The sequence below is a fragment of the Vulpes vulpes genome, chromosome 14 (assembly GCF_048418805.1).
Source record: "Vulpes vulpes isolate BD-2025 chromosome 14, VulVul3, whole genome shotgun sequence".
Lineage (NCBI taxonomy): Eukaryota > Metazoa > Chordata > Mammalia > Carnivora > Canidae > Vulpes > Vulpes vulpes.
In genome coordinates this window covers 60,747,309-61,035,666 of record NC_132793.1, presented here as the reverse complement: position 1 = coordinate 61,035,666, position 288,358 = coordinate 60,747,309, and the positions used below count along the sequence as shown (strand labels likewise).

At 40.8% G+C, this 288,358-nt stretch overlaps 2 protein-coding genes, 1 long non-coding RNA gene and 1 other non-coding gene across 57 annotated transcripts; 2 read left to right on the top strand and 2 right to left on the bottom strand.

The window, feature by feature from the left end:
* Positions 1-90,668: 90,668 nt before the first annotated feature.
* LOC140595430 (uncharacterized) lies at positions 90,669-108,134 on the bottom strand. 2 transcript variants are annotated; one of them, XR_011997018.1, is made up of 3 exons: positions 107,941-108,134; positions 95,634-95,715; positions 90,669-93,874 (listed from the first exon to the last, which is right to left on the bottom strand). It is a non-coding gene; the product is annotated as an uncharacterized lncRNA (long non-coding RNA). The 2 variants fall into 2 exon arrangements; XR_011997019.1 differs by lacking the exon at positions 107,941-108,134 and adding an exon at positions 107,614-107,738 and having other exon boundaries at positions 93,754-93,874.
* Positions 108,135-108,209: 75 nt separating this feature from the next.
* CAST (calpastatin) lies at positions 108,210-219,344 on the top strand. Of its 50 annotated transcripts, none has more exons than XM_072736701.1 (32): positions 108,224-108,480; positions 122,049-122,111; positions 140,069-140,140; positions 165,315-165,374; positions 169,408-169,473; positions 170,157-170,198; positions 172,025-172,081; positions 172,419-172,532; positions 173,761-173,844; positions 177,384-177,452; positions 178,981-179,079; positions 180,685-180,765; positions 181,349-181,387; positions 182,092-182,184; positions 182,321-182,413; positions 183,524-183,628; positions 187,599-187,682; positions 188,864-188,911; positions 190,064-190,159; positions 191,825-191,920; positions 195,664-195,765; positions 196,290-196,373; positions 197,723-197,773; positions 197,931-198,002; positions 202,635-202,733; positions 204,238-204,345; positions 205,801-205,890; positions 207,093-207,137; positions 207,568-207,660; positions 208,899-208,970; positions 216,316-216,381; positions 217,302-219,344. In XM_072736701.1, the coding sequence occupies exons 1-31, from the start codon at positions 108,406-108,408 to the stop codon at positions 216,364-216,366; spliced, it is 2,403 nt and encodes an 800-aa protein (XP_072592802.1). In that variant the 5' UTR covers positions 108,224-108,405; the 3' UTR covers positions 216,367-216,381; positions 217,302-219,344. The 50 variants fall into 50 exon arrangements, with proteins under 50 accessions (XP_072592811.1, XP_072592809.1, XP_072592812.1 ...); XM_072736722.1 differs by having other exon boundaries at positions 108,231-108,480; positions 177,381-177,452; XM_072736702.1 differs by having other exon boundaries at positions 108,252-108,480; positions 177,381-177,452; positions 183,527-183,628.
* On the top strand, positions 180,029-180,133 carry LOC112915650 (U6 spliceosomal RNA). Its single transcript, XR_003234132.1, has one exon. It is a non-coding gene; the product is annotated as a U6 spliceosomal RNA (small nuclear RNA).
* Positions 219,148-261,842, bottom strand: ERAP1 (endoplasmic reticulum aminopeptidase 1). 4 transcript variants are annotated; one of them, XM_072736698.1, is made up of 21 exons: positions 261,718-261,836; positions 260,063-260,120; positions 255,805-255,837; positions 255,117-255,660; positions 253,247-253,385; positions 250,149-250,283; positions 247,068-247,188; positions 245,539-245,693; positions 245,087-245,200; positions 243,362-243,493; positions 239,673-239,804; positions 239,451-239,522; positions 237,722-237,876; positions 231,575-231,654; positions 230,868-231,051; positions 229,409-229,565; positions 227,592-227,776; positions 226,545-226,706; positions 225,931-226,071; positions 225,292-225,373; positions 219,148-220,707 (listed from the first exon to the last, which is right to left on the bottom strand). In XM_072736698.1, the coding sequence occupies exons 4-21, from the start codon at positions 255,641-255,643 to the stop codon at positions 220,552-220,554; spliced, it is 2,829 nt and encodes a 942-aa protein (XP_072592799.1). In that variant the 5' UTR covers positions 255,644-255,660; positions 255,805-255,837; positions 260,063-260,120; positions 261,718-261,836; the 3' UTR covers positions 219,148-220,551. The 4 variants fall into 4 exon arrangements, with proteins under 4 accessions (XP_072592799.1, XP_025848641.2, XP_025848640.2 ...); XM_025992856.2 differs by lacking the exon at positions 255,805-255,837; XM_025992855.2 differs by lacking the exon at positions 255,805-255,837 and having other exon boundaries at positions 260,063-260,231; positions 261,718-261,797.
* Positions 261,843-288,358: the final 26,516 nt, after the last annotated feature.

Genomic DNA, 288,358 nt, shown 5'->3' with positions numbered 1-288,358 from the left:
CCAGATCTGCATTTCCAATAGTCCTCTGAACATGCAAACTCAGACGTGCTGCAGAAGGCTTAACGCACAATGTCTGAAATAAACGCTTCACTTCAGCCAACTTCTGTGTGTGTGCACATGCACACGTGGACTGTGGCACACACACGTGCCAGTGTGTGTTTCCTTTATAACCAAGAAAGAAAATGTATCCCATCCTTGCTCCCCTCCCTCTCTCATCCTTACCGCCCAATAAATGTCCAAGCCTCTAGTTATACTACCTCAGTACTCAAATCCATCTGTTCCTTGCCATCTTTTTATTGCCATAGCTAACAATCTGGTTTTATTCCTTCAGCCCAATCTCCAAATTCTATCCAAAATGAGATATCTAGGGGATCCCCGGGTGGCTCAGCGGTTTAGTGCCTGCCTTCAGCCCAGGGCATGATCCTGGAGTCCTGGGATCCAGTCCCACATCGGGCTCCCTGCATGAAGCCTGCTTCTCCCTCTGCCTGTGTCTCTGCCTCTCTCTTTGTGTGTCTCTCATGAATAAATAAATAAAATCTTTTTTTAAAAATGAGATATCTAAAAAGCCTTCTGGCTGCCAGTACCCTATAAGGTAAATCTCAACCCTCTCCACAGTACCACACGGCATCTCACTTACCTCAGTACTCACTACTCAGTATTCAAAGTTTATATTCAGCTGTACGTCCTCTGTTCTTTCATGCCTCCGAGTTTTTGTGTATATTGTTCATTCTACCTAGAATACTCTTCCTCACCTCAGCCCGTCCTTCATTCTTGCCTTCTTTCATTCTTCATCAAATATCTGTGATGCACATACTATGTGTGGGCACTATCCCAGACACTGAACAAAAGAGTTGTTGCCCTTATTTTTAAAATGTATTAATGTATTTAATTTAACAAACATTTCTATAACACTTGCTGTGTGCCAGGAACCCTTCCAAAAGTCCATGAGATTCCATTCTAGCTGGAGACACATTAATCAAATCAGGTCTTCAAGATTCAACTTGGGTCCTCTTGGACACTTTTCTGAATCTCCCAAGCTGAGCTAAGCCCAGCACATCCTGCATGGACAATTACCCAAGCATGTTTATGTGGTTGTCTCTGCCATAGAACTGTAGGTTCCCTCAGTGGACTCTTCCTTTTATCCTGTGAACAGTGTTGGGGGCCTAATAAAAACTCAGTAAGTATTGATGAAACAACCGCCAAACCAAATTTGATCATGTCATTCTACTGCTTAGAACCCTTTAACGAGTCATCACTGAAACTAAACATTTGAGTCCAAATTGCTTAGCTTGGCATGCAGTGCTTTGCAAGCTGGCCCCAACCTATCCTGGCCTCACCTTCCCCAGTACCAAGTCATGCTCCTTTCGCCCTAGCCACCCTAAACTATTTCTCATGCTCCCGAAATAATATTGTCTATAACCTCTCAAGGCCTAATATTAAATGCTCTACCTGACTTTTCAACCTTTAATAAAGTTTCATTTGTTGTTCATGACCAACTCAAAGACCACATATCTACATGCATCACATATTCATCGATGTGACTTGTCACTCCTATAGCCATAAAGTTTTATTTATCACATTATAATGATCTATTTATGTGTGTCTGTTTCCTCTCCATGACAAAAATTATGTTTTATTAATCTTTGAATTCTCTCTAATTTCATAGGAGACCTATCTCATGTCCTAAAACATGACAGATGATCAGATAATGTTTGATTGAAGGAATTCACGAATGGATAGGGTTGTACAAGCTTCACTGCACTGTGGAGGACAGCCAGGTAAGGGCCAAACCTTGGCGTATACAATGTTTCTACAGAAGGTAGAGTTCAAAGTCTTATCTCAAACCAAATTAGAGACCTTCATATTCAAATGCTTTATTGGCTAATCACCATTTTTCTTAATTTTCAGATGTAAAAGATTATTTGTCCTTGAACTGTTTTGTCCCATTTTAGAAGAATAATATGTCAGTACTGTCACCGACCTACTACTTCATACACATTCCATACGTAAGACAATATTAGTTTCTTTTTTAAAAAATATTTATTTATTTATTCATAAGAGACAGAGAGAGAGAGAGTCAGAGACACAGGCAGAGGAAGAAGCAGGCTACATGCAGGGAGTCTGACATGGGACTCGATCCCGGGTCTCCAGTATCACACCCTGGGCTGAAGGCAGGTGCTAAACCGCTGAGCCACCGGGGCTGCCTGACAATATTAGTTTCTTGAAGGCAAATCTCTCTCCTCCAATTTAAAATACCTTTAGGTGGTTGTTGGGCAGGACCATTTTATCCTGTCTCAGGCCTATATATTGGTAAACAGGATGTTGCACATCAAAAAATAGCAATAGTCAGTTGTAAGAATCCTTTTTTAAAAAATGTAACCTATGTTTTCCCCAGGCCAGAAGAACCTCAGGCTAAACTGGGGGCGTATTAATAGTGATAAAGATTGTTGGGCAGCCCGGGTGGCTCAGCGGTTCAGCACCGCCTTCGGCTCAGGGTGTGATCCTGGAGACCCGGGATCGAGTCCCATGTCAGACTCCCTGCATGGGGCCTGCTTCTCCCTCTGCCTGTGTCTCTGCCTCTCTCTCTTTCTCTCTCTCTCTCTCTGTCTCTCATGAATAAATAAATAAAATCTTAAAAAATATATATTGTTGTTCTACCCTGACCCTCACCTAATATTATAGGACCTCAAACTTTTTCCAAAACTTTCTCTTCTGTCCTTAGATATTTTGAGGGACCCTAAGAAATATTTCAAATGTTTCAAAACACTGAATCCTCTCAGCATCCATGTGCAAGGAGCTGCAGCTGACGATGCCAGGCTCTTCCTATCCACGTTGCTAATCAACGGGCAGCTCGGACACCTTCTATGGTTCCCGATGCCACAGGCCAACCTCTAACTCTTGGCACTACTTCCTGCTGCCTTTCAAGCCATCCTCCTTTTGTGAGAGTTATCGGTGCCATGTGACAATGCCTTGTCTTATGTACAGTGCTACAGTTAAGTGTCTGCCTTTGGCCCAAGTCATGATACCAGGGTACCCAGATAGAGTCTCATATGGGGCTACTTGCTCAATGGGGAGCCTGCTTCTCCCTCTCCCCCTCCCCCTGCTCATGCTCGCTCTCAAATAAATAAAATCTTTTTTTAAAAAAGAAAGTATCAGAGAAAACTCAAAACGTACATGTTTTCTCTTATATTGTGAAGTTGCTCGTTTTCCTCCAGTATTATGAAATTGCTAATGGTAAATTCTTCTGAAAGGATAAAACTTGGTATTACTTCATTTACCTTGAGGAGCATCGGTTGGGATAGCTCAAAATAATAGTTATGTTTTAAGACAGGAGATAATGTCATTGTAGGGTGGAAGAAGCCTGCAGGTAGACAAAGGCTGGCGGTGAAGCTCTGTGAAGTCACAAGGGTCCATTTTTCTGCTCCCCCCTCCTCAATACACATAGCACACCACAGGACCCCAGACTGCTGCAGCATCCTCAGTCACTGTAACTGCACTCCAGCCGGCAGGAAAGGGTAAGAACAAAGAAGGATGTGCCCTTTCTCCATGACACTGTACACACGTAGAATTTACATATGACATTTCCACTTAACCCTCTATGGGCCAGAACTCAGCCACAATGCCACATTTAGCTGCAAAAGAAGCTGGGAAATGTGGTCTCTATTACAAGTATCTAGATCTTCAGCTAAATCAGCAGTACTGCTACCAAAGGAGAAGTCAAGAATATGTATTTTGAAATAGCTGGAAGTCTCTGTAACAAAGATACAGGTTTCTTTTGTCTCCTCTATTTATGGATTTAAATCTGGTATGTGGAAGAGGAACAAATCATTGAATTGCTTATGCCATCCACACCAATGTATGGCAGGACCACCTATTGATAATGAAATCATGTTTAGTTCTCACTGCTCTTAATACATTTTCCTTTCCCATCCTGAAATTTAGTTCAGCCTTTTGTATCTATGACTAACAGACTCTTGTGCTACAGAGCCAAGAGCAGAAGTAGCAGGTAAACTCAGCTTCAATTTTTGTTTTCAACATGTAAACTCATGGAAACAATGACAGCAAAGCATCTGAAAAAGGAAGGCAGTTTCAAAGTTTAGGGAAAGCAAAACAGGATCAATTTGAGAAGGAGACATCAAAATATCCTTGGAGCCGAAGGGGTCAGGGCTTTAGCCATTCAACAGGAAGTGGGGACCAGGGCCATGCTCATTCATAGCTCTCTGGGGTACACAACCTACATGGGAAGGACAATGCGTTGCGGCTCAGGCAGCCAGATGTGGGTTGGGAAGTACCTCCCAAGCTTGGAAATGTTTCCTATGCCCAAGCTGCCCATTTCGCAGAGAACATGACCAAGGTGAAGCCAATAGTAGGATATCCTTCCCCTATATTCTGAATTTACAAGTCAACTGAGACTATAATTTAACCTTAGAAAGGTAGAGGCAGCTCCCCAAAATGAGATCAAGGATGAATTTCCCACCACCACAGGCAGTTACAAGCTTGGGGAGATTCTTTTTAGTTTCCAACATAGTGTTTTTTTTACACCCATGTATTACTAATATTTACTCCTGCTACAAAGAACAGAGCAGAAAATAGAACTCGGCCTTCCTGGGCATTAACCTTGCGGTATTCTTGTGTAGCTTAGCTGTCTCTGAGGACGAAGGTTAGAAGCAGGTTGGAACTATATTGATCACTGAAGGGTGATTCATCCTGACTCCTCATCTGGCTTCCTTGGCTCATTATTTGCTCTGTGTTCCCACATTGATTTAATCCTCCATAGTCACTTTGTAGGCTATAAACTCCATTGGGGGCAGGTATTCATTCAGTTTATTCTATGATGGACCATATGTATGTCACATGGCTCACACAGCCTGTCATTTTATCCACTTTTTATCAGATCAACATTCCTGAAATAAATGAGCCAAGATTTTTTCATTTGAGCTGGATCACTCAGAAATCAGACCCACAGAGGAAGTCTTCCCCTTGACAAAGTTGTAGGTGGTGGTGGGGTTATTTTCTACTTACCATGGTTCTTTCCCCAAATCTGGGGCTTGTTACAGATTTATATGCCAGAACCAAGTCTCCGAGAGAGACTCAAGGGATTATAACCAGTGATGTTGATGATTTAGTAGATAACGTTCTTTTTTCTGAACTTCAAATGAAACCAGCAGGTTATGAGGAACCATCCTTCAGCTGAGTCATAAAGACAAGCTCCTGCCCTCTTGCAGTTAAAAATTCATGAAGCATTTCAAAAGGCTGTTGAGAATCAGGCTTGGTTACATTCTTTCCCTTCCCTTACTTGTTATTTACATGATTAAATGCCTCTGGCAGCCTTTACTTTTGTGGATGAATTATAACCTGATGTCTCTGATTAATCAAGAATGAATATTGGGCCTGGTTACCACTTGGTTAAGCTAAAGAAAAATATAAGCATCACAGAGAATCAAGCGACAAAACAAAATAAAAATGTCAGTTGGTTTTACTGTGCTTTGCTACAAAGGTTGGCAAGCTTTGAAAATTTGCATGCCAAGGTTGTCTCCCAGAGGTAGATAAACATAACTGCTAACACGAGGCTTGTAACATTTGTCAGCTACTGTTTTTACTTCCCTGTGGTAGTTTTCTCAACCAGAGGGAACTTTGGTTCCAGGGGAAAGGGTGAGAGATCCCCCTGATAGTGAAAACTGTCTGTATCTCATAACTGGCTTGCAAGCCATATGTTGCTGGTGTCAGCATTAGTACCTTATAGCTGGGTTTCAAGTTGTAAGTTTTGCAACTGCACTATTCTCCAAAATGGCATTGCTTTTGCTACTACAAATTGAAAGAAATCCATCAAAATACTTCTCTGTCCTATGTTACTGAAAGTACAGGAACCTCATTTTTTCAGATCTGTTGATATCCCATAACTTTCTGCCTTATTGCAGTAAAAAATTCATGAACCGTTTTCAAAAGTCTCCTGAGACAGCATATTAGACCCAAGTTTCTCAGCTCCTTGGCCCTGATTCAGAGGGTCTAACCTGTGGGGAATCCTGCAGATTTCATAACCTTGTCCCTGCTCCCTCTGCTCATGGAAAAGTTCAGTAAATCCCTTTGGTCTGTTTTGTGCTCAGTGCTGACTCCTCCTTCCACAGCAGGCTCATAGTGGTAAAAGGCAAATGTCAGAACCTTTTAGAAAACCTAGAGTTGCCATCCATAACGATAATAGTAGTAGTAATAGCAATAGTGATGATGATGATAATGATGATGCTACCTCCCTTCTGAAACCTCTCTCAAGAAAGCAAGGAAGCTTCTTTTCCGGAAGTCCCTGGTGATCATCTCAAGTCTCAATGGACTGAATTAGATCACAAATCTATCTTAGAACCAGAAACCAGGTTTAGGTGGTAGGACAATGCTGGTTAGATTAGACCTGAGGCAGGAGCCCCACACCTAGAGCCAGAGGGATGTTGAGTTAGACTCATGTAGAACATCACCCAAACTACACAGGCCTTGCAAGGGTGGGTATGCAAACCCAAACAAGCTGGGATAGTTTCTAAGAGAAAAGGTATGAACAATATAAGTTAGCTGCAATGGCCACAGCAACTAACAATAGTCGTTTGCTGAGCTCTCATTTCCTATTGTTACAATTCTAAGAACGTTTTCAATGAATCCTCACACACACACAAAAAAATCCATAGAGAGAAGTTCCAATTTTATGCACATTTTCAGATGAGAAATTGGAGACTCACAGAGGCTAAGTGACTGACTTGTTAAAGTCACACAGCCAGGAAGTGGCAGAGATGGTGTTCGAATCTAGGTGGTCAGACTTCAAAGTTCAAACTGATTCATTCTCCTCCTTAGGAAGTGTTTCTAAGCTTAGCCAGAGCACACTGAGGGACGCAGGTGTCATCCTGGGCTTCAGAGACCAATGAAGCTATCGAGTCAGAGCCAGTTAATTAGCACAGCTTCCTCCCCACTTGTGGTTCTGTGCTAGTCACCTCTCCTGGCAACCGTTGACTGCCCCCTCTGCTGGGCCCTCCTACTTCCCTTTGCACCTCCCATGAGATCAGAGGAATCACTACACCAAACATGTACTTGACTTCAAAAATTGGGTAAAATGACTATTTTTAAGAATTCTTCCATTAAAACGAATAACTATAGCATTTTAAGATGGCCTTTTCCTGTGATCGCTAATAGCATATGGAAGGCTAAGCCCAAGTGAATCTTTCTAGTACCAGGGGATAATAGAAGGCGCTTGTGGTGAGGACTAGACCGGGCAAAATGTCCCATTCGTGGTCATCAATAATCTCTTGTTCTTTCTGTCAGTTGTCAGGGCTTAGTTCTCTGCGTAACCAGTTTTGTGTTTCTGTTTCTTCCCTGAAGAAGTGGGTGTTGGGAATCAAGCCAAGAAGCTGTAGCAGGACAATTGATATACACCTGATGACTATGGCTCTTCCTGACAGTAAGATCCTCTAGATCTGTCTGAGGTATTTCATGACATTTTATTTGGCAGGTTTAAAGGAGTGAAATATAGAAAGCTGTCTGGGTTTTGCAGGGAAAGTCTTACCTCTTTATTATTCCTGTGTTCCCAGGTGGTGTCATGATCCAGAATTCATTTTGAACTGAACATTCATGGCCTATATTGAAAAAGCTACATTAATTTCATAAAGTTGGGTCGAGTAAGGATAAAAGGAGAAGATTGAAAGAGAAGAAAATTTATTTGGAGTAATAAGCCTATAGATGATTAAGAGTTCTTCAGGAAATGATATATGCTGGTTGAAAGGCACTCATATTGTTTTCTGGACTAAACCAGGTTCATAAGTATTACAGTCATATATTTTAATTGAACATTTTTAGGCTTCCATTAAGTTTGAGAAATTAAATAAGCAGTGAGGAGTTGCTACAGTATTTTTGAGATCCTTTAAGGTAATCTTCAGATAATTATAAAAAAGGAATTTTTTTGAGATTTTAGTACTCGCTTTAAACTGTATCTATCCATTCTGCACTATATTTATTAAGTTCCTCCTATGCGTCAAGCACTAAGGCTGGAAAAGCAGTGATAAATATACAACACAGTTCCTACCACTGTGGGCCTTGCCGCCTAATAAGAAAGGCTAAAAAAAAAAAACCCATAATAATGTCAAATTTGAAAAGTTCCATGAGGATTGCTAATAGCATACTTAGAAACAGAATAACAATGTGGGAAGGAAGGAGCAACTTTATGCAGCGTAATTACAGAAGGTTCCTCTCAGGAGATATATGAAGCAAGGTCTAAGAATGAGAAGAAAGTAGCTGTGCAGATAGAGAGAACAGTTCTCTGGAAACAGGACATGAAAAAGTCCTGCAGATGGAAAAAGCCCTCCACCAAGATAAGGAAGCCTGACCAGGGGAAAGAAGTTGTATGGGAGGGGTACTGGAGACCAACACTTGAAGTATCTGTGAAATTATTAGTTCCAGCAGGAAATTGAATAGAGCCTGGAGTCTTAGAAGCAAGGTCAGGGAGGGAAATACAAATTAGGGAACGATCTGCATGTAGACACACATTTTTGAATGATACGGTGATTAAGATTGCTTAGAAAGAGAGGCTAAAGTAAAGAGAAACTCTACTGTTGTGTTATCAATACAGAAAAGGAACCAGCAAAAAAGAGTCAGCCCAGCTGAGGAGGGGAACTGAAAGAGCAAATATCATAGAAGCCAAAAGAAAGGAGGGAGTTACTGGGTAAGGAGAGTGGAATGATGAGCACTTATTCTTCTCCCTTTCTAGGCCAAGACCCTAGGAAATGATAACAACTAAACTTTTTGAAAGCCATATACCTACAACAACAGAGAAACCAGAAAGAACTATCACTGACTTGATTTCAATGATTTCTTGAAAATGGAAGGCAGATGGAGGAGTGACTGAGTGTGACAGAGGAAGCCATAGCTCAGAGAACATGTAGGGAAAAAGGATTAAGGAGAGATCCAATCTGCCGTGAAGATCCTGGAACTGTCCAGGACTTGGCGGGGATGGCATAGAATTGAAGTGAGACTAGGGGCTGGACACAGAGTAATTGATAGGAAGGATACATAGCTTTTGCTACCCCACAATACTCACTCCTGCACACTGAATCTCTGAATAGAGATCACTCTGAATAGAAATCAAAGGCCTACATTCTCCAGCTTCTAGAAATTACCTACAAAAATACCATCTACTTTCCTGATAAGCACCTTAATCTTAATCTAAATCTGAACATGCAAGCTGATAAGGCCTGCCCATGTATCCAGAAAATTTGATTGTATAACAATCAAATTTTTATTGCCCCATTATTAAATATGAACAATTAGACTTCATTTTTTTTTTAAAGAAAGTCTCTAACATGAAAAAAAAAAGAGATTTAGATGAATTAGAAGGTAAAAATGACACTAGAGGAAGTGAAAATTTAATATATGGGATAGAAAAAAGGCTCAAAAAGCTTTTTATCATATCAGAGAGATTTGAGAAAACATTATATCCTAACACAAGAAAAGGTTCCTATGGAAAAAGGAACAATCGAAACATAGGAAGGATCTCTTGAATAAGGAAATAAGACTACCAAATTAAAAAGATTGAATAGAAGGACTATAAACCAAGTTGGGAAAAATAGGAATTAGGAAAAAAAAAGGTCAAAGAGATGGGAAATTTACAAGTAAAATTTAAAAATGTGAAAAATAAAACTAAAGAATCTATCAAGGTGTTTCAACAACTGGCTAATGGAAGTCCCAGAAAACAAATGATAGAGAATAAATTATCAAAGAACTACTGCAAGGGTATTTCAAAGAAACCAAAGGATACAGCTAGATTTAAAGAGCCTACTGAGGGCTTAGTACCATGGGGGGGGGGGGGAGAGAAGACCCAGAGGTAGTCACATCTTGTTGACTTAGAAACACCAACAATACAACCATGATCTTAAATGCTCTCACAATAGGAGTGTGGGGGAAAGAATTTATTAAAAAGAAAAACAAAAAATGAATTTATTATTTAAAAAAAAAGAAAAACAAAACAAAAAAAAACAACAACCAAGAATCACCTTAGACTTTGCAGTAGCGACACTAATTGCTAGAAGACAATGGGGCAATATGAAGTTTTGAGAGGAAATTATTTTTAAACTATAACTCCATATCTAGGGCAGCCTGGGTGGCTCAGTGATTTAGGGCTGCCTTCAGTCCAGGTTGTGATCCTGGAGACCCGGGATCGAGTCCCATGTAGGGCTCCCTGCATGGAGCCTGCTTCTCCTTCTGCCTGTGTCTCTGCCTCTCTCTCTCTCTCTCTCTTTCTGTCTCTCATGAATAAATAAATAAAATCTTCAAAACAAAAACTCCTTATCTAGCAAAACCATCATATGTGAAGATAGAATTAAGATACTTTATCTATGCAAAGACTTAGAAAAAAATTTACCTTTTATAAAACTGTCATCGTTTTGTAATAAAACAAGGGGGTAAAGCAGCACCAAAAGATAGCATAGGATCCAGAAAACAGGAGCTCTAACCCCCAGCTGTGTAAGGACGTCTCACGATTTTTGCCCAGAGAGAATTAAGTCCAAGAGTCTTCAGAGTAAAGCCTCTAGGACCACACTAGATTAATGATTTTCAAATTGGGCTCTACACATCCCCAGGGAACACAGAAACCTTTTCAGGGAGTCTGTGAAATTACAGCTATTTTCATAATAATCCTAAGATATAATATACCTTTCTCATGTCTTTGACATTGGCACTGATTATGCATAAGCAGTGGTGGTTAAAATTGCTGATGCTTTAGTGATGAATCAACACAGTGGTACCAAGCAGTACTTGGTACCTGCTAGGCACTAAATTCTTCTCTGCCCTAAATTTTGGTTTAAAAAAAAAGAAAGCCACTTTTTATTTGAGAATATCACTGATGAAACCACAAAAATTATTCATTTTATTCATCTTGACCCTTGAGTACATGTCTTTTTTCTAATATTCTGTGCATGAGAACAAGGGTGTATAATCCTCTGATGTTTTTGGTATTAAGCACCTATGCTTCTGTTCCAGTTGTGAGTTGAATTAGATGCTTTTGCCATGAAACACCATTTTTACTTGCTTGAACAACTGATGGGCAAACTATGGTTATTCAAACTTGGAGTTTGGGCAGACATTTCCTAAAATAAATGAAATGAACCTGTCACTTCAAAGAAAACAACACAGTTCGTATTGCGGCTGACGCAATACAAACTTTCAAGGAGAAATGAGATTTTGGTAAACTTGTATCCACTACTATGAGCCTGACAGATTCACAGTATTTAAAGACTTTCCTAATGAGATCAGTGGTGATGCTAACAAATGTTATTTTCTGATATTGTAACATCAAATGTGTCAACATTTGGAAGATCTTCATAATTCATTGAATCAACATTTTCTAAATAATTAATGCATGATATTACAACATCATACATTAGCAAAAAAGCTCTTCAAAGTATAGCTGTATCAATAGATAATAAAGTAAATGAGTACAAAAACTGCAGTGATACGATGTCAAATCCATGTTACAATTAATTTTTAAGAAATGCCGTTTGTCCATTTTTGGTAAAGTCGAAAAGAAAATATTCACAATGGGAATTAGTTCTTCCAGTGAACAGATGTTTACAAAGTCATGGTAATGTAAGCAGTTTATTGATTTGCAATTTTTAGAATCAACTTAATGGCTTAATTATTGTTATAGAACAAATAGTAAATAGTATCAACTTTGTCAATTCAACAGAGCAAGTACAGAAAGCAGAAAGTGAGAGGTAGAAGTGGGAAGAAGAGATAAAGAGATAAAAATAGGGTAGGAATACTAATTTTCTTGCCTCACAGAATGTCAAAAGACATTACCTATAGTTGATGGAAGAAGAGTTTGAAAGTGTTGGATTTTACTAACCCATATAAGAAAATAACAATTAACATAGCAAGTATCACTCTGTTGAAAGAATGGAGGAGAGAGGAATGGAAGTAATACGAGAAAAGTAAATCCTCATTTATTATCACAAAAGCAAAGAAATGTCAAAAATCAAGAAATTTTAAAAATGTCATTTAGAAATGAGCTAACTGCCATAAGAAAGAGCTTTTTAAAATTAGAACGTACTGTCGCTGGAGAGAAGGACAAGGCAGGATATGGTGGCATGGGTTGCCAGATAAAATACAGGATGCTCAAAAATAAGTAACAAAAAAATTTTTTAGTAAAAATATGGCCTCAATATTGGATAGGTTATACTTATACTAAAAAAGTGTGCATTATTTTTCTGAAATTCAAATTTAACTGGATATCCAGTATTTTTGTTTATTTAATCTGGCAACTATATATGCTCTTTTTGTTTGTTGTTTTCAATGATAGACTCTTTTTAATGTTTAAATCTCTTTTTTAATGTTTAGATCTTTTAACCAAATAACCTGACATTAAAAAAAAAAAAAAAAAAGGAAGAGGAGGCAGAGGAAGAGGAAGAGGGTAGACCAGCAGTGTCCAAGCCCAGTGAAAATTGAATACATGAGGCTGTAGACATGTTTGTTATATCTGGCCATGGAGGGGGCAATGATGTCTTTGCAGAGCAGATTTAGTGGAGCAATGGAGCTGCAAGTGGACGGTTGTGGATTAATGAGTGAATTAAGGAGATGTAATTATAAAAGAGGAAAGTAAGGAAGAAGTGATTTGAAGAAAATTGATGGGTTATAGGAGTGATGATACGTTTTTCTTTCTGTATATCCATTACCTATCTCTAATTCTTTTTTGGGGTCTGTCATATCAAATCTGTACAACATTAGAAGAACATAAACTTCTAACAATAATTTGGGATAATGCCACAGGAAGTCTCCCACCCACCCCCAAATAGTAGACTGAGTAAGGGTCTGACTTTCTGGTGGAAGGATGTTTGTAACAATATGAACATTTTTTTTATAAAAAATGTGATTTACCATATATGTAAGTCAGATATGGGGCTGGAATGGGAACTTACAATCCCTTTCTTACTGACAAAAGTTACTAAATCAACCTAGCTTCTTTCATGAGACCTGGAAGGCTCTCATACACTCTAAATATACTCATTGCTCAAATGTAGCACATAGTATATAAAAGGTCTCAGGGAAATACAAATATGAATAAGACATGGAGCCTTCTTCCAACGAAGAGAAGTTTTCAAGATAGTGGCTAGAGCAGTCAAACTTCCCCTAACAACTGGTTTGTTGGCCTCATGCCAGATGGAAGCCTACCTTTGCTGAGGTCTGTCCCACATACTCTTAACCTGACTCCATCACCATGCTTCACTTCCCCCAAAAGGCTCTCTCAGAACTGGATTTGAACTGGCTTCTTTAATAAAAGACATAAAACCAACCTGTCTCTTTTTCAGCAGATTATATAAAAATGTCTAAGCATATTTTTCTCTAGTGGGAACAATATGCAAGCCATTCTCCCCCCACTTAGGCTTTCCAAGTACTCTCTGTTCCCCTTCAATTGTGCTATGGTTTTAAAAAGCCATCTAATTTGTACTACTGGAGTCACATATGTGTATGATGAGCCATTGATGGCCTTGAGATGGCAACTTATTAAAACACTTTGTTTATTTTATTTCTGTGAGCAGCACAAGAAGAATAAAAAAAAAATTCCTTATCTTTTCAACTCTCATAGCAAATGACTCATTTCCTCTCCAAAGAGGTTAACTTCTCATTTCTCTTTCTTCCCTGTTACCCAAAGACTCTGCCATCTTGGAAGTAGCAGGGAAATGAAAGAGTAGCAACAGTGGGTAGATGACTTTCTTTTCCTTTGTTTTGGAAGGTGCCACTTCTAGGAGTAATCTGATTGCCACTGACCTTCCTTTATGTCTCCACTGATACCTCAGCCCTTCCTCTAATATATCTCCCTGGAGGATATTTCACTCTTCCAACCCTCTCGCCCACTTGACCTCTTTCTTCTCAGCCATTCTAGTAAGCAGAGATTTTCTCTGTCCTTTCCTTCCTCCCTCTGCCAACTCTTCAGATCATAGAGCCTACACACAAGGCAAGCAGTGATTAAACAGCCATAGTCAGCAAGAGAGAAATACTTCACTAGACAAACTAGGGTCATCAAGCCCTTCAGTGAGTCCTTTCAACCACAGAAGTTGGGAAGAATAGTGTCGGGTTTTAGGGATGGACGTTTTGATTCTTTGAAGGGACAATTACCCATTGGTTTGAAGTGTTCAGAAAAGTAGGTCAGTGAATGGTAATTGATGTAAGTATGAAATTATATAAGGATATGTGGGTATGGTCCTTATATTATACCTGTTTATAGAAGGATAATTATTATCCTATATTCATCTGCTAGAAAAGATAATGGTTGTAAAGTCTTTTGGAAACCTACTTGCTTTGGAACTCACTTAAAAGCAGGTAGACTAATAATAACAAACACTGGGCCAGCAAATATCTTATAGCTGATAGCCTAAGAAGGATTGGAAAATATTAAACTTTGGAATATCTCTTGAGTTTCTGAATTGATAATATAATCAGAATCAGCATACAAACTAGGAAATGTTCAAATAGCTAAATGATCCTGGACTAACCTCAACCTGAAACTTTGCAACATGGGTCTTTTGAAATCAAAAGGAACAAAAAAGAGTATAGTATTGGATTACCACATCATTGGTCACATATAAGACCTCCCATACCTCTCTCAGCTATAAGATCTTCCAATCAGAAATGGAATGACCTTTGAGATATTGTCTCTTTCCCACCATCGGACAAAAATATCAAGTTACAAGTTACTGCACTCTGGCAGATTGGGGCCTTTAAAAATCCTCAGGAAGTGAAGATGAAAAATCAATATCAAGTGACTCATAGAGGCACTGTTTCAAATGGTTCTGCTGCTGTCATGTTACCCTAAGAGGAAGCTCTTCATATTTGGTCAATATGGGACACCACATCATTCTGAATTTTATATGAAAAAGACCACAGAACTTTCATTATAATGCTCCTTCCTGATTGGTCCCATTAACCACTAACATTTGCAGTTAAAGTAAATGTAGACTCTGTTCTCTGTTATTTGTATTTTCTCATAAAATATGCATGAAGACAATCATAGCAAATGTCAAACTATCACCCTTTTAAAAATTCAGCTGTATGACTCATGGTGTTCAAAATTGAGTAATATATTGAATGGATGAAAAAAAAAACAGTAAAACTTGAGCGTCAAAGTCTTGAGACAACACACAAGCCTGTTTGAATAGATAGTGCAATCCTTATATCATTCCAATTGTTTGAAAATGAGAAAGTAGGATAGTGATAGTTTATATTCTGTTATTTGGTTCTGAAATGTTTGGAATTATCTATAGTGTTGATTCATTAACCCCCTCCCTTCTCACTATTGAGAATACTTTATTCTGAGTGATGGTCCTTGCTCTGAAATCCACCTTGATATTAGTCTAGCCATTTCAGCTTTCTTTTGATTTATGTTAACATGTTATCTCATTTTCCACCTTTTTACTTTTAACCTGTTTATGTTTTTATATTAAAAGTTTAGTCTTCCTTTTTTTTTATACAATCTGACAATCTCTGCCTTTAATTGATGTATTTGCACCATTTACACTTAATGTGAATACCAAGATCATTGGATTTAAATCCACCACTTTATTTTCTATTTTGACCCATCTGTTTTGTGTTACTTTTTCTTTAACTTTTTTCTGCTTATTCATGGGTTAATTGAATATTTTTATTACTTAATTTTTTTTGGCTGATTAGTCATAACACCTGTTATTTTAATGGTTGTTTTAGGATTTATAATGTGCATCTTTATCTTATCACAGTGTACCTTTAAATATGTATAGAATAAAAAATTACAACAATTTATTCCCATCTCTACCCTCCTGGCCTTTATGCTGTATTGTTGGCATAAAATTTGTACATATATTACTAACTCCACAATACATTGTTTTTATTTTTGTTTCAAGCAGTCAATTATTTTTAAAGAGCCTTAAAATAATAAGGAAAAGTTCAACCCACATGAGTTATCATTTCTGATGCTTTTCGTTCCTTTGTATGGATCTGGATTTCCATCTGGTATCATTTTCCTTCTGCTTAAAAGATTTTCTTTGACATTTTTTTGTAATGCATGTCTGATGTTGGATTCTTTCAGATTTTGTAAGCCTCAAAAAAGGATTTATTTCACATTCATTTTTTTCTCCCAGTATTTTTTATTAATTGACTTTACTTTTAGAACTGTTTTAGATTTACAAAAAACAAAAACAAAAACAAAAAATAGTACAGAAAGATCTTATATATCTCCCCTCACTCAATTTCCCCTATTATTGACTCTTATATTTGTATGGCTCATTTGTCATAATTAATGAAAACATATTGGTATGTTGGTTACATATTGGTATTGGTCATTGGTATGTCATTAATTTATTAACTAAAAACCATAGTTTATTCAGATTTCCTGAGTTTTTGCCTAATGTCCTTACCCAATTTCAGGATCTTATCCAAAATACTACATAACTTGCAGTTCTCAGGTTTCCTTAGACTCCTCTTAGCTTAGTGATACTTTCTCAGACTGTCCTTATTTTTCATGAGCTTTACAGTTTTGAAGAGTACTGGTCATGTATATCGTTGAATGCTCTTCTACTGGAAATTGATAGTTTTCTCTGACTAGACTGGGGTTATGCATTTTTGGGAAAAAGAGCGCAAAGGTAAAGTGACATTTTTTTTCATCACATTATACCAAGGTTGTCTACTGTCAATATTATTCATCACTGAAGGTATTGTCCTTGATCACCTGACTGAAGTAGCATTTTTCAGGTTTCTCCACTGTAACGTTACTTTTTTTGTTCCCTTTCTATACTGTACTCCTTGGGAGGAAGTCACAATACAGAGAACCCACACAAAGAGTGGGAGTTCCACTGCTGCATCTGTTTTAGAAAGTAGCATCTATGTAATTTATCTGAAAATTTTCTTTATGAAAGATTGGTCTCTTCTCTCTCACTTATTTAATCATCTCTTTGTATCAGTATGGGCTCATTAATACCTATTTTATATTTTGGGTTAAAATTCAATCTGACTTTATTTATTTTGTAGCTTGAATTGTTCCAGCTTTGACTATTGGGAGCTCTTTCACTTGGCTCCTGTGCCCTTTTACCACACATCAATGTGGTTATTTGATTTTGAGCACTTCCTTATTTCTGGCACTATAAACTGCCAAGGTGCTCTAAGCTCATCTTGTCTGCTTCCTGCTCTAGTCCTAGAAACAGCCTTTTCTTCAAGAAGCCCTGTTTCCTTTTATTGGAGAATGGCACTGGAAGGCAAGATCTGGGTGCTAGGTGTCCTCACGTTAGCAGAGGACACATCTAGCAGATCATCAACAGTGTTAGATCCTCTCAGCTGACAAAGCAAAGAAATTATGTATGTTTACTAACATGTGCATCTATACATGTATCTATAAATATTTTATATGTAATCATCTGTGTATTAAATTTAACATGAGTTCTTACTGATGTCTCCCTAACCAAATGGATTATTCTAGCCCATTCCTCTTGCTAATCTGTATTTTTCTAGTCCAACAGTGCAAAGCCTAGGTCCCACCATTGGCCATCCATTTACTTAATTTTTAGTTCCAGTACACACATCTAGCAGTAACAGAATTATTAATCCATACCTGCATGGAGAAAATTTTGACTCCAGTCAGTTATGAGTTATGTACTGTTATTTTCACCTTTAGTCTTTAAAATACCATTCATTTCCAAAGTTATTTAGGTCAACACCTTTCCCTTCAACCCTTCCTTTGAGGTTACTTCACACATTTGTAATACATCTAGATTCTCTTGCCACAGTCTGCGTTCTATCTCAAGATCCCCTGACCTCCTAAATGATTTTTCCTTTATAAATTAAGGTTTGTTCTTTATGTCATAAAATTCTATAGAATTTAACAAACACGTAATGCCATGTATCCACCAGTCCAGCATCATAAAGAACAGTTCCACTCCCCTAAAAATCCCTGCATTTCACCTATTCAATCTTCTCTCCTCTTCCAAACCCCTGGCAACCAGTGATTTTTCTTATTTTCTATATAGTTTTGCTTTTCCAGAATGTCATGAAATTGGAATTATAGACTATATGGCCATTTTGGACTGGTTTCTTTCCCTTGGGAATATGATTTATGGTTCTTCCAGGTCTCTTTGTGGCCTGGTAGGTTCCATTTTTCAATTACACTGTAGAACAATATTTCATTGTATGGATGTTCCAAAGTTTATCCATTTATGTATTGAAGCACATCTGGGTTGCTTCCAGTTTTGAGTGATTATGAATACAATTGCTATAGACATTCGTGTGTGGACATGCTTTAAACTCAACTGAGTAAATATACCTAGGAGTGCAATTGGTAGACAATATGTTAAGGCAAGACTATGTTTAGTTTTGCCTTAGAACGTCAAACAGTTTTTTCCTAAGTGGGCTGCATTTTGCATTCTCACCAGCAATAAAAGAGGTCCTTAGTGTTGCATATCATCATCAGTGTTTGATGTTGTCCATTTTGGAATTCTAGTGATTCTAATAGCTGTGTAGTGGTATCTGATAGCTGTTTTAATTTGCAGTTGCCTAATGACAAATGATGCTGAACGTCTTTTTACATGTTTACTTGCCAACTGTATATCACACATCACAGTCAGCAGTAGTGTAGCCAGGACGACCTTAGTAAGAGAAAGTCCATATTGTTAAGTCTGTGCATTGTTTCTATCCATGCCACTTACCCCACAGGCCTACTGAGCAAGTCCTGAAGTGGCTGGGGAAAGAAGCTGGTATGCAGACTGTGTCATTTCCTTCACCTGATTATTGAGGGCCTTCTTTGATGACCGTTTACTCAGGGCATTGTATCTTCACTGTTTTGGCCCATTTTTAAAAAAATTTTTTAAATTTTTTTTTGTTTTGGCCCATTCATGATTTTTAGTTCAGCTTTGTATCTCTTCCCCCAGACTTCTTTGTCACCAATCTGCCAATCTTGTTTCTTCCAAGTTGCTGACAATCAGCCAAAAAGCTAACCACTGCTGATGAATACATCCATTTTTCTGACCATTTCTTAGTACTGGCAAAGTGTACAACTAAATTTACTGCTTATAGCTCTGCCCACTATTACTGATTTTCCTTCACTACTGTCCTGTGGTTATTCCTGAGAGTGACTATAGTACTGCTGCTGTGCATTTGGGGTCATAGCAACATCATGTGCAGACCTATCAGTAAACCTGGATTCTTTTTTCTTCCCTAGATAGTTGGGTTTTAGGAACATCCCAGATGACCAAAGTCATGAACTGAGAGAGAAGAAACCATGCAATAATAGCCACTGTTAAATGTTTCTGAGTTACCTATTCAGCTTACTTGGATCTTTTCAAGCTTGGTCTCTTATATTTCATTTCCACTTGATGATACATTGCTTCTCTACACACTCAACCGTATGGCTAAGTGAATCAGAAACACCCAATTCATGATGGAAAGCTCAGGACACATGGTTTCCTCATGTTCCTGGATTCAATCTCTCTACCAAGGCTTATAAGAAAGCCAGAAGTAGTTTCTCAAAATGAAAATAGTTACCTGAAAAAAATTTGCTCTAAAATTTTAAGAGTCTTCACTGTGACTCTCTATTTCTGGGGCTTGCTAGAAGGTCCATATGGCATCTCCATTTGCTATATATACTATAAACATTAGTGGACCTAATAGATTGATCAAACTAGCATATATTGCCTGCAAAATTTTAAAAAAAGACTATCAAGCATCATACCTCTTTTTATGGCATGAGTATAAGGTGCAGCCACTTGTATTTCATCTTGGAATAGATATCCCAACACTCCCAAGATCAGTGAACTCAGAAATTTCAATGAAGTCATGGGCTTCTGAGTTGTGGGGTTTATCTCCCACTCTTTAGTTTTCATGTGTCTTCCTAAGTCATCTGAAATGCTTGCTATTACCTGCTTATCAGACCCAATTAGCATAGTGTTGTCAATGTAGTAGACTAGTGTGTTTTGTGAAATGTCAATTTAATCAAGATCTCTATGAACTGCATTATATAACAAGGAGCTGGAGAACTGAAATAGCTCTGAGGCAAGGCTATGAAAGTGAACTATGTCACTTTACCAAAGTAAAATCAAACTGCTTCATGAGGTCCTTGCAAATTATTATGGAGAAGAGGGACTTTTCCAGGTTGAAGTTGGAAATCAAGTGCCATAGATCATGTTAATTTGATTAGTGAAGACGTTACATCCAGGACAGCAATTGTGATTGGAGTCACTCCCTGATTAAGTTTAAAATGGTCCATAGTCATTCTCCAAGATCTATCTGACTTCACAAACAAAACCGGTGAGCCAAAAGGAGTTATTATAGGTTGCTACCCTACTTCTTCCAAGTCTTTGATACCATATTAGTTTGGGTTCACTATCTTAGTAGGAAGTGGAAGGTAATTCCAGCGCCTAAGATTCAACATGGGGATTCTACTAGTTGCCCTGTATGTCTGTTCTAATTATACATTCAGGAACTGAGTAAATAAAAGGGAAGTCCTTGGACCAACTTGGTACAGATTTAGTCAACTTGAGCTAAAGTCCCATCAATAGAACCAGCAAGCATAGCCTCACTTTAACTGATGGTCACAGTGGAATTTTGGGACCCCAGGAATTAGACAATTCAGAGCCAATGTCTAGTATTCTCCCCAAGTCTGGAAATTTCCTCTTATCCAATGTACAGTAATTTTAGGTTCTTTGGTAAAGTCTAGGAGAAAGATTTACATTCTGTATTTCCAATCTTCAATAAAATGAGATCCAGACTCCCCTCCAATGAAGGTCTTTGGGATTTACAAATTAACTTAGGTCAGAGATTGGGTGAGAGGCTATGATTCTCCACTGTGGTGACATCCTGGCCTTGGACTTTTAGCTCCTAGGATATATATTTCCTAGAATAAATTGCCGACGCTCATAAGCTGCCCAGTTCCAGGGCATTTTGTTATAGCCGCCCAGATGGACTAAGACAATGTTCATTAAAATGGAATTGGTTAAATGCTTATGTTACCTCCATTCCATGGAGTACCATTTGGCTCATTAAAAAAATGACTTCGCTCATTTGGTATATGGAACAATGTCCAAGAAAGATCTTTAGGTGAAAAAAATTAAGGTGCAACGAGTGTGCATAGTCGTATATTATTTCCACAAATGTTTGTATGTGTGTGTGAACATTGGGTTCCCTGGAAGAAGACACAAGATTGGCAATGGTGATTTTCTCCAAGACAGTGAACTGTTGAACTGTTGGAAGTGAGAGTGAGGCATCCTTGTTACTGTGTTAGATTTAGATACTTGAATTTTGTAGCATACTAAATGTACTACCTACACAAATATGTAGGTATGTTTTATTTTTTAATTTTTTTTACATTAGCCCTGTGTCCAACATGGGACTTGAACTCACAACCCTGAGATCAAGAGTCACATGCTCTACTGACTGAGCCAGCCAGGTGACCCATGTCTTTTTAAAGATTGCAGTATACTAGTGATGCTATTAATTGTATTTTAAAGAATGCCATTTGGCAAGGAGCCTGCTCCCTCCCTGTACCACACCTGCCTTCCCTGTTCAGGGGTCTGGGCAGAGGACATTGGTGAGACCTCTCGAGCCTACACAGACCTGTGTCACGATCTGATCCGCAGATATGGAGATGTATGTTTCTTGTATTTTACTGATCGTGTTGGCAGCATTCTGCTGTCAGCAGGCTGTGGAGAATACTCAATGTGAAGGTGCGGCTTGAATTTCTGAGCTCTGTAGTGATGCAGGCTCAGTAGGAAAGGACTTTCTCAGACCATTATAAATATCAATTTGGTTCCATCAAGAGGCTCTGTTTTGTGATACATTTCATAAAGAATACTGTCTTCAACACAATAACTTTGTTAGCCTCTTACCTCTTACTTCTGAACAATTATTAATATGCAAGAGAGAGATATGCTTTTATTAATCCCACAGGATCACCAAATACCTTAGTTTTATAGGAAATAGGTCCAGTGAGGTATCCTTTTATGTCTCACCAACTATAAGGAGCATAGAACACTTTTGTTCAGCATCTGATTGTTTGCTCGGGAAATATAATGGATGCCTCTCAAAATATATCAATTCCAGGGAAAAGGTTAGTGGACAACAAAATCTTCAAATTGACTTTTTCACTTGGGTCTGCTTTGATTCCAAAGGCTGTTTTCTGAAGCTTGCTTTGTTTTCCGGATTTCTTTCTTTTTCTCTATTTTAAACAGAGTCCCATCCTGGTTGCCAGAAAATATTTTGTGTTCAAGAGTATGAAGATACATTTAAAGAGCAAGCAGACTTTTCTTTTTCTTTTTCTTTCTTTTTTTTTTTTTTTTTTTTTTTTTGAGAGCAAGCAGACTTTCAACGAAATAACACTTCGCTGCTTTGCTGTAACAAAAATCCTTCAGGCTAACCTCAGCTCTGAATTACTGAGGCATTCAACTAGAGAACACTTTCATTAAGACTCCAACTTAAACATCACCTTTTCTTGGAAGCATCTACCAACTCATCCAGGCAGAGTGACTCTCTTCTTCCTCTGAACTTTCAAAACATGTCCATACCTCAACTAAAACGTGCTGCACCACATGGGTTTCCAGGCATTTTCTTCTAAAACCTGCTTCCCTCTCTGCCCCCTGTGTCTAGCTCTTCTGAATAGCTTAAGTACAAACAGCGGCTAAACGTACTAGTGAAAACAGCGCTTGGCCCCTTATAATTACTCTGCAATTAATAAATGAGTGAATAAATGAAGTGGTACTGAGCCCACTCAGAAAATTTTAAAAAGCATTTAAATAGATGAACCCCTGGGTGAGTCAGAAAGGGACACTGAAAGTAGACTGCCGAATTTTTCTGGAATCAGCCCAAGGAATGTGCAGAAGAAGTACTCGAGAGGTCTACAGTCTCCCCACGAGACAGGGCAAAGGGAATACCTACCCACCCAGAGGATAATTGGTGCTCAAATCAAACCTAGAAATCCTATATTCACTCTCCCTTTTAGTGAGAAGCCTCTCTGCCTGGCTAGAATTTCAACAGACATATTTCCAACTGGCTTTATTATCATGACCCAAATATAAATATCATGGCAGGAGCCCATGAGGTGGGAGCACAATTTATCCTAACTGAAAATAGAGGCAGAGAGCATCAGCCCTAGTATCCTTGAATCTAGAGTGGGGTTGCCATAGCAACCAGCTGAGTCACTAATGAAAAAAGAACAGTTGCACTATGACTAGGCTGACATTCTGTGACATTCTCTCATTTTACCGTAGCTCTAATGATGTCTTCAGTAGGAATGACAGAGAGGAAAGGGTCTGACCTCTCTATTAAACCTGCAACTGGTTTGACACGCTCTGCCTTTAGCCTAATGAATGTAAATTTTCTGTGTGCAAATTCTGCCTCAGAGAAGAGCACTTTAGGAATTTGTCTGATACATATATTAGACTTGTTGATTCCATTGTTCCTTTACTGCAATCCCTTTCTCTTTCAAATTAACATGGCAATGAAGCAGATGAGCCCCAAAAGCAAAACAGGAAGGGAAAAAATTAGTGCGACGATGTGACAGGGTGATGCTAATCCATCACTGGTGACACAAAATTGGAGAAGAAAACCAGAAGCCCCTTCTTTTTTTTTTTTCTCTGTACTTGTTCTTTCTCTTTATTTTTTTATTTTTATCTTATTTTGTTTTCATTTTTTGTTCTTTCTCTTTATTATTTTTTTTAATTGAGGTATTATTGACACACAATGTTACATTGGTTTCAGGTGTAGAAGAGTGATTCGAAGGCTCAATACCTTCTGCTCTGTTCTCCCCAAGTATAGCTACCAGCTTCTGCCCCTTCTTCAAACAGCGTGATCCACAGGCAATTAAGCAAGAAGGGCAGCAATCTCTGCAAAGGCAGAGCGAACCTTCTGGAAACACAGTCTGAGAGTTGCATATCCAGAGCCCCGAGCTGGGCACTGTGAGGTGTTACAAAGAATATATATCTTCAGGTCACTTGCATTTTGAAGCTGAAGGAGGGGTGGGAAAGGTCAGTGACTTAGAAAGTACGCAGACTACACACGGCACCTACTACTGCCCCAAAGCTGGTGCAGAGACCAGCACACTTCTATCTGCAAGGCTTAAAAATCGAAGTTGATAAAATGTAAAACTGCCATAACTTTGGGTGTACAAATGGAATTTAAAAATAGAGTGAATCTAGACACTGTCATTGAGTTTGTGAAACAGTGGGAATGCTTTATTTATGTATTTTTGTTCCACATGCGCTTGTTTGCAAACATACGAACTCGTTTTAAGCCCAACATTGGGATGCTTTCATCTGCACAAGAAGGGCCAAGAGAACTCGTGTCAGCTTTTGCTGCGAATGGTGTGGGAGTTTCTGAAGTTGAGTGTCGGCATATACACTCCTTTATCCGCGGCAAAGAGGAGAGCTCGTTCATTATTAGAGCAGCCTTCTTGCTACTCATCAGGGGAAGCTGCTAAAGCTCATTTTCTTAGCCTACGGCTTGAATCCTGTGATGCCTCTCCTCGAGATCTTCATTTACTGCTTTTAACATATCACTCTCTTAGTTCTCCTAGGAGATGGTTCCCCAACTGCAAATCAAATCACACCTAATTCTGCTCCCTGATTTGCCATGCCCTCTACAGTTTTGCCCCAGCATTTCTGTTCACACTGATCCCCCGTTCCTCCCAGTGCCCACCCTCCCTTCCTGCCAGACCCTATACTCCCCTCCCCAATCATGAAATGGCATTGCTGGTCCTCGCCTCCACGGCCTTCCTCCTACCCCACCCAATCCTAACACATCCTTTGAGAAGCTCCCAGTGCCATTTCCTTCCAGAAGGTTATCCTCGGACTGGCTTTTGCCTTTGAAAACAGGGGCTTCCACCCAGTTGACTACTAACCATTTTCTTAACATGTTCATGCCCTTTTCTATGGACTAAATTGTTTGCCCTTTGAAAGCTGGCTTCACACTGTGTCTGTCTTTTCATGTACATACTCCTCTAGTTCGTTTACAGTTGGTCATGCCGTCATGCATTCATTCAATAAGCATCACATCAAGGCCACGGGGGCAGGGTGGGGGCGAGCTAGTGACCTATAGGAGTCTTCACGTAGGAGGTTCAGACTTCACAGTGTCAGGAATGCAGAGCGGGGACGATGCAGACACGTTGTTAGGAACCAGATGTTGCAGATGTTTTAGAGTCACCTAAGGATTTTGGCATTTTTATTAAATCCTGCTTTGGCAGAGCTCTGGAGCCCCATGGAGGGGAAGGGACAGCAGGGGTGGTGGGTGACATTCTTTTTCCTGATAGCAACCAGAGCTGCCTTGCTTTTTTCTTTTTCTTTTTAATTTTTTTTTATTGGAGTTCAATTTGCCAGCATTTAGCATAACACCCAGTGCTCATCCCGCCAAGTGCCCCCCTCAGTGCCCGTCATCCAGTCACCCCCACCACCCCTTGTTCATTTCCCAGAGTTAGGTGTCTCTCGTGTTTTGTCACCCTCACTGATATTTTCACTCATTTTCTTTCCTTTCCCTTTATTCCCTTTCACTAATTTTTATATTCCCCAAATGAATGAGACCGTATAATGTTTGTCTCTCTCTGATTGACTTACTTCACTCAGCATAATACCCTCCATTTCCATCCACGTCGAAGCAAATGGTGAGTATTTGTCATTTCTGATGGCTGAGGAATATTCCATTGTATACATAGACCACATCTTCTTTATCCATTCATCTTTCGATGGACACCGAGACTCCTTCCACAGTTTGGCTATTGTGGACATTGCTGCTATAAACATTGGGGTGCAGGTGTCTTGCTGTTTCACTGCATCTTATCTTTGGGGTAAATCCCCAGCAGGGCAATTGCTGGGTCGTAGGTCAGCTCTATTTTTAACTCTTTGAGGAACCTCCACCCTGTTTTCCAGAGTGGCTGCACCAGTTCCCATTCCCACCAACAGTGCAAGAGGTTCCCCCGTTCTCCACATCCTCTCCAACATCTGTTGTTTCCTGCCTTGTTAATTTTCACCATTCCCACTGGTGTGAGGTGGTCTCTCATTCCACTCTATGGATGCAGATTTCTCAGAGCTTGGGCTAAAATATCTTTTGAAGAAAGGGCGCTTTTTGACTCCGCTCTGTCTGGAAGCCTCCTTTCTGCATAGTGGAGAGCCAGTTAGTATTTTGAAGTGGAGAGGGACAAGCAGGTTCTGCCTCTGAGGCTGAATCCACAGCAGGAAGTCAGGAATTGCTTAGCCCTCCAGAAACTAAGCCCCTCACAGCACCATGCACCTTTGGCAGGTGCTCCATCACTATTGGCTAGAAAGAGGCCAAAGGGAAAGGGGGTGGATGTCTCACTTTAATCCTAAGAGGGCTGGGGAGTGGCCCTGGCCTTATGTTGTGCCTTCACTTAGCACCTGGTAAGGTGCTTCCTTCTTCACTCTTTGTGTGCTTATTTCTTTTGTTTTCACGGGGCCCTTCACTTTGTCACCCAGGGGAGTATTTTTAAAGGACTGGAGAAGACAACTAAAATGGCTCTTGATCAACATGTGTACTAACTAGATCTATACCTAGGTAGAATGCTGTTAACCAAAACCAAGCAGGAAGGACAGTGGACGTTGTATGGAAAGGGAATAATATACGTGGGAGAAATCAGCACAGAAAATCAGCACAGCCTTTGATGTTGTGTCAGAGCCAAAAATAGCAGAGTGCTCTGGAACAAAGCAGCAGCTCCACTCTGGGCAGACCCAGTCTCCTCCAGACACGGCCAAGCCGGGAACGCAAACCTCTGGCTGCCACCTCCCCAGCTGTTGCTGTTATGCATTTTAGGATAATGAGTGGGAGAAACTCCCAGAGGGCTCTTAGGTGCCAAGCCAACAGAAACAAACTTCATTTTATAGAAAGAGACGTTCAGAAAACATTCCTGACGTTCTAGCTGCTGAAAGAAATAGCACAAGGAGAGACCTGCTCACTCACATCTGTTTCTGCCACCAAGAAACGTGCCATGTGTGGCAATCAAGAAAGCGTGGGAAGTAGTCATGCTTGGAAGTCAGAGGGTGCTGTGTGCAAATTCTGGCTCAGCCATTTGAAGATCGAGGAACAATATCTCAGTATCTGTAGAAGGACCTACGGTCACTGCTTTCTTCATTCGGACACCCCTCAGCACTGTTTTACCATTTGGATAGAGCTGTTTCCTCCCTGCCTACCCTCTTACACGTGCACGGGGCAGATTTCTCCCACGAGTCAGTCACCAGACCTCTGATTATGGCCCCAGCTTCACATTATGCCCCTACCTGTGTCATCTACCCTAAGTAGGTGGCACCCGGCTCGCAATCATATGTCTTAGTCTAAGACCTTCCAAGTCCAATTCCATCTGACTGGCATCACAGGGACAGCTTGTATCCTCACATATAACAAAGATAAAAAAAAATCCGTAGCTCGCCGTGCAAAATGGCATGCTAGTTTGTGTGTGGAAACAGTTTTTTCAAAGCCGTTGTCTAGACACTAGAAGTGTGATTGTTGGACCATCAGGTGAGATTTATTTAGCCTTGGGAAAAACTGCTAAACTGTCTTCCAAAGCAACCGTATTGACATCCGCAGCATGAAGGAACGTTCTTGTCATATACCACCCTTCAGCAACTAGTATCCTCATTTTTGGGACTTTAACATTTCTAGGGGGTGCCTGGGTGGCTCAGTTGCTTAAGCGTGTGCCTTTCGCTCAGGTCATGATCCCTGGGTCCTGGGATCGAGCTCCGCATCGGGCTCTCTGCTCTGGGGGGAGCCTGCTTCTCTCTCCTTCTGCCTACCTCTGTCCCTACTTGCTTGCTCACTCTCTGTCAAATGAATAAAATTTTTAAAAAGGGAAAAAAAGTAAAAATCCGTAGCTCACTTGTGAATGTTGAACAGCACTGTGGTTGAAAACCTCAAGTTTACAAACTTGTCTGTCTGCCTCATAAGACTTAAGATCCTTGGGAAAAGGCCTTATGTTTTGCTCACCACTGAATGTCCTGTGCTGAACAGAGTAGGCCCTCAAAAAATTTTACAGAATTAATTTCAAGAACAATACTATATCGTGCATGTATTCACAGCTTTTTCCCATCACACTCTCTGGTGAAGAAGGCAATATTCTTCCCTGATCATGGAGCTGGGGCCTAGGTTATTGTTGGAGAGATCAAGGTCATGGGAAGAATGACTAAATTAGAAGGATGTGGGGCACCTGGGTGGCCCAGTTGGGGAAGCACCTGCCTTCAGCTCAGGTCATGATCCCAGAGTCCTGGGATGGAGCCCTGGCTCTCTGCTCAATGGGGAGTCTGCTGCTGCTTCTCCCTCTGCCCCTCCCCTCCCTTGTGCTAGCTCTCTCACGGGCTCTCTCTCTCTCTCTCTCAAATAAATAAAATCTTTAAAAATTAAAAAAAAAAAGTCAAGCATCGGGGAAAAGCCAGATTGGTTTCCATCAGCATGGGCCTGGAACTCAAATAAATATAATTGATTACAAAGGTGAAATTAAGGGGAGAGAGTGGGAAAGAGGGAGAAGCCAAGAAAAAGCTGCAGAAGAGAAGGAAAAGAAAAGAGATTTTTAGGGGAAGGAGCCCCCCATTTCTTTTAAAGTTTTTATTTATTTATTCATGAGAGACACAGAAAGAGAGAGAGAGGTAGAGACACAGGCAGAGGGAGAAGCAGGCTCCATGCAGGGAGCCCGATGCAGGACTCGATCCCAGGACCCCAGGATCATGCCCTGAGCCAAGGCAGATGCTCAACCACTGAGCCACCCAGGTGTCCCAAGAGCCCCTTCTTTAGTGAAATTCTGTCCCAAATATGGTAAAAATAGAATGAAGCTAGAGAGGATCCTTAGAGACATGTATAGTACGCTTTATAATGCATTTCCCTGTTAACATTTCCTCAAGCAACTTCAGTAAAGATTTACATTGCTGGGGCGCCTGGGTGGCTCAGTGGTTGGGCATCTGCCTTTGGCTCAGGTCGTGATCCCTGGGTCCTGGGATCGAGTCCCGCATCGGGCTCCCTGCATGGAACCTGCTTCTCCCTCTGCCTGTGTCTCTGACTCTGTGTGTGTGTGTCTCTTATAAATAAATAAATAAAATCTTTTTTTAAAAAAAAGATTTACATTGCTTTTCACTACTTTGGGAGGAATATTAAACTGATAGTTCTCTTTGGGTGTAATACAGTGATGAAACCGACAACGAGGTGACCCGGGTTTATTTGAGTTAGAGACAGAAGGAATAATTTCCTGGTTAAGTGAAGGGATGACCTAAGTATCCCTTAGACAACACTGTCATAGACCAAAAAACTTGATGTCAATACTCCTGACTTTTGATTAGCAGCGTCTGGCAATCTCCCATGAGTTTGAACATTGTTGTGAATTTGGGGCCTTTCTGCATGATGACACCACACTGAGTCCTTGTGCAAAGAAGCAAGGTAGAGCCAGCAGAGCTTACTTCTAACTAATGGTTGGAGTATCTTGACTTCTGATACTGAATGTTAAGCACTTAAGAGTGTCCAAGAGCCAGAGTTGTCATCTGTAATGGGTCCAAGTTCCGAGCTCTCCAAAGTATTAAAATATAGGCCTCATTCTGGCTCCTTGCTTGGCAGGGCTCTTCATGTGGGATGGGGTTTTTGGGGGGGGCGGGGGTGCTGCACATAAACTTTACAAAGAAGCAGCTCAGTCCTTTTCAGAACACCTCACCCAACTCTCTTTCTCATTGATACCTTTCCACGTTCGCCAGAAAAAGGGCCTAAACTGCTCCTCTCTTTGTACAAACATTCTCAGGGTATCGTTTTTGTTGTTTTTTTGACATATCAATACTATTCATTTTGAAAATATTCTAGGGGTGCCTGGATGGCTCCATTGGTTAGGCATCCAACTCTTGATTTCAGCCCAGGTCATGATCTCAGGGTCCTGGGATTGAGCCCCGAGTCAGGCTCTGCACTCAGTGTGGAGTCTGCTTGAGATCCTCCCTCTCCCTCTGCCTCTGCCCCTTCCCCCATTCATGTTCGCTCTCCCTCTCTCTCAAAAATAAATAAAATCTTTTAAAAAAAGAAAAAAAATATTCCATATAGTTACTGATGGGGCTTGTAGAAGAAGGAAATTGATGAAGAAATGTGTGTGTTTTGGTCTAGGACCATGCACATAGAGATGGTTATCATTACCTGAGCAGTCCCTTGCCTGGGGTCTGCATGCTTGGGAAGTTTCTGGCTGTCAATAACTGTTCTAGGAAAAAAGGGGAAAAGGAGTAACAGATTTCCAGTAGACTGCTCCTTTTCATCAGTTAGGTCCCTATTGTATTGTAACCTTCACAGAGGGAGACGTCGATAAAAGATAGTGCACTGTGCCACCTTCTGTACCCCTACCCTCACTTCCTGTCCCTCACAGCTCTCATTCCTCCCTGTCCTTATATTATGTGCTTATTCACTTGCTTGTTTATCGCCTGCCTGTCCGAATGGAATGTAAATCCCATGAAAGCAGGAACTTTTCGTGTTCACTGATGCACCCTAGAACAGTGCCCAGCATACACTCAGTTCTCAATTTATATTGTTGAATACATTAACATAGGATCAATTAGTAAATGAATTGTTGAATGGAATTAATTAACTAATTACTTGACCCTTGTCACGTGCCAGCAATTGTAGCTAGATGCTTTATAAGTATTTAACACTTAAATCTGATGCCAACCTGTCAGGTAAGTACCACATTCTAGATTTGATATATGTGGAAACTGAGGCCCAGAGAGCTTGAATAATTGGTCCAAAAGACATGCACAAGTAAGCTTGCACATCTAAGCTTTGAATTTGGTCCTTTCTGATTACACAACTTGTGTATTTATTTATTTATTTATTTATTTATTTATTTATTTATTTACAACTCTTGACTTAGTAGAAAAGCTATAGGTCAGATAGTTTGACATCCTTCAAAGGTACAACCAACAACCGTGGAAAGGATTTTTAAGGGAAACCAACCATTCATTAATACTTCTGTGTCGGGCTTGGGATCTCCTTGTCTTCTCCTCTCCTCCCCCCTCAACCACATTTGACTTGGGCATCAGAACAAGGCTTGCATGCGTACCTGTACCCTGGCTGACAGTAAAGCTTACCTGCTGCTAGTCTCTGCATCTTGGACGCCTCTACTCCTTCCTCAGCAGGTGCCAGCCAGAAGAACAGCTGTGAGCCTGCCAGAGCTGAGGGGAGTTCTCTACCTGTCTACCAAGTGTCCACAAACCTTGCCACAGCTTGCTGGGACATGGTGAGACAACAGGAAGAAAGATTAAATGAGTAACAAGCGTGTTCAGGACAACCTAGAAATAAACAAGGCAGGGAGCTGAGTGGTGACAGGCACAGGTTACCTGATGACTAACTGGGAAGAAGGACAAAAGCCGTGATCCTGAAGGACAGGGCAAAACAACACATGATGTGGGGAACCGCTGTGGTTGCCAAGTCTGTCTCGTAGGGTACTTGCTTTTTTCTTTTTTAACTTTTTCTGGTTTATGTCCTTGGGCTGTGCACTGGATGCGATGACTCAACTAGTAAGAGCCAGGTGGTTTTCTACTATATCTTTACGGGAGTCCCCAGAAGGACAAAAATTTGAACTTTAACACATCTTCAGTTACCTTGAAATGTAATTCCTGGGGGTTTTTTTGTTTGTTTGTTTGTTTTGTCTTTTTATGCATTCTTAATACATGAAATAACAAGCACAGATTATAAATGTACAGTCTGATGGATGTTGACAAAGGCACATACCCATGTAATCCAGGCTGTGAACAAGATAGAAAATATTAACACCAGCTTAGAAAGTTTCTTCGTGCCCCTTTCTAGACAATCCCACCCACCATGCCCTCGAACAACGACTACTCTGATTTGTATCATAGAGTTGCTTCCCCTGTCCTAGTACGCCATATAATAAAATTGTACAGTATATACTCTTTGTTTCTGGCTTTTTTTTGATTAACATGATGCTCGAGATTTTTCCATGATGTATGCTTCAGCATTTTATTTTTATTGCTGAATAGTAGTCCATTATGAATATATACAATTTATTAACAAATCCTCACATACTTGCCCATTTTCTAATTGGATTGATTGGTTCTATCCTGTTGGGTTTTGATTCTTTATACATTCTAAGGTACTAGAATTTATTGAATTTATCTAGTTATTTACTGAATATGTAGTTTGTAAAAATTTTCTCCCATTATATAGCTTATCTTTTCTCTCTCTCTCTCTTTTTTTAAAGATTTTATTTATTTATTCATGAGAGACACCGAGAGAGAGGCAGAGACACAGGCAGAGGAGGAAGCAGGCTCCATGCAGGGAGCCCAACGTGGGACTCGATCCCGGGACTCCAGGATCACACCCTGAGCTGCAGGCAGGTGCTCAACCGCTGAGCCACCCAGGTGTCCCTGTAGCTTTTCATCTTTTTATAAGGCCTCATACAGCAATAGTTTTCATTTTGATGAGGTCTGATGTATCCATTTTTTTTTCTGTTGTGAATTGTACTTCCTATGTCAAGTCTAAGAACTGTCTCGTCCTAGATTCCCAAAATTTTCTCATATTTTTTTCTAAAACTTTTATTATTTTGTATTTTAGATTTACATCCATCATCCATTTTGGGTTAATTTTTGTGTAAGGTGTGAAGCTTAGGTCCAGATTTGTCCTTTTGCCTGTGGATGTCCAATTGTTCAGGCATCATTTGTTAAAAAGGCTGTACTTCCTCCATTAAATTGTTTTTGCACATTTGTCAAAAACTAGGTCAGCATATTTGTGTAGATCTATTTCTGGGTTCTCTGATATATGTGTCTATCCTTCTGCCTATGCCTTTCCAAATAAGTGGTAAAATAAGCTTGTCAGATGATAGATGATAGATAGATAGATAGATAGATAGATAGATAGATAGATGATAGACTACAAACCAACTTTGCTGGGATTTTGACAAAAATTGCATTAAACATATAGAGCCCATTGGGGAGAATTGGAATCTTTACTCTGTTGAATCTTCCAATCTAAAATCATGGTATAGCTCTCCATGTATTTAGGTGTTTTAAAAAATTTCTTTCACAGTATTTTGTAATTTTCATCATATAGATCCTATACATATTTTGCTTAGTGTACACTTAAATATTTTATTTTTGGAGTTCTTATAATGGTACTGTATTTTTAATTCCAGTTCCATGTGCTGTCGTTAGTACATAAAAATGAGATTGATTTTTGTGTGTTGACCATGTAGGCTGGTTGACCTTACTGAACTCATTTATTAGTTCTAGGTAGGTTCTTTGGTGGATTTCTTTGGATTTTTGACGTAGATAACCATGTCATCTGCAGGCAAAAACGATTTCCTTTATTTCTAATTTATATGTTTTTCTTTCTTTTTCTCAACTTATAGCAGTGGCTGGAAGTTCCAATACTATGTTGGATAAGAGTGGCAAGAGTGAACATCCTTGCCCTGTTTCTGATCTTAGGGAGAAAGCATTCAGTCCTTCAACATTAACTACGATGTAAGACTTTTACAACTGCTGCTTATCAAGGTGAGGTAGTACCTTAACTTAGTGAAAGTTTTTACCATGAGTGAATGTTGGGTTTTGTCAAATGCTTTTTATGTGTCAAATGATATCGCTATATGATTTTTCTTGATTTTTATCAACCTTGTTAATATGATGGATTATTTTGATTGATATCAGAATAACGAACCAGCCTTGCATACCCAGGATAAAACCACTTGGTCATGGTATATAATTCTTTTAAATAATCTTTAGATTTGATTTGTTAGGATTTTGTGGGGAGTTTCATTTTTGTTTTTTCTTGTTGTTGTTTTGTCTAAAGTCATGAGAGATAAAAAAAGAAGAGCAAAAAAAATAATAAAGTCATGAGAGATATTGGTCTGTAGTTTCTTTGCTTGAACTGTCTTTAGGTTTGGTATTAAAGTAATAGTAGCCTGATGAAATAAGTTGGAAACTGTTCCTTCTTCTATTTTCAGAAAAAAAATTGTGTGAAATTAGTGGTAATTCTTCTTTAAGCATTCACTAGAATTCTCCAGTAAAACCATCTGAACCTAGATATTTCTTTTTCATAAACTATCATGTTATGAATTCAATTTTTAAAATTATTATAAGGCCATTTGGATCCTCTCTTCCATCTTGGTTGTATTTTGATAGTTTGTGGTTTTTTAAGAGATTAATTTCTCCTAAGTTGTCAAATTTATGATCATAATGTTGCTCACTGTATTTCATTATCCTTTTAGTAATTGTAGGATTTGTAGTGATATCCTCTGTTTTTTTTTTTTTTTTCTTTTAAAGCCAATGTGAGTGGGTTTTTCCGCTTTTTTTTTTAAGACTTTATTTATTCATGAGAGACCCAGAGAGAGAGAGAGGCAGAGACACAGGCAGAGGGAGAAGCAGGCTCCATGCAGGGAGCCTGATGCAGGATTCGATACCGGGACTCCAGGATCATGCCCTGGTCCTAAGGCAGGCGTTAAACTGCTGAGCCACCCAGGGATCCTCTGATATCCTCTGTTTCATTCCTGATATTGATAATTGTCCCAATGTCTTCCAGTGCAGAAGAAGAGGGTTAGGTGTGTGAAGGTGGAGAGCTGCTTTCTTTTTCAGGCTCTTGTGGCAGGATCTCTCTACAGGTACCCTCCAGCTGCCATGGAGTTTCTGGGCAGAGTCAAAGAGGTTTTCTGGTTGGGCCACTTGTTATGGTGGGGTCTCTCTTGCAGTTCCTTCCACTAGCCTTGGTTTTTTGGGGGCAGGTGAGCTCCAGTCTGGCAGGTAAAGAGAGCACCTCTTGGCCAGTTTATTGTTAGCAGTTCTCTAGCTCTATTCTTTCTGTTGATGCTGTTGGGCTAGTTTCAGAAGGATGTTTTCAGGGGGACTCTCCTTCAGTCAAAGGAGTTAAATGAGCTGACCAGGGCTACTTTCTATTGCTAAGTTGGTGTCTAGGAAATGCCAAGTCTTGGTCATCTTCTTCTGTTGGTAGGGCCTGCAAGACACCTTGCCACTGTGCTGGTTCTCCCAAGCCAGTCTGCATTCTTCATACCAACCTTTCAAAATATCCCTTGGCTGTCTCTTGAGTTATTTCCAGGGCTTATAGTTTTACTTTGTGGTGATAAGAAGAAGCAGGTCTACACTATTCTGACCAGACTGGAAGTCAAATATACCTTTCAAAGAGGAATTGTCTTTGGTTCTCAAATGTCTACTCTGTGTGTTTAGGAACATAGTCATTCTAGGGGCCAAAGTCATAGTTCCCAGGCATTGCTGCTTTGAGGCAACAGCACAACTCTCAAGTTTCTTCTAGGACTTGATGCCTAGAAGCAGCTGGTAAAGAGAAGGAGTCAACAGGTGATTGTTTTGAAAAAAGGAACAAAGTCATTCAAGTACCACCACATGTATAATTATCTTCAGCTAAATGTATATTATGGTATCTCCTTCCTTCTCTTTTCCCTTAAGGCTTGTTGTAAAATTCATCTTAACTGGATTTAACATTTCCATAAGATGAAAGAAAGTGACTATAGAGGGACTTATCTGGGGTCTTACCACATCTCTTTAGTCAAAGTTTTAGACTAATTTCCCTCAAAATGAAAGCCTCTCCATTAAAATGCAGATTCAGTATTCAAAGAAAATATAATAAATTGAAATTATGGGTTGAAATTAATATGATGAAGTTCATTGGGAATAAGGATAAAATCCCTTATTTAGGTACAAAATGTTCATTAATAAATACATAGATGGGAAACAGTTTAACAATGGTTTATTTGAAAGCAAAGTAAAGGCCTCAGTTACTGTGACCTGAAAAGTGGTGGTAATCGTAGTATAAATAACAAAGCCAGAATCAAGAGTGAAAGTCCCTTCATGCCTTTCTCAAATTTTAATGTGCACGCAGCTTACCTGGGTGTCTCAGAAAACTGAAGATTCTGATTTAATGGGCCTGAAGTGGGGCTTGAGAACCTGCAGTCTAACCAGCCCCAGGCGCCGCTGGTTCTGTCAACCAGGGGACCCTACTTTGAGGAACCAGGCCTCCTACTCCGCAGACCCTTTGTAGTGTGCGATACTCATTCCCAAGCAAGCAGCACAACTTAAGAGAATTTGAGAAGTGAATTTATTCAGAGAAGGTAAGGCAACATAGTTAGAAACTAAGGTTTATGACTAACAGTAGAAGGGTCAACCCTTCGCCAACTACGAGCTCTTTCAAAGTGATAATATAAACCATCCACAGACAAACAGGCAAACAATTGAACAATAACAACAAAAAAATCACACAAGACCAAACACAGACAACCGATTAACATTTGAAAAGATGTTTGGCCTCAGTGGTGATCACGGCATGCAAAATAAAACAACGACACCATTTTTCCAGCCAGTGGGTAGACAACAATTTAGAAGCTTGATACAATCCAATAAAAAAAATTTTTTTTAAATAGAAGCTTGATACAATCCAGAGGGAAAATAGGGATTGTCATACACTGTTGATAGAATATGAATTACCACAACCATTTGAAAAATAATCTAGCATTATTTACTAAAAGAAAGATTGTACAGGGGTGCCTGGGTGGCTTAGTCTGTTGAGAGACAGACTCTTGGTTTCTGCTCAGGTCATGATCTTGGGGTAGTGGGATCGCACCCAGCATCTCGGGCTCTGTGCGAAGCCAGAGGGCGGGTTTCCTGCTTGAGAATCTCTCCCTTGGCTCCTCCTTCGACTTGCTCTCTCTCTCTCTTTCTCAAATAAATAAATAAAGTCTTTTTTTTTAAAAAAAAAAGAATGTGCAGATATATTTTGACTTAGCAATTCCACTCACGGGAGTCTTTACTAATGAAATAAACCCAGAATTATGGATATACTTACAAAGATACTTACTGCAATGTTGTTGTGAAAAACACTTGGAAACTACCTGAATGTCCTCAACTAGTGACTATGCAAATGTAAGTTTGTGGCATATGCAATGTAAGGGAGCATTTGCTATAAATTCCTACCTCCCAAAGGTGGAAAGAAGAATTCATAAGCAACTTGCACTATAATGTTCAATCAGAAGCCATCAGAAATGCAATTTGGGGAAATTTTGTAGAGGCAAGACATCAATCTGCATGATTTCTGAGTTTCCTTCTGATCCTAAAACTCTTATGATTCTATAAATTGGGTCCAGTGATCCTCAATAAAAGCAAGAAAGAAGAGGAAGGAAGACAGGGTTCCCATCCTATCTGCTTTTCTCATTTAGAATAGGGGCCTTGGGACCTGGTTTAAGGGGCAGAATGTTTCATTTGCGTGTGTAGATGCCACAGACTGAAGCTATTTTACTTGGATACATGCTAAATGAAGAAAAAAATGGTTATTGGTTTCTCTATCCCTAATTGTTGAAACAAGATCCATATTTCAGAAAATGCCTCCTTTATATTCATAGTCACTAACGGAAAGTGACTAATATGTGACTGGGCAGGAACACAGCGTCAAACACCCTGAGCATATGGATAAGTGACTCTCTGTGTGTCTAAAATCAATGGAGCCTGATGCCTGCTTCTTTGCCAGGAGCGTGGACTGGCATAAATGCACTCAGGAACGGGAGAACAGCATCTCATTATGTATTGGGACCCGGGTGAGCGGCTGGATGCCTGCATTCCCCCCATCAGTGGTTTGCAAATTGTGACACTTCCTCAGAGGTGCTTCTGGGGCCCAGCAAGCATTTGTTAGGAGTGTTTAAAATCTGTTTAAACAGTTATTTTTAACACTGTAATTAAAACCTAACAAACACATTAAAATATGATCTATGCCAAAATTTTAAACATACTGCAAACACCAAAATGCTAATGTATATTCTCATTGTTGGTTTAGTAAGTAAATACTATGAATGTCAATGCATAAGTTTGTATAAAAAATACTGGTTTGCTTGTCTTATGGTGCAACATTTCATTTGGAAAATAGGCAATTATACCACTAAAGTTTTTGATAGTCGCTGCCCCAAATCACGAGTTAGGGAAGACAGAACAGTAAATGTAGAATGAGTAATCACTATTAGAATGGTTAATTCAGATATTTTTCAAATCTTCAAATGGTCTTCACCTCCTTCGGAACATCCCACCTTAAACAAAAAGCTCTTTGTTTTACTTTAGGACATTTAAATCTTCTTTTTTCTTTTCAGAATCTGGTGTTCTTCTTCCCTCATTCTTATTTTTTACTCTCATTTTGTCGGGGAGAGGAAGTTGGTCCTGGGAGCTGGAGCTGAGTTGAACGTTGGCGATAAGTGTTAATGTGATGACTTGCATGGCAGTTTCTATCCCAGGGGGAGAGTCTTCTCTTAACACTCATTTTTTTTTTCTATTGCGAACATATTTTGAGAAATTAAATGAGCTTGGAAACTTTCCAGCATAGGATCTGGAGTTTGAGTACTTAGGTTCAAATTCTAGGACTACCATCTTTAATCCAAATCTGGTACTCTTTCTTCTATGGCATGCCTTCTGTCATAGAAGCAAGACAAAGCTATGAAAGTTAATAATGGGTGGCTGATTTTTTTCTCATCATTATTTTTGATAGCTATGGAATTCCGATGTCCCGTAGAGGATAGATAGCACTTGCCATCCATTCACTCCCCTAATATTTATTCTGTTGTAAATATTTAATACAATTGGCAACACCTACGCTCTGTGAAGCAGAAGAAGAAAGAATTTCACAAAGAAGGATGTTACATCAGGAAAACAAAACAAAATCACCCAATTGTTTTAACAGACAAACCTCACTAGCTCCCTGTAGACACTCTTATTATCCCATTTTACAAACGAGAAATTTGTGGTACTATGAAGATAATTATCTTGCCCGAAGTCACACAGCTACCAGGTAGGAGTACCGCTAACTCTGTAAGAGCCAATAAGAAGGCAGGTTGGTAACTTCTCAAGAAGCACCTTTTATTTTTCCTTGTGTCTGGAAATGATTTTTTTATGTTTGTCTTAAAACTTTTTTTTTCTTTAAATAGCTTTTTTAAGGTCCCAGAAAAGAATCTTTTCACTGGGTTGTGTCATTACCATAATATAACAATTGTAGGGGGTTTTACATTGAATGGCTAATAAGAATTATTATAATATAAATGAGATTAAACAACAACAACAACAAAAAACAGTATATCCATCTACAATGTAGAAAAGGAAATCATATCTCCTGGCTTGGGAGTTGAATGTGGGTTAGAATCCAGGTACTTAGGAGAATCAGACACAAGATCTTGCTGCATAGTGTGGTGAGGAAGGTAGCTCATCTGACTAAGTTGGGAACGTAGTAACTACTCAGCAGAGGACTACAATCCATAAAAGCAACCATTTCCTGAAGGCAGCCACATCAGTGACAGCCTGACCCTACAGTAGGATCAAAGTAAAGGACAAAAGCCCTGACTCCAAGCAGTAGTTCCTGTACAAATTGTGTACCTACTAGAGTTAATCGGGATTAATTCAGAAAAGGTGGAAAAGAGGAATAACAATCTTACTCTTCATCAGGCACCTCCTAGGTTGTAGCCAGTGACTTTGGTAAGCCCTATCTATAGTTATCCCATGTAAACGGCATGTGAACACCCTGAGGCATTATCTCCGTGTTACAGATGAGGAAGTAGAAATACATTTGGTCACGTAACATGCTCAAGATCATGGAGGTGATAAAACTTCCTTCAAGCCCAGACTTAGTAGAGTTTAAGCCTGTGGTCTTTCTACTTCATCAAGATTACTCAGCTATCACTGAGCATAGTCTTAATTGTTTCTAAAAGTGCCCTGGTTATTTAAGCAATAGAGTTTTGTTTTCAGAAAATAGAGACCCTCAGGGCACCTGGGTGGCTCAGTCAGTTAAGTGGCTGACTTTTGATTTTGGCTCAGGTCATGATCTCAGAATCATGAGATCAAGCCCTCCATAGGCCTCCATGTTGAGCATGGAAGCTACTTAAGATTCAGTCTCTCCCTTACCCTCTGCCCCTCCTCTCTCACCCATGCCTCTTTTCTCTCCCGTGCTCTCTCCCTCCCCTTCTCTAAAATAAGAATAAGAATAAAAGAATAAAGAATAAGAATAAGAATAAGTTAAGAATAAGAAAGAATAAGAATAAGAATAAGAATAAGAATAATACCCTCATTCTCAGTTTACCGCATCAGCTAGAAAGGTATGTGAAATAGCTATGAAAAGCAAAATTAACCTCTGCTTTTTTTTTTAAGATTTTATTTATTTATTCACGAGAGACAGAGACATAGGCAGAGGGAGAAGCAGGCTCCATGCAGGGAGCCCGATGTGGGACTCGATCCCAGAACTCCAGGATCACACCCTGGGCCAAGGCAGATGCTCCACTGCTGAGCCACCCAGGCATCCTGACCTCTTGCTTAACAGTAACCCATTACAGCTTCTAGACCTATTGACTCCTAGAGCTCAGAAGGGTCTATAGCAGGTGCCTAGGGTTTGCAAATCCCATACATCATAATAAGGCATTTAGTATTCAACAGGTAAATAGCCCGGCTTGAAAGAGGTTCACTAGAGAGAACAAATAAAGACTTCCTGACTAGTGGAAGGATAGTCATGCTGCTAAGTATAGGGGAAAAAACAATAAGAAATATTATTTCTTGAGTGCTTGCTACTCCTACAAGTAGGTGAATATTCTGAGTGTCATCTTTGTGAGGATGCCTCTGTTGGGGCACAGAAGGAAAATAGTAGTTTCTTTGATTTCTAAAAGGCATTTGTGTCTTAGGCAGAAAGATGAGTAGGATATGGGTAACTAATAAGAACTTTGAACATAATCACAATAAATTATAAATTCACTTTCAGCTCTATGTACATGTTCCAAGAGATTTTAACTTCAAGAAATAATTATATTCGAGCGAAGGGGAAATTGAGAAACATTGACGATAAATCCCCAATACTACTAAGGTGAGAGTATTCTTCATTTTTGTTCTAATTGTGTGTGGAATTTAAATAAGGAACGTTTCTAGAAGTCCTGCTTAGCTGTTTCAGATGAGTTATTCTGACGAAAAATAACTCCTTGTAATTGACAAAAAATAACTGTAACTTCCCTATAGATAATCATTCATATGAGATGGTTGGTATATGCAAAGTGCCTATCCTTGTGCCTGACACAGTTATAGCTCAGCTTTTTTTTTTTCCTCCTTATTGGAACTCTAGCTGTCTGACTGGTTCCAGGATCCAACCTCCACCTAGGAGTGATTACCTTAACTGTAATCACTTCAGAGTGTTATTTCTTTCACTAATCGAAACCTATACAATTAAAGTAGATGGTACAACTCATGTTAAATTCATATTTTATTCATAAAATAAGGTATCAGTCTACCAGGCTCTGTCATTGTTAACTATCATGGTCTAAGTCTAAATCATTTGATGCTGATAAGAAAAAAAAAAAGTGCTTTTTACCAAGTGGATGAAATTGCAGTAGGAAAGACAAAAATGATTTATGTTCTGATCCCAAGAGAGTAATCAATTTACACTCTGAAGCATGAAATCTGATTGCCCTTTTCTCTAATGTAAAACACCATGTACTACAATTTATTGACCATAAAACTACTCATCCATAGTCAAAGCATTTTGTTCCATGATTTCTCTGTGCAATCTTCAAAGAAAGGATTGATATGAAATTAATCAACTATTGACTCCATATAGAGAATCCCTGCCCACCTTTTTAAACTCTACTTGGAAGAGAGACCTCCATAAATTGTTCATCGAATTCTGCAGTTCATGACATAATTTATTTCCTTCAAATGTCTAGTAATTTCTTAGGCCTCCAGAACCATTATATTCCTACATATCTTCTTTTCTTCCCTGGGTTATAAAGTTAGACATCTTTCCCAGCTTTTCAAGCTTATTACTGCAACCACCCTTCCTTCCAAAGTCATTTTCTTTCAGAAAACAATTATTTCATTTACATTACTTTAAAGATAGTGGATTTCTAAATAATGTCAAATTCATTTCCTACTCATCAATTTATATTCAAAGGTCTCTTTGGATGCTATGTTACAAGGATTCATAGACTAAGTTGCCAAATGTTTAGTAAGCTTTCCAAAGAGATTGAAGAAAAGCATTTGGATCTTATATAAGTAAATATTTTTGTAGACATGTCCCCAAATTTTCATAATTTTAATTTGAATAGAGGTGTGTCTCATTTGCAGTCTCAGCTTCTCCATGGTTTCTCTTATTCAAAAACTGGTATAGATAAAAATAGAAACCTTAAATTTTTATTTTCAAAATGTTTTGAATCTTGGGGACTCACTTTCTCTTTCAAAGAAATTATAATGCCACTGAGTTTCTTTGAAATGCCACTTTCAGCTTTATATGAAAGTCACTTTTACATTTGCCTTAAAAATTTTTTTCATTTAGAAACAGAACATAACACCTATAGTCTCTGAGTCTATATTCCTGACAATTAGAAAGAAATAGTCACAATTTCAAGAGCAAAATGTTTTAGTTATAATCTGAGGGGGAAAAAAAGGATATTTCGTTTAAGGTCATGTGATTCTTTGAATAGCATAATCTCTCTGGTCAAGGACCAGGAGGATATTGTAACTTTTAATATAACTGGCTTTTCTTTGAGTATGTCCCATCAAGCACAAGAGTCTTGCTAATTAATCAGCTCTTACCTCTATTCACAAGGGTCTTTGATTACAAGAAAACCAAATTTAGTAGTCTCTATACTCTGGGCACGTGTTTCCTCTAAAAGGACTGTCAGTTATCACTTTAAAATAGGTTTTACTCACCAAGAACAACAATTTGAAGCTTCTAATATATTGGATATGTAAAATTGAAACAAGACAGCTATGGTCAAACAGGAATGTTGAGTTTTTGCTATAACTTCAAAGAGGCTTGTTTAACACTGTCTCTGGTGTTGTGGTAACTATTATTAAAAGTCAATATAATTTTCAAAATTATATTGATTTTTTAAAATTTCAGTTTTGGGATGCTTGGGTGGCCCAGTCAGTTGAGTGTCTGACTCTTGATTTTGGCTCTGGTCATCGCCTTGGGGTCATGGGATTGAGCCAGGAGTCAGGTTCCATGCTGAGTAATGGGTATGGAGCCTGCTTGAGATCCTCTCTGCCACCATCCCCCCACCCAACTCACACACTCTAAAAAAAGAAAAGAAAAAGAAAAAAAAACTATAATTTTTCTAGAGCAAGTTGAATTACTCAATAACCCAATTCCTTATTACACAAAGTATTGTCCATGAACCACACTGGCATTGGTCTGGGACCTTGTTGGAAATAGAAAATCTCAGACTTGAAGCAGAATATGTATTATTTTTTTAGAATATGCATTTTTAATGAGATCCCCAGATGTTGTGTAAGTATATTAAGTTTTAAAAAAGCACTGAACTAGTTAATATTGCTACTTGGAAGAGCCAAATACTCTTCATTACAGTTTACTGTGGATGGGCTGCTGTGCTCAAATGGATTGCAGGTGCACTCAGGTAACAGCTCTTTCAGCCCTCAAAGCAGGTGGGTGGGGATTGACTCAGCCAGAACCCTCAGAACGGTTGCTATAATTGCAAGTGGTCTTATCCATTAACCCCACAGTGCCTACCAGTATCATCATTTTTAAAAAGATTTTATTTATTTATTTGATAGAGGGAAAGCACAAGCAGGGGGAGTAGCAGGCAGAGGGAGAGGGAGAAGAAAGGGGCCTCCATCCCAGAACCCTGGGATCGTGATCTGAGCTCAAGGCAGGCACTTAACTGACTGAGCTACCCCAGCGCCCCTAATATCATCATTTTCTATGTGGGCTGCTACATGGAAAAAGGTAGCAATGCACTACTCCGATGAATTACATTTAATGGAAAGGATTAAAGAGGGAAAGTAAACAGAAGGGGGAAATCAAAGCTCTTCCAGTTCAGACAAATCAAAAGTGAGGAAGTCAGAATGAGTTTGAATATTTGCTTCAGTTTCCCAACTCCTTGCAAAGTTATGTAAGTAGAATTTATACAACAACCAAGCAATGTTGGAAGAATAGTTCTTGGCTGGCAGGGGTCTGTTGTTGTTGTTGTTGTTGTTGTTGTTGTTGTTGTTTTTCATAGCTTTTGCACAGCCTAAAACTTGCACAGAATTGTTCAGCAGTAAACCCTTGGCTATGACAACAGAAGGATCCCTGAATAACAATAGAATTTAGGGCAACCCTGGGTGGCTCTGTGGTTTAGTGCTGCCTTCAGCCCAGGGCGTGATCCTGGAGTCCCAGGATCCAGTCCCACATCAGGCTCCTTGTGTGGAGCCTGCTCCTCCCTCTGCCTGTGTCTCTGCCTCTCTCTCTCTCTCTCTGTCTGTCTCTCATGAATGAATAAATAAAATCTTTAAGAAAAAGATAGAATTTAGACCAAATTAGAAATTTTTTTCTTGTCCATCCTTGTCAAGGCATTTGTCCAGTGCTTTGAAGAGAGTGGCTTAGAAGTTGATATAAGAACCCAACCTTATAGCAATTGTTATTACTGTAAATGACATTGTGCTTTAGTTAATTTTTTAGTTAATATTTTAACTCTCATTCCTTAATATGGGTCTGGCTTTCTCAATTAACATTTTTTAAAGGACGAAATTAAAGAACCCCACAGTCTTAGCTTCTCTCTTATAGCACAGCAATGACTTCAAATTGGCTTTTCTTGCTAGCTTCCCTCTTTCAAGCCTATCATCCTCAAATTATCGGAGAGACCCCTTGAGAATGCAAATCCTCTAATGTCACTTTTCTGCTTATATCATTTCCATGATGTTCCATAGCTCTCTGGATAGTTTGAATCCCTCATTTGGCATTCACATTCCTTTAGGACTCCTGAGTCAACTTCCTTTGTGATCCCATGCCCATCTGCATTGCAACCATATCAAACGGCTGTAGTTCCCCAAACATGCAGTGTTTTATAATGCCTGTGTCTTTGCACCTGCTGTTTCTCTTGTTATAATGCTCTTCTCCTTCTTTGTTGACTTGCTTTCACCTTTCTCATCCTTGAAGCTTCAACTCCAGTGTCAGCTCCTAGAGAAAGTCCCCTTTTCTTTTCACTTCTAGTGATGTGATAATAGTGTGATGTGATAATGTGATAATAGTGATGTGATCCCATGGAACCTTACTTTTTCTCTATCATGGAATTACTCAGAGTGTTGCCATCAGAACCAGCTTCATGGATATGCAACCTGTACAGTTGCATAGAGCTCTGCTTTGAAGGGCCCCATACTTAACTTCATATTCTGCTGTTGCCATCATGAAATTCTTAATTTTGTCTTTGAATATATGTTTTGCAAATCAAGTCCAATGGGACAAGGGAGCATGCCCCCGGATAGAGGAGACACATGCAAAAATTGTGTCAGCTATTTCTGACCACCCCATTCACATAAAACTTCTGCAATGCCCCAAGAGCACAGAATTCTAGTAGATCCACAGTGCATGAGATTTCAGGAAGATAGAAAACAAGTACAAGATAAGCATGTTACATCTACTACTAAGAAGCAGTGCTCACAACTCCAAGAGAACATAGTATCTATTCCAACTAGAACTAGCTTGGAAGACAGAAGGAAAATAATTATGTTCTAAAAAACAGTGATGTCCTAAGAATGAGCAAGGAACCCTATCATTCTTTCCTAGTCTTATTACTTCCCTATGCTAGCCAAACACATAGACTGAAAATGACTACCCACAAGAAAGGGAAAGATAGGGCAGTCACAGTCCCTTTACTTTTCATCCTTCCTCATTCACCAGGAGGCTACAGGAAGCAAGTGTTAGGAGAATGCATGCATATCAAGAAGCAAAATAAAAACTGTTGAAGTAGTTTTGTGTAACATTTCCACTGTCCTGGTAAAAATGAAATACTACAATCATGTAATTTCAGTGATTCTGCCTATGAGTCAAATGCTTTCATATTTGAGTTTCGAGCTGGTATTGCATGATCTAAAGATGGCTAACAAAATTTATACTAATTTAAATTTTTAAGTTTTCTTTACTTAGAATGATATTAAACATCACATTAAAAATTAGTATGCCAAATCAAGAGAGTCTGCAGAAGAAAGAAAAAAGCTTATACTTTTTGTACTGCTAAAGGTACTTTTTTTACTGGTATTTTGAACAAGAGGCTCCACGTTCTCATTTTGCAGCAGCCTCTGCAAATTTTGTAGCTCACCGTAATTATAATTTGTTTTACTTGTCTATGTACCATATTAGATTAGGAGTTTCTTGAAGGCAGGGACTTTGTTTTTTATCTTGGTATCTCAGCTGTTTGCATATAGTAGGATCTCCAAAGATGACTTGCACATGGCAATTGTAGCTGATTTCAATGCTTCCAGAGAGCGGAAAAGAAGCAGCTCTCTTTCCAGAATGTAACACAGTATATTTGCCTTGAATGTGCCAATATAGAATAAGGAGGATAAAACAAATCCTCCAATCAATTGGTGCTGGTTTTAAATATCTGCTAGGTCTGTGTCAGGCACTGTGGGAGATTCACATTTTATCTTGTAGTCATTTGTGAGGGATGACTGCTTACTCACAGAAGCATAGGATAAAAGGTGAAGATGGTTAGTCCTCATAGGAGACATGTACATTGAGGCATAACAAGGGCTAAAGAGTTGTGTCAGATGTCAAAGTGGATGTTTATTTAGATAGTAAAAGCCACCGGCTCAAGGTGAGGTAGGAGGGTCCTAAGATATGGGCTAGGCTTAGCCCCAAGGCCAGGCAGAGGCCTAGGTCTCCAGACTCTTATCAAATAGGTATTGTCTGGAGAATTTATATGCATGGACCTTAAGCCTTGCTCACCAGTGAAGCAGGAATCAGAAGCAGAACTCCAGACCCCAGGAAAGGACAATCCAAGAACAGGGAAAGACCCCAGGCTTGGAAGGCATTAGAGTAGAAGTTTCCCCAAAAAAGACCCCAGAAAGGACCAGATCAGGAACCTGCCCCATGACCAAGGCCAAGGGTGGAATGGGTACAAACGAGCAGAGACCCTGATGGGCTCAGTCACTTGGATGGGGAGTGACACCGAACCCATGGGAATCTGCGAGTCCAAATAAGGAGGAGATGACATAGAAAGCCAAAGAAATGATTTCAGGGGAATGGAGAGGAAAGCACATAAAACTTAGATAAGAAACTTTGTCATAAGACAAATCCATGTGCAACAAAGTAGGATTGCATTTAGCTTAACATATAAGAGGCAAATAATGGAGTTCATACTTTCAGTAACATGAGGAGTCAAAGTGGGTTGGAGAAATGAGAAAAGGCTTCCTGGACAACATGGCATGAGACCTGGATGTTCAAGGAGAGACTCAGTTTACTACTAATGAGCCTACAGGAAACGGCAAATGGGGATGGTCTCCTTAAGAGGTCTGTGGCTGGGCATGTGGGATGTAGAGAGAACAGTGTGATAGGTAGAATAATGCCCCCCCAAATATGTCCATGTCTTAATCCCCAGAACCTGTGAATATTACCTTATTGGGCAAAAGCAACTGCCCATGAGAGCAAATTACTGAGATGTGGAGAGTATCCTGGGTTATCCAGGCGGGCCCATCATGATCCTTGTGGTCCTTACAAGAAGGATGCAGGAAAGGTCAGAATCAGCAGAGGAGGTAGCATGATGATGGAAGTAGGGGCCGGGGTGATGTGCTCTGGGAATGGAGGAGGCCATTACAAGCTAAGGAATACTGGTGACCACTAAAGCAGAAAAAGAGAAGGAAACAGATTCTCTCGTCAGAGCCTTCAGCAGGAACCTCCCTACCAACATCTGGACTTGAGACCAATCTGAATGATTTTGGACTACTGACCTCCAACACTCTAAGAGTTAAACTGCTGTTTTAGGCCACTACGTGTGTGGTGATTTGTTATAGCAGCGGTAGGAAAGCAATAGAGGCACAAGGAAACGTGAACTAAGCTGCAGAGCTATTTGTGGTCACTGTGGACGTGCCAGGAAAATCCAAACGTAGGCAAGCAAATGATGGAACTTGCTGCACGATGCTGTCTTCTTCCGTGTTCCAAATGTATCACAGTGGGCGCATTGAGATAAGCCCTGGAGGGGGCGGGCTCAACCCAATCAGCCCACCGCACCGTGTCAGGAGCCCTCAGATGCTGAGAGGTTTTGGATAGATCAAGGTGCTGGCAAGTTGGTTCTGGGTGAGGCCTCTCTTCCTGGCTTGCAGGTAGCGGTCTTGTCACTGTGTCCTCACATGGCCTTTCCTCTGCATGTGCATATGGAGACAGAGATCTCTGGTGTCTCTTCCATTTCTTGTATGGATACCAGTCCTATTGGATCAGGGTACGACCCTTATGATCTCATTGGACTTAGATTACCTCCTTAAAGAACCTATTTCCAAATACCATCACATTAGGAGTTAGGGCTTCAACATACAGATTTAGGGAGGACACAATTCAGGCCAAACCAGATGACAGCAATTAGGAATGCACTGTCTTTTATTTTTAGGGTCCATGACCTCATATTCACCATGTTATGAAGATTGTATCGAAATCATTATGAAAATACTTCCAGAACACCTTTTAATTTTCATGCATTTTCAAGATTTTCCTAATGTCACAATCTGCCCAGGAATTTGCCCATCTGCCCAAAGAAAGAGAAGGAAAGCAGGTTGCACGCTGTCATCTTTTCCTCATTCACCTATGTGAAATGCTAATTCAGAAAGTACAACCAAGAAAATATTATCTTTTTGTAAAAAAACATGCAGCTGGGGGCCTGCTGTCAGGATATAATTATACGAAGTGGAATTGGTCTCAAGCAGGACATGAAGGCTACTATCCCAGCTACATAAAGTGCCGAGGGAGCTCCTCTAATTACCACCGACTAGAGATGTAGTCTATCTCTTTCAAATAACGTCAGCAGCAACAGCGACAGCCTGCACCTTCCAACATCACACTTCTTCATTAGTCTGCTCTGACTCACCCTCCTCACCTCCTACCACCCAGCAAACCTTCCACTGAGTGATTTATCTTTCCATGTACTGGGTAGCATTTCAGCCACTGCCTTCTTTCTTCCTTCTTTAGTTCCTACCAAATAATTACTGAGTGTCCCTGCCATGCGAGGATATTCATAGGCTCTGTGTTATGCCGGCCTCACTGTAACCCTGCCAAGTAGACATCATCCCTCTATAAAAGGGTAAAGTGAGGATCAAAGTGGTTATGTGGTTTGGCACCAGTACTGAGTCACTGCAGTGGGCATCCGGAGGCAAGGAAGGGGAAGGAAAGGGGGAAAGAGGGGTGAGGGAAGCAGAGGGGAAAGAAATCTTCAGGAGTAGGGGGATAGCAGTAGTAAAGTTAGATGAGCCTCACCTTTGCCATCCTGGAGGATCATCATGGCCCTTCATAAGCCCCAGCGGCTCTCTACCCAGAGACTAATTTTATGGGAATTCATTGTAATAGAAACTTGTATAACCTGCTTCATTAGAATTGGTTGGACCTGCTGCCCAGACACAGCAAAACTGTAGTGCAATTCTATAAATAAGCTCTGGCTCCTATGCCTAATGAGACCTTACAGTCAGCCTGAAGGAAAATATCATCTGTCTCTGCTGTTCATTGCCTTTTGTCCTGAATGCATGCAAAGATACTATTTAAGCCTTTTTTTTCATAGCCTTCTCTCCATGCAAGTTGAGGCAGGGTCCCAAATCTCCCCACCGGCCAGCTAGTTGTCTGCACCCAGCCTCCACTATGGCCAGGACCAAGAAGGACTGTCATGTTCCACCCATCTGAGCACTGCAGGAAACAAGTTCTTCCCTCCGTTGCCCTTCTTCTAGGGCTACAGCCTTGCTTTCTTCAAGAAGGTGTGCAGTGGCCTAGTTCTACTTCCTTTCTTCCTCTCTGTGGCCTCTAAGCTGGGCCACACAGGCTGGATGCCAGAGGACAAACCAATGAACGTTGCCCTGCTTCTGTTTTTCTGTGAGAAAAAAAATGAAGATGATCTCTCTTAGAGCCTGAATGTTGGTGTCCCCCTCCCCCCAACTTCATATGTTGAGACCTTCCCCTGTGATGATATTAGGAAGTGATCGCAATAACAGGTGGGGCTTTTGAGAGGTAATTAGGATTAGATGGGGTCATAGGACGGTGACCCCATAATGGAGTTAGTAGCCTTCTAAGAGTCCTGAGAGAGTTTGCTTCTTCTCTGTGCTCTCCGCCACATTAGGATACTGTAAGTTGACTGTCTACAACCTACAAGAGTGCCCTCATCAGAGCCTGGCCCCATCCTGGCACCCTAATCTTGGACTTCTAGCCTCTAGGATTGTGGAAGATAAATCTCTGTTATTTAAAAGCTACCCAGTCTATAGAATTTCCCTTCGAGCTGTCTGAGATGATCAAGACAATCACCGATAGACAACTGCATGAGACTTTTGGAGTTACAGTTATGTTTATAGAAACATTTTAAGTTGTTATAAAAAAATACAATGTCAATAACCATAACCTGACTAAGAGGTACCTTAATTTATGAGGTGGAGGAAAAGGGGGGAATCTGGTGGTTAGGGTCCCAATGTGGCCTTGGCAGGCTGAGTTCACTGGTGTCAAATCAGAGCAAATGTATGATTCCCAATCTATAAACTCAGGGTTTAAGAAGTACCCATTTCTATAACTTAGATGAAATATAAATTCCAGCATACATCCAACCAAGTGATCACAAAGGTCATTTGAGGTAATATTGAAACTCCCTATTCAGATCTGATAAGACTTCAATGTCCAGCAAACACCTCTGTCCTCCACCTGTCTCTCTGGCGTCTGCATTCTTCTATCCATCATGGGCACCACTGACATTGCTTAAGGCCTACAGTAGTACCCCAAAATCTGGTAACTTTAAGTCAGGTCGCCTGGGAGGTACATATATGTTTGCAGAGCCTGGAAGTACCTTTCCCTACGTGCCTCACCATCATCTCTTTGATATCTTGCCACCTACTTGGAGTTCAGAGGTGGGTGCAGGTACATCCACTGTCCAAAGACCTCTCTCCCTTTCTTGACACAGGGAGATCTTTTTGCCTTTCCTTTTCCTTCTCTCCTTTCCTTCATAGAGTTTATTCATTCTGTGCATTTCCCCTTCTTCTCCACCCGAAACATCTCACATGCTTTATCAGGCTTGGGTTTTAAAAAAAAAATTCAAAGGTCATTGTCTTCAGACTACAAACTTGAAGTGATTGATATCATTTCTTCTGGATGTAGTGACTAGTCACTTCAACTTTGGGTAAGTATACACGCAGTGGTTGAACTAGGTTGTGTGGTTATTACAGCAGCATAGGTTTTAGATGAAAAGGTGTGGAATATTGATGGGCATGGGGAGAGTGCATTGGTCCCACCAATGCATGTGCCTTTCAGTTTTATTCTCTCCCTTTCTGGATACCTGCCATATACATAGTCTAGTACAGAAAGGTCTCTCATACACCTCATGGACCTTTCACCCTGATCAGACCTAGCCCAAGGCTAGCAACACTAGCCAAGCTGTAGCCTCACGCAACAGCTCTGTCCAGTAAGAGTATGAATGACGATTGACCCCAGCATGGACCCTCTGTCTTACCAAGTGTGAGTTCAGAGGCAGGAAAAAAAATCATTGATAATTGGAGGATCAGCTGAAGTAAAGTGACAGGAATGGAGAAAAGCCAAAAAGAGAACAATAGATTTCTGGTACTGACCTAGTGACAGGACACCTGGTGGCTATGGCTGTGTTCGCACCTAAAAGATCTTCCAGCTCCTGTTTTTTCTGGAAGGCCTGGCTATATGTGGTTCCTGTTTTTCTTCTTTCTCTGTGTATCTTTTCCACACAATCTAATGATCTGAGCAAACCTGAGCCTCTCTCTGGTCCTTCTGATCAGAAGAGGCTCACTCACATTTATTTGAAGAAAGCCTTGTAAGGTTTAAGTATTAGATCAGTTAAAGAGCAGTAAACAGTGAGTCACAGATTAATAAATATTTCAAAGGGCAGCAAATAACAGGTGCTTTTATTCTGAAGTTTGAAGACCAAGCAGTTCCAGATAAATGGCCGCCAGTGAAAACATCTTAAACTGATAACCCTCTCTCTCTCTTGCTCCCTCTTCTCTAGATCTTGGTCCCTGTGTGTTCGTTCTGCTTTTCTTTTTGTGAACTTACTTCGCATCTCCCCTCTTACCATTTATCTTTGCGTGATTCTCTCTTGATTCCTCTCTGCCTCTTCTCTTTCCTTTGTCCCTCTTCCATTCCTCTTCAACATCTCATTCCCTTACTCTTCCTTTTCCCCTCTTTTCCTTCTCTGGTTGCCTCTCCTCTCCTCCTCCTCTTATTACTTTCCTTACTACTACTCTTTAAAGACCACAAACCGGAAAGGAAATATATTCATTAGAATTCCTTGTGCCTATCACATTTTGTGTTCTATTCTCTTTGTTTCATAACAGGTGACTTCTAAAGCAGATAATTTCTATTAAACAAACAAGGAATACCTAAAGGATCTGCTCTTGCCTGTGTCCCTCAGTTGATTGTTTTCTCCAATCTTCTGTGGCCTTGGCAGGACATAAAGGCTTTCCAAGCCCAGTACTCTGCATAGAAGGTTACCAGGGGGAAAAAAAAATAGGTTCTCAGATCAGTTTCTACTTGGAAGAATTTTTAAAAAATTTTTAAAAATCTCCCTGATGTTTATGCTGAAAAGAGAAAAGAAAGATACAATCAATTATTTACTGAATTAGATTATTAACCCAAAAGGTATAGAGATGTTATTGCAGTAGAAATAGTGATTTTAGTTTTACTGTGTAGAAATTATCTCTCTTGGTGGTGCTCGGGAGGCCACATGAATTTTTCTGCTAGATTAGTTTTTTAATGTTCCCACGCTGCACCTATCCTTTGTGGCTCTGAAAGGAAAGTTGCAGACCAAGTACAAAGCCCTTATCACCGTTGTCACCCTCTTGTCAAATGATTAAAATCCTTGTTGACATTAAATGTCAACAGAGAAAGTTATCCATCATTAGGTGAACGCTACAGGGCCAAGGATTCCTATCCAAGAGCATAGTCACCTGCCACCTAGTGTCTTAATAAAAAACTACAGTAAATGATCCATTTAGCCCAGGTCTTCTGGGCTCCCTCCAAAATCCTCTTTGAACCCTTAGGGTTTAGCTGGGAGCTCTTCATGATGGCAGGCAGCTTTCTCTGGGAGGCTGCTGACCTGACTCATCTACTTGGAACAGAAGAATCCCACCTGTCACAGTCGGGTAGGGTTTCCCCCTCTCTGGTCTATATGTGAGGATATCCAAAGGAATGCTCTGACTCAGAACTTTATGGGGGGATAAAGTATGCCTGAGAATGGCTGAAGCATGCCATGGCATAAAAAGCATATAAAGTGCATATAGTCAATGTTATACTGTCAACGATAATTATATGTAGCAATTGCAATGACGTTGTAATTTAATATTTTGCAAATGTTTAAGTGTCTCCTATGAGTTGGGCACCATGCCAGGTGCTGGGAACGAGGCTGTGAGCGTTAGAGATAGGTCCTGGTGTCATGAAGCTTGTGTGCTGTGGAGCAAGAAGGACAACAAACAAGATAAATACATACCAGGGCATATACTATAGAGAAAATCAACAGGGCCATGAAATAAGCTTATTGGAGAAGATGACTTTGTTACAGGTAGTCAGGGACAGCATTTCTGACAAAGTGGCTCTGAGTGAGACTCAGATACTGAGAATGTGCCAGGTGTAAAAAAAGGAGCAGAGGATGGTCACTCCAGGGACCAGTGAGTACAAAGGCCTGGGAGAAGAAAGGGGCCTGGTGTGTCTGAGGGCCAGGCTGGAGGACAAGGCAGCGGAAGTGTGCTGACCAGTAGAGTTGTGTTTGTACTCCAGACATCGCTGATTCTGTACATAAAAAGAATAAAATTGTTCTCTGAGATTTAAATTTTGAAATTGGTTCGTAATAGATTATGTATTTATTGGGGTTCTTTAAATCAAACCAAATTAAGAGGAAACAAAGTCATATTGTGGGAGGGGGAGAGGAATTTAGTGCTTTGTGTAGCCAGGAAGGACACAAGTGGATCAGAGGATTCTGGAACCACCGACTCTGTTACTGGCTCCTCTTTGTCTGCTTATCTCTGAGTGTTGAATTCAGTCTTTCCTACCAGTAGAACCACGGATGCTGACAGTTCTAAGCTTACATACAACACAATGACCTAAAGCTTCTTTTCTCCTACCTCAGTTTGAAAAGCCCATGCAAGGACTCTGATTGCCCTGACTTTGTGCTCACTCCTAGGACCAAAACCAAGGGAAGTGAGAAACTATGACCCACCTCACTTGCATCATGTGCCCATCCCTGTAGTCAGATCAGTTACTACAAACAGAGGGGAAGTATGTGGTAACATAGACATGGCCCATGGGGTATCGATGTCACTTTAGTTTATCCATCAAAGATGAGAAAAAAAGATACACTCAGTTTCATCAAGGCTAACAAGCTATTGAAGGACACTAATACTATCCAAAGAAAGAATGCATCCTTCTCAAAGAGACTTGGTCAGCCATTAAAATACAGAAAGAGGAAAGTCAATGAGCTGAACCTTGGTGGTTCTCAACTAAGTGATTTGTAGGGGAGATGGAGCCTTACCCAACGGTTCCCATGGTAAGGTATATTGTTGAGCTAGCTGGTATCTCTGAGCTAGCCCCTCTGTGGCCCTCCCATCTTAATTCAACATTATCAAATTTCTGATATTAATTTGAGGTGCATCCTCACTAAGGAACTTGAGAAGATTTACCAAAACCGGGGATAGTCTTCTTTTTTTTTTCCTCTTTCTTGATTCGGGCTCTGTTCATGTGCTTCTATGTCCCCCACCAGTTCACATGAGACTTTTCTTTATTGTAATATTGTTAACATGAAAATCTAAGTCTCCACGTCAACTGTCCCCATCAACTGACAGAAAATTTCCCCATCTTTTTTGCTAAGAAATCTTTACTTCTCTCTAAAGGGTTCTACAAAATGCTCTCCTGCTAGTCCTTTGTTATAGGATAATAGCTTGTCCTTCATTTGTATGATACCACAGCTCAGCTCTGTGTGTGTGCACGCTCACGTGTGTGTGTGTGTGTGTGTGTGTGTGTGTATCCCTCTGACTCTTAGCTGCTTTGTCTTCAGCATGATCAGCATTCCACTTTTTGGAGAAGGTTTTACATACCATTACTTTTGACATGAAAAGTAACATTAGCTCTGCTGAAAACGGATTCAATGTTGGACAAAATTAGGAATGACAATGAAAATCAAATGCAAAATATTAAATACCATTCTAGGTTGTATAGAGTTTTTTTCTAACCTTTTTCCCCATTTATTTTCCCATTGACTCAACTAATGTTTTTGAGCACCTGCAATGTGCTATGCCCTGCGAATAAATACAAGGGTAAAAAGGGAGACAGAATCAGTTCTCCTGTAATCATTTGGTTCCCAATAGTATCTGGACTCTACTGTGTGTGGAATAGATGATAAATAGTCCTCGGTCTTGGTCTTCAAAATATTTCAGAAATTTGGGACTGGAACAGATAAACATATGCAGATGATGATCTTGCAAGGCACCATATGGCAATTTTTAAACCGTGTGGCAAAGAGGTATTGAGGAGGAAATAATTCACTCTGATTGGAAATATCTGGGAATAAGATACTGAGGTCATAGTAATGGAATTGACCTTTGTAGGTCTTGCATAGGTTGAATGGGTGAAGAAGGAAAGAAATTCTAAGGACTCAAAAGGACAGAAGCAGAATGCTAAAGGATCCGTTGAGAGAATATGGATGAGTTTTTTAGACTGAATCAGTAAGTCTCTTTGGATGATAGTAGGACAAAGAGTGTGGGATGGATGAGACATTAGACTAAAAGTCATGGAAGACAGACTAGACTATTCAATTTCCATGCAGAGGATTTAGACTTTATTCTGTAGCAATGGCAATCCACCAAAGATGTGTGATAAAAAAAAAAAAGATATATCTTTGTCAGCAGCTCATAGGATGGGCTCAGTAAGTGAAAAGCAAAGAAGGCTGAAGAAAAAGTATCCCTTAGCTGCTGCCTTGCCTCTTATCCAAGTGAAAAAAAGACGGTGAAAACCTGACTTATGTTTGTGCCTGTGGAACCAGAAGAGAGATGGGTTTAAGAGGCCATGGAGACAGGGAACTGACAAGGCTTCCATGATACACAGAGGGGGTGAAATGGGGAGGAGGCACTGAAGGTGACCCCATGCTCTCTCACTGTCAAGGGGGTCCAGTGACGGTGGTACCACACACTTAGGTAGAACAGCGCAGAGAAGGGTACATTCATGTTTCCAATGCACAGTATGAAATTGCAGAGAAACATGCAGGTGGAGCCTTGAACTAAAAATGTGAGTCCCCAGCACTTTATGTCCAAATAGCTGCCTTTTTTTCCCAGATTTTATTTATTTTTTTTATTTATTCATGAGAGATACATAGAGAGAGGCAGAGACACAGGCAGAGAGAGAAGCAGGCTCCCTGCAGGGAGCTCCATGTGGGAACTCGGTCCCAGGACCCTGGGGTCACGCCCTGAGCCCAAGTCAGAGGCTCAACCACTGAGCCACCCAGGCGCCCCCAAATAGCTGCCTTTCATAGACTGTCTGCTGTATCCTGTGTGTTAAGCTTCATAATGACTGAGCCAAGAAGATATCAACAGCCACACATAAGAGAAATAAGAACTCAAGACATTAGACTTGCCCACATTCACACAACTAATAAGCAGCAAAGCAAGATTTTGAATCCAGCTTTACCTGACTCTAAACCCTCATGTTTTCAAATATCTTGCTTTAGTTTTTTTAGCTCATTGCATTCATTGGATGTATAAAATCACTGTCACCCTGAAGAGAAAGTCTGGGGTCATTCACTTCATTCTTAGCCATGGTCAAATGAGAAATAACAAGAATGCTCGGCATACCTCATGCTCAAGGCCATGGAGTTGAATTCTCAGGAGGAAGAGTAGCGGGGAGTCCAAACAAACAGAACATAGTTTTTTAATTGTGCCCTAGAAACAATTATATCCTCCAAAAAAGTAAAGTGGATGTTTTATTAATAAATCATTATTACAGAAAGTTGAATAACCATCATCATCAGTTCTAGGTTAAATAGTAGACTAAGTATAAATTTTGAGGATCTCCTTCTGCTGTTAAGTCTAGTTACTGTGTTGTGAAAATTTAATATTTCAAAATCATAACCTCCCGGCCTATTAATACAGTTGGTGGCAACTGTGTTTTCAAGAAACTTTTGGATGTCAGACAAAGCTACACCTCATGATGAGATTTTAAATTATGTCTCAAATATGGGATCATTCCACCATTTGAGGGGGCGGGGTCAATTCAGAGAGTTGTAGGGACAGAACTATAAAATGTACACATATTTAAAATATGTATTAATAATACTATGTATCTTTATATTATATGGATAAATAAAAGTATATGTTATATATAAATGTTTTTAAAAATATTACCTATATTTAATATATACATATACACACACATACAGATAAACACACACACACACACACACACATATATACCTAATGGGTCACACAGATACTCAAAAAGCAGTGGTTTTCAATCCTGACAGCACATTTGAATCACTTGGGGAGTATTTATTTATTTATAAATTTTATTTATTTATTCATGAGAGACACACATAGAGAGGCAGAGACACAGGTAGAGAGAGAAGCAGGCTTCCTGCGAGGAGCCTGATGTGGGACTCCATCCCAGGACTTCGGGGTCATGACCTGAGACAAAGGCAGATGCTCAACCACTGAGCCACCCAGGTGCCCCACTTTGGAAGCTTTTAAGAAAAATACCACCACCTGGGGCCCATGCATCAGTATGATCCTAATAAGCAGCCAACATGGACAACCACTGCCCCTAGATGAGCAGTGATTGAGAAAGAAATGAAAAAGGACTTTGGAGACATATAAACCTGAATTTGAATACTACTTCACTATCGACTGGCTTCATCATTTTTGGTAAATTATCTGACTTCTCTGGGACTCGGTTTTTCCATCTGTACAATAGGAATAATATCTACTTTTTGAGTTCCTAGGGACAAGATGTGCCTGGTGTCTGATGCAGTAAATAGTAGTGGAAAGGCTAAGAGCCAGGGTGGAGACTAAGACAGAGGGAAAGGCTGGAAGATGAAGAGAACCCCAAGCTGAGAAGAGAGGCCAGAAAGAACCCTACAAAGCAAATTTAGGCCTGTTTCAACTTTACAGAGATTCATGCTTCTCATATTTTTCTTGAAATCCAGCTAAAAGCAAGAGATTGGCTCAGAAAGAGTGAGAAATTTTACCCTGGGGAAACTCTGCAGTGTGAGAAAAGCCATGCTCCGGATCACCTTCTTTATTTTCTCTGACCACAGGACTGTTTATGCCACCTGTGCACAACTTGAAACCTAGCTCTTGGGGTCTGACACTTATTCTAGAACATTATACTACCTGGAGTTCCTCAAGATGTAGTCTCCAGACCAACGCTGCAGGATCACATGGAAATATACTAGACTTGCAAAATCTTGGGGGCGCCTCCCCAGACCTACTGAATCTGACTTTGGGGATGGGCCCAGAAATCTGTGTTATAAGCTCCTCAGGTGGTTCTGATGCAATTTAACTTTTGAGCAGCACTGTGGTAAAGTATTACAGCAGGTGCCCTCAGCAATGAAAATGGTTGGCAATAAGCAAAACCACAGCACTCTTTGTCTTGGTCATCATTGGGTCGTATAAAATCAACTCCTAATTTTTATCCTCCTAGCTTAATAAATTTAATAAATGAGGAGATAGCCAAATAATTGAATTCTCCATCGGTAAGAAATACAAAATCATCCTTCAGACTTTATTTGATAAGGCTCTCAAACAACACTTAAAATTACATTCTTACACATTAATACCGGTATATCTCTACCTGTATATGAATGGGTGTCCTTTCATATATTTAAATATGTATTTATTCATCTGTTCACCTTTGCAAAGATTTCCTTTTACATCTGCTTTTCCAGAGGTCTCAGGTTTATTCTGCTGTACTTCCCAGTTAAGTATGTTCCTCAAGTCAGGTTGGTTGGTGAGCCTAATTTTTTAATGATGATGCTCTTCACAGCTCGAGGACAGACCACTAGTATAGGACGTAAACACTTAGATTCTGGAGATGGCTGGGCATAAGTTTAATCCCATCCCCATATATGATGTATAATACTAACCTGCATTTGGGAGGTAAATTATTAATCTCTAAGAGACTTATTTCTTATCTACTGAAATGGGGTTAACAATATAATACCTATGCCTGTCTCATAGGACTTTTGAGAACTTGTAAAATAATAAATACCTCCTATTGGTATTATGACTTCTAGAAGTCTCTTTGCTTTTAATGATGATATGAAATACTTGGAGATATTTGAAGTAAGATGATATGAGTGGTATCATAGGGCTCTTGGAGGTTTTTTTTTTTTAATGTTTTATTTATTTATTAATGAGAGAGAGGGAGAGAGAGAGAGGCAGAGACACAGGCAGAGGGAGAAGCAGGCTCCATACAGGGAGCTGGACCTGGGACTCGATCCCAGGTCTCCAGGATCACGCCCTGGGCTGAAGGCAGCGCTAAACCTCTGAGCCACCTGGGCTGCCCTCCCTTCCCACCCCCCGCACCCCGCCCCAAGGTTTTGTAATAAAGCATTCGGAGCAGTGTTTTTCAAACTTTAACGTGTATACAAATCACCCAAGGATCCTGTTAGAATGCAGGTATTGATCCGAGATGGGGTCTGACATGCTGCATTTCCAGCAAGCTCCTGGGGAATACTGATGCAGCGTGTTCCAGTTTAAAGCACTGAGCTTATGTCCTGGAACATGTTAAATACTTAGTAAACATTGACTATCAGTATTGTGACTTCCAGAAGCTTCTCTGCTTTGAATAGCAATTTGAAATACTTTCAGATTTTTGAAGTACACATGGATGGACATGAAGTGGAATCTATATCTGTCAAAACCAGGAGATGATTATGTGATCTAACTGTTCTTAATTACTTTGTGTAGATGAAAAAGTGGGGAGAGTATCTTTTCTTCTTTTTAATGGGCTGCTTCTGTCTCCCTGAACTCAGAGACTTTTCTTCATGTGCTTCCACTTTGATTCTACTTGAAATAAATGACTTCCCTTCTCTTTCTTACCCTTTCAAATCCTAACCTGATCTCAAAGTCTAGCTCCTTCAGAAGAAATGTAGCTCTCAGCACATGCAGATTTTACCATACAACATTGCATCACATGACTCTAAAATAATACCATGTTTCAAGTAGAACTGCCAGCACCGATATACTTGATGATGAATGTTGTCCTTCAATGCCATTTTAAGAAACTCTGGGTTCATGATGCTTAAATAGTTTTTGAACTTGTTCTTAGGAATTGCCTCTGGATTAGTCACAGTGCACTAGGCTATTGTTGCATGACCAAAATATTTCAGGATCTCATTAGCTTAATGTTATAATGAAAGAGTATTTCTCTCTCATTGTATTCTAATGTTGGCCAGGGAGCTCTCAGGGAGGCTCTGCTCCAAATAATGATTCAGGAATTCCTGATCTTTCCATTGTTGATCCTGCCATCTTGGAATGCTTGGATATGAGCTGAGAAAACATGGAAATTGCTCAGGGCGCCTATGGTCAGGACTGGAAGAGGCTTCCATATGCCATTAACCAAAATTCAATCAAGTGTCCCCAAAGCTAACTTTGAACAAGATCCAACAAATCTATATGCCCAGCTGGAGGAAATAGTATTGGTGAGCAACAGTCAGTTTTTGCCATATAGAGTCATGGGGCAAGATGTTAAGAAGATCAACTGTCCTGTGTTAAAGAGCTTTCAGCCAGTGTCTGAGGCAAAGTTGTGAGCAATGGTTAGTTATAGGTGTGCAGGGATGCTGATTCCTACAGCTCTCAGGGTGGCTGGACAGAGATTATGGCAGCTGGGAGGACTCCCCGGATCACCCACACTGGACATAAACAGCCTCATCCATTTTATGCCAGTGTGCCACTTTATGTTACAGAAAACAAAGGGAAGCCCTACTATGTGGTCACATCTAGTTTTTTTTTTTTTTCATATCTAGTTATTGACTAAAAGTCATATTATCTGACTTGAACACTATTCTTGGCTCTTCTTCAAAATCAAATTTGCCTCCCAGATATCACCCTCACTATAGAAATTCAAACTAGAGTGCTTTTATACTCTGAAGCAATTCTAAAAGAAGTTTCAAAAATATTTTAATTGTTAATGGCATTTCCAGGTTAGATATTACAGGTCATTAGGGGGATACTTTGAAAGGGATAGGCTTCATTTTTATGTTTGAAATAGTGTGCTTGTTAGAAGAGAAGTATCACCTGGCATAATACTCTCTCAGTCCTTCTATGGTGTCTCAATGGCACGGTATCATCCTTTTTTATGGTTGCGTAATATTTCTCTCTGTGTATGTATACACATCTTGAAATGTGTTGTACACCTGAAACTAATATAACATTGTATGTCAACTGTACTCAAATAAATATAAAATAGTTATATTTTATAATGACTCAAAATAAATATAAAAAAGTAAAAACACCAGTATGATCACCAGTATGATAACTCTAACCTGCCTAGAATAATTATCTTTCTCTTCCTTCTCCTTTTCTTTTCTCCTTCTCTTTCTCTCTCTCCTTTTTCTTCCTTATTTCAAATATTTTAGAAGCTAGATATACTTCACTCTTTGTGTATGTCCTCCCTCCTGCAACACACACATAGTAAGTAGCTTGCTGGCTAGTCCCCTGATACATGCCCAGAAAAAAAGTTACTGGTTGATTAATTTGCTCTGTAGACATGTTGATTACAAGAAATAGATTTAAGCTGGTGCAGGAGATCTTTCAAAATGCACTATTTAAAAAATTTCCTCCTAGAGATAAAAATTTAATACCAGAATCATTTATTTAGAAGGCTTTCAATCCTCCTTAATAGTCACAACCATATGTTAACATGCACCTTTCACTTTATGCATTACCTTTCTTTCTCAACTGTTTCAAGCACATAAAAAATCCAGAGATTATTAAAAATATTTCTACCACTGACCTTAAATTATTAAGCGTTACAGATCTTATTGAAACTGTGTATCCTTATTAGAATGCTATTATCTCTCCCTTTACAGAAGGAGCTACTATCCTCAATTTGTTATTTATTATTCATATACATATATTGTTTTTTAGTTCTTATGAACATATACAGAAGCACTTTTAAAAACATTTTGCAGGTCTGAAAATTTTATAAATGACATTATATTATTCATATATATTTGACAATTGCTTGCCTTTTTTTTTTTGCCTAACATTGTGTTCTGAGGTATGTGTTGTCATGTGCAGCTCTAATCCATTTGCTTTAACTGCTGTATGGCATTCAGTACCATGAGAAAATATATTCATTTATTCTGTTGTGTTAGTATACTTCTAGTTGTTTCCACATTTTTGCCATTACAAGGAGAGCTTCAATAAAGTCCTTGTAAATGTCTCCTTGGGTACTTCTGCTAAAGCATTTCCAGGACAAAGGCACAGGAGCGAGATTGGTAGCTTTCTAAGGTGTAGCACTTAACTTTACAGAGTCATGCCCAATTGTCCTCCAGCGGCACGATTCTGTAAAATTGTTCTGGGCTGGTTTTTATCCCCTGCCAACAGTAAAGAAGAGTCCCTACTGCTTCTTCACTTGGTATCATCATGCTGAAGCTGGTTATTGTAAAATACTTTTTCCTTTAAAAAATTTTTTATTGAGGTGTAATTCACATGTAACATTATATCAGTTTCAGGTGTATGACATCATGATATGATATTTATATTTGTTGAGAAACAATTATCAAAATAAGTCTAGTTTATATCTGTCACCATAGTTACTAATTTTTTTTTCTTGTGATGAGGACTCTTAAGATCAAGAGCTACTTTAAAATATGCAGCACAATATTATTAATCATAATCATCTTGTACAGTACATCCCCATGACTAATTTATTTTGTAACTGTAAATTTGTACATTTGACTTCTTTTAACCCATTTCACTCACCCCCACCCCCACCTCTGACAACTACCGTACTGGTCTGTTCCGTGCCTCTGAGTTTGTTTTAGATTCCACATAGAAGTGGAATCATATGATGTTTGCCTTTGTCTGACATATTTCACTTAGCCTTCAAGGTCCATCCATAGTTTTGCAAATGGCAAGATTTCATTTGTTTTTATGGCTGAATAATACTCTACTGTGTTTTCTTTACCCTTTCATCTACTGATGGGCACTCAGGTTGGTCCCATATCTTGGAATCTATAATTAATGATGAAGTGAATCTGGGAAGAGAGATATCTTTTCAGGTTAGTGTTTTCCTTCTCTTTGGATAAATACCTGGAAGTAGAATTGCTGGATCATATGGTAATTCTATTTTTATAACTATTTATACTATCTTACTTGTCAATTTGCATTTCACCGTTAAGTGCTGAGGCTGGGCACTTTGTCATACATCTAACAGCTATCAATGTTTTTTTCCTTTGGCAAGTGTATGTTCGTATATTTTGTCCACCTTTTCATTTGGGTTATCTTTTGTTTTCTTCATTTATAGGAGTATTTTATGTATTTCGATACAAATCTTTTGTCAGTTCATGAAAATATCTTCCCCCAATTGGTGTCTGGTCTTTTTACTTTATTTATGCTATCTTTTCCTGCACAGATAAAAATTTCCATTTTAATGTAATCAGATGTGTCAGAATCTTACTTTATAGTTTTGGCACAGGTGGCTTTGCTTAATATGTTCTTTCCTGTACTAAGATCATAAAGAAATTCTATTGTATTTTCTTCAAAATTCTTAAATTTTGCTATATACCTTTACTATTTAATATTTAATCAATCTGGAAATAATTTAACTTTGTGTGTACTATAAAGAAGAGGTCTGGCAGGGGCAGGGATCTTTCATAGAGCCAATTATTTTTGGCCATTTATCGAGTAGCTCAGGCATTTCCCACTGATTGATAAACCCACCACTGTCATCTATCACATTCCCAAATCTGAACTCTAGCCTGTCCCACTAATCCATCCATGTGTCACAGCACACCGCCTTAACTGTCCTACTTTTATAGCAGTCTTGATACGTGGTATAGGGACTCCCCCATATGATTGTTCTCTCTCAGAATTGTCTAAGCTATTCTTAGTCCATTTCTTTTACATAAATTTCAGAATCAGCCTGTCAAGTTCAACAAGGAACCCGGCCGAGGTTGTAATTTGAATTGCATTAGAAGAGACTAGTTTGAAGAGGACTGACAGTGTTACATGACTGAGTCTTCCTCTCCTTGAACGTGGCTTCTTCTTTCTCTGTAAGTATTTTCAAATGCCTTTTTATGAAATTTTACATATTTTTTGATATATAAAATCTTTTGGTAGTTTTGATACTAAGCACCTTATATTTTTTATTACTACTGTTTAGTTAATGACAGCTTCTGTTTAAATCCTCACGGTGCTATGAGTTAGGTATTTTCTTTTTTTTTTAATATTTTATTTATTTATTCATGAGAGACACACAGAGAAAGAGAGAGAGGCAGAGACACAGGCAGAGGGAGAAGCAGGCTCCATGCAGGGAGCCTGATGTGGGACTCAATCCCGGGTCTCCAGGATCAGGCCCTGGGCTGAAGGCAGCACTAAACCGCTGAGCCACCAGGGCTGCCCCGAGTTAAGTATTTTCATCACAATTTCATAACCAAGCAAATCAAGGCTCAGCAAGAATAAGTAACTTACTATATGTTCTTGGTAGTAAGTGATCAGAGATGGGGTACCAGGTCAGAGCTTCTAACTCCAAATCCAGTGCTCTTAACCTCCACTTTATATTCTGTCTTGGGATAGGTGACTTCAATGACAGCATTTTTTTTAAGGGCAACAACATGAGGATCTTTACAGTCACAGAATAGGAATAATGAGAATAAGCACTTATTTCATCAAAAGCAGAGCTTTTCAAACTTTAATGTCTATACAAATAGCCTAGCGATCCTGCTATCCAGCTGGTCTAAAGAAGAGCCTGAGATTTTGCTTTCCCATGAACTCTTGCATTTAGCTATTCACAAATAGCACTCAAATGAAGGCTTTCTGTTTTTCAAAATTGCACATCCTTAGTTACATTTAATGCTAGGCATCTTTTATTTTTATTATTCCTGCTCATGTTATCTACCTTTCTGTTTAAGTCCTCATAGTACTAAGAGTTAGGTGGTATTTTATCACTAAGGACACGAGGTTTAGGAAGATGAAGTAACTCACCAAATGCCATAGGCAGCAAATGATAGGTGAGGCCAATACTGCTGGTCCGAGGAACTCACTTTGAGAACCACTGCTCTAGAGTATCCTCTAGGGTGTGACTTTTTAATTAACAATGATTAAAGGTGAGAACTCCACCAGATGGCAGCACAAGCTCATCATTTTGCGTTGAGGGACTTCCCACTTCCCCCTGAAGTATCTGACATTGGCAGATGCCCGACTTGACTTGTTAGATTGTCTCAGGGAAATGAATCCAGTTCCCCTCACTCCTGAGGCTCTATGACATACAACCCGCGGTAGCACTTCAGTGTTGACAATGAGTTTTCATCAAGAGCATCCAGCTGGGACAGGGTATCATGCCCACAAGCTTCTCCCAAAAAAGCCTATTTCAAGAGGCTTGTAAACGAGAATGAAAAACTGTTTTCCATCGGTTGCTTTTTCATCACCGTGAGTTCAATTTGGGCACTTAACCAAGAATGGGAGGCATGGTTTGAAACGTCTGGCAGGATATGAGAGGAGGAAATGATTCATTCGCTGGGGGGGAAGGGTAGACCATGCAGGCAGAGAAACCTGAATCGGAGTCCAAAGATTCCGGGAAAATCCGAGCAGTGTGCTCAAGGACCATTAGCCTCCTGTCAGACCATCAGCTACAGGCCCCGCCTGCACTGGGGGGCCTCAGCCCATCCCTCTTACTCAGTTCTTTTTTTTCTTCTGAGCCCGAAAATAAATAATAATAATAATAATAATAACTATAAATAGGAATCCATCACTCCTAATGTTGCCAGTGCGAGCTTGGCGAGGTGAAAACCAATTAAAAAGGATCACAGATTCTTGATTTTTTAGTTTTTTTAAAAGACTTTTTAAGACCTCAGGAGGGATGTCTGGGTAGCTCAGTCTGTTAAGCATCTGCCTTTGGCTCAGGTCATGGTTTTGGGATCCCAGGATTAAGCCCCACATTGGACTCCCTCCTCAACTAGAAATCTGCTTCTCCCTCTGTTCTTCACCTTGCTCATGCTCTCTCTCTCTCTTACTCGCTCTCTCTCTCTCTCTCAAGTAAATAAATAAAATCTTTGATAAAAATTTAAAAATTTAGAAACCTCACCAGCATAAGCCTGTGCACCGGGAAGGCTGAAGCAGCGGCCTGTGGCGTACTGGGAGAGGCTGAAGTACTTGGGGTCCTTCTGCAGTCCCTGGGAAGGCCCCACCTTCTCCTCTCTCCTTATTCTGCAATCACCATCTCTCCTATTGATGTAGGCAGTGTAGACACACACTACACAGGCTTTCAGATGCCTCATCAGCAGGGCAGATGGGTGTTGTGGAAAATGAAACAGACAGAAAAGGGTGGTTCGAGGCAGTGTCAGGCCAACCCTCAGGCCAATGGAAGCTTGTCTTGCTGCACTATTCAGGGCTCCAGGCAGGCGGAACAGGGAGCCGGGGAGGGCTGGCCAGAGGACCATGGTCATGGGGAGACCAGCAGATTGTCAGTGACCCTATTATGTAAGGGTTACTGCTTCCAGAATTTACTGGGGAAGAGAAGGACAGGGAACACAGTCCGTGCCACTGAGGCCGGGGAAATGGAAGCTGAGAGAGGCCAGGCTACTTCCCCAGAGTCCTATGTCTACAAAGCATGGATCTGAGCTACAAACCCAAGACTAGGGTCCAAGGTCTGCTGTGCGGGCCTGCAGACATGGGACTCCAATACTCATTAGATGTTTCCTGAATCAATGTATTTATGAGAGAAGTTGTACTTTGCAAAAAACAAAGAAGCAAAAATGCAAAAGAAAACACCGGGAGAAAAAAAAAAAAAAGAAAAGAAAACACCGGGAACAAGAAATTGATCTTCTACAGATAGGTTAATGGCAAAGAGAGTAAGAAAGCCTTGGGCAAAAGTGTTGGGCAATTGGCTTTGGGCCACAGAGACCCCATGGCTCTTTCCTCTGGGTCTGAGGACTCTAGTTCTGTCCCCACAGGGCACAGTGCCCAGATGACTGGAGCCTTCAGCTGCACTTCCTTGCTGCTGTCTTGACCACACCTTTCTTTATGGCTCTCTGCCTTCTTCCCTTGATGCATGAGGCCATAGCCTGCCTGATTCATAGGCTGAAGCCCTGTGATAAGTTGCCACTGCGAATCATTTCATAGAACAGACGCCTTTTATAAAAAGCAAAAAATTCTTCTTCAATGCTTCTCAGCTATTGGTCACAGACTCCCCTGAGGATGTGGTAAAAGCTGCAGACCCTCTACCTTATAAAAGTGTGTGCATTGCACACACACACACACACACACACACACACACTAGGGCACACAATTTCATGGAGTTCATTTATCCCTGAATCCTATCCAGAAACCCTAAGCTGGGAACTCTTACCCTAGATGGCCATTATCTGGTTTGTTTACACTGAGATACACAAAATCCCATTGGTGCCATTTCATAAGGGGTAAGCTAAGATAGAAAGGGAGAGAACTCAGAAATGATTCTTCTTAAATTTGTACCTTTTGCTTATTTATGTAGACAATGCTTTTAAAACTCTGGAAAAAAAGTATTTTAAAAGGCAAAATATGGGCAGCCCTGGTGGCGCAGCGGTTTAGCACCACCTACAGCTGGGAGTATGATCCTGAAGACCAGGGAGTTCCACGTTGGGTTCCCTGCATGGAGCCTGCTTCTCCCTCTGCCTGTGTCTCTGCCTCTCTCTCTATCTCTCTCTCTCTCTCTCTCCCTGAATAAATAAATAAATAAATAAATAAATAAATAAATAAATAAATCTTTAAAATATAAAAAATAAAAAGGCAAAATATAAAGATATTATAATAAAGTGGTTACATCTGGTGAACAAGGAGGGCAAAGGATTTGGAGAACATTTCAGCACAGTGGGACGTGCAGTAGGCCAAGCTCTGTTCCCTGCACAGCCCTGGGCTCTCTCGGGGTGTTAGCTGCTAGGTGTATGGAGTTGGGGATCCTATCCTGGGATGGGAAGACTGCACAGAGGAGACTTTAGTTCTATTACATAGTCCTACTAGGTCCACTCCAGGGCCTACTTCTAGAAAGGAGAGCACATTCCCAGGCCAGAGGTCAAATTTGAGCATTTTAGGATGCTAGAGCCAGCCCTTGAGGAAATCTGAGCTTTGTGCTTTGTTGGGGCTCACAGATGGTATAACAGAGCTTTGCAGTCAGACAGGCCAGACTCACTAACCATCCCTACCTGCCTGGCACTCTCCTGAAAGTCTTGCATCTCAGGAAACCCCTCAGTCCTGGGAAAACCAGAACAGTTGATCACGTTATCAGAGTTTCAGATTAGTGACCGTGGGTGGGATGCTTAATGTCTCTGAGCCTCAGTTTTACACATCTGCAAAATAAGGCAAGTAACCCACGGTTGAGGGGTTCACGATGATGCTGGAGCAATGCAGGTAATTGCCCAATAGTTGGAGGCAGGTATAAGCAGAATGGCAGTCTTTTCTTGCTGCTGCTCTTGTTGCCTGGAAGGCCAGGCTTTCAGGGTGCCTCAGGGCTACTCAGATGCAGGCACTTCCCTCCTCCGTGGCCCCTAGGGTCTCCAGACAAGGTACAAGGCCCCAGATCGAGTCAGGAGGACAGCACACGGGATGAAAACATGACAGACACAAAGCAGTTTCAACCCCCTTTCTAAGACCTCGTCTCTCCCTCCCACAGATTCTTTCTCTTCATACTCCCCACAAGCACCTCAAGCTCCCTGTCTTCCCCCTGGGGACAGGAGTTGCTACCAGTTATCCATACTTTAAATGTTTGAAAAGAAACTCCTAAAACTGTTACCATTTTAATTTGTCTCATAAAAAAAATGGTTTTGTCTCCTCTTAGAGGAAATTCATACACGAGAGAGCTTGACCCTTTAATGGCTCTATCAGTTAGGCTAGATTCAGCTGCCCCTATGAGAAAGCACAAAATTAGAGTAGTTTGAGCAAGATGGAAGTTGTTTCTTTCTCACATAAAAAGTCTGGGATGGCAGTTTCAGAGCCATCCTGGGCTGCCGCATCCTCACTCTTCTCCTCCTTCCACCCAAGTGCTGCCTTCCAGTCTGAGGGTCGCTTCCTGGTCCCAGAAGGCGGTTGGAGTGCCAGTCATTACAGATCATTTAAGGGCAGAAGAAGGAGGAGAGGGAAAAGGGGAGAAAAGATACCTGTTGTGTGAGACAGTTCCATTTAAGTGGGTCTTCCAAAAAGGCCCAAGCAACACCTCAGATTTGCACCTCATTGGCCAGAGCTTAATCCCACGGTCACTACTAGTTACAAAAGATTTTGGGAAATAGACACTTCTCCGGGTGCACTGCAGCCTCCCATAAGGAGAGGCCCAGATACTAAGGAAGGAAAGGAGAATGCACCTAGAAGTTGCACCAAATGGGGAGGCCACACTGGTCAAAGCTTCTGTCCTTATTCTCCCTGATGGGGAGGTGACCAGAGTCATGGTAGCAGCAAGTCCCTCTGTCCCCCAGTTCTGGTGACCAGACCAAATCTAGGTGCCCCTCAGTGACCAATAAAAGAAAGAATGAAAGGAATTATACTAATAGTGGGGGGAGGGATGTGTTCAATTACTAGTCGTGAGGTCAGATTCCCAAGGGATCTTCTATCTGAGGATTTTAAAAACCACAGTCAACTTTTCACCAATCTGTGGGTTTAAGGTTTGTTATATTCTCTTAGGATTCCATTTATAGCTTCCTGGTTGTTCCTCATTTGTGTTATGAAACTAAGTTCCAAAAGCAGCCGGGATCTCTTAAGAACAAAGGCTATTTCTTTTCCAGTATGTACTGATCATGACTCACATAAGAAATACGTAATGCCCGATGAACATTCAGCTCATGACTTAGAATTGGTAATACAGCGGTAGCTGATTGTTGAGGGAAAAATTAATCTTCTGGGACAATTTCCAGCCTGTCAGAGGAGGAGTAAATCATTTCGGCTTAGTTGCTACTTGCAGACCGGAGCTAGGATTTCTCAGTAACATTACTAAGGACATCAGATGGTTACAATGCACATAGTATTGAACCTGATGCCCAGTATGGGCTCCTGATTCTTTTTCTGTGGACACATGATTCTCTCCCACATTCAGGCTTAATCTCAGAAGTACAGGCAATAAACTAAATCACTCTTTCAGCTAAAAAGAGCAAGGAGAAGAAAGGGCTAGAGTTGACTGCACAAATATGACAGCTATGACCCATGATGGAGCACCACTGGAGATGTGAGTCTGACTGACCAGAAGGAGAGTAAGAAACCTGAAGTGCCCTGAAGAACACCCAGCGATTCAGGGAAAACATTGAAAACAAAGGAAACTGGGGGGTATATTCATTTTAAACTGAAAAATGAGAAGGGATGGGCCCTTTTCTCAAGAGTGAAAAGCAAAATTTGAGATGTACACGCAGCTGCCATGGGCAGACTCATCATGGAGCCTTCTAGAAGGAGATGACACACTGCCAGCAGCGACCACAGCAGCTAGAGTACGTTAGCCCTGATGGAGAAAGAGCACTTAGTGCCAACTGCTTTCGGATTTCAAAGCAGTCAGTCACGTCCAACTGTGTCTCTCGGTGAAAGCCCCATTACATGAGGAATGTAAATCAGTTTTCCTCCACAAATAGATTGTATCTCTGGTATTTCATAAATTGGGTCAGACCCAATGTACCTCAATAATTTTTAGAACCTGATCCTCTTCCTCTGTGATTGTGTCTTAGCGACAGACAGTTTGCAGGATCTTAAACACAGTAATAACATTTGTTTTCATTAGTCTCAAAACAAGCAGTGAAGGGAATGTTAAAGTTAACGGACACTGCTGAGTTCATGGGACAGCTTGTGGGGTCGAGCATGGGACCCTTGAATTAATCCTCTCACAACTCAATAATGATAATAGCCACTGTCAAGGGGAGTGTCCCCTATAGCGTTACATACTTATTCTCATTTAATTCTCCCAACAACACTCTAAGGGAGTATTTACATCCCCATTTTTTAGAACAGGAAAGTACAACTCAAGGTCTTATTGATATCAAGTGGTAGTGTACTTATTCAAATCTGGGTCTGTCTGAATCCAGATCCATGCTATTTTCTCCTACATTTGGTTGCCTTATGAAGACTCAAATTCCTTTCTCCTCTGACATCATTTTAGCATACCTTCTTGGAAAAAAAGGAAAGAAATGTTAGGGCTTTTTTTTTTTTTTAAGACCACAATAATTTTGTTATTTTTTTAAATGAAATGTAAGCCAGAGCTTTCTGCACATTTTTCTAGGTTATCATTAGGCCTATCTTTTATCCACATGCTGTCCTGGAGCTCCCCACAAATGTTTATAGGTATAATGAGAAAATAACTGTACCTGATTCAAAGGAAGAGTATTCTGATACTCACCCTGCATGTGGGCTTTCTAGGCACACCTTTCTTTGGGAAAGAGGCAACTATTCTTAGATGGTAGAGCATTTCAACCCACCGACTAAGCATATGGCATCAAACGAGTTTAGAAGAGTGGGAAAATAGAGTGTGATTCCGATCTTATAAGCAAACATGCATGTGTCTAGTTTGTTTCATAATATATGCATGTAATGATCTGGAAAAAAAACTATACCAGAATTATAGCAATAGAACACTGGATGGTAAAATCCCAAATGATTTTTCTTTTTTCTTTTTGGTGTTTTCAAAATGACCTAAATAAATGGATATTGCTATTACTAAAAAAGTAATAGTTGTTTTTTTTTTAAGATTTTATTTATTAGAGAAAGAGAGAGATAGCATGAGCAGGGGAGGGGCTGAGGAAAGGGAGAGAAGCTCTGGCAGACATCGCCAACTCAGGGCTGGATGCCACAATACCCACCCCCGCAAGATCAGACCTGAGCCAAAACCAAGGGTCAGACTCTTAAGGGACTGAGCCACCCCGGCACACCCCTCCTCAAAATTATAGTGTTAAAGGGTGCACGACTTCTCAAATTGTGCAATAAGTGGCTGGAGGCACAGCTGTATAGCATAAGGCCTCTTAATATTGCACACATCTGTTGTTTATCAATGTCATTAATAACAAAAAATCTCTGATATCTCTTTGCCATGTTTTCATTAGCTGGAAAAAGATCAGCTAGTCTCAAAAACTGATAAAGCCGAAAGACTCTCCATGGACTTACTATGAACCAGCATCATTTAATAAGCAAATATGCTCATCCCTTTGTATGGCTTTATGTTTGCAATCCCTCTGCACAAGGATTGTTTCTGGAGATAAGAAATCATGGCATCATTTTGGTTACCTATTTCCATGGCAACTCATGGATTCAGGGAAGAGATTTGTTGTGGGGACTTGTCTTTCTACGTTAGGTCAGTTCCCTGTGAGACTGCCGCATCTGTTGTAAATATCTGAAGCAGGAGTGAGATTCGGTTTTGGTTCTCAGAACTCAGATTAATACCTGTAATTCTGTGAGCAGCACTAAGGAGTAGCAGTACTCTGAAAACATCTCATTTTTCACAACAATTCTCTCTTAAAAGGTCACAAAAGAAAATTCTTTTTAGGGTTATTAGTGTAGAGTGCAATAATGATGGTTTTTCCTGTTAAGTCTCTACAGGCATGCTGACTCACTTGCACACATAAGCGCGCAAACACACACACACACACACTCACAAAGTAGAATATGAATTTTCTTGTAATCTTTACTCAAATGAAATATCGTCCATGAATTCTCAAAATTTTGTCCGGTATTCTCTCCTTGTAATGTTTTCCTGGTAAATCCTTAAAAATGGCAACAAGATTGTGTAGAAAGCTAGATGTCAGAATTCTGATGATCTTTTTACCATGATCTCTGTGATCTTGGGCAATTGCCCTAACCTCTCTGTGCTAATTTCTCACCACTATAATCATCTAAGCTAATAAAAGGAAGGAGAAGTAGTTTGTAAAAAGAGTGAAAAAACTAAAAAAGAGAAAATTAGGATTATCTCTATCCCTCCCTCCAGTATAACCTCTGTTCCTCTTCCCTCCATAAGTGCAGGGCCATAGAAGGAAAGAAAGAATGAAAGAGGTCACTTTCTTTTTGGCCAAGCACACGTATGAATGTTCAGATTATTGTTTACTTTAGGTTCAAGCAATGTATTCCCACCCACCTTCCCACAAAAAAAAAAAAAAAAAAAAATCCATGAGGTTGTGGGAGGTAGAGATGGCTTATTTAATGTCCATTAAATTTGTACCCACCAAGTCCTCCCAGACATTCAGGGATGTAGTTTTGAATTTTCAGAATAAAGAATCTCTCTCTCTATTCTTTTTCACTCGCCCTCGTACTTTTTTTAAAAAGAAAAGGAATTTATTAAATGATACCAGAAGGCTCCTAGACTTACCAAGATGGCAAATCTCTGAAGAACAATATGTACTCACATTGTAAGTGTTTCTCTGGGACTACAAAGCCATGGGGAGAACAAGAGACAGAAATTAGGTTCTGCTGAACCAACCAAATCTCATCTGCTCTTTGACTTTATATTAAAACCAGGCCCTCGGGGATCCCTGGGTGGCACAGCAGTTTGGCGCCTGCCTTTGGCCCAGGGCGCGATCCTGGAGACCTGGGATCCAATCCCATGTCGGGCTTCCGGTGCATGGAGCCTGCTTCTCCTTCTGCCTGTGTCTCTGCCTCTCTCTCTCTCTCTCTCTCCCTCTCTCTCTCTGTGACTATCATAAAAAAAAAAAAAAAATTAAAAAAAAAAGAAAAACAGGCCCTTAGAGTAAGCTGATTATATTTTTTTTTCTAGGGCCTTCAGATGTTACTAAACTGTCCCAAGCTTTCCTAGCTGTTAAGTCTCTAAACCAGGATTCTAGCCCAGAGTCTAGGGCCTTGATGGCACAAGTGTGGTTTGGGGACAAGCAGTGTCAGCATCACCGGACCTTCTTATTTCACATGTCCTAGCGCACGCTTCTCAACACATAAGATGAGCATAATACCTGCTTCATTTCCTTCAGAGGTTGGTTGTGAAAGTCTGTGACAAAGTTTTTACTGTTCTGCTCTGCAGAAGAATGAGAAAATTCAAGATAGTACAGGGAGTTTTCCAAAAAAAGTCCATTTTAGGCTATTTAAAGGACTTTTATTTTTGTGTGTGAAATGACCTTGCTCCTTTGCTAAGATCATGTTCTTCCTTTCATCAGTGGTGATGATATGGTATTTGGCAAGTTTTTGTCTCTCAGATATCAATTATTTGACAAAACACAAACTTGGACAATCTATGTTGTTGTTGTTGTTGTTGTTGTTGTTGTTGTTGTTCTTCTTCTTCTTCTTCTTCTTCTTCTTCTTCTTCTTCTTCATTTTACTAGTCTGGAAAACCCTAAAATTTGCAATCCACCATGAAAATGTTTGGAGAGCTACCAAACTGAAAAAAAAAAAATTGTAGTGTTACTGTTTTCTCAAACACAGAATATTCCTTTTTTTAAAACACAGAAGGTTCTTTAGGAAACTTCTGAAGGGAATGTGTTCAGTGCCCAGAAATATAAATGTCCTATCTTCTGGTTCATGTGGTCTACTGGAAGGAAGAGGAGAGGCAGAGAGGCTCCCAGCTAGGTGATCTGCCCCTTTATGCCACTAGGAGGCATTGGGACCCTCTTCAAGTCCCAGACCTCAGGCACCAGGCTTGCCTGGTGGTAAAGGAAACCCTGAAGGTGGGACTTACTTACCCATTAGCCATACTTTTATTTTCATTTCACTGGACATGTGGCTTACCTTACAAGCTGAAGAGGAAAGATTAGTTGCTGTGTTGATTGTCATCGGAGGTTCTGTTGTAGGAGCAGAAGCCCAGTTGAAAGTGGAAATAAGGTTACCTTTTCTTGTAAATTGAATGTAAATTAAAAATTAAAAAATATAAAAAGGTTACCTTCTACAAACATTTAGAAAGGAAATAAATCCTTTTGTTTTTTTAAAGGATCTTATTAATTTATTTGACAGAGAGCACAAGCAGGGGGAGCAGCAGGCAGAGGGAGAAGCAGGCTCCCCAAGGAGTAGGGAGCCCGATGTGGGGCTTCATCCCAGGATTCTGGGATCATGACCTGAGCCGAAGGCAGATGCTTAACTGACTGAACCCCCCAGGTACCCGGAAATAAATCCTTTTAAACATTGTTGGGTTTTTTTTAATGTTTTTTATAAAGATTTTATTTATTTATTCATGAGAGACAGAGAGAGAGGCAGAGACACAGGCAGAGGGAGAAGCAGGCTCCTGCGGGGAGCTGGATGCAGGACTTGATCCCAGGACCCCGGGATTGTGACCTGAGCCCAAGGCTGACCTGATGCCCAACCGCTGAGCCCCTCAGGCCCCCCAGCATTGTTGATTTTTTAAAGCATCCTTTCAAAATCATCATTTCAGTGCACAAAAACTTTTCCCTACTTAATTATCTTTTTATCCTTTACTACGAAAAGGCCCTATCTGTAATAGTACGCGCTAAATAGTTTTGGCAGTTTACCTTAACTTGTTTTTTAAGATGCTCTATAAAAGAGGAAGTTAATAAATTGCTTTGCTTTAGCAGGTCAAACAGTGTCCCATGGCTAAAATGTTTGAAATTCAGAGAGTGTCACCCAATATCTTGCTGCCCAGAGGAAATATCCTCAAAGATGGCAAGAATCAATTTAATCTCTATAAATACATAGCATTAATACTGTGTATATAAGCCGAATATGGTTTCTATTTCTGTTTGATAAATATAGCCGAGAGCACATGAAACATTAAAAATGGAAGGAAATATGGAAATCATACACCCAGCCTCTTTGTAGGAGATTGGGTGATGTTGTGCAAAGTGTGCAGGTTTGCGGTGCCTGCATGGTGGCTCAGTCAACTGAGCATCTGACTCTTGCTTTTGGCTCAGGTCATGAGCTCAAGGTCATGAATTTGAATCCCACATTGCACTCTGTGCTAAGCCTTAAGCCTCCTTAAGATTCTCTCTCTCCCTCTGCCCCTCACCCCTGCCAGAGCTTGAGCTCGCTGTCCCTCGCCCTCCAAAAAAATGTGTATAGGTTTAGAGTCAGGCAGACAGATCTACCCCAGGCTTGCCTCTGCCCTTTGCCAGCTGTAAAGCCTTAGGATGTCATTCATCACTCACTACTCTGCTTCCTTATCTGTAGAGGGAGGATAATAATATTCTGAGATAAAATAAGTCACAGACCTGGGAAGTGAAGTGGCTTTCTCCAAGCTGCCCAATTAGTTTAACCTTCACAGCCCAGGTTAGAAAGCAAGTAGGGGTCCTGTTTCCTGCACATTTAGAACATAAGCAATTAACAAAGACCTCATCACTGAAGGAGCTCTCATAAGATAACACAACTGCCTTTTGTGAGCTGGCCCTTCTCAGCCCTAGAATGGCCAGCGTATCATTTATAAGAGAGCACCATAGCCTAGGAATAAAGTCTAATGGCAGTTGTATAAGATTTCCACCCTGAAAACTAGAAGACACGACTGAGAAGAAAACAAAGGAGATCTAATGTAGGGAGAAGCCGTTTTCATTGTATCAATATCATTTCTTCCGTAATTGATCTATAGATTCAGGGCAATCCCTATCATAACCCCAGCAGACTTTTTTTGGTAGACATTGGCAAGTGGGTTCTAAATTTGATATAAGAAATTAAAAGACTTAAAGTCACAGTCTTGAAGGAAAAAAAAAGTTCTGGTGAACTTGAATTCTGTACTGCGTATCTCTTCCCTGAAGGACCCAGAGGAATTTAGCATTTATAACAAATAATGCCTTGCCCCTCGGCATAAGAGACAGGCAAGTGTCTTTGAGTCCTCGAAATCAGTGACCTATCTTTGAAAGCCAGTTCCTCCTCACTGAATGACATATAACATGGAAAAATCAACTCCAGAGCCTGATACTGGGCTTCGGGGAAGTTCATTTCCCCCTTCCTTTTTTATTTCTCTTTCCTTGAATATAGTAACATTAAAGGTAGAATTAAACAGCTTCCAGCCAAATGGAGAAGCATTAGTCTCTCTTTATCAGTCCTTGGTTTTGAAAGTCTAAATGATTTGAAAAATCAAAAACCACAAATTTATATTTCAAAAACCAAACCAAGGTGAAACGGGTGGAAAAATGTAATCTTTGGCCTGACAACCTCTTATCAAAAGTTAAGACGAAGTAGTCCTGTTGCTTCCTACTTATTGTTTCATGAGGAAGGAAAATGATAATATTTCTTATGGGCTAAGATATGAGGGAAAACTAGCCTTTGGGCAATGTCTGCAGTGAAGGGAAGCAAGGAAAGGAAGAAGCCCTGTTCCACAGGACCACCAACGTTAAGGGGGCTCATGTGGTGGGAGCTATGGCCCCTCCAGGCCAGGGCCCGCTCCCCGCTGCAGAGAGTGGTCAGCAGGAGCCTCCAGCTGTCAGCTCCACTCAGGAACCTCAGCTGCAGAGAATCGCTTTACCTGAAGTCATGCTCTCACTGGGCAGCCTGTACGTGGCCACTGAACGGCAGGAAGGGGTTGTAAGAAAGGCCCCACCATTTGGCAGGATATGTGACAACGCTGCCTGACATTTCTCTTCCCAGAATGCCCCCTGGCTTGGCCAAGGCTTTGCTCAAGCCTTCTTCTGTCCACAAGCGCTACTCCTTATAAATATCCCACACCACACACAATGCCTCAGCATCTCCTTCAGAGAATCAAGCCTGTAGCTAAAAGCATCACACCTTCCTCAGAAGTGCGTGCTGACCCTTTGCCCAGTTTCTGTCGGAGAGTTCACACAGAGCTACATAGGAGGGTTGCTCTAGAGTTAGATTTCACTCTAACTGGTACCTCAGCTTTGCCTTCCAACCTTGTCTCCCAGCATACCTCCCATGAGCCTCCCACTCAAGCAGCGTGTGTTTGCTCACTTCCCAACTTTAAAACCCAGTCGTCTGCTACCTTAGAGAATGCCCTCCCGGGCCCATCCTGCCCAACCTTGACTAACACAGGCTGAGCCATGAGTCACAGCACTTATTGGTGTTGACTCTGGCAGGGATGAATTTCTTTGCTATCAAGTGCTATAAATTTTGCAAACACAGAGTTAAAGCACAGCCAAGCCCTAGACCAGCTAAGCCTGGGATATTGTGCTTCAGAACAAGGAGGCAGTGCCAGGCCGCTCTGGGCCTGTAACCTGAGGAGGTCTGATCGACCTATCACACCTTCCTGCTTTTGACTCATATTTATGGAGCACTGTCCTAGCACTGGGGACATACCACTGAATAAAACAATCATGTTCCCTGTCCTCAGAGATTACTGTCTAGGGTGAGAAATAAAAATCCAACAAGCCAAGGGGCACCTGAGTGGTGCAGTTGGTTAAGCGTCCGAGTCTTGGTTTCGGCTCAGGTCATGATCTCAGGGTTGTGGGATTGAGCCCTGCGTCAGGCACCACGCTCCTTGTGGAGTCCACTTGAGATTCTCTCCCACTCTCCCTCTGCCCCTCCCTCTCCTAAAATAAATAAATAAATCTCCTTTTACTTTTTAAATTTTTTTGCATATATTTTTTATTGGAGTTCGATACGCCAACATATAGCATAACACCCAGTGCTCATCCCGTCAAGTGCCCCCCTCAGTCTCCCCTACCCCCTGCCCAGCTCCCTTTCTACCACCCCTTGTTAATAAATCTCCTTTTAAAAAGTCCAAACAACCAGCAAGTGAATATAATTGCCTGTACAGGATATTAGCAGAATGCAGCAATGGAAAACAAAGGTGAAAAGTGGGAATCTACTTAGATGGTAGGGTCAGGAAAGGCCTCTCCAGAAAAAGACACTTAAGTTGGGACTGAAAAATAAGAAAACATGATCCAAAAAAAAAAAAAAAAAAAGGAAGCATGATCCATAGAAAGTCAGGGAGACAGCCTTCCAGGCAGAGAGATGATACCCACACATCCCTCATTTATTGATCAATTCCAAGATGAGGGGCCATATGTAGGAGGGAAGAAAATCATCTTTTAATCACACAAGAGATGAAGTGTCATATTGACTTACGAAAAAAGCTTTATAAGTTTCGTTTGTTTCAGCCTACAACTGATTTTCTGGGTTGGGTTTGTTTGGTTGGTTTTGTAATCACTTGTAGTGTCCTGAGCTAAATATATGGCTTTGTGGCTCTGCTGTTGTACATTTGATACCCTCTGCCCAGAATTTATTTCTCCACTTTCCACTCTTAGGGCCTTTCTGTGCTTCAAGATTTACTTAAAGCATCTTGCTTTTATTTTAAAAGGATTTTTAAAAAATTAGATTAGCCTCACATGACATAAAATTCACTATTTTAAAGTATATGTTTTGTGGGGTTTAGTATATTCGCTATGTTTTGCATATTCTAAACATCACCATGATCTAATTCTAGAACATTTTCACTACTTGAAAAAGAACACTAGTACCTATTCCCAGTGAGTCTCAGTTCTCCTCCACCCTCACCCCCCGGGTGACCACTCATCTACCTTCTCTCTCCATGGATTTGCCTATTCTGGACATTCATAGAATTACAATCATACAATCCGTGGCTTTTGTGTCTGGCTTCTTTTACTTAGCATAATGTTTTCAAGGTTCATGTTTATTGCAGCATGGACCCATACTTTACTTTTCTTTATGGCTAAATAATATTCTAGTGTGTATATATACAAATTTTGCTTATCTATTCATCAGCTGATAGACATTTGGATTGTTTCTACTTCTTGACTATTGTGAATAATGCTGCTTTGAACACTTGTATACAAGCGAACATCTGTTAACACCTGTCTTCATTTTCTCAGGTATATATTTAGGAATGGAATTGCTAAATATATATTATTATTAGGTCATATGGTAATTCTATATTTAAAATTTTGAGGAGCTGCTAAGATGTTTTTCACAGAAGCTGCACCATTTTAAATCCCCATAGCAGTGTATGAGTATTTCAGTTTCTCCACATCCTTGCCAATACTTGCTAATGCCTTTTTTTTAAAAGTATTATAGACATCCTTGTGGGTGGGGAGAAATATCATGGTTTTGCATTTCCATAGTGTGAGAAAGAAGTACACATGCATTCTTTTGCATGTAGATCCTCAGTTGTTCATAACCACTTGTTAAAAAAAAAAAAAAAAGACTGTTCTTTCTCCCATTGAATGTCCTTGTCAATCTTGTCAAAAGCAGTTGACCATAAATGTATGGGGTTACTTCAGAACTCTCAGTTCTCTTCCATTGGTCCATATTTCTATCTGCACACCAGTGCACATTTTCTTGATTACTGTAGACTTGTCAGTTTGAAATTGGGAGATATGAGTCCTTCACCTGTGGTGTTCTTTTTCAAATTCTTTTGACTATTCTGTGTCCCTTGCAGCTGGAAATTTCAGAGGGATTGCATCAGACCTATAGATAAGTTTCAGTAGTATTGCCCTAACAATAATAGTAAATCCTCCAATACATAAACATGGGCTATCTTTTCATTTATTTAGATCTTTAATTTCTTTTAACAATGTTTTATAGTTTTAAGTATATGAGCTTTATAGTTCTTTGGTTAGATTTTTTCTTGTGTTTTTCTTCTGATGTTATTATAAATGGAATTGTTTTCTTGATTTTCAGAGGAGGCATTTTCTCTTATGTGAAACTTTCCCTGACCCTCACTTCCCCCAAGTGAAGTCTGATAAGTCTTCAGTCAATGTTCTCTCTCTGCCAGGCAGATATCTGTATTATTAATACTCACCACAACATACCAAAAGGCCCAAATCTGTATAATGTCAATTTCTCCTACTTGTGGACAGAGACTGTGTTCTATTAATCTTTTTTTTTTTTGTCCCTAAGACTTATTTAGAGGCACTCACAAAGTAGGGGCCCTGTAAAAGGGGCCCTTCATAAGACTGAGAATATCAGTTAGGAATTCCAGGGAGAGAGAGGGGTGGGGAATGAGGCTGGAGAGACAAGTGGAATGGAGACTAGAGCTGGTATTTCCCTCTCCACATGAAGGGGGGTAGCACCATAAGGGTGATTACACTGATGTTGAAAGAAGATCGATAAGTGATTTGGGCTGGGAGATGTAGGTCTAGAGAGTTTCTGCCAGGAACTTGCTGCAGTATAGTTGCGAGGAAGTGAGTCTAGTATGATAAATATATGAGGAAATGGAAAAGAAGGAAAAGATGTGAGAGGTGTTAGGACTTCAGAATTCTTGGGACTTAGTGGCTAGTTAAACTTGAAGAACAGGAGGAAATCCATGAAGATTATGTGAAATTATGAACTTAAAGTCCCTGCCAAATAAATGTTCAACATGTTAGTTCTCCTCTTCTTCCTCTTTTTCAGTATATGACATGCTTTCCGCACGTAAACTTCAGGTAAATGGAGACAAGCCAAATAGACTCTTATCTTGAAATAGAGGACCAGAGATCTGGGATGGGAGAGAATGTAAGCAGACTCATTTCCTGAGTGTCAAGGGCACCTTTTTTTCCAAATCCTATCAGCAAAAAGCACTGAGTAGTGCTCCCACTGAAGTGAAATATGTTTTGTACAACATAGTTTGCATTTTTGACCAACGTCTAATATATTCTACAAGGCCAACATTTTTTTAAGGTCAATATTTTTTAATCTATTTGAGATTTTTAAGCTCACTAGACCACAAGGGTGAAAATAAGACCACAAAGTTATTAGTGATTAAAAACAAACAAATATTTGAGTTCTGACTGTTCAGCAATATTGGGGATTGAGAAAAGCATTAGGTAAGGTCTCTTCACTTAGAGAACTAATAATCTAGTTGGAAGGGGAGATATTGTGTAATTCCAAAGAATCACAGGGTGACTCTGTGATCACAGCACTGAACTTCATGGCTCAGACTTTGAGTATTTTAGAAATCCTGACAAGAGGATGATCTTCAGAGGCTTTATGCCTAGAGTGAGACCTTGTATATTGAGTAGGCTCTGACACCGTAGATGGTGAAATTTCTAAGACTAAGAGTATCCCAGGCAAGAGCCATGTGAGCAGACTATGTACCTAGAAATCGGTTTTGACATTCAACTGGGTGAGAACATTTAAAACTTCTTAACCAGAGGGAGTCATTGTGTTGAGGCATTAGGGGGAAATAAGGAGAAATAATAGAGGGTACAAGCAAATTACTTGGACTTTGCTTTTCTCTTTGTTCCCAAATCCAAAATTTGATGGGGAGAGATGAGAAAGCCTGGAAGCAATAAATGCTGATATGCATACATTGAAGGAAAGCCTAGATACAATCACTCTCAGAATTCATTGGGAATTGAGAATTATATATAGAATCAAGAAGTTGGACAGGATTTTTGAATGGTTGGACTCCAGCTCTCTGGGCTGAGTCAGGATAAGGTACAAACCATCCTAGACTAATTTAAAACTATATTTTAAAGTTTCCAGATACAGAGTCTGTAATCTCCATGATAACTTTTCAATTCCAAAGCAACCTTCACGTCAGTGCACTGAAATATCTCCATTGTGACTTAAGTCCCATGCATTTGTTCTGTCCTAGTGGATATCAGGAGCAGATGCTCACCACCAATTTCACTAGCTACTCAAGACTAGGCTACTGACATTCAGATGCCTCTTTCAAACATTAAATGACCCTCTTCTGTGCTTAGTTAGAAAATTGCTTCTGCTTCAGGTTGTTTACAGATTCTCAATACAGTTCATAATAAATAAATTTAGATGGCTTATTTCCCTCTACTTTTCCCTATTATCAACTTCATCTCCCAACCAGATCCTAAAACTACAGTTTCTCTTGATAGCTAACATTTAATCTTAGAAATGTCCATTTCCATTTGGTCCAGGTATATAACCATCTGGAAGGAGCTGGAGTTTAAGAGTCAAACAGGCTTAGATTCCCAACTTGATCTCTCTATGACTCAGGTTTCCTTATCTGCAAAAGGATAATAATGGTACTAACCTTGCTAGGTTTGCTGTGTAGAAATTATGAAAAATACTGCCCCCTGAGATTGGTGCAAAGTAAGCACTCTATCATAGTTATTACTCACTGTTTTAAGTCTCACCCTATCATAAGTAAGCTCTGTGACTTAACTTCTCTGAGCCTGTTCCCTCATCTGATCATGAGTATAAGACCCGTCTTACAGGTTGGTGTAAAAATGAATAAAACATAGTGGCACTCAATTAATGGCATTATTAATAACAGGAAAAATCAGGTACTCACAAAAGCTTGTCCAGTCTTACCTTGTACTGAAGGAAATGATCATGAATTTCAGCTTAAAAACCAATTTAAAGACAGACATTTCCCATTTTTCTCTAAAGCTTTCTTTAATTTCTCAATATGCCCAGCAGAGTTTGTTTGGCAAGAATTAAAAAACAGAATTCTTCAGATATCTTTAGATTATTGCCACTGACCCTCAAACTAATATTAAGATATTTTGTTAGATTTTGGGATGAAGGAAGTGAAAACAGAATTATGAAAAGAGATAGATAATGAAGAGAAATGTTGAATGAATGAAAGACTGGATAGCATTTGGAAATGTTTTCAAATGTGAATTTACAAGGAAGGGTTTTATGTACAACCTTGAGTCAGTGGTGGTTGTGACCAGGAGGTAGAAGAAGTCAGTATGGCTGCTGGCCTCCCCCTAAGATATTTGTGCAAGTGTGAGAGACAACATATTCTCCACTCTGAAGCAGCCATGCCCAACAACAGGTCACTCTTGGAAGGCTCAGCTTCAGCTGCATCTCGGAAGGGGCCGGTACAGGAATAGATCAGAATCCTCCTCTGGGGTTTACTATCAGTTGCCTGCCTCTGTGTGCAAGGCTGGAACTATGAATATAAAATTGTGTTGTAGGCTCAGATCAGGGGCAACACTAGGACAGGAAATAGCAACTCTGAGGGCAGCAGGCACATTCTCCCTCCTGAACCTCAAAGGACATCTGCTTTTTGGTAGGTAGATGAATTTGACTTCAAGTTCATGAATATTCTAGAATTTTTTAACATGACATATATGGAATACACTTATTTCTTTTTCCTTTTCAATGTTGAAAGCCTGCTCAAATCCCAACAACAAGAATCACGAGAGGGGTGCCTGGGTGGCTCAGTCGGTTAGCAGCTGATTCTTGATTTCAGCTCAGGTCATGATCTCAGGGTCTGAGGACTGAGCTCTACAATGGCTCCATGCCCAGTGGGGATTGGAGAATCTTAAGATTCTCTGTCCCTCTCCCCCCTGCCCTTACTCCTACCCAAATCATGCACGAGCTCTCTCTCTCTCTCTCAAAAATTGATAAATAAATATAATAATCATGAGGAATGTTTTATTTTTATTTTATTTTTTTTAATTTTTATTTATTTATGATAGTCAAAGACAGAGAGAGAGAGGCAGAGACACAGGCAGAGGGAGAAGCAGGCTCCATGCACCGGAAGCCCGATGTGGGACTCGATCCCGGGTCTCCAGGATCGCGCCCTGGGCCAAAGGCAGGTGCCAAACCGCTGCGCCACCCAGGGATCCCATGAGGAATGTTTTAAATAGTAAGAAAAGTTTAGTTTCATGTTATACTAAAAAAAAGTTCAGTGTGAAATCATTTCTACTTAAAATCTTAAACTTCAAGAAATTTAGATTTTTAAAAATTATTTCATCAAAACCTGTGTTGAAAATGACCACCAAAATTGAGGATGAGTAAAGATCATCTCTTGACTGATGAGGAATATTTTAAATTATTTATTTTTTAAATATGCCATTTGTTTACATATTAAAGATTCAAGAAAGGTGAAAAAATACAACAAAACTCTTCCTTTCATCCTGTCCTCCAGCTACCTGTTCCTCCTCTAAAAGACAACTGATGTGAGTGGTTTCCCGTGCATTTTCCATAGGTATTTACAGTCAAACATATACATTTCTTTTTTGTCCCTGTTAGCTGAATACCACTTTTTCGTATTGCTCTGTACTTGGTTTTTATTGAATATACCATGTATTACATAGTAATACAGAAAGAGCATCCTCATTCTTTTCTATAATTGTATGTAGCAAAATTTATCTGGTGAATGCCCTATTGATAGAAATTTAGGTTGTTTCCAAAATATTCTAATTAAAAGCAATACTTCAATTAAAAACAATGGCCTTGCTCATAGACCACTTTGTATATGTGCAGATATGTCTGTTATACATATTTCTAGATGTTTTTACTGTGTTGAAAGGTAGGCACATTTGCACTTTTGATAGATATTGATAATTATGTGATTGTCTGTTTCTCCACCTTCTCATCAATTACAATTCATATCATACAATTCAGAACCTTTACCAGTTCTGAGAGGCAGAAAATAATAATGAAGCGTAATTTTAATTTTCACTTCTCATAAGTGCAAATGAGCCATCTTTTCATTTGTTAGGAATTACTCATACTATTTTTTTATAAACTTTCAGCTAGGGAGAATCAAAATATGAAATCACAAAAAAACAAAATTATATCACAGTTTAACAAAGTAAATAAATGCCCCTTCTCTCACCAGTATAAAGATGAGTATCTTTCTTCATGCAAACGATGCACTTTTGCAGAAGTGAACGAAGTAATCTTTAAAAGAAGTTGAATGCTTGGCCAGGATGTCTTAGATCAGCCCAACATCAGTTGTAGTAAGATTAAGGGAGATTTCTTACTATGTTTACTGTGTGTCAAGTACAAGCCTAAATATTATACACTTTTTTTTAAGAGTTCAGCTTTTTTTTTTTTTTAAGATTTATTTATTTATTCATGACAGACACAGAGAGAGGCAGAGACACAGGCAGAGAGAAAAGCAGCTCCAAGTCCCCGACATGGGGCTTGATCCCTGGTCTCCAGGATCATACCCCAGGCGGAAGGTGACGCCAAATCGCTGGACCACCAGGACTGCCCACATTTCTTTTCTCAGTTAATCATTTAAGGTAAGTTTCATTTCACAAAGGAGAGATTGAGGCACAGGGAGGCCAGATAGCTTGCCTAAGTCAACTATCTTGGTACAATTACATGGCTACTCAGGAATTTTTTGAACTCCATAGTGTCATATATAACTACAGATTTGTATTACCCTTCTGGAATGTGGCTTTCCAGCATTCCAGTATTCCATTTTAAATAGTCCCAGTCAATGAGTAAATGAATTCAGCTTCTTGGGACACATTTTGCAAATAACTTGCCTGGGTGAACTGATATCAGATCAGTAACCAGAGGAATTTTAGAACCATAAAGTAACATTAAGTAGATGAAGATGGGCCCGGCTTTATGAACCTTTGAGAGTTAGGGCAAAGGTATCTCTCTAGAATAACTTTAAAAATAAACCCAATAGGGCTGCCTTACTGGCTTAGTCAATAGAGTATAAGACTCTTAATCTCTGGGATGTGAGCTCAAGCCCCATGTTAAAGTATAGAGATTACTTTAAAAAATAAAATCTTTTTTAAAGATTTTAAATAAACCCAGTAAAAGAAAAAGAGCTATTTTCTCATTTTACAAAAAATTTATTAGTAACTAGTTGACATTCTTTTTGATAAAATAATATACTTTGCCATGTAGATAAATGTTGCTATTTTAGCAAAGTATTATAATGTAAGAAATACATAATATTCTGTTCATTTAAGTAAATTTAAGGGTTTAAAGATTGGCCTTATATACTGGGTTCACAATGTGAGGAGAAATGTGGCTTGGCTTTGGAGAAAAATGGCTGAACCCCTGGGCCACTACTATCTTTTGTAAAGCCTTAATGTGAATTTTGGAAAAGCTTCCTCTCTGGGAGAACCAGCTGGAAAAATCCATTTTCCCTGATTAGATGAAGTCTCAGGCAGGGCGAAGGGCTTGGCAAAGGAGAGGTAGGGCTCTTCATCTGCATGTTTTTATGCACCATACAAAATGCACAGCTGTATGCAGTGGCCTTATTATCGACTTCTTCTCTTTCTTTGGAAAAGCCTTTGACACCCTTCAGAAGATCCTTGAGATCTCCCTAAATACGTGGATATTTTGTGCCAAAGTGTACCAGGTTGAGGTTATGTAAGGCAGCTTAGGTTTCCTCCTTCCTTTATCTTGTGACCAGTGAGCTCAAACCACTCTCTTCTGGTATACCCAAAAAGAACACAATCAGATCACTTAATCTGCCAACAGGAATCTATTCATGTCATTATCAACAACACTTAGGAGACTTTCACCTTCCGTGGGTCTCTTGTGCTCATGGGCCTCAATATTTTATATGAGCTCCATCTAATTCCAAGAGTTTCTTTCCCCATAAAGCATACATAAGTTGCAGACAAATCTTTTACCACTGCAACATTTTCAAATCCCTTCTCCTTTTCATCTCTGTCTTTCTACTATAGCAGCTACAGGAATTATTATTACCAAAAAGTAACAGCCTTCCACTGGACACACTGGGTCTGGGAGGTGCCTCGTGTCTTCTTGGGAGCTTTTTCATCTTTTGGTTTCCAATCCACATCTTGGCTCTTGGTCCTGCTTCATGTCCAGTGTCAATAGGTCAATACTAACATTATATAACTCCTATTTCTGGACTTATTCATCCTATTCATGTAAATGCAAACATAACTCTGAGTCAATGAGGGTGTAAGAAAAGTGAAGGATTGACCATGAAGCTTCTGAACCCACAGTTGTGATCAAAGTAATTAAGCGCTAGAATCTATCCCTAAAATTATAGAAGCCACAGTGACCTCTATTATACTCTACATATTAGACTTAAAATCTCAACCAAACATTCATCCATGTTTTTAAGGATATATGAAACCACATTTAAGAAAAAAGTTAACTTTTCTTGGAGTTTCCTCTGTAGTCCCCCTTTTTGGGTTAGTGGATTGTCTTCATCTGTGAGCAAGCACATACCAGGAGCCAAAATTCTTACAGAAGTATGCTCTCTTTGCTGTCTAATATTTGGGTATCAACAGCTTAGGGATCCTTTTTTATCAATAAAGCAGAATAGTTGCCCTTACAGCATTCTGTAGACAGATAAAGTCTTGATGTGATTGCTATTCAGGCCATATTAATAGATCTGAGATTAGCTTGACATCTAGACAACTTAAAGGATATAAGTTCAATTTTATACGAAGTTATATCACCAGACAGAAATTATTAGAAATATTTTAGCTGCACTGAAATATACTAGAATTATTTTCTGTTTATCAAGTTTCAGCTTAAGATTTGGTGATAGAATCATTTCTAAATCTCCTGTATAGTCACTGTTAACTACATTGCTCATTTGATGCTTAAAAAGATATACAGAGATAGACTTTTATGGGGAGAACTATAGGTAGGGAGATAAATATATATAGATAACTGTATTGATGTCCATACACACATATCCATAAAGAAAAAAGAGGAAAGAAGAACCCAAAAGTTAGCCGTGGTTAATACAGAATTATGGAAGATTTCTTAAATTTTACTCTATTTTCCAAATATTCAACAATAAAACTACAGTTTTCATAATGAAAAATAATGGTTAAAAAGAATTAGGTAACTTTGGAAAACAGCATTTTGATTAGAGACTGTAAGAATAAAGACAAAGAGAACTTCACATAAACATTGTACTGTTGATAAAGTTGTTTTTTGTGGTAGTAAAGATTAAGAATTCTGAAACTACTGTATGAATAAGCTAGAACTGAACAAACAAATAAATAATAGCAGATGATAGGATCCAGTTTTCTTACTTGTGGAGTGGAAAATTGCAGATAAGCAAGGGAAAAGTCTAGAATGAAACTTGTGGTATGGATTCGAGTTGGAGACCTCAGCATGAGCTCATGTTAAGCGTAATATACAGATGGATGGATACAGGAATAATTATAGATATGTGTGTAAACATGGGCTCATATATACATATATTTCCCAGCTCTAGCCTTTGAGCTCTGTCCTAGAAGCAAAGATACCCCAGTAGCAATAATCAAAGCTAGCCCTCAGATCTTAGTTTCTAATACCATTTTCCAATAGAAGGAATCAGCATGTAAATAAATGGTTAATTCTACTGTTGGGGCAGAGTATACACAAGTTGAGCCTAGAGCATTCTGTAGTGCCAGAAAGTAAGGGAGTGTCCAAAAACAAAATGCTGGAAGCATGTCAAAGGGAAACAGGAGCTGACCTCCCCCTCCCAATGGCCAAAGCTGGAAAAATCAGAGCAACAAAATAAATAATACAGTATTAGGTTATAACATATGGTATAAAATAAAAATATGTAATGCCATACTGACATAAACATATTTTTTATTTATAAATTAATTTTTATTGGTGTTCAATTTACCAGTATACAGAAAAACACCCAGTGCTCATCCCGTCAAGTGTCTGCCTCAGTGCCCGTCACCCATTCCCCCCCACCCCCCGCCCTCCTCCCCTTCCACCACCCCTAGTTCGTTTACCAGAGTTAGGAGTCTTTATGTTCTGTCTCCCTGATATTTCCCACACATTTCTTTTCCCTTCTTTTATATTCCCTTTCACTATTATTTATATTCCCCAAATGAATGAGAACATACACTGTTTTTCCTTCTCCGATTGACTTACTTCACTCAGCATACTACCCTCCAGTTCCATCCACGTTGAAGCAAATGGTGGGTATTCTGACATAAACATATGATTGAATAAGTAAATGAGAGAGAAAAGACACATAGCCCATACAAAACAACTCCAACTAATTTTTGTAGATAGTCTCTCCTCAAGGGGGTAAGAGTTTAACTCTTCGCCCCTTTGAGTGTGGTCTACCTCTGGTGGCTTGCTCCCAAATCATATGGAAAAGTGTAAAAAGGTAACTTCACAGTGGAGGAAATCAGCACAGAAATGACCAGATGAACAAGATTAACATCCTCAGTGATGAATCATGTTGATAGTATATATCCTTGATATGATGTTCTAAGAATGACCCTTCACCTCTATGGTCCTTCCTCCCCCAAATCCATAACCCTGAGACTAGAAAAACATCACCAGACAAACCCAAAATGAGGGAGATTCTATAAACATCTGAGCAGTATTCCTTAAAAGCATCAAGATCGTCCGAAATAAGAAAAGTCTAAGAAGCTGTCACAATACAGAGGAGCCTAATGAGACATGATGACCGCATGCAATGTGGTATCCTGGATGGGATCCTAGAACAGAAAAAGGACATCAAAGGAGAATTAAATTGAAATAAGAGTAAAGTATGGAGTTTAGTTAATAGTAACACATCAGTGTTGGTACATTAGGTGTGACAGATGTATCATGGTAATATATATATAATGTTAACAATAGGGGAAACTAGAGGAGACTAATAAGAATCTTCTATACTATCTTTGCAACTTTTGTATAAATTTGAAACTGTTCTAAAATTCAAAGGCTATTTTCAAAAAAGAATTAGGGGTGTATTTTTACATAAATACACAGTTCAATCAGAATTCCTATGGGGAAGTAAAGGACAGAGCCAAGTAAACACCAAGGTGAATATCACTTCCATTTGGAGGCCATCACATTTTGGCAACACAGCATAGTGGGAAAAGCATTCAAGGGAAAAGCATTCAAGCTTTAGATCCACACAGCTGGGTTCAAGTCCCAGCTCTGCCACTTACTGACTATATAACCTTGAGCAAGTTGTTCAATCACCCTGAAACTCAGTTCTCTCATCTGTTACCTGTGCATAATAAAATTGAATATGCACTTCGTAGGGCTATTCTGAAGACTGAATTAAAGCACTTGTCATAGTGCCTCCTGTATGATAAGTGTGCCGGTTACAATTATTATATTGCATATGTATTTTAATTTTTTAATTTTAATTTCTTTTGGAGACAGAGACAGAAGAGAGGGAAGGGGAGAGGTGGAGGGAGAGAGAGAATCTTGAGCAGACTCCATACACAGCATCAAGCCCCACATAGGGCTTGATCTTGTGACCCTGAGTTGAAATCAAGAGTCAGATGTTTAACTAACTGAGCCACCCAGGTGCCACTATTATATTGCACTTAAATGCAATTATCATATTGTATTTATTATTGCTATTAATTTAAAAATTTTAAACTCCAGGCTCCTGGCTGGCTCAGTTGGTAGAGCATGTGACTTTTGAACTCAAAGTTGTCAGTTCAGGCGCCATGTTGAGTATAGAGATTACTTTAAAAAAATTTTTTTTAAATTTTAAACCCCAGAGTATCCACTGGACAGAGGCAAACCATTTTTGGCTGGACCTTACTCCTAACCAGTTGATGAATTCTTCGGTCTGTTCCCATTCAGCATTCCAGACGTTCACCAGACCATAGTGTGATCCCCACGTGAGCAGTACTCTAGGAAAGCCCTGATCCAGACCCATATCTTTGAGTGGGAAGCCAGAATTTGCCTTGATTTGCTCCTTTCCAAGAATGGGTGCCTTCCCCATCTTCCTAGGAAATAGGAACATGATTGAAATATTTGTTTCATGTGTGTTTGTGCTGAGAGAAAGGCTGATTATTGTAACAATTCCATCTTTTGCTAGGGAGCGAAGAAAACAAGTTTGGGATGATGTATTCATGGTAATAAATACACCAGACCCATCATCCTATAGCTGTCCTCATCCTAGGATAGTGACAAGTTCTTTATGGCCCCTCAGACCTGGATACAACACAAGAAACTGAGTCATGCAGTTTAATATTTTGCCTGGCAAAGTATCTCTGAAAATCGAGTTATACCACAAACTCTGGCTGGTTTTTCTTTTACTTCCACTCAACCTCCCCCACACAAATACCACTTTATTGAGCTAATTGTCTACACAGAAGTCTTAGGAGCCCAATTTTCTACACAGCATACCATTCACTTCAAATTCTTAACACAGCCAGATCAATCCTTTTAATATGTTGTTTCAGTCCTGAATTTACTGAGACTAAGTGGCTCATGGGAATCAACTTTTACTTATAAAAGAGTTAGTACTTCTTGTGATATAGAAGATTTTCAAATGATCTTATCCTTTCTCTATATCCCAATCCAACACTCCTACTCAAAGTAGTCATCTAAATTTTCCTTGCCCTCATTTCTTCTCTCAGTATGTCTTTCACCCATTAATAACTGTCTCTGGTAGCATATCCTGAAGGTATTTAGACTTGGCTGATATGCTGAGCAAGCCATATTTCTTCACGGTAGAGAAAAAAGAAACCACAATTGGTCATCAACATGACTCACCGAGGCTTCTACCACCACACCCAAACTGCACAATAGGACGTACTTGGGTTAGATTTAACCAAGCAATCAAAGCCATCATGCAGAGCAAGATTTTGAGGGGATCTTGGGGGATTTTGACCCCCAAGATCCACATATACCTAACGCCACCTCCCATTGGTCATCTTTCGTGATCTACTTGTTGCAGGTCACGTTACATAGTTAATGGTGTGGGGTTGAGTTTTATTTTCCATTTTTCTCTACGTTTCTGCTGTTTCAGGCTCAGACTGGCACACGAGTACAATGTGCTCTTTCTGAGAAGCTCTTCAGTGGTCTGTGAGCTCATCATATGTCCAGATTTCCTTTCCTTTTGTGAGAAAAAGGTATCTCTTTGGTTATAATACTCAAAGTCATTCTGGGCACTTGCATGCTCTTGATTTTTTAAAATCCAGTACGTGAGAGATCCACTAATTTCTGGAAAGGGGAGAGTTGAGAGCACATATGGAGGACCATCTGGAATGTTGTCCCAGCCCATTCCCATCCTTCCTCCTCCAGGGGCCAGTAGGGCTCCATTACTTGGCCCGTTCCTGCCATCCCACAGTTGACTGAACCAAGGGTAGATCTGGCCTGAACTGATCCAAACAGGGTTGCCTTCCTCATTGGAGAGTGGGGACCAGAAAAAGACATCAAGAGGGAGACAGACAAAGACTTTCTAAGTGGCATAAATGTGACATGGAGCATGTAGACCTAAAATGCACTGTGGGAATTCACTGTGCAGCAAGCCAGCTTGCAGAGAAAGAGATGGGGCAGGCCCATGAGGGACGCAGAAAGGCGAGGCGGACACAGAGGAGGCAAGCTTGCTTACAGCCCTCTAGCAACGAGCTGCCATCTCGTGAGGTCCAGCTGCATTCAGCTCTAGCTATGGGAGGCCCCTTATATCCTTGGAGCTGACCCTTCTTTTTGTTTTACCTAGAGCAGTGGCTTTTTCTCTTGTTTAGCAACAAAAGAGTCTTGACAAATTTATAGCATAAATAGAAAACCCCTCTTCTCACTACTGCACATCACTTGTGCCCATTCTTCTCATGGGGAAAGGCATCTCCATTTGGCTGTGGGCTACCATTCAAACTCTTTCCTTCCTGTTCGGTGTTCAGAGCAAAGGAAGAAAGGTCATCCTGAACCTTCCCTTTGCCTGCCTACCTTCTCCTAGCCTTACCCATCTTTCTCCATGGGAAGCCAGCTGTTTCCCCGAGGGAGGTCTTCTCGCTGGGCCATGCGTGAACCATGCTCTCTACTGTTCCCTGCAGTTTTCTACATTGTTGTTCTTTCTGGAAAATCTCATCCCCTTGCTATCTGAATCCTGCACACTCTCCTGGACAGAGCCCCACCTACTGTGAGACCTGGCCAATCACTTCCCCACATTTTTCTCTTCCTTTTCTGATCTCCTTGAAATATTTCTGATACATATTTACTGTCATTGAAAAATGCTCAAGATCTTATGTGGAAAATGTGTTTACAAAATAGCAGGTACACTACAGAGCTGTCAATAAAGCTATATAGCAATAAATCAACTGTGTGTTGGGATTTGGGGGTAATTTTATCCCAGTTTTATTTTCCTGATTTATGTTTTAATTATTTTTACAACAAACGCAAAATGTATAATAAAATAACATTAGGGAAGGTCTAAGATTCTTGATGTAGCTTTTAAGGATTTCCGTAACGGAGTCTTCTTGAACTGTTCTCTTCTCATTTATTCAGGTTAGCCTCTCTTTTCCAATATGTTGCCATATACTTGAAGATTCAGGTCACACTTCTTATTTTTTCTTACTCTTCATTTTTCTTGTACCTTAATTCTGACATAACAATAAGTTATTCATTGATGAACCTATTCTTGATAACATCTGAATAAAGTCATAGAAGAGCTTATACTATGTATAACTGTACACTCTTGAAAGATATTCAAGATATCAAAATATTCAAAATATTCAGCCTTTCATTGTTGGAGTCTCTGTGACCACCATTTCTGTCTCCAGCTTTTTCTCTGAAATACTTCAAGTACATCCTTTTTTTAAATATTTTATTTATTTATTAGAGAGAGAGATAAGGCATGAGCGGGGGTAAGGAAAGAAGGAGAGGGAAAAGCAGCCTCCCCGCTGAGCAGGGAGCCTGATTTCAGGCTCCATCCCAGGACCCCAGGACCATGACCTAAGGAGAAGATAGACACTCAACCGACTGAGCCACCTACATGCCCCCAGGTATCACATCTTCTATTTTGGATTTCATCATTTTAATATAAGCAAAATGATGACATGTCCAAAATAATACTGCTCAGTGTGAATCTTTTCTTTTTTTAGATTTTATTTATTTATTCATGAGAGACACACACAGAGAGAGAGGCAGAGACACAGGCAGAAGGAGAAGCAGGCTCCCTGCAGGGAGCCTGACGTATGACTCTGAGACTCGGATCCGGATCTGGGGACTCCAGGATCACACCCTGGGCTGAAGGCGGTGCTAAACCACTGAGCCACCCAGGCTGCCCCTCAAGTGTGAATCTTAAGCAAATGGTAAATAATTCATTCCTTCAGTGATTTTGGCCAAATGCTATAAGTGAGCAGGCTCTATGACACAGGGCATTTAAGTGGAGGCTTCAGAGAGGTGCCACGTAAACATGTATTTTCCTCCTTGTATATCACCATGGGCTGATTGTATCTGTAGCTAGATTTATAATTAGGTACTATGGATTACTCAGTTCAGTCTTCTGCTTTATGTCTCTCCCCCAGGGTTTTAACTGAGCATTATTTAATGCTTCAGTGAAAATGATATTAAGTCAATTATCTTTGCTTAAAAATATCTCTGTGACCCACTTGCTTTGATTATGAAACAAAACAAAGGGAGACATTACAACCAGAAATGGAAGAGACCTCCAGGCCGTCCAGATCTTGCTTGACCCAAATCGTGTGTCTTCTTAGGACCATCCCTGACAGCAGTACCTGTCCTCTGTTCAGGTAACTATGGCAGGTAGGATTCTTTACTGCTGAGGCACATGGGCTTTAGACTCAGTTAAAAATAGGTCTGAATCACAGCTCTGATACCTAGCTGTGAGCTCTCAGGCAATTAACTGAATCTCTCTGAGACTCAGTATCTTTATCTATAAAACGAGCCTACTAATCCATACCTTGCAGGGCTATTATTTTTAAAAATGTGTTACGACGACATTCTGATCTACACACAGATTGAACCCGTGTCTTAATATCTTCTCCTTCCTGAAACCCCACCAAAGGAAGAGTAAGTGAATTTAAAACAAACAGGCAAGTTATAAACCCACAAGGTTAAAGAGAATGGGACAAGAGACAATGAACAGATCTGAAACCGACACATTCATGGAAAATGGGAAGCAGAAGTGGAATGGTGAGAAGTGACTCTCCCAGCCTAGGGAGTGGCACCCTGCATGCCTGTAGAGAGGCTACTGATGGGGGCAGGGGAAATGGCACTTGGTAGCTTCAGGATTTGGAGCTGGGACATGGGCTGAACAGAGGGAGGTGGGTGGAAATCATAGGTGGCAGTTAGTGACTCAGGCCCTTTCTTGCACCTCACACAGCAAGGTAACTATACCTTTCCAACTTTGGATGAGATGGGAGACCCATAAAGAGGATGCTGGAGAGCGGGTAAGAAAATTAGAAGATCAATCCAGGACCTGCAACAGAGGAGAGATAGTATCAAATAATGTAGACTCTTCAGACACGCTTATCCACTGGCCTCAGACTGACTTATCAGAGCAGAAACCACAGTGGCAAAGGTGGCTTGATCTAGGCCACAAAGCAGACCAGAAGGAGAAGGACTTGGATATTTGGGCCCTAGACTTCCAAATATGTAAGAGGCATGATAAACAATGGATTCTGGGAGAGGCTGCAGTCCCAGTCCCAGTCCCAGCAACCAGTGGCCTCTCATGGGAGAAGAGCTTTAATCGTGCCAATTGAAACAAAATGTTGCTTTATCAGACAGCCACAAAGGTCAGGAATAGGTAATGAAAGAGACACAGTAATGCATTGTCCTTGCCAGAAACCAAGGGCTACAGAGGGAAGGTGTGAGATTCCCTGACATGGGACCAACAAACTGTTTTCTAAAAACAAATCAAGCAGCAAAAGGCTGAATATTAAATCCGTTTTAGCAATTGTATAAGATTAAACTGTATGTATTTTTGATCTCTCTAGGTCAAAAATTTGGAATACAGACAATTTTAGATGGTTCAACCCACTCGTCTAGAGAAGTTTCTTCCCCTATGATTGTCTCTATTCCCGTAGGATGGCCATACTCTTACGGAGGTACCAACAACTCCTGCAACAAAAGTATGAATAGGGCACCTACCCACTCTTCTAGGTCCTGGGGGTAGATCAGTGAGCAAGAGGCGGTGAAGTCGCTGCTGGATTAGTCAGACTTGGCTTAACTGGCCATCTTTATTGAGTACAACTCCCAGAGCCAGGGCTGCAGAGTCAGTCTGGCCTGTGATGAATTCCTGGCTCTGTGTGACCATGAACGTGTGTGTATGTGTGTGTGTGTGTGTGTATGTGTGTGTGTCCTTCCCCAGGTTCACAGGGCAGAGAAGTACAGGATAAGTACTCTATAAATCATAACTGTTATATTTATTAGCACCTATTGAAGGAAACCTCCTTCAAAGACTTTACCATTCAAAGAAAACTGATATACAACGATTCTAACTTAAGTGCTAAAGCTTCACTGCACAGTGAGAAATAAAGAGGTTAGGTCAGGAGCATAAACTTGACACTGTGGGGCATTTGCGAGTGTTGCCAAGTGACCATATTCTGTTAAGAGTTAGCCTGGAAAGACCTATGAGGAAGTGAGTCTTCAGACAAGTTCTGAAAGTGAGTTTTGAAAGAGGGGAAGGAGAAACAACTTGCACAAGAAGGTCCCAAACCAGGAAATATAACCTAAAAGGTGGATTAGCTTTCCCAGGGAAAAGTGGTATTTTTAAACTTTCTTCCTAGAATGTTGTAGAAACACAACCTAGATTGAAAAGGTAGTTATTCTTTCTAGACTAAATGCCACAATCAGAATTCACATTCACCAGGGACATTTGCTAGGACAGGAAGAAACCGGAGAAGGCCTGAGCTCATTTTGAACTGAAGTCTTTTATACTTTTAATATTCCCCATTTTAAATGTATTGGTTTGCTAGGGTGGCCCACCACTTTAGCTAAGACTGGCTTAGAACAACAGAAATTTATTGTGTCACATTTCTGGAGGCTGCATGTCCCAAAGCAGTGTGGCAGCAGGGCCATGCTCCTGCCGAATGTGCTGGGGGAGGATCTGTTTAAGACTGCTGTCCTAAAAAGAAAAAAAAGACTGCTGTCCTAGCTTCTTGGCAGTTCCTCAGTTTATAGCAGCACGTCCAGCACATGCCATTCTCCCAGTGTACATGTCGATGTCCCAATTTTTTCTTTTCCTGACACCCATCATACTATACAAGGGCCCACCTTAATAGCCTCATCTTAACTAGATCGTTTTTGTAAAACCCTATCTTTAAATAAGGTTGGGTTCTGAGGTGTGTGGTTGAGACTCCAACATATCTTTTTTGGAGGGACACAACCCAGAACACTGGGGAAAAAGAAACCAATCTAGTCATAAAAGTGATTTTTGGCTAGTATGGCCCAAACTGATACCTCTTGGGAAATATCCCAAAATTCATATAAGTAAAAATCCTATTAAAGCAAAAGTTTTACAAAGCAAAGACGCTTCTTTGCAAGAAGGCTATTCTCACCACAGAACTATGTGATGTTGATTTGAGTAACAAGTCCCCCTTGATGAATGACTTTGTGCAACCAATGCTTTTGGAGTCTGAACTGGATCTAATTAACAAGCACAATATAATGAAACCAGTAGGGTACCATTGAGCTTGCAGTATGGAGAACTGGAGCTGTTAACAGAGTTGTGGATTTTCCTTCCTAGCTCTGTATATGGCCTTAGGCAGCAACAAACCACCCAATATCCCCTCTACCTATTGTCACAAACATACCCTCAGTGGAAAAGCCAAACCACTCACAGGAGCAGAAATAACCCATGGTTCAGAATTATTCCAAAAAATGGTGGGAGAGGGGACAGTATGTTTATTACAACTTTTCTTGTGCTGGTTCACAACACAGAGAGTGTGGGCATCAGTTAAGCTTTCCCTTTTCCTCCTATAGTTCTGGAAAGTGATCTTTAGAAGCACAATTTATTTCAAGAAAGCAAAATTAAAAATTTCAGAAACTCTAGGTGCTAAAGTTTAATCTGTAAATTATATGTGCACTTAATATATAATATGTATTGGTCATCTGGAACTGCAATTGAACAAAAAATGCTGTGTATATTTTTAAAAAACTGAGTAGAATAATAAAAAAAAAATAGAAGTGAAAGATAACCCTCCTCCCCACTTCACATCCCTAATCTCCCATGTTCCTCAGCAAAGGCAACCACTGTTTATAACCTTTTATATATCATTCCAGAAATAACCAGCACAAGGAATATATCTGTGGTTACATAGAAAGTTCATAAAACATATCTTTTTTATTTTTACATAACACTAGAATAATTTATACGGATTCTTCACGCTGCCTTTCTCAATTACTAATACATCTTACAAGACGGTCCACATTGGCTCACAGAAACCTCTCTTTGAAATGATTGCATTTTTTCCTATTTTATGGTTATTTCATACACTTAACCCTTCCCTACTGGTGACCACTTAGCTGGTTTCCAGTTTCTCACCATTATGAATGATGCTGCAATGAACAGTTTTTTTGTGTGTCTTTGTACATGTATATATACAAGTACAATTGTTAGAGACATTCCTAAAAATGGAATCGCTAGTGCAAAGGTATGTCCAATGACATCTTTGACTGATGTTTGCCCAATTGCCAACCAAAAGTTGTTGGATCAATTTATATTCCCATCAGCGACGTGGGATGAGAGCTGTTTCTTCTCTATACTATTGCCAGTGCCATGTATTGTTCATCAGTTTTGTTTCTCTCAACCTAATAGGATAAAAAAGGGATCTGATTGTGGTTTTAATATGCATCTGTTATTTTGAATCACATTGGAGCATCTTTCCACATGTTAATAAGCCATTTATATTTCTTTATCTGTGAATTCTCTATTTGTATCCTCTGTGATGTTCCTACTGGATTTTTGGTTCAATTATTGGTTTAAGCTCATGTTTATATTATTTTTATTTATACATTTTTTTCTATGAAGAACTTTTAAATTTTAATATAATCTTTTCTTAACCTTTTCCTTATTATTTTTTAAAAAGACTTTACTTATTTATTCATGAGAGACACAGAGAGAAAGGCAGAGACACAGGCAAAGGGAGAAGCAGGCTCGTGCAGGGAGCCTGACGTGGGACTCGATCCCAAGACTCCAGGATCATACCCTGGGCAGAAGGCAGGCGCTAAACTGCTGAGCCACCCAGGGATTCCCCCTTTTCCTTATTATTTTAATCTTTTAGGGATCCCTGGGTGGTGTAGCGGTTTGGCGCTTGCCTTTGGCCCAGGGCGCGATCCTGGAGACCCGGGATCGAATCCCACGTCGGGCTTCTGGTGCATGGAGCCTGCTTCTCCCTCTGCTTGTGTCTCTGCCTCTCTCTCTCTCTCTCTCTCTCTCTCTCTGTGACTATCATAAATAAATAAAAATTAAAAAAAATCTTTTATTAATCTTTTCCATTAGGGCTTCTAAGTTTTGTGTCATTTTAGAGAGAGCTTTCTACTCTAAGATTATAAAAAATTATACTCCCATATTGTCCTTTGGCACAAAGTTAGGGATGTTCTCACAGTGTTTTCTACTCTGACATCATTAAAAAGGTAACTATTTATATAGAATTATACAAACTCACATTTCACCCCTTAGAAAGCAGCAGTCACACTACCTTATACATTTAATTTAGAATATCTACCTTTCCAAAGTACGTGAATCTAAAAAATTTAAAGTTTAGTATTAGATAAAGAAAAAGAGAATCCCTGACAGTTGTAAAAGTCTTGAAAATCTTACAAATGGATATTACATTTAAAACAAATAAAATAGGAATAATTTTTACATTCAAGAATAATTTGAGTGTGGAGTAGACTTAATGACTTGCTTCCAAAGAACAAAGTATGGAAAGGGAGAGATTGCAACTTTTCAGTGGAGAAACGTGCAAACCCCACTTTACCCCAGTGATGGAGGTTCACATCACCCCTGGTAAATCATGTGAACATCAGGAGTCCTCTGTACAATGTGATAAGGTCGCTTATCACTGTAATATTCTTCCCCTAAACCCATAGTCTTAGCCTCATCATAAGATAAACATCAGATTTTTTTTACAAATTTAAGAACTTTGTACACAACATCTGACCAATATTCCACAACTGCCAAGGTTGTGAAAGACAAGGAAAATCTGTCACAGACCCCAGAAGAGACTAAGGAGACATGACTATGGTGTGATATCCTAGACTGGAATCTCAAGCAGAAAAAGGACACTAATGAAATAAGGTGAAATTCACGTGAAGTCTGCAATTTACTTAATAGCCATACCTATGTTGGTTTCATAGTTTTGACAAACGTATCGCTGTATTTAAGATGGTGACAATAAGGGAAATAGAAACTGGGAACTCTACTTTGAACCGAGAATCTTTGCAACTTTCTTGTATATCTAAAATTATTCCAAAACACAATTTTATTAGAAAATCAATTTCATATTTAATAAAAATTTTCTGAGAACAAATACCCCTAAAATATCAGAAATAAGTTATTTGTAATAACCATTTTTAAAGGGCTAAGGGTAATTTTCCTGCAGTTCATTCCTGCTTGTGAAGAGGCTGACCAACATGAAATGTGAATCTGCCAAGTAACAAAATGACTGCTGCTATGCGTATCTCTTTAAAATCTCTTGGAGAAAAAACAACAACAACAAAAAAAACAAAACAAAAAATGAAAAAAGAATAAAATCTCTTGGAGAGTTTGCAAATGTAAATGAGTAAAGAGAAGAGTAAGTGACCATCCTTATAGAAGGATCTTAAAGTGTTCTTTTGAAGTTACAGATAGTCCTCATGTTAAGGACGAGGTTTATATGAGAGCTTTTTATATGATAGCTTAGTTGAAATATAATTTATATACTATACAATTTACCTGTTTTAAGTATAAATTTCAGTGGTTTTAGTATATTAATAGACATGTCAATCAGCAGTCAATTTTATCACCTCAAAAAGAAACTCAAGACCTCTAGCTACCCCCCTGTCGTAATCAACACCCCCACCAACCCTAAACAACTACTAATCTATTTTCTGTTTCTACAGATTTGCTTATTCTGGCATTTCATGTGAATGAGTAGTATATAACCATTTGTGACTGGCTAGTATTATTTTTACATTCTCCAAGTACACTCTGAAGAACAGATAGCTAAAGTATTTTAGATTTACTTTTATCACTTCAGATATTAAATCACTCACTTAAAAATATAATTTCAATCCCCCACCCCAAGGCATCAATATGCAAACATTCCACTCTAAATTCCATGACATATTTGGTTTTGTATATAGCAAAGCATAAATACAGAGAAATGGCTAGAAGTACTAAACCACCTGATTCAAATGCTAACAGTGTCATTTAGCAGCCATGTAACCCAGGGTAGATTATTCAGCCTCTCTGGGCCTTAGTTTCCTCTCCTATAACAAGGGAAAAAAGAATATTTCCTACTTTATAAGGGTGTAATGAACAAATATATGCAAAGTATTTTTAAAAGGTTTTATTTATTTCTGTGTGAGAGAGAGCACAGAGTGAGAGTCAGAGCAGACTCCCCATTAAGCAGAGAGCCCCATGAGGTGTTCAATCCCAGGACCCTGAGATCATGACCTGAGCTGAAGGTAGATGCTTAACCCACTGAGCCACCCAGGTGCCCCTATGCAAAATCTTTAAAAACCTACAAGTTTCTAATACATAGTAAGTTCTATGGCTTTACCTATTTCCGTCATTATCAACTATGAGAGCATTCAATAGCATTAGTACCATGGAGTGTTTAGACAGTTCTCCTGACTTTCTGATCTTATATGATCCGAAACCATTTCAATTACAAGTGTCCTTCTAAATTGTCCAGTCTATTTGTTTCATCTTTTCAAGAGGGAAGTTTAGCCTGGAAAAAAAAACCCCAATAACATATTCTTATGCATTCCATAAATATTTATTGAGGACATATTATGTGCCAGGCATAGTCTCAAGTTCTGTGAATAAGACTGAAATGACCCTTTCCACCACAGTGTCTAGTAATGGGTACAGATAAACAGTATAACAGGGATCAAAGAATGTATGCACAATGATTAGTATGCACAATGATTGCACCTCCATTGTACCCTCTAGGAGGAATTAAATCATTGCAGAAGGAAACAAGGAAAAGAAATAAGACAAGATAACATCTTCTGATTGTTTTTTGGGGGGAGTTTATAGAAGAAATTTTGAAACATGGGGGAGACAATGGAAGTAAGATAAAAAGAGAAAGGAAAAAAAAAAGAGAGAAAGGATGTTTAAGATATTTTGCTGAGTGTTCAGGTTGTGCACCCACTCAAGGCATTTTTCAATTGCAGTAAGAGGATTGCAGTAAAGATTGAAATGCTTTTAGTTACTTTTGGGATGCCAGAGCCTTGTTTCTTTAAATATAAACTACGTTTAGGATCAGGACGTGAGAATCTTGGACTTTATATGGGTGGTACGCAGTTAGGATGCAATGCTGCGGGAAGTTAGCACTTTGGGAAAGGAAAGGGACGAGTATTCCAGGGAGTAGGAGATGAGCAAAAGCAGAATTGGGAAGAGTGGAGAGTATCCCAGGATCTGAAAGCAGGGGGGCATGACTGGGGCACAGCCGTCTGAAGGCATAAAGCTGCAGTTGGGACTGCCTAGGACAAATCCTGCAGGTCCTGGGAGGGCATATTAAGGAATCTAAACTTCATCCTGTTGGCGCTAAGGAACCCTCAAGGACTGTAAACAAGGAAGAGAGATGATTCACACAGCACTAGTTAGTTGTTGGTCTCAAGAGTGTATGAGTCAGAACTGAGCTCTTTGCATGGACCCATAGTCCCAAGGATGGAAAGCCATAAGCCTAAGGGAAATGAGTAAGGGAAGCAAAACACGTCTAGCTTATAGGAAGGCTTCCTAGCAAACAGGGGTCTCTTCTACCTACTTCCTTGTCTGCAGCCAGACCTAGGAGCAATCTTTCCTTTTCACTTTAAAAACACTAGGCAGGACAGCCCAGTGGCTCAGAGGTTTAGCGCCGGCTTCAGCCCAGGGCCTGATCCTGGAGACCCGGGATCAAGTCCCACTTCAGGCTCCCTGCGTGGAGCCTGCTTCTCCCTCTGCCTGTGTCTCTGCCCACCACCCCCACCCTGGTCTCTCATGAATAAATAAATAAAATCTTTAAAAATTAAAATAAAAACACTAGGCAAAACTAGAAAATCAAAACATTTATTTTCCCTTCGTTTCTAATCATTCTTTGCAATCAGATTTTAAAATATATCTAGATTGCCGGTGGTAACAGCACAGCTACTGCAAAAAACAAATTGTTCTTCAGTGACCCCTCTTGAAGGCAGAAGTCATTGTAGAAGGGGGAGAAATTTAATTAAATGGGTAATATTTTCAGACTTACTGCTTAATCATACAGCACCTTGACAGCATACTTTAGTAATATGAATCCCCCCCCCTTACTTCTTTTTGCAATGTTTTCTGGTGTTATATCGCACTGAGCAATGTAATGGATGTAATAAGCTATCTGAATCCCCTTCAGGAACAAAAAAGTCCTTATTCCAGCTCCTGGGAGGGCCACCAGCACCCAACCCTCCTCTCTCAGCTCTTCTGTGGGATGCCACAGTTTCAGGGAGCCACCTTTCTCCTCCGAAGCCATGCTCCCTTCACCCTCAGCCATACCCAAGGACTAATGATGCAAGCTCATCAGGGCTCAGCCCTTTCTCACCAGCCCCCAACCACTCCAAAGGGCACCCCGCCATGGTCATTCCCTGCAGGGTTATGGGAGGCTTCTGCTGGGTCAACTTCTCCCTTTGCCCATCCTCCTTCCCTTCCCTCAGGTGTTGATCCCATGAGTACTTCCTAATAAATCCCTGAAAAAGGATAAATGATCTCAGTCCTCTTTGGTCCACACAGACAAGAAACAAGAAGTCCCATTATGCTGAAAAACAAGGCCTGGCGGTATTTTGCAGGTGTTTTATTATCTGCAGGCACATAAAGGATGAGAAGGAAAACCTGTGAGCCTCATTACAGGTATATGTGTGACTCAAGTTCTTGTTTGGTAACAGTGAAAAATAAAAAATACTTCATCTGCTGTTTATTCTTTTCTCTCTTTATCCTCTGTCACTCCATCCTTCCATCTCCATTCTCTTTCCCTCCTGCCACCCAGACACAAGCCCAGTGTGATCTGAAAAGCAAGGTGTCCTAGTCCATTCTGGCTGCTGTAACAAAATACTACAGGCTGGGGAGCTTATGCAGCAGAAGTGTTTTTCTAGCACTTCTGGAGGCTGCAAGTCTGTGATTAGGGTGCCAGTAGAGTCCAGTGAGGGCTCTCTTCCCAGCTGCAGACTTCTCCTTGTATCCTCACACACAGAAGGGGCAAGGGAGCTCTCCTGGGGCATCTTTTGTAAAGGCATTACTCTCCACGAGAGCTCTGCACTCATGATTTAATCATCTAAAGGCCCCGGCTCCTATGCTACCACATTGGGCATTAGGATTCTAATATGGGAATGTGGGAGGGGGACACAAAAATATTCAAGAACAGAGCACATGACAAAGCTCCTGTTGTCTAAACATATTCTCCAACTACTGACTAGCACACCTTCATCTTGTTTATGCACAGACTTTACCACTTAAGCCATTCTCCTGGATAATTCAACAGTCAGAAGCATGATGCTCCTACCCAGATACACATCATAAGGGAAAGGAGGCTTGGAGAGCCTTGGAATATTTTGCCTACATCTTTGCCTATTTGCAAAGATGATTCTTCTTCTTCTTCTTTTTCTGGTTTACTCTGGACAATGTCACTTTGGAGTAGAGCAAACCTGGTGGAGAGTCTCAAGATGGCTGATAGGACAGGTACATTTCAGTGGGATTGGTAGGCACTTGGACATCAACTAAAAGGTCCAGGTTTTCTTGAGTTAACTTCCATTCCAGAAGTAAGTGGCAGTGTAGAAAAAATACCATACAAAGGAAGGGGACTATTCAAACCATGAGTACCTCAGGTTTGAATCCTCCTGAATCCTACCCCCCTGGCTGGGTTACCACAACCTCTCAGCTGTGAGATCTAATGGACACTCTTCATCCATTGTCCGACCCAACCTTTGAGTGAAATGTCATATTGCCGATCAGCCCTTCCTTTCAGAAGCCCCTCCTCCCTCGGCCTCTGGTACCTACTTCCTTCCTAGCTTCCTCCTGCCCCCACTGTAGCTCCTTCTCAGGTTCCACTGGCTTTTTCTCCAGTCTCCATCCTGTCTTTCTTTTTCTCAGTTTACATGTTTCCTGATGAGAAGTGATGAGCTCCTGAACAGCTCCTGCAACAGTGGGGATGAAGAGAAGATACAAGGTGGAGGTCATGTGGAGGAGGTTACAACTCAGTCAAGTCAAACATGGCAGGAGGAAGGAGCCCTTGAGCTCCCCGTCTCCCCAGCCAGCCCATCATGGTCAGAGTGAGAGGTCCCTCAGGATCCTGTAGTGCTCTTGGAATATCTCTGCCAGCCCTTACCCTTCCTCCATGGTCATGTGGTGGTGAATTTGTCTGTCTTTCCTCCTAGACTTTCAGGTCCCTGGTACCTCCACAGAGCCTGACACAATGCAATCATCCTGTTACTGAGTAAATGAAGGAATGTGCAAATAAAAATAAAACAAAGGTGCCATATATATTTAAAATGACCTTCTCTAAGGTGTTCAACTGCTGGTCATGGTATCAAAGTTCGAATTCCTCACTGACTACAAGAGAAAGTGAAAACACTGCCCTCTTTCTTCTTCAACTTATTTGTAATTCTTCTTTACTCATCATCATCAATGCATAGTTTAGCCCATAATTGATCTGCTTATGGAGTTCCAACACTTAAGCAAAGCCTGAAGGCTAATGTCATTATCTCTTATAGATTTTGATATCAATTATATCACCTGGCATGGCAGCTGCTTGGTAAATAGTAAGTTGGCAAATGGATTGATTACTTCTAAACTTGCACCAGCAGCTCCAACCAGATGGGTAGGCTTTTTTAATATTTCCTGAACTGCCCCCACCCTTTCTACCCCTGTCCACATCCCACCAGCCAGCCTGCCCACTCAAGCTTCTTTTACCTTCCTAAAAGCACTAAGCCCCACAGAACCCCAAACTCCCAAAACACATTTGTACTTACTCATACCTGCCTCATTGTCACCCAAATGATGTGTTACAAATGCCACATGACTCCAGCTAACCTCTAAGTCCTTGGAGTGCAGGAAATATGCATTTTTATCTGTATATCAATTTCTTTCACAATGCTTTACATGATGAAAGACTTTCAAAGAATATAACACTAACTGGTTTAAGTTCAATTTTAAATACCCCTTAGAAAACACCTCAAATTTTAATCAACAAACCATTCTTCTTCCAGACTCAGAATAATGTGTCAGGGATCTAAAGCCTGAACCTAGTCCTCTAGGATCTTTAGTATGGATGTGTTTCTGGTTCCTAGGCCTAGAGATGGGGCTGCCTATCACCTGGGCCCTGTAGTTTGTGGGCTTATTTAAATTACTGTAGGTGTTTGGTTGCATTCTTAAGTCATTTTTTTTCAGGCTTATGACATATTTCCTCCAATTATGAGTGTAATTCATGCCACCAACCAATTTTTCCTGAATGGACAATGATAGATCCCTTATCCAAGTCCTTTCATTTTTATGGATAAATTCTCACACTGTAGCCTGTGTGCTGGAAATGCTAGTTACATAGATAATAAGCAAAACTTTTAAAAAGGAAATCCATTTTCATCACTCCTCACTGCTCCCCCCATCAGGAATGCTGCTAGTCTGTAAGTGAAGACAAAAATCCCTAAATACAGCATGACTACTCTTTTCCTACAACCTGGCTTCTCTCTCAGCAAATGTCTAAAACATAACACTGCAGAGAGTGGTCACCCTCGGGTCCAAAGTGTCCATGCCACCCCAGGGAAACGGGTTCTTTTTTCTGTCGGGTCTGATCACAAACCACAGAATGGAAGGGTGATAGTCTCAGCAGATGAGCATTTTCTAGACAAGCTTGTTATACTTCACTTCCAGGCCTAAACCAGGAAGTGCTGTTTAAGATGAGTCAAAGACTAAAAACACTTTGGCCTCGGAAACAAAACCGGCCAGGCTCCAGAAACGCTACAGGGGTTTTAATTTGGGACTATTCTTTGGTTTGAATTGGAACCTACGGCTTCCTACCCCCATAAAACGTTTTAAAACTTTCAACATTGCGCCCTCCCGCCCCCCCCCCCCAAAAAAAACCCCAAGTGAGATGCCAGAAAATACACACAGGAGAGCGTACACACCTACACAAACAGACACATCCAGACAAACAAATGCACAGACCCATTTGTTTTTTGTGATCCGCTTCCTTATCTAGACGGTCCAGGCTTGGGCCAGATTTGAGTTGGTAAATCCTTCTCCAAACTAAACCCGGGCAGATTGCAGGAAAGGTGTTTAATTCTGGAGATAGGGACGCCTGGGTGGCTCAGCGGTTGGGCGTCTGCCTTCGGCCCAGGGCGTGATCCTAGAGTCGTGGGATCGAGCCCCACGTCGGGCTCCCTGCGTGGAGCCTGCGTCTCCCTCTGCCTGTGTCTCTGCCTCTCTCTCTCTCTCTCTCTCTGTGTGTTTATCATAAATAAGTAAAATCTTTAAAACGAAAATTCTGGAGACCTGTTTAAGGAGAAGGGTCGAGGCGCAGCCGGGCCACGCCCGGGTCCCGCTCTCCCGTTGCACAACTTGAAAGCTGAGTCCGGGCAAGTCGAAGGAGGAACCCTGAGACCTGCAGCCCCTCCTCCCTGCGACCTCGGGGAGCCCCGAGTCCCGGGAGGCGGGGAGGACCTCGGGGCGAAGACCACGGGGCCGAGGGCGTTCGGCTTCAGCCCCGGAGCCCCGGAGCGCTGGAGCTGGGGCCGCAGCCAGCATCTGGCAGGAAGGGGAGGACCCGGCCGGGCAAGGGGGAGCCCCCGCGCGGGCTCGGGGCTGGGTCGGAAAAGCTGCCTCACGGGCGCGCCCGCCGGCCCTCCGCCCCTCCGCCCCCTCCCTCCCTCCCTCGCTCGCTCGCAGAGCAGCCCCGCCCGGGCCTCCCTTCGAGGCCCCGCTGCGCCCTCCCAGAGGCAGCGATCCCGCGGCCTCGCCATGTCTCAGCCGGGCCAGAAGCCCGCTGCCTCCCCGAGGCCCCGGCGCGCTGCCGCCGCCCGCGGCACCCAGGAGGTGAGTGGCGCTCCTCCGCGAGCCGCAGGGCCGGGCGGGGGGAGGGGATCCGAGCCCCGGAGCCCTGGGCCGCCTCCTCGGGGCGTGACCCGCCCTGCCGCCAGGCCCGGGCGCCCTCCGGGGCCGGGAAGGGCGCGGGGCTCAGGCTCGCCGCCGGGCAGGTGGGCAGGTGGCCGGAGGTGACCAGGTGTCCCTCGGGCCTGGCCAGGTGCGCGGGGCGAGGCGCGAGCCCCACAGGGGCGGCCGGGCCGCGTCGGGAAAAGTTGGGTGGTGAGAGGTGGGCGAAAGGAAGAGAGGGCTGGGGGGGGCGGGGGTTCCTTCGAGGCCCCCAGAGCGGGGGGGGGGGGGGGGGGGGTTTAACTGGAGCGCGGAATCCCCTCTTCCGCTTAGAGCCCGGGCTGCAGGGCGGGGCTGCCCGAGGAATAACACCCCTACCCTAGCCAGCCTCCCGCCGCTCCGGGCGGAGCTGGGCCCGAGGGGGCGGGGCCTGAGGGGGCGGGCCTGAGGGGCGGGCCTGAGGGGCGGGCCTGAGGGGCGGGCCTGAGGGGCGGGCCTGAGGGGCGGGCCTGAGGGCGGGGCCTGCTGGGGGCGGGGCTGCCCCGAGAACTAGCGCAGCTACCCTAGCCAGCCTCCCGCGGCTCCGGGCAGGGCGGGGCCTGCGGGGGGCGGGGCCTGCGGGGGCGGGGCCTGCGGGGCGGGGCCTGCTGGGGGCGGGGCATCCCCGAGAACTAACACCCCTACCCTAACCAGCCTCCAGCCGCACCGGGCGGGGCGGGGCCTGTGGGGCGGGGCTGCCCCCGAGAACTAACACCCCTACCCTAACCAGCCTCCAGCCGCACCGGGCGGGGCGGGGCCTGCGGGGCGGGGCCTGCTGGGGGCGGGGCCTGAGGGGGCGGGGCATCCCCGAGAACTAACACAGCTACCCTAGCCAGCCTCCAGCCGCACCGGGCGGGGCGGGGCGGGGCGGGGCCTGAGGGGGCGGGGCCTGTCGGGCTGAGGCTTTCCCAGAACTAACACCCCTACCCTAGCCAGCCTCCCGCCGCACCGGGCGGGGCGGGGCCTGCGGGGCGGGGCTGCCCCCGAGAACTAGCGCAGCTACCCTAACCAGCCTCCCGCGGCTCCGGGCAGGGCGGGGCCTGCGGGGGCGGGGCCTGCGGGGCGGGGCCTGCTGGGGGCGGGGCATCCCCGAGAACTAACACCCCTACCCTAACCAGCCTCCAGCCGCACCGGGCGGGGCGGGGCCTGTGGGGTGGGGCTGCCCAAGAACTAACACCCCTACCCTAACCAGCCTCCAGCCGCACCGGGCGGGGCGGGGCCTGCGGGGGCGGGGCCTGCGGGGCGGGGCTGCTTCGGGTGCGCCCAGGTGCCCTGCCTCCTGCTGGCTGCGGGCGTCTGGAGCGCAGAGCCCGCCAGCTCCCAGGCAGGCGAAGTGGGAGCCCCGCGCCCGCCGCCGCGCACCCCGCGTCCTCGCCGAGCCCTCCGCCACGCGCGGCTCCGAGCCCACCGACTGTGGCCATGGCATTCGCAAGCTGGTGGTACAAGACGGTAAACGCGAGCGGTCGTGCCTGGGCAGGAACGGGAAGGGGATGATTGCTCTGCCTTTCCGGGAGTGCGGATGGATGAGTGCTGTCCGTACTGGGGCTGGGTAGGGGTGGGGACCACATGCGACCTCTTCTCGGGACTTGAGGTTGGGCTCCGGGAGAGGCCGAGACTCACCCTACTGTGGTATGCACGAGCGCGCCCGGGCGTGCGAGTCCCTGTGAGCAGAGAGATGCAGGAGGCCCTGCTGGGCTCTCGAGTTGAATGGGGCAGGAATAGTTCCGGGAGGAATTCCGCCCCTGGATGCGGATTCCCGAATGAACTCAGCTCGCAAGAGCCTAGACCTAGCGTTTTTAACTTGTGAGCAAAGCTCGAAACTTTTAGAGAAATGTTCTTGGACATGCATTTTCCAACACAGAGGAGGAGAGGCAGCCAGAATGGGGGGGGGGGGCAAGGAGAAAACCCAAAACTCCAAGGAGCAGTAGCAACCGAGATCAAGAGCTTTGTTGAGAATGAGACGGTGAGAGTTAGAGCGATTCTGTACTTTTTTTTCCACACACACACAAATACACGAATGATGTGTTGGTAGGTGAGAATCAAAATATTTCTATCCCATTGATTGATGTGTGAATTTGAAAAACTTAGTTTTAAGTACACTTCTTTCTCAGCATGTTGTATTGGGGAAAGCAAGGTTATTCTAATTAGACACGCTTTAGAGAAAAACCTTGTATGGAAATCAGTAAACTGTCACTGATAAGCCAGTGGCCATTCACTGAACACCTACTATGTGCCAAGTCTGGTCCTAGCCTCTAAGTACACAGTGGAGAATAAGATAATAGTTCTTTTTCTCAAAGGGCAATGAGTCAACATTTCTGAACCTGTTTCCAAATCTGTAAAATGAAGGTCATAATAGGCACCACATAAGGGTTGTGAGGACCGATTAGATTCATGGGTCCAAGTACCCACCGTACCCATAGACTTTTAATGATTGGGAATTACAGTTTCCCTAAAGATATTTCTTTGTAATTGTTTCCCATTACGTTTTCCGGGCTTTTAAAACATAGCATCTTATTTATGTGCTGAAAGCAAAAGTTTGCTTTGAGTCATTATTGTCCCAAGGTTCTTATCAAAGTGCACCACAGGAATTATCTGCAAATATGGATGGCAGTGTTTCAGAGGTGACATCAGACTTCTCTTTCCAAATTCATGATTCCCTAAAGGAAATTCCCTCAAGGAAATGCTGGAATATTTGAAGTAATTTAAAACAGTGCTTTTAACTTTGTTATGTTTAGGCATCGTCTGTCATTTTGCTAAGATCTCTCTTATACTCCAATTTGGGAACTACCATAAAATTTTTTTGCCTCTCAGGATCAGCAAATTGTCTGTGATCAGCTTTGATTCTTCCCAAACCAATGTCATCCGAAAGAAATGTGGTGTGTCACATATGTAATTTAATATTTCCTAGTAGCCACATTAACAAAAGCAAATACAGGTGAAATTCATGCTAATAATATATTTTACTTAACCCACTATATCCCAAACATTACTTCAACATATAATCAAGGTACAAACTGTTGAGGTACCTTAGATCTTTTTTATATTAATTCTTCAAACTCCAGTGTTCATTTTATACTTAAATTGATTCATACTTGGCTACATTTCAAGTCAAAAGGCATGAGTGGCTAAGAGCTGTAGTATTGGAAGATATAGCTCTAGACATGGCTCCTAACCATTTTTGTCTGTTGGCTATGAGGGAGTGATTACAGACTGTTTTGAGAATTAAATGAAAGCTATAGACCATTTTCCCTTAGCAAAATACACAAAAGCTCACCCATAAATCCTCCAAAGGTCCACAGAGCCAATTTATAACACATATATTTCACATATATACAATATAAATTGTAATATACAATAAGACAATATATAATTTAATTATATAATATATACTCTGTAATATAATGTAATTATATAGTGTTATATACTGTATAATATAATATGATGGTATATACTACTATAGAATAATTATATATAAATGTATGATTTATATATAATATATATTTTTATCATATATCATATATTTATCATGCATATATGTATACATAATGGTTCTGATACACCCTATAATTTAAATATCTTTACTAGGACCCTTTAAATACTGAAAAAGATTGTGAATGACCTCACTTTAAAAATCTAGGCAGAAAAAGATAAAATAATTAAAAGGTGTATCTATGATGTTTGTTTAAGGGAGTGCTACCTATAAAGCCAGTCAGTGAAACACAGTACAGTGTATATTTCCACACTGAATACTATCAATGTTATCAATCTTATCTTCCAAAGAATTATGTGGTTGTAGGGAGAAAAAAACAACTTTAAAAAGCTATATCTGAAGAACATCCAGTGAGCATCATAATGATGAAGCATGAAGGAGAATAAATTCAGTTGACATCAGTAATCACATTCCTGAGTCATAAGTTGACTCGATTAGGCCCTGTTAATTAAAGGTGTTTCTTAGCCTAATTAGACCCATGGGCCCAGTGGCAGCATGATCAAGGAGCCCAGTCATTTGGGAGGCCCCATCATTGTGGCCATCCTGGGAAGAGTGTCACAAGCCTTCCATGGCAGGACAGACTACTTGGCTGCAGTGACTTTTAGGAGTAAGGAATGCAAATTATAGAATCTGCAAAAAGCACATAGACTTTGAGTATTTGGGAGAATGGAGGTCGGACACAACTTTCCTCTTTTGGGTGACAGTTTCTAAACTAGTTTGCTTCCCATTGCAGATAAGATTTTTAAATCAGGAGTAACATCTGATGATATTGTTCTTTCATCAGTTTTGGCAATTCCCAGAGAGTAAATTATATTCTCCAAGCACTTTTTAAAAAATGGCACCGCTTGTTGGGGGTGGAAACCTGGGTGACAATTTGAGATTCTAAGGTAGGCATTTAGTTCTAAGTAGGTTGTCTGATGTAATACAAGAGTTCTCTTAGGAGCCCATCTTTATTCTTTTCCTTGACATTTCTTGTTTTGTCTATTTGTTTTATTTCTGTGGTGTAAAATATACACAACATAAAATTTACCGTCTTAACCATTTGTAAGTGTAAAGTTGAGTGAAATTAAGTACATTAATTTTTTTAAGTTTTATTTGTTTAAGTAATCTTAAGTACACCCAGCATGGTATTCAAACCCATGACCCCAGGATGGAGGGTAGGACCAGCCAGGCGCCATGTGTGAATTCATATTCTTGTGCAACCATCACCACCATCTATCCCCAGAACTCTTTTTATCTTGGAAAACTAAACTCTAAAGCCATTAAAAATAAATCCCCATTCAATTTACATATATTCACTTGAATACACTGTATTCAAGTATCTGTGTTCCTTTTTTTTTCTTGACGTGTTCTATTGTAAAAAAAAAAGAAAGTGTATCAGGTATCTTTCAGTTAAGAAAAATGTGAAATAACTCCATCCAATGAACACTATTTATGTAAATTGCCTTCTCAGATGGAGGAGACATTTATCCCAGGGAGAAAAGGAGTTTATAGAGTTTCCTTTAAAAAGTATGGAATTAAAAAAAAATTTTTTTTTAAAGTATGGAATTAAAAAAAAAGTATGGAATTCATTTTGACTGTTGAGAACTCATAGAACATAAAATGATTTGGTAAAGGGCAAAGGGCAAATGTGTTCATAGGTCATTATTGTTCACCTACTATGTGTCAGCTTCTGGAAAGAGTTCCATGGACCTAGCAATTGTGGGGGTATTCATACTTGATCTTTTCTTGCATTTCTCATAGATAAAAATCACAAGCATCCTAATGACTACTACAAAAGCAGCAAAGTAACTATGGAAATTCTCATGGCATCTTCTTTGAATTCAAAAAGACTTACCGCAGGTAGATCCCAGAAGCTGAACTTGGCAGTGAGACAATCAATGCTACTTCTGAAAACTGAACAAAAAGAGCATGTGCCCTTAACAGTATCATTATGACTTATCCATGAGAATGTTAAACTGTTAGGAAAAGCGTATATTGGAGTTTAGGTGAAACATCGAGGTTTCAGAATTATGGCCATGCATTTAATCCTTAATATGTGTCTTTTATATGAGAATCCCAAAGACCATTAACCTATAATTTTAGAGTTTATAGTAAATGTTTTTAGAGGAACAGAGAGATATCATGTATTAACAGGGCAGATCTTTTATTTGCTTATATATCTTGAGTAATTATTCTCTATATAATACTTAGCACATGGTAGCTACTCATCAATTTTTTAATTAAAATAAGTCAACTCTATTCTTCTCTATGAGTTTGGAGTTTTTAATATGAAAACCAAGTGAATGGCTAGGATATTGCCTTTGGGTAACTCTGGGGAGATACATATGCTTGAGATAAGAGGCTTCTAACTTTTTCAAGACTTTTTATCACAGAAGAGAGGATAATATAATGAATTCCTATACCCATCATCATTAATCATTATCAACATTGTAATGTTGTGCCACTCTTCCTTTATTTAGTTCCCAGTCCCATGGACCCCACCCAACACACATACATACACGCCCACATACACATACATACACCTCTCCCTTCCAAAGTATTTTATTTAATGTATTGTTTTTCAATACGAGAGAGAGAGAGAGAGAGAGAGAGCGAGCGTGCGTGCACACATGGTGTGAGAGCTATCGTGAATGTGAATGGGATGGTGAGAAGATGGGCTGTGGGGGTAAAGGGGCTGAAGGAAAGGGAGAGGGAGAATCTTAAGCAGGATCTACATCCAGCTCAGAGCCCCACGCAGGGCTGGATCTCATGACCCTGAAATCATAAGATCATAACCTGAGCTGAAATCAAGAGTTGGAGGCTTAATGGACTGAGCCATCCAGGCCCACCCCCCAGAGTATCTTAAAACATGGGAAACTGCACATTTAAGTGTCATGCCTGTGACCAACTTGGTGCAGATTGCTTGGAAAAAGAATTCTCTATTCCCTATGTACTTTGTTTCCCTAGATGAAATATGGAAACGTGAGACTAATATAATATACAACCATAATAGATAAAGTACTGAACACAGATTTATCAGATGAACCTGGTTGCTTTGTACTTACAAAAAATAAGAAGCTACATTCTCTGCTCTAACATTTATAGCCTTAGAAAATGAAACCTTTAAACCTTTGCTTACGTCTCTTATTCATTTTACTGTTTCATAATTCAGTACAATCCAGTTGATGCCAGAGGAAAACCAGGGAGTGGAATAACTTTTATTGTATTCTTAAAATGAGCTAGGCAGTGGGCCAGGCTCTTCATTAACATTAGCTCCTTTCAGAAATATGTCAGCCCTTGGGCTAAGTACTGTCAGTTTCAATTTACAAGTAGAAAACAGAAAGGTTAAACTGTGTGCCCAAGGTCACATAGCCTTTCACATCCAGGCTTTTTCTGTCCCATCAGAGTTTGTCAGAGAAAGGAATGCGGGGAATTGGTAACCCAGGTAAAGGAAGAGGCTGGGAAGTCAACTGGGGAGGGTGAGGCATCCCAGAGATAAGAAATTTCAGGAAGCTGCTCTCATTACTACGCAGGAGGGAGCTGGATCACCCTGGGGAAACTGAAATTACAGTTAGCCCATCCTGCAGGAGACAATACTACAGTTTCCTAGAGGCAGAAAGGAGGGGGAAAGACCACCCACTCACCACCTCCAGTCTCCTGTCCCTGCCTCCCAAGCCTGAGGTCATCCATCCCAAACATCCCAGGTCCACTGGTCCATGCAGCAAGGAGGAGCTGGGCCAGGGATTGGGAGGAGTCGGGGTGGCATGTGAGGAATTCACCTGAAGGCAGCGAGGCTCCCCAGGGAGATGATTTTATAGCAAAACCAGCTTTACATCTTGGTCTTGGTCTTGGTCCATCAGTTGTTGGCTGAACATCGCTGTTTTAGCAAGCAGAATACATACAATAATAGATTTTAAGGTATTTTGCTGGAAATACCAATTTACGTGTCATCTTTTAATTTTTCAAGCCTTTTTTTTTTTTGGCTTCTTTCTCTGAACAGAGCAAAAGTACTTCTCAGGCAATGCTTAGAGGTTTATAGAACTAACACTCATTCAGTCAAGAATTATTTGTCACACCCCTACCACAGGACCAGAAACATCAGAATATAGTTTACCATCTGGTGGTAAAGACAAAATATACACTTAGGAAGGAATCAGGAGAAAGAGAGTATAAAATAAAGTGCTAATTTGTATAAGACACTAAGTAAATCGAGGCTAATGAGCAGATATGAAGATAAAACAGGCCATAAATAGGGCAAGGCTCAGAACTAGTCGGGAAATGCTGGTGTGAGCACAGGGCACTGTGCTTGAGCAATCAGAGGTTACCCAGAGTCGCCCCAGCCGGGTTGGCCAGGGGAATCTCCTGGTGGGTGCTACTCAGTGAGGTGATTGGAGGAGCAGAGCCCTCTGCTTCCTGTCAGGGTGCACACATATCTCCTCCCAAAACCACTTGTCTCCAGTCCTAGCAGCATATCGGAATCTGCTGGGAAATCTTAGGAAAATGCGTCTGTGCTCAGGCCCCAACTCCAGACAAGCTAATATCCTACACTCTGGCATGAGTGTTTCCAAGTCTCCTAGGTCTCACCCACGTTTGAAGGATGAGACCCCCACACACCCCCCCCACTAAACGAGGGCTTTCTGATCCTTTGACAGGACCGAAAGGAGCTTTTCGTACCATACGCAATGTCAAGGCAGTGTGAGAGCTGAGCTCTGTGCACAGGAAAGTCCAGAGGGCACCAGGATAAGCTCTTATTGCTTCATAATTTTGCCACAGCTATTGCTGGCATGCAAATATTGATCTCTATGGCCTTGCCTCCAAGTTGAAGAAAAAAAAACTTTCAAGCTCTTTTCAAATAATCTTTGCTGTTTTTTTAAAAACAATTTTATGTAAGCATAATTCACAAACTCTAAATTCGCCCATTAAAATATGCAATTCAGTTCATTATTTTTTAGTATATTTGCTGAGTAGTGCAAGGGTCACCTCTTTTTTTTTTTTTAATTTTAGAATGTTTCTGTCATCCCCTTAAAAGAAAATTCTGACTTTTTTTTTTTTTTCTTTTTAACAAAGCAAAGACATTGCAGAAGCATACTAGCATTTGGTACTTTCTCAGCTGGGCTTACATTTGCAGAAGCTCAGTTTTTTCTTGTCTTCTTTCTTCTTTTGTCTATGTGTGGAAGTTTGCTCTGTTTTTCTTCTGTGTTACATATGCTCTTGTCTGTGTGTCTGTCAGAGTGTGTGTGGGCAGCAGTGGGGAGGGTGCCTCGATGCTCATTAGCACCAGCCCTCAGCTGGGGGAGCTCACAGGCTGCTGGCCTGGCTACTCTTGGCTCCTGGTGATTTCCTGACAGGTTTATGGGTTTGCCCAGATTTTAAGCATAAAAATTCTGTTTCCTCCAATGAGGAGAGAGGACAGCTATACTTGCCAAATACACAGTGATCCACGGGGGTGAAAACAGTTTGGAAAATTATTTCTTTTTAAGGGAAGATGGTGAAGTCCCTTATCTGCCTTTTCCCTGCTTCTGAACTCCTGCCACTCATACCACCACTTTCATTTTAGCTCCATGATGCAATTTCTACTGCAGCAGGGTTAGTAGCATCCTGCTCTTCCTGTCTTTGGCCTCCAGCTCCTAATACAGGATTGAATTTACAGACAGGACCGTTTGATTCATTTTAGAAAACAGGCCAGTTTCAGAATGGAAAGGTTCTGTTTTGGTTTGTTGCTTTCATTTTAGACTATTGGATTGAGATTTTTCTTGATGTGAATCCCAGGATCTCAGCTAGCTTTTCACTCGATCCAGAGTAGCCCAGTCTCTGGCTCATAGACTATATGATCTGGATATGGGGGGTGATGGAGGGAGGCCTCACCTTTCAGATCCTCAATTTCTGTATCCATAAAATGAGGTGACGGTATGTGCTCTGGAGTTGCGGTGGCAAGTGAAGGGGATCCCTTAGGGGAAATGGTTAACACTGGGCCAGCAGAGTCAATAGATACTTAGAACATACTCATTTCCTTTCTCTGATCTAGAAAAATCTTCCATGGATTTATCAGTTTTGTGGTTTGCTTCCCTTTCTGGACCTATCAGTGCTTTTTTCCTCCTCCATGCTTCTCTCACCTCTCCCCACCCTACCCACGGTGCATAGAAATGGACAAAACTTTCTCTCTTCCCTCTTAGGCTTGCTGCAGGTTCCTAAGCTCGGTTGAACCTGACAAATCATCCCCAAATATTTCACTGCATCAGCTCAGTTACGTAGAAAGTGCTCAATTATGCCATAAAATACATAATGAGGCACTTTGCCTGTTAACTCTACTCAAATGTTAAGAAAAATAGCAATAAATTTTAAAAACTAAATAAAAGGGCAGCCCCGATGACCCAGTGTTTTGGTGCCACCTTCAGCCGGGGGCCTGATCCTGGAGACCTGGGATCGAGTCCCATGTCAGGCTCCCTGCATGGAGCCTGCTTCTCCCTCTGCCTGGGTCTCTGCCTCTCTCTTTCTCTCTCTGTGTCTGTTATGAATAAATAAATAAAATCTTAAAAAAAAAACCTAAATAAAAAATCAGGCACCTTGAATATCTCTCAGTGAGAAGATAGAACTGATTTTACATCACTAATAGACTGCTGAATGTTGAATAAGCCCCGAGAAATAGTGTGGGCAATGGTTCATTCATAAAGGTGCTCTTCACTAGAAATTGAATGGTGTTTGATAATTTTTGTTAATTCTCTTAGAGTGATGATGATGATATTGGAGTTACTTGGGGAAAATTCTTCAGTTTTAGAAGATGTTTAGTGAAATGTTTAGGGGTAAGTTTTGGGATATTTACAATTTACTTTGAAATGCAGGTACATATACAAACACAAATAGATCTGTCTGTAGTATAAGCAAATATGGCAAAATGTAGCAACAATGTTAATAGTTGTTGGATCTAAGTGGTGAGAATATTAGTGCTCATTGTATTTTTCTTTTAACTTTTCTGTGTGTTAGAAAAATTTTATAATAAAAAGGTAGGTTGGGGCACCAGGGTGGCTCAGTTGTTAGACATCTGACTCCTGATCTCAACACAGATCTTGATCTCAAGGTCGTGAGTTCAGGCCCTGTGTTGGGGCATGGAGCCTACTTAAAAAAAAAAAATAGCAAGCTAGAAACTTGGAAAATATAATCCATTAGATTCCTAAAAATTGTTCTCATTTGATTGTGTTTTTTATGTCTGTTTACTTTTTTTTTTGTCCGTATACTTCTGTATATTGTAAAAAAGCTTCCAACTGAGAGCAAATATTTCTTTTGAAATTACAAAATACCAATTCTTTTTTTTTTAATTTTTATTTATTTATGATAGTCACAGAGAGAGAGAGAGAGAGAGAGAGAGAGAGAGAGAGGCAGAGACACAGGCAGAGGGAGAAGCAGGCTCCATGCACCAGGCGCCCGACGTGGGATTCGATCCCAGGTCTCCAGGATCGCGCTGGGTAAAGGCAGGCGCCAAACCGCTGTGCCACCCAGGGATCCCCCAAAATACCAATTCTTAAGTACATAATTTCTCTAAGTTGTCATTATAACTGAACATTTTAAAAAGTATTTCTTATATATATCCCTCCCAAACTATTTAGAACCTACGTAATTTGAGGGATTTTGAGTGTTTAAAGGGAAATAAGCAACCGATGGTGTTGATTAATCTGGAGGACTGAAGTTTTGAAATGCCCCCAGGAAATGACTTTTTCAAAACTTTTATGTTTATTTATTTTTTATTGCTTTTTTTTTTTAAACTAAGCTCTACTCTTAGTGTGAGACTTGAACTCATGACATTGAGATCAAGAGTTTCATGCTCTATGGATGGGCTGAACCAGAGAGGGGTCCCTTTTAAAAATTTTTAAAGAAAAACATCTATCTACCTACATTTTAGGGAGAAAGGACTGTCTGCACATTTACTGTAAGGTAATGTATCATAATATATATTTGCCACATGCACAGGAAGCAGACGGGGAGATTGTGGAGAGCATGGGACCTTTTTTTTTTTAAGATTTTATTTATTTATTCATGACAGAGACAGAGAGAGGCAGAGACAAAGGCAGAGGGAGAAGCAGGCTCCCTGCAGGGAGCCCAGTTGTGGGACTTGATCCCAGAACCTGGGATCACGACCTCAGCTGAAGGCAGATGCTCAACCACTGAGCCCAGGTGCCCCCAAAAGCATGGAACCTTCTACCAGACAAGAACAAGTGCCTCTTGAAGCTTTTTCATTTGTAAAGTAGAATACTAATACCACCTGACAGTAAATGAGGTGCTCAGTAGGCTCAGTAAAACAGTGGATTTTTTTGTTTTTAATGTCTGTCTCTCATTGGAAAAAGATAGGGAATTGGAGCTTATAATGAGCATGATAGGGTTTACCAGTTTTGGAAGGATACAGATTGGGTAAATTGGTCATTGTAGGTCTATCTCTCTTAAATTCTATCTGCAAATGGTTATATATGTGGGCTTTAGCATTTTTTTTTCCAGATTCATTAACCACTCAATACTGATTGCCCTCAACTGTGGATAGACAAACACTAGACTAGGACATCAAGGTCAAACAGGCCATGTACAGGGCTTCGGTCACAAAGCTCTCGCAGCCTGGCTGCTTTTCAATGAGTGGATTCCACTCGCTGATCCATGACAGTGTTACATCTTGGGAAGAATTTTCCACACGCGAAAGTGATCTCCTCCTAGTTTTCCATACAGAGAACTCTTAATGAAAGGTTTCATCCATGTGTCTGATATTTCTTGGGCTCTTGTTTTAATTAAAATATATGTTGCTATGACTAAAGGAAATATTACCTTATTCTATTTAGCATTGTATAGTGACAAACAACATATTGTATGTAAGTCAGAAAACCTGCTTTGCAAACTTTTCCCATGTGGTAGATATGTATCCTTATGAGAGCTCACTGAATTCTTCTTACTCTGTTTTTTCATCCCTAAAAATCACATAAGCCTCTTTTTTTGTATCAAATAAGGATGTGTATGAAAATAAATAATAACAAATGGTATAAATTATTATTATTATTACTGTAACTACCACTCTTCTTAATTCAAATAATTTCATTGATTCACATATCCACGTTATGATTCTGCTCTAGGTAATGTAGTAGGGTTTTATGTTTTGGTTTAACTGAAGATGGTTGGGATTGATCCCAATGGGGAGTTTTTATTTCCTTATATTTAGGTTCTTTTTCCCTCCACTTTCTTGCGCATCCCACAATGTGCAATGAAGCAATTCTTTGTAACCTTTTTCAGGAACATAATTTTTTCTCTCTCAAAAAAAATTCAATAAATTTTATGGCTCATTTTATCTTATCATCAAGACAAATGAGCATGTGATCTACTTGAAGGTTTTATGTACCACATAAAAATACTTGCTTTCATTCCCACGGATCTGGTGAGAAAAGTAATTCTGTTTCTGGACATAACGAAATCCTAAAGCCATGGTAAATGGAAGTTGCGGGTATGGTCTCCCTTCAGGGTGTATCTTTCTGCATTGGTGAGTCCTTGGATGGAACAACTCTGGGGAGCTCCCCAGAACCATCAGAAACGACGGTGGACTTGGAATCTGTGGTCCTCCCTTGAGCCCATGCTGAAATGAGGCTTAATATGGCTTGAAGCTCAGCTTGGTCCTTAGACATGACATCTCCCTGAGCAACCACATGTCTCCCACGCTGGCAATTTGGGCTTTAAAATTGTGTGAGGCATTTTGTAGGAGACGAGATGCCGCCTTGGAATCACCATCAGATCTGAGTCTGGCTAATTAGAGACTGACTTTCTACATTGCAAATGAATGTTTGTAGCTTCTCTTGATTCTTGAGAGCCACCTATGTCAGTGTAGAATTATCAGCATTTTCAGAAGGAAGATTAAAGGGGTCCTGTTTTTATAGCTACATATTTAGCCCTTTGGGATTAAGGTCACTATTATATTATCTTGTGTTACCTCCTTCTTTTAAACCTTATCTTTCTTTCTTTTCTTTTTATATTTTTATAGCATGTCAGCGAAAAAACAAGTGGATCACCTTCCAAGTCAGGAGAAAAGAAAGGAGCAGATGAGGTAATTCCCGCAATACCGGGCTTTCCATTTCTCTGGTTTTTAATCACGAATTCTACTTGAAACAGATAATGAGGTTGTGTAGAGCTCCTTACTGGAACATTGGCAAATTTAGTCTTCACTAAGATTTGATTTAAGAATATAAGCAGAAATCATTAAAAATTAATAAAAAAAAAATAAAGTGCTCCCGGGGAAAGAACCTTTAGAAAGAGCTTTTATTTAGGAACAGAAGCCAGTTATTGAGGGTGTTTTCCCTATAGGAATTGCTGAACCTTAAATGTTTTGTTGGTGACCATGGCAGATTTAGAGGAGGAAACCAGATGCTGTAGGGGAAAAGGAAATCTTTTTTCACGAGAGTGCACTATGAAAGAAAGATAGTGAGAGCCTGGATTAACCCATTGTTCAGGTTCATAAACAAAAGGAAGAGAGAAAGACTATTGGATCAATTCTGTGGAAACAGTAGTAAAACCAGATCTTTCCAGATAAGTTATCTATCAAATAATCTACTATTTGAAAACTATAGTGTTTCTTTATTCTTCAGACTAGGAGATAATGATTTTGGATGTTATTCTCTATTAATATTAATTAATAATATTAGGGGATCCCTGGGTGGCTCAGTGGTTTAGAGCCTGCCTTCGGCCCAGGGCATGATCCTGGAGTCCCGGGATCGAGTCCCACATGGAGCCTGCTTCTTCATGGAGCCTGCTTCTCCCTCTGCCTGTGTCTCTGCCCCTCTCTCTCTCTCTGTGTCTCTTGTGAATAAATAAATAAAATCTTAAAAAAAATTTTTTTTTAATCTATTAGTAAACTATTTATACACAAAAAGGAAATCTTTTCTAATGTGGTTAAGTGAATAGTAGGTGAGTTTGTGTATCACTAATTATCTTATTACTTGAAAGCTTAAATATTACAGCTTAAATGTACAAACATTGTTGGTTTAGGCAACGACTGCTAGCACAGTGCTAGGTGTATTTCTTTTTTAACAATGTCTAGACTATAAAGTACCTTATTTCCATGTTTATAAGGGGCTTGAGAGAATGAGTAAGGAGCCCTGTTACAGATGCAGCCAGGGGACAATTTGAGATTTCGGTGTTAGTAGAGGCAGGCTGTACTTTAAGTTTGAAACCAAAGGCTGAACTTCCACCTCAAGAAAAAGAAGAAGGAATTTTTTTTTCTCTTTACCAGCAATTCAAGGAATTCTGGTATTGTTTCATAACACTTCTGAGAAGTTCAGATTTACAATTCTTGTACATGTCCCGAGCTGGGACACGGTGGTCTGTTTCGCCCCGTCTCAACCAGCAGAAGCGAAGATGGAACAGAGGTTTTCCCCTGCTGCCGTGGCAGGAATCACTGTAGAGATGTGTGCAGTCAGAGATTGAAAATTGTTTATTATCTCACCCAATTCTGTCCATATCTATTTGCTAGGGTGACAGGCCTATGGGTGGGATGACTTGGTAGTCAAGGTATATTTCCAATATGGCCTGTCTCCAAGGAATCTCTCATTCTTTATGTCACGTACAAATTAGTTGCTGGGGAGATACTGTGGCCCTGGAGAGAATTCAAGGAACCATCTTGCATTAGGCATCATTTTAGCCTTTAGGTGCCCGGTTATAAAACCATGTGTGATCCGGATTTGTTACCTGCCCTGCCTACGGTTGGTTACCATGTTCTCTCCTCAAAATTACCAGAGAAAAAATTCCTGAAACTAATCCTTTCTCCCAAGTATTTCATTTCCTACTGCTCTTTTGAACAGGAAATAAGATTTAGAAGCTTCATTTGGGTTTTGGTCATCCAGTTTCAGACTAGTATATACTTCCAAAGGTTAAATAACATGTCCCTAAGCATGTGCATACATGTGGGTTAGGCTTCCATGGACAAACCCAGGCCTTTGAAACAAAGTCAGTTTGAAAATGTGCTTTCTATGCTTAGGGGTGCTCCTTGGCATTTTTATCTTTCTCCCTGTATTACTCGGCTGCATTTTATTTGGAAGTGCAAGGAAAAGGGCATATAGGGGGGTTTGGGGAAGATATAACTGGGAGAAAAAGTGATTAGGGTGAGGTAAAAACCACTATTATATTGTCGTATATAAAAATACCTGGGGATGAATGCTCCAGTTTAAAGTTCTTTCTCTCTTGCAATAGTAAAGTAGTTCTTGGTTGGTATTTGACCCCTTTACTAATGATCGTAAGAAGCTGGCAGCAGTTTTAACAGACTCTTACAACTAAAATATCATTTGCTGTGTTGCATTTGCAATACAAATGCTTGAGAAATGACTGGAGTAAGTGTCTAGGAGAACAAATTCACTTATTTGTTTATACGAGTCATTATGAATTTGGCTCTGTCCTCCTCAGATGTAGAGGAATTATAGAATTAACAGTTGCATGCACTAACAAGCCAAAGATAAAATGACTAGAGCAGGGAAAAGATAAATGAAAACATTTAACATCAGCTCTTTTAAAAACCCTGGGACAGAGAAGCCTTTCCAAAGCTGCAGTCAAATCTATTTAAAGTATTTGTCTAACACATCTGGCCTCACTGGAGGAGTGAGCATTTTAGCAACATATTTCAGTCAAGGCCTGAGGAATGGAATTTAAAGCATGAGATGGGCACAATCTTACAGAGCCAATTATAAGAACTCAAATTTAATAATAGATCTATTTTTAGGGGGACAGGAAGGGAGCTATAAAGAGAAGAGAATAGAAATTGAGCCTTAGAGGAAAAGATATGTGGCTGATTTTCTTTACCATAAATAATATCATTGGTGGCATTCTTTTCTCCAGTATTCACTTTTCCTCCTTCTAAAATGCATGAAGTATAGAATGACTCCAACATTTTTTTTTTTTACTTTTTCTCTTAATGAAATTAGTCTTTTAAATTTTTTTATTTTATTATTTTTTAAAGATTATTTATTTGAGAGGGAGAGAGAGAGTGGAAGCAGGAGAAAGGGCAGAGGGAGAGAATCTCCAAGCAGACTTCCTGCTGAGCATGGAGCCCAACTCAGGGCTTGATCCCAGGATGACTCATGACATCATGACCTGAGCTGAAACCAAGAGTCAGAGGCTTAACTGACTGAGCCACCCAGGGGCACCCAAATTGGTCTTTTTTCAAATTCAGAAGCAATATGTACTTATGAAAAACAATGTTACCTAATCTACCACTTAGTTGTAACTATTGCTGTGAAATTTTGTGTGTATTCTTAAATTAATATGATGATATCATGTGTTCATACTTAATATATATATGGATTTTAGCAACTTTTTTTTTTTTTTAAAAAGAGAGAGAGTGAGCAAGGAAGAGGGGTAGAGGGAGAGCGAGAGAAAGAATCTTAAGCAGACTCCCTGCCTAGTGTGGAGCCCAGTGTAGGGCTCGACCTCACAACTCTGAGATCATGACTTGGGCCAAAATCAAGTGTCTGATGCTTAACTAACTGAGCCACCCAGGAGCCCCTAAATTTAGCAACTTTTTATGCAGCATAAAAAACATAATCACTGAAGAAAATTGAGAAAATACTGAAGACTTTAAAGAAAAAATGCCATCATCTAGAATTCTAGCACTTATAGAGGTGGCTACTACTCCCATATTGGCCTATTTCCCTACATCTTTTCTCTCTGTATATGCTATGCTTCAGCCGAGATAACAAAGAAACATCATTAGGAGGGCCTGGAAAAAAAAAAAAAAGTAAATCACGTGCTTCGTGAAAGATCAATCTATTTCAACTGAAAAGAGTCATCATTGTATGTGATTTTTAAGAAAATCATGATTTGGATATCTTGGCATTTCATATGGCGTTTAATCTGGTTTTTATTTTGTTGTTGCTTTTTTGAGGGAGAAACACATATTTCTTCAAAATGTCTTCTGGGACAATGTTCCCACAAGCAAGTGGTGTAGCTGTTGTTAAAAAATTCTGGAAGACTAGTACGGCACACATCATTTTAAGGGGTTATGAGTCATGACAAGAGAGTCTGTATTACTTGTGGGGAGTTTATTGTGGCTGCACAAGCTCATGTCCCAGTGCCCAGAAAGAGGCAAAGCCAAAGAAGTGCCCTGAGAGTAGTCCCACCTGGCTCACCCAGACACCTATCCCAGCAGCAAGCCCAGAATCCAACTGCATGGCTGTTGTGGCAGGTGAAACTAAGGGAAGCTCCAGAGATTTTTGGACTGTAGTTTCTTCTTCTTATTCTTTTTTTTTTTTTTTTTGAGTTCTATCTAAATTTTGATTCATTTTTTCATTGACTGGAATATTTTTTACATAATTTTTTCAGGGAGGAAGTGTGAATGATGATTTTCTGAGTCTCTGTGGATCCAAGCATACTTTGGTGCTGGCTTCACACAGAAATGAATACAAAATTGTACAACATCCTTCGCTAGCAGTTCTGTTCCCTCAAAATTCCATACGTGTTGCTCCATGACTTTTCTGGCTTTTTGTGTTGTAAAGCTGTCTGGGGAAGCCTAAATTTATTTTTAGAAACCCTCTTTTCCCTGCCTCAGCGCATATACAATTTTGTTGTTGTTCTTACAAATTAAAAAATTGTCAAGATGTGCCTATATATGTTTCTCTTTATTAATTTTTTCCTGGAATGTCTTATTTAATTATTGTTTTCATTTTGGTTTAGCTTTCACGGCAATAAAAGTCAACCCCCTTATTGATTTCTAACCATGGGATGGGACAGGATACAAATTCTTTTGTTGATTATTGCAAGGCCTTTCCCATTAAAAAAAAGAAGGAAGTTTGGTAGTTCATTAAGCTCAGTAGTTTTTTTGTTTTGTTTTGTTTTGTTTTGTTTAAAAAAAAGCTATGTGTAATACCCAGAAACATATGACAATAGCTAGAAAGTAGAGACCTTATGCATCATCATTCAATGAATTGTTTTATTCAAAGCTAAGGATACAGCTTTAGTAAAGAATATGAAAATAGTGTGCTTTTAGATCAAGCATCTGTGATATAAAATTGTTATACCATTGGATAGGGAATGGCTAATAAAAACAAGTACTTTTTATCAGTGAGCCTATAAATATATCAACATTATGTTATTCAGGAATACTATGCCCTTCATAATTGTACTTGGAATTTACCTAAGACCTTAGGTCTGACCAAAATTGTCTCTGAAAGATTGCACCTCATGGCACATGGAATTGGAATCAAATGTTAATAAAATAGCAAAGGAACTGAATGGAAGTTAAATTTACTGGCTTTGGAGTAAGTCATAAGTCCTGGAAACCTGATGATTAAATATTAAATATTTATTAATATTTAAATATTAAATATTAAAACCAGAATGATTAAATATTATTATTCCTGAAATATACTGTTTTAAAGTATATATTTTTCATTCTTCTCTTTAGATTTTATTAGCTTCTCAAGGATAGTGGCATGACTGATTTTAAAAAGAGAAAGAACTTGAAATCATGCCCATAGCAAAATACCTCTTTCATCTGAGGATTGACAAATGTATGATTCTTGTCACAAAGTCAACAGTATTTTATCGTACAACAATGTGCATAATTGCTTATTGTAGCCTTTTAAAAACAGTTCCTTTGTGAAAGCAAAACGAATGGAAAGTTGACGTCCTCAAGTCTTGTATGTTTCGATCAAAATGCTACAAAATCATTTACTACAAAATGCTTATTAACAAATGTGTAGTGCACTGTGTTACTGTCATAAAAAATATCAAAAACCCTCTATTCCAAAAAAAAACCCCAAAAAACAAAAAAAAACCCTCTATTCCTAATTTTCCAGGATATTACATGAAATAACACAGTGGTTCTCAGGTATTAACATGCCCAATAATTACCTAGATAATATGAAAGATAATATGAAAAATTTAGACTCCTGGGCCCCATCCTCACAGATTCTGATTTAGCAGATTTAAGGTAGGGTCAACGAAACAGGTTTTTTTTTTTTTTGTCTTTTTTGTTTCTTTTTTAATTTTGTTTTTACCAGTTACCTCAGATGGCTCTTATGTCAATAGTCTTCTGAGCACATTTTGAGTAACACTGAGCTAATTCTTATAGAGTACTTAGCACAGTGCCTGGCACACATAAGCATTTCTTTCTTGATTCTTTTTCTTTTTCTTTTCTTCCTTCCTTTCTTTCTATTTCTTTTTTTAATATAAATTTATTTTTTATTGGTGTTCAATTTGCCAACATATAGAATAACACCCAGTGCTCATCCCGTCAAGTGCCCACCTCAGTGCCCGTCACCCAGTAACCCCCACCCCCCGCCCACCTCCCCTTCCACCACCCCTAGTTCGTTTCCCAGAGTTAGGAGTCTCTCATGTTCTGTCTCCCTTCCTGATATTTCCCTATTTCCCACTCATTTATGCTGAGTGAAATAAGTCAATCAGAGAAGGATAAACATTTTATGGTCTCATTCTTTTTTCTTCTTTTAAGATGATCTCCTCACTCTGCCCCTTGGCCCAACTCTGCTCTGCCATGTTCTGGAGATAGCACGACTCTGCAGCACATTAAAAAGTGTGGCAGTTTCCTAGAGTCATGGCTCATGTAGGCAGCTTTGTTCCTATTTTTCCTCGGACCTTGTCCCTGCAGCTATTCCTTCTTTCTTTTACTCTTTGTTTAATGACTTCTCCTTAGACTACAGATTAGTTTAGTCTTCCTCATCATAAACTGTTTTAAAATATTTCCTTTGAAATGGCTCAAGCTCCCATTCTATCTTCTTTCTTACCTTCACTGCCAACAGTCTTGGTTGAAATTACAGAAGAAAAGAGGGTAGAGACAGAGAAGGGAGAAACCAAAAGTAGATGTTAATAAATGCCTGTGGCGGGGGGAGGTAGGAGGTAGGAAGGAGAAATCGTTGAACACGTCAAAGGAGAAGCAATTAAAAGGGCAGAGGGACCTGGATGTTGCAGTGTCATCAATGGGAAGACTGGAAGAAAGGTCTAGGCTGCTAATTGCAGAATTTTGGAGGCTGTGGAAGAGCCTTTGATTGTGGATTGGGATTTTGTTTGTCCCCTTCAGAGTTGTTACTGTTAGGATTGTGAGAATGCTGAGTAAGTGGAGATTATGCACTGATGACTCTTCAGTGTATAACGACTTAAGTAATGTATATCTGATGAAGAAGAAAAAAAGGACATTGAAATCTGTGTTTATTTATGCAAAAAGATAAGTGTGGCCAAGATGCATCACATATTATGGATTTCTCAGATTGTTTGCCAATTGTTTATGGGTAAATGGATTCATTGGTTAATTGAATAATTTTAGGTAAGAAAGACATGATTTGGAAAGAACTCAGGAGTGAATTCTAAACATATATTTATCTTAATCATTAGGACTCCAGGCTTCCTACTTGGTTATTCACATCAGAGTTTGTATCCCTGAGCTCTTTCTTGTGTAGATCAAGCCTCTGATTCCTGAGTGGTCTAATTGGAGCTCAAGGAGCAGAATTTTTTGGACTTAGGACATTCCAGAAATATATCACACTGGAATCTGAAATCTGCAAATATGGTTTTGAGCAAATACATTTCTCTTATGGGAAATTGAGAGCTAAAATACTTTCAAATTCACATTCCAATTTTGGTTTCACTTAGTACTTCAGATAAAAATTGTTTTGCTGAATATAATTTTGTGACTTACTTTTTTGCCTGCTTTCTTAAAACACTGAGTAGACTCCCTAACATCTGAAACCATACATCTATTTCACTGAATAATGAAAGCTGAATAGGAAGCTGAATTTTAAAATAACGCATTTAAAAGATAATGAATGTTCTTACTACCTGCCATAAGGAAAAGAGCTTGCTGAGGTATTAGGTGTGATAGCTGCCTGAATGCTAAACATATAGTTCAGGGGACGCCCAGTGGCTAAAGGAGGAAATTCTTTGCTGTAGTACATCCTTAACTTTGTCTTTGTAAATTAGCATGTTAGGAGTGCGTGTGTGTGTGTGTGTGTGTGTGTGTGTGTGTGTATTTTAAGAGGCTTGATTTTGACTTCTTGTATACATTATCTTCAAATATTTGAAACCTTCCAAATTATAAGACTGGAAATATATAGTTAAGCTTTTCCTTTAATAAAAACATAAATGGTATTTTAAAATGTAAAATAACTGGGAGACGTAAATAAGCAAAACTTTTTAATTTTTTTCATTTTTTTAAATTGAAGTTCGATTTGCCAACATAGAGTATAATATCCAGTGCTCATCACCCAGTGCCCATCCCCCCACCTGCCTCCCCTTCCACTACCCTTTGTTCGTTTCCCAGAGTTAGGAGTCTCTCATGAACAAACGTTTTTTAAAAGACCCAGAAATTCCAAGTCTAAGAATTTGCTTCAAGTACATAATCAGAAGTGTGCTTGATGGCACAAGGACCTTCATCACTGTATTCATAATAATAACAAACTAGGAGGGGCACCTGGGTGGCTCAGTGGTTGAGTGTCTGCCTTCGGCTCAGGGTGTGATCGGGGGGTCCTAGGATCGAGTCCCACATCAGGCTCTCCTCAGGAAACCTGCTTCTCCCTCTGCCTATGTCTCTGCTTCTCTCTCTCTCTCTGTGTCTCTCATGAATAAATTAATAAAATCTTTAAAAAATAATAATAATAACAAGCTAGGAGAGAAACATGTACAACAGTAATGAATTGATGATGTTATGACACAGATATTGTAACCAAGGCATCTTTAACACCATACTTCAAATAACATTTAATGACAGAGAAGAGTGTTAGGTTAAAAAAAAAAAATGGTGACAGACTTATGATGTATTTCACTTACATAATGTATTTATAACATCTTGTGCATGTTTTTGTATTTACAAAAGAGAAAAATAACTGAAAGTAGCTGTCCTGATTGGCAGGATTTTGAGTAGTTTACATTGCCTTATTTCTACTTTTTTCTTTGTTCTAAATATGTATTTTTCATCAGAAGGGAAAGAATAGAAAACAGCATCAGATAATAAAAAGAATAATGGAAGAGAGCGTTTTTAACAGTGATCAGAACTAAATCCGTGCATCTGTCTGCTTAGACCTTAAAAAGAGAAGTCTCGTATACATGAGCCTTTTTTTCTTTGGAACCTCTAAGAGATAGTTCCAGAGCGAGGCTGCTGCCACCGTGTGTCTGTGTGTGTGTGTGCACACGCGCACATGTGCGTGTTTGAGTAGAAGTGTGTCTCTTAGATATGGATAGGGTTAAGGATTTAAGCACTAAGGCAGCTTAGAGGGCAAGGATTCTTAACTATTTTTAGTTCTTAGTCCCCTTGGAATCTGATGAAAACTGACCTTTTCTTCTGAGAAGTACACACATGTGTGAATTTAAAAAATACCCCTAAAACATGCCATATAGTTTAAAGACATTTAGATGTACACACCATCCCCACCCCTGAAGGGGCAATCTTATTGAGTAGATAAATAAAGGAGGTACCATCTAATCATATTTCCCCAGTTGGCTTGTTGTTGTTGTCTGTAATCCCACCGTTAGCAGCTTCCTTAACCTTTGAGGTAAACATTGCTTCCCCTGGCTCCTCTTTGAAATTTCAGGTATTCTTAGGAGAGAGACTATATAAATTATTAATGTCATAGTGAGAGGTAGTTTGACAAGAGGAGAAGAGAATTATGTAGCACTGTTTTTCTGTCGACCTGAGAGCATTTGAGAATAATAGCTCACACAAGTATAGCAATTACACACACACACACACACACACACACACAAATACCCCTTTTACAATAATCCCATTCTCCTGATGAGGAAAGTGAAGCAAAGCTTGATTAAATAACTTGCCCAGGGTCACATAGGTATTCGGTAGGGAAGTCCAGAATTAAATTTTTTTTTTTTGCAGTCTATCCTTTTAACTAGTTTCTGAATAGTATTCATAAAATTACCAATCTTAAGAATTCAATGTAAGGCCAACATCAAAAACTTTCTTACTACTGTTGTTCATTTTTGTAACTCTTCTTTCCATCTTTCTTCCTTGGGTTGTACCTTCTTTTCATTGAAGAAGTTTAGGAAGTAAGATTAAGTCATTCCACATAAATAAAAAGCATAGCGTAGGGAATATATAGTCAATGCACTCATGAGAGTGCATGTGACAAGCAGTAGTTGCACTTGTGGGAGCCCAGCATAGCATTTGGAGCCGTTGAGTCACTATGTTGTTCACCTGAAACTAATGTAACAGTGTGTGTCAACCATACTTCAATTAAAAAAATGAATTAAAAAAAGAGTAAATCATTCCCAGTCCCAGGAATCTGAAATGTAAGGAAGAGTAGGGACAGCTATTCCCTCTCTGGGGAGTAGGATGTGCAACAGAGAGGGAAGCTGAGTCACAGCAGGACTCAGAGTCAGAAGGATAGCATTTGGCTGCTGGTCAGGGCAGCCACCCCAGGACTAGAAAGACTTGAGTTGGCTTGAAGATGATGAGTGGGTACTGACTAATTAGAATATAACCAAACTCCGCGAAGTGCAGCTACCATAGTGTTGTGCATGAGGCATTTCATTCAATAAGTGAATTTCCATGCAATGAGTTAATAGTAAGATTTATTCACTAAGACTTATTTATCAGTGTTTCCCAGGGGCAAACGAATCCTATTTATTGCACTGCATGTGTGCTAGCATACATTTATTTATACTTCCTTTGGTAATAAAGGCAACTTGTACTTATTTGTACACTATTTACGACCATGGTATAAAGGAACATTTGTAGATAAAAGTCAAGCTTTGTAATTGCTAGTGTTGGGGAATCTGCGTACCCTTTTGAAAGACAATCATTTTCTAGATACTATTTTCCAATTTAGCATGTGTTTTCATGTGGAAACACAATACTTCTTGTCATTTTATAGGGTAACTATTAAGTAATGGAACTGATTTGTTAACAAATATGTCAAAACATATATTTTAATGAGAGTTTTCATCCTGAAAACCACTACATTTCATCAAGTCTAAGAAACCACTGATCTAAAAATGCACCGATTGGAAAATGCTAAGAAAGAGAAAAAAACTATCAGTTATTCTCTGGCCACAGCTTCCATATACTGATTTTTTTTTATTGAAGTATAATTGGCATACAGCGTTTTATTAGCTTCAAGTGTACAATACGATTCAACAATTCTATATGTCATTCAGTGTTCATCACGACACGTATACTCTTAATCCTCCATCCTTTCCCCCTTCCTCCCCTCTTATGGTGATTTTTAAAAGCATCCATTTGCAAGAGGTATGAAAAAGGAAAGGAAATGGTGGCTTCATATCAATAAAATGAAATCCACTGGTAACCTGAAAATATAGAAAGTTAAGATGTTTTTCTGTTGGTCAAATAATGTTGAAACGAATTCAACTGTTATCATCAGAGCACAAAGAATTTCTCTCTTCCTCAGGATTTTTCTCCCTCAAATCAATCAATGTCATCCAGTTCAATAGCCTTCTCATAATTATCACGTGTGAATCTGGTTAACTTTTGGGAGTTTCAAAGACTTAAGTCTCCATTTGGAGGATAAATGTTTGTTTTGCATCTAAGGATAATCGAATGTGTTGCTGTTTCCAAAAACAGTTCAACAAACAGTTTTGATATTTCAAAAGTATCTTGAGAAATTATTTGAGCATGCCAGCAGCCACACTGAACCTTTGAGGATTCCAATACTCGTTTAACACAAAAGTTCTTGCTTGTGTAACTATGTGCTCAAAAATTTTGGCACATATAATATTTGATCTGTTGCTTATAGACTATTCTGAGCTAAAGAATCCCCTAGCCTGCTCTGGTAAGGGCTCCCCAGGATTGAATATCTGCTGTTACTTTGGTAGAAAAGTAGACCAGCTCCATTTTCCTGCATTTTTTAAAAAAGGTTTTATTTATTTATTTATTTATTTATTTATTTATTTATTTATTTATTTGAGAGAGACAAAGAGGGGAGAGAGAGAGGAGAGCATGAGTGATGGGCAGAGGGAGAGAGAGAGGGAGAAACAGACTCCATGCTGAGCTTAACCCACTGAGCCACCCCGGTGCCCCATTTGCCTGCATTTTGGGGGGAGAAAAGAATCACTGGGTTTGTGGCTGTAGAAACTCTGACCCTCTCCCTGCAGGGAAGGCGCTGGGTCAGCTGGGGCATGAGACAGAGCTCTTGCCCCACAGGTAGATTTCATCATCCTGGGAAGCCTTTCAGGAATGGGCATCTAATATGTGTTATTATTTTTTTTAATTTTATTTATGATAGTCACACAGAGAGAGAGAGAGAGAGAGAGGCAGAGACATAGGCAGAGGGAGAAGCAGGCTCCATGCACTGGGAGCCCGACGTGGGATTCGATCCCGGGTCTCCAGGATCGTGCCCTGGGCCAAAGGCAGGCGCTAAGCCGCTGCGCCACCCAGGGATCCCCCAGGAATGGGCATCTAAAAACCAACTTGCCCCTTTATTCATACCCAATCCTTCATCTTACTTGGGATTTGGTGAGCTTCTTGGATTGACGGGTTCATCAGATTTGGAAGTGTGTTGGCCATTAGTTCTTCATCTATTTTGTTTTGTTCCCATCTCTCTCCTCTTCTTTAGAGGGTATGATAATTATACATAGATTGGCTGCTTCAGGTTGTCCCTCGGCCCCCTGACCCTCTGTTCCCCACCCTCTAGTCTTTACTCGCTGTTTTATTCTGGCTAGTTTCTATTGCTATGAATCCACATTCACCAGTCTTTTCTTTTGCGATACCTCATCAGCTCTTAATTCCAGTGTATTTTTCATCTCAGACATTGCATTTTGTTATCTTTAGAAGTCTGATTTGGGTGATTTTTAAGAAAATGTCTTTCATGTCCCTCCTTAACTTATTTTTGAAAAGCTTCTTATTTTGAAATAAGTAGATTCCAGGAAGTTGCAAAGATACTGTGGAAAGGTCCCCTGTATCCTTCCTGCATTGGTTACGTGTTAGGTAATTATAGTACAATATCAGAACTAGGAGGTTGACATTGGAACAATGTGTGTACGTAGTTCTATGCCATTTTATCACACGTAGGGATTCCTGTAGCCAGTGCTGCGATCAAGATACCATGCTCTTTGAACATTCTATTTTCCTACCTATGGAAAATTAATAAGGTGTTTTTTTTTTCTGCTTCTAGGCATGCCTGGTAGCTTTTTATTTGATGTCAAACAGATGTGAGCTTCATCTAGTTGGGTGCTTGTTTATTGTCACTGGTGCTTTAAGTTTCCTCGAACTATGTTCTGGGACACAATTAAGTTACCTGGAAATGGCTTAATCTTTTGAGGTTTGCTTTTAAGCTTTGTTTGGCTGCAACAGAGCAGCCTTTAGAGGTGGACTGTCCTGTCCTTCTGTGGACTCTACCAATGATTCTGACTGCTGGGGACAAACTCTATTCCTGATCTGTGGGAGCCCTCTGGATTATACCTCTGCTCCTTCTGGGTGTTCTTTACCCAGATGTGGGGTTTCTTCGCAGGATGCGCATGCAGACCTTTGGGGCTCTCTGTTGCAGCTTTTTTCTTTCTGGTGCTTTCCCTGTGAACCGCTTAAGCCCCCTTGGTCTGTGGAATTCCCATCTCTACCTCCTCAACCTGAGATCAATGGCTTCTTCCTGGGTTCCTCTTCCATGTTCCGTGTTCATGCAGCCTGGAAACTTCTCCAGGCTGGAAGCTTCTTCTTAGCCTTCTCCTAAGCCTCCCTTCACTCATTTATTTCCCTGTCAGGAAACATCCCATGCTGCCTGGTGTCCAATGTCTGAAACCCACTGTTTCATATTATTCTCTGGGAGTTTTTTAGTTGCTCAGGGTAGAAGCCCTCCTTGTTTTTTTAATCTAAATTTCCTTACACCTTTTTTTTTTTAAGATATTATTTATTTGAGGGAGAGACAGAGGGAGAGAGCACAAGTAGGGGGAGTGGCAGGCAGAGGGAGAGGGAAAAGCAGGCTCCTGGCCAAGTGGGGAGCCCAGTGCGGTGCTTGAACCCAGGACCCCAGGATCCTGACCTGAGCTGAAGGCAGATGCTTAACCGACTGAGCCACCCAGACGCCCCTTCCTTACACTTTTAAATCCAAATATCCTTATGTACAAACTTCATAAGTGTAAAAGGGAAATGCACTTGTACTTGAAAGGAGCATGTGGCCCAGCTTACAGACTTAAGTTCCTTCCTTTCCTGTGAAAGTGTTTGAGCAGTTTTGAAGTTGAGTTGTTAAATTTTTCTCATTCATAAGCCTGATCACTGACCTTACTTCTTTGTTCACATACTGAGTTTTAGTGCTTTCCAGGCACTCTGCCACCATTTAAATGTGCAACAAAACTGTTGAAATCATCCCTGTGGTGTCTTGACATCTGACACCTTGTAGTGCCTCAAAAGGGTCTTTGCTACTCTCAAGAAACACATCGAGGTCATATTTATTTCTGCAAATATTTTGACCCTGAATCACTACCACCTCACTCCCTGCGCGCGCGCGCACACACACACACACACACACACACACACACACAAGACCTGTGTGACAATGCCAGCAGCTGTGGAACCCATCAGAGCAAGGTCCAAAAGGGATTGTTCTTTGACATCGGATGCCAGACCAGCAGGACCTGCTGCTGGCAGGCCTCACTCAATAGGGAGGCTTTTCAGTATTAACCCTGTAAGTAGTCCTGGGCCCCCCTTAGCCAGCACTTAGTGAGTAATCCCGGTATGTCTGGCTGTGGGTTAGGTGTATCACACTTACACCTTCTGTGTAATCCCCAGAGCTCATGCAGACCTAGGAGTGTGATGCATTCCCTCCTGTCAGAATCATTGGGTACTCAGAAGGGTATCCTCCCTGTATTTAAAAAAGAAAAAAAATTAGTCCTACTCTGAAGGCTGCTTTCATCCCCCCTAACAAAGCTTAAAGCAAACCTCAAAAGGATCAAACTCTTCCCAAATAACTTGTCTCCATTATTAGAATCATGGCTAGTCCTAAGGAAACAAAAATCACCTTTTTTTTCTATAATGAAAGGAAATAATTTTTTCCTGATTATATAAATAATAAAGGCTAATGGAAAACTCTCAACAGCCACTAAAGATTCCTCATGAGTTAAAACGAGGCCTGTTGGGGTTGCCCTTGGGGAGATCAGTCTATTTCATTGCTGCTTGATCAAGAACTTTGGGTCTCTCCAGAGTAGGGATTTCCAATGTATGGGCCACAGACCTTTCCTCATCTCCTTTGATCCTCTCGACCTCTGTCGTAGGTATGGGTGTGGTTATTCTTTTTTTCAGATGAGAAAAACAGTGCTTAGACACATGCATACTTTTGCCTATGGTCTCAGTAGGCATTTGGGGGAGCCAGGATTCTTGCCGCACATATCAAAAGATAGAGCCTTCATTCTAGGGAACCTGGCACCTTTCTTTGTGGTCACTAAGTCTCAGGATGACATAAGGCTTCATTCAGGGGACCGTTCCTGAGATTTTAGGAGATAGTGACACAGCAAAGAGTTGTGTCTCACAGCAACTCTCTGCTGTGTCACTATTGAGCGAGACCTGTGAGAGCCAGAGCAACAGGTCCTGCTGGTCTGGCACCAGATGTCAAAGACCCTTCTGGACCTTGCTCTGCTGGGTTCCACAGGGGGATTTTTCTGAGATTTTAGGATATAGTGACATAGCAAGTCTTTGCCAGGCTCGTGGAACTTCACTGATACTTTGAAAACAGTTTTTAAGACTTGAGTTCTGACTCCTTTAATAAACAATTTTTATTGTGGACTATGGCAGACGTAGGAAAATGGTCTGTAATTCATTCTTTTCATACCTTTCCACAACTGCAGATAGAAGTGATCTAATTCTAGTCACTGAATTTCACTGCTCAAGCATGTGGTGCCTCTTTTGGGGGTCTCTTGACTGGCAGACTCTGAACCACTTTTGGAGTAGGAGAGGCTGCTTAAAGTAGGTGTGGCTTCATAGTCCATGAAAATAGGGCCTGTTTATATTTAGGACTGCAGGAGAGATCACATGTTCTCTGTCATTTGGTAGGACTGAGGCCCTGTGGCATGTTCAATTGGGAGGAGGGGATGACTCAGCCAGCCCCTGACCTGACAGATGGGGATGAGGGGCACTATCCTCCTGATGGTTTCCCTTCTGATCGTTAATGGGTGTAGGGGTGGCTCAGTTGCTTACGCGTCTGCCTTTGGCTCCAGTCATGATCCCAAGGTCCTGGGATCAAGTTCTGTGTCGGGATCCCTGCTCAGTGGGAGCCGTTTTCTCCCTCTCCCTCTGCCCCTACTCCTGCTCACCGTCTCCCATACTGCCGTCACAATACTGGCTTTTTCACAGCCACTTTTAGTTTTATCCCATTTATCTAAGACTTACTTACTTCTTCCCTTGGCCGATGGCACTGCATGTATGCTTGGGAGAGATTTTAGTCCGTAGGTGATGTCTGGGAGCCTTAAGTCAATGACCGTGAGGCCTCTTGGATACCCATTTCATTAACATGTGTCCACCCTGCTGCTTTGGTGACCTTCCAGAAGTGCTCTAAATGTGGTCAGCCATGGGCATGTAAAAATGATACTTTGAGGACAATAAGCTAAGTTTTGACTTTTCTGCTTGCAGAGGTGATATTTCCCCTGAAGGAAAAGAAGGCTTTGGCTCAAGATTTGATGGCAGGCATTTAAAAAAAAAAAAAATCAAGCATATAAATCTTGCTAAATATTAAAGAATTAAACCAGGTTGCTCTCAATTATATATTTTTAAAAATTTCATTATATAGACATACAACTTCTTAATATGCTATGTACCAGCAGTACTGTCCCTCCTGTATTCAATGCTTACGGTGCGTTTTACACATATGACAGCTGTCGGAGCATAGTCTCACCATTTGACATTATAAAACTGTATAGTTTGTCAACTTGCCTCTCTGAGATATGGATCTTCATAAGAGACATATCAAGGCCTTGTTGAGAAAAAAGCTGTATATTTTACCTTTCCTTTTCTCTGCCCTCCACTTATTGTTCTATTATCAATTGAAATGGTGGTCTAGTTTTATAAGAAAATACAAAAAAAGGACAAAGAAGATTTTTAAAAATCGCTCTTAACTGCACCATCAGAAAATAACCTCAATGAACTTCAGTGATCATATTATACATACTATTTTATAAGGTAATATTTCTTCATATAAAATATGAATAATATGTTTTCATTTAATGAAGTGTTCTTCTGAACATGATATTTCATCCTGTAGCTGTCCATAAAATAATCCTCTATTGGGGGAAGCAATACAGGCAAGTAAGAGAATGGGATCTGAAGCAGACTTTAACCAGCAGTGATGATGGCTGAGTTAATGTTCTCTCTCCATTTCTCAGTCTCCTCACCCATAAAATGAGGATAACAATAGTACCAGCTCTGTATCAGTTCCTATGAAGATTAAGTTATGATACATCGTACTTAAAACACTTACAGTGCTTGCAGTAATGCTCTAAATAGATACTCTTACTAAAGCATTATTACTCTATTATTATCTGTCATTGTATTATTCTAATAAAATAATTGCCTGGCACATGGTAAGTAGTCAGTAAACATTCATTACTATTACCTATATTGTGTTCAGCTTTTTAATGTGATAATACTATGATGAATATCTTTGAAGAAAAAAAGGCTTTATGCTCTCTCTTCTTATTTCTCTAAGATTTTTACAAGTAGAATTACATCTTTGATACTTATTGCTAAATCACCCACTCTAGAGGTAGTACTAACACACAGTCTCTAGCACGGTGAGAGAGAAAGCACCCACTTATCAAGGGATGTTGTTTCTGGAAGTGGCCCATGGAGGAAACGGCAACTGCCTATGTGAGGATTTTTGCAGGTCTCCAAAATCACTGACCCTTGAGCAATTGAGATTTATTTAACTTCCTCTTCCTTTTCAATGTTTATATAGTCTTGGAGCAAAGATAAGAAAAATGTAAAAATATATTTATTTTTTTGTATGCTTACTAGTATATTAGTCTGAAATTTGCTTGAGAAGATATTTGTATGGATATGAAAATTTGCATTGTCTATTGTTAAGGTGGTTTCCCCCATTGAAACTAATATTTTTTATTTTTAAGAAAAAAGCAAGAAGCCTTGAGAGCAGTCAACCTTCCAGAACCCATGCTGGTGGAACAGCCCCGGCCACCAAGGTCAGTCATTTCTTAAACACGAAAAGATGGACCTAGTCTTCAGGTCCATGATTTGTGGGTGGGGTCTGTAGAGAAGGCAAATAGTGCCTGTATGTCATGATAAATTTTGAACAAAGTATCATTTCTATGTGGGGAGGAGGGGAAGGGGGATGTAATTTCTTAATAATGATTTCAATGATTTAAAGCCTAGTAAAACCATTTATGCTTTAATTCTTCTTAGCATATAATAAATGTCCAGTAAATATTATTATCACAATACCTATAAATAATAGTGGACTTTGACACATACCATGAGTAGAAATATAGTGCTCTCACCTCTTCAGAAAATAATTCAGATTCTCTTCATGTGCATTAGCCACACCAGGCTCTCTGCTAAATGCTCCATATAATTATCTTATGTAGTCTCTTCACAATGTTATAATTATTATTCCTTTATACCTAAGGAAACCAAGGCTCAGGGAGGTTAAGTTCACAAAGCCAAGAAGATGGAGGTAGGGTTTGAACCCAGGTTTCCTGTTCATATAAGGTCCTCGACACTGCTGGACCCCAGAAGCTCGAATTGAGCATTCTTTGGTAACACAGCTCTTCAGAGTTTTGCAACTTTTAAAAATCACTGAAACAACATATTTCAAAACAAAAAGTACAATTTTACCTAGTAGTTTTCAACATTTAAAACTAGTTATATTCAGCCCATTTCACTTGTGGTTTTCCAGTATGTCTGAGACCATCAGAAACCTTATTTCAGGACTGTCTATACAAATATTTTAAATTTTTTTTTTAATTTTATTTATTTATGATAGTCATACAGAGAGAAAGAGAGAGGCAGAGACACAGGCAGAGGGAGAAGCAGGCTCCATGCGCCGGGAGCCTGATGTGGGATTCGATCCCGGGTCTCCAGGATCGCGCCCTGGGCCAAAGGCAGGCGCCAAACCGCTGCGCCACCCAGGGATCCCTATACAAATATTTTAAATAAACATTTTTCCTTTAAAACTGGTGGCTTTCCTATGGAAGTTTGCGGACTTTCTCAGATAGGTTGCTTGCTTGATTAAGAGTTCATATTTTAGTGCTTCTAAAGTTGGCCAGAGTTGAACAGATTTGGGGGCGCTACAGCGTCAACGCTCAGTATGGGTAAGAGGTCTTCTGCACTGCCAAACAAACCCAAGTTGCCTCTTTGCCACTTATTACTAGCAAGTTTACTTAGCCCCATAGAGCCTCAGTTTCTTCATCTGTAAAATGGGGATAGGATGGCTCTTGACAGATCTGCCAAGAGGCTTAAGTACATAATAATAAAATATATAAAACTCTTTGCCCTGAGCCTGGCATTTAGTAGATGCTAGAAAAATGTATCTTGTTAGCCTCATACTCTGTTGTTTCGATGTCTGAAACTAAAAAGAGGAGCAGCCTGAGTGGCTCAGCGGTTTAATGCTGCCTTCAGTCCAGGACCTAATCCTGGAGTCCCGGGATCGAGTCCCACGTCAAGCTCTCTGCATGGAGCCTGCTTCTCCCTCTGCCTGTGTCTCTGCCTCTCTGTCTCTCATGAATAAATAAATAAATAAAATAAAATAAATAAACCTTAGAAACTAAAAAGGATTTTTCAAATATGTCCTGTCTTTTATAGTACTTTTATTTACTAAATAAATTTAAATTATGCCTCTAAAAATGAGAAGCCTCATTAGAAAACCCCAGCCCTGTGAGATTTAGTGAATCATCTGTAGGTGATTTCCAAATTTTGGAATTATCTAAATTCTTGGGCAGGGTGGTGGTTAGTACATTGTAGAAAATCACACCCAGTTTTCTCTTGAAGTTAGCCATAAGGAGCAGTCCCTTTTCCGTCTTTTTTTTTTTTTAAACACACAAAGTTATCATCCAGTCATCCTGAGGTTATAAAGAATTTTGATATCTCCCCCAAACCCTGCTCTGTCTCAAGAAACTGAGGGAGGGGGCCTAGCTGGGAGGTGGAGACATTTTAGCCACCTATTTATTTATTTATTTAATACCAAACCTGACAGTCTTTCCTTAGCTTCTAAAACATTGTCATCTCCTTACCTACATTATTCCCTGTCCTGTTGCAATCCCTCACTACATGTTCCTGACTCACTTTACTTCACCAGTTCCCTGAATATTAGTTTCCCCAGGGTTTTATTCTTCACTCCATTCCTTCTTGTATTTTTAACATTTATAGAATTTGGAAGAAAATATATATATATATGTATATATTATACTTGCTTATTTCTTCTTTTGATGTCTGATTGAAAGGGCTTTAATTCAGGATCAACAACACCGTAAAGATTTTGTTTATTTGAGAGAGGGAGCAAGAAAGCACATGCACACACACACACACACACACGAGCGCATGCAAGCTCAAGCTAGGGCAGGTATGGAGCAGAGGGAGAGAGAGAACCTCAAGCTGACTGGAGTCATGGGAGGCTGGATCTCACGACCCTGAGGTCATCACTGAGCCAAAATCAAGAGTCGGACACTTAACTGACTGAGTGATCCGGTACCCCTGCATCATCATCACTTTCATACAGAGGTCATTCCCATGCATCATTTAGAAAAGCTGGGGGTAATAGCATTTGTGATCACTTAAAGCCTTTTATTATACAATTAATTCTTATAACACGCACAGGCAACATATTACCCCGACACATGACATGACAAAATAGTAGATATAATTGGCCATGAGAATTAGTCTTGGTTTTCTTGATTCTTGACACATTGAACTTAAAAACTAAAATAAATTATAGTTCTGCCATTACAAAGAAAACTTTACAGCCTGTCTTAAAAGTTAAATATTTAATTTTAAGTCATGCATAAGCTGTGTGATATAGAATGGTTGCTGTGTATTGCAGAACTGTTTTATGGGCATTCTTATGAAATGAGTAATTATGTGCACAAATAATACCACTTCTCTCGTGCATTTCTGGGCTTGGAAGACCCAAAGTGCTTAAGTGGCATAAGTCTTTCTAACTCAAAATAATTATTGTAAAATGGGTAGTGCTTATTAATATTCAATTTTTGATTAATTAGTAATGAAGACTAATGAGGCTGCAGAAATTATTCATGCTTTTATTAAAGCCAGTATGAAAATAGTTGTGACCCATAATCAGTCATGCAGTTGTATCGCTGGAAGAGTTCTCAGGCAATATGTATCGTAACCACCTCCTGTTCAGGTGAGGAAACCAAGGTTGAACTTGCATTAAGGAATGTGGCTGCAGAAACTACTAAGAAGATATATTTGTTATGGCTGTTAGTTCCAACTGGAATCCCATCTGTTTCAAACCAAAAAAGAATTTCTTAAGGATAGTAGGAGTAGCTTGTGGAGGGATCCAGAAGCCGTTAGCAGTGGGAATCTGAAGTTCCACAGCTAACGACAATGCCCAGCTACACCATCGGAGCTTCTTTTGCTGCCACCACAGCTTGAGCACCAAACACAGTTAGGACTGGATGCCAGAAACTCTGCCACTGCCAATCTTGAAGATTAATGTGCCTTGTCAGACACAGATTTCTGGGTGAGCAGTGGTCTCCTTACACTGCTCACTTCCAGTCTCCTTCTTTTATGGCACATCTGTTTGACCATCAAAAGTCACATACCTCAACCCTATTACAAGGGAATCTGGTATTGTGAATGTTCTGGATTCTACTTTGCATATTGATTAGGTGGGAAATTTATTAATATGTAGTAAGGGTTTTCAAATGTGTGGCCAGCTGCCAACTGACATATCTACTATAGAAAGGAAAACAGGAGAACTGCCTAACTGAACAGGAATACAAATAAATCATGATATGTCATTCGGCAATATTAGAGCTTTAAAGCAGAAGAAGAGGGGATCCCTGGGTGGCTCAGTGGTTTAGCGCTTGCCTTTGGCCCAGGGAGTGATCCTGGAGTCCCGGGATCGAGTCCCGGGATCGAGTCCCACAAGTCCCCCGTCCGTCTCCCTGCATGGAGCCTGCTTCTCCCTCTGCCTGTGTCTGCCTGCCTCTCTCTGTCTCTGTCTCTGTCTCTCTCTGTGTTTCTCATGAATAAGTAAAAAAATAATAATACATTTAAAAATAATAATAATAAAACAGAAGAAGATACAGACAACTTTTCTCCCAGCAGCAGAGGAGAAGATATGCAAAGGAATAAGCCCCCATCAGAGAATTCTTTTGTGATTTTGCTCCTGGTTTTGCCATAAATAGCTATGTTGGCATAGCTCTTTCCTCTCAAAAAAAAAAAAATAGCTCTCCTCTCAGGTGCTAATTTTCTCATTCATAAGATTACTGAGAGGCTGAATAAACTATGTGTGTTCTGGCATTTAATGTCGGCCTCACCCACAGGTACCACATGTGATTTGGAGGCGGACTCTGTGTGTTAAGTTGGCAAGCATTTTTATTTTAATAATCATGTATATATTTTAATGTGCCAAAAAATAAACTAGCACCTCAAACTCATGATCCCAAGGATAGTTTTCCTTAAGTCAGGCTAAATTAAAAGTTAAAAAGTAAATCCAGTTTTTCAAATATTAAGTAAATGTAAAACATTTATATAGTCAATTACAAATATTATAGGCAATGCACAAGCAACCAATGTTTGGAAAACAAGATTCAGAGAAGTAAGTCTCATATTTTAATATTCGCATTGAACCAGTGGGGTTTTTATTAAAACGAAGATTTTGATTTAGGAAGTCTACAGTGAGACTGAGATACTGCTCTGCTAACAAACTCTTAGTTGCTCCTGTTCCTGCTGGTCTAGCAACTACACTTTGGGAAGCAAGGATGCTGAATTGTTCTGATTACCGGTAGCTCAGACTACCTGTACCTTAGATTACCTAAACAGTGATTGGAGAAAGTGGTATAAATACAGATCCTCAGATTCCAAGCCAAGAATTCTGATTCAAGAGGGTAGAGTGAGGCCCAGGGTTTTTATATATTTAATAGCTACCCCCAGGAGTGTCAGATGCAGATGATCTGAGGACCACAGTGGAAGAAAGGATGAACCTCAAAGGTAGACAAAGCACATTAGGAAGTAATAACATCCCTCTTCATTTCTGAGAAAAGGAGCCTCTTTCTACAGGTACAGCAAGATAAGACAAAAATTTATTTCATAGCATGTAATTACTCGTCTGCACCCTTGAGGAGCACAGGATCCCTCACCTGCAGTGAGGAAGACGTGCTGCCCAACTAGGGGCTGCGGTACCCAGGACTCATCCCTATTGGGGTGTGACCCAAATAAGTCACCCTGTGGTCTTTTTGTCATGGGGGAAATGAATGCCTATGAAACCTATATGAGCTGAGGCTTAATTTAAAAAAATTAAAAGAAAAGAAAATACTAATGATAAAAAAAAGGGATTATTAAAAGATTTATTTATTTGAGAGAGAGAGAGAGCATGAGCCTGGGGAGGGGAGGAAGGAAAGGGAGAAGTGGACACCCTGCAGAGCAGAGAGCCTGATGCTGGCTGGGTCCCAGGACCCTGGGATCACCACCTGAGCCAAAGGCAGCAGCTTAACCAACTGAGCCACCCAGGCACTCTTAAATAAGGAATCTTTAAACTGTGTTTTCATTGAGAATAATTTTAAGGACAAGGTCTTCTGCTCAGGGAATCATAAAATATTAGACTCAGAAGGGCTCTTACTTCACCAGCTTTACTTAACAGAAGTAAACAAAAAATGAAAATTAATAAGGTGGCTGTGAGGAACACCTTGCTGAGAAAGTAGAGGGACCCCACCTTCTCTGCTTGGTGTGCGTAAAAGCTGTGCCCATGAGCTCTCTGCCTTTCTCATGCCAGCTGGCGGTCACCTCTGCTTTGGCTGGAAGCAGCCCTGAGTCACTGCTCAGCTGTCACCAGCTAGGCCAGAGGTCTCAGCTCCCCAGTCACCCACCGCCACCACCTCCTCCTCCTCCTCCTCCTCCTCCTCCTCCTCCTCCTCCTCCTCCTCCTCCTCCGGACACACCCCAGGATCAGTGTCCAGAGTCTTTACTGTGACTGGCGTGTGGCTTTGGGAAAAGTGGGCTTTCCACATTTCTTTTCAGATTTCCTCTTTTCTATTAGCACTACCATTCATTCTGTATTTATCAGTTGCCATCCTTGTAGAACAAAGAGCATTTCTTTTCCCTTCCTCCCTCCCTCCCTTCATTCATTCATTCATTCATACATTCATAGCAGTACATACTTATGAATTCTCATTTTATTCATTGGCTTAAAGTCCATTTTTCGTATGTGATATTTTAAATCAGAATAAGATAACATGTGCGATAATTCAGCAGAAATTTGACGGTGCAACTGCTCTCTAAAATACCCCCTCTGGAAAGGAAATGTTGGGAGGTATCAGGAAGGGAGACAGAACATAAAGACTCCTAACTCGGGGAAACGAACTAGGGGTGGTGGAAGGGGAGGAGGGCGGGTGTTGGAGGGGAATGGGTGACGGGCACTGAGGTGGACACTTGACGGGATGAGCACTGGGTGTTTTTCTGTATGTTGGTAAATTGAACACCAATAAAAATTAATTTAAAAAAAAAGAGATTGAGAAAACATGCTCTAGATATAGAAATAAAATATTCATGAATCTTTAAAAAAAATAAATAAATAAAATAAAATAAAATAAAATAAAATACCCCCTCTGCCCCTGGAGGCCTGAGGACTCGCGAATCCCGGGCGGCGGCCCTGATGAACTTGCTGTTCAGCTTGAGAAGGGGTATTTGGGAGGCGTGTTTGCAAGGGCGCCCCCTTGGCTGCCTCTATCGGGGCCTCGGGCTCCAGCGGGGGCTGCCCCCGGCGGCGAGGCTTCCCGGGCGGGCGGGGCCGGGGCGGGGCGGGGCGCGGGGAGCGGCTGCGTCGCGTCCGGGGCCGCCCCGTGGCTCCTGCGGCCGGAGGCTCCACCCAGGTCCCCGGAGCCGCGGGCCGAGCCGGGCGGCGATGCAGACGCCCTGAGGAGCCACCCGAGTGCCTGGGCCGCGGAGTCGGGCGCCGAGTGAGTACCGAGCCGCCCCCCGCGCCCTCCCGGCCTCCGGAGCCCGCAGGTGCACCGCTTCCAGAAGGGCCCCAAGCTGCAGGGTGTCGCTTGCCCGCCCCTCCTCCCTGCTGGGGACACTGTTGCGGGCTCCTCCACCGAGAATGTGTCTGGTGGCCCTGATGCGCGGGTGGGCCCCTCAACCAGGGATTTGTGTGACCTGGAAAAAAAAATGCAAAGAAGAGAATCAGCAGCTCTGTTTGGTTTGGCAGTTTTATGGCTCAGCCCCTCCCCTTCCCCTCGCGTCCCAGCCCTGCCGTCCCTACTGCGCTGACCTCCGTTTTAGAGGATGAGCTCACTCTGGGTAACCTTTGCCCATACCTGATACGTGCAGGGTGCGGTGTGGCATATGCTGCAACATGTTCTGGTTCTGTTTCCTTGAACACGACCCGAGACTGGTCCCATAACATCCCTCAGGGGTACTTTGTCTTTCAAGAATGCAAGGTGTATGTATTCATAGAGATTTCACAATCTCTCCTGTGCTCGTAGGGTCAAGAGGCAAATTGTTTATTCCTCTATTACAGCTTGAGAACATGAGGCGGAGTTGAGGAAACTTCTTTAAGGGGCAAGGCCTTGGGTTCTCTGACTAGTCTTCTAGGAACCCACCTGTATACATCGGGAGGAACCGGAATGCTCAACCAGCCACCCTGGAAAGTGTCTGCTGGCTGAGGTGTTGTGTAGGGCGAAAACCTCTGCATTGCAGAGAAGGTCCTTAAGGAGTGGCATCTGCTGCTCAAAGGCAGAGACTATTTTCTAATGAAGAGCTATTGAGTGTCTCTCCCTAGTGTGTTTGTGGGCATCGAATTCAACTTTTGCACGCTGATTTTTTTTCAGTATTTAAAAGGACATTTGTTGCTGGGAATGTGGTGGGAAGGGAGTGATGTCTGGGTCCCAGAAGACATTATAGCATAAAAGTGGTGACAGTTAGCAAAGTCATGCCGAAGTGGGAAAGGCCGCATCGGCTGATGGATGGAGAAAGGGTAAGCGGCCGGTAGCAGTGAGGGTGGGCTGGGAATCCATGTAGGCACTGCAAGGACCCTTGGTGTCTGTTATAAACAGGTGAGCTTTGCGGACTGCAGGGCAGTGTTAATGAAGCAGCACAGTCAAGTATAAATGTTAGCTGTGGTTCCATTCACATGCTTTAAAAAAATTCCCATTGCACTAGAAGAGTTGATTATACAGTATTAGTGATGAATTTAGTTCCTTGATTGTTCTCTGAATGAAGAAAACGGGTTCCTATTCATCTTTTTTCATTTGATAAAACCAGTCTTATTTTTCAAATCAAGATGTGGGACTGGGTCCCAGGAATCTGGGATCACGCCCTGAGCCAAAGGCACATGCTCAACCGCTGAGGCACCCAGGCATCTCGCACCCCTAACATTTTGAAGTTAAAAGCCATTCACATAGAAAACAAAATGCAATTGTTTGTGACAACCATTGTACTTTCCTAGTAGGCAGATTATTAATTCAATATATCAGGAAAACTACAGGATTAAATACGTTCCTCTTATTTAGTTAGACACATTGATGCTAAGACATATATTCCAGATTCATATACTTTCTAAAATAAGAACATTGATAGGTATAATGAAAAAGAAGTTACAAAGATGTGCACGTGTACAGGAAAGCACAGACTGTGGGGTTTTATTTAAAGCAGACCAATTGATTAAGTAGCTCACATTTGGGGAAAAAAAATAGTTCCACCTAAGACGTAGTGAAATGTTAGAGATATGTTGCTGATGGTTTCCTAAGGAATGAAGACTATGAAAGTCATCTAAAAGCAAAGCCTCCTCAATTGCAGATATTTGTTAAAGCACGCTAAGGAGAAGGTTATTGGTTTTCAGACAGAGAATACAGGCCAGTAGGCTGATTCCAGACTAATCTATAGCCCTAGAGCTCTCCCAATCTTGTAGGATGTGCTGAGCCCCTTTGAAATTCTCTAAGACAGTATTTGATGATGTGTCGTCTGGAGAGCATTTGCATCAAATTCACCTGGGATACTTATTTAAAAATGGACATTTCCCAGGCTCCCCCTCAGACTTACCCAGTCAGAATCGAGGAGGAATCTCTGGCTTAATGAGCTCTCTAGATAAATTTGTACGCCGGTAAAGTTGGTAACCACCTGTTCTAACAAGCAAGTCCGACTATGCAGAGCCTTTCCATAAGCAATCTTCCTCTGGCCTTAGCAATGCAGTAAGATCTCAGTGAATTTACTAAAAATTCTACTTACCCACAGGAGCTCAGACTCCTGAATCATACTGAGGTTTCCTCATGAACTCACTGATTAGTGATCATGACCCACAAGCCACGCCTAGACCAGTTCTATTTCACTCAAAAGTCCCATAAGAGATTGAGGCCAGCTTAGCATGCAAGTGTAGCCTTTTGATTCTGTAAACCCTCTGGATTCCATGATGGGTTGAGGTCCCCTGCACAAGTGATACAAGAATAAAGACCTAGACCAGACCTTGGAGCCTTTGGAGTTGCTCCGAACAGAGGTGTTACTGGAGGGGTCAGAGATCCCCGTTCCTACAGAGTAATCAGGGGCTCGGTCTATTGCATAATGTTTATTACCTATGCTAAGAGGGTGGCCAGAGAAAGTAGTGGGGAGTAGAATTATTTTCACCTTTTTCACTTACGTGTGCTTTTTATATTTCCCCTTTATCATGAAAATGGAAAATTGTGTTTATATCCAACATGCCAAATAAAGTATTTTGATACAACTCCATTACTGTAGCTAGTCGTCATCAGAATCCTGGAATATAACTATACTCATGCTAAAATATGTAATTATCTTGCATGCTTTGACACATGCATCTTCTCATAATATTTTATTTACAGAGATGTATCAAAGGGCTTGGTCTACAGCGGAGGATTGAAACTGGTAGCCAGAGTTTTCGTCTTCCATGATTCATAACTTCTCTTTTATATTCATCATCTCTTTAGTTATCGCTGTCTTCAATTTTTAAAAAAATATTTATTTGTTCATGAGAGACAGAGAGAGAGAGAGGCAGAGACACAGGCAGAGGGAGAAGCAGGCTCCATGCAGGGAGCCGGATGTGAGATTCCATCCTGGGACCCCAGCATCACGCCCTGGGCCGAAGGCAAACACTCAACCCATGAGCCACCCAGGGATCCCTATCTTTAATTTTTTATGTCAAAACTTATCCAGTAACTCTTTCTATGTACCTGGAATAGAAAGGGCATCTCCTGTCAGAATTCAGACTAATATTTTTAGGCATGCACAATGTATTTTAAATGTTTGAAAGCCTTTAGATGGGGAATGTACGCTCTACTTTGTCACCAAGCCCATTACCCTCTCTTCATACTGACTTGATTCATTCACATCACCTAGCACATATTTTCATTTGAGTTTTAGACCCCAATCTACAAAAATAGACAAATAATTATTTTTCTAAAAATTTGATTAGTCATTTGAAAATTGGATCATTTATACACACACACACACACACACACACTTACAGCTGAGCTGCATACTGGATGTGTGTAGCATTAGGAATTTCTCTCTTGGTCCAGAATATCTGCCTATAAAATGATAGCAGCATTGGGATTGGAGATGTCTGTTGCATGCTCTTGCCTTACAGTGTAAGACAAGGCGATAGAGGCATAATCACAGGTACCAAATGTCCCTGGGTTTTAGAACACATAGACTGGAGAGGATGAATATTGTTGAGGTATTGCAGGTCCGTCTTCTTAGGGAACATCTAGGCTTCTCATTAACGTGGACTGGCAATATCAGCACCCAAAATCTTCCTTTAAAAACTGGCTGGAAAGTATTTTTGCAAAATAATTTTGTTAATCTATCCTAATATCTTATGTAGTCTGCTTCCTTCCTTGTGGCTCAGTGAAAGTATGAAGAGACTAAGTTTGTCACCAGGAAAAAAGGTGCCAGTGGATAATGGATGGTAGAAAATAATGGTTATTTCACTGACCTCCCTATAAAGCCATCTGGTTTTCAACTATCTAAAGCAGTGATGCTCAGCATCAAGGAGGTTCAGAACCACCTGAGAGGCTTACAGCTTTTTAGTCCACAGCCCTTCTTCCCTCTTCCTCCTACTCTTTCCCCTTCATAGGTTTCTGAGTGTTCATTGTCTCCCTCCTCCTCCCGTACTATCTGTGAGTGACCTGTCCTGGACCAAGAATCACCGAGCTAAGGTGTTCGAGCTTGGCCAGTTACGTTGCACAGTGGTTTGACATAACTTTGATTGCCAGCAAACATTGTGCATGTTTTTAATACAAAATGTTTAAATAATTACAAACTATTTCACAGTTTCTACAGCTCATATTAGTGATTATTTTTCCCTAGCAGTATTATAAAATAAATTACCATCCATAAGATATCTTACTGTAAATGTAAGTTTTAAATCAATCAGTAATTAATCATCCTTGGGGATTTTAGCCATAAAGTATCTACATCACTAAGAAACAGCATTCCTCCTTGCTGAATATTCAGAGATCCAAAAGGAAAGGTTGATTTCTTTTAGCTATTGAGTTTGAGCCTTCCCTTGCCTTCAAGAATCTTCTAATTATTGCAGTGATTGGTGCTGAATTACTCTCATATAATGTTTTCATGGTGAGATAGGATTCTTAGCCTCACAAATTAGAATTGTTTCCCTCTGTAGTCCTTCCGACAGTCATATTCTTATATCTCTTCAAATATTTCCAAAGATTGAATGTGATGAACAGTGATGTACATATTTGCAACTAAAATCTTTTCACAATACCCCAACAGACTTCTAGTTGAACTAGTGCTAAACCATATCTTCCCTGTGTATGTGTAACTTCTCCACATTCTCCTACAGACTGGGGAACTGAAGGTTTGTTTACTGTTCAAAATGGAGAGACAATCAATAGGAAAAAATAAAAGCTTAACAACATTCTAGCTAGTGCTGATAATCTGAAAATAATTCTAGAATGCTCTGGGGGAAGGGTTAGGTCCAATAGAATGTATGTCATTTGGAAGACATTTCCAGGATCTAGACATTTAAAAATAAATAGAATGACATCATATATTTATTAATTATTTAACAACTATGGTGGTAAGTGATTTACAAAGGGTTTCATTGAATCCTCTTAAGAGTTACAAATTTTGTGGGGCACCTGGCTGTCTCCATCAGAAGACCACACTGACTTTTGATCTGGGTTCATGAGTTTGAGCCCCGTGCTGGTGTACAGGTTACTAAAAATATATAAACTTAAAATTTTTTTAAAGAGTTGCTTGCATATTTTGCAACTAGGTAAGAGGGTACTAGGACAATTTTATAAACGAGAAGACTAAGGCCCAAAGAGATTAAATAATATACCTTGGGTCACACAGATAGCAAGGTTTTATTTGATTCCAATGTTCTTTTCAGTGGACTGGTCTTATAACATTTTCCACTCAGTGGCTTATATCTAGGTAGTTTAAATAACAGAAAGAGGAATGTGTATCTAAAATTCAAAAAAGCACTAGAAATCAATATTGTGTTCTCTCTATTGTTATACTCAGTATCTTAATATGGCTGAAATTCTCTGATGGATGAGGTTTCCTTTTTGCGTGAAAGGGAGTATTGTGCACTGGAATTAGCAAATCATAGTTTTGTTGACAGAGTTTCATTAGACACTTAAGTAGACAGCAGAGAATGGATAAATTAGCCATCTTTGAACATGAAATTTTAAAATTGAAGATTAAATAGTACATAACTGAGAAGTTCCTTATGTAGGAAATACAGAACTTAGATAAGCAGCAATGTTCATCAATTCAAATAATCAATTACATCCATTTCAGATGAAACTTACTTTTAAAATCCATTCTTGGGGATCCCGGGTGGCTCAGCACTTTAGTGCCTGCCATTGGCTCAGGGCGTGATCCTGGAGTCCTGGGATCGAGTCCCGCATCGGGCTCCCTGCATGGAGCCTGTTCCTCCCTCTGCCTGTGTCTCTGCTCCTCTCTCTCTCTCTCTCTCTCTCTCTCTCTCTCTGTGTGTGTGTCTCTCATGAATAAATAAATAAATAAAATCTAAAAAATAAAATAAAATCCATTCTTCTATTTAATTGATTTTTTTTCCCTAGGAGAAAGTGGGATAAAGTGCAGTGAAAGGTACTGTTATTATTATTCCTGTTTTATAGATGAGGAAACTGAGATTCAGAGGAGTTAAGGAATTTGCTTAAGTTCACACAACTGGTAGGAGAGCTGGAATTCAAACTCAGGTGTCTGCCTAGAGAGCCATTCTCCTAACTACTAAACAGCAGTACTTCTTTAAGATTTGAAAATATTAAACATGCTGTCAGTAGACATTTGTGAATTTGTTTTGCATATATGGTTTCTGTAATGACATTTGATTTCACTTTATATTTTCATCTTAATTATTTGAAAATCAGCTTGGACAGTTTGATAGCAGCCTTGTTATCATTCCTATTATGTAAGCAAGCCGTGCTTCACTTGGGAAGCTAGATGGTCATGTGGCAGGGCCATACCTCAATTTCCACATGATTGGTTCTTCATAACTTCCCTCTAGTTTTCTGTTAGAGTTTGTCATCCTTGTAGAGATTGAGGTTAGAAGTTGGTTTTATAACATAAGGACTTATAAAATTTCTCAAGTTCTCTCGTTCTCCATTAGGCCTACACCTGAGGAATGAATTTGAAAGCCCCATGGAAGCCAAGCTGAAAGGTTCTGAGACAGAGCTCAGAATTTTTTTTTTTTGTACAGTAATCATGCTCTCAGTAACCATATATGCATTAATGAGGGCATAATCTTTTAGGATTTATACAAATCTGTGCTTCTGCTACCAAAATTCTTGTTCCTGCATTGAATAGAATGTAGATCTAGAATATAGATCTAGAATGTAGATCGAATCCAAAGAAAATACCATAATGTAAAACAATACCACCCTTTTTTTCATTGAGAGAGGTAAATAACATTTGTGAGTAACTTCTCAGAGCAGGGCTGCCCTAGGGTGGCTGGTATTAATAAAATTTTTAAGAATCTCTGCTTTGGGGCAGCCCGGGTGGCTCAGTGGTTTAGCACCACCTTCAGCCCAGGGTATGGTCCTGGAGACCCGGGATCAAGTCCCACGTCGGGCTCCCTGCATGGAGCTTGCTTCTCCCTCTGCCTGTGTCTCTGCTCCCCCCCCCCCCACACCCCCCCCCCGTCTCCCATGAATACATAAATAAAATCTTTAAAAATAAAAAATAAAATAAAAATTAAAAAAATAAATAAAAATCTCTGATTTGGATTTACCACGTGCTAGGCACTGAGCCAAGCACTTTATAAACATACCCTCATTTAATCCTCACTGTTTTTATACCCATTTAACAAATTAAAAACCCGTATTTGGAAAAGTTGAGTAGCTTGCTGAAGTTACAAGCTGGAATTCGACCCCAGGTGTGTGGGAGGCTAACCACCCCTATTTGCCATTTGAACATCTATCATTGGGTACACTATTTAATAAGCCTCACATCATTATAGCATAGAATATCAGAGAGTTGCTGAACTATAGAATTCTCCGGCCTAACAGTTTACTGATGAGGAAATGGTGTTCTAGGGAGGTTAAGACTCAAGGTCACACAGCTCGTCAAGGGCAGTCCTCCTCATTGTTCACTATGTATATTTTATTATGCTGAAATCGTTTGACTCACAGTCTTATGGAAGTCCTGGCCAGACAGACCTTTTGTAAGGTAGGGATAAGAAGAGGAAAATACGCTGTCTTTTCCATATAACTTCTTTGCTTTATCTTGGACAAAGTCAGACATAGTTGGAGTTATTTCATGCATCAGAAAAAAGCAACTAGAATCCCGAGAAGGTGAACACAACTTCAGAAAAAAAAAGCTGCTCTTTTCTACTCTTTGATGACTGAACTACGCTGTGCAGCTTGCCCTTTCCTTTGCCCACATAATAATTATCATTCCAGAAAACAGAAACAAACACTGGAAAACTTGGGTGTGCAAAGCAGTCCAAGTTGCTGTACCAGAAGTTTGACTTCATGCCTTTTGTGGATTTTTTTTTTTTTTTTTTTTGAGTACTTGGGGTGGCCCAGTGTCAGAGCTAATCATCAGACACACATAGGGTGTGGTCAAAACTTCTCTAATCTCTGGCGTGGATTTAGCTCCCAGAGGAGCTGTGGCTATTGTCATGGTTGCCAGGCAACGTTTGGATGTTTATTTTGAGGTTTGCCCACATGTTGCATCAGAGGCCAAAACTTCATGTGCTCTCCTCTTCCAAGAGCAAGAAGAGCCTAGAATTCTATTTTTATCTTAAGTTTGTGTGTCCCTTTTAATATGTTTCCTCAATGTACAGTCTACTCGGTTGAGATGGAATCCTGTTTCCCGCTGAGTGTTCAGATCGCCTCATTTTGCAGTACTCTACTTCATCTCACCTACCGCACGCAGGACTGAGTATCTCTTCCCACCTCTGAGGCTTGCTCAAGTAGTTTTGCTCACTTGGAATGACTGTCCTGTCTTAGCCTCTATCTCTCAGATATTTTAATTTTGGAGAAAGAAGAGTCCACTTGTTAAAGCAAAGTTCATGGGCATCTCTGTCATAGCTGTGCTTAAATCCAAGCCCTGCTACTTCTTAAGTGTGAAATCTTAGATAAGTTACTTAACTTCTTCTCTGAGCCTTAGTTTTCTCATTTATAAAACACATGGGCAGCCCTGGTGGCTCAGCGGTTTAGCGCCGCCTTCGGCCCAGGGTGGGATCCTGGAGACCCGGGATCGAGTCCTGCATCAGGCTCCCTGCATGGAGCCTGCTTCTCTCTCCCTCTGCCTGTGTCTCTGCCTCTCTGTCTCTTTCTGCGTCTCTCATGAATAAATAAATAAATTTTTTTAAAAACCCACAGTTAATAATAGTTACCGCCTAGGATTTTTTTGAAGATCTACTGAAATCAGACACACAAAGCACCTGTCACAGTTCCTGGTACAGGATAGTCTGTGGTCCCCACCTCCCTGTTGATGACGCCACAGTAAATAAGAGTTTCATTCTCTTTTGTGAAGCCTTTCCTAACCATCTTCCAAACACACATGTCAGAAGTAATCTCCCTCTTCTCATCCCTTGTAACATCATGTTGTACTTAAGATCCTATCACAATCGACCTTATCTCGTATTACGTACACTCTGGGGTGTAAGTTGGTGCCATAAGTAGATCCTTTGACACGAAGTAGATCTGCGTGTTCTCCCTCAAAGAGATGGCTCCCCTTCATTCCTAGATGATCCATTGTTTGTTTCATTGGAATCATGTCTTGTGTTACAATTAAGCACCATTGTTCTTTGTTGGGTGACTACCGAAGCCCTCCCCAAGAGCACCATTATCACGCTAAATAATTAAAGGCATTGCAAGAATGTGTGCCCTGGTTGGACAGCATGGCAAACGACAGACAAACTTAAACCTCTGCATATTCATTTCCTGAAGTGAATAACCTGCCATTACAGAAAGAAAAATGTAAATCTGGTCCCGTAAACAGTGTTTCTGAAGAATGTCCGTGCTTTGCTCAAAAAGCCCCTCTTCTGCTGCCTGTTGTTTGTTCCAGGTGTTTTTCAGGAAGCAGCTGAGGGATGTTTTTGTGTATACATGCTTTTTAAATTTGTACAGCTCCCTTTTGAAGGCAGTGGTGAGGGAAATGACTCGATGTTTAAATTATGTTTTTCCAACCAGTTCTCTGATTTGTGCTTTGAATAAAATTTCTGGTGCTTGAGTAAAACTTATGTACTTTTGCTTTTGAGCCATCAGATAATACCCTTGTGTGTATTCATGCACAAATTCATCATTTATTTAGCAAATACTTGTTAGGCAACAACTGTTGCCAGGCTCTGGGGATGTGCAACAGCTGAGCCGGGCACGGCCCCTGACCTTGTGGAGTTCAAGTTCAGGTCTGTCTTATAATTCTATGAGGAAGGAACTTCTTTATAAAAAAAAAATCCATCATTTTCTTTCTTTCTCTTATTATTTGAGATGTGTTATTGAGTAAGATCTTATTTGTGGTTCAGTAACGAATGATTTGGTTCTCTCATGTGCATCTAGCAGAACTAGTTTGAAAAGTTAAAAATCAGTTACTTATTTAATTTAGAAAATGTTTAATATTTATTTTTGTGTTTTGCCCAGATTGTCTTAATGTTTGGTATCTAACTTGACCCCCCACGATAACTGTGTAGAGTGCATAGGGTTCCCATTGTGGAAAACTAGATGCTTAGCAGGTTTAATGGGCTTGCTTATGGAGTCAGGGCCACTGAGAAGTCAGCAGGCTGAAACTTAAGTTCGTTATCTATCTATTTATTTAAAAGATTTTATTCTTATTACTTATTGATGAAAGACACAGAGAGAGGCAGAGACACAGGCAGAGGGAGAAGCAGGCTCCCTGTGGGGAGCCTGATAAGTTTTCTAATTTAATTATGTTCCTGATTCTAGCTTAAGAAAGAGGTATTAAAGCTTTATCTTTGGGGCTCCTGGGTAGCTCTGTTGGTTAAGTGTCCTGTTCTTGACTTTGGCTCAGGTCATAATCTTAGGGTCCTGATCATGGAGGGGTCCCTCCTGTTGGGCTCAGCAGGGAGTCTGCTTGAGATTCTTTCCTCCTTTCCTTCTGCCTCCCCCCACCCCTGCTCCTGCTCAGATTCACTCCCTCTCTCTCAAATAAGTAAATCTTTAAGAATAAAACCTATGTCTTTGTTAAAATGAAATTTTATTTATTTTTTTAAAAGATTTTATTTATTTATTCATGAGAGACACAGAGAGGCAGGCAAGAGACACAGGCAGAGGGAGAAGCAGGCTCCCTGCAGGGAGCCAGGTGTGGGACTCAATCCCAGGACTCTGGGATCACACCCTGAGCTGAAAGCAGATGCTCAACCACTGAGCCACCCAGGCGTCCCTTAAAATGAAACTTTAAATGATGATCCCATCAAAGGTTGGAATCAACAATGATTTTTTTTTTAAAGTTTTATTTAAGTAATCTCTACACCTAGTGTGGAGCTTGAACTCATGACCCGAGATAATGAGTTGCATGCTCTTCTGGCTGAGTCAGCCAGGTACCCCTCAACAGTGATTTCTTTAGCTCCTCTCCGCTACTATATACTTAATATACTTAGCACTATGGTGGATATTGTAGGGAGCAGAAATGGCCCCTGTGTCATGATCAGTTTATAGCTTCATTGATACCATGTGATATATACTTAGAAATGAGCTCAGTAACCCTCTAACATAGAATGTGACTAAGTGTCCAAGTGAGAAGTACAAACATATATAGGGATTGAGAAGGTAGTAGGAGCTAAAGCAGATTCAGGTGTTGTATCTTGAGCTAAATCTTCAAGGGTAGGAATGGGTGGGGCCTTAGCAGGGAAAAGCCTTCCTAGGCAGTGGAAGTAGCAAGATGAGAGGCCCAGAGGAGGAAGAGAGCATGATGGCGATGGTGGTGGTAATACTAACCAGCGTTTGCCCATTGCTCACCGCTTGCCAAGCAATGTTATAACTAGTTCATGTGCATTAACTCACTTACTCTTAACCTGAATAGGGGGACAATTCTTACTATTCCCATTTCACAGAGGAGGACACTGAGGCACAGTAATTTAGTTGAGGTCGCGCATGAATTCTCTATCAGCTGAAATTCCACCAGACATTCTAGAGCCCAGAACCCCCATCACACACTTAACCAGTGAATTATGCTGCCTGATGAGACAGGAAGGACACCATCCTATCCAACAAGAGGACCTAACAATCATGAATATTTATGCCCCTAGTGTGGGACCCGCCAAGTCTATCAATCAATTAATAACCAAAGTAAAGACATACTTAGATGATAAGACACTAAGGAGACTTCAACATGGCGGAGGGAAGGAGGGGTGGAGGGAAGACACTGTATGGGTCATAGTGAGAGAAATAGTGGAGTAAATATGTTAGAATAAATAATGGAGCCTAAAGTTCAGTTAGAAGGCGTTGGACCTTATGTAGGACACAGTGTGAAACTGTTGAGAGCTTACTCTTTCATCACAGTGAGAATATGGCACACATTTTTTCAGATAAATTAGGCAGCCAAAGAAGGAATTGGAAGTGAGAGAATGGAGCAGGCCAGGGGGTGAGAGGACAAGGCATGGAAACTGTTAGAGGGCCTTGATGTCATCCAGGTGTGGGAGGTGCGCGATTAGACCAGGAGTGTAGGTGGTAGTAGCGATGACAAGGACAGGATGGTGATGAGCACTGGAAGCAGCACTGGGCCTGAACCCAGGTGATTCAGGGCCGGATGAGTTCCTTACATTATGTCATTTGGCCCTTAGAGCACCTGCCAAGGCAGGTGGTTTTACTCCCAAGGAGGCTACTGGAGGTTAATGTGGATTAATAAGTGCTGGAGCAGGGAGTTAAACCTGCATCTGTCTTTCTCGACGTTCTCCTCTTAAGGCACAGTAACGTAGTCTGGTGATGCAGTTCGGCTGCCTCTTGTGTAGAGCACTGTTCACGTGCTGAATGGTAGTTAAAGTCCTAGGAGAAATCAGCTTTCTGAGGAAGCATCAGTGTAAGAGAGAAGGCAGAGGGCTTGTGACTGAGGCCAAAACAGAGAAGAAGGGAGCAATCGGAAGAGGCTTCCAGAAGGAAACAGGTTCAGAGGGTGGGGGAGTTGCTCTGGCACAGCAGCCACGGGGGATGCAGAATGGAACTGTGGATTGGTCAGCAGGTGCGACAGGCATGTGCATACCTGTGGCAGGTGTTCCAGTAATGCTCCATAGCAGAGGCAGGCGGATGTGGGAAGGGTGGTTCATGCTGTGGGTGGGAGGACATGGGGACGCTGCCCGGCAGGGGTGGGGACAGGAAGATGGGTTGGGCTCAGGAGCACCGATTGACTCATCTGCTGGCCTGCTGTCTGTACCAGGCCAGCCAGGGCTGGAGGAGAGCAAGAGGAGGTCGAATGATGTGGGGGAAGACAGCAAGCACTCCTGCAAGCCAGCTGGCTGCACCTGCGAAGACCTGGGAGCCTCCTGGTACCCCCGAGCAAGGGAGGGGGCTCTATTTTTGTGGTAGATGGAGAACTGAGGAGCTGAGGAAATAATTATTTTCATCAGCCAGATTTAATGGCAGTGGAACGGATGAGCTAAGTTCCTAGGACCCAGACCCTCCGAAGGGAGCCCTTACCTTCCCAATCCAGCCCATCCAGCAGGGCCTGTGGGTGGTCACAACCCTCTGCAGTCGCACCAGCACCGCACGGTGGTTGAGGTTGGTCCTTACCAGACACCCTGCAGAGTCCAGGAACAGCTGTGGACAGAAACCCACCGTGGGTAAGACTGGGGTCAGCAGAGGAGTGTACCCAACGACTGCCCTTCAAAAGGGACGTGCTCTAGGGAGGAGGGATTCCCGAGGCAGATACATGGTTCCTTGCCTGAATAAGGTGCTGGAAGTGGATGCAGAAGATGCCCATGGGGACTGCTGCTGCTGCTGCTGCTGCTACTGGACATTATAATCCTGGGCCTGGGAGCTGGCGAGATGCACCTGAAAGGAAGGGCATGTGGAGGTTGGGTATTTTGCAAAGAGAAGCAGCACCAACCTGCAGCACGTGTGTGAATAAAATAAAAAGGGAGCGATGGGTGAGATGTGCTCTGAGATGGGGGTGGCTGGCTGCCTGGAGCTGCTGTTCTGCACTAGGAGATGGGGAGAGATTAGAACCTGGGGGGTCTTTACAGGCAAGAAAAAGGATTTGGGCGTGACACAGCTGGAGTCACCTCTGGTCTGCTTTAGATGGGAGCCAGAGTGCAACACAAGAAGATCAATCTGTCCAAGATGGGTCAGAGAGGTAAAAGGACCTTGGGAGACCTTTGCAAAATAGATGTGCAAAGGGGAAGCAGTTTCTTTTTTGTTTCAAGTTTTTATTTAAATTCTAATTAGTTGGGACTGGCTGGGTGGCTCAATGGTTGAGTGTTAGCCTTCGGCCCAGGGCCTGATCCCAGGTCCCAGGATCGAGTCCCGCATCAGGCTCCCTGCGAGGAGCCTGCTTCTTCCTCTGCCTGTGTCTCTATGTCTCTCATGAATAAATAAAAAAAAATCTTTGAAAAAATAAAAATAAATTTGAATTAGTTAACAGAGTGTAATTTGGGCTTTAGGAGTAGAATTTAGTGATTTATCACTTACATATAACACCCAGTGCTCATCACAGGTGCCCTCCTGTTTCACCCCCCACATCTCACCTCTAGCACCCCTCAGTTCTCTGTAGTTAAGAGTCTATTTTTTAGTTTGTCTCTTTTTTACCCCCATATTCATCCATTTTCTTTCTTAAATTCTGCATATGAATGAAATCAAATGGTATTTGTCTTTCTCTGATTTGTTTCACTTAGCATAATACCCTACTTCCATCCATGTGGTTGCAAATGGCAAGGTTCATTCTTTTTGATGGCTGAGTAATATTCCATCACACACATGCACGTGTGCCCACGGCCCACATCTTTATCCATTCGTCAGTCTTAAAAGCATGCCATCTTCCCTCCTATCTGTAATCATTTACTATAGTGAATTTCCAAATTTCTCACTGTAGCAAGTAAACTCATTTAAGAGATTTTGTTGAATGATGCCCAAAAATGCATGTCATATTAAGTACAGGGTTAAATGTTTTTTTCTAGGTTGCAATCACTCTCTCATCAGCATTGGTTTATTTTAGTGCAAGTTGACAGTACAGCAAGATTATTTGAGATGGGCCTGAAGCTTAGAACTCGAACATTAGTTTTGTCACATAGGATTCTTTTCCTACCTCTGTTGGAGCACTTCTTTTGTAAAATGAACCTGTTGTGGGTTTATGTTTCTAGACTGCAAGCTCTTGCAGGGCAGAGCTGGCATTGTCCTCATTGTGTGTAGTCAGCCCCCAGGTCGTTGGTTTTAAAATAGCAGTGGTTGAATGGGTGGGTGGAGAATGATTATAATATACTTTTTCTCTGTTTTTTGTTACTCTGATTTATGCTTTAAGCTTATAAGTGACCAATAATACTCTGGATGTGAAGAGTTCTGCGTGGGTCACTTGGGAGGGAGAGTGTTGTTAGAGCTGCACTTCATTCTGATTGCCAGCACTAATCTCACAGAGATAGTTTGGTGTGTATGAGCTCTGATGGTTGTGCTTAAAATTGGCCCTCGATGTTAGCCAGACTGCCCATGTAACGCAGCAGAGTCACTGGTGCAGAATTCAGGTGGCCTAGGTCCAGCCCTGGCACAGAGCTCCCTGTCCCTCCCCTCGCCAGCCTTTGCCTGGCTGATGCCCACTCATCCTTTAATCACCACATCACTTCCTGAGCATCCCCTGTCCCGACTGTCTCATGAACTAACTCTGATTGCCAGGTCTATGTTTTCATGGGAGTCTGTGATTTTCCTTTATAGCTCTCGCCACAAGTAATTATTGCAGTGATTATTCTATTAATGGCCTCTCTGATGAGGCTGAAAGTTCCACAATGGCAGGAACATGTCTAGCAAGTTCACCACTGTGTTCCTGTCACCTGGCACCAACTATATGCTGGATAAGTAAATACTTGTGGGTCCAGTGAACTGTGGAACATTTGACAGGGCACTTAACCTCTATGAGATAGCGCTTTCTCCAACTGTTTATTTTTTATTTTTTTTTATTTATGATAGTCACAGAGAGAGAGAGAGAGAGGCAGAGACACAGGCAGAGGGAGAAGCAGGCTCCATGCACCGGGAGCCCGATGTGGGATTCGATCCCGGGTCTCCAGGATCGCGCCCTGGGCCAAAGGCAGGCGCCAAACCGCTGCGCCACCCAGGGATCCCCTCTCCAACTGTTTAAAACCTAGCAGAGGTTTATCTTTAAAGTGCTTCAGTTCGAAGATTTTTGGATAAACGCTTCAAAAAATGTTAACTATCAGTTATTCACACCGATGATTAGAAATTTAAATAGCATAGAAGATTGGAAGTGAAAATGTTTTCAATCCCTCACTAGAGATAATAAATATTAAAAGTTTATTCTCTTTATAAATAGAATAAAATACAACAAACCAGAGTTTACTGGGACTTGAATGGGTTCACCATAGGGTGGGATTATTTTCCTTATTTTCAGTTCCCATGAAGTAGCTTTCCTATTTCAGTTTCAAAATATTTAGTGGCTTTGTGATGGGATAGAACTTTCACAGAGGGATCTGCTGAGAAAAGGTGCTGCCAAGGCCTTCAGGTAAATTCCCATGATTACCTCTCCATGCTTATTGATGGCTATCTGTGTAGATTTTACCGTTCTCAGGTGAGGGGGCTTTGAAAGTCTATAGGATTTGAGGATCACATCCAGCTGCCACTTAATAAAGTAGTAGGGCAGATTGGAAACTCCAAGGCTATGTGATTTTAGGAATGTTTTCATAAAGCATAGAGGTTTAGAAATAATGTTTACCTAAGATTTGCAACTTAAATACACTTTTTAAAAAGAATTTATTTGAGAGAGAGAGAGGAGGAGGAGGAGCAGAGGGAGAGAATCTCAAGCAGGCTCCTGGCTGAACTCAGAGCCTAATGCAGGGCTTGATCTCATGACCCATGACCTGAGCCAAAACCAAGAGTCAGATGCGTAACCAGCTGAGCCACCCGGGCACCCCTAAAAGCACTTTCTTGTAGTGTTTGGTCTTTGATTTTTCTATGACTGAGGGAATTCATTAAAGGAATGGGCTGTGGCAAACAGGTACATTAATTTTCACAAGTTAAACCTCAAGGGAAAATGAATATTTATGTGTTTGTCCATTAATTTGATGGGAAAATCTACCTTGGTACATCTTCTAGCTCTTTATCCCAAAGATAATGTTAGAGAGCACCATGCCTGCTACAGTGACCAGGTTTGGTGTATTTTGGTGTGAGGGGGTACCCAATAGGTGCCTAAGGGTACTTAGGAATAAAGTTCATAAGGTTTGTTTGAAAAATCAATATACTAAAATTTTGGGCTTTTTACCTATAAATTGTGATAATTTACCATTAGTGCCAATGTCCTCTACATTAAGTGAGGTCTGTGGGGAAGGTGTTTTTCTTCCTGGGCCATGAGATGTGGTAGGTTCATACAATCACCTTGGGCGGTAGTGTGGTGGGTGGGGGGAGCCGGGGAACCAGCCAGGATGGGCTCATCCTGCCGTGGGACTTAGCCTCAGAAATGGCTCAGGGCCAGACATCAGAGACAGGCTCTGGGTATTACTGGCAGGGTGGCAGCTGTTTACTGACAGCCGGTTACTTGAGAAGGCAACTTAGGCCAGATGGAATCCTTGAGCTCTAAAACCTAACAGACTCAATATTAAGGAGGTTTACGTGAGCCTAGGTTGGAATTCCCAAAGGTAGCGATAGATTTAATATTAACCAGGGTAATGCAAGTAAAAGTCCTAGCATAACAGTTCCATGCAAGTATCCTTATGCACATCTCCCTGCTTGGGTGATGAGGTTGCAGGGACTCATTCCACCACCCCGTTGCATCCCTAGGAATGGTGTGTCTTGAAACTTCACTTACCATTCATCACCTCTTGTCCTCCCAGGGAGGAGCCTGGATGAGACAGTTAATATAGCAGTATCCCCTTTGCAACCCTACTCCCGTCTTCTCTTCCTTACATGACACTGAAAGGACAGTTCTGATCCTCCCAGATCTGTTTTCCAGCACTACATCCTGCTCCTTCTGTCTTGTATTATATCTTAGGAATAATGCATTAGTGATTTAATAAGCACCTACAACATGCCAGACATTTTATTATCTCAAATACTTAAAAGCGGTGTTATTGGCCTCATTTTTTTATAGCTGGGAAACTATACCAGTCGTTGGCTAGTCATTGGCAGAGCTTGCAGTTGAACAAAGTTTTGCCTTATTTTAAAATCTCTGTGCTTTCTGAAAGTAATACAGATAATAATTAACATATTTACTGAGCACTTCTGCGTACCAGGTCGTAATAAACTTACAACGTAGTTATCTACTAAAGATCAGAAAATTGCCTAAGATTATTTCAGAAGTAGTTACGCTCAAAACTGGAACCCATTTGGTCTGGTTATAGACAAAAGTCTTATTAAACATTCTTTAAAGTCCCCACTGGGCAATATCGCCGACTGGGCTTTTGTGGAAGTTGTACTCTAGAAGAGGTAAAACCAAGGTAGTTAAGAACAAATATGGTTAAGAGGAGCTGAAAGACAAAGTGTGTGTGTGTGTGTGTGTGTGTGTGTGTGTGTATCAAAGTATTTGTAGGTAAACCAGAATCAGACTTTCTATTTCTTTACTTTCTAGGCATCAGCCTCTTCTGCTTCCACCAGCAAGTCTTCCAGTATGAATCCCACAGAAAACAAGGTATGAAAAGTCTTCATGGGTGTATGTGGGTGAATGCCTTTAAGGGATTGTTTCGTAAAGCAAAACAAACGTAGATTAACTAATGAGTTATGTGTCCTAACAAGCCTAAGTTACGGAAGTAACCATTTCTTTCTAATTTATAGGCGTCTTTGGAAACTCCCCTTTGTTTTTAGTATTTGCCTCAAATATCAACTGCACAGTTCTCCATTGTTTTAGAGTATCTAGAAAAGAGTAGTCCTCCAAAGGTTTTTTTTGTTGTTGTTGTTTTTTTGTTTGTTTGTTTGTTTTTTGGTCCTAGACTTGGAGTGTAATGATAAGATGATCTAAGTGCATTTCTCTGGATCTCGCGAAAAATATGCATTCTTAACATTTTATAAAATGGTTTTATTTTCACAGCCATTTAAAACTCAATGTAAGAAAGAGAAAGTTTATACTAAGTTTACTCTAAGCGACAAGTGACAGAAACTGTTACTTTGGATACTTCCTCAAATTTCTTTGTGAAATTTTAGTCCTGCAGGGCAAGGGCTTACTGATAAACCTTCAGAGCTCTATATGGGATTTATTCTAATAGTTATTTCTTGGGATTTCAGAAGAAAAAATAAAAGAATGTTGTCCAGTATAGTGGTCACAAAGAGTAGACCTAGTTCTGAAGAGTTGCCTGAAGCTGCCTCAGTCCTCTCCCTTAGTGACCAAGTCTCAAGCCGTTTCTTGGGATTCTTCTGGGGGTGGTGAATTAAAGCAGGGACATTATCGAGATGCTCTCAACTAATTTTTATGAGCCAATATTCTTGAGTGTTTTCAAGAGCTAGCCCAGCTCTATTATTATTAAGTTGCCCTTGTTTAAAATCACTGGCATGATTTGCTTTCTGTCTTGCTAGTCTGTGGTGGGATCCAATGCCATAATTTGGTACTGGCACTTGTACTTTGGTGGCTGTTGGGATATCCTCTGGTCTCATGTTGAACTGTTTTTAAAGGACATTGCAAATATCTTGAAATACACTGTTCAGATCTCTTATAAATGTCATCTAGCTTTCATCTTAATTGAAAAGTTTTTAACCTAAAATTGTTATTTAGTATTTTACATTTACATGAATTTTTTTTTGTTTTCAAAATATGCATGACTTGAGCCTTCCTTCATCTGTTAGTTGTCACTACTTAGTTAGACCAAGTTTAATCTTAAAATATTTTTAAGAATCTAATCTCAGTCTTAAAATGATTTTAAGACTGTAGGAGAAGCATCAACCAAAAACAAATTATCATTGAACTCAGAGTCCATGAAAGCAAAGAAAGGAAAGCCACAAATCTAAGCTTTTCTCTTTATTATTGTGGCTCTCATTTGATCCATTGCCTGGCTCTAATCCTTTGCCACTGACTCTCTCTGTGCTCAAGGACCAATGCTTATTGTAGATGTGCTCTGTTTTCCATAGCAAGTGTCCACAAACCCTTCAGCCATTGCTAAACAATAATAATGAGAATTCCTGGCAGTTCTCCAGAACTGGAGGATAGGAGGAGAGAGAAGAAGGTAGGAGGCAAGAGGGAGGGAGAAGAATAAATGTCTTGATGACAAAATATCACCAATGGCTACGTCAGGACCACTTCTGGCATCAACTCTTTGCTGGGTCACACTGTTCTCATTAATTAGATTCATGTACTTCTGATGTTTGGGTCATAACATTTATCCTAGCCTTCTCTTGATTTTTGTGAATTTGAGCATATTTCTTCAAATATTTATGCTTTTAGACAAAAGATGTTATTTCATGATAGTTCCTATACCAAATTCTTGTCTTACTCTACATCTTTCAAATAAAAGTCTATCTACTTCTGAAGGGGGGTGATATGTCTAGATCTGAGTCTGACCTCTCTTGCCCCTGGCACATTATTATTTTTTTAAAGATTTTATTTATTCATGAGAGACACAGAGAGGGGCAGAAACACAGGCAGAGGGAGAAGCAAGCTCCTCACAGGGAGCTCGATGTGGGACTTGATCCACGGACCTGGGATCACGCCCTGAGCCAAAGGCAGACGCTCAACTGCTGAGCCACCCAGGCATCCCTCCCCTGGCACATTATAATGGGGGATCACAGTGCTGTGGTTAAGATGGAAGGTCAAATCATTTCTACTCAGGGTGTGACCCCTGCAAGACGATATAGTAGGAACCATGCAGCCAGATGGCCTGGTTTGGAATCTCATTTTGTACCAGCCACGGTATTTGGAAACTCCTCTTTGCTTTGGTTTCCTTATTTGTTACAGTTTGGATCATAGAACTTATTTCACAAGGCTGTATAAGAACACAAACATGAAAGGGTATTAGATAGTGCCTGTCTCCCAGCAGGTGCCCAGTAGGAGCTGGCTAGTACTGGAGAGACCATGAAGTGCAGTGCAGTGACTGAGCACTCAAACCCCAGCTCCACCCTGGATGTCCTTGGGAAGCTAACTTGTGTGTGCCTCAGTTTCTCATCCACAAAGTGGGAATGATGGTGAAGGTGATACACGTCTCATAGAATTATTATGAGGACTAAATGAGTTGGCACATGTGAAGTTTACAACAGTACCTGATACTAAGAGGTGATCAATAAACATTGGTTATTATCATCATCGCTGTTGTGTTAAGCCTCACCACCTTCAGCAAAAATAAATTTAGGTAATGTATTAGCGACTAATAAAAATATGCCATTATAAGCTGCTTGCATGTGTGAGTGTGAATTCTTAATTGTTCTGTAGATTTCTTCCATGTAAGATCTTGATTGCCAAATTAGAGTAGAAGCTATTAATAGATCCAAACCACTACAATACTAGGTAGCTTATTTTCCTTCTTAATCATTTACTAAATTGCATATGCATAAGTTCAAAAAAGCATAGTAGCAGATACGGAAACTAATTAACAAAGAGTATGAAAGGATCCAAAATATAAAATTTATTTAAAAATGTTTCTGTGATTATGAACTTTGTTTCCTTCCCAAAACAGTGTGTTGGTAAAACGAGGGTCCATTATGGGAGGAATGTATGTTTTTGATGGCTGAAGCACAAGACATGATAAATTAAGAAGATATTTGGTGTTGGCTTTTGTAGATAATAGAATAGAAAACAGGAGTTGATGTTAATAGCAGCAAATAGATAAAAGGGAAAGAAATGGTGGGAGGCTTTAGGCCTAATTTTTCATCTTTGACTCTGAAAAGTTAAAAAATGTTCCAGTTTTATTCCAGTTTTCATATCTTGCCTGTACCAAGAATTCATGTATGTACTTAAGGAATTGTGTTTTTTGATACAGATGACCTTTGGTTGGATAAAACTGTGTAAAATGCTCCAGTAAAGGGCCTGAGTCAGAGCCAACTCTTCCTCATCTTCCTTTTTTTTTTTTTTTTTTTTAATAGAGAGCAAGTGCAAGCTAGGGGAGAGCAGAGGGAGAAGGAGAGAAAGAATCTCAAGCAGACTCAGGGTTCAGTGCAGAGCCTGATTGCGGGGCTCAATCTCTGGACTCTGATATCATGACCTGTGCTGAAATCAAGAGTCAGAAGTTTAACTGACTCAGGCATCCAGGTGCCCCACAACCAGCTCTTCTGAAACATTCCTAGAAATTTAGATTGTATCATGTAACAAAAAAAAAAAATTCTATATGCTATTTACAGGATTGTTGTGTAACACCATATTGACAACATTTCAGAGAACTTTTGGCAACACTAGCGACTGTTGATTTGATCATAACCAAATGTTAGACATAAAGGTGCAAAATAATGGCCCAAGCAGCCGGTACACAGAGAAGGTGAAGGAAAGGGGTCAGAATTCTGTTAGTTATACTACTGGTAATCTTGCAGATTCTTACACGGTCAAAAAAAAAGTCCAAATCGCAGTATTCGCTTGAGCCTTTACAATCTTAGTGTCTGCAGCTTCTTGGAGTTAACATACATATGCTGGAGTAGATGGCAGTAGGTGAGTAGAAGGGGACTTGATATAAACATTGAGCCCTGTGATATATGTTATTTATTTGATTGTCAGATAAAATAAAATCACACTTGGGGCTGTGCTCTTGTATTAGGCTATTCCAGTCAGCAAACAGACGGGAGGACAGCATTCTCCTAACAGGAAAAGACACAAAAAACAGGTGATGTGGTTCACTGTACTAGGGGATATTTCTGTTTGCTAATGGCCACATCAGCTGCTCAGCGCACGCTTCTAATTGTAGTTCCAGATCTTCGGTAACTCTCACCCATCACAGACTTTCTGGTAGACCTTAGTGACCCATCACTGAAATTCTGGCACTAAAATTAAATGTCACTGCTTTCTGTACTCTTGGCTCTGTCACCATCCCATTGTTTTCACCATTGTTTCACTTTGGCAGCCAAAACCTGTGGTATTTCACTCCAAGGTGTATGTCTTTGCCTTTGAAGGATGAGGATTTGTATATATTTATATATATTATATATAATATATATTAGCTTATATATTAGCTACAATGTTTATTGTTTATATATTAGCTAATATATTAGCTACAATGTTTGTAGCAATAAGTGTTTTCCTACCTTTGATACACATAACAAAAGTAAGCTGTAAATTGCTGTCTAAAAGTGAAAGCAAAATATTAGGTTGCTTAAGTGTTTATCTAAAGAGTTAAAATTTCAATAAAAGTATAATAAACATAATTCATAAAGTTTATATGTACATCAAAGTCATCTTCTTTGCACTTGCTTAATTGAAGAAAATCCGTGTTAAGCCTTGTATACTATGTGTATTTTTTGCCTTTCTTAATTCCTTCCCTCTCTTCTTTCTGTATTTTTCTGAGTTTAGGCTGCAAAAACAGAACCTGAAAAGAAGTCACAATCAACTAAGGTAAGTGATTTAACTCAACTAGTGAGTTATTCGGATTCTTAATAATTAATAATAATAATAATAATAATAATGAATAACCCATTCTCTCTGTTGGTGCTACTGAATGAGAAAAGGATATTTTTTTCAGCTAATTTAATTAATCTTGGATTATCTTTTAAAATATGGTTATATAGAGTATAAGTGAATAATTACAATAAGTACACAATAATTACAATAAATATACATGGCTAAAATGAGTGTTTACTATTTTATACATGAGAACAGTATATTTCAGAAGGCATTTTGTTCAAATCTAGATTTTTGTTACTGGTGAAGTAACTGTTAAAAAAAAAACAGCAAAATTGAAAGAGAAAGGACAAAAGGTAACGAGTGTCCAATTACTTTAAAGATAGAACATCAAGAATAAATGTGTGTTTTGAACCCAGCACCTACATACCTTACAGATGTGAGCCTATCCTAAGAGGCCTGCAGGTTTATCTTAACAGTCTTTAAAAAAAAAAAAAAAGATTTTGTTTATTTATTCATGAGAGACACAGAGAGGGAGAGAGAGACACACAGGCAGAGGGAGAAGCAGGCTCCATGCAGGGAGCCTAAACTTGGGACTCGATCCTGGGTCTCCAGGATAGTGCCCTTGCCTGAAGGTGGTGCTAAACCACTGAGCCACCAGGGCTGCCCTATCTTAACAGTCTTATCTCAGTTTATAGAACTGGTTATCAGTTTCTCAGGAGACAACTCCTGCTTTCCCTTGGGAATGCCTTCTCTGACTCATGGCTGTCTAGACTGAAAACCAGTCTACATCCATATGGAGATGGACCCCAGAGTGTCTGTCTGCAGGCAGGGCAAATATTTCTCCTCTATAAAATGCTACACATTATTTATTTCAAGCAAGCATGCTTAAGCAAGTACTCAAGATAAGACCACAAGGTGTCCTGTGGGAAAGCACAGAGATGTACTTTAAGAAAGCACAGAGCTGTAGTTTAAATGCAGGCAAGGATGAGGTCATCTGGGTGGAAGGTGAGACTTATCTGATTTATCTAAGGGTTATCTAAGGGTTGCCCCCCTTAGAATGACAATTCCATGGTCCACTGTAGAGGAGGAATTCACCAGTGAGACGGAAATTGTCTACTATTCCATATTTAAGTTTTGGCTGTTTACTCAACTCAGGAGAATTGGGTTTCTGATGTTACCTCGTCTAGTTATAATAGAGAAAAGACTGTAAATCATTAAATTACAGTGTTCATCTCCTATGAAGGAAGATTTTTAAAAGAATTTCTAGAGGGGGTTCCCTATCAGTAAGTGCAGAGGTCCTAGGGATCATGTGATTGATGATCATGACCTCTTTGTGATTAGACCAGCAGTTACCAAATGAGCTGTAGGAATTATGAAAAACAATAAGAAATACATATCTATATGAAAAATCATTCTAAGTCAAATACTGTATTTTTCATTACTCTTATAATTGTCAGTACTAGATGGTAGGATAATTACTGATGAGTAGCACATGTGTATTTATCTAAACAGGTCTTTCCCAAGAGATGCAAATGGATCTAATTGGAATTTTTTTTTTAAGATTGTATTTATTTATTTATTCATGAGAAACAGAGAGAGAAAGAGGGAGAGAGAGAGGCAGAGGGAGAAGGAGGCTTCATGCAGGGAGCCCGACATGGGACTCGATCCTGGGTCTCCAGGATCACGCCCTAGGCTGAAAGCAGTGCTAAACTGCTGAGCCACCCAGGGTACCCAGAATTTTTGTTCTTGAGTCTACCTGGAAATAATATAAGAAAGGACTCCAATGTAATTGAGATTTTATCTTTTGAAATTGACAGCCATCTGTGGTCCATGAAAAAAAAACCCAAGAAGTAAAGCCAAAGGAACACAAAGAGGTAATTGATCGTCTTTAGGACTTGATATTTGATGAAACTTTTTTGTGTGTGAGGAACTGAATTCTGGACATGTTTGTTTTTCTAGTTAAAATGGCACCACCATGTGGCAATAGTAGGACTGGCAGTTTACTAATAGTAAATTGCTGAATTTGGAAGGATATGGTATTATTTCAAATTTTATACCTAAAGTAAAATTGTATCACATTTATGTCCCATGACTTGAAGTTCCTGCAATTCAAAAGTATATAGAACGCAACCATTAGGAACACTTGGCATCGCATAGAGAAAGCGTCCGTATTTGTCATCTTGTTAACCACGTGATGTGTGTGTGTTTCAGCCAAAAAGCCTACCCAAGCACGCATCAGATACGGGAAGCAAGCATGTTCATAGTGAAAAAGCAGCTTCTAGATCAAGTGAGCAGCTGACATCAGAGAAATCAACAAAACCAAAGGTAAATAAATCAGATTGATAGAAAACACGACCATCAGCCAGGGAATAAGATGCAGGTCCTCTATCTCCATGGGCATGTGTAATTGAATCTCTGAGCTATGCTGAATATGCTCTGTACTGTAATGATTTGGTGCTGTCATTTTACTGGCTTTGCAAATACCCTTGTGGAAACTTGACCCTATGAAAAGCTCAAGAAGTACATCAGATGGGCTATAGGGATGTTCAATCTAGCTTTCCGCTGCCCGGTGGTATCTAGTTATGACTGTAGGGCAGCAGGCTCTAGTGTCTCAGAGACAGGAAGCTTGGGATAGAGCTTGCCTCCTAGACCCCCCTCCTCAGTGCTGTAGGAGTACACAGGATCTGCATGATCTGCTCTTTTTTTTTTTTTAAGATTTTATTTATTCATTCATGAGAGACACACCAAGGGAGGCAGAGATATATAGAGAGAAGCAGGCCCTTTGTAGGGAGCCCGATGTGGGACTTGATCCCCAGACTGGGATCATGCCCTGAGTCGAAGGCAGACGCTCAACCACTGAGCCACCCAGGCGTCCCTGCATGTTCTGCTCTTTACATGGAAGTCTGAAAGAGGTGTTGAGAATTTTGTTGTGTACGAGATGAATTTAGAGAGCCACAAATCAGAAAGAGATTCCATATTTGCACAGCTAATGGAGGTCCCCTATTGGAAGAAGAACAAACCTTTATGACAAGAACTCTTCCATCGAGAGCTCTTGAAAGACGTAGGTAGGGTTGCTTCACAGTGGACTTGAAAGAAAATGTTACGCATTTGTGGCCAACTGAATGCAGCCATTATGCGTTTTGTTCAAATCTATTTTGTTTGGCTCACAGTATTATTAAAATTAATTTTCATGAGCTGCCAACAATTGAAGTCCTAATGTTTCACATAAAATTCAAATTTCTAGCTTCTCTTGAAAATCAGGTTATATGGCAACAAGTGACAAGAGCTTTATACCCGGTATATGTACTCCAATTTATCAAAGCCCCTACCTGGCCCATTTCACTCTCTGTGCACCTGGGGGGGCTCTATGCTCTTGAGTCCAGCCTCACATGGTGCCCAGTGTTGTACCATGCACAGTAGAATCTAGTAACCGCTCCTCTGCAAGTTGTCCTTGATGGTAAACTGGCTTAATAGTGATACTTGAAATGCGTGATCTTGAAAATCGTCACTCAAAGATACTTAGTTCTATTAATCTTTTTTCTCCCACCTTTAGACTAAAGCACAGGATGCCGTTCCTGCCGGTGGGGAGAGTGTTGTTGCTGGTGCAGCTGCAGCATCTGCCACAGCAGCTAACAAGGTGAGCACACATGGGCAGACATAAAGTATGTAGGTGGGCCTTGCGGCCTATCAGGTCTGTTCCACGGAAGTGCGTGCTTGGTGAAGACCCCTTCCAGCCTGGCCTTTATGTCTGCTCAGTAACCTTTTAGTTCCTGTGGTGCTCCCACACTCGAATAACCTGTATTTGGTAAAACCAAATATGTTATGTGAAATTTACTGAAGAAGAGTTCACATCTAAAGGTTATAGAGTAAGAAGGATAGCAAAACCGATTTAAGAATTCATATATTGGGCAAATATTTATTGAGCACCTACCGTGTATCCAGTATCAGTACCAAGAAAAATAAAATGTGAGTTGACTCAGGTCCTGCTTTCAAGATTTATGGCTTTGAAATAAAGTAAATTAAGTTGCTATATTTGAGCAAGCACTTCTCTCAGCTTTCAACGTGGACAGCACCTACCTTGATATGCGAAAGTCACAAACAGTCCTGGCATCTACATGAGTTGATGGGGGAAGTTTTAGAAGGAGACGTTCCCAGCCCTCTCTGGAGAGAGGATGTGTGTCCCTCTGACTAATGATGGGCGAGTCTTCCTTAGGTCACTTGAGAAGCTCCTTCAAATACTAGCCTGGAAATGTAAGATGAGAAGTAGTCTACTGTTTCTACCCATAGCGTTAGAGTCAGTAATCAGTTTAGGGACCGTGTCTCCCTTGAAATGCTATCTGTCTCTCTGGAAGCCACAAGTAAGTAAGTGCAACAACAATAAGAATATGGAAATGAAATTTTTTTTTAGGTAGTACATATTCATCTGTTTTTCCACTTTTCAAAATGGGAAAGGTATCCCCCTGTAGGCTAGATGGTAAGGAAAGTCCTAGGATAAAAGTATGGCACATCTCCTTGAAACATCAGTTTTTCTCAGATTTTGAAAAGGAAGAGTCACATTAGTTTGTAGCCAAACTATATTGCTCTAATTACTATGCATATCACCTTAAGACTTGCACCCTCGTCCCCAAGGGGTATACATTACTGCGTGGTTTTGATGAAATGGTTTGAAAAATGGATAGATTTAGCAGATTTGATAGATTTGAAAAGCTTTAAAAATATAATTAGTTTGAAAGTTTGTGCTAGATGTAAAGTAGCCAGGGAAGAAAATGAAAGCTAAACAGTAAAATAAGAGGCTTATGTGGAAATCTGGTGTGCGTTGACTTGGCCTTGAACTTAGGACAAAACATTTCTCTTTCGTTTGCCTCTGATTTGTCTCCCATAGAATAGAATTGTTCAGATCTTCATTTTGGGGAAGAGGGGGGCCCATACCATGTTTTAATGCCCTGTGGTGTAACTGCAGGACACCCTAGCTGCAGGCTAGCCCATCCAGGGGCCGGAAGAAGACCGAATCCCTGGGATTGCATTCCAAGGCAGATGAAGACAGGCCCCTTGCAAGAAGGTGTTTGGTTAAGGAACTGAGGGATTTTGTCCATTTGTAGGAATCCATGGGACTTTGAGTCAATCCAATTTGAGTTTGACATAAAGGATGGGTAGTTGCAGGCTTGTAGGTTCAGCAAAGTGCAAAAGTGTGAGATGTTCTGGGTACAAAGTGCATTCCACTATGGGTAAGGCACCAGGATTGTGTGGGGGTGGGGGGGTGGGAGGACTGTGAGACCAGAAACAGAGGATGAGGCACTGCTGTGGGGATGGCTGAGATGAGTTGACTGGAGTGGTAGCTATGCAACCAGTAGAGGATAAATGTTGAAGGTTGGAGAGCAGTTGAGTGATGTGAGTGCACCCAGCTTCAGGACTGAGCGATGGCAGTGGGTGGGATGAAACGGGAACAGAGATCAGAAGGCCATCAAGGACTGTGGCCTTAGTCTTCATGAGTCCTAATTTAGCATCTCTTAGAGCTGGGATAGAACCAGAAGTGGAGGACTCATTGCAGAGGTAAAATCTTCAGGCTTCAGAAAATGATTGCCTGTGATGGGCAGTGGTAACATAAACTCTGAGATGACGTGGGGCTTCAGGGTCTCATGAACTAGAGTTGGTAATCCCAAGGTGAGGCAAGGGGGGGCCCTTTCAGGTTCCTACAAGCACAGGGACCATGCTGATGTGAGTGAGCACCTCCCTAAATTGGGAGCTGGTCCCTGGTTACCAGTGACAGGTGGACAGAGTCAGAAGGGGAACTGGTTGAGGATGAAAAGTGGTCTGAGTTTGGATAGGCCAAGTTGAAACGTCAGAGAGAGATGTTTAACAAGGCAATTGGAATGAATTGTTTGTTTGGAAGTACAGGAGAATGGAGACAGTGAGCAGAAAGGGGAGGAAGGGAGGAGGGAGAACAACACGAATGAGTATCTCATGAGGTTGCGGCTGAATCCTGGAAGTGGATTCCGCTGCCCAGAACCCGGCTCCTACCTTGCTGGCCTCCAGAGTGTTTTTGACAATCGCAGTGGTCACTTCTTTAGCACTTAGTCGGTACCTACGTAATGCTTAGCATGTACCAAACGGGACTTTCACACTTCAGTACATAAATTTATCCAGTCCTCACTATGCTCTAAGGTAGGTGCAGTCAGTGTCACATGTGAGGATCCTGAGCTACAGAAGAGGTGACCTGCCTGAAGACTCCTGCGGCCAGTAGGTGGCAGCTGCTGTGCTCCCCACCCTCATGCTCTGCTGCCACGTTCCAGAGCCCTCCACATGAGAGAGTTTTCTATTGTCTTAAATGGACAGCTTCACCTGTCTAGTTCCTGCCAGTCCTTGCAAGCACTTGGGCCTGGCCCTAGAGGATGGTTTTGCTTGGGACCACCAGTGCGGGGCAGAAAGGTGCAGAATGTGGAGGGCTGGGGGCAGCGCGAAAGAGGTGCCAGAGACCAGACGGCCCAAAGGCCAGAAGAGAACTGGGTGATCTTGGCCACGGCAGCTGTGAGAGAGGAGTTAGGAGAGGGGTGCTTCCTGAGGTCAAACTTTGGAGATGTTTACGTCTGGATGAAGCATGGAGATTGCAGATCAGAGGGTTTTGGCAATTTTGAAAGAGCAAGTGAACCAGTGATGGGAAGGAAATTCATTTTAGGGAGATTAAGAAAGGAGCGGATGATGAAATACTAAAGCAGGCAGTGTGGAGGTCTTCATGTGTGCAGGCAGGGACTAAAAACAGTGACAGGAAGAATTGGCCGCTTAGAGAAAAAAAATTCCTACGTGCTGCAGACTAACGATGGGCCCTGGGAGAGGCAACGGAGAGCCATGAAGAAAGAGACAGCAGTTTTGGATTCAAGCATTGGTCTTTCCTTTACTGTGTGAACTGGGAAAAATTATTTAATATCTCTGAGTTTTGCTCTACGCATCACTAAATGAAATTAATGTTATTTACGCTGTCCTGATAAAGGATAACACATACAACATGTTATCTGGCACAGAGCAGCTGTTCAGTGTGTGATCAATTCTATTAATATTTTAATGAGCTCATCTTTAGATATATCGTTGAATTTTAGTGAATTATTTAATAATTGAATTTGTTAAATTGTTGAGGAAAGATGTATGAGAAGGAGTTTTTATTTCTTTCTAAAACCCCAGCAGAAAAAAGAAAAGAAATCACTAACATCGGCTGTACCAGTTGAATCCAAACTGGGTAAACCACCTGGAAAGGTATGAAGATAGCAGGGCATTTCTACATGAGATAATTATTTATTCATAGTCTCTATATTCTTGATCTGATTTTTTTAAGGGCAAACCATATGAAGTAAGATTAAAGACCTTTTAAACGAATTATTGCTATAAGCTAAAAGCGTCATTTTTTTTTTTCTGGGTATGTTTGGAACACTTTATATTCTAACCCTCCATTCCAAAAACTCTAGTTACATCCCATGGGTTTACATTCCAGTTTCTCTCTTGCAAATATAACTTCTTTAACCAGAGGTATCACTAAAGAATATAAGGCACGTCTTTATTCGGAAATTTCCAAATGAATCAGTCTAAAGCTAACAGATCCCAAATTGTATTACATGATCAGTTCCTAAAACTGTAGTGGGAATATGGTAGTTGAAGGGGAAAAAATTAATCATTTTTAATCTGAGTTAAATAAAGTAAATAAAGGGTCTTTCCCAGAAGTCTTGTTTTAAATGCACAATGAATCATTTTTAACCTCAAAGATAGGATAGAGGCACTCTTTCATTCATTACACTGATTAAAACTCATATGGACAAAGTTAATTGTCACTTCTTATAACCTTAACATCCCGTTCAGGTAATTTGTTTTGTAAACATCTTCAGGTAAGCAAGTGAACAAAAAAACCCACAAATGAATGAAAGAATACAGGCAATCCATTTCTGAAATACTCTAATAGAAAGAGATGCTACCTAGAGGTTTTTTTTGGAGTTCTTTGTAAATATGTAACTCTGGAAAACTGATATGCAGTAAATACTAGGCATTTCTCCTATTGCATACAATAACATTATTGCATACAATATCATTATTCTTTGTGTTTTGTCCTTTTTCATCTGTCAATACATTGGACTGGCAGCTTTAACAAACCCATTTGTTCATGTAGTTAATACCATTAGACTTACCGAAGTTGTAATTTTTAGGGGGTGAGGAGTAGGGGGAGAGGGAGGGAGAGAATCTCAGGCAGGCTTCCTACCCAAGGTGGAACATTACTTGGGGTTGATCCCATAACCCTGAGATCATGACCTGAGCTGAAATCAAGAGAGCCACCCAGGCACCCCTAAAGTTGTGATTCTTACCTCAACGTGGCTTTCTGTCCTTCCAATGTAGAATGTGTACTCTAGGACCTTATGTAATAAAATCTATTAATAGAGACCAGATTTTTACAGTTTTGATGTTTAAAGAACTTTTGATGTTTGGTGTTTTTCTGTACAGAATGTTTTTGTTTGGAGCGCCTGGGTGGCTCAGTCAGTTAAACGTTTGCCTTTGACTCAGGTCATGATCTCAGAGTCCTGGGATAGAGTCCTACATCAGGTTCCCTGCTCAGCGGGAGGTTCTGCTGCTCCCTCTACGTCTGCCTGCCTCTCCCCCTGCTTGGGTGCATATGTGTGCTCTCTCCCTTTATTTCACTGAAATAAATAATTTTTTTAAAAAAGAATTTTTTAATTAAAAATTTAGAAGTGAAATATGTATTACAAATAGCATTTAAATACCTGCCCTCTTTCTTTTCTAGTCAGACATGGATGCTGCTTTGGATGACTTAGTAGACACTCTAGGAAAACCTGAAGAAACTGAAGAAGATAATGTACCATATACTGGACCTGAAATTTCAGTATGTGCTTTTGATATCTGTAAAGATTCATACTTAATGGGTAGGAATGCAGATAAGATCATGGTCATGAGGCACCAAAGAATACCTAATGCTCTGTCACTTGGAGAAAAGCAGATGGTGGCATTATTAATAATAGCAGCTACAAATTAGTGTTGGGAGTGGAAATGGCTTGTCCTATGGTAGCTATCTATTACATTGACTCAGTGACCATTTATTGATCATTGTGTTATGACTGGTGCTGGGATAAACCTTATTGGGTTACAAAGATTTTTCTGTCCTTGAGATTTAAGTCCACTGGACTTGAACTTATTTTGACATCTAGAAATTTACCACCCTCAGTTCATCCCCTCCCCCCCCCCCCCCGCCTAATTCCTAAAAAAGAAAAAAAAAATTACATGTTCCTTGATATTAAAAAGATTAAAAGGACATGCTGTAGATTGGAGGAAATACTTGCAACAGACATGACAAAGGATTTGTTTTTCTAGAATTTATGAAGAATTGTAAATAAAAAAGACAACCCAATAGAAAAATAGGAGAAAACTTGTTTGGCTCATAAATACGTAAAATTCTGTAGGAATTAGAGAAATGATACCAAACTATGAAGAGACCATTTCACACTCATCAGATTGGCAAAAGTATAAATGTCTGACAGCTCATGTAGAGCTTGTGGATATTGAAGATGTGCTTACTCTTCAGGTAGCAGTTCCACCTTGAGGAACTCTGGGAGGAGGGAGCCTTGCCCGTGTGTACCAGGAGTTATAAGAATAAAACATTTGGAAAGGATTTTGATCAACAGCAGACAGGATGATATAATGGAACACTTTATAGGGGTTAAAACAAATTATTCATGTATCAACATGGATACATTACAAAAGCATAGTTTTGAATAAAAATACAAAATGATATCTAAAATATGCCATTTCTATAACATTTGGAAGTATGCAAAATAGTGCTCAGTAGCAGTGCATATGCTAAAAGTGGAATGATACAGAGGAGATTAGCTTGACCACTCTGTGCGGAGCACATGCAAATTTGTAAAGCATTCTATATTTTTTCAATTAAAAAATATGCAAAGTAATACTACACATTGTTTGTGGGTACCTACATATGGAATAATTGTGTTAAAATGCACTCAGTTTTAAGTGGGTAGGTATAATAAAGTTCTGGATGATGACTGGCTAATAAGGAAGATGAATAAGATTATAGAGGTTAGTTAAACAGGATATATTATCAGACCTTTTTGTGTTAGAAATTACATCTCAAAGCCTTGGGTATTAGGTTATAGAGATGTTATTATTACCTTTTTTTATGTTTTGGAAATAGTTAATGAAAAACATTTTAAAGTAAAATGTACTTTGATATAAGACTTAAATTTAATATAGTGGTTTGAATGTTTTCTAGTTATTATATATGGGTTAGGCTAACTAAAGTGTTGTATAAACTTAATTTCAGTGTTGTGTAAAGCATTGGCTTTTTAATGGCTTACATTTCATTTCAGTAACTCCATAAATTACTAATGGGAATAGTAGTTTGGTTGCCGAATACACATATAACGTTCTCAGCTAATTAATTATATAATATCCCTGTGTGTGGTTTTTATTCCAGGATCCGATGACTTCCACCTACATAGAGGAATTAGGTAAAAGAGAAGTCACACTTCCTCCAAAGTACAGGGAACTTTTGGCAGTAAGTTAAATTATCGTTTACTTTTTTACTGTTTACTTTTTTAGAACATGATCTTTATCCCTTCAGTATAGTCACGTTTTTTAGATTTAGAAAATATGATGGGGCAGGTGAACTTGTTACAGTGACTCTCAGTGTATCCATTTGCTAGGGCTGACATAACTCAGTACCATAGACTGGGGTGGCTTGAACAACAGGAAGACATTGTCCTACAGTCTTGGAGGCTGGAAGGCTGGAATGGGTGTGGGCAGCGTGGGTGTGAGGGAAGGATCTGAGGCCTCCCTCCTTGGTATGTACATGGCCATCTTCCCTCTTTGTGCATCTCTCGGTCCATGTTTCCCCACTTCTATAAGAACAGGAGGCATATGGGACTACTGCCCATCCTAATGTCCTCATTTAACCTTAATTATCTCTTTAAAGGCCCATTGTCTAAATATAGTCACATGCTGGAGTACTAGGGGTATAGGAATTCAACAATATGACTTTTGGGAAAACACAATTCATAACACTCACTGAGCCTTACATTTTGCCTGTTGTAAAAATTACTTTTGGCCGCTCAACATGACCAAATTAATATTTGTTTCAGAAAAAAGAAGGTATCACAGTGCCTCCTCCAGACTCTTCGGTGAGTTTACATAAATGTCTTCTGAGATCCAGGTTAACCTGTTTTTAAATCTTTAGTTGTGGGAGGCACCTGAGTGGCTCAGTTCAGTGTCCAACTCTTGGTTTTGGCCCAAGTCATGTTCTCATGGGTCATGAGACTGAACCCCGAGTCAGGCTCTGTGGTCAGCAGGGAGTCTGCTTGAGATTCTCTTTCTTTCTCCTTCTGCTTCTACCCCCCTCACACTCACTTCCCCTTGCTCTCTCTCTCAAATAAATAAGTCTTTTAAAAAAAAATCTTTAGTTGGGGGATATGTCATCAATTCTCTATATTATGTCTATGGCTAATCTCTAAATCAGATTAAGTTTCCATCTGTTCAGAGGCCAGGGATGACGTGGAGGTTGTTTCAGTGCTCATGGATTCATACATAGTTTTTTTTTTTTTTTTTTAGAGGAAGAAGAATGGAGCCAAGAAAGTTTTGAAGTAAAATAAATGTTAATAGAATGAGAATATCCTAACACGTGATCCATTTAAAAGAGGGAAACAGGCAAATAGGATTAGTGAGCACCCATTCCCTTCCAAATGTAGGCTTTCATCTGAGTTAGTTGATAAGGTCTTTTATTTGGTAGTAAGGGAATGTCAGATGATTCTTCCTTTGCTGAGTTTATATTGTGATCCTTAACTTGAATGACTCTCATATATGCCCCATCGTGTCCCTGTTTCTTTAGAAACCCATGGGGCCCAATGATGCCATAGATGCTTTGTCATCTGACTTCACCTGTAGTTCACCTACCGATGCTGGAAAGAAAACTAAGGAAGAGGTATTGTTTTAAACATAATTGCAGTGCTTGTTAGAAACCATATCAGACTTTAAAACAACAACTTCTTTTTAGTTCTGGTTATTGTAATTGCCCTTATTTCATCTATAAGTCTGATCTTTTGTGTTTTGCCTTTCAGAAATCTACAGGAGAAGAGATTTTAAAAGCCCAGCCAGCCAGGGTAGCCAAAAGTGCTGCTTCACCCCAAGAGAAAAAAAGAAAGGTGGAGGAGGTATAAATAATTACTTCTTTGAAAATAACCACGGTCCTTCTCCTGACAGCAGTTACTTTCCTGAGCCTGATCCAACTGATTCAGGATAATCACAATAGAGTGTTATTCCTGATGTGGAGCATCTTTTTCCCCTCGGGTCTGTGTAGATGAGTGAATCCAATCAGGGTTCTATTGATTATCTCCAAGCAAGCCTTCTGTGTTTCTATGAATGCTGTTCATGATTTCAGAACAGTTTTCTTCATTGTGAAACGAGTATCTCACCATTAAAATATACAGAAAGACAAGACACCAAAAAAAAAAAAAAAATGCACCTTTGGAACATACATCTTCACTGTGATTTTTTTTTAATGGAATTTGACTTGTGAATAAATCACTAGTGGGATGTTGGCCTAGCTGTTTCAGGTCACTTCTCTTGACCACAGTCACGTAATTGTCACAAATCTTGAAAGGTGATCCAGCAGCTCAAGGCTGGATGAGAAAACGTGCTCCATCTGCAGACAGTCCAGATAGTGCAAGGAGCATGTCTGTTGGATCTGCTCTGCCTCTCCCTTCCTGGAGGGGACAGTTTATTTTTATCTGGCAGGCTGGGGGAGCGGTGAGAGCACCACACCCCAAGAGTGGGAGTTCCTACAGCCATTGGCCATTGTGCCTTCAGAAAAGAAGGCTGCAAGGGGCCACTCTGGGTTTCCCGGCTTCCTGGGCTTAGCTAGTTTGCTAAGGGACAGGGTTGTCAGAAATTATTTTTAGAGACACATTAAAAAAAAAAAAAAAGAACAGGAAAGTAAAAGTTTACTTCTTGCAGCTTTTATTTCTGTGCAAGTATTTTATAATAATATTATAGCTTGATAAATAAGGGGTGAAGTGTGCCCCTGAGGGTAGAAACTGTGTAAGACACTGTGGAAGTATCTTAGCCCCAGTATTTTTTCACTGGTAAGTTCTTTTTCCTTTCTCTCTTTTGTTAGGTTTCAAGTAGCACTGCCTTCTCAAAGTCCTTCTCTAATCCACGACTCCTCTGACAAATTTGAAATTAGGATTTCACAGAGAAGTGGATGGATTGTACAGGCTGAGGAGATGTTGTCTTTGTTAATGTACAGAGTTTTTCCTTTTTAGCAGGACGCAATGAGTGATGAAGCACTGGAGGCTCTTTCAGCTTCTTTGGGCAGCCGGAAGCCAGAACCCGAGCTGGACCTCAGTTCCATTAAGGAAGTTGACGAGGTACTGACCTTGGAGTTTATTGATAAAGCACGTCAGTCTGCAGGTTATGAAACTAACTGCCTTATGCATGTTTAGAATTCTCACACAACTTTGCTTTATTGGAGATTAAAAACAAATTGCTCTTCATTCTATCTTACTTTCAGAGTCCGGTTAACTTAGATCTTCAGTCCTGGGCAGTTAGAGTTTGCCTTATAAACCATCTAGAATGTTAATATTTAAAGTGAATGCTAATCTCTTTTGCCAATGCTTCAGTGACCTGACGAGACAAGATAACGTGGAAGCAGTGGCCTGGTGAGAAATAGGTTTATCTGCTCTTGTGGACATGGAAATGTGTATTTTCAGAAGGGTTCCAGGTGCCTGTCTTTATAAGGAAAGGGGGAGAATGCTGTCCATGGGATGGGAAGAGCCTTCTTTGTGGAACTATGGAGAAAAATGTTGAAAATCTTGTCCCAAATTAGAATAACATCAAGTAACAATTAACTCTATAAGTGGAGTTCCTGTGTGCTTAGAGTGTGATGATGGGGGGTATTTATCCCACCACACTCTGACATCTTAACAAGTCTTCTGAGCCAAAGCAAGTTTCTGTTTGGTGGAGAGGAGTTTTTTTCATGAGATTACAGTTTTTGAAGACTTTTCCAACTGAGTTATCTGGGATAAAAGAGGACAGAAAAGAGAGAATGGCCCCACCAGCAAGGCAGCATAGTTGGGGAACATGGAAATCCAGCCTGGGGACCCTCAGGGGTGCCAGCCTATCAGCACAGGGAGGGGAGCTGGCAGGTGTTGCTGTCATAATGCTGCTGCTCCGCTGTCACTTCCTGTTCTGAATCACTGAGGAAGGTGAGTCTCAGTGAGACCCCAGCAACTCTCCCTGAGTCTGGGACCGCTCTGGTCCAAGATGGGCCAGTTTCTATCTTCGGCTTTCTTTGAGGGCTCACCGGGCACAGTGTGGCATGACAAGCTTTGTGGAGGCGAACACAAGGGAGCCGGGGAAGCAGTCCTTGTCCTCCAGGACCAAGTAATGTATTGAGAAGAAAAAAAAGAAACTTGCATGAAGACACAGTGCAAGATGCACATGTGTTAGAGCAGCCACGTAGACAAGATGTCTCAGGGAGAGGGTGATCCTGGAGGAACCCTGGGGGGGTGGGGGATCAGGCCAGGTTCAGTGGTGTCCCTCTACCACCAGAGAGCTATGGGGCAGTGAGCCAATGGCACTTACAGATACTTCATGGGATTTACTAAGACAATAATTTGGGGTGGAAAGGTATAAACAGCAATCCCAGGACAGCCTTTGAGTGATTAAAATCAGATAAGTAGAGAGTGTCTGGGTGGCTCAGTGGGTGAGTTTCTCAGATCGTGATCCCAGGGTCCTGGAATTGAGACCCGCACTGGGATCCCTGCAGAGAACCTGCTTCTCCCTCTACCTATGTCTCTGCCTTTCTCTGTGTCTCTCATGAGTAAATAAATAAAATCTTAAAAAAAAATAGATAAATAGAAGTTAAAAATGTCACATAAAAATAACTTCTTAAGCAGTTGGGATAACTAATTTTGGGATGTGTATACGTGTATTCCACTCCCTATGAAAAAAAAAAAAACCACAAGCAGAAAACTCCTAAAATTTTAACTGAAAGAACTGTTCTTTCTACTCTTTATATTAGTTTCTACTTTATCGTCTGCAGTTTTCCACTAGCTTTCCTTTTTAATTATGTACGAAGTATAAATATTTCCTTAGATCTTCCAGGCCTCTGGATTCTTAAGTTGAACTTTTAGTGCCTGATGGTGAATGTAATACTTTCTGGATAGTCTGATGTTTTGATAAGCCTCATAAAGTTTAATATCCTATAGGAGTCCAGAGCCTCTCCAGGACATTCCATACTAGAGAGGTCTCCGTGGAAAAACTGCATAATGCTTCAGAGAAGACGTCCATGCCTACTTATCATTTTTATAATAGGTCATAACATAAAATAAATATTCTATAGTGATACCTTACTAATCTTCCCCATTTCTGTGTGTAGTTACCTAGTCGGGTGCTATTTAAATTCAGTAGACATGCCTAGAGTGCAGGCATGTAAAGAACATAAAGATCAAACAGGAATAGAACGGATCTCACTGTGCACATGATCCTCATTGTCCACAAGGCTGGAGAAGACGGTCTGATACAGGAGACCCTTGACTTTCACGAAGCCTGTTTTCCAGATGGAAACCTCACAAATATCTGGAGTTTGGAGAATACCACTACATAATAGGACTTTCTCCATATGCTGCAGTGGAATATAATTAGAATTATTTTTTAAAAAACAACAACAAAATCTATCATCCTTTAATGAGAATGGTTAATTTATAGAACAATAAAACTGTAATTCTAAACCATAGGAGAGTGTTTGGCTCACTAAAAGTGCTTAAGATGTTTTAAATTAATCATCTAATCATTCAGTGTAAAATTATAATTCTGAAGTATGGGTGGAGGGGTGGGTTGAGCTGGAATTTCCTAAATGATGCTTCACTTGGTACCCAGGAGCCCCTTGTTTTGTGATTTAAATCCATGCCTTGATAGAGGAACCAATTATTACATATCATGGAACTTCCCATCAGTCACCAGTCGTTTAAAATGCAAATGTCATATCCTAGGAGCCAGTGATCTACTATCCTAGGAGCCAGTGATCTACTATATGAAAGTACACTTTCATCTCTAATGCAGTCGGTTTTTCATGGTTCTGTAATCCCGTAAAGTCCTAGTGTTGTTGGAGGAAGTCCTTTTTTTATTGCGGGATTATTTATGATAGCCAAATTCTAGAAGCAGCCCAAGTCTCCATCAGTAGAGAAATGGATAAAGAAGATGATGTATGTGCATACAGTGGATTAAATGGATTAATCATCCATTAAAAAGAATGAAATCTTGCCATTTGCAACATCATGGATAGAACTAGTGTATAAACTTTAGGGAAATAAGTTACTCAGAGAACGACAAATACCATGTGATTTCAGTCATGTGGAATGTAAGAAAACCAAGCACGCAAGCAAACAAAAAGAGTAACAAACGAAGAAACAGACTCTTCAACTGTAGAGAACAAACTGATGGTCACCAGGGGGGAATGGGTGAAATAGGTGATGGGGATTAAGAGTACATATAACATAATAAGCACCGGGTATAGAACTGTTGAATTGCTATATAGTACACCTGAAGCTAATGTAAACCTATATGTTAACTAGACTGGAATTTTTTTTTAATATTTATTCATGAGAGACACAGAGAGACAGGCAGAGACATAGGCAGAGGGAGAAGCAGCCTCCCCACAGGGAAGCCCAATTGGGGACTTGATCCCAGGACCCCAGGATCATGCCCTGAGCTACATACAGACGCTCAACCACTGAGCCACCCAGGTGGCCCAATTACACCGGAATTAAAAGAAGAACACTTAAAAAGAAGGGAGTCCTTTCAAAAGAGGCAAAGTGTATTATCCATGGATCAGTCAAGATGTGCCATGAGATGCTCCTCTCGTTTCTGAACTGTGTTTTAACATTCATGGGAACTAATTGTTTCCTCCCCCTCGATGACTCCTGTGTTGAGTAAGACAGACGAAGGCTATTAAAATAATGACTAACTCTGCCCTGTGCCTACCTGCCTCAAGGATATTTTATTTGCTTTTCCTTAGTGATCCTTACACGTGTCAGTAGCCCCATTTTGCCGCTGAAGGAAGACTCAATGGCTCCCCACAGTCACAGAGCAGCTGAGCGCAGGGCAGGGACACTTCTCCGGGTTCCTGGCCGTCTTGTGACTCGGCCACCACGGCCTTCCTCACAGCCAGCGCTCACCACGCTCTTGTGCTCTGTAGTTTACAAGGCGCACAGATGCACTTGAATCTGATAGGATCTTCCCCACACCACTCATGAAGTCCAGAAAGCGGGATCCTCTTATTTCACTTGCATTACCAACATTTCTGTGTTTTATTCCCTCCCCCTCCATTTTCATCAGGCAAAAGCCAAAGAAGAGAAACTAAAGAAGTGTGGTGAAGATGAGGAAACTGTCCCATCAGAGTACAGATTAAAACCAGCTACGGTACGTTGTCAGCCGCAGTGCCTAACAGCATAATCCTCCTCTTGCCTCCACATCATGTTTTGTTGGGTCTGACCCAGTTCATATCCATGTAAAACCCCACTCTCTAAAGTTACTTAAGGGATAGTTTCCTAAGTGGTAACCGTGTGTGCTCATTCAAATTAGCACAAATGCAAGTGTTACGGCTGTCAGTGATGCACAACGTAGGTCCTTAACCTTAAAGCCCAAGGATCAATTTGGGAATATTGTTTTCTAGAACTGCCGTGTGGATAAGAGCAGCATAGACCTTTTAAGGGGTAGATGTGAATGTACAACTATTTACCAGTGTCCTCAGTTAAGGTGGTTTTATTGTTGTTGGCTTTGGTTTAAAGTGAGGATGGTGGACCGACTCCTATAGTTGTACTTGTAATTTATCTTTGAAAAAATACACACCAATGCTTGACAAAAGGCTTCTCAGTTTTAGAAAGAGTCTGGATTACATGTCTCCAGAATACGAAAACAGAATTGAGGAATGAGATCTATCTCTTCACCCTGGGTTGGAGAACGGAGACTTTTTTTTTTTTTATAAATAGCTCAAATCTTTATTCTAATACTTGATAAGAAAAAGAAAAAAAAAAGCCTGAAGATTTATTCACTCAAATATAAGAAATTCACTCAAATATATGTATACAATGGAATATTACTCAGCCATTAGAAACAACAAATACCCACCATTTGCTTTGACATGGATGAAACTGGAGGGTATTATGCTGAGTGAAATAAGTCAATCGGAGAAGGACAAACATTATATGGTCTCATTCATTTGGGGAATATAAAAATTAGTGAAAGGGAATAAAGGGAAAGGAGAGAAAATGAGTGAAAATATCAGTGAGGGTGACAAAACATGAGAGACTCCTAACTCTGGGAAACAAATAAGGGGTAGTGGAAGGGGAGGTGGGTGGGGAGTGGGGGTGACTGGGTGATGGGCACTGAGGGTGGCACCTGGTGTTATGCTATATGTTGGCAAATTGAACTCCAATAAAAATTTTTTTTAAAAAAATTCACTCAACAAATCACTCAAATATAAGGGAGAAAAAAACCAATCTGTCTTCTCATATCCTGAAATTTCCCTAAAACAAACTTAATGGGACAAGAAAACGAAATGTTCTATTTCATTTTCAGTGAATTTTCTATCTTATTTTCAGGATAAAGATGGAAAACCTCTATTGCCAGAGCCTGAAGAAAAATCCAAGGTTAGGAAATGATTCTTCTGATAATTAAAGAACAAAAGCACTGTAAAGTATAAGTTGAGATAATTTAGACAGGATTTCACCGTGGAGACTTTAATGCCAACCTAGTATTGGAGAGAGGGAAACTTGTGATGGCGACACTCCTATCACTGACTCCTTTTCACATATTTTCATGATGATTCCCCTCATGAATTATTATGAGAGTGTTACCAGTTTTCTAGGTGACATTCATTGGACTTTAGGAGCTGAAGTCAAGAGAGCCTCAAATTAGATTGTTTGCACTTCAGAGTTTGATTGTAATTGTGATGTCATGATACTCTAATGATTCTATAACTGTTTAAGTTGGTATCAAGCGGCATATTTAGCTGTTAGAATACAATGAGCAGCAACATTTATTAGTCACTTACTTACTCTGTGCCTGACACCATATCGATTGCCTTTCATACGTTACCTCTTTGGGTGCTTGTTGGATGAAGAAGGTGCTATTATCATTCTCATTTTACATGTGAGGAAACTGAGAGGCAGAGAGGTGATGCAAGTCACCCAAGGTCACACACCTAGAAAACAGCAAGGGCAGTGCCGCAAAACTCAGGCTGTCCGGAACAGAGGCATGGCGTCCCAATCACCTACAGCTATAGATGACTGGTATTAATCAAAATTTCCACATGCTCTAAATGAATTTCATCTGAAGCAGCTAGGGATAGGAGAACTTTCCAAACTTTCCTGCCCAGATCCCACACAGTCATGGGAAAGGAGTATATGATCTCTGTCTCCTGAGCTATTCAGAAGGAAGTCATTAGGAAATAGTAAAAAAAAAAAAAAAAAAAAACAATCCCATAAGAAAAAAGCTTTTATACGGATCTTCACTGAAAAGAACTGGCAGTTTTATTTGAATACAATTCTTCAGAAATCGAAGTAAACTTTTGACTAAGTGAATCATTTTTGTGGTACTCAGGTATCTGGTATTCCTTGGTTGTTGCATGACATTTATCTTACATGGATAAATTTAAAAACATCCCCAATACGAATTTTGGTTTTAGATCCTAAAACATGGCCTAACACATGTTAACAACAACAAAAAAATACTTCTCTATGAAAAACTTGTTTTTAACAAATATATAGTCCCTTAATAATGTAGTGTTTCTTCTATTACAGCCCCTGAGTGAATCAGAACTCATTGATGAGCTTTCAGAAGATTTTAACCACCCTAAAAGTAAAGGAAAACAGTCTAAGCCAACTGAAAAAACAGAAGTATGTTTCTCAAAAATAAAGGTCTCTAGTTCTGTGTTTTTTAAAAGTATTGTTCCATACTCTTAAGAATGCGAGGCCCAAACTGTTTTAGCATGAAGAAGTTGATAGAGACCCATTATGCCATCTTTTTTTTTTTTTTACACACAGTTTTCATCTTGACTTTTTCTAGATGTGCTTGCTTTTCCCAAAGAGACCTCGATAGTCTTACACAATTGAAGTCCTATAATTATGCCTTCAGGGGAGCAAGCACAACCGTGCTTTCCTTTCTGTTCATCCTTCTGTAACGGACCTAGTCACAGTTGTCATCACCACTCACCTCAGGACAGCAGGGGGCCCCTGTCGGCAGTCTCCCTTAGGTCCCTCCCATATCTCTCTGCCGGAATTACTGTTTCTTAGGAGTCTTGGTAGTCACATCATTCCCCTGCTCCCACTCTCACAACCTCCCCATTCCCCACCGAATAAAAGTCCCTGCTCCTGTGTTCTGGTCCCAGCTGCCTTCCTTACCCCAAGGTGTGTCCTCCAAATACTAAACTGTGACAGTAAGTGCTTGTGTGTGTGTGTGTGTGTGTGTGTCCTTGGCTTTTCTCATGTGGTCCTTCTTTATGGAATAATGTTCCATCCTAATTCCCAACCATCTAAAATGTTAGTCATGCCTTTAAAGCTCTGCTGAAATATGGTCTTTGTCTCCTGCTTTTTCCTCCCCGAACCGTCCCACTTTTCCACACCTTCCCAAGCAGAATACATCACACGTGGGGGTCTGTTCTTTATAAATATCCCTGCTAAGATATTTATGACAAGCAAGGTGTTAGCTGTTTTGGTCTTCACCTCTGACATGTATACATAGTTTTAACTAAATAGCAAGTTCCTTGAAGGAAGAGATAGTCCCCTATTAATGATCATCTACTGAGCACCTTACATTAGGATCAACTTCTGTGTCTGGATTAAAAACTGTTTGAAATTTTACTCTTGTGATAAAATAAGATAGCCCAGTTCTCAAATTTTAGTACCAGGATCACCCGAGGGTTTGTTAAAACATAGATTGCTGGGCTCCACTTCCAGAATCTCCATAGTAGTAGTTGAATTTGCATTTGTAGCAAGGTCCTGATGCTGCTGGTCCGGGGACCATACTTTGCGAACCCCTGGGATAGTATTACTTCCTTGCGTTTGTACCTTCCTATTTACAATTGATAGGGTGCTCTTAAGTATATAAAAGAGATGGATTTATATATAAAGCATTACATTACATAGTCGGCATATTATTGTATATTCTATGAAAATAATATAAATGATAATAGTTTCTAATTTTATTGAGCTTACAGTATTCCCAGATAGTATGCAAAGCACTGGACATGTTTTATCTCATTTAAAGCCTCATGTTGACCCTTGAGATGTAGGTACTATCATTGTTCTCATTTTACAGATGTGGAAACTGAGTCTCAGAGAGGTTAAGTAACCTACCTAAGGTAAGAGGTAAAACCAAGTTGAAATAATGGTAGAAGAGTTATAACATGCCTTGATTTATTCACTATTCAGCAATCCTTCGGCATTTAAGAAAGTCATGCTCACAGCAGCATATAATGTAGGACAGTGTATTGTTCGTGCGTTGTTGTGCAGTCTTACTAACCAGTTTTTTCTAAAAACTCTTCGTTGTACTTCTCCCCTCAGGAATCTCAGGCTGCCCCCCTAACTCCTGTGAGTGAGGCTGTGCCTCGGACCTCCATGTGTAGCATACAGGCCGCACCCCCCAAGCCGCCTACCTTGGTGAGTGATCCTCAGGGCGTGGAGCAATGTCTTGAGAGGGTAATGTTCTTCCTCCCATGTACTTGTTACTGTGTGTTACCACGTATTATTTTATTCTAACAAAATAAGGAAATGTTTTAGAGCTGTAGCATCCACTGTTCTTTTGGCTTCGGGGTATGCTACAAATCCAGGCTGGACTTAACTTTTTAATTAAACTGCTGCAAGCTGTGTTTTTCATTCAGCGTCTGAAAGTCTTTCTTCCTCCTCAGCTGTTGTGGGTACTCATGCTCTTTTACTTTCCCACATCTTTCAAGCCTACTTGGAGTTCCACGGATAGCCTGCTGTGATCTTTTGTTGACTCTCCTAGTGGAATCATCTGCACCAATATCGTCATGACTTTTCCTCACTCCTACCTGAAGGGAGGTTGAACCCATTCCTTTCCATTTTCTTTTTGGCCGTTGTATCAAGTGTGGCAGACGCTCATCCACTGACCATGGGTTCATTTCATTTCTGACCGTTGTATCAAGTGTGGCAATTTGGTAGTTGAGTAACAGCTGGTGGAGCTGCGCTGTGTTACTACAGACTCAGAGACTATCTGTACTCTGAATAGTTAACTTGTTGTAGAAGCTTTACAGTATCTTTGTATTAAACTTTCACAAGGACATTATGAATCCTGCGTGATAGATCACCTGTGTTACAGATGAGGGAAATGAAGCTTTGAGTTGGCCTTGAGCAATCCACTTAACTTTTCAGAGCCTCGGTGATATAAATAAGGCTCCTGCTCTGAACTACCTTAGCATCGAGTGTGGCTATAGCCAGATCTGAAGCTTTTTACAGTACATTTTGGTCTTTCTCATATGGGAAAAGGGCAGGGGGAACAGGGCGAAGGGATCCACCCCTAGGAGGAATTAGGAAATACAGAAGGGAGGGCATGATCATACTGAGAAGGGGGAGTAGCACCGTTTTCCTGGGGAGACCAGTGAGCTAAGGACAGGCCAGCACAAAGGAATAAAGCACATGTTGTACTTGGGTTTAGTGCATTTAGTTTGAGTAAAGGGGGTCAAGAAATTGTGAGATGTTTCCTGGGTGCCCTGAAGTGGCTGCTTCCTGCCAAGGATGTTCCTGTTGCTAAGGGAAAATCCCTTCAAAGTCCAGGGTCTCTCTTGGGATGCCTGGTGGCTCAGTGGATAAGCATCTGCCTTTGGCTCAGGTCATGATCCCAGGGTCCTGGGATTGAGTCCCCATTAGGCTTCCTGTGGGGAGCCTAATTCTCCCTCTGCCTGTGTCTCTGCCTCTCTCTTTTTCTCATGAATAAATAAATAAAATCTTAAAAAAAAGAAGTCCAGGGTCTCCCTCCTGCCTTACACAGGACTCAGCCTCTTTTTTTTGAGGTGTCTGGGCACGCTCCAGAACTTGGACATGGTGGGAATGAAGCCACAGGCCCTGGTGGTAAAGACTTAGGAGAGGAGGAGAGAATGTGGGATGACAGAGTGAAGGAAATAAGAACAGAGGTGGTGAGTGGAATAAAAAAGACAATAGCCAACATTCCAGAGCAGAACTCTGTGACCTAAACATGTGCCCTCTGCCTCCCGTGCCTTTAAGGGTTCCTCTTCCTTTCCCACTTTACCTTGACTGTAGGGCTGCCAAGCATCGATGTTCAGTGCACACAAAAGAGCTTTTTTTCCATTCTCTGATGATCTTTTCTGGGCATCTGCTCCATCAGCTCTAGGGACCACGGTTGCCGAGATTACCATCACTGAAGTTAGTTGACATTTCTGGAATTGGGACACCCATGGGTGCCAGAAAGAATAGCTGCGGAGTGTGACAAAGGTCAGAGGACCCAAGATGGACTCGAGGATTAGTGAGCAAAAAGACACAAAGAGCAGAGGAAGGAGATGAATGTGTGTCCTGTATGGTTCTTGTTCATGTAAAAAGAAAGTTTATTGAGGAAATGCAGAAACCTGAGTTCTAGTTGTGAATTTGACAACATGAAATATTACAGATACTGAAGTTTCAGCTCTTAGTCCTGTCTCCAGAGTCCTTCATTCTTTTGTTTCTTATTTTTTTTAAAGATAGTATTTATTTATTTATTCGAGAGTGAGAATGACTAGTGCTAGTGGAGAGGCGAAGGGAGGGAGGGAGAGAGAGAGAGAGAGAGAAGCAAGCAGACTCCTTGCTGAATGGGAAGCCCCATGCGGATATGGGGTTTCATCCTAGGATCCCAGGACCATGACCTGAGCTGAAGGCAGACTCCTAACTGCCTGAGCTACCCAGGCGCCCCCAGATTCCTTCATTCTTAAGACTGCTGTGTCTTCTAACTTTGCTGCTTCTGTTTGGTTTATTTCTTGAGGCCAGGGGAGCAGGCTTAACAGGAAGTTGTAGTTTCTAAAGGATCCTATAGCAGAGAGTAGGAGAAAACTGAGCTCAACGTGTGAGCTTGTCTTAGATCAAGCTAGCAATTCCAATTGCTTGGTTAAGACTTTGGTCACTGCACCTCTTGCATTTTAGACGGAATTGCAAACAACTTAGATAAATCAGGGATTTTTGTTGCTCCTGGGAATAAAGTCTATGCAGGTCCAACCACTAGAGGGTGATAAATCGCCTTCCACTCAGGTTCCATACCCTCTTTGGGGATCTCTTTTGCAATGCAGCTAAGCAGAAAAACTTTTCTTATTTACGTTCATGGTTAAGGCATATCCACAGAAAGACACTTTTACTCCAATAATCAGACATGCACTCCACATGAGGTCATATAATTTTATAGGAATAAGCTTCGGAGACTTTGAAATTCAGAAGCAGCTTTCATACTTTGACCAAAAGCTGCAATAAGAAATTCATTGCTACTTCAACCCAATATCTATGAATAGGAAAAAAAAAACCAGTTTAATGAATAGTACTTATCCTTATTTTATATGATGCATTCTGTTTTCTATCCTTTCATTAAAAAAAAAAAAAACCCCACCCGTAAACTGTTGAATTGATTTTCATGAACCATTAATGTATGGATCACGACCTGTGGTTTGGGAAAAGTCAGATTGACTCCTACCTTTTAGCCCAAACATAGTTTCCCCTTTATTTTTCCTTTGTATTATGTATTTTGTCTTCCCCCAGTTTCCTTTTAAATACAAGCATGGTGGGAGCTCACTGCATCACAAAGGAGCACATTTCCTTTTGAACGGTGGGACCCCAAGTGGACCATCCCCATTGTGCCACTCAGGTTGGTCAGACACAGGCAGTCACCTGACTCAGCATGAAGCCACCTAGACCAGTAGAAGCCACGGGAGGAACACAAGCTTCTGTGTCTCAGCAGAGGCTGTGCTGAGGCCACCACTTCCGGAAAGGGCCAGGCTTATTTCATAGAGCATTGGGAAGAATGTCCTCTCATAGGCCTTTCTGAAAATCTTTCCTGCTCCATCTCTAGAAGGATCACCATAAAAATCACTTCTTTGCTGGCTTTCTGCTTCCATTCCATGATCTTATTTCCAAACCAAGTCACTGGGTTAGATTATTGGAGTTTCTCAGTCTCAATACATGCTGTACTCACTAAATGCTTACCATAAGAAACATAAGGTCTAATTTTTAACATTTCAGGTTTCTTTGACATGGATTCTAATTCAGTTGTTAATCAAATGATTAAAAGATGACATGTACTTCTTATCTAGACCTGAAATAAGGTTGTGCCCTTCTGAATTGTCTGATGTAGTCTCTCTTTTAAAAGGAGTGATTAACTACCTACTTAGTGTATCTATGAATGTGCCTTTTAGGAAGGCATGGTGCCAGATGATGCTGTAGAAGCCTTGGCTGGTAGCCTGGGGAAGAAGGAAGCAGATCCAGGAGATGGAAAGCCTGTGGAAGATAAAGTCAAGGTAATAGCGGCTCAGTCACTTCTAGAAAGTAGCTAACACTGATGATCTACAGTCCCCAAGTAAGTTAGTCACCCTTTTTCTTTTTTCCTACAACACATAACCAACTGGCTGTATCTATTAGGGAACATCCCATCCCCATTTGATAATCTAAACTGGGGTAAGCATCGACGTTGTGCTATAGTAGTGCATGGATAGCGTGCCCCTCAGGTTAGTCAAACACCTGGGCCATGTGCATGCCCTGACTCTCACGTGAGCCGTGTGCATTCCCACTACCCAGGAGTCTTGGGAGAAGTAGCAGGTGCCCACCCTCCTCCGCATCTCGCCTTTTAGCCCAACAGGCGTAATGGTGGAATCTGAGCCCACGGAAGCAGGGGAGGCTGAGAAAGCTGAGGTTGCTGTGGGAACTCTGTACATTTGGCCATCGTATGCTATGGCCTAACAGGGGAGTTATCTCAGATGTAGGCACTTAGGCATCCACTTCATGGAGATATATTAATAATGAAAATGATATAATTTTAATGCAGGAGAAAGCCAAGGAAGAGGATCGTGAAAAACTTGGTGAAAAAGAAGAAACAATTCCTCCTGATTATAGATTAGAAGAGGTCAAGGTAAACATAAAAACCTAAAAAAGGGACAAGGAAATAGGCCTGAAATGGAAAGATCTTGTTTTTAGTGTTTCAGATGCCAAATAGTTGGTTAATACTCTGTCGGCATACCGGGTATGACGCTGGAAAATATTCCTCAGTGACCTTTCACTCCTCCCTTAAGTGAAAAACACCTAATGCCTAAGCTACCTAATTTTTTTCTCATTTAATGACATGGTGTGTTACCATGCCAGAAAGAAAGACTAACTTAGACAACCTTTATGTAACTAGGAAAACCAAAATGAGGAATAATTATTTTCTATGGAGAAAAATTTGCAGCTCTTGGATACATTGAAAAAGGAAGGAAGCCTGTTTAACATTAAGTAGAATAGTGTCTTTATTTTGAACGTACAGATGGTACAGAAACAAGTGACACAGTGGAGAGACTCCATTATGTATCTGTAGTTGAAGTGAGATCACTTGAACGGGGACACACGCCATGGACCGTAGAACAAATGTCAGTCCTCTTCATAAGATGCTCCTACTTATGCTACTTACTAGAATATTCAACTATATGTATATGTATTTATATGCATTTATATACAACTATGTACATAGGTAGCCTTGCGCCTAGTTATTTTGTATATGTGGATAAATGGGACTTACCATTCTTTTATGAACTTTACTAAAAAGCTTCAAATGTTTTAATTGTCCTGTTTCTCAGAAGCGGCACTAAGAGGCATGTGAGATTTGGCATCATCTCGAGCCATAAGGACGAGCTCCTTAGGGCAAGAATTTTGTGTATCCTGGCTTCTGTGGTATTCACAGTGCTCAGAGTGTCACACAGCATTGATGCATAGGAGTTGGATGTATTGCCTATAAAATTATCTGTTTTTTTAAAGGTTTTATTAATTCATGAGAGACACAGGGAAAGGCAGAGACATAGGCATAAAATTAACCAGTTTTCAGGCAACTTTGGTGAAGACCATCTCCCAAGCACATGAGGGGTGCATCCCTGTGCTCCCATCGTGTCCTGTAAGTGCCCTGTCACAGCACCTTGTGTCACATTATTTCAGCCACTCACATATTTTTCTGCTGCACTAGTTTGTGGGTTTTTGAGGTCACAAGCTGTGCACGGTTGGTTTTATAGTCCCCATGCCTAGGGCATGCCTGATATGTGAGCTGTTTGTTGACATGAAGTCATTAGAGCATATTCTCTGGTGAGAGACTCTTTTTTTTTTTTTTCCTGAAATGATGAATCTGTTTATAATGCACAACATCAGGTCTAACCTGTAGACGCCTTACACTATGTATAAGGGTTCATACTTTGGATAAATCCCCCAGGATAAATCATGTTTTTCTCTCCCAAATAGGATAAAGATGGAAAACCACTCCTGCCAAAAGTGCCCAAGGAATCGCTTTTAGTAAGCAAGCCAATTTTCCCTAAGTATATTTTTCTTACTTGGCCCTGATTGTTAATTGTGGAAGAGCGTAACTTTCTTTTTAATAAGTTGATGAGCAATAAATAGTGACATCCTTTGATGAGGTGGCATTTATTGATACGTTTTCTGATTCTTACAGCCCATGAGTGAAGACTTCCTTCTTGATGCTTTGTCCAAGGACTTTGCTGGTTCCTCAAACACTTCACCTCTTGTAAGTCTGAAACTCCTGGGTTTATTTCCTTACTTGTAGGGTGGCAAAAATAAATGGAAAGTAGTGACTCTGACGTTGGAGCTGAGGAAACAGTCACAAAATTAAAGGGCCTCAACCCCACTGTAACCATGAAAAATGTGTTCTATCATGAAATATTGTCCCAGGACTGTGGATATTTGCAACACTGTAACTGATTAAACCAATGAGCATGTATTCTTTACCAAGTGTACTTACGAAAAGATAACTTAAAACTGAATTTACCCAAAAGTACATTTCAAGTAACTTTACCTGTTGGTATTTCTACAATTTATCATTTTCCATAATTGTCTCCTAGGAAAATATAGCTCTATGTAGACTAGATAGTTCCTCAAAGGGAATTCTGTTCATAAAAATTTCAGGAAATGTTGGGTCATGGTAAGCAGGTTTCTCTACTATAGGACTTTTCTAGCTTATTTATATGGAAACTTATTTTAAGTCTGTTGAAGTACCCAGATTGATGTAATTCCAAACTTTTTTTGTGGGATCTGGGCTATTGATTTACAAGGTTCGTATGTGGACAGTGGCATAGACAGTGTATCAGTTGAGCAACAGAATGAGTAGCAATTAGTAAAAATAATTCCTTGAAGTAGCTCAGTTTTTGGACTGGATGAAGCAATAAACCCTTCAAAGAAGGGATTACTAACCAGTGCATGGTTCTCACTTGACCCCTGTGAAAGCACCATCTCCAGGCAGTTGCAGCCACTCCATTCCATGACCTTCCCCTCTTCCTCCTCCATACTAACAGATTACATTACACAGAGGCTCCCGAGTCCTGATTTAGGGAAGAATATAAAGTGAGCAGTATCCCAGGAATGTGGAGTCATATCTTCACAGTGATGCAAAACAACAAATTAGGGAGAGCCCGTATTCCCTTCTTCATACCATCTGTATTATTATTATAACAATGAGGATTTTTCTTTTAGAAATTCAAAGAAAACGTAACAGTGAATTTTTATGCCCACCCAAGATGATGTATAGCAATGGAATGACTTGAGATAAACTATTTTTTTTAATTCTAAACTTAGAAAATTAATCTAGCAAAGGGAAAAATTTGTTAGCGTCTATCATGAACAAAGTAGAAATAACCAATTATGATAAATGAAAAAGGTCAAAGTAAAAAATTATTTGGGGGAAAGTACCAAGAACTTTGGAGGAAAAGTATCATATTCTGACTCATGATTAATGTTCAAATATAAAGGAGTGCCTGCTGTGCAGACCATGTTCTTTGATCACAATACAACAGAAATTCTATTTTAAAAGAGAAATTTAGGGCAGCCTGGGTGGCTCAGTGGTTGGGCGTCTGCCTTTGGCTCAGGTCGTGATCCCAGGTCCTGGGATTGAGTCCCACGTCGGGCTCCCTGCATGGAGCCTGTTTCTCCCTCTGCCTGTGTCTCTGCCTCTCTCTCTCTGTGTCTCTCATGAATAAATAAAATCTTTAAAAAAATAAATAAAAATAAAAAGAGAAATTTAGGGGCACCTGAGTGGTTCAGCCAGTTAAGCGTCTGCCTTCTGCTTAGGTCGTGATGCCAGGATCCTAGGATGGAGCCCTGCTCTGTGGCGTTGGCATCCGGCTCCCTGCTCAGCTGGGAGTCTGCAGCTCCCTCTACCTTCCCTTTACTGTCCCCCCTGGTTGTGCTGTCTTGCTCTCTTTCTCTCAAATAAATAAAATCTTAAAGAGAGATTTTGAAACATCCCATCACTAAAATCAATAAGTAAATTCCTAAGAGACTGTTTAAAAAATCATGTATAAAACATTTGCAAATCAAAGTCTCTTTTTAAGATGTTAAAGAGAGACAGCAACAGATAACTAGAGAGTGTGAGCAGGGAGGAGAGGGAGAAGCCAACTCCCCTTTGAGCAGGAGCCTGAGGTGGGGCTCAGTCCCAGGATCAGGGGATCATGACCTGGGCCACCCAGGCGCCAGGCGAATCCAAATCTTTGATAAGCAGCCAAAGGAGTATTCATGAGATACATTATCATAAATACCTTCATCAATAATAGAGGAAAAGAGAAATCTGATTAACCAAAGGTTTATTGGATTTTGAATTTCAAATGTAAGCTATTATTATAAATAAGCTATTATTTTACATTTAAATAAGCTTTTATAAAGTAACCACACAAAAGAAAGTAGCAATTGAGTGTAGTAGATGAAAATCACAGTCTGAGACTAAACTGGCCCACAGTTGCTTGATTTGAAATAACTAAAGTTTTATAAGATTTCAACAACTGTAAAAGAAAAAAGTCTTATAAATAAAATATGATTCGATTTTAAAATGAGAACATAAATGAGTGTAAGAATCAACATTTGGGTATTGTGAATGGCTAACATTTTTTTAAAACATTGGCAGAAATAATACAGAAAAATCTTACCAATAAAATTTAATTTTAAAATTAGACATAAGTAGTACACGATAGCAACTGAATTATTAAAAACCACTATGTGCAATAGTTTTTTTTAAACAATGTGAAGCACACAATTCAAAGCACCTAAACAAAAGAAAAACTGAAGAGATTAGAACTGTTTTCAGACTTTGCTTCCAAGGGAAGTTTAAAATTGACTCTTAAATGTTTAACAGTAGATAGTCCTGTGCGACATATAGTCTCAAAAACTAGCCTACATAGTTGCTTCTATAAGTAATGATGATTTTAATCTTAAAACTTGATTAATATAGCATTAATAACTAAAGTCAGTTAAATCTGTAGATGTATAATTTTTAATAAACAATATAAAATTATTAAAGTAATTACTTAGCACTGTCAGAAATTAAAGATGTATTTAGTATCAGGGAAACTCCCTATAGCATAGTAGTGTATCCAATAGGAACGATGAATTATGTGTTCATATAAAAGATGTATTTCAAATTTCACAGTCATATTTTAAATAAATACCTTTAAAAAGTAGACTGTCCCTTAATGTATTAAAGAATATTTATTTAACTTCAAGAATCAAATATTCAGAATTAAGCTAGAGGCATTTCCTTTAAAAAACAAAGTATTAAAAGTTGATTTTATTGTTATTTCTGCTTAATAGTATATGAAGAATCGGTAACAGCACATGAAAAAGAAATGACAAGTATGAAAAAAGAGTATTTGTGTATTTGTAGATATCCCTAGTTGTAGGTACCACCTTTGTAGATACCACATTGTGCATGCTGGGTACATCAGTAACAGATTGGAAAATATGGTTAGTATGAGATGTCAGAAATTAAAGAAAAGAGCAGGAGATGAACAGAAAAATGAGAACATGAAGAAATTAAAACATTTAAGATAGTTTGACTCCGTGTCCTTAAAGAATCATGACATTTCTCTAGACATTTCATGAGTCAGTTTTTATTTTTTTATGTCAGTTTTTAAACTTAAAATAGCAATAAGGTATCTTACATAATTCAACAAAATTATCCTAAAATGTTTGAAAAGCAAATGCATAAAAACATGAAAAAATACAGAAAAGCATTTTTCAGTATTTTTAAGGAAGATGAGCTGAACTAGATATAAGGTTTGATTTATATGATAATAAATTCAATTCTGATTCAGAATGCAAAGCTATAGGTCAATGGAAAAGATTGAGAAATGAACATACAGGATTTAATGTATTTTTTAAAGGAGAATAAATCTTTATTTCAGAAAGATTCTGGCATAATACACTGCTTAACATTAAGAAAAAATAACACTGAAACCACACAGCATATACCAGGTCTAAGGCAACACTCCTATATCATTATACACCTTGTATCAGAATTAAAAATATATAACCTATCTGGGCAGCCCCAGTGGCTCAGCAGTTTAGCGCTGCCTGTGGCCTGGGGAGTGATCCTGGAGACCTGGGCTCGAGTCCCACGCCGGGCTCCCTGCATGGAGCCTGCTTCTCCCTCTGCCTGTGTCTCTGCCTCTCTCTCTCTCTCTCTATGAATAAATAAATTAAAAAAAAAAACTTAAAAAAAATAAAAACATGTAACCTATCTAATTGAGGCAAGGAAGGCCCTGAAAAGCAAGCAGGCTCATTCATTGATTTTCACAGAATGAATTTCTAGCAACTCTGGAGAGGGACGGCAATTTGGCAGGATATAGCCAGCCCCATGAAAAGAACTGCTGTTGGAATTTATACAGAGCAACTAATTACAAAGAAGAAAGCTGAAAAACTGCAAACAACCTAAATGTACACCAAGAAATGTGTAAACAAACCATGCAACTCTAAACCATTAGATTTTTGAACATTTGGGAATAATAAATATGAATAGGAATCAGGAGAGATGGTGTGAACTGCAACTATGGAGGAGGAACGGGAATTAAAAATTGCTTTTAAGATTATGTGTTATTTTGCATCTATTTGAAGAGAATAAATAGTAATAAAGCTGTGTTAAAAAAACTGTATTTAAAGGGCTTAGTCAGTGGAGCATGTGACTCTTGATCTTGGGTTTGTGAGTTCAGGCCCCATGTTGGGTGTTCAGAGATCCCTTAAAACCTTAAAAAAAAAAAATTAAAAAAATTTAAATCATGGCATTGCAGACATAGTTTTGTATATATTACTGAGATATATATACATATATATATATATATATATGTTTTTTGTTTTTTGTTTTTTTGTTTTACAAAAGGAATTTGAAGAGGCTAACCTTCCTGCTGTCATCTCTGAAGTGGTTTCCCAAACCCCAGCTCCAACCACGCACTCTGCTGGCCTACCCCCTGATAATGTGGTAAGCAGCATCTTAGAAATAGGTTTTTGCAGCAGCAACAAGAAGACAGGGAGTAATGGAAATGAAACTAGACAAAATCATTAGGAAGATAAACCACGTTCTGTTTTAGAAGAGATAAGGCTGGCGATCTTGGGAGATAACAGAATACTGGAAACAATTAAAGTGTTTAGGAAGTATTTTACACACGGTCCAGGATCTTAATAGTATTGTTGTTTTATTGGAATTGAAAAGCAGTAGTGTACATTGTGTATATATTCGAATTACTAGATTTAACAGATTCTTCAGCTTTCCTGATTATTTTCTCCTCCTCTATATTTTTCCTGACACATGCTATAAATACTACCCATTATAACTTGAACCTCAAGTTTATTTTACAGAACTGCTCAGTGTTGGAGCTCTTTCTCCTGAAAATTCAAAAATGTCATGGAAGAGCAGTTTTCCTCCATTCAGAGCAGTAAAACTTTGTCATTTTCATGTTAGCAGTATCAAAACCTCAGCATCGGTACTGTTTTAATTATTTACATGTTCTGAGGCAAGAGTGTGGGACCAAAGCCTTCCCAGACTTCCTTGATTAATTTTCTGTGCAGTACCAAATTATACATTATCGAAGCGAGGAGACCACACCACATCAAAGAGATCGCCCTAAACCAGATCCCCATCTCCTCTGGTTGAGAACAAGTGCCTCATTTGCTAGATGGAGATGAAGTAGCTTTAGTGAAGGCAACTAGGCCTACTTTCCTTTTGATGTAGCATCAAAGCTTGCTTCGTGCTGTAGTCGGAGATTCTGAACAAATTTTCATCCTGTTTGGTCAGCCTCGGGATCATCTGAAAATATCCAGAGGCCCACATGACAAAGCCCAGACTCTGCGTGGGTAGCTCCACTGTTAACAGCTCTAATCCTGGGCTCTAACAAAAACACTTAAAACCAGTAAAACGCCATGTATGTGTGTGTCCGCCCATGAGGACCAAAGTGCCCATGCACAGAAAGGCAGCATCATTAATAACCCAGGCTGCCAGTCGCCAAGTAGGTTTTAGAAGGACACTTTTCCTATCCCGGGTCCTGTCAGAAAGTCTAGTTTTAGTTAATATTTCATTTGAAGACCTCAAACTCAGTATAAATCTTTAAAGGAATACATGAGGGAATCAGGAAATAAGGTGTCATAATTCATGTGTGCTCTTCCCTGAGGAGGACATTAGACTGTCACCAGGAGTGTTGCATACACTGAACCCACCATAAGGCACATTTTCCAGCAAAACAGGCCAGGAACCCCCTATTTTTTGGAGGGGCCAATTTTTTAAATTTTCCTTAGGAGAGGCATCTGGGGGGTAGAGTAGGGTAGACAAGCACATGGAAATGTTGACAGGGAAACATTAGGAGAGGGAGTACCCCTCAAGGGCCTGCCCATCTCCTTGCTGAGGACCTCATGAGTTTAGGGAAGTCTTCGTGGCAGTGGCAGGGCCGGATTTGGCTAACCAGTGACTAATTCAGATTGTGACTTCTCAGCAAAGTGACAACAAAGAACTGGACGATGCTTTGGACCAACTTTCTGACAGTCTGGGACAAAGGCAGCCTGATCCAGATGAGAACAAGCCAATAGAGGATAAAGTCAAGGTAAAAAATATATACGTGAAACTTAAGGTTTTTATAGCCTACACTATCCTATCATGCACATAAGACGGGGAAAAAAGACTTGGGAGTTTTAGCAAACAATAGGATCACTGAAGTCTCATTTTTTCCCTTCTCTAAACTTTGTTGAATATATCACCCCAATGAGAACTAACGCTGGGGCACACGTTCAGGCAAATGTCCTGTTGCTGAGACCGGACTTAGTGATGATGGAAGAGAACAGCTCTGCTTCAATTTCATGCTCTTCCCACAGTAGCTTTCCTTGGCTTTATCTGCTAATAAGCATGTATGATCTATACGACCCAGAAATGCGTGCCTTTTTTAGGATGACATAGTCTGTGCATATAGGAGCAAAGGTTTCCCATCTGTCAGAGGTTTTCCCTAGAAGCCTCCTGAGCCATCCTAACTTGGGGTTCAAACCCCTAAAGTGTTGGGCCAGGAGTCAGCCTGGGTAGAGGCGTGTCCGCAAGGCACACAGTTAGCTCTACACCTTCTGTAGCAGGAGTAGGTGCTTATTCACACTAACAATGTGTGGTACCAAGTGATCCATTTAGCTTGGAACCAGGAACTAAGTGACCAGCCAGAGGGCGTCCCAGGGCATTTCAAAGCATCATTAGTTCTTGATTCTACCCGTCACAGGAACATCAATGTGAACTTGAACTCTTTGAAAAATGAAGTAATGAGGCAGAAAAATAGAGCCTGTTCCCCCCCTGCTCCTGGGAGGGGGGGACGGAATGTCATTGAATCTGTGCAGGGTGATGTAGGCGCTGCTTACCCTATAGCACGTTCTTCTTCCCCCCTCCCCTGCTCAAACAATCAGCACATTTGTTCAGTGTGCTGGTCCTTTAGGGTCGCTTATAAATGTCCAAGTTGTAAATATTTCCTCTCTAAATATCAAGGTACAGGGACTTGATCCTTTTATTTAAAGAGTGAAACTGGGCAGCCCGGGTGGCTCAGCGGTCTAGCGCCACCTTTAGCTCAGGATGTGATTCTGGGGACCCAGGATCAAGTCCCACATCGGCCTCCCTGCATGGAGCCTGCTTCTCCCTCTGCCTGTGTCTCTGCCCCTCTCTCTCTGTCTCTCATGAATAAATAAATAAAATTTAAAAAAAAAAATTAAAAAAATAGTGAAACTTCCATCAGGACATTAGATAGTTTATACCATTGGGTTGTATCTCTTTCCATGGTTTCTAAGGATAAATATTTCATCATTTATCTTAAAATACAGGTAGAAATTCACATGTGGATCAACATGTCAAAGCACCTGGGGTTTTTTGGGTTTTCTTTTCCCACCACCAAGGAGTTGTCAAAGTCATCCATTTTGTTGTTACTTAGAAAATAGACTTTGCCTCAGGAAACTAGAATAAATGCCTAAGGCCGCATTTTAGAAAGGATTGTCTAATTGAAGGAGTAACTATTTTATCTGTTCCATGTTTATAGGAAAGAGCTAAAGCTGAACACAGAGACAAGCTGGGAGAAAGAGACGACACCATCCCCCCTGAATATAGACACCTCTTGGATAATGATGAGGTAAGTGAAGGCAGATGTCTAGGTTAGGCATATAGCACACAGCTGCTTAAATTCAAACCTCCCTTGCGATGAACAGGAGGGGTACACTTTAACCAGAGCATAAAAATATCCCATGATGGAGGGCTTTTAATGTGTCTCTCATGAGCCCCTTGTTTAGGGTTCGGCTGATATTTATTCGAGCCAGTATCGTTTGATGTTCACCGTCCTGGGCACTGTGGTGTAAAGAGTGTTCATTCACTCACTGATGCTTACCATGGATTTCAGGGCAGGTGCGCAGAAGAATTCTCGTTGCAAGAAAAGGCTTTAAAAAATAATAGTTGTAATCTGAAGCAGACAAAGGAGCTAGTACTGGCCTAATAGGGCAAATAAATAAGGCCCCTTTATTCCTCTGGACCACCCGCACCCCTATTCAGAGTAAAGGGGGGCAAAACCATATTCCTAGTCCCAAGTCCTCTTTCTGTATCTAGATATACCCTGTCAAGTCTTGGGCCGTTTGTCTCTAACACAAAGCCAGTTTTTCTTAGGTCAGCCAGGCTTATACCCTTCCCTTTCGGCTCCTCGTTACACGTCTGTTCGATGATAAATAATCCTTCCCAGGCCTGTTCAGAGAGAAGCAAGGCAGCCTAAATCACATCCTCCCCATTCTGTACTAATTCATTTAGTGGGTTTGAGGACTCCGTGATTTGAAGGGTTTGCTTCAGCGTCTCAGAGAAATCAGTTCCGCTTACGTGCATTCTATATTCCTGAAGATAGCAGTTCTGGACCCTGCTAGCAGCTTTGCTGCTTTTATTCCACGGGAAAAGCATTATTTAATGTCCTTGCCTGTGTATGTGGGTGAAGTCCCTGACAAGTCATACTTGTAATCCCGAAAAAAAAAAAAAAAAAAAATCTATGCCATCCAGGCCCTTGAAATCCTTCCAAAGTATCATGAGCTTTTATCAATAAGACAGAAAAACACAAGTTACGTTTTGTAATAGTCTGAGTAGAAGTCTACTTCTACAACACATGATGGCAGAAAGTTCCTAAAGAATGGTTTCCTTCATTTCTAACCACCAGACTGTAAGGTTTATCACTTACTGCACACCTACACTCCACTGCATCTCAGGCAAGGCATTAGACCATAGCTTCCACAATTGCTGAGGACACCTAAGTAAACCTTTACAAACAACTGTGTTTAACCAATAATCTGTGTTGTTCCTAAGGGTAAACCAGGAAAGCCACCTGCCAAGAAAACCAAGGACTCAAAGGTAAACCCCACAGCGGCATGTTTCCTATAAGCATTCTATAAGCATCCTTTTCATTCTAGCTAAACTTTATTTTGCATTTTAGAAATCTGAGATTTATTGAATGGCTGCCCCATGTTTGGTACAACGGGAAGGCATGCATATGTGAGTGGGTGGGTGTGATCTCTCTTTTTTAGGCCTCACGGGAGCACATTTAGACCCATTTTTCAGATTGAACAACTGAGGCTCAATACTCAGCAAACTTGTATAAAGTAAAGTAGTATTGAAGAAAGTAAAGCTGTTAGGATCTTCATGTTTTAATTTAGGAAGAGAATGTCAGCAAAGTCTCCTTTCTCTTTTAATATCTTATTTTCAGTGTGGTGGAAAAATGTCTCTTAGGGTATATTTTGGCCTGGTGCTCCTTCACTGACCATTATTTCTGTTACTCTCTCAGAAGCCTGAAGATGACAAAGACCCCATCGATGCCCTGTCAGGCGACTTCGACAGCTGTCCTGCACCCACAAAAGCCTCAGAGAACACAGCAGAGGTACTATACTTCTTCACAGGGACTTTCTTTGCATACATAGAGTTGTAGGCCGCAGCATGAATGCAATGATGCCATAGAGGGCCATTTTTTTTTGAAAAAAAAAAAATCCATCATTATACTACCCTGTCACCATTATTGAGCATACTTCTCTTTTCCCCTCTGTATATGTAGTACATGGTTGTTCATTATTTCAGGCGATATACATATATGTATGTGTAAATATATGTATAAATATAAATATGTGTATACACACACATAAGTTCAAGTCCATATTTAATACATTACTTATTATTCCATAAGTGTTTTTAATCTCCATAGCCATCATGTTTGAGCGCCACACTATCACTGTTTGACAATAATTCTTTGTCACTGCTCCTTTCAAATGAAAGCAGACGCCACCTGCCCCATACCTTCGCATGGCTATTGCCCTCTGGGGTTTCCTCACCTCTCTGCCGGGGCCCAGCTGGCTGATTACCCTGTCCCTCCCTCAGGGCCCAGATCAAGCATCAACTCCTTCAGGAAGACTCCTCTTACTGCTTCTCCCTTCCCAGGCCAAGGTCAAGGACCTCTCCTGCATGCTCTCTTGCACGCTGGGATACACTTGGTCTGTGATTACACCAGTGAGCTTTGTGCTTTATACGGCAGCTCTGGTCAGCATTAGCAAAATTCCTGTGACAAAGCAGGGGCTCAAGACGTGATTAAAGATCAATTAAAAAGAAAAATAGGTGGTACAGTGAGTGTGTGGCATTTTACCTATAACTACAATTTTATATAAATAGAAAATTGAGTGCCCCTGTCATTTTCAGATGAATTAATACTGTAGATCCATGTGCTATGGCTTTGATCTTAGTGATTTGTCAGTTCTCCCCATGGTGGGTGAGTTAATTTCTAGACTACCTCAGCATCCTCTCTCTCACTCCTGGATAAATAATGCCTTTTTGATGAACAGGACTTTTATACAAGACTTGCCCCAGGTCTCTGTGATGATTTCTTTTGTTAAATTTTTTTTCATAACACTGAAAATCAGTATCCCATTTTTGCTCTGTTGGCACATAAAGACCAATACTGCCAGAAGCAAGCACTGTTTTGGTGAGCAAAATTCCTCATGGAATTCTGTATTTTTAATCTTTTTACTTTCTACCTTAAATAATGGAAAACTTTGAATATACATAGAAAAGTTTAATTATCCTCAATGGACTGATGATAACAATAACCTCATTACATTTCCTTTGCTTTAGGACAAAGTCAAGAGAACTGCTCCCAGCTCCAAAACACCAAAGAATGGGGGTAAAGCAAAGGATTCTGCAAAGGTAAACAGCACTAAATATTACTGCAAAGTGGCAATTATATGGAGTGGCATTTATCCTTTTAACCGTTCAGTTTCTAACTGGAATCTATTCTGAATAATTGTTTAAGCACCATCTATCCCATAGCATTTTTTTGCTAAAGAAATTCAAGTTTTAGAGACTTATAAAAAGTATGTGGTACTTCAGAAATCCAAATGTTCATTCTTACCACAATTCAGGTTTCTTGCGTTTCCCCCCTTTGTCGCACGAAGTGTGGATGAACCCACTCTAATTTTATGGTTTGCAATGCCAGCTAAGCTGTCTGTGCTAGCCCATAATCAATGTAGGCCCTCTCCTACCCCAAATTCCACTTTCCTCAAACTCACTTCCAACTGTATCCCCCCACCTGTCTGCAGTTAGCTTTGCCTTCAACTTCAAAGAGAAAATTGAGGCCACCCGACACAGAATCCCCAAGGTCCCTCTCCCCTCTGTGTGCCCTCATTTGGCCCTTCTCTCCGAAGGGTCAATAATCCAGTATCTTCTGTCTTTTTTCTTGTGTTATAAACATATTCTAGTTCTTTCACCTCTTTAAAAGCAATTCTCCAACTTAAAAGCCATTCTGCCTACACCCCAATTCCTTCCATCCTTTCACTTCCTTCAAACATCCTGCTTCCTCTGCTTGAGCCCTGCCTGCCATCAGCAATGACATGCTGGTTGCTAGTTCATTGGCCCTTATCAATCCTTAGTTTACTCAATCTCTCAGTAAGTTGAGGCTGTGATGGACTGAGCCTTTGGCAAATACTGGGAAGGGTGAATTTTTTTTATACTTTTCCCTCTCTAAGGATCCATACCACCACCACTTTAAATTGCCTACAGCACATTTCCATTTGTATGTAACACATGGACGGTACAGGTTCATATAGTGTATTTCATCAAATCTAAATCACCAGATATAAAAATATATACCATTAAGAAAAAGTCAACAATTTGATTTATTCACTATAAAAACCATAGCAAATTTAGACATGTTAAAGTGGTGGTGGCAGCAGGGGAGATAATGCCAGAGAATGTGGTTGGTATAAACTTTAGGACTTGGAAGTAGATTTTCTCTAATTCTGTATACTATTGAGGGTTTCTAAGAGCCACGATATGCATTAGACATCACCTGTGAGGGAGGAGTATTAGTTCTACTTTCTAGAGCAACATGAAAAATGATGTACTTACACTAGTGAGTAGCAGTTCCAGGGTCCAGGGGCACCTGACTGGCTCAGTCAGTAGAGTATGTAGGCTTTGTGGTTGTGAGTGAGTGTAGAGATTACTTAAAAGTTACAGGGTCCAGATTCTTAGGGCTGGGCATTAATGGAGGCAAACTATTGAGAGGTTGCTATTAAAATTACTCAAACTGTTGGATGAGACAACTTCTAGATCCTTTCCTATTCCAAGAACATATGATTTAAAGGGTTATTACTATGGTCCTCTATGAGAAGGTGAATGTACAGCTTTAAAAACTACTCTACCTGCTTCAAAACACTAAGTCTAGATGGTGACATAGGAATATCCTGAACTCACCTTCTTTGCATGGACATACTACAGTTACATATTCAATTATGTCCTATGGAAAAAAGCCCCAAAACTAGCTGAGCGACTACTACTTACCTAGCAAATGAGAGCAGATCAAATGCAGGAAGGCAGACAGGAACACAATCTCACCATAACCCAACTCCAGGCACCATGACCCATAATAAAAAGGAAACTCGAAACCCACAGCTTCTTTCTGGGGAGCAAAGGATTTGTACCCCATATTGGGCATCCCACCTTATATTAAGATCTGCATTTGAGAGATAAGTCCACAAATATCTAATGTTGAAATCCAATGGGGCTTGTGTCCACAAGACCCACAAGGCTTTAGTTGATCTGAGAAATTTTCTCAAGGGCTTGAGAGCACAGACTCACCTGCTCCAGGTGATGCAGCCAATTGAAAAGCACCCAGACTTTCTGTGAAAGGTATAATGGCTTATTTTATGCATTGTTCTGAGGGTTAGGGGCTTGCTTAAATACTTGGCAGGCCAGAATCTGGTAAACACCATCTTTCTAGTCTCTCCCTGCTTCACTTCAGGTCATCAGAATCTCCTTGAAAGCAGTTCATACTGATCTGGAGACCTAGCTTTTGTGACTACCACCCAAGAGACAACCCCTCTGCAGCACGCCGGCCCAGATCACTGGGCTATGGCAAGCCAGCAGGACTTATTCTGTGGTCTCACAGGACTGTATATATGTGCCTTCTTTAAAAGATGGTATGTAAGGCCATGGCTTCCAATCAGCTTCAATCTAGGTGCTGACAGAGATCTTCCCCTTAGGGACTGTGACAGATCATGGCATGCTCTCAAATACTAGGAATCAGTAAAAATAAAATTGACCAAATAGCTTATAACAAAGGTTTGAAAGACAACCAAGTTGCTAGGACAGGGTTGAAAAATAAGGTTCATCTCCTGTATGAGGACACTCCTCCAAGACTATGAAGAGTGCCTGTTTGATTTAGGGCATAGAAACCAATACAGAGTCAAGGAAAATGAAGCAGTAGATGAATAAGCTCCAAATCAAAGAACAAGATCAAACCTCAGGGGGGAAAAAAAACAAAACAGAATGGACATAAAAGATTTACCTGATGAAGAGGTCAACAGAATAGTTAAGAAGATGCTCATCAGGGCGTCCAACTCTTGATTTTGGCTCAGGTCATGATCTCATGGTTGTGGGATCAAGCCCTGCATCAGCTCCACACTCAGTGGTGAGTCTGTTTGAGATCCCCCCTCTCCCCACCACATAATCTCTAACAAATCGAAAGAAAGAAAGAAAGAAAGAAGAAAGAAAGAAAGAAAGAAAGAAAGAAAGAAAGAAAGAAAGGAAGGAAGGAAAGAAATGCTCACTCAATTTGGGAAAGGAAATGAGAACTTCAAGAGACGAGAATAATGACAAAGTGCCAAACAGAAGTCACAGACCTGACTTCTGTTTGAAAAAGGCATAGCAGAACTCACCTAATCAGAGCCATAAAAAGAAAAAATGGGGGAAAAAGTAAAGATAGGTTAAGGGACTTAAAGGACAACATCAAGTAGACAGACATCAATATTACAGGATACCCAGAAGGAAGAGAGATAAAGAAAGGGGCAGAAAACTTACTTGAAGAAATAATGGCTGAACCCTTCCCCAACCTGGGGAAGGAAACACATCCAGATGCCCATAGGATCCCCCCAAAAGATGAATCTAAAGACACCCATACCAAATAACATTATAATTGGAAAATCACAAATTAAAGACAAGGACAGAATCTTAAAAAGCAAAAGAAAAATCAGTGGTCTCTGACTATCAGCAGATTGTCAGCAGAATCTTTGCAGGCCAGAGCAAGTGGCAGGATCTATTCACAATACTGAAATTTTAAAAATAATTATAAAACCCTTATAACTAAGAATACCTAGCAAACTTGTCATTAAGAATAGAGAGCAAAAGTTTTCCAGATGAAGAAAAGCTGAGAGTTCATCAGCACTGAACCAGCCTTACAAGACCTGTAAAGGGACTTCCTGAAATTGAAAATACAGGGTACTCATTAGTAACAGGAAAACTTAATGAAAAAACAAATCTCACTCTAAAAGTAAATATATGGTAAAATTTAGAATAATATGAAGGTGTAAATCACTTATAAAGCTGGATGAAGGTTAAAAGGCAAAAATAGTAAAATTTGACTACAGTAATCCATTAAGGGATATAGAAGACAAAAAAAAAAAAAAAAAGTAAAATGGAGGTCCCAAAAACATGATAGGAGTAAAAATGTACAACTTTAGAGCGCATTCAAACTTGCTATCTACATTTGTTTTTTAAGATTTTATTTATTCATGAGAGATACGGAAATAGACACAGAGACACAGGCAGAGGGGTCTCCAGGATCACACCCTGGGCAGAAGGCAGGTGCCAAACTGCTGAGCCACCCAGGCATCCCTGTTATCTACTTTAAATAGACTTTTATATTGTCATAAACTTCATAATAACTATAAAGCAAAAATCAATAGTAAATACACAAAAAAACAGGAATATAAGTTTCCTAATACAGAAAGTCATCAAATCACAAAGGAATAGAGTAAAAAAGGAAAAGAGGATCTACAAAATAGCCCCCCCCCCAAAAAAAAACCAACAAAATGGCAATAAGTGCATAATGAAGAGTTACATGCCAACGTAATGGACGATTTAAAAGAGAGAAACCTGTATCCTACTGAGACTGAATCAGGATGAAACCATTTTGAACTGGCCAATAACTTAGTAAGGAGATTAAAGCAGCAATCAGAAACCTCCCAGACCTTCAGGACAAGACAACTTCACTGGAGAATTCTACCAAATATTCAAAGAATAATTAATACTAATCCTTCTCAAGCTTTTCCAAAGACAGAAAGGAAAGAACACTTCTAAGCTAATTTTACCGAGGCCAGCAGTATTCTGATAACAAAGCCAGAGTAAGACACAAAGGAAAATCACAAGCCAATATCCCTCATGCACACAGATTTTTTAAATCCTCAAAATATTATTGGGGCATGCTGCCTCCCTCTCCCTCTCCCTGTCATCCCTCTGCTTGTGCTCTATCAAATAAACCTTAAAAAAAAAAAAAAAAAAAGGATCAAATAGATCAAGTGGGTTTTATTCCAGGGATGCAAGGATGGTTCAACACCACCAAATCATCCAATGTGATATACCACAATTAATAAAGCACTTACTAAATTTCAACTTTCCTTTATGATAACTCTCAACCAAGTTGATATAGAGAGACATACCTCAACATAATAAAATTATGACAGACCCAAAGCTAGCGTCATACTTAAAGGTGAACAAAACAGGAAGCTGTCTTTTAAAATTAGGAAGACAAAAATGCCCACTTACCACTTTTATTCAGCATTCTACTGAAAGTCCTGTTCAAAGTAATTAGGCAAGAAAAATAAAAGGCATCCAAATTGGAGAGGAAGAAGTAAAACTGCCACTATTTTCAGGTGACCTAGTATATGTAAAAAATTCCAAGGAATTCCACCAAAAACTATTAAACTACTTCAGTAAAGTTGCAGTATACAAAATCAATATACATTTATCTGTTGCAATTCTATATATTAATAACAAAAAATTAAGGAAATAATCCCATTTACAATTGTAACAAAAGATTAAAGTACCTAAAAATAAATGTAATGAAGGAACTTAAAGAACTATACACTGAGAACTAGAAGACATCGATGAAAGAAATTGAAGAAGGTACAACTAATGTAAAGCTTCTGTACTTATGGATTAGAAGGTTTAATATTGTTAAAATACTACCCAAAACAATATAAAGAATCAATTCAATCCCTGTCAATATTGCAATGGCATTTTTTCACAAAATATTTTTAAAATCCTAAAATTTGTATAAAACACAAAGACCCTGAATGGCCAAAACAACCTTGAGAAAAAAAGAACCAGAAGCATCACACTCCCAATTTTAAACTACATTACAATACTAATCAAAACAGAAATGGTATTGGCATGAAAATGCACACACATAGATAAACAAAACAGAGTGGAGGAGCCCAAAAATAAGCCCATACATATATGGTCAATTTATAACAAAGGAGTCGAGAATATACAATGGGGAAAGGGAAAGTTTCCTCAGTAGTGTTGGGAAAACTGGACCCCTGTCTTAAATTCAAGTCTTCAATAACATTTTTTTATTGAAGACCTGAAACCATAAAACTTCTAGAAGGAAACATAGGTGGTAAGCTCCTTGACATTAGGCTTAGCTCAGATTTCATGGATTTGACACCAAAAGCAATGTCCACAAAAGCAAAACAAGAAGGACCTGATGAAACTAAAAAGTTTCCACACAGCAAAGAAAACCATCCACAAAATGAAAAGACAACAGACCCAATGGGAAAAAAAATATTTGCAAATGCTACATCTGTTAAGGGGTTAATATCCAAAAATGTATATATATTAAAAAAAACCTAAAACTCAATAGCAAAAAAGCAAGCAACATAATTTTAAAATGGGCAGGTGATTCAATGGATATTTTTCCAAAGACCTACAAATGGCCTGCAGGCACATGCCTCCGATGTGCTCATCCATCACTCATCAAGGAAATACAAATCAAAACCACAAGGACATATCATCTCACACCTGTTAGAATATCTGTTATCAAAAAGTAGTGTTGGTGAGGATGTGGGAAAAAGGGAACCTCCTCTACTGTTGGTAGGAATGTAAACTGGTGCAGCCACTAAGGAGAAAGCAGTATGGAGGTGATTAAAAAAATTAAGAATAGAAGTTAGCCTAAGAAATTGAAAAATTAGGAAAATATATTCACTGCTATGTTCATGGCATCATTACTTAAAATAGCCTAGAAATGGATACAATCGCAGAGTCCATCAATGGCTGTATGGATAAAGTGGATGTGGTATGTATAAGTAAATAGGATACTCTTCAGCCATAATAAAGAAGGAAATCTTGCCATCTGTGACAACACGAATAGATCTTGAGAGCATCATGGCAAGTGAAGTAAGTCATTCAGAAGAAGATAAATACCACATGATCTCACTAATTTGGGGAATCTAAAAACAAAAAGGTGAGCTCATCAGTTGGTTTTTTCTAAAGGGGAGACAGGTATGGGGTGGGTGAGAAGGGTAAAAGTCAGAAGAAAAAATTTTAAATAACAAAATCATGTGAATATATATTGTACTGCATAGTGACTACAGCTCACAACGCTGTATTGCACATTTGAAATATGCTGAGGTCTTAAATGTTCTCAACACAAGGGGAAAAAATGTTTACCCGTGAATGATGTTAACTATACTTACTGTGTTCATCGTTTTGCAGCATACCCAAATACCGAATCATTGTTGTATTACTTGAAACTAAAGGTATAAGTCAATTTATACCTCAAAAAGGAATGAAACCCATAAAGGACATAGGAAGCCAGATTTGATTATTACTTGCTCATACACTTGTATCTCAGATTATTTTCTCAGTGGATTAGCTGCCCCACAGTGCCCCCCAAGTAAGAGAACTGATCACAATAGAATGAATGAATCCCATCCAAAAATACCTGTGTTTTTCTTCACTTACCTTAGCCTTCAAAAAAAAAAAAAAAAAAAAGTAAAATTTTAAATCACTTAAAGGAGAACAATTCATAGTTTGGGTTAAATGAAAAGGAAATCCTTAGGTAAGGCCCATCTATTTTTCCTCCACTGACCTGTCATCTTTTGACCCTTTAATTCTGAAAAGCCCATGTTCTCTTAAGCCTCTTCTGCTAGATCGGCTTTTTTGATACCTAATCCAGGAAAGAAAAAGTTCAGTGATGGTCCGCTTTCCCTTTTAGGCAAAGCAGGAAACTTCCAAGCCCAAAGCTGATGAAAAAAATGCAAGTTAAAGTTCACGCTATTTGGTAAGTTGGATGTTTGCTGTAATGGAAGACAACCGTACCTTCTACAGACCTGTGTCATAGGCCTGGGAAACTTAAGCCCATTTCTTATTCATGTTCTTTTTATACTGTTGGCATCAAATGCACATGGCAGTGTCTAGAGGCTCGTTTGCTGAAAAGCAAGAAATGGAATCATGTGCTATTGGAGTGTTTAAAAATAGCAATCTTATGATTAAGAGCCCTTTAAAATATCAGGCCAGGCTCTTAAAGAAAATGACTGTGTAAGTCTAGCTGAGTCTGAAACCCAAATGCTTGTGACTACGGGTTCCTGAGACAAAGCCACCTAGCCTGACAAAGCCATCTTACAGAGAGAGGTCCTTATGATGCTGGTATTACCAAAATACCAACCCATGGTGGGCTGGACAGGAGTACCCCATCTGGTCTACTGGAAGTGACGGGGTTTTTTTGAATAAAAACGAAAGACTGCAAAACTAAGATAAACAAAAGTGGTCAAAGTCAAGTACTTTGTTTAATTCTACTTGTATGTTGAGAGCCCTTATAATTCTTAAGTGATTCCTCTTCTCTAACGGTAAGGCTTGATGGCTTAAAATAAGACCTAAAACTGCTGGCTGACCAAAGCCTAAAGAAAATAAAAACGTAGGTTAGATTGGCTTAGTATCTCTCTCATCATGGTCTCTTATTTCCTGTAACAAGAAAAGTATACTTATTAGAACTATACTGAAGATCTTCACCCAAATTACAGGTTTTCTATTTTCTTAATTCTAGCATTTTCTAAGAACATTCTTATGGTTACTTATAGGAAATTCCTTGTTGCCATCTGTTACACAGTGCTTCTGGTAAATGTTAAATCTACTGTGTCTAGATGAAGAAAATTATGCATCAAATGGTTTACCGGATTTTTTTTTTCCTTTGAATTTTTCAAGGTATCGGCCTATAAAATCTTCAGCTGGTGGATGGTGACTTTTGAAGGACAAAGGGCTTTGAACAACAGCAGTTTTTTTCTGGGTGGCTTCTAGACAGTGTTACTTGTCGAGTCTTGACATCCTAAACATTGGTTATTCTTTTCCCAGAAAGAAAATGAATGTGTGTGGTTCATCTGTGTTACTGTACTGAGTATTGATAAACTTTGAGTTTTTAAAAATTGCCTTCAGTTGGGAGAGATGGGAACTTTATATTTCTATGAGATATATTTGATAGTTTCTTAAAGCAACACATAAAAGAAGGAAAATCCTTTGTAAACTTTTGCACATTCTACACACAGTGCCTGTAAATCTCCTTAGTATTTCAGATTGCACTTAATTCTTTTGTTGTTAGCATTTGGAAAACAATGCTTTGAACATGTTTAATGTCCTGATTTCTCATTACCCATTTTCCTCTCGGGCTTTGGAACTGTATTTGATGTTTCTTTGGGTTAATGTGTATAAGTCAGACCTAAAGTATTGTACATTGGGCACATATCTCCTCTTGGGCTGCTAATAAATTAATAGATAACCTGGACAGACCAGGATGCGCTGCACCCAGTACTCTTTTTTTTTTTGCCAGAAGTTAGGACTTTTGTACCTTAGAGCCAGCATAAAAGATCCTGAGACTTGAATCAAGTCAGAAGGGCAAAATGCAGACTCTTTGTCTTGGAACGTAACAAGTTCTAATAGTAAAATCTAATCCTTAAGACTATTCATATGCCTTGACCTCCCTGGGGTTACTGTGTTAAGCTGTGCTTTCCACTTTTGATACATATAGGCAGAGCAGCAGTCATGTGCTTAGAGCCATTGCCACTTTAGTCTGTGCACTGTATACCATCTGGCTTTATGGAAGTTAGGTTTACCAAATACCAAAACTTCTACTTTAAAAAAAAAAAAAAAAGCTACCTGCAATTTAAAAATCAACTTTTCTCCCACAGCAATTCAAGAAGTAGGTTCCAATGTCTACAACTTTGGTTTCTCAGATCTTTTGGAACGAATTGTTTATGAATATAGCACTGATATCCTTGGGGGGAGTTTGGCAAATACTTCATTTCTTGATACTGAATGCAGGAAAAGGTTATCATGTACATATCCTAAAACTGGAGTTTGTGTCAGAGAGGACAGCCTTCCTTAGCATGTATTTTACATTTCTGTTAGAACTTAGTTGACTTCAGCAAAAATAATTATCACCGATACTGTCCTAAAGGGAGGGGAGGGCAGCAGAAAGAACAGCTGCTTGTAACGGAGCATAAATTCTATTACTTCTCTTCAAAAATTCTTTCTACAATTCATGAACACACCTATAGGATTTCAAACTTCGGCCAAAGTGCGGTGTATCTATCCCATGAGAGATTCAGGCATTATTCTATTATTCTAAATCTGGGAAATAGAAGCCAGTGTTAGGGTGACTAAACAGCATTTTCAAGGCACTAACAAGCCCCCCCCCCAAAAAAAGAAACACTGTTCCTGTGGGATTTCAATTGTATTTCTAATTCTTCTAAGTAGGTAGCATAAAAGTTTTTTATTTTGTTTTTTATGAAACCTTGGCCTTCGCAGATGTGTGTGTAGGGAAGTGGCTGCAGTATTACTGATTTCCATGCATATATAGAAGTACTTTTAAATCCAAAGATTTAAGACATGCCTGTAAGAGTAAACACAAAAGGTACTGTCAGCGGGCCCTTTTGTGCGTTGGAAAGGTCTCCAAGACTTGGGTGTTTCCTGATAATTACTGATGACTAGACTAAGCTAGAGAATCAGAGTCCTCTTCTACCTTTCCGGTTAGGAGGAAATCATTGCAAACGTCTGCTTCAAGGAAAATAAGACAACTTTTATTACCAAAGAGGTATTTGCACATTGTTGTAGCAATATTGTATCTATTTAGGAAATGGACTTTCCCAAAAGCAAATTAAAATAGGTTCCTCGGTTGACCAAAAATGAAAACCACTATTTCCATGTTTCATTAAATCAAAGTACAAAACACAATTAAAATATTTTACAGTAAAATCTTGGCTCTGTGTGTCTTTTAGAAGGTTAATCATGGGGGGGTGGAAATTACCAGCGATTTCTGGTTTCATTACCATGTAATACATATAAAAATAGAACTGTAAACACATTTATGTCCAGAAGTCACTCTCGTCCACATATGTTAGAGCACACTGACATTTTTTCATATCATATGCTTTTAAACTTTACAGTACGGTTAAACTCATTAAAGACTTCAAAGACAACACATTGTCCACACTTAAGCTAATTATGACCAAGTATTTTCAGTTTTACAGTACATTATCTACGGGAGACTCTGCGAGGCCCTAGTGGCAGTAGGAAATTATTGGGGAATTACGAACTGGGCTGAAGGAGCGAGAGGAAGCATCACCTACCTAAGTATCAACAGCTTCAAGGTTCAACTTCAAATGAAAGTCTTCTCCTCTAGACCTGAACATACTCTGCTTTTTCAGAGGGACACTTGATCAGTCAGCGTCTCTGAGGAAGTAGACCACATACTCAAATCAGGATTATTTGAGGAGAGTTCCATAAAAGTTGTGTTTTCTCAACAAAGGTGTGGGGAGGACATAAGCAACCCACGAGTACTGCCAGGACCAGTGAAAGCCAGGCTCTCACTTCACCCAAATGAGGAAAATACCAAATGGGAAAGAGGGCCACCTCCCAGGTCTAGCTTCGGTGGACGTCAGCCTGGGGCATCCTTCAAGGGAACCAGGGTAACAAACACCCCCACCTACTCTCTCCCACCCCAGTTCCCATCCGCCTTCCTGAGAAACTGACCAAAAGAGAGCAAATCACAAGCCTGAGGACACGAGCCTCCAAGTCAGCCCCTGGATTCAGTGGTCCCTACGATTCACAAGTCTTTAGAGGACAATGACTCAACAGTGTATGGGTGACATCCATGTGGCAAGCCCGGCTTTGGAAAGCACAAGGCTTATGGATAGGGGTGAAAAAGGAGTAGGATGCCCTACACAGTAGGGACCCCACCCCTTGGGTTTACATTGCAGGGCGACACCTATCGATAAAACACACAGTAGCAGTAACCCATCGATGGGACAGTTGAGTAGCCAGTCTTTTCACAGGAATAGTCAAATGATCAAGAAGGAAGAAGGAAGTGTCTGCAGTGGAGCCCCAACAGCCATCCCTAATTTGAAAATAATTGCATTCCACGACATCACAGATTATACAGGAACCAGCGAGGAACAGGCTGTTAGAGCAGTTCAAGCTTCTGGCTTTGTAGCCACACTCTGATCTTATCAAAATTCTTATCCATCCAGTGTATGTTTTCCTCAATGGTTTCAATTGTTTGCTGGACACAACGTAGCTGAGAACCATTTTCCTTCAAAGAGCTGAAGAATTCTTTCACCTTGTAAGGAAAAACCAGATTTTTTAAAAATTTGTTTTCTTATAGTATACAAATGTAAGTTGGGGCTAGTTAAAAGGAAACGGAAGCCAAAATTCCAGCGTTTGTCAAAAATTCTACTTAGAAGGCAGTGCCTGGTGTCTGGGTACAATTCTACACACATAAACTTATGCTGTATGCAATGAGCTCATGCCTCATGATGCCAAGTTCTGTATTTTTCTCCTTAGCTTTTTTTACTCAGAGTTGCCAGGCCCTAAAAGACTTGACTGTATACCATTTTATAATTAGGGTTTCGGTGTATTAATATGTGTTGCTGCGTCCACCCAGATGCTAATTTTTTTAAACATGGTATCTAAAAAACACAATGTGCAGACTATCTTCTTTGCCAAGCAAAACAGTTTAAACGGTTTCAACCACACAAGTGCAGTCTTCCTCCATGGGCCTGGCCTTGTAGATCTTTAGAGAAACACCAAGGACAAGGCTTCTTAGCAATTTATGGTGGTAATCCCTGAAACCTTGCCAATTTTTTTTTTTAATCCTCATCCACAATTCATGTATTGTTCCTCTAAGATAAAATCCACAGAGTTGCCCATGGTTTTAATGAGATAAGAGACAGCTGTTTCTTATTTCATCTCTGGGATTCTTAACTCCTGTGGGTTCACGTGAGAAATAGTCCGGCTCTGCAACAGCACTGACTATCGTAGTACAGTTTCACCTTAAAAGGTTCTTGACCTGGGATCCCTGGGGGCTCAGCGGTTGAGCACATGCCTTGGGCCCAGGGTGTGATCCTGGAGCCCCAGGATCAAGTCCTACATGGGGCTCCCTGTATGGGGCCTGCTTCTCTGCCTCTCTCCCTCTTTCATGAATAAGTAAAATCTTACAAAAAAAAAAAAAAAAAGATTCTTGACCTTGTCCCCTAAGTTTTCACAACATTAATCCATATATTTTTGACTGCAAACAGGAAGTCAGTCTGGGCCAAGATGTATTACTTGTTCAGCATGGATTCCAAACAGTTCATTCCTTCCAAATCTATGTTATAATACCATATTTTTAAGTTTGGGAATAAGAGAAAGGTAAGAATAGGCTTGTAAAAGGTCAAATTCCAATTCTGAGTGATTCAGGGTTGTTCTAAAATTGTATCCCAAGACAACTTTTCAATGAGCTAAAGGCCTGTCTTCCTGCTGTACAACCTACAGAACATGGACCTCATGGTCCTGCCCTCGCTCTAGCTCAGCCCACTGTTCCGTACTCTCAGACTCAAGATTAATATTCAGTTCAGGGGATCCCTGGGTGGCACAGCGGTTTAGCGCCTGCCTTTGGCCCAGGGCGCGATCCTAGAGACCCGGGATCGAATCCCACATCGGGCTCCTGGTGCATGGAGCCTGCTTCTCCCTCTGCCTGTGTCTCTGCCTCTCTCTCTCCCTCTCTCTGTGACTATCATAAGTAAATAAAAAAAAATTTAAAAAAAAAAAAATATTCAGTTCAAACAACTGTGGGCACTTTTCAGCAATCCAATCACCATAATTTTACTTAAGTGTTTAATTATTAAATAATTTAAGAAGTTTCAAATTATTTAAAAAAATCTAGAAGGAGCCCTTCATGACGGTACCACTTAAAAACAAAAACCTGTAAGAGCTAGAACTAAGCCAACTGATAAGCCTCACCCTCAAACTTTTCCTGACCCCAAATTCTCTCTCCTATGTTCATCTACCTTGGGATATGCAGCATCTCAATGGAGCATTGGATTCAAACCTGCCTCCTTGAGAATGTTTTCAGTGCAATAAGCAGTGTGATATAGAGGTATTAAAAAAAAAAACACCACATTTTCATCCTACTAACTTGTTTGACCCTTTGTAAATGATTTAACTTCTCTGGGACTCTGTTTCCCTATTTTTAAATTAAGAACATGCTCTCCCTTGCAGAGCCCTGGTGAGGACATGGGTTCTGCACTTTATCCATATAACTTCCAGCATGTACCAGGGACTCCATCTCATCTACTGATTTGTGAACCTTTACTCTGGCACGTACTCATCCCTCTGGCTTAATTACTGTGCTAGACACTGAGGAGGAGGCGAGGGATCAGGCAAGCCCCCGTCCTCATAGAGCTTATGCTCTACCTGGGAAGACAACAAACAGTAAAGTACAGTTACTGTATATATACTACTGTGGGGGGCAGCTGGGTGGCTCAGTGGTTGAGCATCTGCCTTCAGCTCAGGGCAAGATCCCTGGGGTCCTGGGATCGAGTCCCACATCGGACTCCCCACAAGGAGCCTGCTTCTCTTTCTGCCTCTCTGTGTCTTAGGAAGAAATAAAATCTTAAAAAAAAAAAAATATATATATATATATATATGTTATTTAATAAAATAAAATAGAAATTTAAAAAATATATATATTTATGCCATTGTGGACAAAATACAGAGGCAATGAGAGTGGGGCGGGGGTAGCCTGCTTTAGACAGGGTAGTATGGGAATGTGACATGGGACCTGGGACCTCTGAATGATAAAACAAGCCCTTGTACTGCCAAGTTTGGGAAAGAGAAAGCCAGGCAGAGGTAAGTTTAGAGGCTTGGAGATGGGAGAACACCTTCTTGTCCAGGAGCAGGAGGCAGCTGAGTGGCTCAAGGGTTGCATGACCATGACACACAACAATGTGTGATAATTGGCTGGAGACATGGCCCAGTCAGCATAGTCTTGTGTACATAGGAAGGAAAGTTCTGGAATTTATTCCAAGATAAACAGGTACGGTTTCAAGGAGGGGTCAGTCATGGGCTGATTTTCAGTTTTAAGTGTGGAAAATGGCTTGGTGTTGGCAAAGGGGGAAGCCATGCAGACGGCTATCACCATAGGCCAGGCAAGGGCTGAGAAGGGCCTGGGGTGGGGTAAAAGCAGACAAGGGACAGATACGGTACAGATGCTGGAAGCCAAGCCACCAAGACTCTGGGATGAACTGGATGTGAGGCCAGGAAGGGTAGACTGACTCCTACATTTTCCCTGTCTGGAGGACGCTCTCCTTTCTGAGGACATCCCAGCCTCCTTCATTTCCATGCCTCAGGCCTTTTGCACCTGATGTTTCCTCCGCCCACAACAGACACCTACATTTCCTTCAGTCTCTACTCAGAACTCTCCTGACCTCGCCTCATTCATCTTCAGAGTTTATGTCTGTCTGACACAGCAGCTGCCTGTCTTCGATCAATTTGTAACTGATTCTCTCGGTGGAGTTGAAGCTCTGTGAAGGCAAGGGCTTGTCTACTCTGTTCATGGTCATAGCCCCAGAATCTAAAAGCACGTCAGCCTTATAGTAAAAGTGAGAGGTCTCTAAAGAATCAATGAAAAAACAAATGAACAAGCAAGTAGCTGAATGAAATGGTCTGTTGCAACAGATCCGGTTTATGGACAGCTGTCTACTCATAGACCATGACTGGTCTTCATCACACAGAATTGCTCTCTGTAGACCTCACTAGAGGTCAATCTTTAATCATCATGTGCAACTTTACAACCCTAAATAAAAACTAGAGAGAAGGTAAGGGATGTGACATTTCTTTTGCATTTTCAAAGCATTCTCCCTGTATCAAGCTCTATCATGGTACAACCAGACTATACAATGGAACTGTTCCTAAAAAGATTGGTATTAGGTTCTCAGTTTTTGTCTGTTGCAACCTTTTTTTAAAGATTTTTTATTTATTCATGAGACAGACAGAGAGGCAGAGGGAGAAGCAGGCTCCCTGTGGGAAGCCCGATGCAGGACTTGATCCCAGGACCCTAGGATCATGACCTGAGCCAAAGGCAGACACTCAACCACTGAGCCACCCAGGTGCCCCTATTTTTAAAGCCATGTAAAATCTGTCCTACAACTTTAGAAAACATTGTTATAAAAGGGACACCACACAACAATGAACCAGACATCAAATTCCTCAAAGTTGAAGACTGAAAGTCTGATTTTGTGGAAAACTTGTATGTTCCATGGTTCCCTCTTACTAGATAATGAGAATAACTCAGTGTTTTTTTTCATTTTTTTTTTCTAGACTGCTAGGAAGCAGTGGTCCATTTAGGGTACAATTGCAATAAACTATCCTCAGCATAAATCCCTTACATAGATACCTCTTTCTGTCAAGTATGCAGCTTTTTAAAAATTCAGCATTTCTTTTATATATGGACCTTGTACGGTTGCGTAAAATTCTTTCTGAAAGGACACCACATATAAGAAAGTAACAGAAAACCCTGAATCCAGAGAACAGAGAACCAAGATTCCAGACCTGCCTCCTCCACAAGAGGTGGATGATCACATAGGTCATTTGTACCTGTGATGGTCACTTTTAATATCCTACAAACAGATTAAATGTCTCCAGTAATTTTTTTAAGCCCTAAAACATGCAATGGCAGAGCTAAGACTTCTTTACGTGTTGAGGAAAAGGCATAGTTTTCAACAGTTTATCTGTAACTGATTTTGGTTGATGTCCAAACACCACGGCATCCAAAACAGACATCTAACAGGTGACAAAATCCATCCCTACCTCTTCAGACCCTTACTTGGTCTACCCCCCTATTTATTAGCTAATTGTCACTTAAATTTAATAAACTTTTGTTTACCTCCTCAAGCCGTGCTCTTGTGGAGAACTGATTTGTTGTTCCTATTACCATAGAGGTTAGGGAAGATGAGCCAAGTTCAAACCTGGAGATGGAAATTGTCAAGATGTATCATAAAATATTTATTCATTCGACATGTGTTTTTAAGTGCCTTCTATATGATACAGCATTTAACTAAAAACTGCTTAGGCATGAAAAATGTATAACGTGATACCTACCCTCCCAATGTGCTAAGATATAGTTAGGTGTAAAAACTAAATACACTAACCACTGAACAAAAGATCTAGTACCCAAACGTAAGTGGTAGAGGCTTGCTCCAAGAGCTAGCTAAGGGCAGGTCCAAGCAAGTCCAAGTACTAACCCATGGTGTAAGCTGAACTGTGAACAGGAGGGCTTCATGTAGGCCCGTGGGTATGGAAAAGGATTGTTCCAGATGGACTGGAATACTTGACTCTTCAGATGCATTAGTTAGAAAATCTAAAACAAATTTAGTGCTAAGAATAATTTTTTAAGGACCTCTACGTGCTATCTTCAATCAAAAAAAATCCATTTAGACTACCACTATTGTTTTACAAACAAAGCTAAAATACAGGCAGGTTAATGGACTTTTCTAGTCATAGCACAATTTCTGGCACTACTTACTTTTGTATAAGTTTATCCCAATTTTCCCTCAGAAACTTCCAGGCCAATGGATATCCCACCGGGTTCCTGCCAACAGTTCTAAGAATATGTGGAAACTCTTGAAGTTTTATTACGTCTCCCTTAAAACTTTCATCTAGTAGCCTAGAATGATTAAGAGAAAATGTTAACAATGAAGAGCCCCTGGAAAAGTTATGAATTACTTCAATAAAATAAGGTGTGAAAGAAAAAAGTCAATCTGTCAATAATAAAGACAAGATAAATAGGTGACTAGAGCACTCATCAAGTTGCTATAGGTACATAATAAAAACACTGAAATAGTGTTTACAACACCAATTCCCCTATAATCTGTTCATAAGAGAAAATAGGTAAGAAAGGCCTATCTGGTATGTATTTCTAAATGCGTTAAAGACACACAATATGCATTCCTTTAAATATTTTTCTAACACCTGCTTCTAATTAATTACTGTACTCATTAGATGGATGCCCACTTGAATAAAATGTTCCCAGCAGAAAAGGCAATTCCAGGCCAGGGCCAAGAGAAGAAGAAGAGATGTCAGAAGGATCTGAGCTCATTTAACTCCTCTTGGCCACGTGAACACGAATTAATTACTCACCACTGAAGCTTTTCCTCATCTTGGCTAACACAGAGGGCAACTTCAATGTTATTTTTCTCAGTATTAGACAAAGAGGACTGATATTTTCTATAAAGAAAATCCCATCCTTCCGGGTTCTGGACCCCAACAGCAAACACTGCCAAGGTCACATCGCTGGGAAGGCTGTGGAAAAGAAGGGACCTGGTGAGAGTCTGGGAGACAGGAAGTGTGTTTGGATGTATAGTGGTGACCAGTTACAAACTCATAAACTGCCCCAGTGATCAGAGCAACATGCCTGGAAATATCAACAAAAAACCTCTTTCCTTCAGTTAGAGTTTATAAAAGAGGCACAAGAAAGTATCTACAAAGTATTAGGTTTCAAGTACCCTTCTCAAAAACAATGTGAACAGCCTCTTTGATCAATACCTACGTATCTAACATACTTTAATGATGCTGGAGGACGGAAGATGACCACGTCTTAAGCCAAAAGAAAGAAACTCCAACTAGACTCAAGATGTAATCCATGAACAAAAGTCAACGAATCAACAGGATCACTGTTTGGAAGTATTTCTTTAAATGGAACCATGTATATTGTTGGCCTAATATTTCCTAGAGAGATTTGAGCCACAAATATAAAAGTCCAAGAATAAATTCCAAATACAGGAAAATCCTACATAGCTTAGGACAGTATCAACAACTACTATACACACCTTATAAGGGACTTTGGATGCCCAAAGAAACTATTACTATGGCACGCACTGCCTCCGTCCCCATCCAGGACGGTTGTTTCAGTTCTGATCCTTGCCTCTATTAAATGGGAATTATCCTAATCCTATTTTAACTCTCTAGATATTTGACTTTTATAGATAGAAGTTCCCACCCGGCATTTCTTAAAACAGAAAGTTGAGAGATACACAGACCAATCGTAAAAAGCAATTTACTTTCCCCAAAAATACAGCAGAGCAGGCTTGTCTATACTTGTTTTTTCTTCCAACATTTAACACTGATGATCTAAAACAGAAATTATATCCTTCATGTGAACTAGCTGGTTGTTCAGTAAGCACAGACCTCAAATTTCCATCGGATTCCTTCCACTCTCTGAAATAGGCTTCTGCCCTCTGCACACAGGGCCGATACTTGCGCACACAGGCGAGGAGAAGGAGCTGGCTCCGCAGCATTCGCTCTGTCACTGAGCCCTCATCTGTCCATGTCTGATTATCAATGAGGTCCCTCAGCAGCCTGATGAGAAAGGCCTGCGGGAAAGCCACATGTGTCACCAGTTCCATCCCCAGCCATCTAGTGTTTCTACAAGCCTATACACCCCCAGGAGATGGGGGTTAATTTTTAAAGCTTAATCCAACTCCTATTTTTAAAACCATGTAATTTTTTTATTTTTAAATATTTTATTTATTTATTCATAAGAGACACAGTGAGAGAGGCAGAGATACAGGCAGAGGGAGAAGCAGGCTCCATGCAGGGAGCCCGACGTGGGACTCGACTCCAGGACCCCGGGATATCAACCTGAGCCAGAGGCAGATACGCAGCCACTGAGCCAGCCAGGTGCCCCCCAAAAACATGTAATTCTGTTTATTTTTAGTTATAAAAGGGGTCAAAACCAAGAAGTAATGATTTTACTATTTTGCGGAACAATCTTTTAGTAAATATACCTTCATTTAAAAATCACCATGAATTGCCAACTTTTGAAACTAAGCTTACAGGATTAAATTCTGAGAGCAAATTTTACAACAGGACTTTGTAACATTTTGCTAAAAAGAACCATTTCGTGCCTCATCCTCAAGTATCTGCATCATGGAGTATCTTAAGAGTAACCATCAAAATGATGGTCAGTAACCATTCACCGGTCAGAATGGCTAAACTGAACAGGTTAGCAAATAAACGACAGATGTTGGTGAGGATGCGGAGAAAGGGGAACCCTCTTACACTACTGGTGTGAATGCAAGCTGGTGCAGCCACTCTGGAAAACAGTATGGAGATTCCTCAAAAAAGTTAAAAAGAGAGCTAGCCTACGACCCAGCCATTGTACTACTGGGTATTTATCCCAAGGATACAGAAAGAGTGATTCAAAGGGGCACTTGGACCCCAGTGTTTATAGCAGCAACGTCCACACTCGCAAAGATACGGAAAGAGCCCAGATATTCTCCACAGATGGACAAAAAAGATGTGGTATATATACACAATGGACTATTACACAACCATCAAAAAGAATGAAATCTTGCCCATTTGCAATGATTTAGATGGAACTAAAGGGTAAGATGCTGAGCAAAAAGCCAGAGAAAGACAAATACCATATGATTTCACTCATACGTGGAATTTAAGAAACAAAACAGATGAACATAGGGGAAGGGAAGGAAAAAGAAGATAAAAACAGAGAGGCAAACCATAAGAGACTCTTAACTACAGGAAACAAACTGAAGGTTGCTGGCGGGGAGTGATGTAATGAGCACGGGGGTCACTGGGTGGTGGGCATTAAGGAGGGCACGTGATGTAATGAGCACGGGGGGGCGGGGTTATATGCAACTGACGAATCACTACATTCTACTCCTGAAACTAATGCACTATATGTTAACTTGAACAAAATAAAATAAAAGTTAAATAGTAACTGTCAAAAGACAGAAGTAAAGATGAAATAAAGGATTTGCACAAAGAAGGGAATAACAAATCTGTAAAATTTAAGTACAGATTCTTGTGCTGGGTCTTAGTGTCAGAATATCTTTGCTATTTAATCCAAATACTGAGTTAACTTTGATGTTTTTTTAATATATATGAAGACGTACATGTATACCCAATGGGAAGGATGCTTTCCCACCCCCACACAAAAAAAGCAAACCAGTTACGTAGCCACTCAAGTCAGTAAAGGCTTCTACCTTGAACTGATTTTCCACTTCATTCATATCTCTTTTCTCCATCAACTTATACATAGGGATCAGCTCGTTCAAACCCTGGAACACCGGCATAATTTCCGTTTCATGTTTCAAGTACAGGGTTAAATCCAAGGCTTTTTCAATTGAGAGTTTTCCATTGCTGGTCAAGAAACACCATGGTTAACAGTATAAAACAACAACAACCAGGAAATCAACTTGTTTTGAAAACTATTTTAATCCTCCAACAAGCATTCAATCAGATACAAATGCTCCCTTATTAATAGTGACTTTTATATAAGTATCTTTTCTTCCACACATAACACTGGCTTATTTACCACTGCGCAGGAAGTTTCTTGACTAGTAATGGAGCCAATGCTAACTTGGGGTAAAGACAAAACGGAACAGGTCAGCATCTTTCCCCCTAAGAAACAACAAAATGTGTGTTCAACTTCTAGAGAGAGATGGTCATTTTTATCAAAAATCAGTAATCTTGGTCAGAGAGACTGCCACTCCGTCAAAAGTCTGAGGGTCTGGATTAAACCCATTCTTGTCCCCATTTCAAAAACAAAGTGACTACAGATAAAAACCCTTCATTATGGAGCACAGGTGTTCAAAGTCTCAGTGGCAGGGCATATGCTAAGTACAAAACCCTCCAAGAATTAAGCGATAATATTACGGAGGGAAATAGTCTCAGGTAGGCAGAAACAGCTAGATAAAGCACTCCTGTCTACCTTCCATTGCTACTTGCCACCTTAAGAGGCCCAGCCAATAAAGAACTCAACATTTAGAACAAAGGGACATGGGAAACGAGAAGTATAGAATCCTTGCTTCCCACCTGGGTGACTCTCCTTGGAGTCCTGCCTAAATACTGAAGTGTGACTTTCAGGGGCACCACACTTCCTCAAAAACCATTGTCCTAAGGCAAAAAAAATAATCAGAGCAAACATGGTCCTCAACAACTCGAAGATCATTTGGTTGGGCCACATTTTTAAGTTATATTTCATAAAGCTTCTATGATGTTTAGGTATCCAGTTTGAGGAGTGCGGGGAGAAATCCTTTAATCCAAGAGACAAAATGCAAACAACTTGGTACTGAGCCACAGTGTCTTCTAAGAAGGCTTCAAAAATGTGAAAGACCCAGCAGGGCCAGAGAAGCTGCGGGATAAGTCTTTAGGGAAAGGGGCTTGTCACTATGTTAGTCTCTTGGTTTTCTATACTTTGGCATCAATCTGCTAAGTTGTTAGTAAAATTAAAACACAGATTACTTCTGTTACCTTACTCTGCAGACCTAGACATGTGGTTAATCACTAAAAGCAACCTTGGATTATAAAAAGAATTAAGGGAAAAACACCGTACAGCTCCTTATTAGCAAGCCATCATTTTCATCTTCAGAAATCCAGTGTTTGAATGCTAACAGCAGCTGCTTTCAGAAACAAACCGAGCCCCTGAGGAGTCTGTATTACCTGACAAGCTGAAATGCATTGTTAATGAGACTGGCCCGGTCATTGCTGCTGATTGTCGTGTGCGCCCCTTTTAAAAGAGCGGTCAAAGAATCCCATCCATCATCCTCATAATGCACAATGTAATAGCCATTCATTCCAACATTAAATTTGATCCATTCTACCTCTTCGGGGAGGATGAGCACATCTAGAACAAATAAAATAAATCACAGCTCCATTTTCTCTCTTGACTGATGAAAGCTTTTCTGATCAGAGAATGGACAAAGAAACTAAAGGCAAGTCTAATATTGAACGATTTTAATACTGAAATGAGTTTCATATTGAACACATTTCTTTTAGAAACCAGAAAAGTCCATTCCAATAGGCACAGGTCAGCACTAGCTTTAGACACCTATTTTTTGAGATTTATAGATCTATGAGGGGAATGCAGTCAATTGCAGGCCCTACATATGATTTAATCCAGCCATGTGTAACCAAGGGGGAATTTTCACTAGCAATCGCTTCTTCTTGCCATTATATAATTCAACTGCTTTAATCTCTATTTTGAAAGGTCTATCTTCACTAGAAAGCGGAAGCCAAGAATTTGCTGAATATGAAGGTTGACTTAATCCTTCTCTTTTAACCAAGATACATAGTAAAACAAACTTACTAAGTCTTACACATTTCCATTTTCTTCTTGACTTAACCCAGTCACTTCTGCAATACGTTACCTGTTTTTGTCTTCAGCAAAAATCTTTGGACTGAGTCTGATTTGCTGGTAATGAAGGTCAATGGAACATGCCACAGGTCCCTTAAAGAAAGAACAGATTATTTGTTGAATCAATTCAACAAACAATTGTTAAATTATCTATCGTACACCAGACGCCAGCTAGTTTAAAAGATGGCACCAAAACGAGCATAGGCACGAAGTCAAAACATCACCAGCCCATTTTCCAGCTTTGCAAGGGATGCCGGGTCAGGCACGACTCATTCTTCTTGGACTTCTTCAGCATAGCTAGGAATTTGGGCTCGCTCCAGTGAACCCCGGCATCCTTTGCAGAGGTTGGCTGACTGGAGCTTAGAGGTTCTCCCTTAAAAACCATGACCACTATAAATGGCACATATTGACATCATGTGACTCCCAAATCATTTATTATGAATATAATATCCCTTCAGCGGAATTCCTTCCCATGATGCACAACCCAAATCTCATCATGAGTAAACAGCAGGAAATAAAAACTGGAGAGCAGTCTATTCAAAGAACCAGCCTGTAATCTTCAAAAATGCCAAGGGCAAGAAAGAAAAAAAGTTGAGGCATTTTTTTAGGAAAAAAAAAAAACTAAAAAAAAAAACAAAACTATACTAACTGAACATGTGTGACAATACAATAGGAGCTATACTGAATCCTGAACCAGATTTTTTTTTTTCCTCTTGCTGTAAAGATATTATTAGGACAACTGGAAAAGCTGAAATCACCAGTCAGAATGGCTAAAGATATTATTTTGAACTCTCAGGTAAAGATATTATTAGGACAACTGGAAAAGTTGAAATCAAGTTTGAGGATCAAAGTAGTCTATCAATTTCATTTCATAATTTTGATAATTATACTGTACTTAGTAAGTGAACGTTCTTTTTTTATGGAAATATCACACTGAGCTATGTCAGGGTACAGGATATCATGTTCCCAATGTATTTGCAGGTAAAAGAATTATATGCTACTGTGTATCCAGGAGGGCAGCTTAAGACTACACTAAACTCACCTCCTATGGATACACCAAGTCTATACCTACATATAGAGCAATTCCTTCTGAAAAAAAATTGAGGGCTGATAAATAGCTTCTACACAACAAATGATAGAGGGACCGCACAGAGAAGGAGAGACAGAGACAGGTAACAACAGGAAGCCCATCCCAACACACCCCCCACCCAACCCCCCTCCCCCCACTGCCCCGGACATGATAAATGAATATCAATTTAAAGGACAACTAGATTGTAAGTGAAGGACATCCACTGACTAACTCTAAAGCATACACCCAACAGTGTGGAATCTGCTAGAACTCTCTGCAGTCCTAGGCACCGGTGAGCACCACTGTTTACAGGGCCAGCTGCCTACGGCTATGCCAGCAACCCCAAGGCCCCCCGCCCACGCCAGCTCCAGTCATCCTGCCAGGATGGCCCCAGCAGAGTATGCTAGGACCCACTCGGGCCCCAGCTATCCTACCATGGCAGCCTTAGTGCAGGACAGCCCAGGACGCTACAGACTGCACCTGTTTCCACTCCAACTCTAGACACCCTACCAGGGCAGCATCTCCTCCAGCTCCAGCAGTTTCTCCAGAGTGGCCCAGGGAAAGAACGCCCCAGAACTTCCCAGTCCATGCACACTCCAGCTCCTACCGTCCCACTAGGGCAGCTCCAGCACAGAGTATTTGGGAACCCTGGGCCCATACCCACTCCAGCTCTAGCCATCTCACCAGGACAGCCTTGGTGCAGTTTGCCCTAAGACACTTCCCCCATCCAACTCCAGCTTCAGCTGGGGAGCCAAAGCTACAGGCACGTGCAACCCACACAGGGGATGTTCCCACAGCCGGTCAGGACAAGTGGCTCTTCTACCTAATTTGCAGAAGTAGACATATGAAGTCAAACAAACCAAGGGATACAGAGGATTATATTCCCAACAGAAGAAAATGAAAAAATTCCAGAAAAAAACCCTAACGAAATAGCTAAGTAATTTACCTGAGAGTTCAAAATAATGTCATAAAGATGTTCCCTGAACTAAGAATGGAAAAATACAACAATTTCAATAAATAACTAGAAAAAACAACTACCAAACAGAAGTCACAGATGTGAATAATAAATGAAAAATACAATATAAGCAATCAGCAGCAAATTAGAGGATATAGAACAGGTTAATAATCTGGAAGATAGAATAGTGGATATCACCCAATCAAAATGGCAAGTAGAAAAATAATTATAAATGAGAGCAATATAGAAGGGACCTCTGGTTACAACATCAAGTGACAAACATTCACATTATAGTGGTCACAGAAGGAAAAGAGGGAAGAAAGGGGTAGAAAACTTAAATAACAGTTGAAAACTTCACTAACATGGGGAAAGAAATAAACATCCAGTTCCAAAAAGCACAGAAACCCCCAAACAAGAGGAATATAAAGAGATTCACATCAAGACATACTACAATTACAATATCAACCATTAAAGAAAAATCTTAAAGGCAGTAAAAGAAAAAGTCACATACAAGAGAGACCCTAAGACTATCAGCTGATTTTTCAGCAGAAAATTTGCAGACCAGAAAGGAGTAGCAGAATATATTTAAAGTGCTGAAAGGGAAAAACTTAAAACTGAGAATAACCTACCCCGCAAGGTTATTATTCAGAACAGAAGGAAAAAGATATAGAGCTTCCAGTACAAGCAAAAGATAAAGGAGTTCATGACCACAATCCAGCCTTACAGGAAATATTAAGGAATCTTAAGAGAAAAAGAAAAGACCACAATTAGAAATAAGAAAAACTATAAGCCAATATCTCTCATGAATATAGATGCAAAAATCCCCAACAAAGTATTAGCAAATTGAATCCAACAATACATCAAAAAAAAAATCATACACCACAATCAAGCCAGATTTATTCCCAGGATGCAAAAATGGTTCAATATTCACACACACATACACAAATCAACATGATAGGTCACATCAATAAGAAAAAGGATAAACCGTGTTATCATTTCAATAGATGCAGAAAAAGCAATGGACAAAGTATGACATCCCCTCATGATAAAAAAAAAAAAAGACCCTCTAGAAAATAGATCTAAAGGGAACATACCTCAACATAATAAAGGCCTTATATGCTATATAACCCACAACCAACATCATACTCCATGATGAAACACTGAGAGCTTTTCCCCTAAGGTCAGGAACAAGAGAGAGCTGTCCACACTCACCACTTTTAATCAACACAGTACTGTTAAGTCCTAGCCACAGCCATTAGACAACATAATAAAAGGCATCCAAATTAGTAAGGAAGAAACAAAACTCTCTTTATTTGCAGATGATACAATAGAAATACATAGAAAACCCGGAGCTGATAAAAACTACAAGAACTGATAAATAAATCTACTGAAGTCACAGCGTACAGAAATCAATGTACAGAAATCTGTTGCATTCCTACACACTAATAATGAAACAGCAGAATGTGAAATTAAGAAAACAATCTCATTTACAATGGCAGCAGACACAATAAAATATCTAGGAATAAACTAAACCTAACAGGTGAAAGACTTGTACTCTGAAAACTATAAAACACTGATGAGAGAAATTCAAGACTATGCAAAGAAACGGAAAGACATTCCATGCTCATGGAATGTTAGAACTAATACTGTTAAAGTGTCTACGGCATGAAAGGTGAACTATAAATTTCATGCCAATTCTTAGCAGAATACCAACAGCATTTGTTAGAGCTCCAATGAACAATTCTAAAATGTGTATGGAACCACAGAAGACCTCAAATAGCTAAAACAATCTTAAAAAAGAAAAACTTTCTTTTGAGGTGTTGAGGTATCACGACACTGGACTTTAAGTTTTATTACAAAATGGTAGTAATTAAAACAGTATGATACTGGCATAAGAAGAAACACATAGATCAACAGGACAGAATAGAAATCCCAGAAATAAATCCATGATCACATGCTTAATTAATCTTTGACAAAAGAGGAAGGAGTAATAGGAAAAAGTCTCCTCAACCAGTGGTGTTGGCAAACTGGACAGCTCCGTGCAAAAGAACATGGGACCACTTTCCTTCACCACACACAAAAACAAACTTAATATGAATTAAAGACCTAAGCGTGAGACCTGAAACTATAAACATCCCTGAAGAGAGCACAGACAGTAATTTCGCTGACATTGCCACCGTAACATTTTTCTAGACATGTCTCCCGAAGCCAGGGACATAAAACCAAAAATGAACTATTGGTACTACTTCAAAATAAAATGCTTCTGCACAGCAAAGGAAACAACCAACAAAACTAAAATACAACCTATGGAATGAGTGACGAAATTTGCAAATGACATATCCACTAAAGAGTTAGTATCCAAAGTGTATAGAACTTATTAAAACTCAACACTCAAAAAAACAAATAAGCCAATTAAAAAATGGACAGAAGCCATGAATAGTCATTTCTCTGAAGATGACAGCCAGATGGCCAACGGACACATGAAAAGATGCTCAACATCACTCATCATCAGGGAAATACACATCAAAACTACAATGAGATATCACCTCACACCTGTCAGAATGGCTACCATCAAAAATACAAGAAACAACTGTTATCAAGGATGTAGAGAAAAAGAAAACTTAGTGCTCTCTTGGTGGGAATACAAACGGTGCAGCCACCGTGGAACACAGTATGGAGTACCCTCAAAACATTAAGAGTAGAACTACCCCATGATCCAGCAATCATACTACTGGGTATCTACCCAAGGAATATGAAGACACTAATTCGAAGGGATAAATACCCCACGATGTTTATAGCAGCATTATTTATAAAGCCAAATTATGGAAATAGCCCGCGTTCATCAATAGGTGAATGGATACAGAAGATGTGCTACACACACACACACACACACACACACACACACACACACACACTGGAATATTACTCAGCCATAAAAAAGAATGAAATCTCACCATTTGCAACAAGGGATGGACCTACTGAATATTATGCTAAGTGAAATAAGTCCTACAGATAAAGACAAATACTATATGATTTCACCTATATGTATACTTGAAAAACAAAACAGAAAGGTTCATAAATAAAGGAAGCAAATTGTTGGTAAAGGGGGGTGGTGCAGGGAGGTGAAATAGGTAAAGGAGGTTAAGAGATACAAACTTATAAAGTAAGTAAGTCATGGGATGTAACATACAGCATAAGGAATACGGTCAATAGTCTTGTAATGATTTCCTTTAGTGACAGATGGAAGTGAGACCTATCACTGGCATTTTGCAATGTATAAATATATTGAATCCGTGTGATGTATACCTGAAAGAGGATATTGTAAGTTAATTAAACTTCATTAATATATATATGTGTGCTATATGGAGAGCATGTACAAAGGTATAGAGAGCTCGTTTTTTAACTCTTCTTTTGGATGATACATGGATATACATATACAAACGTTATATTTTAGGTTTTATATACGTATTTTGGTTTTAAAAATTATAGAGGAGAGAAGGGAGGGGAGGGAGGGGCAGAGAGATACTGGAAATGTAGTAAAGAGTTAACATATATGTATATCTGGGTAAAGAACACGTGAGAATTCTTTGTGCTCTTGCAACTTTTGAGTCTGAAATTATTTCAAAATAATTTTTTTTTAAGTATTGTCCATCCAGGGTGAGTCAGGTGCACTATCTCCTTTCCAGTGATGGCCTTCTGAAGTGTTAAAGCTGATGAACAGGTTCCAGGATCTAAATCAGACTTCCAAGAAACAACAGTCTCTCTCAAAATCCCCAGAAATCACCTAAGTGTTTATGCCATCAGTTCCAACCCAAATGCCAGGCACTATAGACATTTCGTGGCCGTGGCTTAGTTCAGAGTTCATTTCTAGTCAGTAAATGGAATTATCATCCTATCAAACGACAAAACATGAGAATGTTTAAACCATCATTATCAGTTATGTTGAGACGAACCAAGGTTTAAGGCCACATTTATCCTTTCAGGAAGATGGTGGTGTGTAACTCAACTCTACAGGATACAGAGATTTGATGGACTATTTTAGTGGTCAAGGTAAAAGCACTCTGAAAAATCAAGTTCCATCCTACAAGGCAGGTGTTCTCTAGGCAACAGCATGAGTTTTCCATCATGAACATTACCCAGTTTCTGAGGTGTCATCAGGTCCCTTCCTGTAGGGCTCCTGCTTCATGTGTACGTTCCTCCCTCTCACTGTGACGGTTACCAGGGGATAGCCTTTCTGCAGCGTCCACGTGTTCATCATGGTTTTTACATCAAGGCCTTCCTGTTGCCAGTGCTGATGGAGACAGAAGGAACCAGCTATAGGACCTCTCGCCCAAGTCTAACAGAGGACCAGGCTTGCGCTCACAGGGCTACTACCTGTTGGCAACCCTCGTGAAGCTTTTCCTCACCCCCTTCCTCTGCTCACCAGGCCCCCCCCCTTTCCCACACTGTGTCCTGCCATGGCATTCCCCTCAGAGCACTGACTGCTTGCCCTTCATTCTCTTCCTCTACATACGCAGGTCACATCTTAAGAGCAGGTACTTTCTGTGGTTCTCCTGGGCACACCTTGGGCTTGGCACACTGCACCGAGCAGACACGTGAGTGAATGGAGGGAGGGCAGGGAGACGAAGTGGCCAGGCTTTCAACAACCATGTAACAACACTGGCTCAGACAACACAAGCAAGGTGGGGGAAAAACTGTTCAGTCAATAGCCTCTACCTCCCAAGTGGTAACATCAAGATGGGCCATACTCAACAGTCATAAACCCAAAAGAGGATATATTCTTTGAAACTCAAAAATCTTCTAAGAATATTTATTTTTTTTAAAAGATTTTATTTATTTATTCATGAGACACACACACACACACACACACACACACACACACACACACACGAGAGAGAGAGAGAGAGAAAGAGAGAGAGAGAGAGAGAGAGGCAGAGACACAGGCAGAGGGAGAAGCAGGCTCCATGCAGGGAGCCTGACGTGGGACTCGATCCCAGGACTCCAGGATCACGCCCTGGACTGAAGGCAGGTGCTAAACCAATAAGCCACCCAGGCTACCCCTAAGAATATTTAAAAGGCAGTAAAAGGATAAAAATACATCACAAAATTATTGTGATGTAACACAATAACACTACATCACTAGCAATTATTGAATAAAGCAGTCTCTAAAAACCAAAAAGCCAGAAAACATGAAAATATGGTGAGTAAAAGTCAGCTGAATCTCCAGACCTGACCTTTAGTGCCTGTGAAAATATTCTTCAAGTCCAGATAATGAGACACGTTATTTTGGGACTCAAATATTATGAATTCTTCGCAGCTTAGCGATTAAAAACATGAATTGGATCTAAAGTCAACCCCCCCCCACTCTGCAGTTTACTGAGCATGTGCTTTCAGATTTCACTTTTCCATCTGTTAAAATAGAAGTACCCTGCACGTTGGACTGGTGCAAGAAGTACAGGAGGTAATAGTGCTTAGCACGTGTCTGACACATAGTAGATGCTCTAGAATGCTCGCTGCCCTGTTTTTTTTTTTTTTTTTTTTTCAAAAATGAAGAGCTTTGGAAAGGACCCACACAGCCTGAGACAGCCCCAGTCCACCACAGAAACAGGTCATTGACATTCACTGCTTTCCAGAGAACGAAGCTAATTAGGACCAGCGATAGGGGCTACCAAAGAATGCTATTCAACTTCCCTGTGGAGACAGCATCCAAGAGAAGTTGTAAAAAGATGGTCAGTCTCCACACAACCTTATGTGGAATAAGATTGATATGATGAGAACCTCAGAGTCTGGCACAGAGGTTTTCTGCAAAGAATACAGAGTTAAAAACCTGGGCTTAGGGGGTCCCACGTAGATGGAAAAACTTACTGATGATGAAGATGAACGTGGGCCCCTAGAGCAAAAGCCATCCATCCTCTCTGTGCCACCTGTAGGGCAAATCTAAAAACCAAACATGTTAGTCTTGGTTCTGTAGAAAACACTCATGATCCCTCTCAGAGGGATTAATAGAGTGCAGAAAACAAAAACAAAAACAAAAACATGGTAATAAGCCCGGCAACCCCAAACAGAGCTCAACAAAACCATACTCACACTTGCCATGCTGTTCCACAGGTCCTCATTTTTTGTGTTTTTGTAGCTATGCTTCAGGAGATACTGGACAATACCACTTTTAAATGCATCGGCACCAAGATAATCCCTTAGCATATTCAGAATACAAGCTCCCTGAAAAGACAACATTAAGTCATTGTTAATTTAATCATCTCCTCTGTCATCACACTTTATCTTGGGAGAGTCCTTTCAACATGCAACTACGGCAATATTTCCAATGTCTAGTGATTTGTGACCCAATTAAAGAAAATGGGTTAAAAAAAAATTTTTTTTTAAAGTAAGTGGGTCAACTTAGATCTGTATAGGGCAGCCCCAGTGGCTCAGCGGTTTAGTGACGCCTTCGGCCCAGGGCATGATCCTGGGGACCCAGGATCAAGTCCCACATCGGGCTCCTTGCATGGAGCCTGCTTCTCCCTCTGCCCGTGTCTCTGCCTCTCTCTCTGTCTCTCATGAATAAATAAATAAAATCTTAAAAAAAAAAAAACAAAACTGAGACCTGTCTAGACAAAGGGTTGAACAGAACGGTCTCTCTTCTTAGGCCCCCAGGGCCATCATTCTCTAACAGCAACCAAGCCTCCCCGCAGGGCAAATTAACATCATTGGCCAGCGCCCATTATTCACAGGTCAGTGGACAGTGGCGCAGAAGCCACACGTGAAGCACCACCTGCCTTCCCACAGCCACTGTGGCCCAGCAGTGGGGACAGGCAGGTAGAAGCAGCGATAGAAGCAGAGGTACCGGTTAAGGGATGGGGGAGCACAGGCAGCCTGGAGCACAGAGGGCAGGAGGAACAAAGGAAAAGGTGGCAGAGAAGGCCTGGTGACCCTACATTCCTGTGTTAAGAGTCTCTCTCCCCCAACTCTTGACCCCCATTACTGTGGATTGTGAACCCCCAAATTCAAATGCCTCCAATGGACAAGTGACATAAATGAGGCAATGCACTCAAGAATAAAGAAAAAAGCTTTCCTATTGACCTTGCTTTTCCCCTCCATCTTTTTTTTAAAATACAACTTCCTTCCCCTGCCCCTTTCCCCTTCTCTTCCACTCACCCCCTAAGCAATCAGGATCCATCATCCCAGAAAGCTCTTCCTACTTCCTTCTCTTCTTAGGAAGCCCCGGTTCTTCCTTTAAGAAGTAATTAGAAAATCTCCCTTTACGGGAGAATTTCTTATGTCCTCTTAAGACCTAGATTGTTCCTTTTTCTCTATAGGGAACGGTGGGGACACCAGACAGGCAAAGCACAGATCCATGAATATCCACATGGAGTACATCACCCTGCCAACAGGATTGGTTTGGGTTTTTTTTTTAAGTGTTTATTGATGTATAATTTAGATGTAACCTATTAGTTCCAGGTGTATAGTGGTTCAATATTTGTATTTACTGTGACCACCACTTACCACATTAAGTCTAGCTAACATCAATTCCCTTGTTTTTATTTTCTTTTGATGTGGACTTTTAAGATTTACTTTTAGCAACTTCCCAGTAGGCAATACAGTAGTATCAACTACAGAACATGCTGTAAATTACAGCCCAGTGACATAATAGTTTTATAAGTAAAAATTTGTACCTTTTGACCCCCTTCTCCCATTTTGCCCATCCCTGCCTCTGACCACTACCACTCTGTTCTGTGCCCAAAATGGAGTGGTTTTTGAAAATACCACATGTAAGTGAAATCTTATGGTATTCGTCTTTGACTATTTCACTTAGTGTAATGCCTTCAAGGTCTATCCACTTTGTCCAAATGGCAAGATTTCATTCTATCTTGAGGGTGAATAATATTCTGTTGTACGTGCATATCACGTTTTTTTTTTAAATCCATTCATTGCTCGGTGGACACAAGTTGTTCCCCTTCCTTGGCTACTTACTATAAATGATGCTACAATGAATTTGAAAGTGTTTATTACCTTTGAATTAGGATTTTTTTCTTCAGATAAATACTCAGAAGTAGAATTGCTAGGTCCTACTGTAGTTTTATTTTTGAGGTCAGTCCTGCATGAAGAGAAACAGAGCTGTCCTACGTGTGCACTCACTACAGAAGCCCTTTTAGGTAGTTGTAGTTTTAATATTGAGGAAACTCCACTTCATTTTCCACTGTGATTGGACTGATTTACATTCCCACCAACGGTGCACAAGGGTGCCTTTTCCTGCACACCCCTGCCAACACTCTTTGTCAGGATAGCTATCCTAAGAGGTGCAAGATGATAGATCACTGTGGTTTTGATTCTCATTTCCTTTATGATTAGTGATGTTGAGCATCTTGTCACATACTTCTTGGCCACTTGTGGGTCTTCCTTGGAAATGTGTCTAATTTAGTTCCTCTGCCAGCATTCAATCAGATTGTTACTGAGCTGTAGGAGTTCTTATCTATGTTGGATATTAACCCTATATCAGACATATGGTTTACAAACATTTCCTCCCATCCTGTAGGTTTGCCTTTCCATTTGCATTATTTCTTCTGCTGTGCAGAAGCATTTCAGTTGGATACATTCCTACTTGTTAATTATTGCTTTTGCTGCTTGCACTTTTGGTGTCCCATACAAAAAATTGTTGCCAAGTCACAGGTCAAGGAGTTTTATCCCTTTATTTGCTTTTAGGAGTTTTATGTTTTTTTGTCTTCAATCAAGTTATTTTCTCCAAGAGGTATACGACAGTGGTCCATTTTCATTCTTTAACACGTGGTGCTGGGAAAGCTGAACAGTCATTAATTGAAGATACTCTCCTTTTCCCATTGTATATTCTTGGCTTCTTTTTCAAACACAAAAAATTGACCATATATGTGTGGGTTTATCTCTGAGCTCTCTAGTCTGTTCCACTGAGATACACCTCTGTATGTCTGTTTTTATCTCCCGTGCACTGCTGATGAAAACATCAAAGAAATACTATTCTGTATATTACATTTAAGATAGCCAAGTACATGGTAAAGGACATTCTCTGCCTTGCTGAAGACAAAAGAAATGGTTGGGAATGGAAAGAGAATTGGAAAAGCAGAACCTTGATCTCATGAAGGAAGAACTAGGACTTTAGCTTCAGCTTGCATTACACCAAGGTAAATACACAGCCCTCTGCCCCCTACCATGTGACCAGGGTGACGAGAATCCTTGTTTTTTCTTTTTCCTTGTCCAGAAAAGCCAGATAAAGATTTTTTTATGTATAATCTCCCATCAAATGTTAGCAACCATTTCCAGTTCTGTTATTAAACACATCGCATAGGACAGTATTTTGCAGTTCAACAATACAAACCATTTTTTTCCACTTTATAAGGCTACTTTTAAAAATAATTAATCTTTATTTAATTTCAATTTGCCAACATATAACACCCAGTACTCATCACATCTGAAGGCAATGAAAGGCAAGCTACAGGAGGCAGGAATGTTTGCCTGATGATACACGATCAAGACCTATTGTTGAATGATAAGAGGCAGAGTTCCTGTAGGCCATCAAGTTTCACTTTATGACAAAGTGGAAAAAAACAACTATAAGATCTTCAGGATTACAAATAAAACTGCAACTTTGGCTCTAAAGAGTTAACTCCAGGCAGCATGGGGCAGCATAGAAGGCATTCAATCTGGTTGTTTTTTAAGAAGGGAAAGCCACCCCACAACCCTATCTATCACCTCTCTACCCAAGTCTATCAGTTTGGTGTCCAAAATGTACCCTTATAATCCATTTTTACCTTTTCATAAGAAACCTCATCAAACATCTCCCGAATCTGAGCAGGATCCTCCACAGCTGTCGACACAGGGTGTGAAGAATTTAATGCATCTACCTCCATCACATCAAAACACTTGCCAAAGAAATAATCATCCTATTGAGACAAAGACAATGTCACTTATGTGATTTCTATTTTAGATAAAAAATATGAAAGGATTAATGTTTGGTCTGGGTTATACTTCAAATTTCTGGCCCAAACTTCTTCCGTATTTACACAGTTTACAAAATAAAATAGCATTGCTGTTGCTAAAGAGCATCCAACAAACAATTTTAGGTGAACATTTTAGATTTTTAGATTTTGTTCATCTTAACTACCTTTTAGAAGACGAGCTTAACTTAAAAACAAAATCATGGGGATCCCTGGGTGGCTCAGAGGTTTAGCACCTGCCTTCAGCCCAGGGCATGATCCTGGAGTCCTGGGATTGAATCCCACATCAGGCTCCTGGCATGGAGTCTGCTTCTGCCTCTGCCTGTGTCTTTGCCTCTCTATCTCTGTCTCTATATCTTTCATGAATAAATAAATAAAATTAAAAAAAAAAAAACATGATGCTTGTAGCCAAACAGTGCCAAACCACGAACTAAAGCGTGTAGTGATTACAACATCACCATCTTATTTTAAAGCAAAGAAAGTTAGATTTAAAACCATGTGGTCAAAAAAAGAAAGAAAAAAGAAAAAATGGAGAACAAACTCCAAGTATAATCTGATTTCTTAGGGCATATTACCCAAAAGAATAACATACACAGATAATCAACTTTATTTTTAAGGGTTATGTGGAAATGGGAAAATATTTATGATCCATCGTAGTGTAATAGTTAGACATTATAACTAAATTATGTGTCCAGGAAGATGAAAATGAGAATATATGCATAAATCAAAATTATAGAGTGAAGGATTGTTTTTTGAGTTTTGTTTCCTTTTATATACAATTTTTTTTATATACAGTTTTCTTTCTTTTTTTTTTTTTTTAACTTTACTGCATGTGGGATGCCTGGGTGGCTCAGTGGTTGAGCGTCTGCCTTTGGCCCAGGGTGTGATCCTGGAGACCCGGGATCAAGTCCCCCATCGGGCTCCCTGCATGGAGCCTGCTTCTCCCTCTGCCTGTGTCTCTGCCTCTCTGTGTATCTCTTATGAATAAATAAATAAAATCTTAAAAAAAAAAAAAGAAAGAAAAGAAAAACTTTACTGCATGTGATTTTCACAAGTTAAACACCAGATTTTTAAGATAAAAATGTAAAGGTTCCAAAGCCTTCAGTTTGTGACTTCGGAGTGTAGGCTCCTATATAAACAAATGTGCAGTTACCTAAAGCAAATAGGATCCTCTTTGAATTGGCAAGTAGGATCCTATTGAAATAATAGCAATCTGTACTTAATAATCCTTCAGCGAGCAACCTGAAGGTTGAGAAAATGAGATGGAACAGACAAGTTGTCATTACTTCTATTTCTCTGATATTAAGTGGGATAAGATTTAACATAATTTCCTACCTCTCACAGATTTGGAAATAAGGAATGCAGTTTGGAAATAAGCCTTTGTGACACCTCTGAAGTTCAGTAGCATTTTGGGAACCCGATTCCTATCTAGACTATCAGGGAGTTAAAATGAATTCGATAATTGAAGATCATTAAGTATTTTCCACTAAAGCTGAATAAAAGGATAGATCAACCTGTTAAAAATAAGTAAATACTTACAACTTTCAGTTCAGGATGAGTCACACTGACAGACACAAACTCCATAAACTTGGCAAAGCCCTCATTTAACCAAAGATCATTCCACCATTCCATGGTAACGAGGTTTCCAAACCACTAAAAGGAAAACAGCAGATTATTCACACATTTCTACAGAGACTGGCTTCTCTACACAGCTATAAACATAAGGCATTCAGGAGGAAAGATTGCACGTGTATGATGTCAGTGTATGAATGACATTTATAGAATATTTCTGCAAAGTAAAAAAAAAGTTTCAATGTAATTTTAAAACATGGCACCTGATGCTTTAAAGAAATTGTTTTTCCTATGGAAAAAAGGCAAAGCAAAAATGAAGCGATCCAACTCGTATGTCAATATGAATAGTCTCTTCTGTCCCATAAAAGCAATCTAGGTGTAGTTTTGCCACAATTTTTTAAAAACAAAATTTTGTGTACCTGGTGGGCGAGTTCATGAGACACTATCAAAGTAATGCCAAGCTTATCTGATGCAGAAGACTTCTCAGCATCAAACAACAGAGCAGATTCTCTGTACGTGGTCAGTCCCCAGTTTTCCATAGCACCACTCTCAAAGTCCGGAATAGCAGCAAGATCTTGGGAACAACACAAAAATCTATTAGCTGTCTTGAAGTGAGACATTGCCCAAACACACTAACTTTCAGAATGGATGGGTATAGGGATCCTAAGAAAAGCCAAGCTGGTTTGGGCAGAATCATTCTAGGCTGGAAGAACTTTTCACAACCAAGAAAGAGAGGCTCTGAGAGTCACTGAGTTGCTCTACTGCTGCATGACAGTCTCAGAGGTGGGCCCTGGGCCTCCTGACTCCCTTTCTAGTGGGACTGAAAACTCTTTAACCACTTTAATCCACTTGCCTTGGGATGCCCCAGGCTCCCATCCACCTAAAATCCCAAACACATTAGTTTTAAAAGCCCACTTAAGGAAAGCCCACTTTCCTTACCCTCTGTGTGTTCAAGAAAAATTTATTGAGCATCCTTTATATCCCTACCAAACGTGTGCCAATAATGGAAAAAAATGCAGCTTCCACACTTTGCTGTCTCCCCACTAATTCAGCGGGGTTTATCTTTAAAGTCAGAAGATAAGATTCTCACCACGATACGGGCCTCAGAAACCTTTTCAAGTTCTTCTGCTATTAGAAATTTACTATATAGATGAGGGGTGAGAAGGATCAACCTGATGGTTAACCCCTGCCGGGAGTTTCAGGACTTAAAGGGCTACTGAGATAAACATAGGAATGCCAATTAGGAGGATTTAATCCAAAGAGTTAAAAATAGACCTGCCCTACAACCCAGCAATTGCACTGTTGGGGATTTACCCCAAAGATTCAGATGCAATGAAACGTCGGGACACCTGCACCCCGATGTTTCTATCAGCAATGGCCACAATAGCCAAACTGTGGAAGGAGCCTCGGTGTCCATCGAAAGATGAATGGATAAAGAAGATGTGGTCTATGTATACAATGGAATATTACTCAGCAATTAGAAACGACAAATACCCACCATTTGCTTCAACGTGGATGGAACTGGAGGGTATTATGCTGAGTGAAATAAGTCAATCGGAGAAGGACAAACAGTGTATGTTCTCATTCATTTGGGGAATATGAATAATAGTGAAAGGGAATATAAAGGAAGGGAGAAGAAATGTTGGGAAATATCAGGAAGGGGGACAGAACATAAAGACTCCTAACTCGGGGAAATGAACTAGGGGTGGTGGAAGGGGAGGAGGGCGGGTGTTGGAGGGGAATGGGTGACGGGCACTGAGGTGGACACTTGACGGGATGAGCACTGGGTGTTTTTCTGTATGTTGGTAAATTGAACACCAATAAAAATTAATTAAAAAAAAAAAAAAGAAACATAAGGAGGATAAAATAAAAAAAAAAAAAGGAGGATTTAATCCATAGCTGACAACATTAAATGCCACAATTTGCAAAAACTGTACAAAATCTCTACCTTGTTTGGGCAAGGGATATGGAATGCTGAAATAATCCTCATAAAATTCTAGAAGCGTCACGGCGGCATCCAGGGCATAATCTGCCTGGTGTATCTTGTCTGGCACAGCATATACGGAAACCTGAAGAGAAAGGCAGAGACAGCTATTCAAATGCCATTGTGGGTTCTCTCCACAACTGTACAGAACATAGACGTTTAAGGCTTCATCTTCCGCAACATAGTTGACAATTAAGAAAATCAGCAGTTCCGTTTCTTATATTAATGCTGTTTCTGATCAACTACAACATGCTGGATAACCTATACAAAACCATCTTTTTAAAAATGTTCTTATGACACAGTAGAAAAGTCAACTTAGATGCCAGAAATGAAGTAACAGTAGGACCCTCCATAGACAGCAGAGCACTGCAGCCAGCTTTTGTCCTGAGGACACTAGCCTAATACAGATGGATCTGAGCTTTCACAGCACTGGAGGTCTCAGGGGATAGGAGACAAAATCCAGAGCCTGCCCGAGATGGGACGTCCAACAGAAGACGCACCATGTGTAAAGCTGGACCCAAAAGGATCACACCCTTGCTGTAAGGGTAAACTAAACACAGCCACCCCCTTCCTCAAGGAGCCTGCAGGAGTGGGGGAACGTCTTTTTCAAAGGCTTGGTACTTTAGAGGGGAGGCTGAGGGAAGTCTTAAGAGAATCAGTAAAAAGCTAATCTTCACACTCGGTAGCAGCTGGACACACACTAACCAGGTGGCTTAAAAATCTGAAGCTAAGAGGTTGAATTAAAGTGATTCATGAGGGATCCCTGGGTGGCGCAGAGGTTTGGTGTCTGCTTTTGGTCCCAGGGCGCGATCCTGGAGACCCAGGATCGAATCCCACGTCGGGCTCCCGGTGCATGGAGCCTGCTTCTCCCTCTGCCTATGTCTCTGCCTCTCTCTCTGTGTGACTGTCATAAATAAATTTAAAAAAAAAAAAAAGTGATTCATGGGCTCGTAAGTGCTCCCGGTCACCCGACAGGAGCAAACAAATTCTCTCTGAAAGAAGCCACCTTCAACTCAGGTAGCCTAAGTTCAATACACGCCAAGGAACCCAGACACCATAAGCAAAAACCAGCAGAAACAACAGACCATAGAACCAGACACACAAAGACTTCAGATAGGACAGTTACTAGAATGTAAAATTTACATTTAATGTATTTAAAGAAATAAAAAACCTAAGAACACTAATATGAAAGAGTTCTGGGCCCTAATTCCAATGTGGGGGTGGGGGGATTACCCTCACACCTGCAAGCAGTTCTCCAATACCACCCGGGTGTCCCACAACTCAACTTGGTTCCAACACTGCCCAGCATCCACGACATGAAGGATGAGCCTTTCAAAACTGCCCCCACTTCCACTTAAGGGGATAGTCACGAGTCCACCTTACCCTCCATGCTTCTGACCAACAGGCTAGAGCTTGCAGGTTGCAACAACCACCTCTTTAGGTTTCATTACTTTGCTAGAGCAGCTCCTAAAACTCAGAGAAATATCTTACTTACTATAAAAGGTCATGACTCAGGAACAGCCAGATTGGAAGAACTGCCATACCATCCCCCAGGCAGACCACTCTCATGGATTCTCTGCACTTGCACCAACCCAGAAGCTCTCTGAACTGTCCTTTTAGGTTTTTATAGAGGCTTCCTTCCACAGTCAGGGCTCATAAAGTCATCAGCCCTAGGTAACTGAACTCAAATCCCCAATCCTTCACCACTCCCTGAACGTCAAGAGGGACTGGCCAAAAGTCCCAACCCTCAGACCACATGGCTAGTTCTGGGGCACCCAGCCCCCATCCTTAGGTTACCTACGTGCTTTCCACAAGTCATCTCATTAACCTGAGAGACACCTTTCTAGCTGTCATCAGGACATTCCTCATGTTTTAGGAGCTCCATGCTAGAAACCGGGACAAAGACCACATATATATATTTCTTGTCATAAATCACAATATCACAGTATGGAAAAGACATTATTTTAAAAAAAGAATCTTTCATAAAGGATTCACAAAAGTGGGCAAATCAATGCATGACTGTTTTTGCTGATAGCTTCGCTACTGAATTTAGATTGGTCCCTATGTTCAAATCTCAAGCATCACCTTCAAATCTCCAGGTAAGTAGAAAGATCTCTACAAGAATAAGAACCACTACAGGGGGATCCCTGGGTGGCCTAGCGGTTTGGCACCTGCCTTTGGCCCAGGGTGCGATGGAGTCCCAGGATCGAGTCCCACATCAGGCTCCCATTGTGGAGCCTGCTTTTCCCTCCTCCTGTGTCTCTGCCTCTCTCTCTCTCTCTCTGTCTATCATAAATAAATAAATAAATCTTAAAAAAAAAAAAAAAAAAGAACCGCTACAGGAACAAACGATCATTCATCAGAGAAGTCCTATCCGTTCAGGCCTCAGTGAAAATGTGCACAGATAAATGAGATATCTTCAAATTAAAGCCCCTCCTCTCCCCCCAAACATTGTTTGCATTCAGAACCCAGCATACAGTTGAATAGGTTGTTCACTACACAACGGCACCTAGAAAGGGGGAAAGTAGTCCTTGAAACAAGATATTTTTTCTAGTATTCGCTGCCACAAATGTCCTCCCCAGAGCCATGAAATTCTCTAAGCTGACTGCTCTATTTTACTTTCTTCTCAAGGCCAGAAACCCTCTGTTCAGATAGTCAATGACATTTACTTCCAAACTGTAGAAAGTGATAGCCAGAAACAACTAGAGAAACCACTGGCAGGGTCTAGTCCAACCTACACATTTTAAAGAAGCATAAATTAAACTAAGTTCCAAAGAGAGCAGGGCCAAGGTCAGAAAACCAGCTATTGGTGGAGCTGGGACTGTAATCCAGACCAGACCAAGCCTCTCCACATGTTTTTGTGATTAGAACCCCATTATAAATACCAGCATCTGTGACAATAGGATGCCAACAATCTTGGGTTTTGCCCAAGACTCAGGTGTGTGCCCAAATTGTGGGACTTCCAGTTTTAAAACCAGGACAGTCTCACACAGGCTAGGACAAGTTGGTCACCCTATGTGACAATCTGACAGTCCCAGGATTCACCTTGACTCCGTTCTTGGTCATCTTGCTAATGGACTCAAAATCTGAAATAATGAAGGCCACCAGGTAGGTGCTCATCTTCACAGTGACATCAAAATGGTCTTCTAGGAGTCCTTCAGCAACAGTCACAGATTTAACCTAAAATCAGAAGAAATGAAATCATCAAATAACCCAATTATCCAATGCATTGAAAATACTTCCTAAAGAGAAATTTCTTAACCACCGGATTTAACATTCAAAGTACACAGCACACCATTTGTATAATTATTTTAAAATTTCTCTAATAAAAATAAATAAATAAATAAATAAATAAATAAATAAATAAAATTTCTCTAATACCTGATTGTAATTTTGATATTAAGTCCAATCTATTCAATTTTTTTAAGATTTTATTTATTTATTCATGAGAGACACAAAGAAAGAGAGAGAGGCAGAGACATAGGCAGAGGGAGAAGCAGGCTCCATATGGGGAGCCTGATACAGGACTCGATCCTGGGACTCCAGGATCACGCCCTGGGCTGAAGGAAGGTGCTCAACCGCTGCACCACCCAGGGATCCCCCGCATTTTTTTTTACTGAGATAGAATTCACTTACCATAAAATTCATCATTTTAAAGTATAGAGTTCAGTGGGGTTTTTTTTTATTATATTCACAGAGTTTTGCAACTATCATCACTACATTTCTTTTAAATACCCAAGATGGTTGCAAACTGACCCATATTTGCTATATGACAGAGATAATATGAATGGAACAAAGCAAAACTGAAATTACTGGTTTTGCCAATATGTAGTCCACCTGACCTTAAATACCAGTATGAGAATTTTCTGGAAACACACTAATTTGTTTTCTACAGTGGGCAAACATTTAACTGTATATAACCTAAAAGAGAGCTTCTATTTTCCCACAAAACTGAAAGGAACGCATGCCTGAACCTGACTCGGCCAACCAACTCTGATTTGCTTCACTGGAATCAGCTTTAGGTGTAGTCAGGGAGCAGGGGTGGGGGTCATAGAGGTGCAGTCTAAGAGGTCTGCTCCCCAAAAGGAGAGTCTCATACCCCAGGCAACAACACAGAGCACTGGGGCAGGGTCCTGGAGAAAGAGAGCAAGAGAAGAACGAGCCTGGTGAATCCCATGTTAGCAAATGCATTTTCCCTGGAATCTTATTTCCACCTCTATTTCTGTGCCCTCATCCTTCTTTTTAGCACCCATCAACCACCAGTTCTGGTGTCTGATGGTCACCCTTTGTTCACTCCAACCCTGACCCTGATAGCCAACCTAGGTTTACTCTTGAAAAACTCCAACTTACCTTTTCTTTTTAACTGCCTTCTACCCAACCCTAACCCAAATGGTCATTGCTGAAGCTGTGGTATTCACTAGGCAAGTAAGCTAATTAATTCAACTTTAAATGTCATTAAATCCTGTCCACCGCCCATACACTTCAACGTTCCGATGGTCTGTTAGCTTTTGCAGCCACCAAGACAAGACGATCCCCTGAGACTCCACTGTCCTTCCCCCTGAATTCCAGGTCTGCAGCCTGAGCTCAGGCAAGTCTAAAAGATTTCTGCCAATGGGAGGGCTTTCCTGTCCAGGAGGCAAGATCACATTGTAATTTTCCTTTCCTTAATAAATGGCTCCTGGATATCCATGGATTGAGGCTCCAGCGTCTCTGTGAAGCCTTAGGAGCTCCCAGCCTTCACCTTGCAAGCCTATGAGTTTCTCCACCAATCTTTTTTTGGTTATCAGTCTCCCCTTTGGTTTCATCTGTCCTCGTCCTTTATTCTCCTAAAGCTGTGACTGCTTCTCTAATTAGAGAACTCACAATCCCAGGAGCAATATCATAATATTGGAAGATGAAACGACGACTGGAACAAGTATGTTCTCTATCTCAAATGTGTATCAGGAAAATAGCATAATTGTTTCCTGTTTTTTCATATACAAATGTCAGATATACAAATGTGATATCTATCCCACTCACATTTGTATCCGTTCTTAGTTGGTAGAGTTTTGCAGAAGAGCACTTTTCACAGAGCATGACCCCCTGAGGGGGGCTATCAGAATCTTATTTGAGGAAGGGATTATTAAGGTATGATTTTTAAGGTGATCCATAGACTTTTGGGCGTCTCAAGGTACTGTGTTAGAGGTTGGCTGTGGCCCTCAGAGTCCCGCACTAAGATTATGCCCCCCTGCTCAGCACAGGCCTGAGCTGGGACACCCTTTAAGATTCTGGGCAAAGTCAGTTCCATCTGAGTCTCATCTGCAGCGAGCTCTCTGAACAAAAGCCCATGTGTGTGCTTCAGGAGTTGCAGGCTGATAGCTCAGGGGATGAGTTTTGTTCCTTTTTGTTAAAGATTTTATTTATTTATTCATGAGAGACAAAGAGAGAGAGAGGCAGAGACATAGGTGGAGGGAGAAGCAGACTCCCTGCGGGGGATGAGTTTTTCTAAGCTGCCACTGTCATCGGTCCATGGCACTGACTCAGTAGTTTTATTCATTTGGCATGGCCATTTTCTCACCACTTTTGAAAATCAGATGGAACACGGTCCACATTTGCTTCAGTATTGGAGGGTAATGGTTTCTTTAAAGGGAAGTGAGCTATCGATGACTACTTACCTTTTGTAACATAAGATGACTTTTTTTTCTGTTGGCCCAATTTGGTGGATATAGTTACAATCAGATGGTTACTCTTAGTTATGCTCTGTAATTTCTATATATGATATACTATCTAGTAGAGATATAGCCTTAGATGACCAGGTGTGCCCTTTAAAAGATCATATGAGACAGTGAAGGAGAAAGTGCTTTGTGAAGGGCGCTCTCATTTACATCTGACCTGCTTCCCTACAGTTGCCCTCCTGTCAGCACCAGTGACCAGGAATGCCACTTGTACTGAAATCCTACATGTTTTAAGGGCCAATTTTTTCTTTAACTACAGATAAATTCTTGTTTGAAACAAAAGCAAAGGTTAGAAATGAAAAAAGCAAAGTGAGCTGTCAGGCAATAAAACAACACAGGTGACATGAATGTTAACTGTCACCGCGGTAAAGCAAGTCACAGCATATCAACAGATTTTTTCCCGTGAGTAGACAGGCAGTTCAGACTCACCAGCGGCATATTGGAGATGGCGACGTGTCTGGGCTCCCTTCGGATCTTGACTGAAAAATTCGCTTTGAAGGCAGGTTCATCAAAGCAGGGAAAGGCCATTCTGGCCGCAGTAGGTTCAAAGTGCGTTGATGCAAGTACTCTAAAATTATGGCATGTGAAAAAGAAGTACAACATAAAGCACCAAGGACTCTAAAATAGATGTGTTCTTTGGTTTTTAATCCCTAGAGATATCATAAGATTATGGAATTCACTACTAAAAAAAAACAAGTTTTCATTTAAGCTATCATAAACTAAATTTAAAAAGTTAAAAACTGAGAAAACTGATTGAAAGTTATTTGACAAAGGCTTAATAGCCTTGACAGATAATGAAAACTTAAAAGTGAGTAAGACTATATAACCAGCAACCAAGGAGAAGTGCAGGTACAGGTCATAAACAGGCAATTCACAGAAGAAGGCTTACAAATAGTCAATAAACATATGAAAACCTGCTCAACTTTCTCAATAATAAAGTTAAAGGGACATATCTGTTGGCTTTTTGGCTCTATAAAGACTGCCCGTATACAGTATTGGCTGCAGATGAAAAATATGGCATGGGATATCAAATGATTGTAGACCCGTGAACTTATCAATTTTAGTTCTAGGCATTTATTCTAAAGAAATGATTGACAAAGATACTGCTGTTGCTGAAACGGTGAAAATAACCCAATTTCCATCAACGGGGTATTAGTTAAATCGCTGCACATGCATTTTAATAAACTCATTAAAATAATGTACACTGACAGCCTTCCATATGAAACATCTCAACATATTAAAATAAAATCCCTTATCAGATGGAAAATATAACATTGCTCCATTTACGTAAATGTATATCCATATCCAGAGAGAAGTCCAGAAGGATGGTCCCCAAAATAAAAGCACCGGCTATCTTTAGGGGTGTGATATGGATAGAATTTACTTTAAAAAAAATTCTTTTTGATAGCATCTTTTTTTAACCTCAGAAGAATAATATGGAATCAGAAAAATAAGTGAGTATAATCTACGAGCAAATAAAATTTGATTTTAAAAGTCAGCATAAAATCTCCCAAAATAGATTACCTCCTTAAAAACAGAACAAAAGCAAGGCTGATGAGGATCCTTTAAAAAGCTTTAACTGAGAAGAAGATGTTTCTTCTAATAGGATGTTTGGGCAAACTGCATCCTCCAAAATAATGCGGAAGTCTTAATCCCTCGTATCTGTGAATGTGACTTTATTTGGAAATAGGATCTTTGCAGATGTAATCAAATGAGGCCATAGGGTTGGGCCCTAATCCAAGAAGACTAGTGTCCTCATAAGAAGAGGGAAATTTGAGGAATGGCTACATAATAGAGTCAGACTCCAGATTGATGTTGGTGCAAGCCAAGGAATGCCAACAATTGACGGCTACCACAAACTAAAAAGAGGGAAGGGAGATTCTCAGAGATTTAGAGAGAGCTAAGCCCTACTGATACCTTGATTTCTGACTACTAGCCTCCAGAACGGTGAGAGCATAAATGTCTGTTGTTCAAAGCCACCCAGCTTATGGTACTTTGTTATAGCAGCTCTAGGAAACTAATACTAGAGAGAATTAAAAATGTTTATTATATACATGAAATCTAATTACATAAATAGGTACTTTGACAGAGCGGAAGGAAAGAAAACTGGTTAAAACAGAATGAAAACACGAGATCTGAAAAACAAAGAAAAGAATCTATTGGCTATTTTTAGCTGTAAATGAAACGCAAAATCAAAATATTCAATGATCAAGGGAGATTTCAGAAATAATCCATATGAAATAATGAGTTTAGTATGGGCAGTACTTGAAGTTTAAAAAAGAAAAATAGAAAAAAGTACCTCACTTCCCCTTCCTTGGTTCTGTAGGTGCTTTTATAAAATCCATTTAAATGCCCCGAGAGATGGCCAGTGTAGTCAATGACAACTGTGTACGGGAGCCCAACCACCAGAGGCTCGGAAGCCACAAGTGCGATTTGCTCGTGAGGCGGGTATTCCAGGACTCTCAAGGGTTCTGCAGTCAGCCTCTCTCCAACTCTCCTCCTGAGGGTGGCCTTAGATACTTGCAGAAGGTGACTGTGCAGGATGATCGCACTTGTAGGCCGGCTGGCTGCGATTTCTATTTCCGTGGTTCCCTCGAAAGTCAGAGTGGTGAGATTTGCGTGGATCATGAGATCGTAATGAACTGGGACAATGTGCTCAGGAAGTCGTATTTTATCCCAAGGGAATGGTGTCCCATTGGTAGCTTTCGGAGACGTAGTGTCACCGCTCTGACACCAGGAAGGAGTTGACACAGTTAAGAGAAGCAAGAATGAGGACGATAGAAATGGCATGGTTGCAAGTGGCCATGTGACAGACGGAGATATCATCTTCTTGCTCAGACCACCTGGTGGCACAAATGTATAACCACCCCCCCCGAAAAAAAAATTGAGTCACTGAAATATTATATGGAGATGGCATAATTTCACAATATTATCTACCCAGGATTAACAGATAGAGATACAAACTTTCAAAAGTTCTAGGTCTTTACCTGAAAGGAGTATTACCTTCCCTATATTGATTCCTAGAAGAAAGAAGTGAATGGTCAGCAACAGTCTTCACACCTATGAAAAAGTACCAGTTGACTTTCCAAGTTTAAATGAACTCTATCAGTCAGGGTTCTTGGTCCAAAGAAATAGAACAAGGTCCCTAAGTAAGCCGCCAAAAGGGTCACAGAGGTGTCAGGAGGATTGGAAAACAGGCCAAGAGACAGCCAGCCAGAAGCATATCAGAGAAATTGAGCAGTGACCACTACCCCCCTCTATCCACACTGGACCTTGGAGGAAGCTGCCCTGCTGCCTGGAGATCAGATGCAGGATCCTGCTGCAGCCACTGCCAATGGGAGGTCTCTAACTGCCCCTGCAATTTGGCAGTACTTCTTTCAGCTGAGATAAGGTATCCACACTACCAGTTAGGGAGGTGGGAAAAGCAAGAATCTGGACTTCACAGCTTCTGCAGGACAAGTCTGGCTCCCCACCAAGTGTACGAGGTAAAGAATCCCCACATATAGGACACATGGGAAGGAAACACAGCTGCTGAGCAGCAAGGGGACAGGGAGGCAAGTATCCATTAACAGTAACACTTAATAACAGTAGTGTCTTTGTCAAATGTCATGCCAAAGGTTCATCTAACACGTATTTAGCCAGGAATGACTTAAAGGGTTTATGGTGATTTCCTCACCAATAGTTTGTGACAAACCTAACAGTCTCCTGGATCCTCTCTGACAATCATCCAACAAATCTATGTTGAATGCCCGCTCCACACAAGGCCGTGTGCGGAGCACGGGGTGGGATATAACAATACACAAGACACAAATCCCACAGCTTTCAAGGACTCCAAAATCCAGCAAGACAGAAAACACTCATGCACAAATGATAGAATGCAACAGAGCCAAGTGTGGAGCGTCTTCGGAATAATCATAAAAGGTAGTGCTGGGGCAGAAGGGAGAGCGTGCCACGGGCTGCACAGCAACTCGGGGATGCCTTCATGCAAGACCAGCATCAAAGCACAGTTTGGAAGGATGGGTTGGATTTAGAAATGAAGGGAGGCCACTGAAGCCACTGCAGGTGGAGCAAACCAGGGCAGGAGTGAAAGCGCAAAGGGACAAAGTAGAGGGCTGGCTGGGCAATCAATCCAATCCATCCGGATGGGGAATGATTATTCACAGGGCGAGGAGGATAGGGACTCCAAGGGGATGCTCAAAGCATGCTGGGAGTCCTGCTGCAGACTCTATCTTGGTCTTTATTGACGAGGCCTTAGGACACAAGAGGAAGGTGAATTACAAGAGAGTTGGCAACCACGGCTGAGAGCACTGCCAATGGGAGGTCTCTAACTGCCCCTGCAACTTGGCAGTACTTCGCCAAGCTGTGAAGTCCAGATTCTACGCACGTTTCCCTCTTAGACAAAGAACCTCTCTAAGGGGTATTTGCCAGGACTCGTCTGCTAGTGAGCCCAGGTAATTGGTCCTAATTCCCTCAAGCTCTTTGGGCTCCTGAACATACAGAGCAGATGAGAAAGTGGTGGGACGACAGTGCAGTACATGGGGCTCCACCTCTAGGTCAGCGGTTCTCTACTCCGGCTGCATATGAACATCAGCGGGGAAGGGGAAGCTTTTAAAATGACCGATGCCTGGGTCTCTATCTAGAACAATTAAACTGAAATCTATGGTGATGAGGTCAGGGCACCAGAATTTTAAAAAATCTTCTAGAGATTCTATTGGAGAGCCAAGCAGAGAACCTCCTGGATAATCCTTGCGACGGCCTGGTCTTACCCTCTTCAACCCTATGTGGGGCTCTCGCCAACCCCTCTCTCTCCATCCTGCTCCCCTGCCAAAAACACAGCCAGAGGGGCCTACACCCTGCTTCCCCTCAGAGCAGACCTGCAGGCACATAGACTACCAACACAGGCAGTAAGCACCGAAGCACCATAACCTCAGTTCAAAAGGTACCACCCAAGGGGGACGCCTGGGTGGCTCGGCAGTGGAGCGTCTGCTTGGCTCAGGGCGTGATCCTGGGGTCCGGGGATCAAGTCCCACATCGAGTCCCGCATCGAGCTCCCTGCATGGAGCCTGCTTCTCCCTCTGCCTGTGTCTCTGTCTCTCATGAATAAATAAATAAAATCTATAAAAAAAAAAAAAAAAAGGTACCACCCAGATGCAACAGAAGAGAGAATCAAAGGGTCAAACCTATTCCAGGGGTGAACAGGGAAAACTGGTTTTTTTGTTCATGTGTTTCTTGGGTTTTGGTATGTGGGTAAGAACCAACGAAAGGATGTTTCCAGCCACGGAGAACTGAAGCAACGTGAAGGTGAAGAATAAAGTTTTAAACACCAAAATAGTAAAAGGTTCCCACTTTTACTCCCTCAGCAGATTTCTAGCACAGGGCCAACACGATGGATCTCCCTTGAAGTTGGGACATGAGAAATAAAGGGAACTTGAGTGATGTTTCCTTTTTGAATTTCTGATGGCAGGAGCTTTGTGAGTGCAATGAAGGCGGCAGGTTCAGGCCTGGGAGGGCCCCAGATGGCCCCAAGTATTCCCGAAAGTCCAGGAGGAAATCTAAAAATCCCATCTGGTTCTGAGCGGGCAGCAAGGCCTACAGGCCCCTAAAGGAGTTGGCAGTGGGACCTCCTGGCCAAGGCTTTACAAGGTTGAGTCCATAAGGAGATGGAGTCAAAGATAACACGACTGTGCCTCAAAAGAGATGTAATGCCAGGAAACCACTATGGAACATGCAGTGTAGATGGCATAAATATCTAGAACCATAGCTATGTTAATAATAATCCATATTACACTTATAGTCAGAAAAGAAAAACTGGCTTTGAGTTCTTGCTCTGGCACCTACTGTGCGACCTGGGACAGGTTATTTAATCCCTGTTGCGTTCTTTTCATGTGTAATTTGAGAAAATAATAATACCTCTCTCACAGCATTGTTGTAAAGACGGAGTTAAAATCTTTGCAACCATCCATCCCACCAATATTTACGAAATCTTTACAATCATCCATCCCACCAATATTTACCAAAATCTTTGCAATCATCCACTCCACCAATATTTACTCTTATGTGCCAAGGATTTTGCTGGACACCAGCAATATAAGACATCACAGATCCTTGACCTCAAACTGCTTACAGAGCTGGGGGCAGGGGGAATTTTAACCATGACTAGGGCTCTGGGGAGAAAACAACAACAACAACAACAACACAACAAACTGCAAGAGAATAACAGGGCAAGGGGATCAACCCTGGGGGTTCTCTGAGAGTATTTTAGCTGAGATTTAAAGGACGAAATCAAACTACCTAAGAGAGAGAAAGAGAGTTTTCCAGACCGAGGGAAGAGCAAGCATATTTGTAGGCTCAGAGGCAGTAGAGTCCTGGTTATGAAAGGCCAGTGACCCTAAAGCAGAACATGCTGCAGAGATGCACGTGGAGCCGCAGATGGGACCGGACCCCACGCAGCCTGGAGGCACGGGAAGGCTTCTGACTCCCAGCCTAGGCACAACGAGAAGCCACTGGGTTTTGAGCTAGAAAGAAGGTCTCAGGATCCAGGTCACACTTTAAGAAGCCACGTGGATCAAGAAAGGAGCAGGAAGGATGGCTCAGAAACCAGTCAGAGAAGGGGTCTAGACAAACTAAGCTGGTGGCTTGTACTCTAGTGGTGTCACCAGAGAGAGCGAGGGAGGGGAGAGACAGAGAGAGGGAGGGACTCAACATCTCCATTTGGGGTGGACTGCAAGGGGGGGTGGTGGTGACAGAAAGAACACATCAGGATGGCTGCCAGGCTTCTGGAATGAACATCTGGGTAGTCACGAGTGCCATTTACTGAGACGTTGAAGACCAGAGGTGGGACAGTTTTAAAAGGGAGGAGAGGTCGACCAAGAATTCATTTTTGAAATATGTTTGTGAGGTCTCTGCGATACGCACGGAAAAATACCCGCAGGCAGGTGAATACACAGGCTCAGAGCCCAGAGAGAAAGGTTTTCAAGGACCTGCCAGGCATCTGCCTTTGGCCTCTGATCTCACTAAATAAAGCATCTTTCCCGGTCAAGGTTGTGGTAACAGGGTACCTGACTTCCCTGCGCCGCCAGCAAGGGTTCAAGGCACTTTAGGAAACTTTACCGAGGCTGCTGCCTCTGCGGATTAGGACTTTTCCCACCCACGGGGAAGGCAGGGGCAACTGACCCTGGGTTAGCTCACCCTTCCCTTTATGGGAACCCTACTCAATGGGAAATCTACCACCGAAAGGTAACCGACCTTCTCCCAAAATGTCCCGAACGATGACATCATCAAGCGTTGCAGTAGCTTGTCACCGCTGGTAAACAGACAAAAACGCTGAATTCACTCAAATTGTCTTTAACCAACTGGAATTCTTTCATTTAGACCGACCTGCACATGGGCTCTGGGATCAGCACAATTCCCAATCCTTGGGGAAAGAGAACACCACTGGCCTGTATTTATTTTTTTTTTAGGTTTTTGTTCTTGTTTTTAACTGACCACATCCTGAGTTGAGAGCAAACACTCTGCAGAGAGCTGAGCCTTTCTTTCTGAACGTGGCCCTACAGAGAACCTCCAGGGACACTAAGGAAGCGTCCAGGCCTCTCCCTCCGAGAAGTCACCCTGCAGGGCCCCCCCACCCCGGCGGGCAAGGCGCCGGCCCCGCAGGGACTGGAAGTTGCTCAACCGGAGAACCTGCTTGGGGCAAAACCCCAGAGGGGAGCGGAGCGGAGGGGGTTGGCGCAGGGACCCAGGACGCAGAGGCAAGGAAAGAGCCCGTCGGGGCGCCTTCTGCCTCCCGTCCCTCAGCACCGGCCCGCTCAGCCCGGCCACCTGCTTTCTCTGGCAACCATCCCGCCCAAGGCACCCCCACCCCCACCCGCGGCACCCTCCCCAGCCCACATCTGGTGCTGCGCCGAGGCCGGGGGTGGGGCCAGACGGAGGAGGGGGGCCGAGGGGGGAGCGGGGGGCGGGGCCTGGGGGCGGGGCCTGGGGTGGGGGGCCTGGGGAGCGGGGGCGGGGCCTGGGGAGGGGCGGGGGCGGGGCCTGAGGTGGGGGGGCCGGGGGTGGTGGGGGCCGGGGGAGGGGCGGGGGTCCAAAGGGAGGAGTCGGGGGAGCCGAGGGGAGGCCTGGGGTGGAGCGCGGGGGGGGGCTGGGGAGGTGGGGAGGCCGGGGGGCCAGGGGGAGGAGCCGGGGGGAGCCGAGGGGAGGGCCTGGGGAGGGGTCTGGGGGGCCAAGGGGAGGAGCCGGGGGGAGCCGAGGGGAGGCCTGGGGTGGAGCGGGGGAGATGGGGAGGTGGGGGGGGCGGGGGAGATGGGGAGGTGGGGGGGCCGGGGGGGCTGGGGAGGTGGGGGTCCTGGGGAGGTGCCGGGGGGGGGGGTTCCAGAGGGAGGAGCCGGGGGGAGCCGAACAGGGGCCTGGGGAGGAGCCAAGGAGCTGGGGGCGAGGCCTGGGGAGGAGTGGGGGGGCCTCGGAGGAGCCGGGGGGGCTGGGGAGGAGCCCGGGGAGGAGCCGGAGGGGCCGAGGGTGGGGCTTGGGGGGCCAGGGGGGTAGTCGGGGGGGGGGGTAGCCCGGGGGGGGGGGGCCGGAGAGGAAGCGGGGGGTGCGACCAGCGGCGAGGCGCTCGGAGGGGGCAGCTCCCGCCTGCCGGGAAGAGGCGCGCTGACCCTGCGCCCCCCGCACCCCCGCCCCCAGGCCCCCCCAGCCCCCCCAGCCCCCCCAGCCCTGCCCTCTGCGCCTCCCTCGCCTCCGCCGCGCGCCCCGGCTCCCCGGCCGCCCCCGCGGGCCCCAGCAGGTGGCCGGCGCCGAGCCCCTCTCCAGCCCGTCTCCAGCCCCTCTCGAGCCCCTCTCGAGCCCCGCAGCGCGGCCGGGGGTCGGGGCGCCGGCGGGGGACCCCGGGGCCGGACCCGCCGTACCTGGGGGCCCGCCGCTGCCCCGCTGGCCCTCGCGCCGCCGCGCCCGCCTCCCCGACCCGGGAACAGAAAGCGAAAGCGGAGAGGGCGCCCCGGAGGAGGCGGAGCTGGCAGGCCGCCCCGACGGACCCCCGCCCGGGACAGCCCCGAGGCGCGCTGGGCGCCGGGCTCCTCCGCGACCGCGTGGCTTTCTCCGAGGACTCTCGGGCTCTGCGTCTCGGCGCCCCGCGGGCGGCGCCCCAGGGAGCCCGGCAGGTGGCCCCTGGGCGATGGGCAGGCTCGGCCTCCGCAAGGCCCGAACCCGGACCGTGGGGCGAAGCGCTCAAGCCTCGGGGTTTGGGGGGGCACGGCCCCGGGCAGGAGGGGCATTACAGGTAGCCCCCCCACCCCGACTGTCCCCCACGGCCCAGGGGCACTCGGGCCGCGAGCATTTGCTGCTTTCCACATGAAAACGGCTGCTCTGGGGCCCCTGGGTAGCCCCGGGGTTGAGCGCCTGCCTTTGGCTCAGGGGGTGACCCCGGGGTCCCGGGATCGAGTCCCCCATCGGGCTCCCTGCATGGAGCCTGCTTCTCCCTCTGCCTGTGTCTCTGCCTCTCTCTCTCTCTCTCTCTCTCTCTCTGTCTCTCGGGAATAAATAAAATCTAAAATAAATAATTAAAACGTCTCCTGCTTTCTCACATCAAATGACCATTTCTGCGCTCCCCTTAGAACGTTAAGACTGGATGAAACGTCCAGAAGAGCCCAGCTTTGAACAACTGAGGGTAAATGAAGTAACAGGGCAGGAAACCTCAAGCTTTCATATTGACCAAATGCCACAAGTTGGTGAGTGGGACCGACCCGTCTGGGACCTTTTCCCTACTGCCCTCAGCCTTTCCCCTCTGATTTCTTTCCTAACCTCCTTCCCTTTGGTTCCAAGACGCTGGTACCGTATTTCTCAACCTTTGTTTCTCAATTTTATGTTCCTTTTGAAAAATAACAAAATGTATTTTGTTCTGGGGAATCTCTCCAGTCAAGGCTATTTTGTAATATAGAATTAGCATTCCGTCCCCAGCCCCTAACAGGGTGAGATCTAGGTAAGCGTTTTCATTCTATTCCAATAAGAAATGGGCTTTGGGATTAGGTGATTGTTTTTCGTTTTGGGATTGTGTCAGGGGTTCAGCGGGTAGCTGTAGCCTCCAAGGCCTCCACATGTCTGCGAGTGATCCAGTCTGCTCCGATGAGAACTTCTTGTCCTGTAAACTCATGCATGCTTTGTGGATCTGGAGGGGCGGATGGAAGATCTCCCACCCAGGCACACTGTAAAATAGCAGGTGTCCCCTAAGAATCTAACAAACTGTCTTGCGGGGACTGTGATCACTCTCCGATTCACCTGTTCACTGAAAGCGATAATGCCAACAACCCCACTTCGTGTTCAGTATGCATGTAATTAAAAAGATGGAAAAGAAAAATAAAACCACCAAGATGATCAGTGACATTTTAAAGACTCATTTCTATGTCGTATCAGTGAAGGTTCGATCACAGAGAACAGAATCCATTCAAGCTGTTTAATTAAAAAAGGATTTATTGCAGGCTTTTACATGACTTACATAATCAACGGGAAGGTTTAAAGAACACACGCTAGGGGGAGCTTCCAAAAACCAGTTCCAAGGCCCTAATGTAGAACTTGGCCACCATTGAAACTAGTTCTCTTGCCACAAACTCAGAAGCCATCTGCTAAATTGGGCAACTGCTAGCACAGGTGCTGGCTTCAGAACCGTGTCATGATGTTAGCGTCCAGCAAAATGAGTATCTCAAGCTAGGTTTCTCTCCCTACTTAAAACCCAGTTTCAAATTCAGCTCTTTTACCGGTGCTTTTGTTTGGCAGAGCCTAATGCACACCCAGAACCTAGGAGCGAGGAGATCCAGGGGATGGATTTGCTTTCCAGACTCTGCAGCGGAGTGAGGAATTCTGAAACGAGGTTGGAAGATGTGCTGAGTAAGCCAATCACAATGTTCACCGTAAATATTAGGCTGTATTGAAACTGGGCAAATAGAAAAGAAAAACCATCGTAAGGAGATCTCAAGTAATTTGGAATGTCTTTATGGATTAAAAAAAAAATTGGGATATTGATTGTAAATCTAACTTATTGAGAGGCATGGGGCACTTGAGAGTGTGATGAATATTTTTACCTCTGTGACTTAAACACATTACCAAGCATCAAGTTATGGTTTATTATGTTTGAGTGTGTCTAGGGGCTTTTCTCCCACCTTTGTCTGTTCAGCAGGTGTGCTTCCCCTCCTGGTAAATGCATAGCCACCTGCCTCAATCTCAGTCTAGGCTGCATTCAACAACCCCTTTCTCTGGCCACAGTGATTGGCCCGAGTGACACACAGGCTGGCTGGGTCTGAGAACCCAGAAGGGGGCCTGCGGACCAGCCAAGACCATCCTTGACTTCATGCAGGATAGAAACAAACCAGAAGTCAAGGGGAAGTGAGAGCAGAGTTTACTGAAAATCTAGACAGAGTAGAGATACACACAACATCTGGGAAACTCGGAAAGGAGACTGAGTCTCATCCTTGCTTGGGGTCTGGGGGTTTTATTGAGAATTGTGGTCTGGTCTCAGGCAGCCAGGAACTGATCAAAACAAGGACCAGTAGGGCAGCCTGGGTGGCTCAGGGGTTTAGCCCACCGTTAGCCCAGGGCGTGATCCTGGAGACCCCAGGATCGAATCCCACATTGGGCTCCCTGCATGGAGCTTGCTTCTCCCTCTGCCTGTGCCTCTGCTTCTGTCTCTCTCTCTCTCATGAATAAATAAATAAAATCTTAAAAAAAAAAAAAAAAAAAAAGGACCAGTGCTCAAGCATGGTCCCTAAGTCACTCATGCCCTAGAGCCCAGGGTCCTGGCGCCAACGTGTCTGGAAAACATACAGGGTGACCTCAAGTGGTCACTCCGTAGATATTCTCTTTTGTGCTGGAAGACTCAAAAAAAAAAAAAAAAAATCATTAACTCCTTGACCTTTACACGGGGAGGACGTACCTTAGCTGTACAGTAAGGCATGTGTAAAAGTGGGGGTGCTGGTCCTAGCAAGGAGAGAAGCAGGAAAAGGAGCAAAAAAATGCAGTTCTTCCTGGAGTCAAGCTTCCAGGAAGCTTCAGCTTCCCTGTCTCCAAGGATTGGCACAGGACAAAAGCCAGGCCAGTCAGTGGCCTTGCCCAGCATTATACTGGCTGGTGCTGGCAGGGAAGCCTCTTTTTTTTAATTCCTCTTTGTGGCCTTAGAGTTAGCGTCCAAATTCCCACTGTGGGGCAGGGCCTAAGAACATGAAACCCACACCAAAAAGGAGAAAAAGAGAAATAAGAGGCAGAGTTTAAGAGCTCCCTTTGTTGGGCAGCCCGGGTGGCTCAGTGGTTTACCACTGCCTTCAGCCCAGGGTGTGATCCTGGAGACCAGGGATCTATCGAGTCCCATGTCAGGCTCACTGCATGGAGCCTGCTTCTCTCTCTGCCTCTCTCTCTTTCTCTCTGTGTCCCTCATGAATAAATAAAAAATCTTTAAAAAAAAAAAAAAAGAGCTCCCTTTGTTGTACAAATGTTCTGATTTCACCCTCAGGCTTGAAGCTGGTTCCTCTGGAAGGCTACCTCTTCCAGGCCCCCCAGCGTCCTTCCAATAAACCAGCCCTCTTGGATTAAGACTGATTGAATTGGCTATCAACTGCATGCAATCTTAAGAGAGATAACAAATCACAGTCTCAGTTTTATAACCCACTAGCTCTATGAGTCACTTGATGGAAGATAATGTCCTTCGCGTCCCATGGGAAACGTGGGATTTTTTTTTTCCGCCCTTAGCTTCCCATACATGGTTTGAAGTTGACTGACCTAAATTTCAAGGAAGCCTAAACCTGAACTGCATTTCTAATCAACCAACTGGATTGAAGTCATTTTGATAATGTCACTCAATTTCAGATAAGCAGCCCCTAAGAACAACTGCATTTTTTGACAGGCTCCTTGATAAAGCTGCCGCAGCACAATCATCAACATCTTCACTCTACACTTGTCTGCTGTGTAGTCTGGAGAGCCCCAGAAATTTCCCTGGCAGTGGGAAGCAGCCAAAAGAAGAGTACTGTGACAACAGGAAGGGGTCAGGCTTTGTAAGTGTGTGTGTGTGTGAGAGACAGAGACAGACAGAGGGAAAAAGTTGAATCAAAATCTTTTCCTACCACTAACATTCAGGTGTATTTCTTTTACTTGCCTTGAAGTTAGTTTCTTCAAAGCTCAGTTAATACTCTAAGTTTGAAAGGCAAAAACCCTGCCCCAAATTCTGTCTTTTCGGGCATTGCAAGACCAGATCAGATCATCAGATCAGCATTTAGAAATATGGCACATGAAAAAAAAAAAAAACAAAAACAAAAACAAAAAGGAAATATGGCACATGAAATAATCACTCTCAAAGATGGTTTATATCAGGGATTTAAATTCCCTTTCTGAGGATTGACATCCATCTTTCAAACACTGCGTGCCTTCTGCGTGCAAGTATTCTGATATTGTGTGAATGATACCGTTGCCTTCCAGGACATCATCAAAAAAGTGAGCATGTAATAGATTTTCATCAGCTATGGATTTAATATTCAGTTTTGACTATGGGGGGGGGGGGGACTTGATATCTAGAACTTGAATAGTTGGTAATTTCCCTGGGGCATGAATTAGAATTACAATGAACTGATGTGAGAGAAGGAGCCAAGTGGCTCTTGAGTGGACCAGCCCCACACAGAATCCCCACCCCAATCCAATCCTGTTGTAATAAAAAAATCTAAAAACAAAAAAGAAAATTGAGGCTGCATTTCTAAAATTTCACTCAGGAGCTTGAAGTGGTCCCAAAATTTTAAAATGTATTTTACAAGAGAAAATATGTACTCAAGTGTATTTAAAATTGCAGTCCTGCAAAAGCCTTGCAAAAATCTGCTCTACAGATTTCTCTGTCGGCAGATCTAGAAGAAAAGCAGGCCTAGGCCTCTGATCACATGTACCCAGCAGAAACATGAGGTGAAGAAAAGGGCAGAAGGATTCCTTACCTATGACCAGGTACTGGTGGTCGTGTCGTACACCTAGATAAGTACCAAAGCCAAAGCAAGGAAAAGCTAAATCTAGGAGTTCTGTGAAAACTAGGAGATGAAACGTATAGTTCAGAGGGGAGAAGACAAAGCAGTAGGAAATCTGAAACTGGTAAAAGCACGAGGGGCCAAAGAGAGCACATTCAGTAATAAAAATTGGTATATTTTGAGCATTTCCTATGTGCCGAGCACTGTGCCAAACACTCTATGTGAAGTGGGTCATTTAATCCTCAACAACACTCTAGGGTATGTTCCATTATTATTTCCAGAAAACAAACAAACAAACAAAACCCCAGAGACTCTGTAAGCTAAGTAACTGCTGGGATATATAGGTAGGAAGTGACTGAGCCAGATTAGTGGTGGAACCAGGATGAATCTAGAGACAAGAGCTCCTTCTTTTCAAATCTCTCATAGTGTAGGTTTACTTGCATGCCGTTTTGGTTTAAAAGGGTTCAGTGAGGGCTAAGAGCTTGACTTCAATCTAGTCACCGGAGCTATAAGCCATCATCATCTAGGACCTTTGTTCCTTTACCCCTCAACTTTACCAGGGCTTATCAATATTACTTCCAAAGGGTGTCTTGAATCTTTCTCTTCCTCTTCATTCCTATTGCCTCCAGTCATCTCTTAACTAGTACTTTGACTTCTAACTTCCTCTTCTCTCTCTTTTTTTTTTAAAGATTTTATTTATTTATTCATGAGAGACACAGGGAGAGAGAGGCAGAGACACATGCAGAGGAAGAAGCAGGCCCCATGCAAGGTGCCTGATGTGGGAGCTAAACTGCTGAGCCACCCGGGCTGCCCAACTTCCTCTTCTTCAATCTGGTTTCTATACTGGCATCTGTCCAAGCTACCATCCTAGGGGCACCTGGGTGGTACAGTCAGTTAAACATCTGGCTCTTGGTTTTGGATCAAGTCATGATCTCAAGGTCATGAGATGAAGCCTGAGTTGGTGCTCTGCAGTTGGGTAGTCTGCTTGAGGATTCTGCAGTTGGGACTCTGAGTTGGGTAGTCTGCTTGAGGATTCTCTCTCTCCCTTCCCCTACTCTCTCTCTCTGTCTCCCTCAAATAAATAAAAATCTTTAAAAGAGGAAAAAAAAATGGGGGGGGGGGGCGGAATCCCTGGGTAGCTCACTGGTTTGGTGCCTGCCTTCAGCCCAGGGTGTGATCCTGGAGTCCCAGGATTAAGTCCTGCATCAGGCTCCCTGCGTGGAGCCTGCTTCTCCCTCTCTCTCTGCCTGTGTCTCTCCCTCTCTCTCTGTGTGTGTCTCTCATAAATAAATAAATAAAATATTTAAAAGAGAAAGAAAAAGAGGGGAGAGGGTATAGGGAGCCAGGGTGGGAGGAAGGTTTAGGGAAGCAGAATCAAAACCATTGTCCAGCAAAAGCATGGGCTCAGAAACCTAAATAAGGTCCAGGGAAGGTATTATTCCAACTAGTGTCAAACAGAAATCCAAAAACTGGGTCCCAAGAAGGAGACTACAGCTAGATGCAGCCAGAGAGACAAATTGAGAAAGTGAGTGAATAGAAGGTAATGATCTCTTACGTAGGCCTTTAGATTTGCCTATGGGTAGAGACAGGTGCTCTCTGGAGAACAAGGCATCACGCTGTATGATGCTATGTAACAAATTTGTCACTGGAAACAACACACATTTATCGCCTCACAGTTTCTGTAGGTCTGGTTTACAGACATAGCCTGTTTGGGTCCCCTACTGAGGGTCTCACAAGGCAATTAAGATGTCATCCAAGGGGCACTTGGGTGGCTCAACAGTTAAGTGTCTCACTCTTGATTTCGGCAAAGGGTATGATCTCAGGGTTTTGGGATTGAGCCCCATGTTGGGCTCTAAGCTGGACATGGAGTCTGCTTGGCATTCTCTCTCTGCCCCTCCCCAAACCACCCCCCCTTAAAAAAAAAAAAAAAAAGATGTCATCCAGGACTGTGGTTTCATCTAAGGCTTGACTAAGGAAGGATCCACTTCCAAGTTCATTCAAGGGATTGGTGGAATTCAGTTCCACCAATAGTTTATAGGACTGAGTTTGTCAGTTTCTTGGAGCTGTTGACTAAAGTCTACCCTCATCTCCCAGAGACCACCTGCAGTTCTTTACTATGTAGGGTCCTCCAGCGTGGCCATCAGCCTTCTCAAGGCCAGCAAGGGAGGGAGTAACTCAATCACGCTGAGATTTACAACCTTAAGTAACACAATCACATAATCATATACATCCCATCACTTCTGCTGTATTAGTTAGAAGCAAGTGGCAGGTCTTGCCCATACTTTTGGGTAGGGAATCACATAGGAAGGCAGGTATCAAGGGCCACCTTAGGAGATTATCCATCACAGGTCCCAAAAAATGTTGACACCACTTCCTACCTTACCACTCCCTCAATGTCCACTCGCATCACCCTAATCCTGGGCCACACTATTTCTTGCCTAGATACTACAACAGCCTTCCATTTTTCCTCAATTCTGCGCTTGCCTCCTTATAATGCATTCCACGCAGCGGGCAAAGTTGTCCCCTTCAAATGGACAAGAATCTTAGTGTCTCACTCAAGTGTGCACAATTTAACACATTTTTAAAAAAATTTTTAAATTAACAAATTCTGGGCAGCCCGGGTGGCTCAGCGGTTTAGTGCCACCTTCAGCCCAGGGTGTGAACCTGGAGACCCAGGATCGAGTCCCCCATTGGGTTCCCTGCATGGAGCCTGCTTCTCCCTCTGCCTGTGTCTCTGCCTCTGTGTGTGTGTATGTGTGTGTGTCATGAATAAATAAATAAAATCTTAAAAAAAAATTAACAAATTCTACCCTAAGATTCTATCCCACAAGATGGTTGGGATATCCAGTCTCACTTATTTTGGGCTTCACTTCACCGTTCCCCCAGGGCACAACCATGGTCCCAAGGTCTTAAGCGCTGCCAAAATATCCCAGGGTCTTAAGCAGCCTGGTCTTAGGTTCCTACTGGTTACCATGGAGATACTCTCTCGGCTCCAAGTTCAGGGATCTGCTGCCTGCAAGCCTTGCTGGTTCAGACACAGCTTTGGCCCTAGGCTTCACCCTTCCTAAATGCAGCATGTGCCCAGCCTCTCTGAGATCTTGGGGCCCCCTCAGTAACATTGTTACCTAGGGGTATACTTGCTCCTTCTATCTTTGGGGTGTATATACCTTCACCTTTTGACCTAGGTTGGGAATTTAAAAATTCTTCTTGCAGGGCACCTGGGTGGCTCAGCTGGTTAAGCATCTACCTTTGGCTCAGGTCAGGATCCCAGAGTCCTTGGATCAAACCCCACGTTGGGCTCCCTGCTCAGTGGGGAGCCTACTTCTCCCTCTCCCTCTCCCTGCCACTCCTCCTGCTTATGCTCTCTCTGTCAAATAAATAAATAAGGTCCTAAAAAAAATAAAAAATAAAAATTCCTCTTGCCATTTACCCTTGCCTCCACCCCCATTGAGTCACTAAAATATTCAGCACTTAGCACAGTCAGATGTTGCCTTCATGCAAGTTCTGCTTTACGGCACACTAATGACCCCAAAAGAGGGAAATTAAAAACTCAGTTACCTGCTTGAGATGGAGGACTCAACAACATGGGGAGGAAAACACACAAATTAATACATTAATTTTCTTTTACTTTCTTCCTTCAGTAAATCTGCGTCCTTAGACAGAAAATCCCACCTTCCTAATTTCCTCCAAGAGGATGGGACTCCAGTTCCTATCCTGAAGCACCTTGCCCTGGACAGGAACTCCTATACAAAAATTGATGGCTGCTTGTGGAAACTTTCTTTTCCCAGACTCCCCAGACCAGGCAGGTGAATGTAGGTGAATGTACTCCATGAATTTCTCACTCCAGCAGACCATTTCCTGGAGACTCTTCCCTTGAAGAGTCCTTCTTGGCACTGCCTATATCCTACCTGGAACATTAGGCCCGGACCCAGCATCCCGAGGGCAGTAAACCTCAGCTGAAACTTACCTGCACCAGGTGAGACTACAAATACAGGCCTGTTTTCGCATTTGAATCTCCAGTAACATCTAACCTTTTCTCAGGGCTCTTGTCTCACCCACCACCCCGCCCCAACCCAGATGGGGAGGTGACCCACATTAAGGAGGGAAGCCAGACAGTGGTTGCTGTGTGAGCTGCTAAGGCCTTTCCCTGTTTCTTTTCCCCCTGTTTAATGAGATCCACCTCCTGCCCCCCACCCCATGGTGTATTGTCCTTTCCTCCACCCAAACCCTCAAGAGCCTCATTTCCCACCTTCCTCTGTGCGCTTCAGCCACACTAGGCTTTTCATTTTTCTAATGCGCTTCCAGCCTCACCCCCTTGCAATGAACTCTTCTAGCTGCCTGAGTTCCCCTAGCCCCTGCTTCTCCTAGCTGACTCCCGTTCTTCTAACTCTCAGATGTCCCTGCTCTCTCTCTCTCTCTCTCTCTCTGTCTCTCTGCAGGGCAAGAGGAGATATAGGTACCAGCAGAATCTAGCCCTCTGAGAAACCAGAGTAGTTGCACAGTCAACTCTCTCTCTCTAATTTCCCAACATCAATCTCAACCCAATCCTGCCCTAGCTCTGTCATTGTTGGCAGGGAGATCCCACCTTTTATTTTTTTTTTTAATTTTTTTTTATTATTTATTTATGAGAGTCATACAGAGAGAGAGAGAGAGAGAGAGAGGCAGAGACATAGGTAGAGGGAGAAGCAGGCTCCATGCACCGGGAGCCTGATGTGGGATTCGATCCCGGGTCTCCAGGATCGCGCCCTGGGCCAAAGGCAGGCGCCAAACCGCTGCGCCACCCAGGGATCCCGAGATCCCACATTTTAAAGAAAAGAGAAATGTTCACTTTCCTTTAGTTCAAAGTACCTTTTAATTTCTTTTGAAACATTTTCTTGGACTTACATGTTATTTCCAAGTGTGTTATTTGGTCTTTAGATACCTTGGGATTTCTGGCCATCTTTCTATTACAGATTTCTAGTTTGATTCCATTATAGCCTGAACACATATTTTTTTTATGATCTTTATTCTTTTGAATTGGGTAAAGCATGTTTTATGGTCCTGACGGTGGTCTGTCTTTGCAAATGTTCCATGTGAGCTGCAGAACACGCAATCCTGCTACCGTTAGATGAAGTATTCTATAAACGTCAATTAGACTCAGTTGATTAATGGTTATGTCTCTTTTTCACCATTGAATCCCTGGGATGGAACAGAGAACAAGGCCCAGAGAATGTGCTCCGAAAGGTTATTGACTAAGAGGAGAAGGAGCAAGCAAGAGGAGGGGAGGAAGGGACACAGAGATTTCACATGTGATTCCCCTGATTAAAAGCTTTCAAGAGTTCACTGTAACCTATACATTTTAACTACTGTTTTTCCTATTCGGTAGCAATATGTCACAATCTATTTATTATATTTCTTCTGTTGTAACAAATGCAATTATTTTATGTACCAATGAGAAGGGGGGGTAGAAAACTACTGCCAACAACATTGTGAGATGCCATCAATTTTGAAGATGTTTAGATATGAAAAAACGTGAGTCACAGAGTTGATAGAATATTGTAGGCAGCTACAAGTCTGTCTCACGTGACGGATGGCTCCATAGCTTATTTATCTTTGTGTCCCCAGCACCAAACACGGCACATAACACAGACACTCAATAACATTAGTTTAGTTACGTGATGTGTCACTCATTGGCCACCACCAGACACCTGGCTCTCCCTCGCTCCCCGGCCTCCGAGCTGTCAGTGTTCCTGGCTGGCCAGAGATTTTAATTTCTTTTGAAATGCGTTTGCTCCACAAAAACCTGACAGCTTTTCGCCTTTCCCATGACTTTCCCATGACATTATAGCTGAGTGTCTGCCAAACTCACACGTGGGCCCTTGAAGCTACTGTGAGGAAGTGACATCCTTCCCTGCTCTTCCCTCCAGGCCTCTGCCCTGAGCCTAGTGACTTGCCAGTGACATTTTAGGTGGGGAAGAGAGAACTTTAGGAAGCTTCAAAGAAGTTGTTCATTACTCTTGTCTGTTCACAGGGCTGGCCTTTCTCTAAGCTTTACTTATTTTGAATATCTACTCAGGCAAGCTAAAAGAAATAAGTGATAAACCCTGTTCCTTTTAATCCTGTTTACATAGGACTTCTTTAAAAGGATGATCCTGGGCAGCCCGGGTGGCTCAGCGGTTTAGCGCCACCTTCAACCCAGGGCCTGATCCTGGAGTCCTGGGATCGAGTCCCACATCAGGCTCCCTGCGTGGAGCCTGCTTCTCCCTCTGCCTGTGTCTCTGCCTCTCTCTGTGTGTCTCTCATGAATAAATAAATCAAATCTTAAAAAAATAAAAGAGTGATCCTCCAGAGAAAAACATTATCATATGATCTCATTCGTATGTGGAATTTAAGAAACAAAGCAGAGAAAAAAAAAAAAAAAAAGAAACAAAGCAGAGGAGCATGAGGAAGGGAGGGAAAAATAAAACAAAATGTAATCAGAGAGGGAGATAAGCCACAAGAGACTCATAACCATAGGAAACAAAGTGAGGGTCGTTGGAGGGTAGAGGGGTCTGGGGATGGGGTCACTGGGTGATGGGCATTAAGGAGGGCATGTGATGTAATGAGCACTGGGTATGATATAAGACTGATGAATCGCTGACCTCTACCTCTGAAACTAATAATACATTATGTTAATTAGTTGAATGTAAGTTAAATTCAATTTAAAACATAAAGGAATGATCCTGGGTGCCTGGGTGGCTCAGTCGGTTAAGTGTCCGACTTCGGTTAAGTGTCCAGCTCTTGATCTTAGCTCACGTCGTGATCTCAGGGTCTTGATCTCATGAGTTCAGGCCCTGTGTTACTTAAAAAAATAAATGAATAAATAAAAATAACAGAATGATCCCAGACGGGTGTCTTGATGGAGTGAATGTAGCCTCTCAGGTTAGCCAGCATGGTGGGATGTTTTGTTTTGTTTTTTTAAACATATGAATTGGGGCTGTCCATTCTCTAGTTGGCCAGCACAGCATTTCCTGACCATTGCATTGTACTGTGGTAGCACAATATACTACCTATATTCCTATAGGTAGGAATTCATATATTCCTATTCCAAACTCCTATTACCCATTGGACCTTTCAAAGTGCCTGAATTTCTGGCCTCTGCCTTCAATGTGTGGTTTTTCTTCTCCAGAAGGACCTCCAGCTCACCATGTCCCCTTACCCTCAGCTGAGATTAATTGGCCATTAGAGATGGGTCAGTTTCTCTAACTGTAGGGGAAACTATTCCCTGAAGATGAAATAAAATGGTTATAGAAATGTTTATTGGATATATTTACTGGTGCAGGGGTGTAGCTCTAAAAATAATCTCTTGCCTTTCTTACTGCAAAGCTCAAATACGCCCGGTATTTATGAGGCAGTGTTGCAGAAGGGAGGAGCATGCATGGAATTAACAGAGTGTGTCACGGTGTTGACATTTAGTATCACATGAACAGTTCTGGGGTCTGAGACCCAACCCTGGGAACCCCAGCTCTAGTACACACCTTCCAACCGCATCTTCCCTGAGTTCTTGTTTGGGTTTAGTTAAGCACAGGCAGAGGGAGCTAGAGGTGGATAAAAGTGCAGAGGCTTGGAGAAATTCTAGTGAGTCCTTTAATTCGTGACCACAAGGGACACATGTTGTTTCCTTTCCCTTGTAAAGGTAGCACTGTGAGTCAGAAGTTAAAAATAACACTGAAATGTTTCCCTCTGAGACAGAACATGAGAGACTCCTAACTCTGGGAAGTGAACTAGGGGTGGTGGAAGGGGAGGTGGGCGGGGGGTGGGGGTGACTGGGTGAGAGGCACTGGGGGGGCACTTGATGGGATGAGCACTGGGTGTTATTCTATATGTTGGCAAATTGAACACCAATAAAAAATAAATTTATTTAAAAAATGCTTCCCTCTGTGTAAGGAGTTAAAATACAAAAATGTTTTCTGGAATTGGCTGCTTTTAATCTTAAAATAGTAATAGTACTTTCCATTTTGTGCTTCCCGTCCACCTCACTGTCCCCTGCATGCCACTCAGTCCTATAAAAAAGAAAATGAAAGTTCCCAAATGCTTATCTGAAGAACACTGAGACCCCTGTACTGGTTGAAACCCCATGAAGGTACTAGAAGAGTAGTGGGTTCTGAAGCAGTGACTGTTCCTTTTCTCACTGGGCCATTTTAAAGTCAAATTTATTAGGTTTCATAATTATTTTCCACGTAAGACTTTCATTCATAGGCTAACCTATTTAAAGCTACAGGGATAAATGAGGCCTATGAGAAACAAACCACACTCATCTTGTAAATTATTTTAAACTTTAAGCCTAGAATTCTCTTGGCATTTATTTTAAAAAAAAAAAGTCAAAATTTTCTACTAAGCACAGAAAGAACAGAACCATTGAAATCATAATCACAAAAAAAAAAATAAAAAAAAAATAAAAAAAAGAAAGAAAACATAATCACCGTCTAACCCTGGTTACTTCTTATTTTCTATCTATTACAGGGTCAGGCCTTTGATTTATAGGCTTTTTTCATTGTGGAGATATCATTAACATATACTTTTTAAAAATTTTATAACATACACATTTGTGTAAGTTTCAGGTGTACAATGAGTTGATTTGATACACTTTTTTATTGCATGTCGCCACCGTAGCCGTGGCTACCACCTTCATCATGTCACACAATTATCATTTCTTCTTTTGTGGTGAGAATATTTAAGATTTGTAGTCTTTTAGCAACTTTCAAGTACATAAGACAATAATGTTAACCAGAGTACAAAGCTGTGCATTAGATCCCCAGAACTTACTATCATGAAAGTTCAAGTTTGGCCAGCATCTCCCCAATTTCTACACCCCCAGCCGCTGGTAACCACCATTCTACTCTCTCTACCTACAAGTTCATTTTTCTAAGATTCCACATATAAGTGAGATCATACAGTATTTGCCTTTTTCTCCAACTTCTCTCACTTAGTATAATGCCCTCAAAGTCCATCCATGTTGTCACAAATGGCAGGATTTCCTTCTTTCTCGTGGCTGAATAATATTCCATTGTGTGAATATACCACAACTTTTTTTATCCAGTCATCCATTGATAGACATTTAGGTTGTTTCCATGTCTTGGCTATTGTGAATAATGCTGAAACAAGCATGGGAATGCAGATATCTTTTCAATATCCTGTTTTCATTTCCTTTGGATGTATACCAAGAAGTGGGATTGCTGGATCATATAGTAGTTCTATTTTTAATATTTTGAGGAAACTCTATACTGTTTTCTCTAGTGGCTGCACCAATTTCCATTCCCACCAACAGTGCATAAGCATTTCCTTTTTTCCACATCTTCGTCAACACTTGTTCTCTCTTGACTTCAAATGTCAGCCATTCTAATAGATATGGGAAAATATGTCATTGTGGTTTTGATTTGTATTTCCCTGGTGATATGAGCATCTTTTCATGTACCTCTTGGCCATCTGTCTGTCTTCTCTGGAAAAATGCCTATTCAGTTCCTGCGCTCATTTTTAAATCAGGTTTTATTGTTGCTCTTTTTTTGTGGTTGAGTTGTATAAGTTCCTTTCTGTTTTCTTTTTTGGAATATTAACCCCTTAGCAGATGTATATATTGCAAATATTTTCTCCCATTCTATATGCTGCCTTTTTATTCTACTAGTATCTTTCACTCTGCAGAAGCTTTTTATTTTGATGTAGCCCCACTTGTTGATTTTTGCTTTTGTTGCTTGTGCTTTTGGTGTCATACACAAAAAATCATTGACAAGGCCCAGTTAAGGAGCTTTTTTCCTTATATTTTCTTCTGGGAGTTTTCTGGCTTCCAGTCTTATGTTTAAGTCTTTAATCTCCTTCAAATTCATTTTTGTGAGTGGTGCGAGATCAAGGTCCAAATTCACTTCTCTGCATGTGATTATCCAGTTTTCCCCATATGATTTCTTAGAGACTCTTTCCTCTGAGTATTCTTGGCTCCCTTGTCAAAAATTAGTTTGACTATGTATGCAGGGATTTATTTCTGGGCCTCTTGATTCTCTTCCATTGAGGTGTCTGTTTTCATGCCAGTACCATACTGTTTTGGTTACTATAGCTTTGAAGTATAGCTTGACATCAGGAAGTGTGATTCCCCTTTTTGCTCTTTGTTCATTCTCCTTTTTTAGGATGGTTTTGGCTACTGGAGTCTTTTGTGGTTCCATACAAACTTTAGAATTGTTTTGTCTATTTCTGTGAAAATGCATTGGAATTCTGATAAGGATTGCATTGAACCCATGGATGGCTTTGTGTGGTATGGCTGTTTTAATAATATTAAGTCTTCTGATCCATGAACTTGGATATCTTTCCATTAGTTTCTGTCTGCCTCAATTGCTTGTACGTTCATCAAAGTCTTAACAGTTTTCAGTTTACAGATTTCACTTCTTTGATTAAATTTATTCCTAAATATTTTCTTCTTTTTGATGCTATTACAAGTGGATTTTCTAAAATTTCTTTTTCAGGTATTTAGTTGTTAGCATATAGAAATGCAACTGATTTCTGTATATTGATTTTATTCCTGCAAATTACTGAGTTTATTGACTAGTTCCAACAGCATTTTGGTTAAGTCTTTAGGATTTTTATATATATATTCTATATATAAGGTCATATCATCTGCAAAAACAGACCGTGTTACTTTCTGATTTGAAAGCCTTTACTTTCTTTATGTTGCCTAATTGCTCTAGCTAGGACAGCCAGTACTGTGTTAAATAAGAGTGGTGAGCGTGGGCACCTTTGTCTTCTTTTTGATCTTAAAGAAAAAGCTTTTAACCAAATTTCATTGTTAAGTATGAGGTAAGTTTATTGTATGGGGCCTTTATTATGTTGAGGTATATTCCTTCTATATCCAATTTGTTGAAGGTTTTTATAATGAAAGGATGTTGTATTTTGTCAATCTATTGTGATTATCTAATTTATAAATCTTTAATAGATCATTACATTTTAATTATGACCACAAAGTAAAGATTGATACATTTCAAAAAGGAAATTCAGTTATTGAATGTAAATGGATTACTAAGAATACAGAAGACTCTAGATTCAGTATAAAAGCATATTAGTAATAATAATACAAACATTTATTGAGCACTTACTCGGTGCCAGTCTTTTCCAATATTAAATTTTCACTTATAAATATTACTTGGGTAGATATGTATTAAGAGGAAAAGTTAAATAAATGAGAATTGATAGCATTAGTTTATTTTCAAAAAACAGTTTATTTATTATGGACAGGTCCTCCAATTAAGCAGTTTTGCTCCACACACATAGTGGTGGACCCATAATTTTGGGGGATTATAGAATCCTCAGGGTAAAGAGAGTGTGGGAGGCCTTGAGGACCATCCTTCAGTGTGAGAAGAAAGCTCATTCTCACATCATTCCAGATGAATGGGTATCTGTCCTAGTTTTAAACATGTTATATTTTAGCAATTCTAGACACGTGAGGGAGGGAGGGAAGGCCAATAAGCTTCAAAATCATAATAATAAGGTGTCAAGAAATTATTCACTCATTGGCAATCAGAATTAACAGTTTTCTTCTTCATGACACTTTAAGCTTACCTTTTTGTGATTTTAAACAAATTCTGAAGTCCCCTACAAGTCCAACTCCAAATAACTTACACATGTATATAGATATCATTGGCCTGATAAAAGATTCTTATTTCTTCATATACTAAATAAAATACAGCGGATTTCCAAAATTTATCTGAGTTTATTTACAACATTGCATCCTACAGGCCTAGGCCTCCTGGCATACTGACCTGTTTTGAATTTTACTAAATCTAAGAATGCTCATAATGGGAAAGGCACTGAAAACATCATTTTCCCCATAGCAACAAATGAACTAGTCATTTCTCTGATATACATTAAGACTTCCTGATTGAATTCTTCTCATCACTGTGATCTTTGGACCCATTCTAATCCAGCGACACTAATCATTTTAGATTCTGTGAATATAGACATTGTCATCTATAAAATAATTTCCTGGCTGACATAATAATCAGCTCAATATTGAATTAAAGAAAACACTAGGAGGCAGGGTTAAGAAATTACAACATGTGGCTTAGTGTCCTTGAAGGCATCTGCCTTCCAAATTAATGATGATTCACTCTTACTATTTTTAATAATTTTTATATGTATTTTTGAGTAAGTAATATATACCCAGAGCAAGAAAGGCCAAGAGTACAAAATGGTACGCATGGTAAAGTAAATATCTCTCATCAGTGGACATGCTATTCACTGTTACTTAGTAGATAAACCCTTTTGGACAGCAAATTGGCACCAGCTAGTAATGTTGAAAGTGTGGAATTGCTACTTCTGTGAGTGAAAGAATAGGTAAATTGGACCAATTCTCCAAGTGACAACTAAAAAAGCTTGAACATTTTTAAAAGGAATCTTACCAAATGCCTCAAAGAACTAATAAAAAGAATGCATTTGAGATCACTTTGAAAAAATTGGAGTCCCAGGCCACCCAGAGGCGGGGACCCTGGAAATCCCTGTGTCACAGGGTGTGAAACCCTAGGAGGCAGCATTCCAGGAGTAAGGATAAACCTGAAAGGAAAGAGCCCATGCAGACTGCCAGCTAGCTCAAGGTGCTCAAGGAGGCCATGAGAAAAGAGGACAATTTTGGCAGCTGATAAAAGAAATGATTTTCATAACATCATCCTATTCCTCAAACTTACTCTGGAAAGGAAGATGATATATAGACCCTATAACTCTCCCATCCTCATCCAAGAATGTAACTTCAGGAAACTGTAGCAAAATGTACCAGGAGACACACACAGAATATTCACTGCAATGTGGTGATAACTAATAACTGGAAATAATCCAAATGTTCATCAACAAAATGAGATATTCATATAATCGAACACAACATAGAGCAGCAAAACAAACTATTGCTAAATACATCAGTATAGATAAATCTCACAAATAGAATGTTCAGCAAAATAATGCAGCAAAAGATTATATGTTGTGTGATACTAATAAAGTGCTAAAATAAACGAAGACCTCGGGGTGCATGGGTAGGCAGTCCTTTAAGCCTCTGACTCTTGATCTCAGCTCAGGTCTTGATCCCAAGGTCTGGAGTTCAAGCTCCACATGGGGCTCCATACTGGGTGTGGAGCCTACTTAAAGATAGATAGATAGATGGATGGATGAATAGATAGATAGATAGATAGATAGATAGATAAAAAAAAACTAGCATATGTTGTTTATAAATTTATACACATGTAGTATATGCATCCCCAAGCTTAAAAACTAGAGAACAACAAACATAAAATTCAAGGTGATGGTTGCCTCTGGTATAGGGCAGGGCGCTTCAGCCATATTAGTCATGTTCTCTTTAGAAACAATCATTCTGGATCCTCCAAATATATCCTAGGCACCCAAATGCACTTTGGAAAGGCAAAGAGTACATTCCTTTTATTGATTATAAGGCCAGTCTGCAGTTTGTGCAATGGCAACTTTCCTTCTAGGTTTATCAGTACCCCCTGGTATGCAGTCCCCGGGGGGTCTCATTGCAAAGTGTGAGCTTGTAGCATCTCTCAAGTCACATCAGCTAGATGTGGCCTATGATGTCCTTATCTCTACCATTGGTCCTTGGAAGAGCGTTTTTCTGTCCAGGGAAATGCTGCAAATACTTCCTCCAGGATCTAGGCTTGGCAGGGGTAGACGCAGGAAGAAGCTAGCCTATGCCCACCTCTTTTTCCACTGCAGATTGGTCTCCTGGAATGGGATCAAGCTGAGGTTGAAGAGAGCTATAACTCTGGATGAGTTTCCAGGTTTTTAAAGTTATTTTTACAGTAAACTATTCTATATGATTATAGCAATTAGAGTATTTTGAGAGAGAAGTAATTAGAACTTTTAAAAAAAATTATTTATTTATTCATGGGAGACACACAGAGAGAGGCAGAGACCTAGGCAGAGGGAGAAGCAGGCTCCATGTGGGAAGCCAGATATGGGACTAGATCCCAGGACTCCAGGATCACGCCCTGGGCCTTAGTCAGAGGCCCAACCGCTGAGCCACCCAGGTGTTCCCTTTTTCTTACCTCTAAATTGCCAGAGGCAGCAGGAGAGCCTGCCAGTGATTTTATCCTAGAGATGTGGAAGAGTTAGCTCTTCAGGGTCTGAGCGTTCAGCAACGGTATGGGTGACGAGTAAGTGTGCTTAAACTGGAGTCCACCTAACAGACCAATTTCACAGTAATTGGGTACAAAAACTGATTCACTAGATGAACCCAAGCTCTCTGTCCTCCCAAGCTCTCATTCCTCCTTCCACCCTATCAGGGAAGCACGCAGCCTGATAGATATCACAGCAGACTCAGCTCCTGGCGTACCCCAGAACTGTGCACCCCCAGCTGAATGAGATGCTGCCCAGGACCCAGTTGTGTTTGCTCCCAACCTGTCAATGTCAATTGTGTCCTTAATGTAGTTACTTAGGTTAATGAAATGTGGTGAAACAAATGGGTGGTAAAAGGAGGTTGTTGCATCCATGAAGACCAAGCTGATTATTTGGGAAATTTTTTGATAAAGTTGAATAGAATCGGGTGTGAGTACAACCGTGAAAGGTTGAGAAAACTATGAAAATGGAAAAATAGAGGAGGGTGCTGTGTTCAGATTGTTTCACAAATATCCCTACTGTCTTCCTCTATAATGTGGACTGTATAAAAATTCAAGGATCTGAGGAAATTATTTCCAGGTCCTTTCCAACTGAGTCATTTTACGATTTTTACACATAGAACTATATCATCTTTATAAAAATGGACAGGATTTGTAAAACGCACTTAGTTTCTGAAAATGTGCTATCTGTAACAGATAACTTTTTGTATGTGCAAATGAAGAATGATGCTACAAATATCTTAGGTTTTAGGTTTCTTGATAAAAATACTGTTGCATATTGCTTGAATTGAACACATGCTCCATTTAGGCCAATAGGCTCCTGAACCAGTAAATACTTGGACAGAAGCTAAAACTAGCAATTGCAATATTCAATTTCAAGGACTGCTTTTGTCCAACTGACAATCTCATCACGTTCTGTGATGCTTCTCTAAAAAACAGGATCCTAAGCTTCAACAGAAACACCATATTCACTCCTGTGTGTCTTGATCACATAAATATTTAAGAAGTTATTTTGAGGGCAGCCCGGGTGGCTCAGCAGTTTGGTACTTCCTTCGGCCCAGGGCGTGATCCTGGAGACCCGGGATCGAGTTCCACGTCGGGCTCCCTGCATGGGGCCTGCTGCTCCCTCTACCTGTGTCTCTGCTTCTCTCTCTGTGTCTCTTTCATGAATAAATAAATCACATTTTTTTAAAAAGTTTTTTTGGCAGTGTATATTTGTTTACTGATATCAACTTGGTGGATTGAGAAAGGGAGTTTCTCAAATTTAAAAAAAAAAATTTGAAACCACTCTTCTGGATAAATAATACCTAAGGCCCTTCCATTTCTAACCTTCTATAGTTCTCCCATTTTTACTCAAGGACTGTAAGTGCTCCTTTCTCTAAACCATAGTTTACAAGACGGAAAATGCATTAATATTTTAAGAGATGTGTACTACGTTATAAAGTCAATTCAAAATATTGGTTCACTGAGATTCTACTGTACACAGATCACTACTTTGGAGACTGAGAATACATCAAAATAAATAGAATTTAGCCACATGGCTCCTGACCTCACCTTGCCTAAGAACACAGTTAATGAATCTGTATTCATTGACAGGAATTTCCTTTTCTAGTTTCTATATATCTTCTGTGCTTCCTGTCCACACAAATTTGCCTTTGTCTTTGTAAACAAAGTAGGACACTTGCAACATTAACTTGAAATCTTAGATATAACTCCACAGAATGAATAAAGAGTTGCCCTAAGTTGTTAATTTAATATCATTGGATTTTTGGTTCCTCAGTAATTCAACTACATCTACAATTAAAGTGAGGTTTGATTAAAGAAAAATGTTTTTCATTTCCTTACTGTCACAAGAACCTTCCTCGAAAGATCAATCTTCTTTTTGCTAGAGCACATGTGTCAGTTTGTCAACATGTTTAACTCATGGATTTGCAGTTAACATGCTGGGTTCCTAGTCCCGCTCTGCTACTATCTGTTAAGAGTTCATTCAGCTCTCTAACCTGGATTTTGTAATCTGTGAAATGGAAATAAGTATGCCAACCGTAAAAGGTGCTGTGCATAGTGAGCAGCATATCAAATGTTGATTCCTTCTTTCATTTCAACACAGTTATCAGACCATATCCAATTTGAGGAATTTTAAATTAGTTGCTTAATTGTGACATGGTAAGAGGAGTCCTGGGTTGGATCAATATAAACTTCCACTGAGCCAGAAGTTTCACATTTGGCCTGGTTAACAGTAAAATGAATTACCTAAAGAAGAAAAAGAAAGGCTTGGGAACATAATCAAAATGAAATTACTCCACATCAGTGGGAGCTGCAATTTGCTGACACTCTTTAGGGAACAACATGGAAACAGGCTTGGGGAAGTGAGTGCTGGAAGACTTTGATGCTGTGTGAAGGAATAGTACTTTTTTTTTTTTTTTAATTTCACTGTTATTACTAAATCATTGTTGTGTTTAACCCATACTATATAAATCTTCTGATGAACATTCATTTCCATCTAATTTTTTGTTATGAGATTCAAATGTTGACAACCCCAAGAAATTCAAGATGATAATTACCTAGTAATAGGCAGTTTTTCAGACCTACTAAATCAAGATTTGATTCAAAGAGTATAAATTTACATTTTAAACAAAGACCTCAGAGGTACCTGGGTGGTTTAGTGAGTTAAGCAGCTGCCTTCAGCTCAGGTCATGATCCTGGGATCCTGGGTTTGAGCCCTGTGTTGGGCTTGCTGCTCAGGAGGGGTGTCTGCTTTTCCCTCTCCCTCTGCCCACCCCCCACTTGTGTGCTGTCTTTCTCTCTCTTTCTCAAATAAATTAAAAAAAAAAAATCTTTAAAAATAAAAAACAGGGGATCCCTGGGTGGCGCAGCGGTTTGGCGCCTGCCTTTGGCCCAGGGCGCGATCCTGGAGACCCGGGATCGAATCCCACGTCGGGCTCCCGGTGCATGGAGCCTGCTTCTCCCTCTGCCTGTGTCTCTGGCTCTGTCTCTCCTTCTATCTCTCAAGAATAAATAAATAAAATCTTTAAAAAAAAAAAATAAATAAATAAATAAAAATAAAAATAAAAAACAGTGAAGAAGGACTCTATGTAACTCTTATGCATACAACCAGTTTAGAAACAGTAGAAACAGGACTTTTTATTTTAGTAAATACTATATGTTGAATCCTCCCAGATCTTAAGGAGTACTACAGGGCCATTAGGAGTATAGTGATGGTTGAAAGATTGCTTTGCTGTCAGTGAAAAATGTATCACTATGACACTGTGGCTTGAGGTAAAAATTATGACATCGCCTATTGAGAAAGGTGAAACCTTTACATTGACTGACCCATAAGGTTCAAGGATAATTGGTGTTGCTGAGTAGGTTATGACACATGTCACTTTGGAACTGCTTTGAGGCTTGCTGAGTGGTTCTTGCCACATGATGGGTTCCTCAGGGACTTGTCAAATTCCCTGAGGACGTGGAGGACAGGACACTGTCCCATTAAGTGCATGAATTGGTACAGAGATCTTGAAAAACACAAATGAAAGCCAGATAGAAGTTCAAATGCTGGTCTCAGATACCAATCCTGTGGTCCAAATTTCCCATTAAGTATCATTTAGCAACAACAATAAAATAGAATATCCCTAAGTATAGAAAATTTATTTGTATTTAATAATGCAAAGTAATAGCAGATGCTTTAAAAATTAATGCTGATTATTTTGTTATTTATTATCTCTGTGAGTATGATTTTATTTTGTTATTTTTAAAATATTTTATTTATTTATTCATGTTAGACATAGAGAGTGAGAGAGGTAGAGACACAGGCGGAGGGAGAAGCAGACTCCATGCCGGGAGCCTGACGCAGGACTCGATCCCGGGACTCCAGGATCACACCCTGGGCTGAAGGCAGGCGTTGAAACGCTGATGTGTTTTTCCTATATAACTGTGTTTTAAATTGCACTATGAGAGTTAAATTCAGTTGTAGAAACGTGAATAAATACTTCAGAAGCTACCAGTAGCAAGGCTCACAAGTAAGGAAAGCCTATCCTGTTATTTATCACAAATCTCCACAGGTAGGTCAGAATCTCCAAAAGGGGATTTTTTTCCCCCAAGGCCAGTATGTTTCTTATATTATTTTATACTTGACTTAAGATGGTTGAATGATTTCATTTTCAGTTTTAAGCATTACATTAATTCCCATGCAAAAACCCAAGACCACATATGCCTGATTTCAATTGGCCAAAATCCAACCTGTGAGTCTGGACATTCGAGATCAAATCCAAAATGTTGCTTGACCTTTCAAATAGTAGTCATCATGGTCATCCTTTGAGATAGAAGTAGACCCCTGACCTTTTAAACACTACAGTCTGCTATGAGTTCACACCAAAACAAGGAGCCAATGCCTTGCAACACCTGAACCTGACAAATGGATTTCATTCACAAAGATAAGACACCTCCACACAAAGCTACCACCCACAGCTACCACCCACAGGCCTTTGGGAACATACAAGGACTACCTAAGGGACACCCAGGCAGACAGGTGGCTCCCAAGTAAACAGTTTCCAGAGCCTCAACTGGAGGCTGCAAACATACCTTATCTAAACATGATCTGAGAACACCCTTGTGGGTTAGAGGTGATGCAGGATCTCCTTTCCACCTTTTCTTTTACTTTACAAAAAAAAAAAAAAAAAAAAAAAGCCAAGCTCTCTCCATGGCTAATCTTACTGTAAAGCAATTCCTGGGTTGAGAAGACCTCCATGATGCAAATAAAGAGAAAGGTGAAATATTTTTATTGATATTAAGAAAGTGAATGTCTCAAATGATTGGGTAACAAATCCTTTTTCATTTCAAAATGATTTCCAAATCTTTGCTTTCAATAAAACTAAAGCAAAATCTAACTACTAGATAATTAAAAATACTTCTGATACATTGCTAGGTGATTTTTGGCATCTGAATGGCAATGAGTTCAAAGAATTGAGTGACATTACAAGAACAAAACTCATTACATTCTCCACTAATAACTTATGTGAACAAAGTTCCTCTGCACTTACATAAAAATAATTCAAAACAGGAATAAAATTCATGCTGAATCCTGACTCCTAGTAATAGTCACACACAAATGCATTGCCTGAAAAATAAGATTCATTCATCTCCTTAATAGATGCATAATGTTAAATAATTTAGTCATCAAAATTTGTAATATATTTCCGTTGTTCTTATCGATTGTGTACCGATTATGATTATAATGATAGTGCAAACCAGAAGATCTTTTAAATATTTGAGCCTTATGGTTACTGGAAATTAAATTTTCATTTATATTTCCATTTATATGCACATTTTTGTTTCAGGAAATCATGGTAGGGTAAAGACTTTCCATCATAAAATGCATTATATTAGGTTAAAAATCTGGGGAGGAAGTGAAGTGGTGAGGAAGGAGAAATTTCCAACTATTTAAAAAGAACAGGGACGCCTGGGTGGCTCAGCGGTTTAGCACCTGCCTTCATCCCAGGGCATGACCCTGGAGTCCCAGGATCAAGTCCCACATTGGGCTCCCTGCGAGGAGCCTGCTTCTCCCTCTGCCTATGTCTCTGCCTCTCTCTCTCTGTCTCTCATGAATAAATAAATAACACCTTTTAAAAAATAAAATAAAATAAAAAATAAAAAGAACATGTTCATCTTTTTAGTATAAATTTGAGAGATATCAAATCTTTGTGGCATTCATATTCCACAGGACATATTTTAAAAAGAAATATTAGAATTTTAAATGTCAGTATTTACAACATGCCAAAATTCATATCATTTGTAACCACTAAAAGTATCTAAGTATTTTAGGGGTTTAAGATTTGAATGTAGATTTAAGTTTTTCAAATGTTGGGAAGATACATAAGTGTTTCAAAATTATTTTATAGGACACAAAAGCAAAACTGTCGAAGACCACTGGTAGGCCAGTAGTGCTCTGCAGATGTCTGCAGACGTCTCAATGGGTTGCCACAACTGCAGAAGTTAAGGCCCCAGTCCAGCCAGAGGCCCAGACTGAGTAGGTCTAAGGTGGACCAATTCCTGAGATGAATCAGTCAGCCCTTGCGAGTATTCTAATGCCAGCAGTCCAAGGGTTACAACTTAAGAAACACACTTTGATCTAGGCTTCCTTTCTTCCTAGTTTTGATAAACATCGTGGCTCAAATGTGTACATTTATCTACACGCATATGCTAATAAAATAATAATTACTGCCTTGCAATTTGAATTCTTAAATCTGTGGGACAAAGTTGCTCCACCGTGTTACTTCCTTATTGCTGTCCATTTATTTCCTCCCCAATTCCATCCATAGCTGCAGTATGAAGCCACATAAGGAGTCATAAAGACTCCTGAGGTGCAGTGAACACCTCTTGCCCTCCACCGGAATAGTCATTCATTCATTTATTCATTCATTCAGGGCCTAAGGTGGGGCCTGAGGAGCTGAAAAAGAATCAGACAAGCTCCTTGTCCTCAAGGCATGATCAGTCAAGCGATTGGTTCAGCCATGTGAACCAATCATTTTAATACTTTGGGTAAACAAAGTAGAAAAGAATGAAAAGCTTTTGGGAACACAAGTAATAAGCCACCAACTCTACCTTCAAGACTTGGAGAGGTTTCTAAGAGGAAGGGAGAGATCTTATATTCCCCACCACGCTGTACCCAAAAGAAACACTAGATGTAATAAAACTCCAGTGAAGACTCTGGATTATTATTATTTTCACTCTTTCCTCCTTTTCCACAGTGAATCAGGGTCTACTTCAGAGTCCGTAACATAATATAAAATTTAAGTCTGCCATATATTATAGTGTAAGGTCTATAGATAATAGTTCTGACTTAGCAGCAAGGGACAAATATGTAAAGATTTCACTGAAGTTTTCACCTAAGACCCCTAATGATGACAGCTCATAATATCCATTTTTCTCAATCCTGGTTGCATACTGGAATTATATAGGGTGGCTTTTTATTTTTTAAATTGAGATATGTTGGAGAGGATGCGGAGAAAAGGGAACTCTCTTACACTGTTGGTGGGAATGTGAACTGGTGCAGCCACTCTGGAAAACTGTGTGGAGGTTCCTCAAAGAGTTAAAAATAGACCTGCCCTACGACCCAGCAATTGCACTGTTGGGGATTTACCCCAAAGACACAGATGCAATGAAACGCTGGGACACCTGCACCCCGATGTTTCTAGCAGCAATGTCCACAATAGCCAAACTGTGGAAGGAGCCTTGGTGTCCATTGACAGATGAATGGATAAAGAAGATGTGGTCTATGTATACAATGGAATATTCCTCAGCCATTAGAAATGACAAATACCCACCATTTGCTTCAACATGGATGGAACTGGAGGGTATTATGCTAAGTGAAATGAGTCAATCGGAAAAGGACAAACATATGTTCTCATTCATTTGGGGAATATAAATAATAGTGAAAGGGAATAGAAGGGAAGGGAGAAGAA

Bases quoted from the DNA above. Each gene is read 5' to 3' on its own strand.
- CAST (XM_072736722.1), top strand. From the start codon at position 108,406: ATGTCTCAGCCGGGCCAGAAGCCCGCTGCCTCCCCGAGGCCCCGGCGC. The intron at 188,912-190,063 runs GTTAGGAAATGA...CTTCTATTACAG, and splicing joins AGCCTGAAGAAAAATCCAAG to CCCCTGAGTGAATCAGAACT. The intron at 190,160-191,824 runs GTATGTTTCTCA...TTCTCCCCTCAG, and splicing joins AGCCAACTGAAAAAACAGAA to GAATCTCAGGCTGCCCCCCT.
- ERAP1 (XM_072736699.1), bottom strand. From the start codon at position 255,643: ATGATATCTCCGTCTGTCACATGGCCACTTGCAACCATGCCATTTCTA. The intron at 253,386-255,116 runs GTACTTTTTTCT...CCATAATTTTAG, and splicing joins ACCAAGGAAGGGGAAGTGAG to AGTACTTGCATCAACGCACT. The intron at 250,284-253,246 runs GTGAGTCTGAAC...TTCTGATTTTAG, and splicing joins CCATCTCCAATATGCCGCTG to GTTAAATCTGTGACTGTTGC.